Raw genomic sequence first — 232,149 nt, forward strand, 5'->3', positions numbered from 1 at the left:
TTGAATGTACTGTATTAATGTTTATAAAGATGATAGGATGAGCTAATAATCTAGTCTTTTTGTTATTTGTCCTTTAATTTGTTTAAGGTATTTTTTGTATACAAAGGTTTACATTTTATGTATATTTTTCTTGTGTAAAATTATGTAATATGTGTACAAACACTGTATGTAATATTTGTATATAGCGTGGCAAATTGATCTTGTTTTTGGATGTATAAATAAAACTTGCTGTGAAGTATTTAGCGACGCTGGTCCTGCAGTGCTGTTTGCAGACTTCTGCAGTGTTCAGCACATGGAAATGGTCAGAGTAATACCCTTTAGCACTGCACTCTTTGTTATTCATTGATATAATTGTGCAGGAAAAAAAATTGTTCGGTTATATCAGGCTTATGTTGCGGCTGAAGCTTATGATGTGGTTTCTTTAGAAGAAACTAGTTGTCATGCTGTGTGGTTGAGATCTGCAAAACCAGCGCTCTTCCCAAGGTGGCAGTAAGCATCTGGATCATTACTCATTTTTAATTTCCCACAAGTGTGTGTTCACACACTGGACAAAATAGTTGGCGTCTCTTGAGCCACATTTGTCAGACAGATATAGATTGAGTTCAGTTCTGCTTAAATTGAAAATGCTGACTTAGCATGGAATACATATGTTTTTGGTAAGGAACATTCTGGAAAAGACAGTTTCCCAGTAGAGTTTCAGGAGAATTGCATTATAATTACATTAGTAATTAATTTAAATGTGAATTTGAGATTGTGGGGGTGCGGTGGTGTAGCGGGCTTGGCCGGGTCCCACTTTCTGGCAGGTCCGCTGTTCGAGCCCTGCTTGTGTGCCTTGCGGCAGGCTGGCGTCCTGCCCTGGGTGTGTCCCCTCCCCCCCAGCCTTATGTCCTGTGTTGCCGGGTTGGGCTTCGGTTTGCCGCGATCCTGCTCGGGACAAGCGGCTTCAGACTGTGTGGGCATTCTCCAGTAAGGGCTGTAGTGTGATTCATTGTGCAGGGATTAAGTACCAGGTCATTCATCTTCAAAAGAGATGACAATCCCAAGATGATATACTTAGGGACAGCAGGTCACCTAATAACGCTGTAGTGCGCAAACACCACAGAAGCCTTATTCAAATGCATAAATTTAAATTTGAACGTTCCACTACTATAACTGACTCCTTGTGTTATGAACAGTCAGTTTTAATGCTCAACATATTTCCTGACAATTTTTCTCCCTGTAGCTGAGTGAACAGAACCTTTATTTACCTTCCCAGTCGACAGATCGCAGTAAGGGGCACCCAAACAAGTGAGACCACCTTAATTCAACTCTTCCACTTTGTTTACAATGTGTGAGTGGGGTTTATCTGTGTTGGTGAGAAAAAGATGAATTGCACATTTGTGGGCTATATCTTTCAACAGGAAGTGAATGACTGGTGGTTGCATTTCATTTGTTTCAATGTAATATTTTTTCATAGCTGTTTGAGGAACATCTATTAAGCTTTTATTTATTGTGGCTTAGTGGTAAAACTGACTTTGTAGTTAGAAGTGGACAATGAAGTGTTTTTGCAAGTAAGATGAGGAGCCCAGGATGCTGTATACAGCAAGTGTTTATTAATGTTGAGATTATCTGATGGCCCCAGCACTCTCTGCTCATCCTATGTGTGGGAACTGACTGTATTACTCTTGACACTCAGGAATGACACCAGATGCCTGCTACTCGAATTAGAAGTTTATTTGTCCTCCCAGTCACTTAATTCATTAGGATTTCAATACCATTGATAATTACATAAGTATATACAGGACTATAAACAGTGTTACAGGAAAAAAGTATTTGAAAGTGTCCTATAATTTATCATAAACAGAGGTGACCAGTTATAATTCTGTAACACTTGTTCTTTAGTTACAAAAATAATGGATTATATTTCATACAGTATAACTGCACTGAAGAGTGCATCCTGATCCCTAGAATGCTTTATTGCCATATTTGCAGAAGTACAGTAGCAAACCAGTAAGAAACATTGTGGCTGCAAGTACCTTTACTTTAAATCTGTAGAAATGCTTACAAAGTGCAAGGGAGCAACTGATCAGTGAACAAGGTGCAGTACAGTACAGTACAAGACAAACAGGTTTTCGGAAAGGAACAGCACTTTGAAGTTGACTAGTGGATGATGGGAGGAAACAGAAACAGTTTGTGGCTGTATTGATTTCCAGTGCTAACTGGTGTACAAAGACATCACTTTTACCAACAGCAGTAAATCGGGAGGTGTGCGTGTGCACGGATCTGACAACATACCTTCTACACCCAGCAATAGAGTCCTTCAGCAGTACTGAGCAAAAACACAGCTCTCCGCAGCTGCGCAATCTTTTACGTCATCATCCTAAGGCACAGGAGATGCCTACGGACTGGAAAAGATAATTCTGGCTCCTTTGAATGTCTAAAATATGCAGAGAGAATATTCTTATTCTCATTTCAGGTTAAAATCATGAGCCATCTCAGAAATGAGCACTTAGCCTGAATTTCTAAACAGCTGCATGCCATGTTTCCTAAAACATTATTGCTGCATACTTTTTTTTTTTTTTTTAAAAAAGTGCAGGACTAATAACAAATAAATATAGCATTTTTAAAAATATTTTTTTATCCAAAACAAAAAAACCGCACAGGGCAGCTCATGTAGGTCACACCTAAGGTCCCTGGGGCTACCAGCAGACCCTACAGTTGTAGGGAATCGCACCATCTGGGTCTCTGGTGAGATAGCACATTGTGTGTGTTTCATGTAGAGGGGACCTGTAGCCAGGAGACCAGGGGGCATTTTACATGTTTAAAAGGCTTCGTTGTCATGCGTGACCCACTATGACTACACACCAGTATCAATGTTATGCTAATTTCTTATGGCTATTCAGGCTACATAGAGCAAGAAGGCAACTGAAGTCCGAGTGCAATGCAAGCAGCCGGTGTGGGAACGGGGCGCCACCGAAGCGCTCGAGGACACGCTTCCCATTTGTATGCCCTGGGGTGGTCAAGCCTGACAGACATGGAGGAGGTAAACAGCACCCAACTGCCCATCTGTCTACTAGAAGGGGGCAAAAGGAAGGGACAGGAGGCTGCCAGGAAGTCCTGCATCTGCAGAACACCAAGTCACTCAGTTCTTGTTCTGTAGCTACTGGGATTGTACACACTTTCATTTTCATAACATGACATGTCAAGTATAACAGCAGGTCTAGTCGGGAACCTGGTATAACAACTTCAGTGATAAAGTGGAGATGTGAGATTGACCCCATAAAATGTGCCACCTGGAGACAGCAGCACAACTGAGGTACCTACAGTAGTCATTTAAAACAAATCAAAGAGGGAGTCGGTTGTCACGAAACTCTAAAACATCTGACGGATTTGCTAAAAACAAGGAAAGTGTCGAAACATGTACGCTAAAAAATGTACTAAAGTAATAAAGGCAAGGCAATTAGTTATGGCCATCTGTGTGACAATATAAGCCTATACTAACAGTATCTACACCTGGCCATTTGTACACAGTGATTCCTTCACGCAAAAAACACGGTTTCTTAACAGCCGTTTAAAAAAAAAAAAAAAATTATGTACAAACATCTCAAGAGCTCCCCAAATCAGGGTTCACCATCTTCCAGAGGTCAATCCACTCTGAGCAGGATACCTGAGGTTCCAGAGTGCTAGAGCTCTCTTCAGCAAGGCTCACAAATACCCATTTTACAATGCCAACAGAAGTGGGTGCGTGTTGGCAGAAAAGAACAAAACTATCGCACACAGGCACATTCATATTTCAGAAGTTTCAGACAGACGTGCTGAGATGTTGACCATGGATAATTGAGCAGTTGTTAAGCAGTTCCGAGTCCTTGAGGGCGAATACTGAAAATGGCCATACGGAAGAGCGCTCGCACAGCAGGCCTTCACACGCCACCACCGACTGAGTGGCTTCTGGGGGGGAATCGGTGTCGCAGCACCCTGCTGACTGTGCCGACTCGGTGAAGAGGTTTGGTGTCTCATGAAGGTGCCTCCTCGGCCTAATTTACGCTCAATGTTAAAAGCATTTTTCTAACGTGTTGAAAGCTGAAAGCCCTCCAAAAAATGTCATGATGGCCAATGGTGTCAGGAGTGGCAGCCTCACTTGGGTGGGGACAGAGCTGCTATTCCCTTGGCAGGACAAAGCTCAGCTCCTAGTGGCTAGAAGATGACACCCTAGCCAATGAAAACCTGCAGGAGATGAGGGAGAGGGGATGGAGGGGCCATAAATACCTGGGATTAGAACTTGAGTTGACAAAAGCCTGCAAAGGTGTGAAAATTCCCCATAAAGTTTTGTAAACATGGGTGTGAACAGCACATCGCAATGGAAAAAAGACAAACACATTGGCTACAGTCTTCATTTATACACACGAAAAAAAAATAAATTAGAATTTGGGACAGGGCAGCAGGCCTGCGAAGGTGCGATTTGGCCGCACCAATCCTACCTCTCAAGTCTCTGAACGAGCTGCGATACCATGGAGTCCGAGATGCCTGGACACGTCTCCTCCGCCAGGAAGATGGCCTCCCTCAGCTCCTCCAGCGCTTCGGGTCTCGAACTGCTCGCCGCCTCCTCCTTCAGCTGCGCGGGATGGACACAGAGTAAAACAGGAGTACGAGGGTCTGCACACGGTGCCCACCTTGGGCCTACTGTGCGGCACCTGAAGGACTTCGCTGTACATGTTCTGGCTCCATCCACAAGAACAAATAACTTCAACTTAAATACTGCACTCTCATAAGGTGAAACAGCTCTGCACATGAAACGCACGAAACCAGCTAGCAGGCAGATAAAGTCACGTAACGCGGCCTCTGCCTCCACTCGGACAAAATCTTAGACATATCCTTCAGGAATTTGACCTCTGCAGTAACTCGCATCACATTTAATAACCAGCACCCAACGGCGCGTGAGAACAGCGTTGCGTTAATGAGCCGTGAACGGGGCAGAGATTCTGGATTTCGGTTAGCGGCGTGAGAAGCTCTTACCTCAGCGAAAAGAGGAGAGATAATGGTGGCGAGACTCTGGGACAGCGTACTCTTCTGCGTGTCTTCCGGCTGCTGGGAGTCAAGGGCAGAGGGTGAGGACCCAGCTGGAGCACTAACTGCCCCCAGATGAAGCACAAGGCAACAGCCAGCCTGTATCGGTAGTAAACTGATACGTAACAGGAGCCCTTAAGCTGTTTTTTTTTCCTTTTTTTTTTTCCTTAAACAAGGTTGCCTGGCAAACAGGAAAGAGAAAGAAGAGCTCAACAAGTGTGAGACACAAGAGTGTGTCCCAGCCATTTCTGCTGAACACCCCATGAACCACTTCCTGAAAGATCGTTAACAGTAAACCGGTGAGTCTGCAGATCTTCTGGAACAAGCGAGATAAGCCCTCGTCTTCGCTCGGCAAGGGTTTCAGTACAATGTTTTTCAACATGAGTGGAAGGTGGGCGGTTCTTCCTCCAGCCTCCCGCGTCCACCTGCCAACGTGGCCGCAGTGCCGGTCAACGCCTCGCTTTGAGCGACAGCAGGGCGACGGGGCTGGGAGCTCTCGCAGTTCCCTCACCTCGCTCCTCTCCAGCTCCTCGGGCTGGGCCGCCCCGTTCTGCACCTTTCTCGGGTCCTTCTCTCTGATGGTGCTGAAGATCCAGTCGTCGTTGGCAGCGTGGTCGCCCCCGGCAGCCTGGCCATCCTGTTCCCTGGCGGTAAGGAAATGGTGTCCTCAGGAACACACTTCTTTCCCCAAGTGCTCTGAAAAGAGACTTTTCTTTCCTCAAGCCACGGCTCTTGTCATCCCAGCACACAACACCCTTGCTAACAAAAGGTTTCAAGACGGTTTTGAAACTAACATAACTCCCGTCACTGGGTGTGTAACTAAGAGTAATGACCTGCGAGGACAGAGCTAGCTGGGGATGGGGTGCACGTCGGCGGAGCAGCCAGGTGCTGGGACTTACGAGTCGGACTCCTCCGAGCTGGACTGCTCCCTGGACTGCTCCATCTTCCACCGCTTGTACCTGTCGATGAGCTCCGTCAAGTAGGAGGTCTTCTTGGCGTACCGTACGATCAGCTTGTGCTTCAGCAGCTCTTTGGCGGTTGGCCGCTGTGGAAGGAAGCCCATCTTACTCAATGGACACTTTCACTGACGATCTCGGCACAAACTGCATCTAAGGTCTTAGGCCCTCGTTGCCGCTTGAGCCCCTGATACCCAAACAGGCCGTAAGCAGTTCTACTTACGAAGCTGGGATCCTTGTTCAAACAGGCTTCCACAAACTCCTTGAGTGGTTTGCTGTAGCTGCCCTCCAGCGTGGGCGGGTTGTTCTTTGGAATGAGGAAGAGCACCTTCATGGGGTGCAGGTCCGAGTGCGGCGGCTCCCCTTTGGCCAGCTCGATCGCTGTTATACCCAGTGACCAGATGTCCGCCTGCGGCAGGGAGACGCGTTCACTGAGAACAGGAAGGACGTCAGCTGATCGTGACCGCTGCCTGACTACAAGAAGACCCCTCCCAAAGCATCATCTGACAGACGCAAGAGCGACCAAGGCACCAAGTCCCCTTTCTCACAAACCCAGTTCAGTTCAGTTCAGTTCAAACACCCCAAATGCCTGCAGTTTTACTAGAGTTAGAGACAAGGTAAATCATGAGTTAAGCCCAAAACCGATCATTCTAATAAAGGTGGTCCTCAACTGGTCACGGGGTTCTGTTCTCATGACACCTTCCTAAGTGGTAAATCTTGCTATACTGCACCATATAAACCATACAGATATATAAACAGGTAGGGTTAGGGTGGTATGCATGAATGAATGCCACATAAAATACAGCAGGGCTTCGTTATACTGGTTCACTAATTTCACACATTATTCTTGTTAAAATAACCCCAAAACGGGGGGGGGGGGGGAAACAATACAGGACATTATTATAAATACTTTTTCATGGGGAACTATTATTTCCACTTTCATTTCTAAATTTGTTTACTTTTCTGCACCATCTACATTACATGTATTTATTTAGCACACGCTTTTCTCCAAAGTGACTACTAATGAACTCTATGTAGTTATCAGCCCACACACCTTATTCACCAAGGTGACTTACACTGCTAGATACACTATTTACAATGGGTCACTCATCCATACATCAGTGGAACACACACACACACACACACACACACACACACACACACACACACACACACACACACACTCTCTCTCTGTCACTCACACACTATGGGTGAACCTGAACAGCATGTCTTTGGACTGTGGGAGGAAACCAGAGCACCTGGAGGAAACCCACACAGACACAGGGAGAACATGCAAACTCCACACAGGCTGAGTGGGGACTGAACCCACATTCTCTCGCACCACCCAGGCACTGAGAGACAGCAGTGCTACTCGCTGTCCACCCATACCGCCATTTCTGCTTTCTAGCCATCGTTTAAAAAATAAAAAAATAAAAAAAGTGACTTGAAAGGAATTGCAAACAAAACATTATGGAAAATAAAACATTTCCATAAATAAAACGCAATCATTCCTATTCTACTGCAATGTCACCGAGGGAGTCATTAAGTAATAAGGTCCCTTCTGCAGTGTGGACAGCTGGTGTTGTAGTACAGAAGATGGAGCGCTCATCCTTAGATGTTGGGACCGAACATCGGGATTCGAAAATAGACTAATAAAGCTGTTTGGACGGCCGTCATACGTCACACGCACGGTAAGTTGAGGACCAGCAGTACAAAACACTAAAAAGCAGTCTTTTCCAGTCACCTGTCAATTGTTCATGGATCTCAGGGATTTTACCCTCCAGCATTTCCATTTGGTGCCTTCAGGAAAACATGGGAATGCGGTGAACCATAAAATCCTTGAAAATCCTATTTCTTTATTTTGGGGGAGCTGAGAGCGTGGTGGTTAGCGCTGTTGCCTTTGGACCCGAACGCTGCTGGTTCGAATCTCACCTCCAGCCTACGTAGCCTTGAGCGAGGTACCTTACCCTCAATTGTTCCGGTAAAAATTACCCAGCCAGGTAAATAACTGTCAGTAGTCTAACACTAAGTCACTTTGGAGAAAAGAGTGAGATTAATGAGTAAATGTAAATATGTGGAAATATGAATGTGCATCATGTTCCCTGCTTAAAACACCTCTACAAAAAAAAAAAAAAAAAAAGTGTTTAACATGACAGTTGCCAGCAGTGACCTCAGTCAGGGACTCTCAGCGAAGTTCTGCTAAAGAGATCCTCACGTGGGAACTGCAAGGGAGGAGAGCGGAGACGCCTCGATTCCCAGCATCCCGCGGGGCTGTGCCGTAGTGCAGCTTTCAAGAGATGTTCGCAGAGCAGGTCGGCGACCTCATGGGGCTTCAGTCACAGGGATTCCATTTGTACTGGACGCACCGACAGCCGCTCGACAGGGACAGCCGCTCAGAGGAGGTGCTGGGGGCTCGGGGAGGGGGCAAAGACCCCGAGACCTGCGTGTCACACTCCTGTCTGCAGGGCTGGATGACTCATCCGAGCGCCTGTCACACTCGGTGACATTAACTTGCCGACGAGCTCCCAGAAGCTGTCCACAGCACAACAGTAAACCACACCGCTGTGTGTGTCCTGCCCCCGCCACACCGACCCGACCCACCAATCAATCCAGGGTACCGTTGCGTATTTTTACAGCTGTATCGCCCAGCATTCCAAGGAGCCGAGCCACCAACACGGGGAAACGCACAGTTCTTACTTTCGAATCGTATGCCGATTGCTTGATTACTTCCGGCGCCATCCAGAACGGCGTGCCGACGAACGTGTTTCTCTTGATCTGAGTGTCTGTGAGCTGTCCTGCCACGCCGAAGTCCGCCAGCTTCACGTCTCCTTGCTCCGACAGCAAGACGTTGGCCGCTGCAGAACAATCGGGGACAGAGATGGAGGGAGGCGCACGCAGAATCAAACTCCATCACATATGTCAGGTACATGGTGCGAATCACAGAAGACCTACAGTTGGAGCCCTTGTCAGTAAAGCACACCTTTACCCCTTTACTGCAAAACTACTCAATTTCAGGACAAGTGCCTTTCTTCTGCCGCTCTGCAGCAGGCCAAGTGTAGGCAATGAAGTGCAAGGCACTGAGTGATGCATGTTGGGAAGTGATCAAGTAAACACAAGGTGGCGGATGGGGGGTCTTGAGACCGTTAGAAAAATAACGAGGAAGCCGCTCTAATTACGGGAACCCAATGCAACCACAGAGAAGGCATAGTTTTGGTTATTTATTTATTTTTATGAGATCCATTATCTTCCATCTTGCTTCTGCAATGTTGGGTTGACTAAAGGAATATTAAATCTAAAGGGAAAATTTGCACCGACTTTAGTAGATGTTTGTTTGCCTCCATGCTAAAGACGAAAATCTTAACTTTCTCAGGATTTGTCTTTCGGTGAAGTACAGATTCTGCTCTGGGAGGGATCAGTCGTGTTATTAATCCAAAAAGAGTAATAAATTAATCTCTTCTGCATCAGAAAGGTTAGCGGAGATCAGAAAGATACCAGCCTTTCTCACAGGAAGGACCTGATGGAAAGAAAGCGACAGGATGCCAGGCTACACGGCACCGCCTTTTGACCAACGTAACGAAGCCTTCAGCAAGTAGCTGCTCGGAGGCTCCATCCAGGACCACGTGAGGCCGCGTAAAGCGTACCTTTAATATCTCTGTGAATTTTCTTCTCCGAGTGCAGGTATTCGAGACCCTTCAGTATTTCTCTGAGGATCGTTGCGATTTGAGTCTCGTCCAAGGCACCTGGCTCCATCTGAAAAAGAGCATGTGAACGCGCTGGTTTCCGGAACATTCCACACCGGTTCGTTTTACAAATTCCGCACGTCCCGAAGACCGACGGTAAGTCTTTGTACCGCCGAATGTCGCAATGGCTTAAATACACCCCCTCCGACAACCAACCGTGGGATTACTCACCAAATCCAGGGCTGATCCTCCACCTAAATATTCCATGATAATCCATAATTTTGTGTCCTGAGACAAAAAGAAACGGGTATTAACAGAGCACCTCCACACACTGTCCTGCAGCCCATTTGCAACAAACCCTTTGTTTGCATTTCAGTTTTACACAAATGTCTATCCTGGGCCTTTTAAAAGCAGAATTAAAGGATACACACGTTAATGTAACAGCGGTAATCATTTGGAAAAATAATCTTATACTAACTGCACATGTTCTTCACGATTCTACCAATAGTGATCAGACTACAATGCAAGTTTTGCACAACCACTTCAAAAAAAATACAAATACTCTACTGATTGGAATCATTTGAATTTCACTTAAAATGATTGAACAACCTTTGCATTTGAGCAGAGAGGTATTAACATATTAAAGCCCCCCACTGTGCAGGTACACTTCCAGGACTCATTTGGTTTAGCACATTTTATTCAATTCCAGCTTTTTTCCACCCAGATCTGGACGGCTCCAGCTGTGTACGATGGGAAGCTACTGTAACAGGACAGAAGTAAACGCTGTGTAAGTAGGCTGAGCTGAAGCATGTAAATAATTCAGTGTAAATGTAGGCTGTAAAGCCACCGAAAACCATGAAATCTACCTTTGGAGGAAGAAAAGACAGAAAGGAGTTGAGCGTAAACCTGCAAAGTTACGAATGAGAGCAGTCGGTCCGCAACCACACGAGCGCTGCCTGGAACCAGGACTGTGCAAATGATGTACAGTACCGCGGTATAGAAAAGTACAAATGTTTCCTGTGCATGTAAAGCTCACTGGAGCAGCAAGACGGTGTAAAAGGTGCTGGATCATAGAACCAAACCCCACCGGAAGAGTAAGATGGTGTGAAAGGTGTTGGATCACAGCACTGAAGTCCGCTGAAGCAATAAGACAATGTGGGGCGTTGGGTCACGCCCCCAAAGTCCATTGGAACAGAGAAAGAGGGTGGGGATGTACACTCCACACATCTGTACTGAGTGTTTACAGCCCCGCAGACAGTCCTTCGCTGGCTGTAAACCAACAGAACATTAACCATTCGATTTGGGGGGGGTAAACCTGTGTTTTGCTTTAGATTCATAGTACATTTACGCTTCGTTCGCTTTGCCTCTAGACACTCTGATCTAGGGTGGCGCACGCCATCGGTGTGGCAGGAACGTAAAACATTATCACTTGAAACATTATTCTGACACTAAGACCAACATCAGTTGGTAGGAATCATGGGAAACGTCCACATCTGCAGCGTCTCTACGCAAAGCACAACCACAAGTCAATGGTCGCCGTGAACCGTATCGACCGTTGCGCGTCGAAGCTCCTTTGTACAAGGCGACAGACGCGCCGTAGCTGAAACCTGACACTGAACCAACACCACGCTGACGCCATGAGCCCGTAAAGATCCCTGGAACCAGGGTGGGGGGACAGACGACAGGCAGCCCCCTCGATGGCTCGGCTCACCCTGACAGGCTCCCAGCATCAGCTTTCCCGCCGCCCTACTTGAGCGTTTCACCAACCCAGATACACACGACCTGAGGGAGAGCACATGCTGGAAACACACTCGGGTGAGGGGGAAGGGGGACACTGGTACCTGCAATGTGTCACGCTCCAGCGTTTAAAGAGGTACAGAGCCATCCATCAGCAGGTAAACGAGGAAAAGGGAATAGTTGGAGGAGGTGCGGAAAGGAGCCCGTGAAGCGATGAACGCTCTCTACTCCTCCGTGTGATTAATAGAGGAAACGTGGCGTGCGTTCATGTGCTGTCTGGGGGCTGATGATTCACGTCCACGCGGTCCATTCCCCTCTTCATCCGGTCCCTAGGGCCTCGTCAGCTTCACACACAGGCAACGTATAGAGCCTATCATAGCAGCAGCTTTAGCCTGGCCCCTCGTAAGACCGCAGGTCCGACAGGTTGTCCGTCATACTGCTTCCCGCCCTAGTTCCGCTCCTGAGCGATGACTGAACCCCAGAGAAGGAAGAGGGGTCATCCAGCCGTGAGCACAAAGAGCGGCTCACTGCACGGATGGACGCAAATGATGAACAGCAGCGACTACTTCCCATACCACCAAGCAAGCATGGCGGGACTGCAGTGCTTGGAGTAATATAGTTTTGGAGGAGATCCCTGAAGGCAGCTCAAAGTCATCACCAATCAGAAATTTAGAAAAACTAAAATAAAATAACAGCCTCAGTTTGCAATGCATCCCAATCCCTTCCAAAATAATAATAGATCCACACCAGCTCGTATAAATCTCACTACCACAACTGGCGGGAAACTTCTATGATGGTTCTGTCACCTGGTAATGGATGAGCTTCACCAACAGGAACCTATATCTGCACCTCAGTCAACCATTAAACACACAACAGCTAAAGTCAAGTGATGAACCAACTCATGTTCAGTTTTCACTCCACTTGAACATCGCAATCAGTAACCAAATATGAGGAAGAAAAGGCCATAAAAAAAGTGATATAAAATAGCAGCACATGTTGACTACTCTGATCCTTCAACCTACAATGGAGCCTTATGGGATGCGTAGGTGGGTGCAGCAAATCTGGAAAAAAACCCCGCCTGAAGATGCAAAATTGGTGCAAGTAGATATGTGTCCGCGAACACAAACAAGCCGCTGGTGTTGCCCTTAGTGTGGGAGAGCAGGTGCCGAGGGGAACCACCCCTGGCCTGATGTGGTCTCCCGTACATCCTTTTTCCAACTCATCTCTGCTACTTTCACTAGACGCAAAGGAGAACAAACGTCTCTTGAAGAGACTTTCTTTGCCTGCAGGCACCATTTATACCCCAGACACTATCGCAGAGAGGAGATCTGAACGGAAAGCTGCGCTTGGGGCCATACTTCACAGCAGTGGCAAAATGTTTTATGGAGGAAAAAACTGCTTCCAAAGCAATAACCGAGGTGCATTTAAAATGGGCAGCGAATACATTTCCGTAAAGTTGTTTTGTGAAGCCATTCCTGTGTTCTTTGATCACGATCACCCCCAACCTCGAACCCCAGGGACTAAAGCAGTCCAGAAACTTTCATTTCACAATTAGAAAACCAAATTAAGCATCAAAGAAATGGACCAGCAAACAGCTGGCATAGAGTAACTGGAACACTGAATGAGTCTAAACACCAACCATGTTTACCGCTGCCCTACAAAGCAACACTAGCACCACGCTTCAATTCTGGTCCCACACTCAGTAAACACTCAACCGAACATGACTGATCTTGACCAGAGCTTCTATCTAAAGGAAGCAAGACTGGATTATGTTCAGAGCAGAATGTCACCTTAGTGTGGTATCATTTGCTGCACCGTAACAACATAAGGCCACGTGGTGAAGGTCTGCCGATGCCTGGATGTTGGCTCACGGGGTCTTGTGGGTACCCACCTTTAGATAGGACCCATAGTACTTGGTCACAAAGGGGCTGTCACACTGGCTCAGCACCGTGATCTCCTGCTGGATGTCCTCGATCTCGTCTTCCGCCTCCTCCAGGTCGATGATTTTAATGGCCACGACCTGCTGGGTACGATTGTCGATGCCCTTGAAGACCTCCCCAAAGGAGCCCTTGCCGATCCTCTCCAGCTTGGTGAACAGCTCCTCCGGGTCCGCCTTCAAGCTCTGGGGTGGAAAAGAGGGACGGGGTCAGCAGAGGTTATCGGGGAAAGGTGCGGCTAGTCCACATTCTACTACAGATTACCAAAACACGTCAGCTACATTCCATTTATGGATTCACACAAAACTGCATGGTCCGTGTACATTGCGTTCATTTGTTTTTTGATTCGAAGTTGAAAAACAAAACGCGAATTGATGCCTTCATTCATTTTTTTGATTTAATACTGAAAGCAGAAAAATGGCAAAACAGCTTTTTGTTTCTGAGCACACAAAAAAAGAACTTGTTTATTAATTTTCTCTTTTTGTTTAATCATACAATGTGTAGAAATCAAGATCTCATAATACCAAACATGATGAATGCCCTAAAGTGCACAATTTTTCCAGTCTAACAAGTAGCCTAACCTAGAACTAGAACCTAGAACTTCACAGTGCTTTTAACACCTGTGCTTAATGAGTAATAAGATTCTTAAGAAGTAGCACCTGAAAAATTGTGCCGATTTTCCTCGGTGGACATACCATCCTCCCTTACTGTCACTCTCTTGCTGCTTCTGAAAAGCACCTAGTGATCCATATGAACTTATGAATAACTCAGAGTGAAGCCAGCATGTTTGATGAAGCCACTGATGGATTATGCGCAGTTTCAGTTCATTCACATGCGGGTTGTTCAAGAATACCGCAAAACGAAATAACTCAAAGTCAAAAAAATAAGATGGCAAGAAACTATAATTAGAAATATTTTAAATATTTTACATTTTGAGCAAAAATGGTTTTTAAACAGTTAATTCATCATTTGTTTTTCCATTTTTAAAGCAAAAAACGAATGAAGGCATCGTGCACGGACCATGTATCAAGTCGCTTACTAAAGAAGTTTACTTTCAAGTCTAAGGAAAGTTTTTTTGGCTGTAGAAAAAGTAAACTAATTCAATATGAGAGACCAAATGATCAAAGTGAACATTTACTTGGTCTAGCAACAAATACAGTGTAATTTTCAAAGGAAATTTCATGCTAAGTGATTAAAATAACATTTGTTGCACATTTTGGCATTTGACACAATTTGCTTGGTTGGGTAAGCAGATGGGTTATGATACAAGTTATACCCCCCTACCCTCATATTTGCTTCATTGTTCATTTTGCCTCATGCCATAATTCACATGCCAGATGAATATGCCTCCTTATTTGTGGATGGAATAACAAGTCACGTGGTGTTCTAGGAGAACGACGGAGGAAGGCCTCCCAACCCAAACTTCTTCTAATACTTGTAATAGACCCATGAAAATTGTTAATAGCATATGCTTATTTGGGGCTTCCAAGCATATCCCCACCCAAGATTACAGCATTATTTCCACAATGGAACAAGTCATTTTTGAAAAGCTTACACCTCCAGCGAGCCACACGTGTCAATCCTATTTGAGGCTGCTATAAGCCGTAAGCTATAACTACTGCGCCACAGGCCAAAACAAACACTGTCAACGCAACAAAAAGAAAAATCACTTTGAGTCCTTCCTCAGAAACAGTCAAAGCTCCGGGGGAGGTTTCGAAGGCTTTAAATAGTACACAAATTCCGTCTGTAGACCACTCAGAATTAAGAGATAGCACTACTTAATTAGTTTTGAAGGTTCCAAAACTTGGAACTTCTGCAATGCAGATTAGTGGGGGTGGTTATTCAAGGTTGTTAGCCATTCCGCACAGCCTAACCAGTGGTCAAAAGTCCACCAGCCATTGACAACATTGACTATAAAAAAGGCAAACAACTCCATTTTTAACATAATGGCCCTTGGATGAATGAAGCTTAGTGTTTATTATTATCCTTATTCATTAATTTAGCTGGTGCATTTCTTCAAAGTGACCAATATTACACTACTTAAATTACTTCTAGTAATTTTCCTATTTTTACAGTACATCTGGGTAATTTTTACTGGAGCAATTTACAGTTAAGTACCTTGATCAAGGGTATTATAGAAAAGCAAAGTTTCAAACCCAAGCTCTAGACCACCTTCCACTCCTTTTCTCTTAAATGATCTTGTGACCATATCAGTGGATTACTAGACTCGCAGGTCAGTAATAATAAAACTCAAAGAACTGAAGAGAACTGACTGCTTAACAGAAGTTCTCTGGTTTTAGCAAAGATATGGCATTGAGGTTAATTTTTTAACTGTATTGACTGTTTCACAGGGATTTTTTTTTATACTGTAAATCACATGTCCTCCATGCACAGAGGACAGACAACTGGCCACATGTCAGATCCATATTTGGAAACATCAACATCCAGTGAGGGTTCTCACACTGGATGCCATGCACTGGCCTTATGGAAAACACAGATGTGTCTGCTAGATCAACAACACTTTTTGATGTTTATATGGGGCATATATACACACACCATGTCCTGACCTTCTGACCATCTCACCTTGATGCCACACTGAATAGCCAGAATTGTGTGTATAGAGCAGCAGGCCACAACCAAACTGCGAAATGCAAAGGTCTGTAGCTTATTTTGCTTTTATAAAAACTGTATCAAAAAAAACAAAGCTGCATTTCTTTGTATTGCATCTCAAAAAAAAAAAAACACATTCTTCGGCACTAATTGTAGAACTTTCTCTCATTGGTAAGCTCATTTCTAATTTCAAGAATTTTTCTTCGGGATGAATGAAGTTTTATCTTATAAATGAAAAAAATGAATGCGCAATTCATTTTATTTATCGTATAATCGATGCGCAATGGTAAGTTGCTACTGTAGTAGTTCCACATGAGATTTGCATGACTTGGTTCACTTCCCTAGGGCTTACTTTTGACATAAAATAAGGACATGGAAAAAATGTCACAGTGAAGCCTTGGAAGGTCCATCTGCTTTGTGTGTGCTCAGAGACTGTCCATCGACATACATTCCCAGGATTTTACACAGAAAAAATTGCCATTCTCCACAGAGAACCTTCACCAACTCCAAACAAATAATATTCAATAGGACCTGCAGGCCATATCTTCTCCAACATCATTTTCACCTGTCTTCAATTTAGTTTATTTCAATATATGCAATGTATGTCATGTCTGTTAATTCGTGACTCCCCGGGACACATAGCAGTGTACGTTTTCTCCATAGTAAGTTATCAGTTTGAACCACACTGCAAAGCAGTGAGTCAGGCGACGATGACAACACACATTCACAACACATTCACACATGGCACAACATTCATTGGCGAGGGTCACAGCTCTCGAATCCCTGCGTTTGCAAATATCCAACTGATTGTGGCTCAGCTACGATGGGCACCAGTAGCATCAACTTTCTGAACCACAACTTTGCAAGCACACGCCAGAGGTCATCTTTAATCTAAAAGGCTGCTTTTGGACTGGGGACTCAGCCAAGATCTCCAACTAAAAACTGATTCTCTGTTTAACTGCCAGTGTGGGTCAGTTCAGGACGGACCTCGCACCCTGCCGGTGCTAAAAGGGGTCATTACATTATACAGTATTATCAACTGGAAGACCAGTCTGAAAGCACTTTTCCTACCAACATACAACAATCACAATATTGGATCTAGGCATATCCACATCATACCACTGTCTTCAGAATCACACATTTGGTCCAAACCATCCAACAATCTGTTCTGTCCAACAAGGTTGTCACTTTTCTGCCACTGTCTTCCGATCACATACATTCAAAATCCTCCTTGGGCCCTTATTTATAGATTTAATTGTGTTTAGTTGTACTTTGCACTCAATGAGAACACTAAGATGGTAGCGGTCAGTCTGTTGGACTGATATATGTTCTTTACTCACACGAAAGAGTAAAATGGGAGCAGTTTCCCTCAACCCAAGACCAACTCAAATGTGTTGAGCAAAGATAAGGACTTGAGCATTTCCCTGAGCCCGTGGTGTGCAGCCGCTACGTTGCCCCTCTCAGCGTGCGGGTCACACGCGTGTACAACAGTGAAAATCTCTAATGAGGGCACACTTTGAAAGAAGAGGAGAGGGAAAGAAAAAAGGAAAAAAAACACACCTAATTAAAAGAACATCAAAAGACAGCTTTGCCGGAGACGACAGGGGACCCCAAGCAGCTCCGACACACACGCGCTGCATTCCAGCCAACACTCACAGCGAAGAACGGTTACAAACACTAACAGGACAAAAACAGTCACCAAACCAGACAAAAATCCTTCCCTCTGACCCACATTTGAAGAAATTATGTTCTTCACGCTTGCCATTCTGATTCATTTACATCAACCACACCAATTTGGCGCCCGGAGCGCGGTTACTCCTGCTTCGCTTCAGTACACAGCCACGTTCTTCTGCTTCGTATAAAACAGCGAAGCTGTGAAGAGCCCCTTCCAGTCCTAACTGGCACAAGCATCAGTACCAACCGATACCTCAGGATTAAACCTTCGGAATCAATCTCATACAAGGAATCTGTCCTGGAAAACGGCAGTAAAAATCAAGCGGGGATGTTGCGGTACCGAAGTGAACGCCATCAAAACTAAACATACACTTTCTGAAGTCCTGTGCTAAAGAGAGGAACTCTAGGAATGAACAGGTCACTCTCTCTGGCCCAGTGCTTTGTCTGCAGGCCAGCACTCCAAACCACTTTCAACACAGCTGTACATCTCCCGCTGTGCTCCTCTTACTTCTCCGTTTACTTTAAAAAGCCTGAGCGCAAGAGACACCATCTCGCCTGATGCACTCAAGTCGCTCTCTTCGCGTTATTAAATATTTGAACGTATTTATTCCCTGCACAAGTGCTGCATCCAAGAAACGTGTCTAAAAAAGCAGGGCAGAACACGTGGAGAGTGGATCAATGTAGAAATGACATAATCCGCAACGTAGGATCTTCTGGAGCGTTCAAACAGTTGAAGTTGCTTAGCTTAGCTAATTTTTTGAGGCGAAGAACATCTGTGCTGCACGTTCGCCAGCTCTTGCTATAAAAGGAAAACGAAGCAGATTACTATGGGTACAAGAGCGCCGCAAACAGACCATATCAAGGGGCAAAAGATGCATTTTTGGACCATGTCGAGTCAGACTGTGACCACAACAGAGAGAACAACAAAGCTGATGCTTTAATGTTCATCTGACTGACTGTGGTCTTCAAACTCTCGCTCACTAGAAGTATGGCCCTGGTGGTTATTCTCTTAAGCCAACCTCCCCTCAGCTTCTAGCTGACATCTCACAACCTGAGGTTATTGTTCCCATGTGAGAAAACGAGGAGTTTTGCCCTCTCATTTGAGGGGGAGCTTCCCCGATTTGGCAGGATCAGCAAACTTCTCCACAAAACCTTCCTCCTTCCCCTCTGCTCTCTAGACCCAAAAGGGAAGGGTAATGGACCCATCTACCAAAGGGTGAATTAATGACAAAACATCATGGCACCGAGGCCCTGAGAAACATGTACTCGCTGATAGCAACAGTAAGCCTACGATCCAGCTGGCAGCGCACGCACGCACGCACTCATAACTGCCATAATACAGAAGTGCTCCATGAGCACATTACCAATATGACCTAAATTTTACAGTCCAGTTCACTTCCATGTGTAAGATGTCATATGAACCTGGAGGGGGACAATATGGAGTAGAAGTGCAGAATGGCTCTGGCCACTTACTGGGCTTGATCTCCTACACTTGAGGATCTAGTACTGTGGTATTCCCTACTGTGTGGACAACTCACCATAAAAGCTCTTCGGGGCAGCTGGTAGCTTAGTAGTTACAACAGCTGCCTTTGGACCCAAAGATCCCAGGTTCAGGTCTCACCTCTAGCTCTAATACCCTTGAAAAGGTACTTACCCAAAAACTTCTCCACTAAAAAAAATAGCTTAGCCATATAAATGGGTAAATAATTGCAAGCAGCTTAATACTAAGTCGCTTTGGAGAAAAGCATCAGCTAAATAATGTAATGCCACTAATTTGCCTTGGGGGAGGGGGGGAAAAAAGAAAAAAAAGTCATGTCCAATCTTCCTCTTCTGCTGGTTTCATGCCGTTTTCCCAAAAGCAGTAATATTTGTATAAAATACAAAATATACTCAAATTTCATTCAGCTTCGAAACTGCAAGTGTGACTTAAATGAGCAAAAGATCAATGACAACAGCCAAAAGTGGCCCCATAGAGCAAGCCGGTTGTACAGAGATTGTGCGGAAGGGGGCATAGTGGTTAGCACTGCTGCATTTGGACTTGACAACCTAGGTTTTGACCCCACTTCCCACTGTAGTACCTTTAAACAAGGTACTACAATGAATTGATAAGACTCAAAAATGACCAAGATGTATAAATATCTGGTTTTACTGAGGACACAGGACACACTGGAACGTGCAGGCTGGTTGTGTGTCCACTCTCTTGGTCACGCTCACTTGGCCGTGTCCTGCTGGCACGCACACCGTTGAGTCTATCTGCTCACTGCACCATGACCTCCACATACCCCCAGTAAGTTGTCTTCTCTGAGGTGGTGGACTTCACACCACATAACATCATCCACAATCCTGTGTACTAATGGGAACAGATTTATTTTTGCACAAGGAACACATTTTGACCAGAAACAGTGGAACGGCACCGACGGTAGGCCGAAGAACAACTCGCGCTCGCTTTACCTCAATCAACAGCATTCGATTTGCACGCAAAGTAAATAACTGCAAACTAATGGTTCCATTAATACGGGAAGGCAAGCTTGTTTTTACGTCAGGGTTACATCACATCAGCAAACCCCAGATGAGCCAACACAACGAAACTCAGAACGGAACTAAACAACTGCTTTAAATAAGTGACAGACAGATGAACAGCTCTGTGTCTGTAGCGTAAAATCATTCACTTGAAACCTGGGAATCTAGTCATGCGCCTCCATCTCAGGGGTCCATTCCTCTGAAGCCCAGCAGACGACATTTGGAGGGCTAGCAGCAGCAAAAGCCATGAACAAATGGCCCTTCTATTACTTTTTAATGGCGGCAGGGAAACAATACAGGCAACGCTCATCTTTAACCCTCCAGAGATGCTCCCTTCATCACTCGCCAATCCCCGAGCTCTATCCACCAAGCCACGAGCTCCAGAGAGGGTCTTCAAGGCAGGGGCCCAGCCACTCACTGTCCAAACAGAAAACCCAAGGCAGATGCTGCTCATTCAATATTACATCGTAAGTAGAAATATTAACTTGGACATCAATAAGAAAAGAGGTGGTTCAGCATAAACTGAAGAGCAGCAGACACGCAAAATTCATAAACACAAAGAGCATTCCAGCTACACTGACCCTTTGAAAGTGTTTTCAAAAAATTACTAGAAATATGAAGCTGATCAGACGGAGGGAGGAAAAAAAAAATTCAATATTGAATATGCACCCCCTCTAAGAATCATAACAATCACCCTACTGGCAAGAGTATCCAGTTATGTGCAGCCTCCATATATAAGGAACTATAATGGAATTGGTTGAACGAAGGGTGGAATAAGATGTACATCAGCCAGCTGATCTTTTTTGATCACTTTTCTTTTCTTTTTGTATTTTTGTACAATGATGCAAAGGACAGTCTTGTATTGGTCACATCCAGCCGCGCTGTTAATTTCATAAACTACTGAGCAGCCTTAAGAGCGCATGCTTCCCAATAAACAACCTGAGCTGCACAGTAATTCATTCTGAAAGCAATTTCTTTTTTAGTATCTTTCAAAATGTATAGATTCAGTACAACAACCACCAAGAGATTCCAGATGATCATTAAATCAGCTCAAAAAAAAAAAAAAAAAAAAAAAAACAAAAGATCTGCAACCAAAGACTGTATTCAGAGGAGTGTTTTGGATCAGGATTAAAGAATATCAGTGTCACCAGATGCTGGACTCCTTCAGTCCAGAAGTCACTTCTTCTACCTCATGAAGTGTAGAGTTAAAAAATTTAAAGAAATAAAAAAAAAAGAACTTAAGAATGTACCAGAAAGCACACCCAGAGGATTTTACTGGAAATAAGGAGTCCTACAGACATCTCTGAACCATGGACAGCCCTGCAAAACAATACCACACTTAGAAGCTAACAGGCAAAACTTAAAGTACAAACATTATTTGTAGAAAATTTAACTGAAAAGATGTGGCTTGTATACAGATTAATTAAAAAAAAAAAAAAAAAAAAAAAAAAAAAAAAAAAAAAAAAAAAAAAAAAAAACTTACATTTATTCATTTATCAGATGCTTTTGTCTAAAGCGATGTACATCTCAGCAAAAGTACAATTTATGCATTACATTGAGAGAAGGAGACATAGCTGCAGACATGAAAGTCTTAAGCAAACCTAGTTTGTTCCCTACCACTTACAGTTTAGAAACTATTTTTTGTCAGACTGCAGTTTTGCAAATTATGTACTAAAACAGGTAAAATACATACTGTCTGTGAATGAAGAAAAAAAGATCAGAAACAAAACTGTATGGCAACGGTATATACTGTTAATAGGATTAATCTTGATAAATCTTTGTGTTTACTCAAAAACATTTTTTCATTCACCCACATCTACCTTAACATATACGTTTTATTTTCCCTCTCAAACTGATCAGTCAAGGTGATGAAGCAAAAAGACACAATCCATTAAAATATTACAAATAATACATTCCATGCATTTCTATTCTGTCTGTTCAGAGCAGAGGAATATTCTGGCATTTTAAAACAACCTGTTACAGTTTAAGAATTACAGCCCCAAGACAGTACAGGGACAGATGGACAAACAACGGCCATAATGACGGGACCCTTGAGTTATTACTCAGTTTGTTACTTCAGGTTGCAACTCCCCATTGATGTCGTGACCCTACCAGGTAGGTAGCTGTGGTTGGTTGTTTGTGTGTGTGGCATGCAGAAACCCAACCAACGTCCCATGCCTCTGCAAGTGCACATTTACCAACAGGGGCACTGTTTAAAAAAAAAAAAAAAAAAAGATGCTGAGAAGCGAACAGTTATGTATTCTGTAAAAAAAAAAAAAAAAAAAAAAAAAAAAAAAAAAGTGTCACACTGCAGAGGAGGGAGAGCTTTTATACTTGTGAATGCAGGTGACTGATCAAAGTTAAACTTGTGGATTTTTTTCCTCATTTCCACCTTTGTCGTCACTGTCTGCCTTTAGGCTATAGAGCTGCGGCAGGATCCATAGTGGCTAACAGCAATAATGTGTCGTTTATTTCAAGTGAGCATCTCCATTGAAGTTTGTGAGCTCTACTGAACACTGAGAAGCACAGATTGTGACTGATGGAGACTGGTAAACATTAGTCCATACCGGTGATGAAAGATGTAGACTGTAGACAGTGCGGATTGGAGAAGACTGGAGAACATTGCTGAAGACTGAAAGATAAAAGAATACTGGAAATATGGAGGCTGGTGAGGAAAGATGAGTCCTAATGAAAGCTGATACAGGTAAAGATAAATGGTGATACAATTTGTGAAGACTTGAAAAAATGAAGACAGGCAAAGACAGATGAAGACTGGTGAAGAAGAACTGAGAACCTTGATGAAGACTGGTAAAAACAGATGACTGGTGAAGAGGAGAACAGTGATGAAGACTGGTAAAAACAGATGACTGGTGAAGAGGAGAACCTTGATGAAGAATGGAGAACAGTGATGAAGACTGGTAAAAACAGATGACTGGTGAAGAGTGGAGAACCTTGATGAAGACTGGTAAAAACAGATGACTGGTGAAGAGGAGAACCTTGATGAAGAATGGAGAACAGTGATGAAGACTGGTAAAAACAGATGACTGGTGAAGAGTGGAGAACCTTGATGAAGACTGGTAAAAACAGATGACTGGTGAAGAGGAGAACCTTGATGAAGAATGGAGAACAGTGATGAAGACTGGTAAAAACAGATGACAGCTGAGGAAGAAAGATGAAGAGCGGCTGTAATGATACATGAAGACTGAAAAGAGACACTAAGGCAGACAAAGTGTGGTAAAGATGAAGGCTGAGGATCAAAGATGGATGAGGAGCGGTAAGGACACAAGACGACGAGTTCAGACAGGTGAACACTTGCGAAGACCTGAAGTTGAGAGCCGAAAAACCTCCCCTCTCTTACCTGCATCCCTGGCAGGCCACCTTGGACCGGGGACTGAGCCATGGGGTCCCACACGTAGAAGCAGGCTTTAAAAAAAAAAAACAACCAGGCTGGTCCAGAGGACAGGTACAGCGAGAGGACACCAAGTCCCGGCGGGTGTCCCTCCTCCTGAGCCGCTCCGCTTCGGGACGCCTCGGGAGAGAAAGTCCCACAGCGGGACGCGAAGACTCCCCCACGAAGCTGCACGCGACGCGGTCCTCCGTTGACCGCGATCAGACGGTCTTTGACTGACGAGAGTCCACGATGCGAGCAGGACGCGCGGTCACGGTGGGAATCGCCAGACGCGAGAGAGAGCAGGAGCGCAGCGGAGCCTAAGGCTTAGTTTGCGCGGCTCGGGGGTCCTGCAGCCGGTGACAGTCACTGTTCCTCCTCCGCCCATTGAACTCAGTGAACGGTCCGCACACGCCTGCCCTCTCAGCCACCAGTGCACCGTGAGCCGCCACACACGTCACGAAGGTACAATATAACAATAAACAACCCCTCCGATCCGCGTCCCCGCCGCCGTGCTCGTCCTCCTCACTGCGATCCACCAGCGTCCGCCATCTTGTCCGCCCCGTCAGTCCGACATGAGGGGTGATCGGGTGCCCCGGCTCCGCCTCTCACGGGGCGGAGCTATATGGTGGGGCGGGGCTAAGAGGCGGGGCTATGGGGCGGAGCGGTAACTGACAGGTACATGTGGTTTGATAGGCGAAACAAAATTTTAAGACGCAATTAAAACAGTCATGAAGTAGACCCATATATTTTATTATACCATTGTACTGAATCCCTGAATTCAGAATAGCAGAGTTGGAATACCTAAGACAAATTGTGAGTTTTAAAAAAGTTCATTTATGAAAAAATAAAACTTTATGCAATTCTGAATATTTGAAGTGATGTACATTCTTTTTATACAGTAAAAGAAAACATGAGACAGCAGGTGGGGTAGCAGTTGGGACTGTGACCTTGTAACCCTAAGGCCACGGTTTGAATTGCACCACTCCCGTAGAACCCTTGATCAAACTGCTTAAAGTGAATTGATGCAGCAGAAACACCCTGTTGTATAAATTGGTACATCATTGTGAAGTTCATTATTCAACATTGCAGGTTAATGTGGACAATAGAGTTGGATACAGATTAATAAGAAAACTCAAATCTCCCAATACGGTGAGTAATATTACAAAAATCACACCAAGTGCTCCTGTGCAGCAGATAGCTCTCAGGTAACCATTCTTACACAGCTGCATACAATGATCACCACATGTACGCTATCTGAGCACATTGAATTTTATGCCGATAATTCATTGCCTGTAATGTTGCTTTCAGTATTTCTGTCCTGCAGCTTTGAATAATTACTGCTGTGCAAACAGCTTGAAATAGCGCATCAAACAGCCACAGAGGGCCTTTCATCCATCACATATATTCTGTCAGTCCATCATAAAGCAGAATGTTCATTCACAGCCAAGGCATTTAACCTTGATGAAAAGTCTATACTGCTGAGCAGGGTTGTAATTCTTTGGTCCTCGAGGGTCGTAATTCAGCAGTTACAGTGAGCTGGCCTTCAGCCTGGAAAATCTGCAGATGTTCCAGCTTCACAGCCGAACAGGAGCTGAAGAAATGTTCATAATTAATTAATCAGTTACTTAGTTCAAGCTTTTATCCGAAGTAGCTTACAGCATTAGACCCATTTATTCAGTAGAATATTTTTACTGGAGCAGTTCAGGGTTAAGTACCTTGATCAAGTGTACAGGGCTTGACCTGGAAGCTTTAAACCACTTAACTTTATTAACCTTCTTAATATACATTTTCACATAGTTCAGTGAAGTTCTTTGTCATCTCCATTCACATTCATTTTACTGTACTCCATTTCTGATACTTGTTGTGATTTCTGAATATAGAATTTAAAAATGCTTTGCTTCATCACTTCATATTATGCATGGAAAAATGAATATGATATCCATTTTAAAGACTGGAACAGGACAAACCTCAGGTGTTTGAGAACTTTATAACTAACTTTACTTATTCCTTTCAGGTGTCTTTTTTTGAGACTGAAGTAAATGAATTCCTAACACACAAACACACAGATTAACTGGCATACTCACTTCCAGCAATGATCTTGTTAAACTGAAACACATAAGGCAGGCGATTTATGATGGATGAGGCAATGCTGTAAGTAGCGACACATCTAAGCAGAAATATAAAATTTATCCGGAAAACAGCAGGAAAAACTACACTATGCAAACACGCAGAGAAATTACAGAATTTTATTTAAAAGAAGGATTAGGGAATATTTCCATTTAAATACAGTAAACAATGTCTTTCTGTTAAATAAAAATAAAAACCCTATATGTCCAAAATATAAAATGACTAACTATAAAATGGACGTTAAAATGATGGAAGTTTCATATTACAGCTGGCTCTTGCTACAAATGCACTGATATTCTTTCTGTCACCCCATTGCTTTGGCAAGGAGGATGGACTCGGTCCTTACAGCGTTCAAATGGGACACTGCAGGACGCCACACAAAAGACAGCAATATTACACTCCTTTTTACACACAGGTGAGCATAGAATATACTCGTTACACGACCTCACATGCTTCCTGTTTCACTGCTGTGTATCCTTGACACACTCAAAGCAGAAGGCTAATGCTTTCAGTGGAAGGGCTCCATTAGATCACATGCCTTTGAGTAGAAATACAATACGTCTCCATGTACAGACAGGTGCGCACAATCATATTCTATTGTGCAAAGACCATTTGCTCACACATTTAAAAATTGTATATTTTCTTCATCCAGACGAATATTCACCTTAAACACTAATACTGTACATACAAAAATATTGATGGGAATCCTGACTCTTTCAAATAAAAAACTATAGAAAGAAGGAAAAGGAACTAGAGGTGCCCATGGAAAAACTGCATGCCTTAATTGTTCTAAATGTTTGAAAGAATCCACAGGAAATGACACAAAGGCCTTGAAAGTCAAGAATGGGTGGTGCACAGGTGGTGCCTTTTCAGGGCCAGTGGATCCTCCTCCTCTCCTTTATTTCCACACTGTTTTCTGTGGGACTTCCCCATCTTAATGTCCACTGAGACAGAGCTTCTTGTCTAATGTTCCTTGAGAGACAACATGCTGCACTGGATCACTGAAGAGGCATGAAAGTGAATTGTGATGCTGCCCTCTCTTTTCCATGCTCCTGCACTCTCCTGGACTGCCCTTAGGCAACAGGTTGCGGTCAACTCCTAGAACATTAGTGCTGCTCTCTAAGTGAGGAGTGCGCTGAAGATCAGGAAGGTCGGAATTTACGAGTCAGAGGCTTCCTCACACCACTGAAGATGAGCTCGGGACACCCTGGATGGAGGCACTCGTGGGTGTGCCACTGATGGCATTAAAGATATGCAAGGAGTCTGGCAGAAGGCTCCTTAACCCATCCTCCACTGTGCTGATCTGTAGGAGGAACAGCAACGGGGCAAGGTTGGTGGGGGGAACATCAAGAAAAAGGGGCAAAAACACTTGTATTTATCCAGATTAACTCTCAACTTGAAAACTCAACTGATTTCTGCCTTTGTCTTATTGTTCAAAATTTAATCAGTGCACATCCCAACTGGTGAATTTCATCTTACCTGCTCATGCATGATGTCCGACAGCTCGCGGGCCAGATCCCGGTAGTTGGCCTTCATCTCATCATGATACTCCTGCTGGTCCTCCTTGATCAAGCGCTCGTTGATGGTCAGGCCTTCGCCGCATGCCTCCACAAATTGCCTGCACACAATCAACACCAACACTAATAACACCACAAACCTGTAAACAGAAACACAGGTGTCAGGTGGTACCTCTGGGTCCCACACTCACCTGAACACCTCCTTCAGCTGTTTCACCTTGTTCTCGGGGTACTTCTTGCTATTGGAGTCATCTAGAAAGGCTCGAGCATATGCCAGTGGACCGGCGTTCACCTGAACGCTGATGCTGCCCTGCAGTTTGAGCTGCAGCCTGATCATGTCCACCTCATTGGCAGAACACAGCTCACGCAGCTCGGCCACCTTGTGGCTCATGGCGTCGATGGCCACTTCAATGGGGCTTAGGTCCGCATGGTGCTGATACATGACCGCAATGCGTTTCTTCACGTATGGGAAACTGTGTGTGGCTGGGGCAGGGACAAGAAAAGGTTGGTGGAAAAGTGGAACTTGCAAATGCTGGAACAAAAGGTTGTAACGAACAAGCCTGCCCATTTGTTCAGCCTGTGCACAGCTATCTCAAGCACCATGAGGTAAAAAGGCTAAAGGCAAGATATCTCATAGATAATGAAATGCTTAATTACACCTTAAAGTTCACCAGGACATCAAAACCTGGCACCCTGTACGAGAGCTGCCTAGCGTTGACTTCGGAGACAGAGAAACAAGGGCTCCAAAAGACCCCGTAGAACCCTGAGTGCGGGACACCTACTAGTCAGAATGATCCTGCGCTTGCACTGTTCCTCCACAGAGCCCTGCTTCTTTCCAGAGGTGGTGAAAGGTATCTCAAACACAAAGCGCCTGATGTTATGACTCCTTTCGAAGTCCGTGCGCCTCTCTGCAAGTTCCTTCTCGTCCAGGAACGGCGTCACGTGGGTCACCTGGATGTATGCATACTTCGAATCCAAGTCTTTCGGGTTAATCTGTATCGAAAAACATTTGACTGTTAGATAAACTGCTGGATGATTGTAGTGTACAAATATTTCTATTTGTACATTTCTATTTCTATTATAATCATGCTTTATATTGTACAGTACAGGTGGTCCCCGATTTACAATGGAGTTATGTTCTGCCAAACCCATCGTAAGTCAAAAATATCGTACATCGAAAATGAATTTAATATACCTAATACACACCTCTCGTGACAGACAGGGAGATGCGGATCGCTGCTGCTACCCAGCATCACGAGAGAGTATCGCTCCGCAAATCGCTTGCTCAGGAAAAATTCAAAGTACGGTTTCTACTGAATATCTATCACCAGCTCACCATCGTAAAGTCAAAAATCGTAACTCGGGGACCACCTGTATATGGCTTTGTGGTGAAGACCAGCTATAGTCACAAACTCACACAAAAGTTAAATTGTGAAAACTTGATTTGTGACTACTATATATTACATTATATTTACTAGGTTTTTCAACTACTTTTCAGACCTATTTTTTCCCCTCTGAGATTCTTAGGGCAACACACTGAAGATAATAGGTGTCAATAATATGAATAGTTACCATGGTTTCCAAAATACAATGCAAATACACAGAGTCAAACTGAAACCCAAAGCGGGGTCGCGGTGAACTGGAGTCTAACCCGGCAACAGAGGGCGAAAGGCTGGAGGGGGAGGGGACACACCCAGGACGGGACGCCAGTCCGACACAAGGCACCCCAAGCGGGACTCGAACCTCAGACCCACCGGAGAGCGGGACCTGGCCAAGCCCACCATGCCCCCAGTGCAAATACAGCTGTTTATAAAGATTGTGACTAAAATTCACTCTTTTGTGAGTACATCTACAGTACAACTTAAATGGGCAATTTCCTGGTGTGACAAAGCCTGAAAGACGAGCAGACAATCAATCAACACATGGATAGGAAACGGAAGTCCAGCAAAATAAGTCGTACCTTTCCCGAGTCCTGGATCATCTTGACGTTCTCTGGGCCAAACTTTTCTGAATACAGCTTGAACAGCCTCTGGGAGATCTCTGGGAGGGGTGTGAACTTTGGCTCCTTGTAGATATACTCCTTTCCATCCTCATCCTCAAAGAACCCCTTAAAAGAAGCAAATGTCACAATGAATATTTCTCAGGTTTAAACTATCAAAAAAGTCTTTACAAGGTTAGCAAAAGCATGTACACACTCACATACAAACTCAGAAATACCTTTGGCTGAGGTCACCCTTACTACTTAAGGACATAGTGAAGTCCAGACAACACTTAATTGGTTCAGGAACAATGGCTTCCAAGACCAGGCTGAATGATGTTCACTGAGAGAACAGAACCTTTAACCACATCTTACACAAAAAAAAAAAAAAATATATATATATATATATATATATATATATATACACACACACACACACACACACACACACACACACACTCTAACACACACACAGAGTCTGAAACCACTTGGCTCGAGCGGGGTCACGGCAAACTGTAGCCTAACCCAGCAACACAGGGCACAAGGTTGGAGGGGAGACACCCAGGACAGGATGCCAGTCTTTTGCAAGGCACCCCACGCAGGACTCGAACCCCAGACCCACCAGAGAGTAGGCCCTGGCCAAACCCGCTCTGCCACCATGCCCCCCTATACCCTAACACAACATTACATTTACGGACAGGAAGCTTCTAAATGTAAATAAAATGGTCAAAACTTCCAAGAATGTAGCCTATGTCTGAGTAAACACAGCATTTCTGTGTGGAAATAGTCTAAATTGAAATCTACAACTGAAAACTGCCTCAAGAGTTGGGCGTTCTCCCAAATTCCAGACAGACACAAAACAATCAATTCCCAAAGACACTGGAAACCATCCAGGATGCCCTTGAGGACCAGCTTGCTTCTGATATCCAGCCTGGGGGCTTTTCTTCATCTTCTAACTCAAGTGCTGGGAGAAGCAACCAAACAGGCCCCCTCTCTCACTGTCTATTGTTACTTAAAAGCATAGAAGCAAAACAAATGAGATAAATGGACAAACCCAGTAAAGTGAACGGTCATATGTCAGAAAGGAGTCTTGAACAAGATGGCGCTGAGCTTCGCAGAAGCCCAAGTCTGACACCACATTATCTGCTGAAATGGATGAGCTACTCAGGGGTAATGAAGCATGAATATTCCACTACGACTGAATGGACAAGGACGCATCAAAAAATCATAAATTGGTAATGCCGTCAACGTGCTGCATCATTAGCTTCGCGTGAAGTCATTTACCTCCGCCTCAGTCTCAGTGTCAGTAAACTGGTACTGCTACAAGGTGGTAAAACAACAAAAACAAAATGACAGTTATTCCAAGTGTTCCAAACACCTGAAGCATGATAGAAGTTGATTTGTAAAATGCTCTAGAGTTAACATGGACACGATGTCAACCAACACATCCAGTGTGAAATCACAGCACACAAGACACTAAATTGAGGCAACTAAGAGCAAAACTAACACGAATTCAAGAGCCAGTGGCACACAGATATAAAGAAATAGGGTCAGAAAGTACATAAAGCAACTATATGAAGTATGCAGTGCAGAAGCACAAAAATTACGCAAAAGGCTGCATACAGTAAGTGTTTGTGTATTTGCAAAATGTTAAACATGATGCAGAGTCAATAAAGTTTTTGGCAGTTATATATAGATATATTTACCGTATATATATTACCTAGGCGTTCTAAATTTATGCGGAACTTCTCAAGACTTGGATGCATCCTTTTTACTTACAATTTGCTTTTGTTTGGCTTCATACCCACATAGTTGCAGTTAATGTACAATGTGACCACGAAGGCAAAAAAATTAAGCTTTTCTAATGGTAGCAGATGAGCCCAGACATTGTACAACAGAAAGCTGCAATGGTTATTCCTACTGCTCGGATGGTTTGAGAGACAACTGTTACAATTCAGAAGCAAATTACACACAGCTTTAGGCTATGGGTGAAGGCTACCAAAGCCTACAGCTCAACTTACCGCTGCCTTCATGGAAGACAAAAAAGCAGAAAGATTAAAATTAAAATATTACAATAGATACTTCCGGGACCAGAAGATAAGATTCATACAATTCAAAAAACAAAAACTTAAAAACACAGAGCTCTTTATTGTACAAACGGGAAACATAACATCTGCAAAGCTATTTGGGGGAAAAATATTGTTACGGCGCTGAGAGGAGTTGTAATAGCTCCGTGTAAATAGTTGATATTAGTGTTCATGTATGTACATAGTTGTGTGTGTGTTCTGATTGGGTGCTGCTTTGCTTATGCGCAGTGTGTCATGAGGGGAATTCTGGAGAGTTCTGGGGGTGGCCCCTTAACCGTGGGGCGCAGTAGGGGGGCTGGGGGTGACCCAGGGGGATTCTCCGGTGTTCAGCACCACTTGTACTGTCTGAAGCATCTGTGTTAAGACTGCTGTCAAAAGACATGTACTTTGCAACTAAAGAGCATGTTCCCTTTACCCTGACTCCTGAGCTGGTTTCTAGCAGCTCCATGGGGGGGGATGCTACAATATCTTTTAGCTTGAATTCTAAGTGTGCGTAAATGAACATAAAGTAGAGAAATTACTTTCACAAGAAAAAGCTGATCCACGTGCTTCTAAACCATGCTGGTGAAGTGAAGACAGTGGGTAAACTCCGTACATCGACATTGCTATGTATCGGTAACTGCTCTGCATGTAGACATGGGAATGTACTAGCAGACTGCTCTGTACATTGATATTGCTAAGTAACTTAACACTGAGCTCTGAACATTGACATTACCAGTTGGGAGTAAGTTTACTCTGCAATATTAAAGGTGCTACACGACCATAAGCTCTGCATGTTGATGTTAGTATGTAACAGGAATCGCTTTTTACGTTGACCATGAGATCAGTACATCGACGTCCCTACGTAACAGTTCTGGACGTTCACATCACAACATTAATGGTAACAGTGAGCTCTGTACGTGGAAGGTGCTACGTAACAGTGACAGCTCTGCACATTGAGACTGATGCATAACAGTCACAGCATGGTACGTTGGCATTGCTATATAACAGAAACACACTGAAGATGCTACGTAACAGTGACAGTCAGACCTGGATGTTTGCACTGCTACATAATGGCAACAGTCAGCTCCATACATTGACAAAACTATGTAAAATTAACAGTAACAGTCAACTCTGCGGACTGGTGTTGCTACGCAACAGTGACAACTGGGTACATTGACATCGCTACATAACGGTAGCAGTCAAGTCTGTACACTGAAGGTGCAACATAACAGTGACGGTCAGATCTGTATGTTTACATGGCTACATAACGGTAGCAGTCAAGTCTGTACACTGAAGGTGCAACATAACAGTGACGGTCAGATCTGTATGTTTACATGGCTACATAATGGTAGCAGTGCGCTCCATACCTGGACATAACTATGGAAAAGTTACACTAATTACTAGCTCTGCATTCTGACATCGCTACGTTAAATTATATTACCCCTCTATATAGACATCGCTCTTTAAAAGTAACAATAAAAGTACGCTCTGCAGGCTTATAACTGCCATATAACAGTAACAGTGGGCTCTGTACGCCGACAGCACTATGTAGCTGTAACAGTGAACGCTACACACTGACAGAGCTATATAGCGGTAACCGTCAGCTATATGAGCTACACGGCTATAAGTGCTGAATGCTGTCAGCTTCTCTGCTACTTCTGACTGGGCTTCTAGAGCAGATACTGTCTCACCTGGCCAAAGAAGGCCACTCTGAAGAAGGTCCCCAGCAGCCTCTTGCCCGAGTGCATGACCTCCATCACCTTGCTGTAGGCGCGATGCAGGGTGTCATACAGGTGAGCAAGTTTCTACACAAAACACACACAATCATCACACACAGAGAAGCAGTCATTATGGCGACAAGACAAGTCCTTGGGAGGACGATGTACTCCACCACGCCCTGTACCTCGAAGTGTCTGCGTTTCTCATAGATAGGGATGATGAGTTTGTAGATGTCAGAGATGAGCTCGTAGCGCTCTGCTTTCCACAGGCCATCTGCGCACTCCTCCACCAGCTCCATGAGCACATCCTGCAGAAGTGAGCGGCCTTTGCACATTATGAATGACCTTGAGGGGTATATTACTCACCGCTACATGTTTAGATTTTTTAACCTCAACATTAATTTAGTGGACTTAAGAAAAAACAAAGACGACATTACAAATGACAGGGCAGCGGATAGTGTGGTGGTAAAAGCAACTGCATCCATACTTGACGGATCCAGCTTTATCACAATGTTCTGCTGTAGTACCCTTGAGAAACTACTTACCCTAATCTGCTCTAGTTTAAATAAATAAATAATAATAAAAAAAGACCAATTTATATAAATTACTGTAAAGGGTTTAACATTGTCAGCTGCTTTGGAGAAGCGTCAGCTAAATAAGTAAATTTAAAAGACTACCTTGACATATTGGTTATTCTAGGACTGACATTAATACATGCAAAACTAAAAAAAAATATGGGTTAATGAAAATATAAAACACAGCCAGTATTTATTGTATCCAAGCCCCCTTCCCATAACTCGTCATGTTGCTAATCCACAGGGGTGGCAATGAAGGGAACCCTGGGGAGACACGCAGCTTATACCTCGTTGAAGTGGACGTCCTGCATGCCCACATCTTCCATCATGGATACCTCCTCGTCAATGTTTGGTGTCACCATCCGGAACGCAGAGCAGCCTTGCTTGAACATGCCTGCAGTGCAAGGGTTAAGTTGACATAGGGATCCTCTTCGTCAGCATATATTTAGTGACCATCCCCTCTGTACATTACCAGCAGAGCCAGTAGAAGTAAATGGATCATAGTAACATAGATCACATCCAGCATCTCTGGAGATGCTGCCCTTCAACATGGTCGTAGTATGTTAAACGGGTGTTAAGCAGAAGGTGAATACCCTGTGACACTGGTGCTCCACAAAGACCTTTAAGTGTGTCCTGCACTCTTTGCACTAACCTACATGAAAACCTAAATGAAAATCTCAGTTTTAGTCAGGTGGACTTGAGAAATCACCCAGGCTTTCAGAACCAGAGTGTATATAAGCCCAAAAAGCTGAGTGAAACGTATATAAACGTGTAGAGCACAGAGCAACCATGGTAAAGAAACCCATAGTTTTTCTCTAAAATTAAAATGTGCCTGGAATACCAGTGCTGACTTCTTTCTGTTTCATGCATGTACAGTTTGGGGTGTAATTTTAATATGTTCAGCTTTCACTACCACTTATTGAAATTTCCACCTGAGGTTATACTAAATACTGTAATTTATGACTATGGAAACAAAACCAAACTAGAAATTTCAGGGGGCATGCAGTCAACACTGGCCGCAGTATCACTCATTGGAGATCAGCCAGTTGATGAATTTCAGTTCCACTCAATCAGCCAACGCACCTTTCCTCCGCAGGTATTCCGCCACCAGCGCTGCCACGTGTACATAGCACATCGCGGCCTACAGGAACGAAAAGGGTGTTAAGCTTTGATCAGTAGGAGGTCATGAAGAAGCAGCAATACAGCACAGAGGTGCCACTGCCCTGGAGGACTGAGTACAGAACCTTCTCCAGATCTCCAAGGAAGGATCTCACGAGAGAGAGTTCAATGGGACCAATTGGGTCAGGAGGATCACAGACTGACAGGAAGAAAAACCTCCTGGACTCAGGTCTCCAGGACTCCTCATCAGTCACCATCGGGTGTGGAGTGTTTCCTGCGGCTGCGGATCCCAGGCTCAGGCTCTGACCTCAGACAGATCCCCGTTCTTGACGTGGATGCGTGCCATGCTGTCCAGCCATGTCTTGCGCAGCTCCGGTGTGCTGGCGTAGGACTTGGCCAGGCTGTACTGCAGGTCCACCAGCATCTCCGGGTCACGCTCGTGCTCCTTCATCTGCGCTGTGGCCATCAGCACTGTGCGGATGCGCTTGGTCAGATCCTTCACGTCTGATGGGAACACTGTGTTCTGGGGTGGATTTGTAACCGACACTTACTTAACTGTCTTCATGGATTCAAATAAGCATCAACAAATCCTTCAGCATTTTAAAATGTGGCCCATTAATGTCGATTAACACAGCTGGGAGTCTTGGTCACCGCGAGGAGCTGCCCATACTGACCCTGATGGTCCGATCGCTATTGGCGCAGTTGTTGATGATGGAGAGTGACTGCTGGAAGCGCGTTCCCCCAATTCCAATCACATCGGCGATCAGCTGACTGACCGCAATCACCACCTATGTGGAGGAGAAGTATGGCGTGGGACATCGAAATGGAAAACCTGCCTCTTCTCAAGTTTGGTAAGTAGAGCTGCTGATTTTGATACCAGCGAAGATGCAGATTTCAGCTACACTTGCGCTCAGGGTACAGCGGTCCTGGTAGGGAGGCCCCGCTCACCTGCAGGTGGGTGCGGACAAAGGACTTTCGGCCAGTGTAGTCGAAGTTGCTCTTCATGAGGAAGTAGAGCAGGTGCGCCGCATCGCTGCGGATGGAGCTCAGTTTCGAGTTGCAGCACTTGAGGATCTCGTAGCAGAAGGAAGCGCACATGTCGGCGCGACCCTCGAAGAATGTGCACGGAAACTGAAAGCGAGGAGAGAAAGAAACTGTCCTTGGTCATGAGACGATTAAAGAGATGACTTCACGTGTTTTATCATCAGTGATGATTCTCACCTTGTAAATGAAGGTGCGCAGGGAGATAAAAACCTGCCGGAGTGCGGTCTCCGACTGGTTGATCTGGAGGAAGCAGAGGTGGACCTGAAACACCTTCTTCATCAAGGGGTTGTGACCGTGTTCAGTACACAGCTGAGTCTGTGGGAGCAGAGCATCCTGTTAATGGGTCTCGCAGGAAAACATACTGGCAGCAAACGCATACGCTCGTGTTAAGTTAATTATTGATGTCATGGTGAGGAGCCACATTTCCCCTCTTGGGATTTGAACATACAGCCATCTCCAGTTCAGTCCAACAAATGGGAGCTACTGCCACCAGTGGTATTTACATTTATATTGATTCATTTAATGGATGCTTTTCTCCAGAGGCAATTACATCATTGGGCTTTTGACAGTGATTTACCCTTTTATACATCTATGCAGGTTTTATGGGAGCAATTCTGGGTAACTAACTTGCTCAAGGGTACTACAGCATGAGGTGGGATTTGAACTTGAGACCTCTAAGTCCAAAGGCAGCAGCTCTGACCATTATGGCCCCTTCTCCTCTTGTTATATACACACATAGCTCATGTTTACGCAGAAAGAACAACGCTGGTGGAGGTGGAGAATGGAGATGGTGTAGAGGCATAGCGTACCTTAAACCCTGTGATGAAGATGCTGAGCGTGTCCAGCACTGTCAGACACACCTCGGTGGCGATGTTAGCCTCCAGCAGGGACTGGTTCAGAACATCGGCATCAGAGTGAGAATAGCCTGGGGAGAAAAAACAGCACAAGGGTGGAGATCTTTGGTTCATGGATCGCTACCCTGACAGGGGCGTGACCAACATCTCATCCGCAGTATAGATGGTCCCTCTGTTCAGTTACGGTATGAAAGGCATGTCGGAGCAGCTATCATCATCGCTGTTATTTTCACAGATACCATTGTTATTAACAGCATGAAAAGCATGGAAATGGCGATCACATTCAGCTGAAGTTGAAATGTTCCAGTCTGAGGCTTTCAAGTGGAACGCAGTTAAAGGGAGTATATGGTGAGAAAGAGACGTGTGGGATAGGAGAGAGAGCGTGAAACAAGAGGCTCAGAAAAGCTCATTCCCAGCAGACACTGCATGCTCCTACGGCTGTCACATTCAGAGCTGAAGAGCTTATAATGGCTTTGCAAGCGGGCCGTCAACCTGGTCCATTCTTACCATGGTCTACAGAAATTCCAAGAACACTTGAAATCTTTCTTACGCTGAAAACACAAAAAAGCCAATTCAATGAAGGGAAATGACACGTGAGACCCACCAAGCAGGGAAAGCTTCATACTTTTCTGAGCATTTCTCTGAACTGAAGTGCTGCCCGGTGAGCCGACAGCGCCGCACACACACTCTTTCCAGGAACGCACCCTGTATGCCCCCCTGATGATGCACTCTGATAAGTTGTTAGACTCGGTGGAACCCCAAACTTCCACCGGAGGTGCCACGGTGGGTGATGTTCAGGCTGGGTAAGGTTTGAACACTTGAGGACAGCATGATAAGGAGGGTGAGAAGGATGACGGCGACCAGAGAGGAAGGATCGAAGGGAATTCTGGGAAGGTGTATGGGGGGGGACTTACTGTGGTTAAAAGTGTAAGAGTTATCCAGGCTGCTGAGCTGCTGTAAGCGGGCATGCACCATCCCGGCCCTGTTACGCGACACGGGCAGAGTCTGAGACTTGCGCTCTTGTGTCACGGGGCCCGGCCCTTCCTGGTTCCTAGTGAGGAAACGGGACACAGAGCACGGTTTAGAGGCCCTGCCAGGTTAGTAAGCGGGTTAGCGACCGCATCCAGCTCCATGGTGGCGCAATGTGGAAACCGCCGAATACAACACAGATGCGCTGGCTGAGCATTTCTGTGACGACCAGTTTAATCTTGCAGCCCTGTATGAAACTACAGTGTAAACGTGTCATGGCACTCACACGGATATCTATGCATGCCAGAACTTTAGCCTCGTTCAGGCCGAAATCCAGTCAAGCAAGATCATGCTAGGGTGGACCTGGTCCATGGGGTTTGCATGCAGGTACTCATAAGGCCTTGGCATCACTATCACAGCAGCAGGAGGTGGGGTGGCAGAAGCCGTGCACTAAGGGGCTATATGCAGCTGGTAGCGACATGCTGGGTGATGCTGCGGGTGGCTGCATGCTCTGAGCACAGGAAAGAGTGAGGGATACCGCGGTCTTACCGAGGCAGGAGAGGGCGCGAGGCGTGACTTTGTTTAAGTATGATAAACTCGACATTTTTGTGCAGAAGGAGAGAAAGATGGAGGAAGGTTATGGAGAAAAATGACCCAGAACCCACAATATATGTACCACTGTCAGAGAGAGCAAGAAACTGTGTGTGTGTGTGTGTGTGTGTGTGTGTGTGTGTGTGTGTGTGTGTGTGTGTGTGTGTGTGTGTGTGTGTGTGTGAGAGAGAGAGAGAGAGAGAGAGACAGACAGCTGGGGCTTTGCCGAAGCACAGTTCTACATATTACATCAACAAAATAAAGAGACCACAAGTGTATAAAATGAGATTTTTTTGGGTCCATTAATAAAAAGTCTGAAAGCTAAAAAAAATAATATTCTGAGTACTTTTATAATCTCCAAGCTTTTTCTTAAATCTGCTATTGAGATTAAATATTTTAAGTTACATTTACTCAATGTTTTTCTCCAAATAAAAGAAAAAAATTAAAATTACTTATCTGTTTATGCAGTTGGGTAACTTTTATTGGAGCAATTCAGGGTAAGTACCTTGCTCAAGGGTACTACAGCACTAGGCAGGATTCAAACCAGTGACCTTGGGGTCCAAAGGCAGCAGCTCAATCCACTACACTATTTAGCAGACCAACATCACAACTCATTTGAGTTCATTTTACAAATCCATAACCAGCAACAGCAACTAAAATATTAAACAGGCAAGAGTAATGAAGTGACTGATATTGTACAATAAATATTCAGATAAACATTCTTCTAAAGTGTCTGAAATTAGAAATATTTAGTATTTTAAGTGTAGGATTTATGCTGTGTTGTATCTCGGTTTAGGTCTTTAACCGATACAGTGCCTCCTGTTTCCATGTTACTGAGAGCGACTAAGAGGTGAAAAGCTTACCTGGCAATGTATCGCTTCCCCATGTATCTGAACTGATGAAGGCACACTCTGCACACAGAAAAATAAACTTATAAGCGGTTAAAATCAATGAATCAAAGGTCGATTTAATATTACATACAGCACATAATGAAATTGGTGAAAGAAGAGTCCTGCTAATGGTCAAAAAGACAAAATTTTACCAATTAAAAACTACTTTACAGTACACAAAATAAGGTTTTGAGCTCAAGGGGATTTTAATTCCTGGCATCCAGGTGATACACACACACACACACACACACACACACACACACACACACACACACTTTCTTCAAATTCTCTTTAAATACACTTGGATACCACAATTATTCGTTTTGCATTTCACCCAATTTTTAGTAAAAAAAAAAAAAAAGTCAGTCAATTATTGAGTTCTTATGTTCTGCCATCAAAGCATGACTTCCATTCCAGCTCAAGAGGGGTGGAAACAAGTGCATACAGTGCTGCTTGAAAGTATGTGTACCCTATAAGGACGGTCATTGTTCCTGTATAAAATAAACTTATACAATATAAATCTTAAAATAAACTTATAAAATGACTAAATGATTATGATTTACGTACCTGGTTCAACCAATGCAACTTGGGCTTCACTTATTTTTGCACTTGCACTACTTCCGTGTTTCTCCTACACACACAATTTCCCTTAAACTAACACATGGAATTGGTCATTATGCACCTATTACGTCACATGAGAATGACTGCTTCGATTTTGTGTTAAAACTAAAGGGCACAAGGGCTTCACAAACTTCCAAGCAACGCTGTATCTCCTCCATGGTTTTTCTTTCCATCCACCTGTATGCCTTTGTACTCCAGCTGACCGGAAGGGCTGGTGTTCTCCCCCCACCCAACATTCCATGGTTGGTAAAATGAACAATGGGAACTGAAATCCAGATCCCCACAACCAGATATTAGGCAATTTTGCCACTACTGAGAGGGTGGAATGTGGAATGTTGCAACGAAACATCTCAATCCTTAGGATGCTGTGGTCAGAAGAGGTGTCAATGTCTGAATGTGTGTTGTCAGACGTTCTCAACTCACTCAACCAATGTGAAGAAGTCCATCAGCTCCGCCTGGCTGGCTTTGTTCCAGTATGCAAACAGGGCATCTGGGAGATAACAAGGGAAGCGAGAGGATGAAGTCAAAGCCACAGAGTTCTCAAAGCTGAGTGCTAGCACCATGGACCAGTAGGGTACATGAGATGACCACTGCTAATGGGACTGTGCCAATGAACAGTGTAAGTCTACCTGGACAATCTGGGTAATGGCTGTATGGGACACAGTGGTCAGAAGAGTGAAAGCAGAGCAACACACAAGTGTCCCACATCTCTAGGCAATGCTGCAGAAGAGCTTGTCAACCTGATGTCTCATGAACAAAAAAAAAAAAAAAACCCCAGCAAGTGGGCTCAAACTTCATTGGTACCGTAGCACTACCCAAAAAGAACTATTAAAGAGTAAAACAAGGTGAACCTCTGATTGCCAGTCAATTGAGTTAAGTTTTTATGCAGATGTGCCATCCAGTTTACATTTACATTTATTTATTTAGCAGATGCTTTTCTCCAAAGCAACTTCCAACAAACTCCATGTAGTGTTATCAGCCCACACACCTTATTCACCACAGTGACTTACACTGCTGGATACACTACTTACACTGGGTCACTCATCCATACATCAGTGAAACACACACGCTCACTCTGAGTCACTCACACACCACTAGACTTCATTTAGGGCAGGAGAAGAGGACACGTCACATTACCCTCGGACATGCTCTTGAGCACGTGCAGGAAACACATGAGCAGGCTCTTGACCTCAGACTGCTCCAGCTTGTCACAGCGCAGCAGGCTGCTGCCCAGGGCTGACGCCGGCTGGTTCTACAGGGACCAAGAGGAATGGAGGATTAGAGGACATGGTGCTGGTCCACACCGTTCCAGCTCACCTTCCCTACCCTTAGATGCCCAGAGGTCAAAGCGTTTTTTATGAGCAAGTGATGGCGCTCCCACTCTGACGGAATACATAGGGCACTTGCTCAGCATGTTCCCTATAGTGTACCCATAGCTCTTTACCCATAGTGTACCACATCCACTGGATATTTTTGGTAAGTGAACACGCAACAAGAAAGTACACAAACCAACCAGATGCATTTTTCCCAAAAAAATAAGCCAGTCAGCTAATGGTCTGCCTATTAATGAAGCACATCACCAAAGTTTTACATGTCTATTCATAGTCTTGCCTTATGCCTGTGTTAAAGCGCTCTGTGTCACTGCGTGAGAAGAGCGCTCTATAAAAATAAATTGAATTGAATATTTTAGATATGTGTTGTGTCGCAAATCAAATCATGTCCACAGCAAATCATGTTTAAAGACCAAAATCAATCAAAAATCAAATTCACATAACATGTGATATACAATAAAGGCAGAATAAAAAAAAAATTGTACTTTAAGATAGGCCAATAATTTCAGCAGTTATTACTAAATATCAGTGTATTTATTATAACTTTCAACCTTCAATTTGGGTGACAAACAGCTACTCTCCAAGCATCAAGGACACTTTTACGGATGTGCTTCACTTTGTCTCCTGGACTGGAAGCAGGTCTATAAATGCTAGACTAGTACAAATCGTTACAAACCTTAGAGCGGTTTTCACACTGTTATTACTATGCTACATGTGTGGAGGAGGGTTGAAGAGAATATTAGCTTGGCACTACTGGAACTCTGTGCTCCTTAGGGTTCAAGGTGGGATGGGACTGGGAGCTCTGCTCTAAGTACTGCTTTTTTGCCTCTACAACGGTGATGTTGCGTATAAAGCAGAACGGCGTCAAATAGTGGAGTCCGTTCCCAGCTTACATGTAACCTTTTCTCATTTTTCCCTAGTCCTGATCACAGTGAAGATCTTCCAGATGGAACAATCACTTCACTGGAGCTGAACTTATGGGCTACCTTTACAGACCACCACCAGCCTTGAATGGGAATGTAGGACTGTCAAAACTGGGGAGGATGGCTTCATGGGTCCATATGTACAATATTTCCTTTTGTTAGATTAGTTTAACTTGGATCGCCTGTAACTCTTTACCTATTGCAGGGTCACAGTGGTCCAGAGCCTATCTTGGAAGCATAGGAAGAAAGACAGGATAGAGCCTGGATAGGTATGAAGTATTCTAGATGTTTACTTTGGTAATCATTTAGTAACTGAAAGTAACTAGGAACCAAAGGGACTATTCCCTGAAGCAGGGGAGAGAGGAAGAGACCGGATGAATCATGTTGCCTGGAGGAGCAGGGCTACCCGTCGTTCACTACCGGGGGTGGGGAGCGTGGTGCAGGTAGAGGTGATGAGCAAAAAAAAAATAATGTCCTGTACTTGGAGCGAAAAGCTGGCATGCAAGGCATTCTCTGGCAGCAGGAGGGCGCGGGCGGGGAGCTGGGAGAAGTCCACGGTGACGCGCTTGGAACAAGGGGGGGGCATGGCGTCCTCGCCCTCGGGGAGCAGCCCCAACGCGACGGCAGAGTGTCTCCGGGCAAAGCGCTCCCTCTGGCGGCAGGAGCGCAGGGGGAGTCAAAGGCACAAAGCGAGGGTTAGCAGCCAGGAGGCGCCGCAAGCCCACGTCCCTCGCCGCCAAGCAGCGGGACACCTACTTTGGGACACATTCCCACCCACATCATGAAGCAACAAACAGCCACCTTCTCACATGACACACTTTGTACTGAACCATCTCTTCACAGCCCATGTGATTACAGTCCAGCAGTTCACCTGTCTGCACAAACATGGAGTAAAGTCCATACTGTGGAAGAGTCTTTTCCTAAGCAAAACTTCCTGATGGAGGTCTGGACAACATCAGGCTGCAGGAATGGACTTTGAGATGACGGGTGCTCCCAGCCCAGGTGATGGCTTTAGCGGCACGGGGCTGCAACTGTTACCTTGTCCAAGGAGTTGGTCTTCTCATGGCTCTTCTCCAGGATGCTGCTCCCAGAGTCGGTGCTGATAAGGGAGCCGCGGGATTCGGCGTGCCGCACCGCGTTAATGTTCGGGGTCGAGGAAGCGTGCGGCGAGACTGTGGGAGAGATAGGCCCGAGTGGGCCGTGATGTAAACGCACAGCTTAGTCATCAACATCCTGCCGCATAACAATGTTGTTGTTCGGTGCCATTGAATCCATGTTGACTGACAACCACATCAGTAGGATGTCTCCAGAAGCTTCTGTCCTCTACCTGTCTTTAGCATTGTGGCTTCACAGCCAGATTTATTTTTATCTCTTAAACTCAGATGAATAAAACAGTTCCTGAAGCAATCAAGCACCAGCAAATAAGGTACCGGGACTTTGCTCTGAGAACCTATTGAACCTATTGCCTATCTGCTCCATTGCTGCCCCAGCTGCTCACCAGTTCCAGAGATTGCCCCAAAGACGTCTTTGTGCAGGTTGTTGTCCAAGCTGCTCACTGGCCTCTGTGGAGCAACAATAGCGTTTGGGAGGAGAAGCTCATCTCTTCCATTCTGGTGTATGAGAGTAGAAGGAAGTTTTTTTGAGTGTTGTGCTGTCACTTGAAGCTGTGTTTCCACATTGGGCCTCCAGAGGGCAGACTTACATTGTTTGAATGGTTGACACCAAAGGGGGACACGTCTTTCACGTTGAGCCTCTGTACATTCTCTTGGAGCAGACCGAACAGGGGCAGGTAGAGGGTGACCAGCCTGGCCTGCTGGTTCTGGAGAGCAGTGCAACACCCGGAAATTTACCAAACCAGCATCTCACGGATCGCCGCGCACGCACACGCCAGACTGCACGGCTCCACCCGTGTTCCCTACCTTAGAGGCGTAGCGGTCATCAAAGGTGTGCTTGATCATGAGGCCCTTCAGCACCTGAATGGCGATCTGACGGATCTCCCGGAACTCCTGCAAGGCCCCTCCCACCTCCCGCAGCAGCAGCCCCACCAGGAAGTGGTTCCTGCAGAACTCTTCCGTCAGCGAGTAGTCCAGCTGAAGGTCTGGAGGGAGAATGGGGGGAGGGGGGTCAAGAAGAATGGAGGAAAGAGTAATCTTTTCTCGCCTAGCTCATCTTGTCCTGAAGCACACTGCTCTGCCCAGAAACCAAAGAGTTCAGTGCTGTTCTCAGTCAATTCATTAATGCCACAGACTACAGTACCGGTGAAAAGCATGAGTCCACCTGGAGAACTTGGACAATATTTTATGGGACAAAGTGGATGGAAGAGTGAAAGCAAAGCAGCACACAAGTGTCCAACATCTCTGGGAACTGCTGCAGAAGATCTCAGCACACATGAGGCTTCATGTCGTGATCAAACTTGTCAACCCTCAGCAAGTGTACCCAAACTTTTGACTGGTACTGCAGGTCTGATGTGCATGTGAACTCATTGTAACTGTACCATCCTGAATCCCAGCATAGAGTCGGTGTGTGACCCCTCCCTGGAGCTAACAAGATGAATGAGAGAAGAAAAACTTGGTGCTACTCTGTTTTGGGGTGAATGATGGTATAATTGTACATACAGCACATACTATCAGCACATACAAACCAAGACTATAACAGCTTTTAAAGACTGCTTAAAAGCAATATGTAATGAAAACATTTCATTACATCTGAAAAATATAAATTATCTTAAAGGACCCTAAAATAATTAAGATAAAGCCCCATTAGGAAAACAGTCCACACCTAGATACTAACAGTCCTAAAGAGTAAAAATGATGCAACTTTGCTTTTTGGCCACTGTTTAAAGAAATTGGCAGGCTACGATTGTAATAAAGACAGCATTAAAAATGAGGGGAAAAGTCTTTTGCTATTAAGATAGACTATTTTCTTCTCATAACTTGAAATTATTACAAATCTAAGGTAAAAAAAAAAAAACTTTCCCAAACGAATGAACTATTCTCATAGTGCAGTGCAGTTTCTCTTTCTCTCTCTCTCTCTCTCTCTCTCTTTCAAACACACACACACACACACACACACACACACACACACACACACACACAGTGTGGACTTTCACCTTGACCTTACATACTGTTGGAAACAGCACAACAGTTCAGTCACTTTCACATTGTGGTGGAAAGCTGGATATGCCGGACTGTGATGCAGCCCTCTATTTGTACTTTGCTGGGATGACATTTTCCATTAAATACTCTGTAAATGAAAGGGGTAAGTTGTGTACTCCCTTTTTAATTAGTTTGAAGAAGCAAACAAAAGCACAACATTATCACTGCTGCAGAGCAATAGTACTTCCTGGTGTGCTGAGATGAAAAAGTTTGTTAAAATAAAAATGTGATATTGGAAAAAAATTGCAATAGTCAACGGGAAAAAATCTATTACTGAATCAGGCCAAATGATCATCATTCAGCATGCATTCACGGTTTTGAAATACTACATATAGGGTCTTATTATATTAAGAGTGATTAATTCATACTAATGATCTGGTGAAAAATGAGATGAAATAAACCACGTAAGAACACATGCTAATGTTAAATGCAAGAAAACACCAAGTAACAAAAAACTGATCACATGGCCAAGCAAAGAATGAGTATGTGGATTTCGCAAGCCTCGTTAAAACGTCACCAATAAAAACTTCAGGTCAGGAAACCAGTCACCCAAAATAAATAAAACAAACAAACAAACACTCTTTAAAGTTACCTAAAAGGCCAGTGTAAAGGATGAGGTGGGCTGTAACTGGTTCAAGGTGGAAGGCCGGGACAAGTGGATGTTCACTTCATTAAACACAGGAGAGTCTCAAAAATTAAAAATACTTGCTGTCATTAAGACTCCACTCACTTCACTGTGCACCACCCAGCGTGAACATGCTGAAATGTGGCAGAAATGCAAACAGCTTCCTCCTTAGATTTCTACACATTCATCACACACACACACGCACACGCACACACCCCTTATTTATGGACGAGAAACACTTTCGACCATGTGACTTGGCCTCTCGTAAGAACCGCCCAATTACAGTCCATATCACAATTCATACTGATTCATAACATGATTTTCTTACAAAGTATTCATTCAGCACACAAGAGCCACTGGTACTGACATGAAGGCAACTGAATCATGTGGGAAACCCATTCATTCCATGCCCCTCATTTTCATTGTTTCAGACCAAAAAAAAAAAAAAAAAAAAAAAAAAAAAAAATCAAGCAGCACACCTCACCTACCTACAGGAGTGTCACTTGACTCCGTGGTGGAGGAAAGTAAGGCTAATGTACAAAGAAAGAAAAGAGCAGAAAGTAGAAACAGACATGATAATGTAAGCAAGAATTAAAAGAAAGTCTGCATCAGTGGGAGGGAGTGTTCAAACAGCGCATGGAATCTCCTCCTCTCTAGGCTGGTCAAGCAGCTAAAAAGAGATGTCCCGGAAATATTTTGAGGGAATCTACAGCTTCTAGTAGCACAGTTGGTTTCTGAGGTGTGGCCTCTGCTTGGGCACATAGCGAAACTAGAGCAATTTAGTCGTGACTTTGAGAAGCGGCGGAGGTCATTGTAAGATGTGATGATGCTCAGAACTCCAGCTAGAAGCCATGGGAGGATGCTGATTTGCAGGGATCTTTCACACAAAAGGGTGGAGTTCTTAGTGGAACCACCTGTTGCAACAACACTTCCTTATATGACAGATGATCGGTGTGAAAAATCACTATAGTACAAACCGTAGAACCCTGAACTCCTGACAGAAAACATAAAACAATCCATCATATCTCAGCTTTTTGATGCATGTCCCTATAATCCAGTATCTGATCCACAGGGTCAAGATCGCAGGGTCACTCACACATGAAAGGGATGTTTAAAGTTCCAGCTTAGCTATTTCACTGGAAACCTCCTTGCAAACTAGAAAGTATGAAAGCCACTGATTTACCTTGAAACCTCTGGATTCTCCCTTTTCCAAACGGCATAGGCAAATTCAAGGGGATGTAGTGCTCGTGGTAACATACCACCCGCAGGAACTCAAACTTGAACTCATACAGAGTCTGGAGAAGAAAGCAGATGTTAGGAAATGTGGAAAGAACCTAAAAATGGGCTTGATGAACCTGAAAAACAACCTGTCCTTGGTATTCAGAAGCAGATGAGGTGAGATTTGAAAGATTAAACTTTGCACCCTTAGAGCTCAGAGTCCATAGACACTAAGCAGGAGCACAAAACCTCTTCGGAAAATGTTTAAGATAAATTTGGTGGAACAAATGGCAGTATGGATGACGACAAAATATGTACTACGTACCATATCAAGCATCAATATGAAGTCAAAGGGGAAGGCAGACCAAAACACAGATTGGCACCAAGTGCACAGAGGGCTTAAACATTTCCTTCATCAAGTTCACGCAAGCTTCAAAAAAAAGACACATGGCAGTCCATCCTACCTTGGAGTCTGCTGGGCCAAAGCAGTTGATGTAGTTGTTGATCTGCTTGAAGATAAAGCCTCGGTCCATGAAAGTGAAACAACGCTGTGGAAGGTAAAGTTCTTAGTACAAAAAAAACAAGTGTCCACTATTACTGAACAATGAAAATAAGGTATTGGGCTGAATTATGGAATTTCACTCTTTAACTTGATGAGATTTTGATCTGATTAACCAGGTCAGCACAGCTGAGAGCTCCAGCAGGCAGAGCCTACCTTGATGAAGACTGCCAAGCTATGATTTGCATTCCTGGCTGCATCCAGGTTCTCCTTGTACTTCTGGGTGATGTGGGGCATCAGCATGTTTACCAAGGTTTCCACTGTGTGGTGGAAGGAAGCTGAGAACCGCTGGTTCCTGGACAGCTGAGGGGGGAAAAAAGTCTGTTGGGTTACAGTTCCAGCTGTAAATTACAAGCGCTTTCAAACAGACTCTGTGGACCACCTCTGAACTAGAGGAAGTGAAGCAGTCCATGTGCATGTTCCCAGGTTCCTGCTCTTCTCTCCTTTGGATTTTCACATGTCTGTGTGTGAAAGTGAGAGTAAGGGATGGGAGGCTGCTGTGGTTTTCTAATTACACGGGTGTGTGCCAAGGCAAAATAAACACACGGTCATGCTGGCTAATTAGCACCCTTCGTGGCTGGAAATGTGGAAGTACTTTGCAATTTGTGGATTCTCCAGTGTGAGGATTATGCCGTGTGCGGTTTAACCCTCGTCAGGTCAAAAAAAAAGAAAATACTCACCCTGACTTTAAAGCTTTCAATCAGGTACTGTGCCATGGACTTCACCAGTGCTTCAAAGAAATACCACGAGTACTAAAAAATGAAATAAAATAAAAAAAAAAAAAAAAAAAAAAAACATACGGAGAGTCAGAGAAAGAAAGGAAAAATTAGGAAAGCTGGATACCTTCAGTGACACTGCAGTGATCACTGCCATTTGAGGGCACCTTGAGAAGCTTGTTGCTGGTGAGGAAGTCCGTGGAGGGTTTAAGGATCACAGTCATGGCTTTGGCCAGCTCCTCATGCACAGTCTTCATTCCGGTCTCAGAGTACAGCTCTGTCCTGAACACATACTGGAGAGAAGAAGAAAAAGGGTGTTTGTGGGTCTGCTGAAAGTCAGGATTGGCCCAGTAGAGCTCACATACTTGGGTCGTGCATTGGTGGATGGACCTCACCCTCACGTAGGAACGCAGGTAGTGGTCCAGTCCCTCCTCATGGCACTGGGCAACAATGTGGATCATGACTCTGAAAGCAGGAGTCAAAGAACAGAATCAGACAAAGGGGTCTGACAGAAGGGTGTAGGCCAAAGCTCCAGAAGAGAAACTTATCAATATAACATTAAGGTTTAAAAATGGCTAACTGCCCCCGAGGAGGAAATCTAGGGCCCACTTGCCGGGTTACATTGACTGCCACCTCTTCATGGGTGGCGCTGGTGAGCACACGGAACAGCTGGTTCAAGATGGTGGGCAAGAAGTTGATCATCACATAACCTTCCATGGCATGGAGACTCTACAGAGGGGTGGAGACAGTTTCTGAGCAGGGTATCCAGGTTGTCCCATCAATGCCCCAGCAGTACTCATGCAACAGCTAGCAAACAAACTTTTCCAGAGAGCAGAAGCCACTTGGAGGTGCATTTCTGTAGCTTGGAAAGCCTACGTGGATTGGTCGAACCGTTTTCTTTAAATATAACAGTTATGCTGCCACAATCCCTGTTTCCATGACGATGCCTTACCTTCAGATACTTGACGAGTTCTCCTCCTGGTGCCTGGGAGGCAGACTGCACCTTCTGACAGTGGTGGAAGAAGTTGTGTAGATGCTGGTCCTGAGGAACGAATGACAAACAGCGGATATGAAATTCACGTCAATGAAAATGAAATGAAAAACATTCATAAAAGAGCCATTTAAAAAGTCTGTTATATACTTGCTGTTGCTCACCTAACTTTATGTACAGCTAAAATAAAGATGTGGAAATTAATGTTAGTGAAACCAGATAACAATTGTAATTGCAGGCACTGACCTGAGTGTACACAGTGGAGACGAGGTGAGTGGACACCTTGAACAGTGGCTTGCCTCCATCAACCCATTTCACCTCTGAACCGGAATGCTGCCGTGGGCAAAGAACACGAACATCACATTTAACCAGTCATCATCAGAATCTCCCGCTGAATACCGTGTCACCAAATTAAACAACAACATGCCTCAAAACATGCACATTGCGGTCAGATGCATAAACAGACACTTCAGATGATCATAGAGAATTTTGGTGGTCTTCATAGCTCGGGTTGATGGTTGAGGTGTTCGGTTGCGTGGGGGGCGCAGTGGGCTGGACCGGGTCCTGCTCTCCAGTGGGTCTGGGGTTCAAGTCCCACTTGGGGTGCCTTGCGACGGACTGGCGTCCCGTCCTGGGTGTGTCCCCTCCCCCTCCGGCTGTACGCCCTGTGTTGCCGGGTAGGCTCCGGTTCCCCGCGACCCCGTATGGGACAAGCGGTTCTGAAAGTGTGTGTGTGTGTGTGTGTGTGTGTGTGTGTGTGTGTGTGTGTGTGTGTGTGTGTGTGTGTTCGGTTGCTTGATCTGGACCCCATCTACAAGCCAATACGATGGAAGGACCAACAAGGGCCTAATCGGTATCAAACCGGTTCGCAACCGACCAATCAGAAATCAGGAGAACCGCTCATGCTCAAGGTCACATGAAACCAACCAATTACACCCAAGCTTCAGGCAATCCCACCCATCAAACTACATATAAAGGAGGAAGCATCCAACACAAATCACACAGCTTGTGCATGGATGATGTCACCTGCTCAGCGAACAACCGAACACCTCAGACACTTCAGACCTTTTAACATGCGGGATTTTTTTGTGATTTTTCCATATGCAAATGACCTGGCAATTATTACATCCTTGTCCACATTTTGATGCAACATTAACAAACTATTCTAGTTATCCATAATGTAAGTTTGGAATTAGAAGCAGATACATACTAATTTGGCTGTGTCTGAGAAAAATGAATGAGCCCAGGGGCTAAGGAGCTCTTACTCCAAAATCCTCCCGAGCGATGGTAGTTATTACCTTGCCGATGGTGTCCTGGCACGACAGGTAGCCTGCAGGCAGGTTGGCAGCCACCTGGATCTGCTGCTCATTCATGACCACCCTGCCATCCTTCAGCAGGGGCAGCCAAGCATAGCCAACTGAGGTGGCAGGATGGGAGAGACGGCCCAGGGAAGGAAAAAACAAAAGTGTTCATCAGTCAGCTCCCAAACACTACTTGTAACAGAGGATGTCATAAGAAGGGTTGCAACAACACAACTAAATTGGCAAACAGTTTTCTGATGCTTCATTATTCCATCATATGGTGGATACTCTGTTCTCTGTTCTCCCTAGTTATAAAATGAAAGGAGACCAAAACAATCTTTAATCTGGGTGCTTGGAGCCACATCAGGATGATAGGGGTTCACCTTGGCTCTCTACTGGGTCCCTCCTTTTGGTGCTGCCCTTGCTGCTGCTGTCACAACTCACATGGTAGAAGGTGAAGAGCAGGTGGTGCTTCTCATGCAACTGAATGGGCAGCTCTATCTTAATCTGTGTGAACAGCAAACATCATCCCTCAGAAAAGGCACAAACGGTCACACCAACAGCATCAAATAAAGTGAAAATTATAAATTGGCTGGATTTTTGTTAAATTTGTAAGTAGGTGCAAAAATGATATAGGATGGGAAATTTATTTTATTGTCATGTGTTAGATTAATTAATTCATCTGACAACTTTCTTCAAAGCAACTTACAATGTTAAGCTACCTACACCTAGTTATACAGCTGGGTAATTTTACTGGAGCAATTAAAGATACCTACATTACCAGCAAGTACTACAGCTGGAGGCGAGACTCAGACTGGGAACCTTCAGATCCAAAGGCAGCAGTTATACCCGCTGTGCTATTTGCTGTGCCGTTGTTAATGGATTTATATACACTGTATGTTCTTGGGCTACTTTAATGAGCAGCACTGTGGTATCCGCACAGTGAATGTCCACAAAGCTACAGTACCAGTCAAAAGTCTGAGCTTTCCCAGGTAGACTCACTCTTCTCACTAACTCTTCTTACACACTCACACACACAGGCTGAGGCCGCTTGTCCCTGGGGGGGGGTCACGGCGAGCTGGAGCCTAACCTGGCAGCACAGGGTGTAAGGCTAGAATGGGAGAGGACACATCCAGGACGGGATGCCAGTCCATTGCAAGGCACCCCAAGCAGGACTCGAACCCCAGACCCACCAGAGAGCAGACTCTGGCCAAACCTGCTGTGCCACCGCATCCCCCCTCACATTTCTCAGTGCTATTATAAATTGCACTCACCTCATCGTAAAACTCTGGGTTGTACTGATGGTGCAGCACTGCAGCAAATGCGTTCCTCGTAAACAGGGGTCCCCCTGGCTGGCCGTAGATACACTGCAGAGACACGGAGACATGCAGCTCGTACCTCCCTGCAGTGAAAAATGAATGGCAGAAAAACAGCCAAGTACAGCACACCTCTCTGGTGCACTGGGCAAGAGCATACCTTCACGGGCTGGGCCTCCTCCTCATCTGAATCCTTGAATTCTATACAGACAGCAATATTTCTCGCCTTGGAAAAGGACAACATTGGGTTAAACTGCTGCAGTTTACAGTGACAAAAAAAGTTTAATTTTTCCCCTCTCTCCAAACTGTATGTGACTGGTGTGCTGCAAAAGTTCAATAGAGACACGCTGATGTCAGAGCACTGTTTAGTTTTGAATCTTGGTGGCACTGATAATATACATGTTCACAGTGTGTTTCTTTACAAGAAGAAATGTCTTACTCCAAAATTTTTGGGACAAAAGTGACCCCCGATAGAATACAGTCATAAATGAAATGGACCAGCTCTATAATGTTGTAATTTTGAAGATGTAGTCTTCATTGTTGGAGAAAAATAGGAAGATGGCTTTTAGTCTGCAGTTTCCATGAAGATTTCTCCAAACCTTCAGCATGTCTAAATTTACCAGAGGAAATTAATCCTTAGATCAGGTGGTGTGAGACGATGCAGGTTCAATCCCCACTCAGTCTATGTGGAGTCTGCATGGGTTTTCTATGGGTGCTGTGGTTTTCTCCCACAGTCCAAAGATATGCTGTTCAGGTTCACACAGAGAGAGTGTGTTCCACTGATGTATGGATGAGTGACCCAATGCAAGTAGTGTATCTAGCAGTGTAAGTCACCTTGGTGAATAAGGTGTGTGGGCTGATTACACTACATAGAGTTCGTTGGAAGTCGCTTTGAAGAATAGCGTCTGCTAAATAAATAAATGTAAAATATAAATCTAGCTGTACCTTGGCAAATGACTTTTGGCCATCGTACTTCAGCTGTCTGGGGTACACGTATAGGTGGTTGTTGTAGATGGTGAAAGGCTGGGAGCACTTGGCTATGCAGGGAACAAACTCCTCCACTTCAAACAGGGCGTTGGTCTTCCCATTGTTCTCAAAAGGCCTCACAGGAATGTAAGATGAGGTCACGCAGTCTACAACAGGCAGCGAAAGAGAAAAGAACAAGCCTCCCAATGAAAACAAGAGCAATCTCCCTTTGAGGAAAGACACTGTGTATTTTCGCTGCGTGTTGAATTTGGAGAACTTACTTGTCAAGTCAGGGGCAACGCTGTCGATGGTCACGTCTAGGTTTCCTAAGATTACAGGAAGCTTGGCCATCTTTTCTGGCCTGGAGGCGAGACAAAAAACAAGCAGTGGCTAATGCACTTAATTCCTATTGCCTTGGACCATTGGTACAGACATGGCCTAATGCATAAAATATAAAGTTTGAAAATATTTGTTAAGGTGCAGCAATGGCAAAAGCCTGAAGTGACATTGGAAAGAAATCCACCTGTCTAAACAAATAGTACGTTTCAACTGGCAGAGTGCTGAGTCTGGGCCAAACTAACCTCACAGAAGAGTTGCAGTGTTGATATCGTATTATAATAAATGACATCAGATAGAGTTTGGATACAATGGAAAAGGATACATAACTTTCCACCAAATCGACATGTTTACAAGATGCACTAACTTTCTGAAGTCTGCCAACAGCTTGAGCATGTCTTCATTGGACAGCCTGCTGCTGTCCTGCCTGTAGAGAGGTGAGAAACGGCCTGCTTTATCGAGTGTCCCTGATGCGTCTTTGAACAGCGGCCTGCAGAAGGAGGACAAAAATAAAAAAAAAAAAAAAGCTCATGCGGAATAAAGAATAATAAAAAACAAAGCTTTGAACGTCAATTGGCCTTGATCCTCTTTCCGCGGGCATTTCCTCAAAACAAGGTTTTTCCAGAATCCCGTTGAGCACCTCTGCTTGCTTTTCCACAGAGTTAGCATGGGCTTCCGCTGTTCAGGATTCCAGCTGAAGCTCAGCTGCAGCAGCAAACATGTCGATGTCAGATTGGAAAGACAAACACCCCACCAGGGACTCTTCCAGGCCCTCATCCATCACTAGACACAAGCATTTCAACAGCTCATTGAAGAGCACTAACAATGGGCAATCGTTGGAAAACCACCTCTTAAAAAACTCAGCCCATTAATTGCTCAGTGGAAAAACAACAATCATGCTTTCGTATGGAAGGAGCAAAGCCAGTTGAAACCTGAACAATGGTCCTACAACAGGAAATGCTGGCTAAGGTGAATACACACTACATTTCCACTATTCGTGCTTCACAGCCAAGGCTTTGATAGCAAAGTGTGAAGAGTTCATCATGATTGGCTGATGTACATGAGCTGTAAAGCCAATGAAACCTGACTAGATGTGTTCAGATGTGATCTCCCATCGTGTTATAATTACCCCCCTACAGTGTTAAGAAGTGCTGGTGCTTTGACCGTCACCTGCAGACATCAAATCTGGCCAGGGTTTCAGTACAGAATCATGCTGTCCAAGTGGAAGGACTGTTCCTACCTTGCAGCCCATGCAAAAGGCATCCTGTACTGGCCAAGTCTATTGCAAGCCTGTTTGGCATTTTTCAGAACCTTCTGTGCAATCTGAGTAGAGATGAATGGACAGAAAGAAAGAATTCACCTTAAAAAGGAAACTTGACAGTGTCTAGTTTGAGAAAATCCAGCCTTGAAGTGCTCACTAAGGCACTGCAGACTTCTCAGCCAAATGGGAAGCATTTTCATGCATCTTTTGAGCATGTCTTCATCTTTGGTTTTTCAACTTAAGTCCTATGAAACCAGGTATGTTTTGGTTTTGGCTAATATTCACTACATTTAATGCAAATGAATGGATTTGTATTACTGATAACACAAATGCACAATTAAGTCATTTTTTGTTGTGCATGGTGATACAGCCAAGAGTATCAGGACTGGGACTGTACCTTAGCAGAATCTGTATTTTTCATGTATGGCTCGGCACAGTGGGCAATCCCACCCTGTAAGACCTTCGCAATGCGGGCCACCAGGAAGATGTCCGGATGGGGGCATGTCACAGAGAAGACCCCCTGTAGGGGCACAACCATCATGACTTAGAGTCACATCCACCTTACTTTGATAAAGTCATGCTAAGATGGGATTCAAACAATTCAATTCCCTCAGAGATTAACTGGAACTTCCCTAGCAGCTTAGACTGAAGGAACTTTTAGGGTGGCCCAAGAGTACTTAACTGTTTCCCACAGATTGAACAACGATAAGACGCACAATTATCAAATGTCCCAATGGACACTTTCCAAGCAGGAAAATTAAAATTGGATGACTTTCAACCACCTTTCACAAGAATCAAGAAAGAGCAAGGATATTTCTCCATTGAGTTTTGTGACTGTCAGTTCACTACAATCGGCACACCTGTTTGGGATACATGAGAAGGTCCTCCTGCACATTGGTGATCGGTCTCCGCCCACCAAGAGGGCCATCCCCACTTCCATTCACATACTGGCTGTTTGGGTTAGATACCATCTGCCGAACTGAAGCATGGTTGAGGTCCACATGGAAATCAGCAGAGATCTTTCTGCTGTTCTGGATGTCAAAGAGTGACAGGGTAACATAGAATGGCTCCACCTGGAGGGGGTGAAATACAGACATATAATGTTGCACAAATTTAATGAAAAACAAGCAAATCTTACTGAACCAGTAAGGCATGTTGGAGCACTTAACTGCAGGAAGAAGTCTGGTCAAGGACACTTGCAACCTATAGACCCCTTGAGCGAGATACTGAACCTGGATTGCTTCAGTACAATATGAAAGTATATAAATGCTTTGAATAAACATGCTGGCTAGGACCTTTGAAGAACAATCTAGAATATGTGCATAAAGTGATGTAAAGCATTGGGCTGCAGAATAGCAGGGTTGACTTGAGGTTGAAATGAAGTTCATGTGCAGCAAATTTGCAGCTGTAACCTCAGACTCAGATCTTGACTGCTGGTATTCAGCACTACACTGGTATACAGCCTAATTTATAGGTTCAGTTCAGCAAAGGTGTGTGGGGAAGTCACACAGCAATGTACCATGTGATAGATGATCCACATTATAGGAACATGCAATGTGATAATTCCTACACAGAAAAGTAGAGTACAGAACTTTGATGGCATATTTACAGAACATCTAAGGTATAATATCTGTGCAAAATGACCGGGATATAACCCTGGAACACTGGAAGTTGTCACGATCACAGTGAATAAGAGAATTTAATAAGGGATTTCAGTGTTTACGATACAAGGAAATCATGTTTGCATGGTTTACCGACATGACATTTCTACCAAAACGAAACTGTTGCGAATGGCAGCTGGAAACATACATTATGATCATATCAAGTTACCATGACAGCTTGATCGCCCAAACACAAACACATTAATTACCAATGCAGACATCAGCGGAATCATGAAAGGTCAGAGGGATTTAAGTACGTGGAAAAGACACTTGAGGGGGGGTCTAAGGTATCACAATTAGGTTGAGGTGGAAGGCGAACTTGTAAAGAAGGACAGGTAATTGAGAATGAGAGCTCTTCCATGCCTGAGTTTGACAAGTGTTGGATATATGAGGAACAACTCACATTGGTCGTTGGTCCCATCTCATTCTCGGCTACACAGCTTTGCAGGTTGAAGGACAGGTCATTGCACTTCACCAGAACACGCTTCCCAAACTTCTCCTCAATCGGCTTGACGTCTGGCTCGATCCCTGAGAAATCAAGCTTCTGTTGAACAGACAAAAAAGGAAGGAAACATTTAAAGTTCTTCTCATGCAGGTGAGAACTGAGATCATCATCTGTTGTTCAACAGACTTTCTAAACACACACACAGCAAACAAACAGCACTGATGGCTGAAGAGGTGGTCATTATTCTTACTTGTGTATCAGGATCTAGAGTGAACAGCTTCAGTCGAACCTCATTGCGCATTCTAGATTCAACATCTCTTCCACTCTGTTGAAAAAGAGGTGAATTAACAAATCATCCCCAAACAAAATATTTCTGCAGTAAAAGAGCAAAATGCTGTAATGAGCACAATAAGTCTTCAGTTGTTTCAGCAATGTGACCTGGAATTATAGGAGCGTGCAGAGGTCACACATTCATCATAATACCGTATCTATCACATTGTCCTCCCCCTTAGTGCAACTTGCTGAGAGCAGCAGGCCAAGACAGCACCATATCCAGCAGCAGTACTCTGCAGATCACCATGCTGATCAGAAGCCTTCAACAATGCTACAGTGGCAACTGGCCCAAACCTTCCAGGGTTAACCTTTTTACTGCCAAGCTGGAGTTTTCTGGAAGAAGAATGAGTGCAAACAGTTTTTCCGTCTGAGACAAAACCTACCTGAAAGCTGTCCAGGCTTGCGGAGGAACTGTCTGCCTTTCCCAGCTCATCATCTGTGAAGGAAAGCCAGCACGCGGTTAAAGAGGGCTAACACGTTAAAATCAATCTCAATGCTAAACCACATTTTCCACAATGCTTTACCAGAACCTTCAGTCATACATTTCCTACCCAATAACAAGAAGATACACCTCCTAACAACTGATGTGTGGCCAGCTTGTACTGCTCTGAATAGCCTTATATCATAAAAGGGAGCCAAAAACACAAGAACCTCTTGCCTTAATTTAAAAAAAAAGAATCTAATGGGGGAGAATTTCCTGAAACAATATTTAATAAAGACGGTGGAATTAGAAACTGTTAACTGTAGAGATGAGCGAAGACCCTCCTGGGTGAGGGCTTGGGAAGGGTAGCAAATGCTTGGGTGGTCCATGGCTTGGGAAGGAGAGAGGGGTTTGGAGAAGAGAGTGATCCGTGCAGGCAATTGATACCCTTTACCCTTCTGAGGGATCTACAGTTGAACTTCAGCACCACTTCTGCCACAACATGTGATGTGTGCTTGCTGGCAAGATTATGACCTTACACTTATGACCTTCCAATTTGCTTTCATTTGGGTTAGATTTTCTAGATTTTCTGTTCAGAAGAAGAGAGTAGTGGGCAATTTGGGGAATTCTCTTTGGTACGCTGAGCTCCTCATGGCTTAACACCAGTACTTGTCAGCGTGGGCAATTGATATCTACACTTTATTAGAAGAAAAAAAAAAAAAACTGAAAAAAAGATTAATTAACCCACCAGCAGGATTTTAAAAACAAGACATGATATGGCAAAGATGGTATTTTCAGTTTACATAATCATAGACTTTTAACAAGATATTTACATTGTGGAAATATCACCTAGAGTTATATGTTTCAGGGCTCTCTGTCTTTGTATGAACATTTGTGAAGAAAGCTGAGGAAAACATTCACCTTAAGACAGACAGACAGACAGACAGACAGACAGACACACACACACACGAATATGCTTGTGCCCACCGTCATGCACGTCCCCATTCCTCTTCTCCTGCATGGCGAGCTCAAAGCTGCTGTGCAGGATCTTGTTGAGGGTGCCGATCCAGTCCTCCATTTCGCTCTCGCTGTCGGCTGCCAGCAGGTACATACTTTTGTCCTGCATCTTCAGCTCGAAGGCAAAGCGACGCACTTTGTTATTCTGCCAAAGAGATGAACAGCAGATTTGAAAACAAGCGTGAGGTGGCAATCGAGAGAGAAGGATTTAGTTTCCTGAAATATACTACAATTAATCTCATCAGAAAATTTATACAGAAATGGTTTTTAGAGTCAGGGTGCAGTTAGTAGTGTAGTGATTAGAGCCATCGTCTTTGGACCTTAAGGTCACAGGTTCACATCCCATCTGTGGCTGCAGTACCTTTGAGCAAGGTACTTACCCTAAACTGCTCCACTAAAGTTACTCAGCTGTATAAATAGGTAAATAGCTTTACACTGTAAATTGCTTTGGAGAAAAAACTCTCATGTAGATGAATAAACGCAATTGGAAAAGGACAGCATCCACACACAGTCCAAAACACGATACTGCCATTTGCCTTCGAACATGTGTATCATTAACATGCCAAGTCACAAGAAAGGAGTCTCCAGTGATCTCTACTACATAAATAGAACAGACAACAACTTCTGAGCACACTCATTTGTGTAAAGAGGCCCTTACCTGAGGCTAACTCAGAGCTCTTTAAAACCACTTAATCACCCCAGATGAATCGCCCTACACAGCAGACTTTTCTATTTCAGTCATACCGATCCGGGAACTAGGTGTCATGATGACTACAGTGTGTTTTCTTGAGCACCCCACCGTGAACCAACCCTCACACAAACTGGATGGTTGCAGCTTTGCCAAACTCATGAGAGTTCACCGTGATGGAAGCCACCATGCTTCAGTTACATCAATTTCTAATGAGGAGTGGGAAATCAGAAGGTACAGAAATCTCACTCTCTTTGTTGGATGCTGGAGGCATGGGAATGACCACTCTGTATACTAAAACTGCCAAAGGAGAAACCGGGCAGGAAAACACAACACAAGGGTAGTGTAACCTAAGACTGGCTACTTGGGTCACAGATTGTCCAACAGGGTCAACACAAGGCTGACAGAAGGACTTTGTAGTTGCTTCCTGTTCTGAGCAGTTGGGGCACCATGCTGTTGTATGATAATGAGTGTGACCAGCCACCAGTAGTCTCCTTGGGCTTGCTGTTGAGATCAATACATTGAATTGCACTTTCAGAGTAAGTACTATTAAGAAAGAATTTGATGATGAAACATGACTGGTCTTCAAAAAGGATTTTAAGAACATCTAATTATAGACAGATCAGCTGGGTTGTAAAAGTACTGGCAGCAGGCAGTGTTGTGGGTAGAAAAACCTGGGTTCAAAGCCTACCTCTTGCAGTAGTACCCTTGAGCAAGGCACTTATCCTGACTTACTCCAGTAAAAATGACCCAGCTGTAAAAATGGGTAAATATTTTTAAGTTGCTTACTGTACAAACCTAACATTGTAAGTTGCTTTGGAGAGAAATATCAGCTAAATAAATAATAGTGCCAATTTCCCAAAAAAACACAGTACATGAAGGCTGGTGAGGAGATGGAGGATATTTTAAAACAAGGCTTCTGAGAAGTTTTTTCCACTGCCTAAGCGTTCAAACAAGGGCCTACGTTGTGTTTCTGGACACAGCTGAGCGTGCTTATTGTCTCAGCACCTCCAGATCCACAGGGAGTGTTAGGGACCATGTAATGAGTTAATGGGTGAGGAAGCATGGTTAGGGACTGTGGTAGAGGTGTTGGAAAGATCTAGCTTCCACTTTTCCTCTCTTACAATCCTCAGAACTTCAGGGAGTAGATAAAGGCACTGCTCCCCAAAGGCAGTCCTGTTCTGTCTTCCCAAAAATAACAGGGTGGGACCAAAGAATGAGGCCAAAGCCCTTCCCAGCACCTCTGCTTCATTGCATCTGGTAGATGTTATAAACACTTAACTGAGTGAGACAAACACACGCACAGCTCAACAGCTTAACATAAAACAGCACGAAGAAACATCTCAGATAATCAGAAAATGTTTGATGAAGGCTGTAGGTCAAGTTAAGTAAATTGATTTATTGGAGGAACTAATTGTACGAGTCTTGTTCTGGTTATAATGTTAGAACGTCTCTGTTGGTGAAAGCTGAGCTATTTGTTGACCTGCCATCTTCCTCCTCAACTAGGAATGCTATGGTTGACACAGGAGTGGAATTATGGTTAGGGATAGGGGTGGAAGCACTGCTGCCCGTCATGCTGTATCAAGCCAGTGAAGCGAGTGATGATTTGTCATCCACATTTCCCATCCTTTTAGCAGTAGTCAGCAGCAGAGAATGACCTTGTGCAATATGAATGTGGGGCTCAGCCTCAAATTTAAGGCTTATAGAACTTTCAAAGCTATATTCAAAATTTTATTCAAAAGTTATTCAGTTTCACCATGAAAATCAATGAAATGTCATGATTAATCAATGTAAATATGAGCAATGTCAGAAGAAAAATGTATACTCCAATTAGTAAGATTGTAAAGTATTTATATGCCTCCTGCACACAACAATCACTGATAAAGTGTCCCAGGCAATTTAATTCTTGATTTTTTCCATATGTACTTTATGCCCCATGATACACATGTAGCAGCATCATTTTAAAAAGTGATTTTACCTGAACAACACCCATACATGAGTCCAGGAAAATTGTTCCTTTGGGCTCCTTGGAGATCTTCTCATCCTTGTAGAAGTTCAGGTTATAGGAGCCATCTCCCAGCTGGGTGAGGTGGAAGTATCTTCTCTTGAAAGACTGGGAAACGGACAGAAACAAAAACAAACAATCCAACCATTGGTCCACCTTCCTAAAATTAGGAAGGGTTGGCCTGTGGGAAGTCAACAAAAGTAGGGAAAAGAAAATCAAAGCGATTAAGTCTATAAAAAGGCTTCCTCGGTATGAGTGGCAGGATGATGAATGTTATGACTAGAGACCAGGGCTGAGAAGTCGTCACTTCCACAGGGGGTATCAAATGTGGTGAAAATTTCTTTACTCTTACAGTATAAAGACACTCCTACAGTACCTTCCATAAGCACATATGTTTGGTTGTTTCACACTCTACTTAGTATAGGTATACAATAAAAATAAGATGGTGCACACTGGTGCAGCAGGTGGTGCTGGAGCCTTACAGCAACTGGGAGTGGAGTTTCCATGTTTTGCCTGTTTTGATGTGGGTTTCCTCTGTGTGCTAAGGCTTCCTCCCACAGTCCAAAAAACATGTATTTAAGGTGGACTGATGACTCTAAATTGCTCATAGTGTGTATAGTGTGGGAGCAGGGTGTGATTGCACTCTGACTGAGTGGTGTGCTGTCTAGGGTGTACTCTGCCTTCTGCCTTATGTTTCCAAAATAGGCTCCCAACCACCGTCACCCTGCATTGAACCATCGGTTGTTCACAATATATGGGTGGATGGAAAATGACATAAATTTAATGTAAAAGCAGAGGGTTACCTTTTATTCTGGGAAATTTTTATTATATTCTATTACCACAGCGATCACAGCACTGAAGTTTCTTTGTCCTTCGACTCACTCACCCTCATTGTCACGCTGATGGCGCTATTCATGTTGCCTTTGTACAGCCAGCCATGTTTGCTGATGCCGCCCTTCTGTGAACCCAGTGAGGCTGTGTCCTGCAGGAATGGCAGTGGATGGGTCATTAGGCTTTGGGAGAACAGGGTCTAACTGTGGAAGGTGTAGAAAAGGATGATCGGGATTCCATTTTACATTTAACTCAGGCGCTCTAGTAGCGCTAACGGTGGGTGGAACTGTTCCTGCCAAACACCGACTTGTATGCAGAAGGGCCTGCTTCCACTCATCCGCTCCTGGCTGGTGGAGGCCTTTCCCTGGGGAGCAGGCTAAATTACCAGTGTTTGCTTTCACTGAACCCCTACGCTTCCCAGACAGTCAGCCACTTGCGCCAAGATCAACACCACCCCAAGATGTGCAGTTTGCACCACTGCTCAGGGGGAATTACTCACAGGTGGATTTTTGACGTTTACTGTCAGCCGGCCTGTTTGTCAGGGAATGTGATCTGTTTTTTAAGATGGTTACGGGTACTGAAGTCCTCGGCAGCAAGCACTTCAAACAGCAAACCGTGTTTTCTTGAAGCTGAACCATAAACACATTAATGATAGTCGAAACCTAGCAAAATAAACTAATTTAACCTTTTCTTAAAGTATGGGGCTATTAGAAGCCTCCTAAGAACATCAAAGGAGATGGTTGTGCCCTCTCTATGTTCTACAAGAGCTTCTCAATGGACTTCGAAAGGGACTGATGCCTCCCATTGACTTTCTGCTTGGAGTAGCATGACACACCTGAAGGAGGAGGTAGGTGTTGTTTCCTGACTGTCATCCCAACAACAGATCATCTGGCTAAGTACTCAGATGACCAAACCTTCACCTCCACCCATGTGCTTCCAGACTGCACAGTCTAGGGACCCTTAATCTGTGAATCGTAATGATGTCAAGGGTGAAGAGGTCCGCCTTTTGCATTCAGACCAGTTGACCCTGAAACTTCTATATTGTACCACCTTAGAAGGCACTTGGATGATAGCCAAACCACAGCTGCCGTCGATCACACATACACACGCTAAAATGGTCACCCAAGATGCCCACTGAAGTGAATTATATTAGCTCTTCTGGGGAAAAACTGACTAGGAGTACCAACGCCAGCAAGGTGAGTTCAGACGAGTGCCTTGGCAAGCACTGCAGTTCAGGTTATCGTGAAGCACAGTGTCTTGGCCAGTTTACCACCCACAGCAACCAATTTTTTTCCACTTCCTTCTGTGCAGTTCAGTGACTCATTTACTTCAAAGTGTTGCTTTGATCCACAGCCACACCGATTAAATGATCTGGCACCTTGGCTTAATTGGAGAGTAAAATAAGTTCTCTGTCTGGAGTAATTACTGTAATGGGTCATGTTTGCAGAGAGCAAGTCTTTGGAAAGTCCCCGTTGCGGGAAGAACCATTCCAGGAGAACAGCAGACACCACTGCCAGGCACCACCATTTCCTGTAAGGTGGTCTGAGCCGTTGCAAGAGAGTGGCAACTAATTACTGATTCACTGCTTGCTTATTCAGAACATGAACATGCTTCTAAAGGAGGAAAAGGACACTTTGGGGAAGTGTGAGAGGCAGGATCAGAAAAGGCTACAGATTTGTTGAAGCTCAAAGATCTACTCAGTTACATAATGTGTGTGAGACGATAGAAGGATTATGAGAGGCGACCTCTAAATACATCTTTTATCATCATCACATGAGAAACTTTACACTTATAATCTTACAAGTTATACTCAGTATAGTCAGTTTCCATCACTTTCCATTCAGTTCAGATACTAATCTGTTCTTGTGCAGAGCACTTTCCCAAAGAAATGGTCCAGCAAGATTTAGAAGCATGCCTATATCATTTTGGATCAAAGTAGTCTTTTTTTTTTTTTTTTTTTTTTTTTTATCTATACATTGAATATTTTCACTAAATAAAAATTAAACATTTTGATGAAACATTTCATGTAAAGAATTAAAAAAAAAAAAAAAAAAAAAAAATACAAAAAACATTTAAATGATCCATTCAATGCTTTGATTATTTGTGCAGGGAGACATAAGCCTTTGTGTCCAGATGTCTTGTGCACAACCTCATCCTTCAGTACACACTCTGGATGGAGGGGATTCAGTCTGACATCATGCACTGTCCACCATTCCCTTTCCAAAAACATCCCAAAGGACTTGTCTGTGCCCTTGGTGGGTGTGGGTGTGTGTGTGTGTGTGTGTGTGTGTGTGTGTGTGTGTGTGTGTGTGTGTGTGTGTGTGGGGGGGGGGGGGGGGGGAAATTATGAGGGCTCTAAGGGAGGATGAGCATGTGGGAGATGAGCTCCTTGTTCACCTCATCTTTGTCGGCATCCTCGTCCACCTCGAACACGTGAACAGGCAGCTTGTCCGGCCTGGACACCTTGCTGGAAAACAAAGAACCCAGCAATTGGTTTAGAAATGATGATATTTTCAATTCAGGAAAACAAATGTTCAGATCTGAAAATGGAATACACTTAAAATTTTGATTTCTTTCAGTCATGACCTGGATTTACATTTATTTGACACTTTTCTCCAAAGGAATTTTAACATACCTACAACTATTTACCCAGTTATACAGCTAGGCTGTTCTTAGAAGATCAATTCAAGGTATCTTGCTCAAGGACACTACAGTAGGTGAGACTCAAACCAGCAATCTTGAGACCCAAAGGCAGCAGTTGTAACCACTACACTATCAGCTGCCCCGCTTGTTAGAAAAATGTTTTAATCTGAGTCAGACACTAATAGATGTATTCTATAGCCAGCAACTGGCACTCTTTCTACTCGCACTTGTAGGGCTCCAGGCACTTACCTTAATTTCCTCATTATACTGGACTTTTTACTACTACTGTACCCTACTTTGTGCAATATCACACCCATGTGCAGTATGTTTCTTTATATCTTTTGTGCAACATGTGCAATACTTTTTTTTATATCTTGTGAGCAACATCATACTACATATGTGCAATATGTAGTAGACTGTACTACTACAGTCACTTCAAGTATTTTCCCCTACTTTGTGCAAAATCATACCCATATGCAATATGTTCTTTAGCCAACTGACAATCACTGCACTATGTCACTTTATGTTACAGGCCAATGCGTACTGTTTTCTATGCTTGGTCATTTAGTTGTGTTGTTTGCACGGTATTGTGTTTCTGCCATTTGTTGTGATCTGTCTGCATTGTGCTGTGTTTTTGTCTGTTGCATTGCTAATTGTCATGTGCGATCTGTAATCATGTTTGTATTAGTCTATGTCTAGTCCAATATGTGTGTATGTAGCCTGTATGTGTGAATGTGCACTGTAGGTTTGCTCTAAACTGGAAACAAATTCCTTGTATGCTCAGGTATACTTGGCCAATAAAGCTGATTCTGATTATTAATCTTTCCCACACTGGAGCAGGCAGCGTAGTTTCCAACTAGGGGACCTGGGTTCAAATCCTCATCCCTGCTGTAGTATCTCTGATCAAAGCACAGGTCTTACTCTGAATTGGTCCAATAAAGATTACCCAGCTGTATAAACAGGTAAATTATTCAAGAAGCTTGATGAAGTAATTCATAATATTTCACTTATACTTTAGTGAATTCAATGCATACTGCTTGGTCCTTAACCAACCCGCTTTGGCAAATGTATGATACACCTGCGTGCCATACTTTTTGAGGAGAGCTCATCATCGATGTAATGCTCCTGTTTAGAATACGTACAATAATTTTAAAAGACCCATTTCATCCGTTTCACTGCCCATCTGTGTGCCCCGTTCATACTTCTACCAGATGTCAGTTAACTTTCAGCCTTAATGGCTCTTTTCCTCTATTCTCCTTCAGTAAAATACAAATATTTCCCTCATTGTCATCCGCTCCTGGGCAAGAACAAAACATCCGCAGGTTAAACAAAAGAGGAGACAAAAGGCGTTGGAAAGGCCCGAACACATGAGGACAGCTCTCTCTCCGGGGAGAAGCGGAGAGCACGTCGAGGGCAGGCTTGAAGGTCAGCCGGTTCGCTCATGCATCCAAACGCGGAACATTTGCAAGTCCCACCTTTCTCTTCCATTCTGATGACAGACATCCAGAGCAGAGGGTTGTGGGAGTTTTCCCAAACCCAAGGCAACTGAGTGTGCTCAGTCATCGGCAGCCGAGGAGGAAAGACGGCATTGTTGTACTGGTACATGACAGGAAGTGCAGCACTTCCTAGCTCCCAGCTTCCCCAGCAAGCATGCAGACAGACAGTTGTACAGTTCTTGGAGAATAGCACCACGGGGGTGTGTGTATGTGTGAGGTGTTATATCCGAGACCTCTGTGCATGGCACCTGAGTGTGAGCCTGGGGTAGAAAAATTCTTTTGCTGCTCCACCGCCCCCAATAAACGACACACCTACGTTACTGCCAATACTACAAAGACAAATGGCTTACTTTGGAAGTTGGCGGAAGTCTCCGGAATAATCCTCATACTTGTAGTTAACAACGTTCCAGTCAGAATTGTAGGTCCTGATGCACTGTGGGAGGAAAACAGGAGGGAATGAATAAAAAAAATCTACATCTAAGGGTTACTCAAACAAACACACACACACACACACACACACACACACACACACACAACCTCCCAAGCTGCTCTGGTTTATCTTTACTAAAATCAAGCCGGTTAACAGTCAGCATTTTAACTGCATGGTGGTTTTTGGAACTGCCTTTATTTATATTTGAATTAATGAAAATAAGCTCAGCGCATGACACTAAAAAGTACGTATTTTGACAGGCATAAACCAGTGGGTTCCCATGCGAGTCCGGAAAATACGCGCTTTGGCAGTCATCCCTCCAATCCCTCTGCAGCAAATGAAGTGCAGCTGTCAGTCCTTGTTCAGATGGGCTGTAGATCACTAAGGGTTGTCAGGACTGAGAAACCCAAACTTTCAGCAGTCCCCCATAATTGCCTCTGATAATTCAATCCGCCTTCGGGTCCAGAAGGCGCCGCATACAGGAAGAGGAAGAAGGACCGGGGCAAGTGCTTGTCTCCAGCAGATGAGCCTTGATGACTGTGTCTGAAGAGCTTCAAGTCCTCTAAACTACAGTTGCACTGCCTCCATCAGCTCACTTGGGAAGCATCAACTCACTCGAATAAACTGTGAAAACTGAACCACATTCAGCATAGTAGCAAAGGTGAGTCTTAAAATTAGCACGTCTTTTTCAGATTTTCATATTTCCTCTCCGTCATCAACCATTACTGCATCATAGTAATGTGTCACACTTTTCCATGTACCTGTCCCCCATTCTCAGCATCTTTAAGATACCGGAACAGGAACTAAGTTAACAGGAACTAAAATCCATCACAGAAACCCTGAAAGAACGAATAATTATATTTTATAATAATGATGAACTGTAGGAGATATTGGCGCAGTGCAATTTATGATGCATTTCCATATTAAATCCAAATTTGGCAGCAAGCAGAAAGCAGTCATAGAACCTTTACAAGAAGACCAGTATAAACTTTTACCATAATCACTTACACCCAATTGCTCTTTCATATTTACATTTACATCTATTCACATACATTCACTGTGACATGTCAAGTTCCTTCCAATCAAGTGATTTGGAATAACAAAGGGCAATAAGCACAAGTACTCGCATGTGGCAAAGTGCTTTTTTCATCATCCCAGTAATCGGCGCTGAGCAGCCCATAATTTAATAGGAAAACTCTCCAACTAGGACACAAAAAATCTCTACAGCCATGTATGAGCAAATCAAATATTTAAACTGATTTGCAAAAGATGATTAGTGCAAGGCCCTTATCCCTGCAGCATGTGCATTTGGTTTGAAGCAAAGTGTCCCAGATGTACAGCGCAGCGGAGGATGAGCAGTTACAGGAACCATGTAACACTCACAGTTTGTTCACTAATGTTTAGTTTGGGAAGCCAAGCCGACTTCCTAGAAAGAATGTTATACACCAGACAAAAGGGGCATTCAGAGCTCATGCAGGACTCAGACGGCGAAGAGACGTGCTACGCACTCATATTCATGACCCTTCACCCATGGCTAACTGTAATGCTCTGTCATTCATTGGGATGAGTATGAACATTTTTCTTCTACCATTCATTCTTGAAATCTGCTTATTGTAATGGGAATGTCAAAGGTATTTTTAAATAAACTGCAATGAGAAAGAAAATGAGGATTCTGGGAGATCAGTCTGGGCGGTAATTCTTATAAAAAAAAACCCAGAGGGACTGTGTATTGGATGGTCATGTGCAGCTGTTGTTGATGATGTCATTCTGCACTTGATTGTGAGCAGTATCATCTTACTATGCCAGCCAAATCTCAGGGATAAAGTGAAAGTGGGATATGGGGGTGAGAGGTTACGACAGTCTACAGTACCAGAAGTAAAGGCCTATAGGTTGTGAATGAATGAACTCCAAGAGGATATCTATGGACAAGGTCAGTAGAGTCAGTCTGCTGATGACCAATGGAATGCAAACTGTTAAGGTCTTATATCAGAAGTGCTGCAAGAGGCTACCTTACATCCAAGCTCTTATATGAACATATGGTTTTCATTAAGATATGGCAAAAAATAATGCTAGAAATGCAGTGGTGGGAGCTTAGCACACACTGCACTAGTAGAGCAGAACACACCCAAACTGGCTGTGAGCCAGTCCCCAACATCCCACAACCACAAAGCCTCGGAATCAGACATGTCAATCCCGGAGACACATGTGCAATAACAACACCGACCTCTTGCTTTACTCATGCTGTCAGCTAACTGCTCTGTGTGAAACACCCGCGACTAATAGCTTTGCGGTTACCGTGCTGCAGACGTTACACTATCGACAGTGGGAGGGGGCCACGGCTTGCTCCAAAGCCCAACCAGCTGAGCTGCCAGAGGTGCTTTGAACATCAGACTACATGCTGGTTCAGACTGGAATTTAACTACAAATCAGGTGACCAAGGACTAGATGAATCTCCAGCTCAGTGCTCAGGCCATAGATTCCAGCCGCTGTCTCCAAAAGAAATCAATCTCTCTCGCACACTCACACACCGCTTGTCCCAGGCAGGGTCACGGCGAGCTGGAGCCTAACCTGGCAACACTGTGCAAGGCTGAAGGGAAGTGGGGGGCACACCCTGGATGCAACACCAGTCTGCCACAAGGCAGCCCAAGCAGGACTCGAACCTCAGACTCACCACAGAGCAGGCCCCGGCCAAACCTGCTGCACCACCACGCTCCACCCCAGATGTGATATCCTCTGAGTAAAATGGAAATACTTGTCCTACCAAAGAGCATTTACTTGTGGCTTCAAAGTCCTTCAGCTGAATTTCCATAAATTCATCAGAAGTGATGTCATGGCTGAAACTAAACCCAGATTGACTGGTTCTATACCATGATTTTTTTTTTTTTTTAGCCTCAAAAGGCTCCCGTTTGACTAACGGCATCAAAGCCGAGCTACACCAAAGGTAACTTCTGCAAAATGACACATATTATGATAACAATTTCAGAAATTGCACAATGAACAAAGAAATAAAGCCGAAATAATGTCCACCGATTGCTCTTTTCTCTTCTCTTAGGTCACGCACATATCTCCAGGTATCCATTCTGATCCAAGTCTCACGGAATCTTGCAACCATCAAAAGTAAGAACAATTTGACACTGGGGGGGATATCAGCATAATAACCAAACATGCATATTCATTTAATGTTCCAAACACGATGCATATTGTACCTTTTTAATCAAACTGAGGTTTGTACTGGTCCAGTAAATCAGGTGTATCTCATACTTTACCTCTTGGACAAATAGACTTTGAGCTTCTTTCTCTGCGTTCTCAGGTACTGTGGAGTACAATGTCCTTCCTTGGCGTCGAAGTGTTGATATCTGTAGAAGAAATCAGATAGAAATCAGCGTCGCAGAATTTAACCTCATCTGGTAATACATTACAAATGTCATATTTTGGTATCAAACAAAATCTTCTTTAATCATTATCAGCATTGTTTATAACCACTAGCCACGGATGGCTGTTTCCTTTGGTTAACTTCATAAGGATTTGAATTCATAGGCATTTTCGAACATTTTTATGCCATGATGCCTAAAGCAAATTGCACATTTGCATCATCTCACAACTCGGATGCTACTTTAAAATACGGGAAATAACTTGGGAGCGTAATGTAAAGGACTCAATGGTAGAAACTGAGAAAGCCCTCAAATAAAACTGATTAGGGTGTATTACAAATGAAAATGAAACTCTTCAGATGCTACACAGCTGGTGTTGAAGGTCTGGATGTTTTTTTTTTTTTTTTTTAAAGGCAGTCAAGATTTCACCTCCAACCCTTCAAAACATTATTCAGCCGTCAGTGTTTCCAAAGGCTCCTCCAAATATTATTTTGTTCCTTAACAGAGATGTGCACCCCCTAGGGTCTTCAAGAAGATCCAAAGAATAAGGCAGGATGCTCATCTCAAAGGAAAGAACTGACCCACTTTAGTTTGAGCAGGTGGCCAAAATTCCCGAGTAGACGAGTGTACATATTTAGAGATGGGACAGCACCTTTCACTGACCATAAATGTAGATGATAGAGTTCCCACAGTGTTGGCAGTTGGAATTTGATCTATTTTCTTGTTTCTGCCCTTGTACCCTATACAGATGACATGGAACGTAACACACTTGGAGAAGACTGCAGTTTGATGGATTCCACCTGCAGCCGTGTAAGTGTGGGTAGCCTGGGGATAAAATCCCAGCCATTTCAATCACCCAACCGATTATGGGCCAACCTCGGTTCCATGGACCTCCTCAGCAAAGACGGAAAGTGCCGTGCATTGCTTTCTGGCACAGAGTAAATAACTGAGTTCTCTCTGCAATGTTGTGGAATGTTAATTTTGCTGGATCAATCTGAGGTCCCTAAAGACATAAAGCACACAAAATAATGTGACTAATTCTGAAAAGTTTGGAAATGTGTCAGGCCTGACATTCCACTTCCAGTTGAGATTAAAGATTAGATTCCAACTTTCCCCCAACAAAAACCTGGGGAGCAATCAAGAGTCTGAGAGAGCCCCAGGGGGTTGTGGGTAATCCAAAGCTCATCCCAAGCAAACGACTTCACACAGATGAGACACAGGGACGTGAGGAGGGGAGCTCCAAAAATAAAGCATCATTTTGAAGGGCTACACATGACATCACTAGTGAACAACAGCTGTAAGTTATGTCAAATATGAAATATTAATAATCGTATTATATTTATAGCTGAATCTTGGACTGCCACCCTCTCTTGAGCACCTTCCCCTATGGGCTAATGACTGTTTCTGCTTGTTATTTTTCATCTTGCTGTTGGAGGGAAGCGCATGAGATGCACCTGAAAGAAGAGCTGGACACCAGTACTGAGCACAAGGTACAAACTAAACTCCACTTCAAAGTGGCACATCAACCATAGGAACAAATTACTCTGATCAGCAACGCAGGACATATAAAACCGCTCTATAGTAAGTACTGCACTGTCTTTCCAGGATGACTCTCATAGCCTCTCTGGACAACCCTGGATGAAGCAGTGGAGCAGAATCATCCACCACAGCCTTGGTGGTGGAAAGAGGGAGATGTCACTTCAGCCTTCTGGTGCTTGACACCGCAATTGCATGTGTGGTTCCCTTCTGGGAACGCAGACAGACTCGTGCAGCACAGCCACGAGAAATGAAAAATGGAGCAAAACCTCCAGCAGACTCGCGTGAAAGGACATGGCCAGTGGGATTCTGGCAACTGGACTGACTGAAGTCCAAACCTTGTATTATTCATTATTTCAAGATATTCACACACCTTCTTTCATTACTGAGCTCTCAACGATGAATAATGCAATATTATAAACTAAGCTGAAAAGAAGCCAAGCAGCCCTGCGAAGACTTTCACTGAAATCATTTTTACAGGTCCACAATGTGAACAGCTTTGCCTTGTGATGCGAGGCCTGGAAACAAGGTGGCCTGAAGCTCATGTGCCACTCTCATACTCCTCCACACTGGAGATGCACCAAGCAGGCTGATGCCACATGAAAACCACAGCACTGAAGGCATCGGTGTATGAAAGGTCGATCATTTCAAGGGACGTCCCAGGTCAGCTAACCTCTTGCGCCGCTGCAAAACACATCTGCAGGGGGTTTGAGAGTGGGGCGGTGGGGGGCGGGGTCAGGCTTTTCTCTTCATGGGCTGGGTTTCCCACTGGACAAAGGCAATCTCCATCGCCAATGGCAGGAACAGAAACAAACGTGCACCGAGAACTGAGGGAGACCGGATGGGTGTGAGTGTGTGTGTGTGTTTTGAGGGGTCTCCACTTCTTTGTCTGCTGGGACACAGCTACAAGGAGGCAGTGCTCCTCAGACTTCCTTCCATCTCTGGCCCATTCCAACATGTGTGAATTACAATGCACTGGGGTGAATCATAATACACCAAGGTTACCACTGGGGCAGCTGATAGCATAGTGGATAGCGCTGTTGTCTTTGACCCAAAGGTCGCAGGTTCCAATACCACAGGGCAGTCTTAATCACCAGGTAGGAACAGCAGCAGAATTGTACATCTGTGCCGTATCCCCGGGTAATGCACTTAACCTGAACTAACCAGTTGAGCATCCTGCCATGGGAATGAATGCCATGTGATCCCATGGACGAACGGATAATGGACGAATTGTCCCAAAGAGAAAACGTCTTAAATAAAACAAGTTGCCAGCACTAAGAAAACAACACAACAAAAAGAGGACTGTGCAAAAGCACTGTCAATTAAGTAGTACAATAATTTACTCACTAGAAACATGTAAATGAAAGTACCATAAAGGTGTCACATTTCAGTCCTCTGCTTCTCTTTAATTAGAGGGTATGAGGGCAAAACCGCTTCTAAAAATTCCTTCCAAGACTTTCAGTTCAGCTTTTCTAAAGGAGCAAGAACTGCACGATACAGCAGCTTTCTTTAATGAAAAGCCTGCAGCAGCGAAACAGGAATTAAAATAAACCACAAATTAATTTTAAACAACGACTTCATCCATTTCAAGGAACTTTGAAAGATGCCAACATTGATTCTTACATAAAATGCTCACTTGCCTCATTTATTAGGCCTGCTGCTCTGTTACCTGTCTTTTAGAACAGCAAGTGGAAAGTTGTGGCCAGAACCAGAACACCAAAGATGCGCTGGATACAGACCAATGAAAGGGAAGCACTGCTGATGCTGGAATTAAGAATCGGTGCAGCAAGGTTCATACAAATACACACTTCCTTTTCAATACGCAAGAAAACATCTTTACGCAATTTGACTTATAGTCACGTTTATTTACTTGTAGCGCACACTTCTCTCCAATGTGATTCACACACAATGATTTATTCATGTATTACGCAGCTGTTCATTCTCACTGGTACCTTCTGAAGGGTTCAACAGCAGGAGAGGTGTACCTTCCAACAGAAGGCACCAGCTCTAACCCCTACTCTACCAGTGGGCCCACTCCTATCAAGCGGGTTGATAAAATGGCATATTGTTAAATTAAGGTCAAATGCAAAACCCTTTCAGAAATAAGACAGAAAGACATAAGGTGGCGTAAAGTGCATAGGTTTGAAGCCTGCCTCCTGCTGTAGTACTCATCAGCAAGGTACTTACCCTACAATCATACAGTAAAAATTAGCCAGCTATATAAATTGAAAAACAGGGGTAGCCAGCAGCATAGTGATTAGGGCTGTTGCCTTTGGGCTCAAAGGTCACAGGTTCAAATCTCACCTCCAGTTGTGGAACCCTTGCTCAAGGTACTTACCCTAAAATTGCTCCAGTAAAAACTGCCTAGCTGTATAAATGGGTAATTGTATGTTGAGATTGTGTGTTCCTTTGGAGAAAAGCATCAAATTGTGAATAAATGCAATATAATAAAGTAACTGACACCTCTCTTCTAAGAAAAGGCTTTTCTTCATTATGGTAGCCATTAGTTGACCGTCTTCTTTGTTTGTATCTGTTTTACTTGCCTTATGTCTGTGTTAAAGCGCTCTGTGTCACTGCGTGAGAAGAGGGCTCTATAAAAAAATAAAATAATAATAATAATAATAAAAAAATAGACTTATCGCTGTGAAGCCATTTTCCCTGACTCTATGTCTCTGAGTGAATAGGAACATGTTACACAACCTGTGTTCTGTGATGAAACCCAGATGGGAACAAAATAAACACTTCTTCTCACTGTTTTTTTCCAAACAATTAAATTTGTGTTCCTAGACGCCAGATTTTGATAACTACCCCCAGGGTGGGGTCTGCGATTCGTTTCCAGAAATGGGCCTTCAGAGAGCATGAACCTCATAAGGGGTCCAGAGCAGAGGAACGGGGCTCCACTCGGCAGCGGGGAACAGTCCGCATGGGGACCATCTTTGCTTGGAAGCCCTGGGTGAGATGTTGGACACCCCACCTGATGGAAGTCCAGCAAAGGCTGCACTATGCTGTGTTGAGGGGGTTGATTGCAGGTGCCTGGCACCAGACAGATGGTCTGCATATCCTCCGCTTGGAGACAGACCTGCCATGGCGCAAACCTCACTAAGCATGAGCGAAACCACACATCAGGAATCGGAGATTCCACGTGTCAGCAGCAGAAGGAGAAAGCAAGAGAACAGTTCATTCCAGGGAGAGTTGGGTGTGGACACCATGTCTTGTGCAATCTGATGACCTCTAACAAGACTGTTCTTCTCCTTGCCATAGACACACTGCAAACACACACACACACACACACACGCGCGTTCTTGCCAAATCACCTCTGCTGTCACTTTGAGGCTGGACTGCTGGTTGTCTAGACAATCCCCGCTGGTCTAATAGCAGGGAGAGACTGATTTTAAGCGTTCAAAGCGAGATTCATGTGGCAAGACGCTCTGACACAAAAAACACACTGAGAATCCAGAAAGCTCAGACCTAGAGGCCACTGAGATAACGGCTCCCTCACACACATCACACAGCCAGAATAAGGCTGAGAAGACTCAATGACAAACCGCTGTGGTGTAAAAATACATGCTACGCTTTGCTGGTCTCGAAGGCGGTGATGAAAGAACCCAAAGGAGTAGTTTTGTGAACAAAGCCGTTCGAATCAATCTGACACTCTCTGTGGAATGGGGGGGGGGTCTACGTGTGCTGTAGCTGGGAAAGTCAAACATTGTTGGAATGCGGTTAAGGTACCAATCTGATGCCAGGGAAGTTTTGTGCGCGCTGCCTCAGGGAAAACACACAATAAGTGCAGGTAGTACACACAGTACCTCCGGAGACATCGACACCACTCTAGGCAGAAAACCATGACCCATTGTGTAATGCAGCGACAAAAAAAAAAAAAAAAAAAAAAAACTAAGGAAAAGAAAAACTTAAATGTCAAACTTTATTGTCAAAGGACTTTCTTTAGTATGATATGAAGCAAAGTGCACAAAAGTCATCATCACTAAGTAGTATAAGCGCCAGGGCTGCATGTCTCTCTCCTCTCTCTGTTAGCAAAAGTCTCTCTTTTCAGTCACATCTGAGACAGGCAACATAGAGTTTCCCTATTTATTCAACGGTAGTTCTGGAGCACAGTTTCCTCCCACAGCACTCTGGTTTCCGTCCAAATTCCACAGATACGCATGTTTCAGGAGAGCGGGTGATTCTAAATATTCCTTAGTGTGTGTGTGTGTGTGTTAGTACATGAGTGTGTGTGATTACCCTATGATGAACTTGCTTCCCATTCAGTGCGTACTCTACCTTACACACCCTACGCTTCTGAGAGGCTGGTCCACTGTGATCTTGGATAAGCAATTATTGATGATGGATGGATGGATAGGAAAGGATGTTTTATAGCAGAAAATGCACCATTGGGTCGCATGATCTTTAGAACTGCCCCGTCCAGGAGATGTCAAAAAAAAAAAAAAAAAAAAAAAAGTTGTTCCTCGTTTAACTGGACAGCAGTATCCTTATTTACTTTTTGCTCTCTTGGAGCCAGTAACACACATGAAATTCTAACGCCTACTCAAATACCAGATCTGCAATTAGCTACTTACCGCGACACCGCGAGAACACTATTGCACCCTGTATCTGCTGGGTCAACCACACAAGTAGGAGAATAAACAGAAACAACATTCAAGCAGTAGATTAAATCTCAAATGCAATCTACAGGATTACCATTACTACCCTTCTCTGTCTTTTGTGTATGTATGTATACATATGTATACATATATACATACATACATACATACATACCACACACACACACATACACACACACTATATTGCATTGCGTAATATTTAGATACACATGGTATTTATTGCTCCTCAAGAAGCACTGTGGTTATATTGAACACACTCTCCTTTCAAACAATGGAGTTTTACTGGAGCAGTTAAAAGTACGTAAAACACTTTATTTACCGCTCTGACAGTTGCCAGCACGGTGCCTCAATGTGCAGTTCTCGTTTGCGGAGCTGTCAGAACAAGCGCCGCTGAACGTGTGACGGAATGTTGCCTGAACTCTAGACCAGCGTTAGGGTCTCCATGGAGATAAATGTCAATACCATGCACCCTATGGCCCTATGAGCACAGCAATGGTGTAGACAGGCGGCTGAAATTCTGATGTTCTTATTACATCACCCATGTGTCCAGCGTCGCATCTGCTCACCCCATAACTTATCAAAAGCAACTGAAAGCCATTTGTGCAGTTGGAGCAATTTAGTTTAAGTACCTTTCTCATTCAGAAAACAGCAGGATCCACCCGGGGCCTTGAACCTGCAACCTCTCGATCACCTGACTGTGCATAAACTGCCACAATGGCCCAGGGGCATAGCTAGGAATTCTAGATTCCCAGAAAGAACGCTGCTCTGCACCCAGTGCTAGCCACCTCACTACTACCCCCTTCCTGAAGGCATAACTCACCTGGAAGTCCTCCAGAGGGAACTGTAGCATGTCCCGTAGGATGTCGCTGAGGATCTGGGTCTTCCTCTGGAGCAGTACATTCTCATAGTCCAGTGGCTCCACAATCTTCGGCTTTACCTGAGGAGCGGAAAGACGATTTGTCAGGACGGTTGATTTCTACGACGAGCGATCACACTGCCGCTGTTGTTTACCATCTCCTGAATGTGGTGAAAGCAAATAATTTCTTATCCTAGAACCAAGAAGCTCCACTAAGTGCTTGTCCAAGTTGGTCATTTAAGTGGGGATAAGTAGCCCTTAGTCTTTGTCTCCTGGTACACGGATACATTTTCTTCATAAAAATTAACATGGATGCCCTTCACTCGTGGAAAGATAAGGCCTCTCTCACGAGCCTTCTTGGGCACATCCTGTTGACCGTCCGGGCCTCAGGGAATAGAAAAACTTCTCACTCATTTTGACCTCATAAAATACCCACAAAAAGTTCTTAGCTACAAATCAATACACACCAGAATTAGCAGTAAAGAGGACATTTAATTGCTATTTAAGCATACCCAGGCTCTGCATAAAGCCCAAGGATCCAGAAACCACTGCAGGAAAGTTCTGGTGAACGCCAGCATCAGGGACTCACTTCCAGCCCTGCAAGGTTCGTCAAGACTGAGCGAACTCTGGGTTCGAGAGGCTGGGTGAGCCGTACTGCATCCTTGGCTTCTCAGACAGAGGAACTGTGCAAGTCGTTGACAACAGCACCTTGGAGGCATGGCGACAGCCCCCGAAGCGTGAAGGGATTACGCAAAGTGGCGGTTCGGCCGTGACATCATCCTCCATTGGCGGAGCATCCAGGGACGAAGCTCCATTGTCCAAACCAAGACCCAGCAGAGACTGTGCCCATGTTGGCAGAAGAGCCAGTAGGGTAGCTACTTGACCTCTCGAATGAACCAACCAACTCAGAGGCAAAACCCAGCAGTACAAACAGTACAAAAAGTGAGAGCTTCACCTGATGAAGCGGAGGCTGGAATACGAGAAGAGACGTCGGTCAAGAAAAGGGGGCACCGTCAATGCAATCCACTCCACTGCACACTCTGCAGCTTGAACGCTGACATTAATGAGCATGTGTTTCCTGTGCACTCCTCTCCCACCACTGTCATACACAGGCACTCTGTACATCACAATCACTGCCTTCCACACAATGGACAAAGACAAACTGTACTCGTGCGTAAAACGCATTATCACATTTCCTGTGGGAGCTGGCACCCCAGCGGTGGGCCATCACTCATACATATGCAGGGCTCTACAAAGGGAACAGAAAATAAGGCATGACATTACGATCCCAGGCTGAAAGAGTCTCTTTGTGGAGCGGAGGACCTTGTATGAGCAGTTCCTAGCCAAGGCCTTGAGTTACCGTTCACAGATCCGATCCCCGTACTTGGTGTTAACGGAACCTCGCTCACAGGAGAGCGTGGTGGAAGTACATTCGCTTATTTAGCTGAATGTTTCCTGCGAAGTCCCTGAGAACGTTAAAGTACCTACAATTAACTACCCATTTATACAGCAGGGTATTTGTGACCAGAGCAGCTTGGGGTAGGTACCTTGCTCAGGGGTACTACACCAGGAGGTGGGATTTGAACGCACTATCTCCAAAGGTGGCAGCTCTAACCGCTATGCTACCTGTTGCTCAGCACCGACAGGGGAGCATAAGAAAACACACACACACACACACACACACACACACACACACACACACACACACACACACACACACACACACACACACACACACAAAAGGTGTCAGTGAGTCTGGAGTGGGGTGGTAATAAATCCATCAACTAAAAGGCCAAACCTGCTCCATGTTACCTCATCTAGATTAAATAACATTGTCCCAATGGCACTTTCACAGCACAAACACCTTTACAGCAGTAAGGGAAATTGTAACAAACAATACACTGATATCGCTGCTCTCCAGCTTGGGCTTTTAGTCGTGTGTGTGTGCGTGTTATGGTCCCCAGAGTGGGGGGGCGGGTTTAAGCTCGGGGTTCGAGCCAGGCCTGCAGGCTCCACGAGCTGCCACATCTGGGCCTCATAATGAAGGCATGACCTCAGAGGGAGAGTCCTGGAATAAGAGCCACTCGTGTGTGTGTGTGTGTGTGTGTGTGTGTGTGTGTGTGTGTGTGTGTGTGAGACAGAGAGAGAGAGAAAGAGAAAGAATCAAGTGTTTTATGTATTCCTTGATTATTCATTTAAGTTAATGCCTTTTGATGTAATACAATGCCTTTAAGTTTTATTTAATTTATTTTTATTTTTTATAGAGCGCTCTTCTCACGCAGTGACACAGAGCGCTTTAACACAGGCATACAGCAAGAAAAATTGATACAAACAAAGAAGACAATATTAATAACCACAGATTTACTTCACCACACTATGGTACAATAGGAAATACCCTACTGGCATTTTAAACCACAACACTTTAGTTGGTAACCTAATTCCATAACCACTACTCCCACCACTTCCCAAACAAAGGAATATACTATATCTTGTGTTAAATAAGTGCTTTCGGTAACATAAGATGTTTACAGTGACACAGTAAAATTGGCCCAGAAGGAAGACAGAGGAAGACCGAGAAAGACCACTGCATGGACCATCATGGGACTGTTTCACAGCTCACACGTTTCCATACATGAGAGATGAGATGTTCATTTAACTTCACAATCTGACAGCACACACTACATCCAAAGCCCCCAGTATACAGGTACCACACCACCATGAACATATGATGAGAACAGTGTTGAGACTCTGGGAAACTACCTGGGAGCTTCCTCGAACCTCTAGATTGAGGTACCATTGAGATCCCAGGAAGGTGCCAGTAAGGCACCACTTTAGTGACAAGAGACATACCTTCTACTGTCCCATTCAGAAAGCCATTTCCCACAGAAGCAAGTGGAGTTCGTTCTCTGAGAACCAACCTTGTAGGCTCACCACCTTCAACAAAAAGTTTGGGGGTTGGGTGCAAATGCTTCATGGGTGACCAGTGGAAAAGGGGACAGATCTGTACATCTGAGATGAATACAACAGAAGACAAAACAAAAAAAACAAAGGGCCAATAAGCAACACTAACTGGGGCTTCTGGCTATATTTGAGTGCTTATATTTACATTCATTCTATTAGTAAACACTTTTCTTCAAAACTACATACAGGGGCAACTCATAGTGCAGTGGTTGGAGCAGGATCCAGAAGTCCCTGGTTTGACTCTCACCTACTGTAACACCCTTAAGTAGTGTGTTTTACACTGAATTGCTCAAGTAAAAAACAGTCTGCATAATTATGGGTAAATGGATAAATTAACATCGTCAGTCGCTTTGGAGAAAAGCATCGGCTAAATAAATAAACGCAAGTGAAAACAAATGCATTTTGCTAGGCATTAAAGACACAGACAAGTGATTGCTGAAGCACGGTCAGTTTGTCCAAGACCTCAGTTTTTGCAGACACGGATCACACAAATAGTTGCATGCGCAATGGACTGTAAAGGTGATTGAGGCAGATAACGTCATGCGAGTTCGCGGAGCAGTGAGGAGATCAGGAGAGAAGTGAAACTGTCTGCATGTATGTATCACCGTGTTATTAATCCACCACTGCTTGGACATGTGCGCTACACTACAGCATCCAGCAGCTTAGACATTCATTTTTCATTTCCCACCACAGCTTTCCAAGATGGGGCCGTGAATCCATGGCTTTCCAAACAGAGGTCAGGACTCTTATCCCCTGTGCTACCTGCTGAACGCCCTCTCCGTCATGCCCAGCAGTGAGCTGAAAGGGATCGGCATTGACCGGACCAGGATGCACAGTAGCAGCTGAGGTTCACACCCCGAGTAAAGCTCCTCCGTGGAGGCTGTGCTTTTAATAAGCACAGGGACAGCGTGATAAGGACAGCAGCTTTGTTTCACGAGTTTACAGAAGCCAAAAGTGGCACCAGCGGGTGTGTGATCGCTAGGGCACCGTGTCAGCACACAAGCAGATAGAGGAAGTCTGAGAGCAGAGCCTTTAAAGAGAAGATCGCAATTTATTTATAGGGTTTGACCACTGAAACCACTTTGTTCGTACTTCCCACACTCTGAGCGTCCGACTACATGTATTTTCCCAAGAACTCACTTTGATTTTCCCCTCTCGCCATGGATGGAAACGCTCTCCTTCATGACTAGCCAATGAAATCACTCCGTTCGTGACTTGTGAATTTTAATTTCATTTTAGAGCATCAGTTTTCTCAATGAGACAAACCTTATTAGAACATCCTGCCTGTGCCATGAGCCGCAGCTGCAGATGACAAATGAGAACATTTATCTCCTGCCATTACGACTGACTTTTGAGCTCCGGAGAAAGGGTTTTACAGTAGCTGTAAGATGCAATTAACCCTCCGGGGTGAAATATTACACCCGGTTTCTTCCTACTGTGGCGGTAAAGTCCACCGCTTCTCTCCATGGATGCAAACAATGCAGTCCTTTACAAGTGGAACCTGTCGGACTGCACGCAATCACTGTGGCCCAATAAAAGACCAGCTGGATTTGTAACCAAGCAGCTGACCCAGGTGGGGGTGGGACGCGGGAAACAGTGAAAAAACACACACACGCCCTCACAGACACCTGCTTTAGTGCTCTGCTATCATACCAACACACATTTGCTCTCAGTTGTAAAACTGTGATCAACTTTTAGCACACACTCATGTGAAAACCCAAGTCCTTCACAGACACGCACACACACATAATTAAAATCACTTGTGACAGCAAGGGCAGGACGGCAACTGCAATGGAAGTAACAGCACAGCCCCACCTGCTTCACCATGAGGTATGGACCGGCGCTGGTTCCCTGACACCTGGGACTTACCAGTACCTGTGGCACCGGTTCCTCTGGCTCAGCCTGGCGTGTACTGCGGTACTGCTGCGGAGACTCAATCACCAGGTCCTTCCTGGCAGCCCTGGCTGCCCTGGCCTGCATTATGAAAAGTCCAAGTTGGGTCCCAGTGGTGCGGATGGGCCGCCTGTGCTGCGGCCGGCATGTCCCGGGGGAGACCCCGATGTGTGGCTGTGGTGCCCCGGCAGTGACACCGAGAGCTTGGCTCCTCTGAACCCCTCTCCTAACCCCGGCTGGCTGCTCTCTCACTGGCGGACGCTGATCGCTGGCTACAGAGGAATGGCCCCTCCCTCGTTCAGCCGGGCTGCTTGGAGGAAGGGGGCGGGAGCTGTGTGGTGCTCACACACGGACCAGCCCACATGGACCCTCCTAGAGAAGCTCAGCTCACGCTGTCACCTGACACCTCTCCATCCACCTGCCAGTCAGTGACAAGGTTTTCAGATCACAGAGAGAAGAGGATGAATCCCTCTGCCTCTGTGAGGCATGGCGGCCTTCAAGAGAGGAACGCTGCTCTGGGACCGAGTGGAACGCACCACACAGAGCTGCTGGGAGTCTGAATGAGTGAGCAGCTTAATAACATGATACCATAGTAAGTGGGGGAGAGACTGACTCACTCACTGATGGACTCACTAAGTGTATGTACTACCTGGAAGCACAGGTACCAGTAAAAGGTTGCTAGAGCTCTGTCGCTGGTATGAGACCTCTGTCTAGCCTCTAAAGATGTGCCAAGTGCCCAGCTCCCTCTAGGCACCAAGATCAGGGGGTATTTCAGGATGGGGGTATGTAGCCCTCTGAAGCAGCTGCAGGGGTTTGGAAACCCGACATGCTTTTGTAGCTTCGGTGGAGCTGTTTCGGGTTCATTGAGAACCACAAAAGCAGAAGAGGTTCGGCCCGTGAGGTGCAAGAAGTTGGAGACAAATGAGGCCAGCGATCACTGCAGCATCCTGTTGAAAGGAAGAAGGAACTTCTACTCCACCAACAAACCACTACCATCAACCGCTACAGCTGACCTAGTGCAGACCAGAGCTGACTGCATTTTCTTACCATCCTTCATCAGTCATAAGTTAACAAACAAAACCTTTTTCCAAAAAATGTCTGCAAAACCCTGACGCAGTGTGTTAAATTGTCCCTGCAACCATATTTAAAGTCACAGTACAAATAAAAGGAAGCTACCCTCTAGTGCGCCCACAGGGATGTGAACTCCAAAGCCAAGCGATCAGAAAATATGGACAAGCTTGACACAACATGCAGCCCAGCTCACTGGGCACACACACAAAGAGCAGGCAGAAACAAACTGCTGTGATCAGCACGCCTTCTTTATGCCAACAGGATACCAGATGCGCCAAGTCAAACTTCACAGATTCGGCCTTTTGTAGTTGAGCCTTCAGAGATGCCTTTACAAACACTGAGCCCCATAAACGGACCCCTGTAACAGACACGGCCTTTCAGTCTTTTTATATATGCAATCTGATAGTGGACAGACAACTCGTCCCTGGCTCTCATCTGGAGCCGGATTTGAAGCGGATCTTTATATGGTGACGGTCGGCCCGTCGTCCCGCGAACACCCGGTGTCTATATTCTGCAGGAACTTAGATGTATGTGATAAAGGGACACAGCAGGGCCACCTTGGCATGTGCAGCAGGGAACCTTTACATACTCTTAACCTTAAGCGACCTGCCAGGGGGCCTGGTGACCCCACAAAAGTTCAACCACGGTTAACTGGCCCTTCGTTTCAGTCTATGTTTAGAACAGGGAGCACGTCAAAAAGCCACGCAACACAGATAACATTCAGACTTTTTAAATCCTTATCAAAAGGAAAAACATTAGAAGGCATGATTTCACTCTTTAAAGTCCTTCGTGTTGAAAGCAATTCTCAACAAAAGAGAAGAGAAACAAAAGCAAGAAGTTTACTGATAGAAACACAGTGTTTCACACACATCCCCTATTGTCATGGCACTGTAAAGGAATTTTAAATATGGTAAAATTATCAGCCGACAGATACAGATAAACAATTCTGTTACAGACTTGGTGAAACACTGCAAATTGTTTGTCCCGAAACTGAAAAAAATACACTGTTTCCACCATTAAGAGCAGAATAAATGGGAAAAATACACAACTCTGTAATGACTATTAAGACACATTAAAGTTCACCAACAAAACCATCTGTTTTCTTACACAGCATTTATCAATTATGTACTGATGCATGATGCTCAGACCTAGAAACATTACTTGTGCAGCAGACTTTACCCAAAGGAATTCACCTGAAGAAACTGAATATCTCTGCAAAGGTACAAGAACATTGACCTTTCAAGAGCACAGGTCTACTGACCCAAAGAGAGATGCCTAACCCTAACAAACAAACTGAAGCTTACCCTAAACCCTGTCTAAACCCTATACTGTAACTAACCCAAACCCTAAACCCTAGCTAACCCGAACTCTATACCCTTAGAAACCCAAACCCCAACTAACCCTAAACCTTAGAACTTACCCTATAGCCCTACTAACCTAAACCTTAGCTAGCCCAAACACTAAACCGTAACCTAACCCTAAACCCTAACTAATCCAAACCCTCAGCAGAGACCTGATCTTACACAAGCTCCACCAAATGGGGACACAACTGCTTTTCTTCCCTGTTGCCCTATAGCCCTTTCCACTCTGACATGTTGAAACAATAGGGGCCTTCCTACTTACTCTCAACTCATGTCCTTTTGGGTCAAAAATTCAAAGTTATTCAGCAGGTTGCTTTTGTTCTCCTGTGGTCTGGAAATGTATGCAGTCAGGAATTAAATAATGGGTTTCTTCAAGGCCGGTTTCCCCACAGTTACTTGCAGCCTGTGTACGGCTGCCTGCTGACAGAGCTTTGGGAAAAGTCCCGTCTGTGTGTACAAGAAATCATTTCACACCAGAAATGTACTCCGAAAGATATCCTGACCGGGGAGTTTCATAAAATCATCAACCCAAAGGATATTACACAACTCTAGAGGAACCTCAGTGGTGGTTATCAGGGCACCACTGTTACCGTGGCACTGACCACAGAAATGAGAAGTTAGATGAAAAGATCAGATCCCATCTGATAGACACCGTGTGGCAGATTTTGCTAATTTTGATCCAGCCCAGTACTACCTCACACTGTATGTGCTATGTTTCTTTATGGTTGCTTTTATTCTGAGGAGGTGATGGTGGCACTGGAGAAGTGCTAAGGCATCCCATAGTGCTACGAGTTCTCTATTAGAAGTTTGAGTGATTGCGGCTTTATAATCCACACATTGGATTCTCGCTTGGTATCTCCTATATAACCTCCTTCCACAATCCCAAAATACTCCATTTTCAAAGCTCAGTTTGTCATGCACTACACACACCCAGCCTGACCTAGGAACATTGGATGAAATATTACGCAACAGCATAACGCACTTTGTCTGAGGGGAACAGAGTGTGTAGGATCTCGATCCCCTCCTTCTCCCACCCTTCCCAGAAAATGACCTCAGCACAGCCAAACCCCCATACCCCCTGCAAATTTCACACATGCTGACTGAAGCTAGGCAGACCACCTGCCTCAGAGGAAGCGAGAAGTAAGCACTACAGTCTCTGTAGGATCATGTAGATGAAACTGGTACATGTGAATGTTTACATGTTCTGGGAATCTAGGAGAGAGAAGCAGCGGTGAGTGAGGAGTGAGCGGGGTAGCGGTCCCGGACTGGACATCAAATAGCTTCCTCTGACCTTGTTGGCCTGTAGTGGAGCATCTGTTTGTTCTCCGGCATAGAGTAGTTAGTGCGGAGCCTCTGGCAGCATCTCTAAATGCCTCTTGACTGAATCAAACCCGATTGTGTCACGTGAAAAATTACGACTCCTCATCCTTGTCTGCCCTGTGGTTTGCAGGTACCCTGAAACTTCTGAAGAACACTGCAGTTCCACCAGTCACGCAAAGGCCGGCAAAAGGACAGTCGGAAACAAAAATTAAATTTTTACTGATATTTATGTCTGCCTGTGACCAACACCCATCATTTAGGGAATACCAGTGGACTACATGATTTCTTAATTTTTACATCAATGTCCACAAGTTGACATTTTAAACATAACAAGCAATATTTGAATGTGTTTGCGTAATATTAACCCTCTGACAAATCAGCCAAAACAGGTGCAATGTTCACAAAGCATTTGTGGCAACTCAATGACTAATGGGGCTGATTGGGATTGGAGATGAGCTTGAGCACTGCTTGTGGGCTACATCTCTGAATATGGCAGAGGAACATGAAGGCAGCTGATTTGCTATTAATAATAAAAAAAAAAAAAAAAAAAAACAAGGTTATAGCTGTTGGGCAACATAGTTGTGAAGAGCTTTAGTTGTATACACTAAGCTTACCCAAAGCTGATCAATTTTACTGGACTTCCAGTACAATACCTGTGCAAAAAATAGTAAGTGGCTTTGGGTAATAAGAGATGCTGTAGTTGTCTATTTGGTCAGTTTATTGCTGTCCGGTTACCATGATATCTGGCCAGGTGTGGGAAAAGTGTCCAGTTGGCAGTCATGTAAACAGTAAATACTCAGTAAAGGTTCCTTTCAAAGCTTCCACCAGAAAAATATATAAGAGGAAAAGGGAGATGGGAGTGAGGGAGCTGGAGAGAAGATCACAATAAAACTAAAAGGCCAACACGTCCTGGCGAACAAATATCTTGGCAATGCCTTGCTGCTCTGACGTGTGATATTCAATACTGAGGTATGTCATAGCCCCGGTACTGCGTAAGCATCTTTATTGGGTGCATGTGTGTTATTCATGTTTGATTCACATAAGGGTGTGTCTGCAAAGCCATAAAGCAGCAAAGTTACCCCTCGGAAATACGCTTCATAATTACACTTGAGTGAAATAAAGCTTTACAAGGTCTGTGAAAATACTGCACAGTTAATTGACTGTTTCGGGGAAAACCCACCAAAATAATTTTGGAAGCCTGCATCTGTCATGAGGATGCGCTTAAAGTGGTTCCAAAAAGAGGCAAAATGTATAGTACTGAATGTTTAAGTTATACTCAGCTATGGCCTGAATTAGCACACCTTACTAATAAAAGACAGAATACCAGTAAAAGTTTTATTTCACTTGCTGGAAACTAGTCTTTTTCATATTTAACATTTTACATACAGGCTATTACACTGAGCTGTCCTTCACTTTCTTTGTCAGACACTTTAAGAACTATGGGGTGTTTCAAGTCAGTATCTTGCAGAGGATTGCACTGCCCAATTAGCCATAACCCTGATCAAACAGTGTGTCTATGAAGTGTGCTATGATATCCATGCTGCTTGACATTTCCATGGACTTAGTAAAGATCACCAATTCTGAGAGCACCAAAGCAGCCCCACAACATGATACTGTCGCCTCCATGCTGGACAGTGGGGACAATACACACACACACACACACACTTTCTCTCTATCCTATGAAAACCCCATGTTGGACCTAAATATTTCAAATGTTCACTCTTTTGACCATAAGTTCAGGTTCTGCTCTTCAACTGTCCAGTTTCTGAGTTTTTTTCGCCCAGGCAAGTCTCACTTCAAGTAGGTGTACTTAAACTTTCTACTAGTATGGTATTACCACAAAAGGCCTCACAAGCAGTATACTTTTTTAAAAAGATCATAAACCACACTAACCAACAGTGTATAGAGATCCTGTAGAATGGTGAAGAAAGATGTGAGGTTGGTGATGAGTTCATCTACTGCAGGTACCTTTCCCATACCACCAAAGCTCTCTTTCCCTCCAGCATAAAAAGCTCTTCGCCATCTTGAAGTCAAATAGGAAGGAAGAAGGTGCGGTCACATTAAGCTCGGGCCTGGGTCAAGTGGAGGAGCAGCTATTGGTAAACAAAGCCCTACTTATGACGTGTGACAGCTGGACTTCCTGAATGACCTTTACTCTCTTGCAAGCTTCACCATGGTGGATATCTAGCAGCATTCCTTTAAACTTCCCTTAGTCTGCCAGCTGCTTGAAGGACAGCTATTGTTTCACAAAGGCTAAAGAACCAAGCAGGAGCCTGCTGTTCATACCTTTGACCCTAAAACACTCCAGCAAAACGATCAGCTCAGGAAGATGAGTTAAATAAAGGCTATTAAAGACAAGCTAAAGTGAGAAGGTCCACTAAATAAAGGCACTGGCCAACTAAAAGTAGCAGAAGAGTGAGTCTCTATGAGCAGCACAAAAGAACCACTCAAAAGTCAGATTAGTTACATCGGGGTAGCTAATGAGGTCCTTCTGAAGTCCGTACAGGGAGAAGGAATATTCAATCACAGGCTCGTACTCTTCCTTTGTGACATAGGAACATTACCTGGGCACTCCGGAGCACAGAGATTAGAGCCGCTGCCTTTAGACTTTCTCTCTTTCTTTGTCAGACACGTTCACAACTTTAGTGACATGAAACACACCAAAATACCCCAAAGCAAGGTCCTTACCCTGAGTCGCACCAATAAAAATCACCCTGCTGTATAAATGAGTAAATCATTGTAAGCTACTTTGGACAAAAAGCGTCAGATTAAATGTCACTGTAACACAGCATGGAAGCTGTAAATTTCACACCGGCAACATGCAAATCTGTCAAGTAAAAACTACAGGGTTTTACTGTCTGGCTCTTTTATAGACATGCAATACCTCCCAGTCTTGAACTCTACACAGGCAAAGTAGACATATACAGTACAACTATTAAATGCAATGCAGGTACACCAAACGATCAAAAAAGGGACTCCTTGACCTTGTGAATGCTTGGTTTTACCATGAGTCATAATTCAATGAACTCAGCAGTCCTTCTGAAAACATAGTTTAGCATTATTCAGCACAAGGAAGACCTGCAAAGGCTGTGAACATCTGTGATTATTTTTGAGGGAAAACCGAAGTTTGAGGTTAACCATGAGAAAAAAAAACATCTTTGAGAAGACAGATGCTGTGTGCATGTGTGAGAGAGAGAGTTAAGGGTAGTGGTCAACCAACAACCTGATAACCAGAAAGACATTCAGAGCACCAGCACTGCAGTCCTTTCCTCATTCTGGAGTCAGAGTCACTTCCTTGATCAAAAAACCCTGACTGCGTTGTGCCCTTTCCCAAACAAGCACCGAACCCCCGGAATGTCCGAGGGGGTCTCTGCTAGCCGAAAACATGGCACAGAGCAGAGACAGCACTGCGAAAAGGAAATGAACACAGCCCCGTACACTGATCTCAGCTGACACTCACTCAGGCACAGGTACACTGTGTAGGGTTGAGTCCTGCTAGAGAACACGCACCACTAAGCAAAATGCCAGAGGGCAAAAAAATCCACGATTCGGGTCTCCCAGAAAGACATTTCCGGCAGGCTTGAGAAGGAAGACACAAATGTATAATCTCCTGATTATTTGTCCATTTCCCTCTTTCAGTACTGTTCATCAAGGGGTGGAAGGAGACACACAGGACGAGACGAAGGGGAAATGACAAAGCAGCACTGACAGCTCTATGATTCACAGGCTCCAAGGACAGAGTTATGATGTGGGAATCTGAAGTGCTGCTCAGCACAGAACAGATTTGTACTTCTGGGGTGGTGGACCGCACAGTGATGTCCAGGTAAGGGAGAGGGATCTGTGGTCTGACTGACAGGGTTGAGAACTGACCCAAAGGCAGCCGGGTCACATGCACAGGCAGACACATGAACGTACAAGAGACAAACTCACACACAGTGACACAAACACACAGACACATAAACAATGAGTCAGTACCGGTGCCACCGAGTCCGGCTTGGCCTGGGACTGCCTGCGGCTGGGGCCCCACTCGGGCTCCTCGAGGCCCCTGTGGTCCACCTCGCTCTTGCAGACGTAGCCACAGTTCCTCTCTAGGACGGCACACAAGCCCTCAAACAGCACAGTGCTGGCGGTGGAACCCATCCCTCTGGGTCCAGCCCCTGCATCACTCCTGGCTGACCCGTTTCAAAGGAGGCAGGGGGCGACCCGCCGTCCCCGCATCAGCCCAATGCTGGCGATGCCGTTGATGATATGCATGCTGAAGACCGACACCCTGGCTTTAGCGAGAGGAGGAGGCAGAGCCTACTGTAAATGCCAAGGTGGTCCAGGGCGGTGGGGACGAGGCCCAGGTGGAGGTGGAGCAGTGATGCTGGTCGTGCTGCAGCCTCTCTCGCCAGAGCTGCGACTGCTCATGCAGCCTTCGTCTGTCTGCTTTGATGCTGATGCTGAGCTCTGTCCTCCTCCTCCTTCCTCCCTCCCTCCCACTCTCCCATGCTCACTCGCTCACTCTCTCTCCATCCACCCAGCATTCTCCTCTTCTCATTAGTGAGAAGGTGAATGCCCTTGCATCAAAGTTTGGCGTACACACACACACACACACACACACACACACACCTTGACAAGAGATGACAGTCTTCTGCAGCACCAGAAGGTGTGTTGCTTTACTTGGGGGCTGGCCTTATTTACTTACCATGCCTCCTGGGAGTACGTACAGTGGAACTGTCATGGTTTTCCTACTTTCTATTTGCAAATGCAGAAAATATTAACACCTGAGATGACACTTCCAAAATAAGAATCTCAGCAAAATGCAAAGCACGGATTTAATGAGAACATTTTATATTTTTCTTTAAGTGGCAAAACATGATGACGTCCTAGCAACCTGAACGGTGGATTACTTCATTATACAGCTGGTACCACATTTAAGGATTATTCATCTGACACCTTCATCCAAGGTGAAGACGTTACATTTGTATACAGAGCTAATGAATTTTTCCGTTTACTCATAGCCAGGTAACTTTTACTTGAGTATTCAGGGTAAGTACCTTGATGAACTATAGTACTGCAGCAGCAGATGGAATTTGAACCTTGGGCTTTCAGGTTAGGAGGTAATGGCTATAACCACTATGTCAGCTACTGCTCCAACAAAGACGACAAAATTTCTAGGCAAAAAACTACAACACACATGCTGTACAATTATTATTTTGAATCTCCAAAGGCCTCAGATCTAAATCTTTCTAGAATTTACCACTTAGCCAAGAAATTTTAACAGTTCCTGGCCAGGAAAACCAGTCCAGGCTAGTTCCAGTATGGTTCTGGGTCAATGAGTTTGAGTACTAGACAGAAAGTGAACTTCCCTTCCACTGTGACCTCAGGTGGTACGATCTAACTCCCATGAGGACACTCTCCAGCATCCTGACGGTCACCGATTGACCTCGTTCAGTTTGTTTAAGATAATCCGCGGCGTTGGCTGGCTAGCTGTATGGGATTGGTTTCTGCAATCTCAATTATTGCAAAACATAGAGTTTTGTACAACGTCATTCGTTCAAAATTAATGTTTTCCATTTAATTTTGTTCCATGAGTCTAACAGGTTGCTCTCAAAGATTGACCTATCCCTTCTGTATGGGGTGTCAATATCTATGCAGTGTTTGACAGCAGGGGCACACAACTGGATGAGGGAGCACAGGGACAGAGGACAAGACCAGAAGGTATTGCTCCCCCCCCCCACACACACACACACACTTACTTGCATTTCCTTCTCTACATTTCATGTGTCCCCCCGAATTCCATTCTGCATGACCTGCGCTAGCAAGGATAGGTCAGAATGGATGGGCCTGCAGAGGAATTTCCACACAAAAAGTCCCATGGAAATCGTCTGCTTTGAACTCAATTAAATAAAAGAAAGCACACACACACTTTCCTGCTAATGTGCCAGGATAAAGACAGCTAAGGGAAATTAGGTAACTTTGTGATTTTTGAAAAGGATACTGGTGAACAATGTTGCTTCCCTAAGATATGGTGGTGTCAGGGTCATGCTAAACCCATGAGATAAACATACACTACCAACACGGTTCAGTATCTGATGTCATCTGTGAATTACCCGCACTTTAAGGGTGTGTTTCCATACAGTCAGGGCTAAGAAAGCCCAGCATATATATACACTGGTCGGAAACACTACCCTCTGAAGTAAATAAAGTAATAAAGCCACTCATAAAGTGGCATTGCCCTGTGATACACTGGCATCCTGGGCAGAGTGTACTCTGACTCAAACTCCATCATTTTGACTCCGCTATCATGTAAGGACCAAGATATGTGGAAGTGAATATTTGTTGTAAAAGAAAGGGTGGGGTGGCAGGTAGTTTAGCAGTTAGTGCTGCTAGCTCTGGATATGAAATTTTGAACCTAAGGTCCTGCTGTAGTACCTTTGATCAAGGTCTTTCGCTTAACTGCTCCAGTACAAATTACCCAGCAGTATAAATGGGTAAATAATAGGGAGCTCAGACTTTTTGGAGAACAGTGTCAGGATAATGCTAAAATGATTTAGTTGTGTAAAATTCTCACTAAATAACCCAAGCCTGTAGCAGAATTGGGAAACGTCATAGTTCAGCACGTTTTCTGAAGCAGCACTCTAGTGAAAGTGCAGTAATACTCTGTTGAAAGGCAGGGGCAGCACTGCAACCCACCGCAGTCCTCCAGGGTCCGACTAGGTACCCTGGTATATGAGACTGAAGCCCCTGTTGGGATTAACAGAATAGCGGGAGGAATTAAACCAGCTTTGTAAGCTTAACGGTGCCTCAAACGCTGAGAATCGGTGTGTGTGAGAGACACATAGAGCTTGCGCGTGCGTACAAGTGCGTGGAAAAACCAAACTGTAGGGAGCTGCTTGCTGTGAGATGGGCTCTGGAGCTGGAACCTGTGCAGATGAGCCGTGGGAACAGCTGGGCACAGCTGCAGGGCTCTGGGGAGAGTCGTGCCGACGGTAATGCCCACATCCATCAATGCCTTCAAAAGCCACTTGGCACACAGCTCAGCGGAGGCTGCTTTGGGGTCAGAAGGCAGCACTGATTACAGTCGTGCAAATCCGGCCTGGTTGAAATGACCCACAAACGGCAATCGCACCCACGTACGTTCGCCCCCACCCCACTCACCCACCCGCTCCGTCAGGAAAGCTGGGCTCTTCTGCTTCGCTTTCCCACCGAAAAGGAGCTTCTAGCTAGAGAGTGATCCATCAGTAAAGCACTGACACCATCCAAGGACGGGGGATGGGAGTCTAAACACACAGCTGCATGCTGGGATACGAGGACTCTGCGGGTTCAAGGCACAGGCCATGATGAGCAGCTCCTCTGCAGAGCACTTTCAAAACAATGAAGGTTATTAGAGCATCATTTACACAGATCCCTTCAGTGAGCTCCATACAGGCCTGCCAAGATAACTCCTTACACATCCATGAACTCCAAGATGTTTGAGAGTGTGGAGATGCAGGATGCAGCAGGAAGCCCACAACTCAACGCCTTCACTGCACTGCTGGGGATTTTATTTGGTGTACAGATTTCAGAAACGGCACCCGGTCCAATCTCCTTTGGGACAGGGGATCCTAGAGGTTATTTTACAGCGGTGCCCCAGTAACCAAGTCACTGTATGCCTATACACCCCCATCACACACAAACCCAAAATACTGACGGACCTTGAAATCATTCCCTCGTTATACAGCGTCCACTTAGTCAAAGCACCAGGATCCTCATCAATGTTTTACGCAGCAGCCCAGAGGCGAGGGCTCTCCGAGGACGGAGAGACGTGTCGTCAGATGGGTGGGGGCCCACAGTCCCAGTCCAGCTGTGTGACGCTCAGGGTAAAAAGCTGCGCACAACGCTGCTGGAATCACAACAGGCACCGGTGTTTTGACCTGCAGTGATCACTCCGTGGGTGGACTGACACACAGAGGACGTCAAACTGACACTCCGACTAATTTAGGAGGACAAGCCCATCTCAGTAGTCCAGCACAAACCTGCACTGCCCGACACTCACAGACATACACTACCAAGAGCAGAATAACGTAATCACTACCAACAGCACTGCAGGGAAATGTGCAGTATCAGTCAAAAGTTTGAGTACACCTGAGCAACACCTCTGCATGATGAATGGGACAGAAGAGTGAAAGCAGAGCAGCAAGTGTCATATTACAGCAAGTGGACTCACACTTTGGGCTGGTGCTGTCTCTCTCTCTCACACACACACACACACACACACACACACACACACACACACACACACACACACACACACACACACACACACACACACACACGCGCGCGCGCACTCTGCCCTTCCTGCATAACCATCCAGCATACGTATTGCCAAGCACACTGATGTGAAGGAAGTGAGAATGCTGCCATCAACAGGCCAGTGCTGGCAGTGTGTTCTGGAAGGGCTCCGATGGGGAGGTGCAAACATAGTGTCCACGCTGGCTGAACACAGGCTTGCCAGTTGTCTGTACCGCTGCTAGTGACACTATTTGAGACACAGACTAGTAAGGAGTGCAGACAAAAGTCTAATGCCTAAATTATACAGGCAGCTCTGTGTGTTGGGCTTGGGTTTGAGCCATTAGAAGGGAAGGTAAGGGCCTCAGCCAAGACACGTTCACAGAGCTAAGATCCCAGAAAAAACAGGCTCAGGTCATCAGCGCACAACTAGATGGAGACCTGATGGGCATACTCATGTCCAGCCTCCTTCTCCAGGTTGAATGGGATTAAAATACCTCCCAGACCAGAGCTTCTAACCATTTTCTGACCCACAGACTCCTGAGGAATCTCACACACACACACACACACACACACACACACACACACACACACACACACACCATCTGAACCGCTTGTCCCATACAGGGTCGTGGGGAGCCGGAGCCTAACTTGGCAACACAGGGTGTAAGGCTGGAGGGGACACACCCAGGACGGGACGCCAGTCCATCGCAAGGCACCCGAAGCGGGACTCGAATCCTAGACCCACTGGAGAGCAGGACCCGGTCCAACCCACTGCTCCACCGCGCCCCATTCCTGAGGAATCTGATGACAGCAAATAACCCCACCAGTAAAATGATCATAAATGAAATTAATAAATTTTAATTTTAACTTTTATTTAGTTTTCATTATTATTACTAGGACTTAAGAAAGTCTGTGCTTCACAGATCGCTGGATCTCATCCATAGACCTCCAAGGAGTGCAGGAACCCCAGGTTAAAAACACCTCCCATTGTCACACAAGGAAACACTTGAGCATCACCATTTAAAATGCGGATCACATGTCACACGGCCCTCAGAAAGTTGCGAACAATTAGGACGAAACAATTCTGACAAGTACAAACCGTGGCAATATCATCGTTCCACCGTGGAAGCTCGACTGCACTTCAGCTGAGCTTAAACCACCCAGTGACGTAAGTTCATGAATCAGTTTACTAAATGTTTACAGTACGCCTACAATGTGTGAACATTTCATTGGCAAAATCCTCGCAGGAAAGGCAGCGGAAGCCGCCTGGAAAGGATCATTCCCAAGTATTAATCTCGGAAGATTTCACACTCTTTCTGTGTTACATGATTTCACGTTTTTATCACGTTCATAAAATTTTGGGTGTCATTTAAATGTCAGTATGGTGTAGATTCTGAAGTTTTTTTTTAAATATTATTTTACTTATGGGGGGTGGGGTGGTGCAGCAGGCTTGGCCTATGCCTGCTATCCGGTGGGTCTGGGGTTCAAGTCCGGCTTGGGGTGCTTTGTGATGGACTGGCGTCCCGTCCTGGGTGTGTCCCCACCCCCTCTGGCCTTGTGCCCTGTGTTGCTGGGTTAGGCTCCGGCTCACCATGACCCCACTTGGGCCGAGCAGCTTCAGTCTGTGTCTGTGTGTGTGTTTTACTTATTGAATTTTTTTGTTTTTAGTGCTTTTAAAACTGCTTCTCATTTTTAATTTCTACCAATATAAAACTAGTGACATAGCATGTAAAAATGTGATGTAATAGACTGTGCTTTAAAGGGACATGTACAAATTGGCACAGCGGTAGAGCTGGTCTATTAGACTTGGAGGATGCAGGTTTAACCCCACATACTACTATATTACCTTTCATCAAGGCGTTTACCTGAAGTTTCTCCAGTTAAATTTAAAAGAAAAATTTAAAAACTGCCCAGCTGTATAAATAGGTAAATCAATGCATGTCGCGTTGGAGAAAAGCCTCATGTAAATGTCCAGTTTGAACCGAAGCCCCGACATCTTTGACATTCACCCACCGAACCCGCCGCGATTATTCCGGCCAGACACTGCCATCATTGTTCGGGTCCAGAACTAGGCCACCGGCCGGCCAGTGGAAACCGGTCCTGTGACCCAGCAGAACCGCTGACAGCAAGGTCCTGGAGGCCCGATATATGGAAAGCAGGACAAACACAAACAATTCAACCCAATTTACACGCCCTGCCGCTGCCTCAGACCAGACCGGCCTCTGGAAGCAGAAGACCACTGATAACATTGTGACTGTCATGACGAAGGCGGCAACCAAACAGACCGGTGCTGAATGGGAAACCGTGAAACGCAGACGCATTGAGAGGCTGCAGAATTGAGGGGACGTCACACAGAACATGCGTCCGTCACTGGCTGGCGTCAGGCGGGCCGATTTCCTGCGACAAATGAGAAAACAAGTGCTTTCCTCTTTCTGAAACCATCAAAGCTAGGCTTTTATAGCCCACCACTAACCTGTGATTCATTAGTCGAGAGCCTTTTAAAGGGGACCAGGAATATGCTGCGCAGCTCCGCTTAGAGAGTGGCGCAACGGGTGACAAGTGGACGGCGCCCTCTGGTGGCCGGGGCACACGAAACCAGTTACGTAAAGAGCCAGTTTTGGCTACAGTCCCCTGGCCTGATCGGCCAGACAGACCCGAGACCCTCGGCTGGATGGACGTTTGGTCTCTTAAGTACGTGGATGGGCCCAACCGTGAGAGCGCACGCTCAGCTCATCGGTGTAATCCCACGGGTGCTGTGATTGGTTCACGCTGCGAAATCCGCCGGCAGTATGTTCATCGGGCCCGAACACGCGGTCGTAATCCCTTAATCCTCGGCCGCCACCTTAAACAGGGACCCTGCTGGACCAGCGCTGCTCGTGGTGTTGGAGGGGAACTTGGAGCAATGACCAAGCAGCTAAACTTGGGAAGAAGTTACAGCGACACAGAACACGAGTCCCTCTAGAGGAGACGGTTCTGATCCGGGTTACATCAACAGAGATGTTTTTCCTTTCTGAAACTGAAAAAAAAATTTGCCCTGTGTGATGTAAGGGAAATTATTATTATTAAATTATCATCGTCGTGTATAATACATGTATTACAGTCACATGTATCTCCAGACTTTATGGAACGATTCTGACACAACTGTACAATTGTTGGCGAATGGCTGATACAATGACTGCACGGTCATAATTTATGAATATGTTAATGCGCATATATTGCATGATATTTGTGCACAGCATTATAAACAGACCACTTGCAATACATGCCATGTCGCTGGCAGGTGTGGCGAGAGCAGAAACAAAACACACGCACCGCATTCATTCCTCAAAAAACCTCTGATGGGGGGCTGAGCCGGCCTGCTGGTCCACATCCCCTGGGACACAAAGGCGTTCGTTGAGGGACGGGTCCCACCCCTGTTACACAAGTGCCCAATCCGAGAGCTAATCTTGTTTGGAGATTGTGTTCCTGAGCGTTCGACCGGGACCTCTGTAATCCCGAGGCGGGGGGGGGGGGGAAGGGGGCGCAGCGCCACACCTGAGCTCCGCGCTCAACTACACAAGGATGTCTGCTGTGCTCCTGCCCTGTGGGACTATGATGAGGTGGACGCAACAGGGCAGAGGTGAACACCTGGAGTGGGGGGGAGGAAGGCACCAAAAGGCCTGCTGGGAGAGAATGACACAGAGTGAGCACAGCAGAGCGTGAGGGAGCACTGGGCGAGGTCTGAGACACACAGCCTCGTCTGCAGATGTGTTAGATTCCACAGGGCAGCAGGTGGCGTAGCGGTTAGAGCTGCTGCCGTGCACTTCAATGCCGCAGGTATGAATCCCTGCTGCAATACCCATGATCAAAGTACTTACCCTGAATTGACAGAGTAAAAATATACAGATGTATAGACTGGTAAATCATAGTAAGAAGCCAAACACTGTTAGTGGCTTTGGAGGAAAGCGTCAGGTAAACGAATAAATGAGAACGTTTGCTCACTGCGGAGCTACCAGAGTTTGCCTTTACAAGGAGTTTCCTTTCATCGCCTAATTTCAATTTTACGCATTTTTTCCCACATTCACGAGGACCCAGTTTGGATTTCGCACCTCCTCACAGCTAAAGAGGGCAAGAATTTCGCAATGTTCATTTAGCAGTACACTGATTTTACACACACACACACACACACACACACACACTTTCTGAACTGCTTGTCCCATGTGGGGTCGCGGTGAGCCAGAGCCCAACCCGGCAACACAGGAGGAGACACACCCAGGACAGGGCGCCAGTCCATTGCAGGGCACCCCAAGGGGGACTTGAACCCCAGGCCCACCGGAGAGCAGGACCCGGTCCAACCTACTGCGCCACCACGCCCCCTCTAGTACACTAGTTATTAACTAGTCTTTAGCTCTCACTTTTATGTAGCTGGATACACTGAACCAAACTTCCCAAACCCCCTACAGTCATCCACACACACACACACACACACACACACACACACACACATTTGCAGAACCGCTTGTCCCTTACGGGGTCACGGTGAACCGGAGCCTACCCAGCAACACAGGGCGAAAGGCCGGAGGGGGAAGGGGACACACCCAGGACGGGACGCCAGTCCGCCGCAAGGCACCCCAAGCGGGACTTGAACCCCAGACCCACCGTAGAGCAGGACTGCGGTCCAACCCACTGCGCCACTGCGCCACCGCACCCCTACAGTCATCCACCCATCTGTAAACCAGAACAACGTAACAAACAAACAAACAAACAAAATAAGCAATTTAGAGTCATCCATCTCTGTGGAACATGAGTGTTTGGATTGTGGGTAGAAACCAGAGCACCAAGGAACACTGACACCAAAACATGGAGAATACGCAAACTCCACACACGCTTCGCAGTGATCGAACCCACATCGAATCACACAGCCCTGGAGCTGTGAGACACTATGCCACATGTTTGGTGAGTGCAAATTTGTTTGCATGGCTTTCATTGATTTCCTTTCACATTACTGCTGCCTTTTTTTGTGAACTGCCTTGTTGTGTTGTGCTATGATGAATAATTTCAGCATAACTGGATATCAGGTTTAGGGGCTTTGGAAAAATAAACATGTTCATCATTGAAACTAATGGTAATTCAGTCTTTGAGGTACGAGCATCACCTTTATTAGGTGGGAGTGTAAATGTCACAAGAGGCTCTACGATGATGTGAGATGATGATGGCGTGTTTGTATCCAAACTGCCAACGTAAAAGAACAGCGCGCAGACTGGCAAATCTCTGCTAATCTCCTCTGGCCCGTCTTTTCCCCTTCTCAGCGGCAATCCTGCTGAGCTGGGTAAACAAGGAGGAACAGAGAGGAGCAGTGAAAGGCGCTGGGGGTGGGGGGGGGGGGGGGTACTGCTGACGAGCAGGTGAAGGTAAAGGAAGGTGCACAGGGGGAGGGGAGGTACTGGGGAGGAGCCGTGGGGTCCATGATGGAGGTCACCGAAAGGCACACACAGCCTCCTCCAGCAAACACACACACACACACACACACACACACACACACAGGAAATCTATTCTGTCACGTTGAAAACGCCACAATAGGTGTGGCCTGTGTGTATTTCATTCAGGCGTGTGTCCAAGGGTGCGTCGAGGCATATCTAACAGTGCACCCTTCCCCCTGAAGGCCTGCTGGTGCTCGCCAACACAGTCCCGGTCCCCCTTGAGACCCACGCTCCTCCTGACTGAGGAAGCACATGGTCCTCCATCTGTCGCCACTTATTTCCTCATGCCTCTAAGAACGTGTGGTTCCAAGATGGCACATGACTCTCAAACCCTGGCAGTTTACATTACATTTACTCATTTAGCTGACACTTTTCTCCAGAGCAATTTACAATGTTAAGGTTACAATTATTTCACCCATTTACATAGCTGGGTAATGTTACGAGAGAAATTCAGGGTTAGTTCCTTTGCTTGAGGCTACAACAGCCAGAGGTGGTGATCAAACCTGCAACCTTTGGGTCCAAAGGCAGCAGCTGTATCCCCTACACTACCAGTTCAGACTTGACCCACCTTCCTCGATCTTTTGACTCATGGTGCGTAAAAGAGAAAACTTAGTCCTCTGTTGGGAGCACCTTTCCTTTCCCCATATTAGTGGCAAAGTCCTAAAACAAGTTGCATCATGGGATGTCAAGGCAGCAGACCAAAAACCAAACAGATGTGAATGGAAGATGAAAAAACTCAGCAGAACTGCAGTGTACAGGTGGGCCTGTGGTCCAGTGACCTTCCTGCTGGAGAAACATCTCAGGAAGAGACAGAAAACCAAGCCGTCCTTTAACCAGGAGGACTCAGAATGGCTGTGGAATGGATAGGCACACCGAGATGCTCATCTCAGCCATCGTGGGGGGGACACGCTCCTGCCATGTTCCGAGACCCCCTGCAAGGCCTGAAAACTGGAGAAACGTCAAGGAGCGCATCCTGGTGCGAGTCACCTTGAGGCATACACACATCTCACAAACACACACACATGGCGCCACTGCCCAGGAGCTCCATAAGAGCCATGCGGTAACTCTGGAAGACAGACGTTGGCATCGTTGCTGGGGGACTTTGAGTATTAATGTTTGCTTTATTCGTTCTTGGCTGGGTGACATCATTGTTCCTGATTTTCACACTGAAACACTTTGTCAAACGTTGCTCACGAACAAATCCTTGAACAGCTCGCCCACAACAACACCACAACTGGGATGGAAGTTCCTGGAACTTCTCTGCATGACTCAGTGATGACATTCCTGCTTACATGTGTCATCTCAGTAAACATTACCGGTGTCCACTTTGTGGGGAAAAAAAACATTTGTATTCAAATGAGCTTGGATCCCTTACAGGTCTGCCGAGTTACGCAATTGCATGTTTGCCGAAATAGCCCTTGGATAAGAACCATAGCAATGCGAACAGCAGGCTGTCCTCTCCAGGGATCTGAGCCTCCAGCAACCAGGCCAGTGGACAAAGACATCCGTCCTTCTCAGTGCCACAGCACACATGGAAAGGAAGACCCCTGTGGGCCTATCCTCCCACTTTCTACACTCCTCCTTCTCCCATCTACTTTTTCTTCTGCGCCCATTTCTGTGTCTCCATCTAGCCGTCAGCTCTCGGTTTGTCTCTCCTAGTTGATTTCTCTCTGTATCTCACACATGTGGTCCCCTCAACTACTGAATTCACTCACATCAATTCATATTTATTCTCCAACGTGATGTGCAACTGCAGACTTTTTATTCAAGGTGACTTACAGTGCTGGAAACACTACGCTAAGCTCCCTACAGTGTTTCACACATCTGTACAGCAGAACAGTGTAACACACACACAAAGGACAAGTTTAGAGTCACCTGAAATATGTCTTTGGGAGCAGGTTTTTCCTTCTTAGTTAATGCCTTTGTCCAAGGCAATGTACAGGGATACAAACGCTCATCCTCCAGACACTTTTCACTCTTCTATGAGAAGCTCGTTCTTCGTAACATGAAAGGAATCAAAAAGCAACGCCGCCCTCATTTTTCATTTTCACACAACTCCTGAATAAATTACTACTTCCACACCTTTGCTCAATGACATACACCCCAAGCACTCAATCATTGCATTAGCATCCCATGAAGAGGCAGCTTCCCTATCAGGTAATAGACCTGAAAGTACAACATTCCCCATAAGATCATACCAGCCATATAGTCCTGCTTGCTATTGGAGCATGCAGTAATAACCCATGTTGAACCGGTTGAGACTTTGGATCACGCTGCACTCTGGGGACTTTTTGGACATGCTGTGTGTGTTAGCGGTGCACTATGACTTACTGTTCTGAAGTGAGATCCTTGGCTGCCAGTTCCCTGGAGATGAACACATTCACAAGGAACAGGGCTCCCAGCTCTGACCGGCCTCGGATGGCTATGTCAGGGAGTCCGGTCCGACAGGGGATTACTGCACCAGACAAACTATTTCCTCCGTGTGGCTCGCTTGCCAAATACCTGCTCTCTGGAGCGATCCCAAACCCTTTGGCAAGAAGCAGGATGACCAGCTGCTGCTCACCGCACGACAACCACAAAGAGTCAGGCGCCAAAATAAACCTCCATCAAGGGAAGATTCCTCAGAAGAATCACGTGCCGCTCCAGGATTGGGCAGAAGGCTTGCAGGAGCACCCCATGGGTGAATTAGCTTCCTTCGGTCAGCGCAACCTCAAACAAACACACAGCTTTGTGGAGAGGTTCATGACAACACATAGAGTCATTTAACAGTGCTCTAAAACACAGATGGGGCAGGATCTCACAGCAGGGCACCTACCTATCCCACAACAAGGACCTCAGTGTCATCTGTTACACAAACACTGTAACAAATCCGGTCTTGCATTCCCACCTTTTCATGGCGTTTCACATTTTTAGACTTTTAATTTCTTTTCCTGTTGCCTTCAAGTTTTATAATGGAAATCTTGATCTCGGAGATGGAAAAGGGGTTAGGCTGCTGGTCTAAAGCAGGAGGAACAGAGGGTAGGGCCTTGTGTTGGAGGGAACGTCTACAAGATTGTCGGTTATGGTGACGCTAATGGGTTCCTGGGCACTGAAAGGTGAGGCTTAACAGGGTTACAGAAATGGAGCCACTGTAACTTAAAGTGAAAAGTAAGCTCCTGTCTAGGCTACCATTCTGTTATTGCCGCATTTTATCCTGGGCTGTTCCCAGAGTCCGCGAGGTCATCGTCCAGTCAAGAGGAAGGGTTTAAGGAAGGACATCTCTAGCCTGGGGTGTTATTTTCAGAGCTGCACCTGGCTGAGAAAAAAAACAACACTCGCCCATTTTGTTTGAAATTGCCTGTAGTTTCCTTCATTGATGTGAGGAAGAGGAGCGGGAATAAAAGGATGGAGAAAATGCGACGCATCTCAACCCTAGGACAACTTCCACGTGGAGCAGCGGCAATATGGAGCACTGGGAGCTGGAGGTGATCCCATGGGTGTTTACCTGAACCGGAGTCATGTGCCTGAGACACAATTCACGGTGGCAGGGTTCTGAACTTGGGTTCGACTAGGAGTGTATCCTGAAGCTAGAGCATGAGCAGAAGCTGACCATATTCGGATTAAAGCTTGTTGTCCAGTTCACTTCCTGCAATTAATGGATCTATTATCAGGCAGCTGTAGGTTACTAGGGAATAATGAGGCCTAATGAGGGACCTCGGACCTCCGCTTCCCCTCTCAGTGGATTGGAAGATGGTATGAGGTGGAGCGAGGCCGTACTAATCCAATGACAAACAAATAGGGACTTTTTTCTCATCAAGCAGGCCTCACCCAAAACTAGTGACAAAGTAAGTAACAAGATATGCATTTCCTGTGGTGCCCTGTCAAAGAAAGCTGGCAATTCCTGCTTGCGAGCGACAACTCATTTAGAGTCTCATTCCTTATCGTGATGATGATCTTGAGCCTGTATATTCAGATTTAGGTAAAGACTGAAGAGGAGGTCAAACCTATTCACACAGACATTCCTCACTGTGGTTTCTGACCAATCAGGTTACAGAGCGAGAACCCTTCATTCGGCACAGAGACGGTGGAGTTCACACACGTGTCACATTACATCGTGCCTAATCGTGGAAGCACCGAACGTGGAATATCAGATACCAAAAACGGTCCATCGTATAGAAATGCCAAAGGATCAGACCAGTTTCACATGGTGGAACCTGAATGGCTTCCATGGGGGTCACTGTGTGGCCTCTGAACTGCAATACTGACGAACGAGAACGCTGAACAGCTAACATACCTCCGATGGTTGTATTTAAATAACCTCTGCACGGGGAATGGCAAGCGTGATAAAAGATCAAGGTTAAGAGCACTCCGCACGTGTGTCGGTGTGTGCTCGTACTTGTTGGCCGCCGAGTTGCAGAGAAACACCAACCCCACAAGCCTGGGCAGGAGGAGCGCGGCCTCACGCAGCTGCACCTCCTGCTGCGGCCCACATGCGTTCCAAGTGCTACGCTCATTTACGCAGGAGGATTTTGAGTGGCGAGCGGCGTTTGCCTCCCCGATTCCAGATCGGCGTGCAATCAACTGGCATCGGGTGGAACCGCCAACTTCGCCGCCCTGGCCAACACCGTCATTGTCCCTGTGACGCAGTAAACGTGGCTTTGCAGCGTTTGGGAACTGATGGGCCACCAAACCAGGCTGCACTCTGCACCTATATCTCCACACTGCATGCCTCTGCGTGTCAGTTGTGTCCACCAAGGATGCCAGTGGACAGATTAGAAGAACACCCCTGTCCATCTGTGTGCTCAAGCTCCTCAGACAAATATGCTTTACAAGTAAGACTGGCTCTTCACCTTAGTTGGTGGTAAACAAGCCGTCAGGAGATCCTCTCTTGCAGCCCGAAAGCGGAGCGACTGCTGCACCCGTGCTTGAGAGTCGTGCCACAAGCCTCTTTCAATGAACATTATATATGTAAACATGAAACGCAAATAATAGAAAGAAGCTAATGAAGTATCGCTGGAGCTTGTGTAAATGTTTGAAAGAACAAAATCAAACATTTTCGCGGTGACACTCGGGTCACTGGAACCAGAAAGGAGGGATCAAGAAGCACAGTGAATTTCAGATTCATTATTTCCAAGTCTGGCACGGAAACAACGAGAAATATCTGCAAGCAACGAGGCTGTAGGGTGTGGAACATTCTGCGGCCGTGAAGTGGCCCCTCACACTTGACCATCTGCACGGTGAACGCACCACTCCGGAGGTGCTCTGCGTTTTCAGGCACTGTGAGCCACTGGAGCAGAAACTGGTTTGGAGCAAAACCGCAAAGTATGCTTCGCTCGTGGCCGTTGCGGTTTTGCTCCAACACTTCCCCTCGCTTAGAGATTTCTTCTGAACCCGGGGCTTCGGGTGCATTTCGCTTCTCGATTTTAACCACAACTGATCGCTCCCTTTCCAAAGGCAGCCCCATTCATCATTCAATGATGGAGACATCTATGTCAGTCTGTGGTTCAGCAAAAATTTCCAGAATACCCCTACTGTTCTACTGCAGTTTTCAGTAAGTCAACTTGAGGACCTTAAGCAGAGAGAGACAAACAAGGCAAAGAGACAAACCCACGGCACAGCTGCCTGTACCATCTGTCAGCTGGAGATCCACAGGTCAGCGGTCTCTCCTCTGCATCCGTTGTGCTCTAGTCTGATGACGAGAAAAGAACCTACAGCGGAGGACAGGAGCAATCTCACCTCTTCCCCATGTTCAGCTGCACTGGAGATCACGGAGGGCATGCGTGTCTCCCTCAGTCTCTCAAGGGTTGTTTCCTCAAAAACATCAAGCACATTTCCATAACCTTGCACGGAAGGAACCTCTCGGTAACTAGTCAGCTATTAACCTCTCGGCTTCTACAGGAAACACCACACGTTCCACCAAGACATGTAGCCGGTGGCGCGTAGTAGTACGTGCAGGTAGAATAGTGCTCGAGGATCTGAAATTGGGATTTAAAGGTTCCAGGACAATGTCCCCAGAGAATCACTGCTGCTGTACCTTTAAAAAGGTAATTCACCTTAGCTGGTTGAGTGAAAGGAAAAAAAAATAAATAAATTTTTTGTGACAACTAGCTGTGTTCAGTACAAATCTCTACTGCTATCAGTTATTCGGGATAAACTGAAGAGGAAGAGAAAATCATGATACCAATTCCAAAGGGGTGGGGGGCGTTTGGCCAAGCTGCTTAGTCCATGCACAGAGCTGACAGCAGGCTAATCTTGCAGCCGCGCTGCCGCCGCATGTCGATTACCGCTGTCGCAGAACGTAGAATCCACAGTCATGATGGCACTTGAGAAAGAGCTTAGCCCAGACTGAGTGTTCAGACATTCAGTTGGGACTGGATACATGCATAAAAAGGTCAGTACAATTTTTAGAACATTCCAACTCCACAATGTTAAACTGATTCATGTAAAAAAAGATATAAAGTATTACAAAAAGAAATAAATAGGAATTTTAACAGAACTTCATATAAGGTGGACCGAGTTCGGGAGGGGCTGTATTCACGAAAAACACACACACACACACACACACACACACACACACACACACACACACACACACACACACACACAATCTGAAACTGCTGGTCTTGAGCGGGGTCCGGCGAACCGGAGCCTAACCTGGCAACATAGGGTGCAAGGCTTGAGGGGGAGGGGACACACCCAGAGGGGACGCCAGTCCATTGCAAGGCACCCCGAGCAGGACTCAAACCAAAGTCCCACCAGAGAGCAGGACCCAGGCAAACCTGCTGCGCCACCACACCACCATTCATGAAAAACAGTTATACTTAGGTGGCACATTTGTTACAGTGCTAGATATACCACACTACACCAAATTACTTACGTTTATCCATCCATGAAAACAGAGTAAATTACCAATCCACCTAAAACATGACTTTTGACCGTGGGAGGAAACCAGAGCATTTGGAGGAAACCCACAGAGAACATGTAAACTGTGCACAGACAGCCAGATTTGATCCCACGTCCAAATCCACAGCCCAGGAACTGTGAGGCACCAGCGCCTAGCGCTACCCGCAATGCCACCATGCCGCCGTTACCCACAGTTTGGCTGTACGTGACTAGCCATAGCGACACACTACCAAAGTACTCACGGTGTGTTCTCCAGGTCCAGGAAACCTGAGCACGTGAGAGGACTCCGATTTCTTCTTGCAGCATCAAAGCGTCAGCCAACAGTTCAACCAGTGGCTTTACAGATGGGCAAAACCAGAACTCCATGAGAGAAGAGCCAGATACCTCGAGAGACAAATGACACCAGCTAGTGACCCCTAACCATGAAAATGATGAAGTCACAGGGAGCCTGAATCTCCCCTTTATAACCATATCATATATCTGATGACCAGCTCTTCTTGGTCATGCTTTCATGGTCACTTGATCCTTAAAGCAACAACATGTCCTTCCAAGGAGGACATCTGACCTTAGTTTGGACCAGCTGAAAAAAATAAGTGAGCAGTTAGATGGGTTGTGAGGACCAAAGCAGTGAAACTTATTTAGTTCAGACCTTTGGACTCTCTTTCGAGGGACAGAACCTGGTGAAAGGAGAGTAAAGTTCTCCTTCCACGATTAACAGATCAACCGGGAAGCCAGTAGCCGGTTTGACACTGAACTGATTCCATTCTGGATGCTGTTGACTTAGGATAATGAGTATTACCATTAATAATGATGATTACATTTATTAATTTAGCTGATGCTTTTCTCCCAAGCAACTTACAAGGTTAAACTACTTACAACTACTGACCCATTTACGCAGCTGGGTAATTTGTACTGGAGCAGTTCATGGTAAGTATCTTGCTCAAAAGTACAGCATCTGCAATCATCAGATCCAAAGGCAACACCTTTAACCACTGTGCTACCAGCTGCCCCATTATTAATAATGCATAGAACCTTCCTGCGTGATGCCGGACAGAAGGACTTGGAGTAAGCAGTGGAGAAGCCCAAGGAGAACCATATTCATTGGGAAGGAGGTTTCCGAAAGATGTTGGCCTTGATGCCTGCAGCTTACTGCCCGCCCCCCAAAAATCACTTCCATATTTCTACCACAACTGAAGGATTTTAAACTTAAACCATGCACACGGTCAGTTTTTTTTTTTTTTTTCTTTTTGCTGTTCTGAGAACAATCACATGAACGCAGAACAGCAGCTGGACCAAAGGTGGGTCATTTCATTCCTCAGAAGCTGCACATAATATTTTAGCGTTACTCTTCAACTAGGGACTGATTTACACCTGATTTACACCAGACACCTGGTGGAGTGACATATTTTGCACAGGATTACTCCAATCAGGTTGAGTGAAGCTCCAATGAAAACCACATGGTCTGTGGTCCTGGAGGACTGCAATTGCCTACCTTTGGGCTAAAAACGGCAATAACGTTAGAGTGTCAATCAAAACTGACTTTTTATTCCAACCTCGTCCCCCAGGACAACTGGTCTAATTAGTACTTCATTGCTCACACTATTTATACTACACTGTACAGTACGGTTGTCCTATAATAGTCAGCTGCCATGCAATGAAAAGCTTCTTGGGAATAACACAGGCATTGATAGAGGCAGTAATGTATGAAGAGGGACAAATTGTGACGTGAAATTTCTGGTTTAAGATGCAGGAAGCGCAGCGGTTACAGCTGCTTTCTTGCAAAGAACCTGGGTTTGAATCTGACTCCTACCACAGCACAGCTGATCAAGACACTTAGCCTGAATAGATACAGTAAAAATTACCCAGATGTATAAATGGATAAATAATTGAAAGTAGCTTCGTGTACAAAGCAAAAACTGTAAGTCACTTTGAATTTAAAATTAAAAATAATTTTTAAAAAATCCCCAATACCTAAAAGACCTGAACACTCACCATGCTCCAACCAGACTGCTGCACTACCTCACCTCTGTCCACCTGGTGGTCCCATGTACAAGAGGGACGTAGTCAAAAGCCTAAAGGTAGTGGAATGATCTCCCTCCATCCTTCACAACTGCTGAATCCCACTCAACATTCAAGGTTTTCAACATCTTTCAAGCTCACTTCTCTCCAGATCTCTTATCCACTCCATAAATTTACATTATATTGTTTGTCAGCTCTATGTACTGCTACTCATGTAATTTTACTGTTATGAGTTTTAAATTTTAGTGAATTGTATGTTACCTTAGAGAAAAGTGGCTGCTCAATGCATAATTCTCACACACACACACACACACACACACACACACCATCTGAAACCACTTGTCCCATACGGGGTCGCGGGGAGCCGGAGCCTAACCTGGCAACACAGGGCAAAGGGCTGGAGGGGGAGGGGACACACCCAGGATGGGACACCAATCCGTCGCAAGGCTCCCCAAGCGGGTCTCGAACCCCAGACCCACCGGAGAGCAGGACCCGGTCCAACCCACTGCTCCACCGTGCCCCCCCCAATGCATAATTTTCAGTGTAAAATTAGATAATATCCACAAATGGAGTACTTTCCACTGAGGACTGCAGAAAGGACTGCTGAATGAAACAAACACACGGAATCGCTGCCTGTCCGATAACGACGCAGCATAACAAACGTCTTCTGTACACAAGCAGGAAGGGAGCAACAGTTCCCTCGAACACACGAAGCAGAGCTTGTCTGAAGAAACAGCGACGAAGCCAAGAACGACCTCTCTGAGCCCTGGCAACGCTCCCAATCTGCTCCTGCTGCGGGCACAAACAGAGGAGCGGCCAGACCTGGGTGAACAGCCCTCTGGGTAATCGGCCAGTTTGAAATGCAGCATGGGCTATTGATCGCAGTTACACAACTGGCCTAGATCAGCTCTGAGCACAAAGCTACACGTCTCCCAGCGAGACTTTAAAAACACATCCATCCATGCATTGAGCCTGTTTTCCATCCATTCATGCATCCTCTCCATGACCTCATGCCTAGTTGAGGGTGTCTTGCACAAGACCTCTTATTGCAGGGCTCCACAACTTCTCATTTATGTGACTCCAAACACCATACAACTGCCAGAGGTGTTTGCAAAAAATTCAACTGAATTAAGTTGCCAACGTGCTCTCAAACACTCCGGCGTTCTAACATTCAGCACTGAGAGACCAGAGCCCTCGCTCCCTCCACATAAACCAGAAGACCCATCGGAAGGGTCTCTGCGTTTCTCTCAACGTTGGATGTGCTGTAACAGAGAGGATGGACCAGGTCTTGCAGAGGACACAGACATAATTCCGCCCCAATTACACCCCGCATGACCCATGTCACTATGACATAATAACCCATGTGTGTCAGGAACAGAGGAATGATTCTTTGCCACAGGAAATGTCCTTGGGGGTTGACACGGACGGGACCACGGTTTCGTTGAGCCATTGCAAGGCCCGGTAACGGGTGAACTTTGAAGCATTTACGTTCATTCATTCATTCATTCAGCTGATGCTTCTCTGCAATGTGATTTACAATGATTTACCCATTTATACGGCTGGGTAATTTTTACTGGGGCAGTTCAGGGTAAGTATCTTGCTCAAGGGCACTACAGCAGCAGCAGGAGGTGGGATTCAAACCTGGCTCCTTCAAGTCCAAAGCTCTAAGCTCTAACAGCAACTCCTACTGCTGCCCCAACTATTTTGATGCCCCCTCCGATTCTAATCCACCCCAATTTGAGGTGCACTATTCAAGATACTTAACTTAATCTTTCAGCAAACATGTTTCTCCAAAGCAATGTGATACAAAGCAGTCATAAAAGAACGTCCTCTGAGAAAGGTAACCTAGGACATCTAGGCCTGGTCGTTCAGTCAATGTGGGCTGTAAGAGCCTGAAACACATTTTTCCAGGGCTTCACCTTGCTACATGCAGGACACACACACGCACATTACTGTGGACCCCCCATTACATTCTCCATCTAGTCCCACGGCATCACCCACCCCTGAGCTTACAATCTCCTCCATTACATCTTTTAAAAGCACATAAGCATGAGTGGCGTGTGGACATGAGTGCACCTGGATTTTGTGAAGGTGTGTCAACGCATTAACACATTGCTTCTACAGTAAACATTACAGCTGATGTTCTTGAACAAAAGTTCATGCAACATGGGATAAAAGCCACACTTACCGAGGAACCGTCTGCTGCTTTGATAACCCAACCGTGTTTTCACACCCTTCCGCCCAAAACCCCCAGCGTGTCTCTTATCTCTCTAAGTGCACCGCTCACGTTAATGAATGTTATCAAACCACCCCTAATTTTAGCTCACCTTCCCGGTCCATTTACGCCCAATATAAAGAATGATGACTAATGACGGGGCAGAGAGCAGTGTGTTGGGGAAGTCCGCTGCAGAAGACGCTGCTATGGTCTCCCTTTCGGTTTCCTACACTGTTCTAGGAAGGCTTAATGATCAGCCCCGAACGCTCCACGACACACACAGCATCAGCCTTCCGCAAACCAAAAAAAAAAAAAATCATACCATTTGATATTCACTTTAGAATGGTCATGACAGCACTTATAAGTTTATAGGTATGAAAGAGCTGCTATGGAAGCTGAGTTCGGAACAATAGCAGAAGAAAAGGTTAGTGGCTTACAGGACTGATTCGGGCCACATGTACACACAAGATGACCACACTGGGGACGCACGCAATCTCTTGCGCTGACTGGGAAAAAGTAAATCATTGAGTATTTTACCCACGAAACGATTTGCCACCTCGGTAAAAATGACGAAACTGTCCAGAGAAAAGCAATTAACGAGCTGTTGAAAGTTAGATAAAAAGCCGTCCAAGTTTCGAACGCCACTTCCTATAAGACCACTAATAGGTGTTTTTCGGCAAAGTGCGCTACAGTACAGACATCCTCTATGTGTAACTCATTTTAAACGAATGGAGGCGAGTTGATTTCCCACACTAATTCATTTTTAAGCTGGAGGCCATTAAAAAGTCACGTGGCCTCATTTGGCCTTTCAGGTGCAGGGACTGGTGCCGAACCCCTAACAGCCGGACAGGACCCGCACCTCCAATTACACTGTAAACGACCCCTTGATTCTGACCGCGCTCAGGTAGGAATGAGGAAGGTGTATCACCGTAGCAGTGGCTCCTGTTCTCACATTATCTCACTATGTAAAGAATGTGGTACCCTGTTTCCCACCCTCCCCCATCACTACAGGACACAGGAATGATAAAACTACACTTTTTGGACAACAGGTTCAAAAGTCAAAATCACCGAACAGGATGAGCCATAAAATAATGACTGCAGAGGGAGAAGGAAGGGAGTGTTTTTCAGAGAAACATGAACTGATGAAATTCCCGACAGCAAAATTGAAACAGATGGCAGGGAGCCAAATGACAGTAAACCCATGTATATAATGAATGAATGAATGAATGTTTGCGGAGGGATATGAGGTCAGGTCCAACACAGACATGCAGCAAAGGACTCTTATTTACAGCCAGCAGTGAACTCTGTTTTACTGTTTCACGCGCGAACGCACCGCAGATCCGAGACGAACAGAGAACCTACGACATCGAGCTCCACGCGGACCTTCTGCTGGAGGCTGGATCGCGACCCCGATCTCGACCCCGATCTCGACCCCACCTCCTGCCCCAGGTCTGAGCCCGGGACCGAACCGGAGCACTCACCGGGACCACGGAGGCGCGCACCACCTCGGAGACGCTCTGGCGCAGCTCGGCCGCCGTGCCCGGTTTGCAGAGAGCGCGCGTGAACCTCCTGGTCTCGGGCTGCTGGTTCCCGCTGTGAGACATAGTGACTAGTGATGGTCCCCGCTCCCCGCAGTCAGAGCCGCTCATCCGGGGCTGGTTCGCGACCGCGACCGCGGGCGGCGATCTGTGCTCATACTTCTTCGGGCAGATCCGTCATCGATCGCTCCCAGTCATCCGTCAGTCATCAGCCATCATCCAGCCCGTGGTCTTCTCCAGTCCACTCACTGGTCTTAGTCTAAGTATCGAGTGCGCCTCGCACACTCACTCCGCGGCGATCACAGCACACACACAAACACACACCCGTCCGACCGACACACCTCCTCTGCGCCGAGGCCGTGGTGACCATGGACCATGGTTAGGGTTCCAATAGCCAGAGACGCTCCTCCCCCTTTCGCACCCGCACCACTGACCCCCTGAATGATAATGTCCCTCATGGCATCGCTGGGATTTCTGGGGAAAGCCGAGCTGGAAACACCTTCTACTCCCTTGTATCCACGTGTTATCGCGTATCGAAGAAAAGACCAGTTAATAGTGACACTCGCAGTAATATAAAGACACAATTTGGCCGGAGGCGAAAGGCGGAGAACTGATTTCATAGCAAAATAATCTTCAGTTTGCATAGGCTTATAAATTAAAAGTCATGGAGAGTACTTTCTTTTTTTAAATAGTTGTTAAATGGTACCATTTGCACATACGAAGTGTGGTTTTGCAACAGACAGTTACGTAAGAAATGAAAGCTGACGCGCTACTTTTTTTATTATGTGGCCATCTGCTGGCACGAGCGGGAAATGATTAAAATAAAAAGTGAAACTGAAAGAAGAGCGTAAAGGTTCATGTTTCTACCAGCAGCAACAGTGCCGTGACTCAGCAGGAGTGTATGACGTTTTAACCTGAACGTTATTGGTTCAGATCCCCGAAAAAGTTGTCATTTTCTATTAACGTACTGTACTAATATACTGCGACAACTTTAAAAGAAACTCTTTTTTTTTCACTTTTCTAGCATTAACAACCTGGGGACAAAACTGGGAAATTGTAAAGAAATCCACAGCAGCGACTCTCGGAATCTAAAAAAAAAAAAAAAAAAAACGAAATAATTTTATCTGAGGAGGGAGGACAGACTCCTGCACCTAGTTACCATGCCTCCCTAACAGTAAACAAGTCCCTAATTGCCATGGTACCAAGGTGCTGAGAGAGGAACCAGAGACCAGTTGCACATTTGCAGTTTTTAGTACATTTACATTTCTTCATCTGGGAGACCCTTTCCTCTAAAGTGATGGACACTGTTAACTACTATTTAGTCAACACCTTTATCCAAAGGGACTTACAGTGCTGGATACACTGTACTGAACTCCATAGGAATTTGTAGAGCAGAGCAATGAAGGACCGTGGCCAAACCCGCTGCCCCACCACGCCCCCCTTATAAAAACAATTTAAAACATATCCTTTGCCACTGAGTGTCAGGTTTATACTGTTGCTAAAAATAGCCATATGTTTTAATAAAACACGTGATTCATGTGGGGGCGTGGTGGCACAGTGGGTTTGGCTGGCTCCTTCTCTCTGGTGGGTCTGGGGTTCGAGTCTGGCTTGGGGTGCCTTGCGATGGACTGGCGTCCCGTCCTGGGTGTGACCCCTCCCCACCACTTGGGACAAGTCATTTCAGACTGTGTGTATGTGATGCACATGTCATGCAACAGACATGCAGTGAATGTAAATGCCTCTACATTATAATGAGAATCACTCAGTGAGAATCAGGATCACACCCCAGTGACATTAAATCTTTTCTTTAACTGACACTGTGCCGCTTCTTCTAAGTGGCTGATCTGATGTGACATTTCCAAAATCAGTTCTATGAAGAGATACAGAGTGATTTAATTTGTTAAAGTGATGAGAATAACTTATCGGCAATATTTTCCTTTCGGAGACCTTTTCGTTGCAAAATGTCTAACATTTCTCTGTGAAGTTATCTGTACAGTTTCAACTTTTAAAGAATGACTTTTCCACAGCAGCGCAGGGTATCAAGTGAGGTTTTATTGCTTTTATTTCCATAGAGCTCTCAGCCGTCTGAGGGAAACAAAGCACTTGCTCTTCCGTTACAACGTAGCATCGTTTCTACGCAAGGACAAACCTCCCTAGCTCCTCCACACCCACCTACTCACTCTTTACGCAAGGTTCTCTACACGGTTCTCCTTCCCGTATGACAGTTTTGGTCTCTGAAATGGCAGTGGTATTGGCACAGCTGGAAGTTTCCTTATTGTTCATAATATTCTTTTTTTTTTAAAGTGGAGCTTCTAGAAATGTCCAAACTCTATAGAGTAACAGAATCTCACAGCAGATTCGTTCGTTAAATTAATTTTCCTGTTGTTGCCAGGAGTGGCAACTACACTGACAAGATCAGTCCCAAAATGCAACTGAAAAAAACCTTTCATTCCTCTAAAATATATGCTGACACTTCATCTCAAAAGGGAGGATGTCGATCCACGAAGTTTTGCATTAGCGGGGGACACTTTACACTGTAGCTACATAAAACTGTCTCTTAAAGACAAATCACAGATCTTTGTGGACATCAATTAATCATCAATCTCTTTTTTTTTTTCTTTTGTTTAGAAACCTGCATCTGACCAACATATTAAAATCACATTATAAAGCCTGTCACTTGTAAAAATCAGTTTGGCACTCAAGCTGTTGCGTTTAAAAGCAGCCTTTGTCTCTCGAAGTAAACAAAGCGTTTTCGGAGAAGCCATAATATTCTTTTCTACACCAGAAGCCTTTAGTGTGACAAAACAAGAAAAAAAAAAAGATCAAAACCATTATTGGTCCATTACTGGTGTGTTTGCATCTTAAAAACAACAACCCATGACGTGACAAATGGAAACGTGAGAAAGCGGTTCACAGGTTATTTAAAAAATCGTATAAAATGACGTCCTACAAAAAGGGGCTTAGAGCCGAGGAGAACGCACGGGAGGGCAGCCTCTGACACGGGGGCAGTCGGTGCACGTGACCTTTAAAGCGTGGAAAAGAAAAGGGAAAAAAAAAACTGACGCTGTGCAGGACACTGACTGATGAATGAGTGTCTCTGTTGCTTCCATTGTTTTGTTTTCCTCTTAAAAAAATAAAAAGATAAACACCTTCCAGGGACAGGGATGAAGGTGACACTTTTTGCAGGTGGCAGGGGCTGTGGTCAGGGCACAGTGCTCTGCCCGGGTGCGAGGTCATCATCCCTCCCCAGGCTTCTGGGATCAATAAGGGTGAGATTCCTTTCGGCTCAGGATGCGGGTGCGGCAGGCAGAGGTGGTGGCGCTACGGATGACCTCCATCCACCTGCGAGTACAGACCGACAGACAGACAGTGAGACTCAGCGCTCTGTATCACCTTGGGCAAAAGCATCCGCTAAATAATACGATCCCACTGTTGGCTTTGAGAAAGAAGCCGCTCTACCTCTCAAAGCTGTATTCGCTCTCGGAGCGGAAGTAGTACACGTGAGATTTGAAGTGCAGCTTGAAGACGTAGTCCTTGTGGATGTTCTCCGACTCGGAGGGGATGGTGACGGAGTAGCCCAGCAGGGGCAGGCTGGCCAGCGGGGAGTTGTCCTGAGGAGGAGGGCTGCGGTGTGAAACGCTTATAAACAATACCATGAACTTTCACACACCTCCACTGAGCCACTCCTACGGACTGAGGTCTGTGGCATCGCTGAGAGCTCAGTGCTCCATATAATAAATATCTGGAGAACTTTTACTGGAGTACTTTTTACATCTTACTGTAAGAAGAAACTGGACACATGTGTGAGTTCGTGCCGCAGAAATACTCTAGTAAATCACTGCACAATCAAATATACAGTAGAGTCCCGTTGACCCAGCCTTTGATTATCTGGCCTTCCATGTTATCTGGCTGTAGATATTTTTTGTCTTTTTTATGGAGGACCTTTTTGCCTTTTGACTGAATACCCATCCAGTGGGCAGTATCAGGTAGCGATGTTCGCCTTGCTGAACCGTGACAGTGAAAGTGACTGATGGACAAAAAAAAAGTCAACACTTCCATGGAACAGAAGGTTTTTCTTTATGTTCTTTATGTCCTTATAATTTATGTCAAAGGCTGCTGGGAGGATTCAGAAAGTAAGAATTTCATTGGATGATGTAACAGACTGTTTACTGTACATATGATGACAAACTCTTGAATCTTGAATCTTTCAGACCTAAGGTGGATGCTGGGAAGTCTGCAAGAAAGGAGCTGGAAAGGCTTCATTGGTCAATGGTTCTTTCAGGTAGTAACTCTGCTTTGAATTTTTTCCACTTTTCTTCTTGAAACATTGAAATAATGATTAGCACTTAGGGCTGAAAACAAATGAAGGTTTTATGGATTTTATTAAATTACTAAGCCTAGCAATCTATTTCCACATACAGTTCATAATACACACTGTCATTTCAAAATATCTGGAATTTTTGTCATCTGGCATACTGCTGTATGCCAGATGACATACATCTAGACCAGAAAACCAACACACTGTTCTAGTCCTTATTATTTAATATAATCCACGTCTGAGAGACAAATTGACCTTTGAACGTTCCCATGGTGATACCACTAACTACAAGTTGGTGAGGAGCCCAACCCTGGACGGAAGAGGTCAACAAGAGATTATGAGGGCTGTACAAGACCCTCCACAGTAGAACATTGTGAGGCTACATCAAGGAGGTTATGAACTCTTCACGGGGGCTCATTTTCACATCTCTCGCAGAGCAGCCCCCCTAGGTTCGAGAGGGTTCGAATCCACACCTGGCTGTCCAGCCACCACCCACCTGGTGCGTCTTGTAGAAGAACAGACTGAAGTTGGTGAAGACTACCCACAGCTTCTGCCAGCCGTTGCTGTTTTTGAACTTCCTCAGCAGATTGCCCGACAGCTGATTCTGTGGACGGAAGGCAAAACGTCCGAATCAAAGACTTATCTAGGTGTCGGTCAACAGCGAACTTTTCTTTCTTTGAGAGAGAGGCAGCGAGAGGCTGAGAAATGGGAGAAGCGAAGCAGCAGTAACAGCACTTGAAAAGGGTATTCGAATATTTGGGACACCTATCAATCTTTTTGTATTTTATCTGTGCACAAAAATCATTTTCCCCATTATGATGCTCTAGGTCATGTTTATTGTTGCTGGGTTTACTGAGGACAGCGTTTCGGTCACAAAAGACTACAAACTGGTGGTCTCCATGGCAACAGGGCTCAGTGACTGATATCAGCCTGTCTGTCAATAGACTTCAGATTATTTGAGATTATCTATCGTAAATATTCACTATTATGATGTATTAAAAGCAAAACAACAGATGTATTTTTTAGCTTTTATTCTGACATAAAATGTTACAGAAATGTTTCCACCTTTCTCTTTTACAAAGTCAAAGTTTTTTTTTTTTTTTTTTTTTTTTGCCAGATCTCTTTCTGTGGGTAAAATATCAAGGCTGTTGAGTCTGTACTGGAGTAGGTCCGACCTTAGGATAACATTTGATCAGATTTAATTTGGAAAAAAGTTCCTCTCCCACCATGCTGTCTGCCCCCATTCCCCTCCCCCAACCTCTTCTGTTGCTGGAGGTTGCAACCCTAGTGTGGGGCCCAACTGGGTCAGAAGGGGGAGCCACTGAGGCACTGCCTTGGCTACGTTCCTGAGAGGGACAAGCATAGGCGGGGTGATCAGCTCAGACGCATGGAGGCGGGTTAAAATCGGAGGTTCCAGTAGTGGTATCCAGGACCGGTTGCTACGGAAACATCCTGAGGAGAGGGGTCCTGCATGAGACACTCAGCAGAACTGGTGTTTTAAAGGGTGATGTGCTCTTCGCGACCCATGAAATGTAATAAGTCAAGCCTAACCCGGCAACACAGGGCGTAAGGCTGGAGGGGAAGGGGACACACCCAGGACAGGATGCCAGTCCATCACAAGGCACCCCAAGCAGGACTCGAACCCCAGACCCACCGGAGAGTAGGACCCACTCCAACCCACTGTGCCACCACATCCCCTTGTTACTTGAACCATTTTAAATTAATAACTAGGGTATTTCTGGATATTTTTGTCATCGACACATATTTCTGTATGCTTTTGCACTGTGTTTCAAAGGCTCGCTCGTTGATTCTGTGGCTCTGATGTGTGCTCGGGCCCAGCGCCCAGGCTGGACCAGTGAGGACACATGGACAGGAGAGGGCACTGTTTGAGCACACAGACCCAGGCCGAAGCAGCGAGACACTCGGGACCATGGGAGGGAGAACGATGAAGATGAGTGTTTGGGGAGGTACCTCCACAGCCAGGCTGAAGTCCACCATGGACACACTGGTGTTCCTGTGCCAGCACACGTGCACTGTGGTGTTACCGCGGTGAGGCACCTGTCTCTCCAGGGAGGTGCGCGAGGCGCTCAGGTCGTCCTCCGACTCCTGCTCCAGGGCGGAGTCCTCGAGGGATTCTGGGAAGTTCAGCGAAAAGAGCCATTAATGGAGAAAGAGAGACATTCAGTGGTTTGCCTGTGGATGTTATCGATGAGGTTCACCGCAGTGCTCCGTGTTTTCGGCGACTCGAGACACCGGATATGACAGCACCTTACAAACCACATATTCCCAGCAAGCTGTTCGAACCTCGGGCCGTCCTGTTCCACAGAATTAACTAAACTGTGGGCAAGACGTCAAAACGTTCTCGTATGAAGAACTCGCTTGCGGGGGAATTCCTGCTCATTTGCTTACGTCCAGGTAATAGAAGCGGTTAATGCGGTCTCGTCAAACCCCGCCGGAGGCTCCTTGGAAGCGTTACAAAGCACCTCTTATTTGTGGCTCCATTCCAGACAGATGACACAGAAATGAAAATAAAATTAACAGCGGCAGCAGCATCTCCTCGCAGCACCACGGGTTCGATGGAACAAAAGAAGAGAAGGTGCGCGGGTGCGGCGACTCACTGCTCTCGCCGAGGCTGCAGGCCAGTGGGTTTGAAGAGGGGCCGTTGCACTTCTCGGACAGGTCGATGGCCATCTTGATGTCCTCTATCCACTTGTCCATCTCCGATGCGGAGCTGGAAGAAGAGGAGAAGAACACAAGCGTTACCGCAGGGTCCACCAAGTGTCCAGCAGCACATGGACGAGTCGCACAGCAGTGTTAACTAGAGCTTAGCCTGTCGCTTCCTGTAGCTCAGTCTTGACAGTTGTACTTCTTGCACGTATCCACACAGGTCGCCTATCACCACTGCAAACGTCCAGAGGGTGGGGGGACGACAAAGTTTATTTTTCTCCCTTTAGCTGTGAATGGGAGCTTTTTGTTTTCCTCTCCACTATTGCCAGCTTCCTTACTCTATTGTTATCTACTGCATGGATATGTGTTGTAACTCTAATTCTGCATTATTTGTGGTGTTATATCCAGTGCGTGTAATGAAAACACTCAATACCACACAGCACACTGTTATTGTTGCTGTCATTACACTGTTTTCTCATGCTGCCGTCATTGTGTCCCCCCCCCCCTCCTTACCTCGCTGCCACAACCACGGACTGGCGCTGTCCGAACAGAGTGAAGGAATTTGGGACACCCCACTCATCTTCGCTCTCCCTGATCTGGGGGACGGGGTTGAGGGTTTGGGGCAAGACAGCGAGAGAGAGAGAGGGACAAGATACACTGAGGAGGAGACACACTGGACCCATTAAAAAAGGTGGGACAATAGTTAAGGACATGTCCTTGTAACCTGAACATTGTTACTTAAGTCCATGGTACTTTGCTCCAGTAATGAAAAAAGGGTAAAACTTTAAATCACCTTTCATAGCACTAACCACCATGCTACCTGGGGAAGCAGATAGAACAGCACTTAGAGCTGCCCCTTTTACTCAAAGGAGACAGGTTCAAATCCCACCTCCTGCTTCGGACCCTTGAACATGGTAAATACCCTTAAAAATCACTCAGCTGTATAAATAGGCAAATAATTGTTAGGAGCTTAGTGTAACAACCTATCGTTCTAAGTGGCTTTGAAGAGGGGTGTCAGTGAAGATGAATAAAGAGAAAGAAAACAAAGACAAAAGAGCTCAGATCCTCCCTCAGGTAGAAGGGAGAGGAGCTGAAATGCGCGACAGCAGCGGCTCCAGCTCAGCTTTGATTCCAAAGAAAGCCCCGGATGCAAACGCATCGCCACGCTGACGTCACGGGCCTCTGAGCTGTTTATTCCCACGAGATGCAGAGCTTTTCATGATCTCCTGCAAAATCCATGAGACTAATTGGAGACGAGGCCCCGCTTAGCCGTGGCGCTCGGGAACAATGCCTGCCTTGTTGGTCTAATGGTGCTATTAGCGGCCGAGCGAAGGAGAGAGGGGCAAGACCTGCAGCTTGGCCATTCGGAAGAGCTCTCTCATTACATCATTTGGCTGCTTCACGGACACCCTGACAATGCAGCTCGAACAGTGACACGTTAACCGTGTGAGGAAAACCTTCTCGAGAGGCACAAGAGCAGGGCCCGGTTCTGTACTTTGCAACCGCGTACCGTACATCCACCAAGGCCCTGGGTGCCTGTCCCCAGAAGGGCGGAGGACTACTCACTGTCATGCCGTATAAGGGCAGCTGCCCGTGCACTTTGAACTGGTTGGAGGCCGTCATCCCGCGACTCGTGTACAGCAGGACGTCATTGAACTGCAGGAGGTCAGAACGACAAATAACCAGGGCGGCTTTCCAACGCGCCACACGCACATCTCATAGAGGAGCTTGCTGCCTTTGGACCAGAGATCGCACGTTCAGATCCCAGGTGCAGTACCCTTGAACAAGGCATTTACCCTAAATTGCGGGTCAACTGGTAGCGTAAGTGGTTCAAGCTACTGTCTTTGGATCTAAAGGTCGCTGGTTCGATTGCCACCTTTGGCTTTAGTACCCTTGAACAAGGTACTTACCCTAAATTGCTCCTGTAAAAAATATCCAGCTGTATAAATGGATAAATAGTTGTAGGCAGCTTAACATTGAAAGTTGCTTTGGAGAAAAGCATCAGATAAATGAGTAAATGTAAAAGTACTTCCTGTGATTTGGGAGAATTGCAGTGTTGTGCGATGAGTACGCTTGTGCATGAAGTCAACCGATCTGTCTTAAATAGACTTTTCATTTTTGCACAGGCAGAATAACCGGTTTGAGGTCCACCAAGCCCACAATACTTGAGACTCTTCTGAAGCATGGTGGCTGAAATGTAATAACGCAAATTAGTCCCTGGAATAAGGTGTAGGCATGAGTCCAATGGACTGGACTGCTCATGTGAAACACAGCTGAAATACACCGGTCCCTCATGGACAATCGTGTGTTTTTATTCTTCTTTTAAATTGGCTTGGGGGGGGGCGCAGTGGCGCAGTGGGTTGGACTGGGTCCTGCTCTCCGGTGGGTCTGGGGTTCGAGTCCTGCTTGGGGTGCCTTGCAACAGAGTGGCATCCCGTCCTGGGTGTGTCCCTTCCCCCTCCAGCCTTACGCCCTGTGTTGCCAGGTTAGGCTCTGGCTCCCTGCGACCCCGTATGGGACAAGCGGTTCAGAAAGTGTGTGTAAATTGGCTTATTTTCACTTAACGTGTTTTCGAAAACAAACCTGATCTGTGTTTTCCCTCCAAACCAACAGAGGGCAGTGTAAATTGTGTTTACAGATTGTTACATTACATGCTTTTATTTAGCTGATGCTTTTCTCCAATAATTTTACTGGAGCAATTTAGGATAAGTACCCTGCTCAAGAGTGCTACAGCTCGAGGTGGGAATCGAACCTGCAGCTATTGGGTCCATAGGGCAGCAGCTCTAACCACTACACTACCAGCTGCCCCCCCACATTCCACGCTACGATCATGAACGCTGAACTTGTTTCACTGGTCATTAATCAATTAATGTAGCTAGAGGTAAATAAAATTACCGAAATAGAAAGTCTGAGTGTTTTTTTTTTTTTAATAGCTAGACGTTTACAGAACTTACCCCCTAAATAAACTGAAGGGTGTCTGTATTTGTTCTTATTGATTGCGACTTAGTGGTAAAAATTACTTTGGTTTTACAAACAAATTGAATTACGAACAGACACCGGGGCCCAGCCGTGTTCGTAAGTGGAGGACGGGTGGTCCAACGGGGGATGTCAAACCCATCCTGCTCTCAGAGCTATGAAGCGTAACGTCCAAAAAGGCAGATTTACCAGGAAGAACATCCTCTGCTGGAGGCCTTTGGCGGAGAGTTTGCTCAGACAGCCCAACCTGATGAACTCCTTAAAGCACAGCAAACGAAAAGGGGAATCGTGGGTAATTGCAATAATTTCCAGCAACCAAACCACTCGTCAACCTCATTTCGAAAATAAAAAAATAAAAAGCACAATAATGCAAAAGGAGGGACCCTGTCTGGTGCACTTACCCGTCCTGGAGCGGCGAGATTGTCGATGCCGACGAGGTCCTTCCTGAGCTCGAGCAGCTTCTGAAAGTTCTCCATCTTGATCATGGTGCCGTGGAGCTGGGCCACCATCTCCGAGACGTCCGCCAAGGCCGCTGGGGTCAAACACAAGTCCCATAAGGCTTCGCTGCACGGTGTTCATACCAACAACACAGACTGCTTTTACACGATGATGCAGATGTGGTGCTGAAGGTGCACACCTGGAACTCGCACTCCCTGAGGAGGTATACAGATGCCCTCCAGACCCAAGTACTTTAAAAGCATCTGCCTGCTGATTGGCCCAGCCCCTGTAAGACCCGCCTCCTTCAGGACACGCCTCCGCATGACCCCTCCTCCTCCGGGCACCGTACCTCTGGAGTCCCTGAAGTCCACGTGCGTGGCGGGGTAGTGCTTGCACAGCCTCTCCAGGAGCTGCTTGTAGTGCATGAGGCGGTGCAGCGGGCGCAGCAGGAACACGTTGAGGGGCAGGTAACACACCTTCTGCAGCTCCAGGTCCCGGCACAGGACCTCGAGGCGGCGGGACGCCCGGCATGCCCTCTCCAGCTCCAGCAGCACCTCGGAAAGCTTCTGCAGGTGTGCCGAAAGCTGCTGCGGGAGCAGAGCGACACGAGTCAGGCCGAGGGACGGACCCTCGGCCCCAGGACATGGTCCTCGTCCAAGTGGAGTCTCATCGTTCACGCAGATGCGTCCCGGTCCAACACGCTGCTCTTCTCTTAGCGATCCGTGGCCCCTTTTTGTTTGTTTGCGCTGCATTGCCGTGCACTCGCCTACACTCAGGAATACACGGAAACGAGTGGATTCTGACACAAGCTATGAGGCCGTGACTCATCGCCATGACTCTGGAGCGGTCTGCCTCCCGTGGTCGGCCCAGGACCCGCTGCAAAGCGCGATCGCACACCACGTGGTGCCACGTCACTCCCAGAATGCGCCTGTGGCTCTTCGAATGTGACAGGCTCAGGTACTCCAGGTATGAAAGGATCAGCGCCCAGAAGGGTGCCTCAGTGCGGCCCCCCGTAGAAGACCCCTAAAGGGGCCTGCTGAAAGGTGGCTTCCTGTCGGATGGGGCTCTTTAACAAACAGGTGGCCAGAGGGGCCCTCCTCTCCCATTTCTCCCTCTGGACCTGGATCTGGATGTGACACTCTTCTCTCCCACTGACCCATGTGGACGAACATGTTTCTCAGCAGTCGGGTCACTCGCCTTCACGCTTATTTTCACTCTCCGACAAGCTTCAAATCCTTTCGTACCCTGATCCAAAACACTGCCGGTGTCACGACTGCCACCGCAGTCATCATTATTCACCATCGCCATCATCAGCTTTACTGTTGGCTCAACATCACCGGGCCTGATCCACCTTGAGCTGTAATCATATCTGTATTTATCTATATTTAATATTTATTTACTACTTAGCTGACACCTGTTTGCAAAACAGCTTGCAGTGTTAGTTTGCGTATTGAAACGCTTGACGTTACAGATCCATTTTTCCAGCTGTGTCATTTTTTATTCTATCAGGTCACAGTAACTGCCTTCATGAAGAACGCTAGAGCAGAAGGTGGGACTCAAACCCGGCTCCTTCGACTGCACGGTGCTGCCGCTCTATCCAAAGTCTTACTGCTTCTATGTAAGGAGTGGCAGCATTTTTTTCATAGCAGCATCGTTGCATATAGTTTTTGACCTGCTTGGGACACGTTTTTCAGGTTTTCGTTCGGGAGACAGGAACATCACGTCAGAGAACTCACCTTTAGGCCTTGGATGTTCTTCAGCATGATGTCTCCGATCAGCTGGTGGTCTCCCTTCATGTGGGCATTGGAGCGGCCCTCCCTAAACAGGACACACGACTGTCAGCATGAGCTTTCCCATCCTTGTCTGCTGAAATCACTCCGCCTTTTCCTCCTCGTGCGGCCGAAAAAGGCACTTCTACGCCACACTGGAGCGAAGCCGAACTGGTCCAGACCAGCAGAGGGCAGCGCCAAGCAGGGTTCTCTACATGACGTAACAAGGTAATGAGTGAACAATCATCTTCCTCGCTCACCAGGCTCTTTCTCCAGTCCCTGAGTCGAGCCTCATTGCCACACGCAACATGGCGCTGACGTGCGAACGGAGGTCAGATGGCGAGCAGACACCATCAGAATGATGTCTGCCGGTCCGAAGCACACCGTCCGGCGAGCCATCGCCAGACGCTCTGCCCTGCAGCCCTCCTGCCAGCTTGTCGCTCAGCTTTTTACATATTTACGCTCATAATTTTTTTCCTGGGCAACAAAAAGTGGATGTTCTAAATACCAGATCCCATATTCTCTCACATCTGGACAAAAGAAGATCTGATGCTGTAACAGAGACAGTGGGGATCGCCACCCCGATAGGGTTTAGGTTCAATCCCTCTGGCAAGCTCAGAGCTCTATATGTTCCAGCAGTGTGGGACTTCTCCAAAGCCTTCTGCAAAGTGGAAAACAGGGACTGGAAGCCCAGGGGGGTCAAGGGACCATCTCTTCTGCTCAGGCGTTGCCATAGAGACTATTATCCCTAAAGCCATGTGAGGAGAATCCCTGCTGGACCGTCTCAGACTGTCTGCCGATATTGCGGCAGAACGTTGCTATAACAAAGGCCTGCAGTTTGACGTATGGAATTCAAGACATATTAGAAGCACAGCCTGGATCATTGTTAAAAGCTCGTCCGACATATGACTTCTGAAATTAAAGTGACGTATTTAGAAAAAAACATTAACGTCAAGGTGCAGTCTTTCAGTGCGAGGGTCCGGTACTTTTAGTAAGCGATAAATAATAGGAGTATGTCTCTATGAGAATCATTCCCAGAAATGCTCGTTTTTAATGTTTACACAACTTCCCAAGATCGACTTTATTGATCCCAGGTTACATTAAAATGTAGAGCGCTGCCAGATTGCGAGTGCATCTTGAAAGTGCTCGGTGCCACGACGGCAGCAAATAAAACTGTCTCAGAAGCCTCGCGATCGGAACTGTAAAACCCTCAAATGTGGATGTGCTGCGCGGTAACGGTGAGCCGGCAGACCGCCCTGCCGCATCATGCTCTGTCAAGGTCTGGCCAGGGGGACGCGGTCGCCTCACCAGAGAGCCAGCCTCTGCTCCACCTCCTTCAGGAAGTCCGCGTGGAACTTGTGGAGCGGATCGTAGTTTGCCGAGACCATGCTTCCGAGGGAGTCCGGCGCAGCCTCCTCCTTCTCCAGCAAGCTCTGGAAGGACTGAGAGGACAGGACCACGGGGTGGTGAGATGGTGGCCAAAACTGTGCGACCACCTGCTGCCCTGGTCACGGCACCAAGGAGCCAAGTGATCAGCCTGGAGCTCCCTAGCAATCATCAGCTCCCCAGGCTCGTAACAGCCACCAGTCATCCTGCCACTTCAAGCAAGTGGACGAGATTGATAGCCCCCACCCCCACTCCCAACTCGGTCCCTGGGGAGCAAAGACTCCTCCCTGCGGTGGGGAGAACCGCTGCTGCCTGTCAAAGGTTCATGGAAAAGGGGTCTGTGAGGAGCCAGGATGCTGGAAGGAGCTCAAAGCAGCAGCTGGCTCTTCAGATGTTCTTGGGTTCATGAGCAGCAGTGGGGGTGAGCGGGAAAACCTGGTGAGAGGACATTCGCTAATCTCTCCTGTGTCATCAGATCCCAGCCCCTTTGCCAGTGATACCTAAGCGATGAGTGCAGGAATTATTCATATTTCACTCCCATTTTCAAAAAAAAAAGTGCATTTCTAATGGCAAAGGAAAAAGAAAATGAAAATGTCAGCTAACAAGATGGGTATTCATATCCTTCCAAATGTCAGTGTCATCTAAGTACATTAAAAGCCTGCTTAAATATAATAGTGCCGCCCCTTATAGTGGCGGCACAGCGGTGCAGAAGGTAGTGACAGTGCCTGTTCACAAACAGATTTGAATCCAGCTCAGTGTGTGTGAAGTTTGCACGTTCGCCCCACGTTCATGCGAGTTTCCTCTGGGTACGCTGGTTGCCTCCCACAGTACAAAGATTCGGTCGTGCGAAACATGGGGAGCCGGGACGGCTGGCCCCAAGCGCAGCGTCGTTCGTCCGGAGTCGAGGGATGAGGCGAGTTCTCGGTGTTGGGGACAAGTGAATGGTCGGTCGAGCGGCGAACAGGACAGAAACGAGGATCCGTCGACGTGGTCGGGAAACGAATCGAGGAGTCGAAAACCGGAGAACGTGAACGGAGAGTTAGCGAAGCGTGTGAGCGAAGCGTCACGAAGAAGGGCGGTTGTCCCTGACGAGATTCCGCAAAGGTGTGGGAAGTGAGGAGGGTCTTTTAAAGGGTGAGCTATGAATCAGGTGCAGGAGCATCATCGGGTGCTGTCGTTGCGTTGTGGGCGTGGACGTGACAGATGCATTTCACGTGAACTGGCGACTCCAAATTGCACTTACCGTGTGTATGAAAGTGTGTGTCATGCTGCTCAATGTAGATACTAGTAAGCATCTTAGCAGAGCACATCAAGCGTTGTAAGTCACCTCGAAGAATGCTGTCGGCTAAACATAAATTTCAAATAATACGCAAGATAGATACAGATAGACATGAGGAAAGGTGGGCTTCCTGCTGGTGTGGTGCACACCCACTGCTGAGAGCGCCGGTTCCAAGATGCTCAGAGACACGAGGCATCTGTCTTGCTAGACCTAAGTGTGTGTAGCTACTGTCTCCAGAGAGGTGTGCTGTGTGTTCAATACGCCCGGTAGCTAAGCAACGCTCAGCAATATGTACATTGGAGGGGGGGTTCAAAAACAGAAACAAACCGAAGCACCCCGGACATTACCGATCTTAGGGTCCGCAGCAGACAGCCCCTCCCCCGAGACTTACCACAGTAATAACCTCAAGGTCCTTCAGATAGGTCCTCTCCGTGGTGAGCAGCTCCTTGGCGATGAAGTAGGCCTTGTCCGTGGGGAACCTCTGGAAGAGAGAACGCGGTAAAGGAGACGGTCAACACTTAATGACGGCGGCATGCGGAACCGAAGCCTCGCACCCCATACACAACACCGCAGCCGAGCGTGTGTTTGCACCTGACCCCCGGCCGGCAGCGCAACGCCAACAGCTAATGGACGGGAACACAGCGCTGTTTTAAAAGGGGGATAAATATTGACATCCAGAGTATTCTTACTTTAAATCAGCCGCCATGGACCAATCGAACAGAGAGCGGTGCTCGGCGGAAGAGTCCCTGCTGCAGTGCTCGTGAGAAGCACATTTAAAGCGAACTGCTCCAGTGCAATACCCAGCTATACAGAAGGGCAACGTGATAATGATGCAATCTTTACTGTAGTATTTGTAGCGTGATCGGGGGGGATGCTCTTGTAACCATGACAAAATTACTTGAACTGAACTGCTTTAGTAGAATACCCTACCGTACCAGGGTAAAATGGTCAGTTACGAACGAATGAGTGAAATGATCAGTTTTGTGATCTTTAATGCAGTATTTGTGATATAGGTAAAAATATCCTGTACACACAGGTAAAATGAGTTATGGGAGCTGTTTCGAATGAGAGCGTCGACTGAGAAACGCGACTAGCGGCAGGATGAAGGCGACAAACCTTCCTCCGAAGCTCATCCTCATCGTCGGTGCGAACGCAGCCTGCGTCGTTGAGCAGGGGGCTGGTGAGGGGGGAGGGCTGCCGCCCGTCGGGGCTCGGACCCGGGGTGAGCGCCTGCCTCTGCCCGTTGACCAGGCCCTGGGAGGCTCCCGAGGAGTCCGACAGCCGAGGACTGTCCGACACCAGGCCTGAGGGAGAGGGCACGGATGTTAGAGAGGAAAGAAGCACCGGGACTTAACTTTCAATCCATGAAACTACGGCTACGCTAAACAGGTAGGAGCACTTTTCTGCTGGGCATCCCGCAGCCTGTGTCTGCAGTTGCCATGACAACCCAGGAACTTATGGTTGAGTCACTCTAAAGAAAAGAAGAAATGACAAGGACTCGGAATCTGGAATCTGGAGACTGATGCCTGATGTTCCAATGTGTTTTGCAAACTACTTCATCTCTATTAGTCTCACAGTTTACATAGTGAGCATCGCTAGGCAACAGACAAAGTGACTTACCTAATTCAACTACAATGTGACTACGTTTGCTACGAGACTGGACGACATACTTGCCCGCCACGGTTTCTCTGTCCTCGCAATGGACTATGTCGGCTTGGATAGAACAGTGATTAAAACTGGCACTTTCAACTAGTCTACGACAGGGGGGCTGTGAGATGGATGGATGGACGGACGGCGACGACAACAACTACGGGAACTACGACAGCCTTCGCCACACACTCTCCACACGACAACACATGCGTGCATGCGCACGCGCACACACACACACACACACACACACACACACACACCAGAGCATGTATATAACCGCACGTTATATACATACAAACAGTCATCTACGAATGAAAGGCTCTATGTGCGACACCACAGGAGGGAGGATGGGAGGGGTGGGGGGGTCACTAGCATCTAGGACGATCACGAGACGTCGGGGAGGGGGGGCGGCGGTGGTCTTCAAAGAAGATGCCGGAGTCCCACTTCACAAAGGTCAACTTTATTGACACTAGTGCACAAGTGTATACAATGTTAAAAAGTGTAGAAACCTTTCCAAAGAGAGAGAAATAGCAACAGAACAAACAAAAACAGCAGTAGAATGCAGTGCATGCCAGGAGGAACACCAGTACAGGGTACAATATGCAGAGTGTTACAGATGCAGGAGTAGAAGAGAGGAAGAGGGCTTTGCAGGTGCTGTCCATGACGGGCCCCTCCAGACACACCAAGTGTCGCACGGCGGAGCGGTGCCTGGGAGGGCCGCTGCCGAGCCCCCCGGGCGAGCTTATCGGCAGTCCGAGCGAAGGGCTCAAAGCGGCCTCCCGCGTCCCGTGCCGCTCTTAGGAGGGGGAAGGGGGTTAGGGAAGCGGCGTCGTCGGCCGTGCTCGGCTGGAACAACATGCAGGTTAGGGGGTCCAGCCGGGCCACTGGCCCGCACAAGCCGTTTGGTGAAGCAGCATGTCCTGCAGGGTCCCTGCTGACCGCGGCCAAAGCCTTCACTAAAAAACTGTACAAAATATGTTTATACAAGTAAATGCTGGTATAAAATGTGACTGAAAGAACCGATTAAGAAGGGAGCGAGCGGCCCAGCATGGGGACTCGCGACGAACGTGCTGCTTGGTGCCCGCCGGGTTACACGGAGACCGAGGGAGATCCAGTGCGTCGGCGCACAGGGGGCATGAGAAAGGCATGGAGAGGTTCAGGACACACGCCATGCCAGCGGGTAGGGATGGAGGGGGCAGTGCGCTCTGGCCAAGGTGGGGGGGTGGGGGGAAGGGAGAGAGAGAGAGAGAGAGAGAGAGAGAGAGAGAGAGAGAACAAGGCTGCCCTGCTGGCTGACGGGCGGAGATGGCACACAGATTCAGCACCGCGCGGGCCCATGACCACAGTGCGCACCAGAGCGGTAAAAACAATATCTGTCACCCCCCCGCCCCCCCTCCCCAGCCTACTCCCGTCCTCCATCCTGCTTCTCCATCACCATACACGGAGGACTTGCAGGGGAGGGCAGCAGGACATTTCCAGCTGTGTGCAGCCACACCCCAGAAAGCCAAGAGGCAGAGTCTGTGCATCATCACGGTTCCTCTTTGGAGGTGATCCAGTAACGGAAAGTGCTCTCACAAGTCAGTCCCCTTACAGTCACAAACAAGAGATGCCTGACGCTGAACGCTGAAGTCTACGGCACCGGCTGGAATTTCTCCCCATCGCAAAAGCAGACGCACTTCACGAGACGTTAAACAGTATTACCAACAACGTGCTCTTCGTTATTCACGTGTTCCTCCGCTGTGACCTCACGCTCTACGGATGAGCTACTCACGCTCGCTAGAAGAAGCTTCGGCATATTCGCGTGTTCCCAGAGGTCAGGTGAGCAGCTACTTGTGTTCATCAAGTGGGAAGCAAGTTACATAAGAGCATTGATGAGGAACACGTGCGCAAATAAACAGAACGCACATGGAAAAAAGGAAGCAGAGAAGCCAGCAAAAGCAGGTGAGGCCGATGAACAGCGATGAGGAGTTTGTTTACCTTTCTCACACAGACATGCGACACCTACTGAGACACCCTGCACCTAGTCGCCCTGCACTGCCCGGCTATTACCGTGAATTCCAGTTAACAGGATCACCGCAGTAAAAGGGAACCCCGCCCAACCCCACTGGCTTCTCCTCAAAGGGGGCACGGGAGGATTCGGAATGGCAGTACAACATGAGCTCCTCCATGGCTCCGGGAGAGAGAAGCAGCGATGATGAACAAGACTTCTTTCCCACAGGAACATGCTGACAGAACAGTGCCGAAAATCTCACAGGAAGTCTTTTTTTCTCAAAAAAAAAAAAGAAGAAAAAAAAAAACATTCTGTCCTAAACAAGGTTCGATAAACAGTGGTCAGGTCATACATTGCAAACAAATGACAATAATGAGAACGACATGCTGGCGATCAAGATTTTTGCGAGAGAAAAAGAGGGAAAAGAAAAAAAATAATAAAACAAAAAGGAAGACCAAAGTGCGAAATAACTTTTGTGGGTTCAGCAGGCAGTGCATGCTGGGTAATAAGAGCATTGTACATCGGTGGGGGTGTGAGGTTAGCACTTCAGTTGTGTGAACTGAGGGCACAGGAGACACACCCAGGGAGGGGGGGAGAGAGAACGGGACGGTGTGAAGCCACGTAAGCAGTCGTCACGGAAACAGTCATAGCTACAGCATCTGAATACTACGCTGTAACCTGACCTGAGGAACACCACCATTCAAGCCAAAGTCCACATGGCATGCTAGTACAGAGCTCTACAGTACTACGGTACACTACTGACACCACTGCTGGACGCATGAACCGTTACACTCGTTATCATCAGGACGTCAACCTGTTTGCGGCCATTAACTCTTTAGTGCCGTAAGTATCAGAAAATGTACATTTAAACCTCAAAGTATACAAATTCTTGCTCATCATCGTACAATCTAAGATGACAATTTAGTCCACCGGCCCGTCGGAACCAAGAAAACAGGTTCGGAACGTGCGCTACAGTCGATCAGTCATGAACACGATTTACTACGGTAAACAATAACGGCACTACTGCATATCGATCGAAACGCCATTGTTACGACACCCACCAGACTAGACGAAGACTTCAGAACAAAACTATATGAGGAGAACGCATTCGATACGCTACTGAGAAGTTCAGACAACTGCTGCCCTTAGCAAGCAGTGGGCGTAGAGGGTCGCTCCCCTGCGAAGCTACCGTGTACACAGTCACGTACAAATGAACGGCACAGCACTAGCTACCTCTAAACCAATTCCTTCCCTAGAAACTAGTCTATTGCACAGGCCTACAACTGTGGAAGTTAATTAGTAGCAAAACAAAAGCAGAACAAGCGCACCTTTCAAGTATAAATCAAGTTCTCTATTGTAAAAATCGAACCGATCACGTTTTTTATCGCTATAAATCAAGACGTGAAGGCATGTGACTGAACACTGGGTATATCCTTTTAAACGTGCCACAAAGTGCTCAAAGCAGTCTATAATTAACGATATTTTGCTAGTTTAGTGTCTTCGCAGGTTTACATGAGATGCAGCTGGTTAGAACAGCAAGCCTTGGATCATGGTCCAAGTCCATCTTTTGCCATCAGGTGCATCTCGGTTTAAAAAAAAGATGTGGGGTTGGGTTTGGCTCCACATCGATCATGAGGATTTATCCAACCCTTCCTCCAGCAGCTCCCTGCTCTGAAAGCAGCCCAGCTCAAGGGATTTGGCACTTGGCAATAGACTGCCTTGTGGACGCTTCTTCATTCGAGCAGCCGGAAGCGGAGAGACCACCGAGGTCTGGTACAATCAGGCCGGAACAGCCAGGAAGGAGGCAAGGAGCACATCACACACCACAGGAGAGTCACAGTCTGTGAACAGTTATATTGTTCCCATAAACCCAGGAGGACTGGCTCTGGGGACAAAGTTCCCCATTTCATCGCAGGTTAATCGCGTAGTTATCCCTCCCCTGATGCCATGAGTGCCGCGGGCCTCGTTACCCTAACAGCTAAAGACACGCGCCCTGTCCTCATCGCTGAAGTTAAAGCAGCCATCCTCCTCATCGACCTCCTCCTCATCCAGTTGTAGGCTGCCGAAGGAGAACCTGCTCCTGGGGAGGGGGGAGGAGCTGCCCACAGCTGCAGGGTTCCCGTATACAAGAGGGCGGCCGGCAGAGCCGCCTGCGTCCGATTCGGAATCGCTGGACTCCGTGCCACTGCTGGTGGAGCCGTCGATCATTTGGACGGCCCCAATGTGGTCAACGCCGGGGCGGCCGTACCTCTTCTGCACGGGACTGGGCTTAGGCTGGCCGGGTGGCGACAGGCCATTGGCCATCATGCGCCGTTCAAGGGCCACCATGCGCTCGGCCCTGGACAGAACGGGCTTTGGGGGTGCGGGGCTGGAACCGGCACGGCTCAGCACCAGCGGGTCGGTGTCAGAACGGTTGTGCCCATTGGGCAACTTGTGGTTGGGGAGTGCTCGGCTCGCTATGGGGGAGTGGCTGCCGAAGCGGAGGCCCTGGTCCCAGCGGCCGGACCTCCCAGCGTGACCATTGGGCTCGCGGTTGCCCAGCGACGAGGTTCGATGGAATGCGTTCGCCACCGGACTGGAGCAGGCGCTCTTGCTCCCGGCTGTCAAGGGGCTGCGCTGCTGTGAAACCCGAAAAACCTCCTCCAAGAGGGTGCTGTGAAGGGGCCCTCCATGAGGGCCCCCTCTGAAGAACGATGTGTCCAGTGGGTCATCGCTCTCAAACTCCCGGCTCAGACCGAGGGGCGCGCCGGAGACGGCCGCCGACTCCCGGTACTTGATTTTGGCTAGCCCCTTCTCGCGCTCATGGTGGTAAGCCCCGTTGACACCCCCACCCCAGATCGCCGGCTCGTCCTCATAATTGTCATTTGTGCGGGAGTGAGACCTGGTGACGCGGCCCCTGGCCACGTCGTACTCGCTATCTATGTCACTGCAGTCGATGTAGGGGATGGACGAGCTGCTGCCCTTGGCAGCCCGGGATGCTGGACCTGTGCTCAGATGGTCGGCCGGTGGCCTGCTGGGAGGCGTCCCGGGGCCGGCCTGGGCTTCGCGTCCTCCCCCGTTGTGCTGGGCAGAGGGGCTGTTTTGCTTCCGCGGGGTGGCGGCTCCATCGCCGATTACTGGCAGGCCGTCCTTCCAGCTACGGTGGCCAGGAGAGGAGTCGGTCTTGGTTCTGGAGGTGGCACTGGTGCTCTGCAGGGTAAACGCAGCGTAGGGGTAAAAACCTACAGCACATGGCTGAATAGGACCACAGAGAAAGAATCGAAGAAGAATCAAAAATCACATGACCTAAAAATGAAACATGGCCAATAAGTGTCTCACATTAGAAACCCAATGAAATTAGAGAACATGGAGTGACAGTTGGGGTCTACAGTCGCCAACAGGAAGGACACAAACAAAAACAAGTGGTGCGGAATGAAGTAAGGCCACCTGAGAAGACCACAGTATGCATTCCAAAGGGACCCTATGATCGAGGAGCGTACGATCACACAGACCTCCGTGGGCACATCCGAGTGCCTCTGGGAGGGTCCGAGAGACGGGCTGCTGCTGGACTGGATCTTACTGTGCTTCCTAGGAGGAAGAGGAGGAGAAGGAGCGAAGCAATGAGAGCTGAACCACAGGCTTTCGCTGTCTAGCCTGACTGATAATCACTACGAGTCGGCCCGAATTGTAGGCCTCGTGAGAATGACGTTAAGACAAAAAAGAATTTCCAGAATGTGAAGGCTCACCTTTCAAATGGGATCTTTTTGAATTCGGAATCCTTCACGTAATCGATGACCTGCTTCTGTGTCCGACCACTGCGCAGGATAAGAGGGAGACGGAGAGAACTGTTGGTAAAGTGCTTTCAGACTGAATTACACATCTGCAGCCTGATGGATATTAATAAGATAAAAAAGACGTTTAATGAACCCCTTTCATCATCACCATTAGGACTGAGGAACATTAGCGGACACACGCGACCCCTGGCGCAGGAACTGGCAGCTCCTTCTACCTGAATCTGAAGGACGAGCCCCTGGTGAAGAGCACGGGCTTGGGTTTGGGCTTGGGCTCCTCAAAGAGCCGGAAGAAGGCATGATATTCCACACATATCTTCCAGAAGACCTTGCAGCAGTCTCTGCTGGCCATCAGGAACTCCAGGGTGTCCTGACACGCGCTCTGCAGCCACACGCAGACAATGTCCACGCTCAGATCCGCAGCAAATAGCACAATTTATCATGATGTAACTCAAATATAAACACGCTGTGTTCTCTCACACCATGGCAACTGCTTTATAAATGCACTACCGTAAAATACCTGTTCCTCAATAGCAGAAAAGTGTTAAACTTTAAATGTCATATACAGCAATTTTACACAGCTGAGCAACTTAAGGTAATGCACTACTGTTAATACACATTAGGTGTGAAAGTCAGCAATAACCTCCGAACATCATTTCACAATATCTGTCAAATTATGAATGAATGCAGATAATTAAATTGACATTTGCCTTACTGTCACAAAATGATAGATAGATAGATAGATACTTCTTTAATCTGGGAAGAAATCGAACATTTTCAAAAACTGGTTTAAAAAGTTCAACTTTAAGCATATATTTGCTGCTTATATAAACTGTACCCTCAGAACTGCTGAATCCTTTTCATCACTCAAGAAGGGCCTGAAAACAATGTCTTTCGGACCTACTTCTCTCCTGATCTCCTAAGAGCTCCATATACAGTAGGAACCCCCGTATACGCTGTTTCAATTACAGCGGTTTCACTTAACTCCTCACTTAAAAAATTAAATATAAAAGTGTAGAAATACAGTAAACATACATAATTTAAATTGCACACTGTTCCGAGTAACATGATGAAATCTCGCGCCGTCCCACCCAGGACGTGAATCACCCCTTGGTCCAGCGTATCCACGTTGTATGCGCTACCCAGCCGTTAGTCACTTAGTAGCATCTCGGTTATCAGATCAGCTCTCATGGTATCGCAGTGCTTGTGTTCAAATAACCCCTTTTTTGGCTTATTATAATGTCTTATTGTGCCTAATTTATAAGTTAAACTTTATCATAGGTATGTACAGTATGTACAGGATATAATGTTCACTACTATCCACGGTTTCAGGCATCCGCTGGGGGGCTTGGAACATATCCCCTGTGGACACGGGGGTCCTACTGTACTTACAGCACTCCATCTGTCACAATAAGCTTTGTGTTTCCCATCAACTCTATATGCAGCTATTTGTGTAAAGTGAGCAAGCAAAAATGGAGCTTTATACCTGAGGCAGACAGACTTACGTTCAGGTCTGGTCTAAGTTTAATGAGAAATCGTTTCCTCTTGAAACTGAGCTTGCGGACCTTGGACCAGTTGAAGGCGTTGATCTTTGTGTGTCCCTGCAGGCAACACAGAACGAGTGTGAATGAAAGACGGGAAACGGACACAGGTCGGTTCCCACAGGGACGCCGGCGAAGCAGAAAGCACGAGGAAGGGCTTTTTTCTTGTGAAATTGTGTGAAGCTCTGGTCTTGGACTCAAGCTGCAACCCTTACGATCTCAAAATACATCCTGTTTGGGACAATAATGTGCACGTTGATTCCAGTTAAATCCCTTAGTATAAATTGTTATTTAGGTAACAGTAGATAAGGACAGAGGTTTGTGTCTATTTCAACCACAAATTCGCAAAGTTAACACACCTCAGTTTTCCTGGAAATAGTCATATATAAACGCAAACAGAAAAGGAAAGATTTCCTGAAAAGAGGGGGCAAACTCCGCAGAGATTCAACGAAGAATAACGGCCGTCTCACCGCAGCTGGTCAAAATGAGCAAAGGTGAAAGGTATGGTATCCCAGCGGCTGGGGAACGGTCAACAAATTAATATTTAGACATATTTAACGGTCACCTGAAACACCAGGATGCCCGTGTGCGCCACGGCCAGGTTCAGCTTGGTGTTCTCTCGGTCCTTGGCCGGGTGGAGCCGGATGCCGTACATCTCCAACCTGCGGGCGATCTCTAGGAGCTGGTAGTCGGACTCAGCGGGCGTCTGACCCCTGGAGAACACGTTCGCGCTTATTCATTTAGCCGATCCTTTTTTCCAGAGCGACCTACAGCGTAAAGCTAAATACAATTATTCACCCACTTATACAGCTGGGCATTTCATCGTAGTTCTGTTTTTACTGGAGTCACTCAGCGTAAGTACCTTGCCCATGGGCGCTGCAGCAGGAGGTGGGATTCAAACCTGTGACCTTCAGATACGAACGCCCCATACATTTTTGTATATTTGTGTCTTTACACATGCTGCCCAGTCACCATGGTACATGTGAAGGACCCCGAGAAGGAAGCTGCGCTCAATTTTGAAAAAGTTACTTACATTTATTCGTTTAGCTGCCGCTTTTCTCCAAAGGAACTTACAATGTTAAGGTTACAGTTATTATAAGCTTAGAGTTATTGACCCATTTATACAGCTGGGTAATTTTACTAGGGGGGTGTGGTGGTGCAGCAGGGTTGGCTGGTGCCCGCTGTGTGGCGGGTCCAGGGTTCGAGTCCTGCTTGGGGTGCCTTGCGGCAGACTGGCATCCCGTCCAGGGTGTTTCGGCCTTGCACCCTATGTTTCTGGGATAGGCTCCGGCTCACCGCGACCCCACTTAGGACAAGTGGTTGTTGACATTGGTTGGTTGGTTGGTAATTTCACTGGAGTAACTTAGGGTAGGTACCTTGCTCGAGGGTACTATAGCTGGAGGTGGGGATTGAACCTGTGACCTTTGGCTTCAACAGTTGTAGCTGTAACCAGTATGCTATCAGCCCACCCCGTTATGAAAGTTATGAAAGCATGACAATATCTGCACTTAGAACCACTACTATATCAACGGCACAGATGCTCTTGTTCAAGCCAAATCGAATTTTCATCTCTAATCCTCCACAGAGTGCAGAAAGGAATAAAGCCAATGAAAGATGTGCGTCAGTTTTGCTCGGTAATAAACTCCAGACGCGTCATTAGTGCGGCGCTGCGGCTTGGCTCAAAGCGCCAGGATACACGAGCGTCTTCGAGCTTTCGAACCCAAACCGGCACGGCAGCGGCCTCAAAGCAGGCAGGAAGAGGCCTCATTTCGGAAAATTACTTCCCGTTTCCTGTACGCGGTGCTTAATTAGAGACTCGATTCCCTCGGGAATTATCGCCCCCGTTATCGGCTGAAAGGAGGGGGAAGAGGGGGCCGAGGCAGTCGCTAGATCTGACGCGGGCCGTCGGCTGCCTCCTAAACGCTCATCTCTCCGGTATCACAGGGAGCCGGACGAGCGCCGACCCAGGGCCCGTTATGTTTGCTGGCGCGCGTTCAAAGGCTGCCTGCGCTCGGCGGCCACGCCGCGATCAGGGAATTAGCAGGAAGGAAGCGGAAGCCGTTTCACGCCCTGTCTGTCGCTGCTCACGAGTGTTTATTGCCGCCGCCAAAAGCGATCGTTTTTATTGACACAAATAGCAGCAAAATATGTGAAGAAATCGATATAAAGAGAACAGAAACCGGAAGTCATTTTCTACAATTAGTCCCGTCTCTGTTTCTTTGAGACAACAGTGAAGCCCAAGGGTGGCGAAGTGGTTAGAGATGTTACCCTGCAATTCGGCAGTCCTTCTACACATATGAGCTCCTGCTCTAGTAACCTTGATCAAGGTACCCTTAACTGATATGGTAAAACTACCCAGATGTATGAATGGGATGGGGGGGCGTGGTGGCGCAGTGGGTTGGACCGGGCCCTGCTCTCCGGTGGGTCTGGGGTTCGGGTCCCACTTGGGGTGCCTTGTGATGGACTGGCGTCCCGTCCTGGGTGTGTCCCCTCCCCCTCCAGCCTTATATCCTGTGTTGCTGGGTTAGGCTCCGGCTCCTCGTGATCCCATATAGGACAAGCGGTTCAGATGGTGTGTGTGTGTGTGTGTGTGTGTGTGTGTGTGTGTGTGTGTGTGTGTGTGTGAGAATGGGCGAATCATTGTAAGTAGCTCAGAAAACAAACCTGCTGTCAGCAAAATGCATTTCAAAATAAGAACTAAAGTTCCATTAATGAGACCTGCTGCACGTTTGGTGGCAGAGAGAATGACAAAAGGGACACGTGTCGATGTCACTTGCACTCCAGCGTGTCTGAGGAGGGGGCCGCTCCCGTTCCCTGAAACATGGCCCGCTCCTCAACGGTGTCTTCTACAAACATCCGGTGCGACATAAGGGCGCCACATTTACACTGGCAGGGCTCCAAAGGGGTGACAGGAAAACATGACCTTGTGTACATGCCTTTCACGCACACATCTATTAATTTGGTTGACGCTCTTCTCTAAAGCGACTATTCACCCATTTGTACAGCTGGCTCATTTTACTGGAGCAGTTTAGGGTAAGTACCTTGCTCAGGGGTACTACAGCTGCAGGTGAGATTCAAACCTGCAACCTTCGGGTTCAAAGGAAACAGATGTAATCGGTACACTATCAGCTGCCCACACACTTGCTTCTTGACTGCTGTAGGTGCTTTAATTAAACAGTAGTGTCGTGGTTAGAACCACCACCTGCATTTAATGGACCCGGGTTCAAATCCCACCTTTTACTGTAGTGCCCTTGATCGAGGTACTTACCCTGAATTGACAAAGTACAAATTACCCAGCTGAATAAATGGGTAGTTAAGTATCCTAGCATTGTAAGTCATTTTGGTAAAAGCAGTAACCAAGCAAAAGTGGAAAAAAAAGGCTAAAATGGTTAATAAAGAAAGAAAAATTTTGGATTTCCTTTAAAAAAAAAAAAAAAAAAAGCATTTTGTTAACTGGGAACATCCCTGTAAAGTTCATTCGCCACGCCAGGGTTGATTATCCTTTATCCCCACAAGACTACCAATTGTGCACTGCTAACACACACACACACACACACACACACACACACACACACACACACACACACACACACACACACACACACACTGTCACTCACGCGTGTTTGCGGTGGCACTCCAAGATCTTGTCCAGCAGGGCATCCTGCTCAGGAATGTACTTGTTGTAAAGCAGGTGCTGTCGGCTCTGGATCTCATCAAAGTCCCCGATCTCAGCTAAGGGGAGAAGAGAAGGTGTTTGTGAATTTAATCCACTTCTCACAACAACGCGACACATTAAGTGCACAAACGAAACAACACAAGTGGCAATTTGATTCGTTATGTGGGTGCCCAAGTTTCAGCTTGAACTTCTGAAGGGGGGCTGTCGTAGGATCCCCATGCTGGAACAATCTGGATGACGATCATAATTCGATTAATTATGGTAAGGGAGAGTAATGTGCGGTGCACGGAATGCATTTACACTCCGCACAGTTGGCTGTAGAGGAAGCGTGTAGAGATAGACCCTGTGCGCACCTTACGTCTGGGGTGCGATGCTGCCAGAAGCAGAGCCGGGAGCGTCTCGGTTGCGTCTGGCCAACGCCTATAGCGGCCGAGTGATCCGATTACCCTCTGAATGAGGCGTCTTTAATAAGAGCCATAGATCAGTCTGACTAAAATCCCCCATCAGTGCGTTACAGAGTGTAGTTCAGACCACTGCGTATGACTATATTCGGTATTTCACTGAGATGAAATGCAAGAAGGATCGTGGAAACCAAATTATTTTCCAATTTGTGCTGCCTCACGGAAACGCTCAAACACACTGTGAAAAGGCTCACAAAAGAATATAAGAACGTAACACCTTATCCTCTCCTTCTCCTTGACTGATTAGCGGTTTCTCATTAGCTTAGAGGCTCTGAATTAACAGACGGTCAAAGGAACATGACCTGCATCAGCAATGATTGCTGCACTTCATTTCCTGCAAAAAATACCCTTGCGAGGAGGTACTTGGGATACAACAGGGAGTTTTATTTTGATCATCTACAGTTATATGGAATATATGTTTTAAGAGTCCAAGTTTACTCTTCCCAGCAACACAAGATGAAGCTACAGGGAATATTTGTTTACACAGAGGGGAAGAGTCCCTGGAAGTCACATCTGCAAAAGACAAACTGAGAAAATGGACTTACACTGGACAATGTGGGAGACCAACAGGGCAGCGCTGCTTTCGTTGCAGGTCAGATGGCCACAGGCCAAATCGTACTTGATCTGCAAGGCAAAGAGGTACCTGGGGGAGACAGAGGAGGTCAGAGGAGAGGAGGAAGGGAGACGGAACCCCTGTTCACCAGGATGATGATTCAGATCTATTTGCGTCTGTCTGAATCACAGTAGATGGTCAAGACACAACCCATCTGGCGACGAGTGGTTAAGAAGTGTCACCTCAGGGATACGGTTCCATCATAGTGTCCCATCATAAAACAGTTCTGTCAAAGAATATATGGTAGAGTACCAACACCTTAGAGTTCCACCATAGACTCCTATTACAATACAGTTCTATCAGAGTCCTGTCCTAGGGTACAATCATCTTACAGTTACATCATAAAGTCCTATCATCATACAGCTCCATCACAGAGTTCCATAATGTAGTCCTATCATATTAGAGTCCCATCTTATTAGAGTTTCATCAGAGTCACATTTCCATTATAGCCCCACGATAACACAGTCCTACCTAGTCAGACCATAACGCAGTCCCACGATACGTTCCCTTCATACCTTTCACACAAATGCTGTGAGATCTGCTGCCCTTTTCGACAAAGGAATACCAGCTGAAAAACATTGTAAATGTGCCTTGGACAAAGATGTTAACTAACCAATAATTAAAAATAAAGACTAGGGGAACAGAAGAGAATTTTGGGACAGCAGTCAAAGTACCTGGGTTCGCGACTGAGATCTCTCCCAAAGTACTCGACCGAGAAACTTACCATGAACCGTTCCAATATAATTACTCAATGGTACAAACTGCAAAATAACTCAAGTAGCTCAGCATACAAACCTAACACTGCAGGCCACTTTGATTAAAAGCATCGACTAAATGAATAAATAACAATAACTATGTGTATGATGTTGCTACATGGTGCACGCCATAATGCTGAGTACTAGAGGACACAGGTGGTGTCCTGCAGGTTGACAGCAAGTCCATCTTTGACGAACCTTGATCGATAGCTATTACACACTATTACACCGAGCAGAGACTTCATTTCCTAGTGTTACGCACAGGTAGGCTCGCTCCGATTGCGGGTGCCAAGACCTTCGACTGGTTCCTCAGAAGCGCTCTGTGGCTGGGTGTTCGGGGCGGAAATGCTGACAGACAGCACCATGGATGGATGTCAAGGCTGCTAACAAACCGGCCTTGGAACCGCAGCTTTGTGGATTCACGCCCCGGCAGAGAAAGCGATACCATCACCCTGAGGAAGATACTTAAACTGGACTGCTTCATTAAATAATCAGGCCGGACTACTGTAATGCTTTATTGTCAAGTTTTCCATACCAGACTGCATCCAGGCTACAGTTGGTACAAAATGCTGCTGCAAGAATTGTCACTAGAAATAGGAAGTACGACCATATAACACCAGTACTTAAATCTTTGCATTGGCTCCCGGTCTCTTATAGAGTTGATTATAAAATCCTACTTTTGACCTATAAGGCACTACATGGCATTGCTCCGGCTTACCTTTGTGAGATTATTGATTCTTCTATCTCAGGGTGGTATCTTCGTTCATTAAATGCAGGTTACCTTAAAGTACCTGTGATCAATAAGACCTCAGCAAGAGGTCACACCTTTAGTTATAAAGCACCTAAACTGTGGAATAGTCTACCAGTTACTGTTAGAAATGCCCCATCTGTTTCTGTTTTTAAATCCAGACTAAAGACTTACATGTTCACTCAGGCATTCCACCTCAAATGTAATTCTACCTGCCCTTGGTTGTTTTTTAATCACCTTTATAAAAATGCATAAGAAATTAATTTAAATAACAAATTACTAACTCTGTTCTATCTTGAGCACTACCTCGCTACATAAAACTTGAGGAGGCTGGCACGTGGTGACAGATGAATTCCATGCTGACTGAAGATGATGACCAACTGCCATGACAGACGAGATGTTCCATGCTGAGCTGGGGATCCAAGATGCCATTTAGCAACATAATCATTATTACTTGTTACACACTGGCTTACAAATTGTTACTTTCTAGAATGCCCAGGAGGGGTGGGCAACCACTGGCCCGTGGACCCCCAGAGGTTTTTTTCTACCTCAAACTTCAGTTGGGAGTCTTTGTTCCTTTCCCCGGTGGCCAGTAGGCATACTTATAGCTCTATAATAAGTTCTTCATTATGGTAGCCATTAGTCAACTGTCTTCCTTGTTTGTATCTGTTTTTCTTGCCTTATGCCTGCGTTAAAGCACTCTGTGTCACTGCAAGAGAAGAGTGCTCTATAAAAATAAGATGAATTGAATTGAAATAATCAATTTATACATTTCACACTCGTGCTTTTTTCTGTAAAAGGCTTCAGTGCAAGATGGCAGTTTAAATACACTTATCGCAAATAAAAATCACATGCAATCAGTGGTCGCCAAACATGCTGTAAGATATGACAGGTCCTCTATAATTCACTTATGCATCATCATCATTATATCGGTACCGGTCAAACCTCAATATGGACATAAACGTACCACTGAACTGTTCTGTGCATTACAGTTCTGCCATTATTATCAGAGAAAAGCCCAATATGATACCGCAGCAGGTCTTTGGGTAACCACAGTGACCTCAAAGTAAGGCCAGGTTCACCTTAACCTTGTCTTGCAGTGCTTCATCACGCTTCCTGTGAACGTTCACCTCCTCGCATTGTTTCACCACAGTCCGCGCCGATGTGGCCGAATTCAGAGAGCGGCAAAACTTCACAGCCAGAGAAGACAGATAGAAAGGTGGACGTTGAGAACCAGGCCAACGCCAGCCTGCCTTCTTCTCCAGTAGCCCCGCTGACCACGAACTTCTGAAGACACCTCACCTGATGGCTGTGCTCTACCACAAGGGATTCATCTGGAAACGTCCAGAAGATCCTCCGCGATGCCTGTGGAGTTTTGTTTCGCCGTAAACAATAAACGGTATTGCTGACTGGATAGCGCACCTAAATCAGTTATAGAGATGCAGACGCATTGTCTAATTCTTGGAAAAAATGTAACATTTGAAGATGCACCAGTGGAAAAACAAATTTACGTGACTTCTTTTCTGCGTTCTCTTAACCAAACCCTAACCCTAAATCGCTAACTGGGACTGTGAATTGTGTCCTTTAAAAAACTGCAGCGCCTCTAGAGCTCTGGAGGGGAACTGCAATGTCATGATGGGAGCGTTGAGCCCATGACACCTGAGCGCAGACCCATTTTTAAAGGTCCTGTCTGGCTGCCACTTCACATCTACAGGGAACAGCGTGAGAACAGCGATGCCATCGTGGACTCCAGGTACTGCCATCCTGCCTGGAACAGACCACACTGGCAAAGGACACGAGATTTCTCATTTCTGATTTATCATAATAGTTTGGCAGCACCGAAGCACAACCAAACAATGCTTAAAATGCTTGGGTGAGAGATATTACCTTGGTATAATCAACGCTGAACATTATATCAATTATGTTCAATTTTCCAGGCTCATTTCCATGTAATAAATACAGAATTTATTATACATGAAACATGAATTTCACGGATGAGCTGAGAACTAAGCTGGGGAGCGGGCTGATAGCTACATGGTGACACGCTCCGTTGCTCTCACGGCCGTCTCCCTTCCACACTCGCGTACATGCGCGCAGACACGCGCACACACACACGCACACACACACTGATGCGCACGCGCTCTCTTGGTGGGCTCGCCAGTCTGTCGCTAGTCTCACGTCACACACTATCCCAACTGACACACCGCACAGATCGCACTGAACGGCTCATCGCCCAAGCAGAAAATGCACCCACGAATTCGTAGAGGCCTGTGGGAAATTAAAATCCAGCTGAAGCCCCCCGCACCCCCTGCCAAATGCGCTACCCTGGCCGCTTTTAAACACTTCCGTGTTCCGCCGTGACATGGCAAACAGCGCCGTGGCCACCGCGCCTCTCGGAGGCATTTTTAACATCACCGCCCCTCTCTGCATCCCTTCCAACTCCGCAAATGTGACTGAAACCACACATTTAATTACACTTCGTTTATTTGCATAAACACAGATCAAGTAGGTTTGTTTTCAAAAGATGACGGATGGTGTTAGACAGCCCTGGACTGGATGTGAACGGTCCCACCGAACACACTACATTACACTAATGACCGTTTTCTGCTGACGAGGACCGACTGAGACGGCATCTCCGCAGATTTCGATCATATAAAGACGCGGGTAGAGAAAATTACGAGCACATCACTAGAATCATCAACGTCTTTATGTTTCTGTATATCATACAGTTCCAGCTCTGCTTCTTCTGGGGTTTTTGTGGGAAACTTGGCAGCGGCATGAAGGTTGGAGCTCATAACCAGAAGCCTGCGATGCTTGTGAAGCGCATGGAAAAATGACCTATCGAGCGGATTCTCGTGAAAAACCTGAGTCGTCTACCTCCCCCTTTAAGGTTTCGGTGTAACTGTCGTGCGTTTTTGCCAATTTCCGAAGCCTTTAGCGCCGATCAAAAACGAACGGTTTCAAAGAAGCCGAGAGAGGATGACACGAAACGGCGATTTGCTGTTTTGCACATTGTTTCGCTTCCCATAAACTGCGTTTGGAATCATCCGAAACTCAGCCCGTGCCACATCGCGTGGCGTCTGCCACAGATGTTTCGGCGAGCCGAGCCCTCGTGCTTTGATGACTAATGCCTGGAGTGCGGCTTTCTGGAACTGGCCTGGCTCTCCGGGCTGTTTTTGGGAATGGCGAGCTCCGATTCTGGGAACTGGAAAGCAGACGGGTCAGCGTGCTCGTACGGAGCGGCCGGTCGTTCTCCCGCACAAACCTCAGCAACACCGCTATCGCTGGGACGGGGAACCAGCTCCCGTCCACAAATCTTCCTGTTATGGGAAACCAGGAAGCGGTGAAAGCCCAGGGGCTCTGGCCAACTTTCCAGGCATAAATCCACCGGTCAGCTGCAGCGAGGCTCAAGGCGACCGTGGAACGCAATGGATTTAAAAAATAACTGGCGACAACAAGCAAAGCGGGATGCCGGGCGGAGAGAGTAAAAACGGCATTATCCCGTGGTCCCATCTCACCTGGTGAGCTCCTCCAGCAGCTGGGCCTGGTCTGGGGGGAAGAACTTCACCATGAAGCGCAGGATCATGTTCTTGGGACCTGCAAAGACACATCACATCGTCATTCCACTATTCCTATAGTGTAAACTCTAATATCTTTGCAAAATTCAGTACAGCTTCTCCCCGAGGCACAGGAGAATTCAGTATTACCATGGTAATATAAGTGAACAGCATTGGGATATTCTTAGTTTTTTCTCTGGTGTGAAGACTTTGAATACTGATGTTTTATGGGGGATGTTCTAGCAGCAAGCTCGAGAACTGCCCCCCCTTGTCTAAGATATTGAGCGCTCCCTCCAGAGAAAACGATGAGCTCAAATCCTGCCCGTCACCCACGGACGCGGCACTTACGCGTGATCTGCTTGACGATGGGCTTCAGCAGGTCCAGCCAGACCTGAGGAAACAAGCAGAGAGGAAGAGTCAGTCTGGGTGCCCTTGGTATGACAGCGAGGTGTGATGGGTATGCTGCCGCTGTGAGGATCTCAGGGTGGAGCAGCTTCATCAACACTAGCAACAACAAACACGTTGAGTCAATGTCACCACCCCACAGACAAGTTCGCCTTACTTACGGTCATCTTGTGCTGGTTTTGGAACTCCAGGCCAAAGTAGTCCCCCTCGATCAGGTTGAGGTGGGTGCAGACCATGTCGAACAGGACCTTTCCTGGAGCTCTTTGCTGTAAAGAGAGAACAGAAAACAATGAAAGGTCAGAACGGATGAGGTGCCTACCTGGGCATTCAGGGATTGCAGCATCATCAGCTGCGATTTACTCTGTTTGGTATCTATAGCTCCATCAGCCTGAGGTCCTCACTGAGCTGGAACACACAAGGCAGGACCTGCCACCTGCATGGGAAAGAGGCCGGAGGTGCTGCAGCGCATCTTCCGGACTACGTCGCATCGCTGGAGGGGCGGAGCGCCATGCATTCCAGACACGCTCACGCATACCTGGGAAACGTGTCTCCAGTGCAGCGTAAACAGCCCATCCAGACCACTGTGGTGCGAGACTGGCTCGCTGAGACCGAAGAAGAGCTGAAAGCTCCAGCCTACACGCACTAATAAAGCGCCGGTATAACAGACATTCCTTCATTCGCACTGCAGGGCTGAGCCTCAGAGCTCAGAAGATAACGATGTCGAAACAAAGACCTATATCCGTAGACGGACTGCAAATTACCCCCTGTGGAGCATTTTACAGTTATTTACGTTTATTTATTCAGCTGATGCTTTTCTCCAAAGCTACTTACAATGCTCTGTGCAATTGTACAGGAGGGTAATTTTCACTGGAGCTATTCAGTGTGAACGCCTCGAGGTAGGATTCAAACCTTTGACTAGAAGGCAGGAGCTCTAACTACAATGCCACCTGCTGGTCCACTTTAAAACCAGATCATAAGGTGAGATTATGGAGCAAGGCTGTCATACAGTACACAGGCCGTGGTGTTAAGACCTCTGCGGTGGGAGTGCTCCTGGGTCACCCAATAACCATATCCTGACAAGGGCCGGCTGTATGAGCCGGAATCCCCGCTGCTCTGGGCCTCGGCGCCCCTTTTCTTCCACCGCAGTCTGTGGCCGCCAAGAGCGACGTGCAGCAGAGGAGCAGCTGGTGCCCACGTGGGGGGGGGGGGTGGTCAGCAGGGGGTCAGCAGGAACACCCTCCTGCCACAGCCAGGGAGCACTCAGCCGTAAGCTGGGGGGCGTGATGGTGGGGCAGGAGTTCGGGACACTCGACGCCACTCTGGGAAAAAGCTTTGACTAAGAACAAAGTTGACTCTAGAGCAAAGTGTAAACACACAATATTTATAAAAATAGGCCCTTAGATAAGCACCAATCCCACCGTCAAATTTTCCAAGCCTGGAAGGGAACAGGAAGAAGCACCCTAGAGAAAGGTCCTTGACTGCGGCAATTCCTGTCTGAGAAGTGAGCGTGGTTGATCTCACACAGCATCCCGGCACTGAGACTACAGTCTACGGCACTGACTCCGAAACCGCCCTCCCCCGCCCCATTGGTGACCTCTGGCAGCACAGTTGGGGGTAAGACCACCTAAGTCTGCCATTATAGCACCTGGTAGCCAACACTCATCGACACGGAACTCACTGGAATGTACTCGGACATGCCGAGAGAACCGGAGCAGAACCAGACCGGGCCAGGCTCCGGAAACCCGTCGCAGCGAAGGCATCGACAGCAGCACCAGACACGGGCTTCTGGAAAAGCCCATAAAACCCGAGCAGCGGGCCCCGTCTACATTTCACTGCGAAGACTCCCGAGTTCCGTTTTCCACTGGAGCGTCGGCCAAGTGTGCGCGGAAAGCGGAGACCGAGGGCCTTTCGCAGTAGCGGATCCACTCCCGCCTCGAGCGTCCACTAGAGAGGCGCTCATTAGAAGCAGATGTGGGGCGTACTGCTGCATTTGGGCCTTCTCGCTCTCTTCTGGGGCAGAGTGACGTTCACCACACAGCAGCAGCATCACCAGGAACTCATCACGTAAATAACAAACCAAACAATAAATCCACACTTTGTTTTGATAATATGACAGACTGTATTATCGGATCTTTGTTCTCACGTTACCATTTTATTTCTGAAGTTACTCGGGTTTCAATTTAAAACGGCAACTTCGGATGATTACATAATTAAAGGCAGGAGGAATTTAATATGTTACAGTGGAACTAAATGGAAGTTCAGTCTGCTCAACGATGCATTTTAAACTTACCAGGACCTGTGTTATCTTTATGTCCTTTAGCTTTATTAATGTCGCGGTTACATTTTGATGTCCGAACCGCTTGTCCCATACGGGGTCGCGGGGAACCGGAGCCTAACCCGGCAACACAGGGCGTAAGGCTAGAGGGGGAGGGGACACACCCAGGATGGGACACCAGTTCGTCGCAAGGCACCCCAAGTGGGATTCGAACCCCAGACCCACCAGAGAGCAGGACCCGGTCCAACCCACTGCACCACCGTGCCCCCCACACTCTGATGACCCAAGTGATGAATTTCCTCCTCAAAGTAAGAATTAATATTTAGCCTCTACATGATCATCTATACGATAACTCATACAGATGGACATCTTGTTGCACTGTGATCTTTTGAAAAATGGTAGTTGATCACGTTTTTTGAAACACTGTACACTTTGCCCTTGTGCCATGTACTGTATGTGGTCAATATTCATTATGTGTTGCTGTGGCCCAGTGCTGCTACAGTTGATAATAAGAAAACCCAAAACAATAACACATTCCCTATGGGCTCAATTTCCACGGTCTTTCTTGGCACTTTGGTGCCATTTAAATCCATTCTTCAACAACAGCATCGAATCCTGGATGTGTACCATCAGTTATTAATACCCCAGACCTGCCATTTTTACTTCCAGCTATTAACAATGGAACTTTATTGTCTCACTGGACAGTTCCTGTATCTGCCATTTATAGAACTGACCACTTTAATATTTGCGTGAGCCGCATTGTATGAGACTTCCTATTTAATCTCTCTTTCCTGTAAAGGATCAAAAGCGACTGACAGTGGTGCTGTACGCCCAACGGACAGCCAACTTCCTCTTGTCCAAGCATGGAGCAGATATATTCAGGAGGAAGTTTCTCCTGTAGAGGGGGTGCGGTGGTGCAGCGGGTTTGGCCTGTGCCTGCTCTCCGGTGGGTCTGGGGTTTGAGTCCCGCTTGGGGTGCCTTGCGACGGACTGGCGTTCCCTCCTGGGTGTGTCCCCTCCCCCTCCGGCCTTACGCCGTGTGTTGCCAGGTTAGGCTCCGGCTTGCTGCGATCCTGCTGGGGATAAGCAGTTGTGTGTGTGTGTGTGTGTGTGTGTGTGTGTGTGTGTGTGTGTGTGTGTGTGTGTGTGTGTGAATAAACTAGGAGGCCTGTGTTGAAATTCCTGTCCCAACACCAGCCCCCATCAGGCTTTGTAAACACAGCCAAGCTGGAAAACACCAGTAACCCCTACAAAAAAAGGGCTCTTTATATATGGTCTTGGATTTTAAAGGCTGCTTGCCATTCTCGGGTTTAAAACACACTTTGCTCTAAACAAGTTGCTGACAAGGTCTCCTCGGAACACATGTGTTTGGCCCTTGTTTGCAGACGGCAAACCGAGTGCGTCCGAGAGCCGAGGGGGGGAGCGCAGCGTAGACATCCGGGCTGAAACGCCCCTCCGAGAAGAGACCGACTTCAAAAGCAATTATATAATTGCGCTGACTGAGTCACTACTGGCCCAGGATCCCTGCGGACTCCAGCTGAACAAACAGCAGCCTGCAGCTTGAGACGAAGGCGTCAGCAGTCCACACCTGGACACGGGGACTGATAAAAAGACCCTTGAGCCTTGATCGCATCTTGACGCAACATCAAGTCCATGGCAGAAAAAAACAGCCCTGTCCTAGGTCTTCTAGAGAGGTTTTCCTGTCCTCTGCGTTCCATGACCGCGGCACGTTTACTGCCATATTCACAGTGTCATAAACTGTGCTGTTATGAGACGGACACCTCTCTCGGATTCAGGTGAAGCTAGAGGCATCAACAGAGCCCTTCGACTGCCTGTTCTTCACAGTGGGACTGGAGGCACGATCAAGTGTGCTGACACCTGTTGTTTTCTAGAAAATTCTTTTAGTACATTATAACTGAGATCACTGGGGTTTGTTTTCTAAGTGCGAAGGATGTACGTTTCAGGGGAGATGTTTGTGAGAAATACTTGAACGAATACTGGACTTTATCCATTGTTTCGTTTGGGGTGGTGGGATGCAGCATCAATTCAGAAGACAAAAATGGTATCGTTTGTGGTTGCTACCGAAATAACGTCTCCAGAAAGTTGCCTGACTTTAAGTGAAGGGCCAGTAACAATGGTTCTGTAATACTTAATATTCTCACCTGTATACCGTTCAGCCATAAAAAAATACAGACATTGTAATTTTGGCTGCATGGACTCATTGGATTCTCTCACAGTCCTGACAACATGACTGCAATGAAACCCTTCGCAGCACGGTCACGGAGGCAGCGCTCGAGCCACGGCAGCTGTCAGACTCATTATACGCCCTTCTCTCTGTCCATGTCTCTCAGGAGCTGACAAGCCCACCAGGAGAAGAACACCCCTTCGAATACAGAGCAGGTGAAGCCTGGCTCAGCCGAACCCCCATGCTGCAAACACGCTCTATCATGCAGATCTTCACTAGAGCAAAGACTGGCCCCTCAACAGCTACTGAACATCAGACATCCCAGGCCTCCTCAAGAGGGATCTTAACCAACAGCATTATGGTGCTCGAGACAGCTCTTTCTAAAACGCGTACCATGAGCATCTGCTGAGGAAACTATCATGAGTTTTCCATCGCACGAATGACTGGGTGATGGGGGTGAAAAAGCAAGTGTGATCGTTCTGAACAAGGAAAAGTCCCTATGGTGACAAGGTTTTGCCCCAGACTGTGAGAAAGCCTTAAGGAAAGGGGTTAAAAGAGGTCATATCCCATACGCACACAAGCTTGCTGGGAGACATTCTGCATTCACTTGCCACTCTTCGCAGACACGGAGCATACGACTCCCTTCCGGAGACTCTTGTCACGCCACTGGCTCGTAGCCCGGAAAGCGGCTGCCACTGAGAGGCTAGTGTTGTCCAAAGGAAAGTGTTGAGTTTGCTATAAGAAAGATCCCTTCTCTCTTCCCTTCTGCATCAACTTCTTTTCAGCTCATCCTAAATGCTTGCCTCATGCTGGTTGACTCAAAACGTCAGTGGACCACTAAGCCATGGATTACCGTCAATCTTAACTTCAAGCCTGGCTCAGGCCAAACGTGCCGGTAAGTCTTCTTTGCCAGAATCACTTTTCAAATCAATGATGTTAAAAGAAAATGAAGGATTCTTCAGTCTATGGTTGCTATTGGTTCCTTCTTGTTAGCCTGCTCTGTTACCCCAGGCAACGCTGACCCCCTGCACTGCTGTCATTATGGCATCCTAACATTTCTCATGGCAGAGGAGGAAAAGCTTAAAACCACAGCTGATCACCAGCAAACAAAGCCAAGGTCTTCACTTTGATATTAGGAGGCAATTTGTTTTCAACACCATTAAACTGACAGTTCTTCCCATAATCCTCTTGGAGCCTGGCCCAGAGTCTGGGCTACACAGCTCAATAGTGAGCTTCACACAAGGAGGGAACAATGTGTTGGTGTGATTCATTCCCTGATGTGTCTGCCTCTTGCCTCCAGTCATCACAGGATTCCTAACCTCCCACATTATGAATCGTAGGAATGCATCAACACAAGGGGCGCACAGAGGCCCGGGGGGCTGCTGTGGTTATGGTCGCATACATAAATGAGCGGGAATGAGGAGACCCATTCTTCTCACCTAATCACTTTGTCTTAACAAGCAGCGATAACTACGCAGTTTGGAGTTTTACAGATTATTCGCTTCATCTGTTATCACGCAGGGCAGAGGGCCTTTGGTAGGAGCCTACTATTTGTCTGCTTCTTGCTCTACAGGGAACACACACTCCTCTTTCACCCTGATGAGTCTATCAAGGCTTCGATGCATCTCAAACCAAGGCACCAGTCCCTACCCTCCGGTGCTGAACCAGTCATCACCGGGGTTTTGGTACTTGGACTAGCATTTCTTCCCACTTTATTACCTTTATTTACTGCAGGGACAACAGGTATTGTGGTAGTTAGAGCTCAAAGGACCCAGGTTCGAGTCCCACCTCCTTCTGCAGTATTCTTGAGCGAGGTACCTAACTCGAAAAACTCCAGTAAAAAAATACCCAATTGTATAAATGGGTACATAATTGTGAGCAGAGGAAAGCATTAACTAAATATAAGCGTCAACTAAATTAATAAATGTAGTTTACTGGGTGGTTTGAAGAACCAAGGGCTGCTAAGTGCTCTTTGGTTTAAAAAGATCTAAAAAATGTCCTTCCTGTCACCCATCTTTACCTGGCCAGTGAGTGCAGCATTAGCCACATCCCCCACCCCCACACAGAACCCCCTCTTGCGGTGCGTGGTTAAGGACAGTGCCGCTGTACGAGGATATGTGAGCTGCTTCAGAAGAAACAGAACGCAGCCACGCAGTTCCCATGACCCTTGGTCTCCATGGTAACAATGACCAAAGGACACGGGCAGCAGACAGAGAGGGGCCCTCAGGCCACCAATTAATCCGTCATTTCAGCCATACTGCCTGCTGAACTAATCCTGTAATGGTGCCAGAGATCCATTTACGGCAATATTTAACTTATTTTCCGCTACGCTTCTTTAAATGGAAAACATACAAATGAAGCTGTAACCTAATGAGGGTGCAATTCCGAGTTAGACTGCAGCCCTGTGACCGACGCTTGTAAAACCGGTTTCCTGGACAAGCCCACACCTGTGCCGGGTGACAGCAGTGGGCTGAAAGGTAGTGTTGAGACAAGTGGGCACTAAAAATAAGACCATCAGAAAACAGACACGAGTACAGATGACGTGTGATACGCTGCTGAACTGTCGGCTGTGCTGAGCATTAAAAGTGATTGATTAGATTCCCACATTACCCAATGAGGCGACACTGGGGAAAAACTGTGTTTTATGGGGTGAAATGTGCAGGACATAAAGATGTACAAAATGTGAATAGAGGCTGGGTTTTAGCCAGATCCAGGAGAACACAATACCCTGTACCAAAGTTGAGCTCCTCACAGTCGTGGTGTCAGAAAGGGGATCCTGTGCAAAAGAGACAGTGGGAATGTGGAGAGAAAGGAGCAATGCTGCCACCAACAAGACTGCATCCAGCTACCGGGATGTACCCAGAGCACTGGGAAGCCACGTTCCCACAAAAAACACAAGACGGGCCGTGCGGCCGGAGTCTCGACCGAGCTGGAGTGGAAACCTGAGAGCATCAACGGAGCAGCGAGGGCCCGGACAGGAAGACGAGGTTCAGCAAAACAGCAGCAAACGACAGTGCTACATAGACCGAAAATGAAAACAAGCCACGTGGAATTAAAGTGAGGGAAAAAAAGGGTAAAGGTCAATTCCTGTTGGAACCAATCCAGCCCCAGCAACAATAAATTCTGATGGTTGTAAAATAAATAAATAAACACCTTGTGAAGGGAGCAGTTACCCAACGACACAAAGCCCATTCATGGATGGGAACCAGACTGATTAGGGTTTAATCCACAGATAATGCAGCACTTCAGAAAGGGAAAACAAGGGTGAGAACACTCGAGCCAAACAGGTTTTTCACACAAAGAAACATCACACTACTCAGTGTGTGCCCTCGCCTGATGGCCCAAACTCACATTTCGTGGGCTCAACTTCTTCGGCGCGCAGCCTTACAGGGCCGGATGCTTTGGAGAAAAACGGTGACCTTCTGGGTCCAGGACTCTGCAAACTATAATGGGAAAAAACTGAAAAGGGCACGTCCGGGTGTTCTTCCTAAACATTGGCCTGGCTTTGTTTTTAAAAACAGTGGTCAGCTCTTCGGTACCGCGGTATCTTGTTTTATAGCTCCAACTGTCCGCTTGGTGCTCGGAGCATAGCTGTGTCACATGTGATGCTAATGACCTCCAGCTGCGCTCAGAGTATTACTGGGAAAGCAAATGGACCCCATGATGTTTATTTAGGAAAGGTTCAGCATGTGTTTGCGCCCTTCAAAAGATCACCCTTTCAGGCCAGGTGAAATGTAAAACACACTGTCTCTGCAGACTGTGTGAGTGTGTGCGAGAAAAATGAGTGCAGGACCTTGCAAATCGTGAGCATCTCTGTTAAAATTATGCATCTGTTGCCCGGGACCCCGAAGGCCTCAGACAGCGAGTTAGTCATATCAAGTGCAAATGAAGCATAATTAAATAACATTGCTCTCCTCTACAGCTCAAAGTGTGACAGTTATTAGTGCCGAGATGTGCGAGGACCTGGCGCGGGCTTTCCTCTGGCATGTGCCTAAATTAATTCAAATTTAATTAAATTCAATTACAGGTTAACTGCAGGGGACAGAGCAGAAGCAAGAAAAATTTGCTGCGTCCGCTGTGAGGAGGCGCGTTGCTCCGTCGAGTTCCACTGCTGCTGGTACCACGGGGGGAGCAGGAGAATGAGGAATACCGGGGTACTACCATGAGATTGAGAAGATGGATAATGCTAGGGATAAGGGTGTTGGGGTTGAACTGGGACACAGAGTACTGATTAGTCATACAGAGGAGAAGGTTTTATTTTTCAAGAAGAGGTTTAGGGTTCGGCCGGTGCCCGCTGCGTGGTGGGTCTGAGGTTGGAGTCCTGCTCGGGGTGCTTTGCGACGGACTGGCCTCCCGTCCTGGGTGTGTCTCCTCCCCCTTCGTCCTTGTGCCCGGGTAAGGCTCCGGCTCGCCGCAACCCCACTTGGGACAGCAGTTGTTGACAATGGATGGATGGAGGTTTAGGGTGGAGGTGGGTGGTGCTGCCTTACAGTGCCTGGACTCTGGGTTCGGACATGGGTTTCAGATCCAGCTCAGCTTGTGGCGTTTGTACGTATCTCTGTGTTTCCTCCAGGTGCTTCAGCTCCCCCCCCCACAGTCAGAAGACTTGTATTTCAGGTGAACTGGTGTCTCGAAACTGCCCTGTGTGTGAGATTGCCCTGTGATGGACTAGCGTTCTGCCCACAGTGTAGCTGCTTCATCCCTCCTGGGACCCTGCATTGGATCAACAGTGATGGATGAAAAGGTTTAGTTTTTACATTTAAGGCCATAAATAATCATTCTCCTTACTGATAAATTTGAGCGTACTGTGGGGCGGGAGCCATTTTTCTCCTTCAAGGGTGACTCAGGGAGAAAGAGAGAAAGGGGAACTGGGCCTGCCATGGCACAGATTTATTTCTCCTGAAAGGAGGCCTGTGGAGAGTGAATGGGCAATGGAAAAGACTGTTCAGTCTGGCTGATTTCTCTTTTCAGCACCGCACATCGAGGGGAAACCTCCATTAAGTAGCCCAGCAAAGTCCCCCCCGGAAGCCCCCAAGGAGCAAACGCAATGCCATGTGGGCCCTTTTGCAGCAGCCGTCAGTCCTGATAGACAAAAAGCATGGTATTTTAATTTCATTTATTCCATTTTGTCAGGGAAAAACTGCCTGAATAATTTGTCCCCTGTTGCGGTGACGATTTCACTCCACCACCTGCTATTCCCTCAGCAGCGAGCGATAAGACCAGGTGGCGCTGCCCTCTTGGCGAGACCGACTGATTTCCCTTCGGCACATTAAGCTACACCTACTGACCCTTCATCTCCATCAGCCCACCAGCGCTCCACGCTCCCGAGCGGGTGCTCAAAGCCCAGAAGCGAGCATGACCGAAAACCTCCGGCCATCAGGAACACATTTTAAAACAAAGTGACAGCGCGTGTGGTATTAGAGCTCTACAGTACACTACAGAAATATGACATTAAGCCTTTGTGGGATTAACGCTCCAGCCGCCTCGCTGCAAAAAGGTCCACCATATGTCAGACAAAGCTGTAAAAGCATGGTGGAACATGAGTAGTGCCGCTGTCCCATGGTGCCTGGGTGGTGCAAGAGGATGTGGGTTCGATCCCTGCTCAGTCGGTGTGGACTTTGCATGTTTTCTCTGTGTCTGTGTGGGATTCCTCCAGGTGCTCTGGTTTCCTCCCACACTCCAAAGACATGCTGTTCAGGTTCCCCCATAGTGTGTGAGTGACTGAGAGAGTGTGTGTTCCACTGATGTATGAATGAGTGACCCAGTGTAAGTAGTGTATCTAGCAGTGTAAGTCACTGTGGTGAATAAGGTGTGTGGGCTGATAACACTACACAGAGTTCCTTGGAAGTTGTGTTGGAGGAAAGTGTCTGTTAAATGAAAAATGTCTCAGAAATTCTTTTGTGTTACTTTCAAACAATTAACAACACAAGCATTTCTATCATTAAAAGAAGAGATGTGACTGAACACTGTCGCAGTTGCTGTACCCTAGTAAACTTGTGAGTGTCCAGGAGTTCACACTCGCCTGGGAAGATCGGTGTGACAAACGCTGTTCCCTGGTGGCACATCTACACACGGGGCTTAAATCCAAGAGCTCAGTTTGATTCGTCCATGTGGATTTCAGACATCCTGACTTGTGTTTGCGTGGAGCGGAGCGGTGAGCTGAAGGCTCGAAATGGCTACACAAAGCAGCAGGTGTCACGTTTGAGGGAGAGCGTGTCCTAAGACGGCTGTAGGTTCAAATGGTTTGAGTGCTGCCATATAGCACCGGAGCGGCACCCAACTGAAATGGCCTCGCTTCACGGTTGAGATGAACAAACCTAGAAATGCACGTATGGAAGAGTGGAAAGCGACCCGATATGTCCAGAAAAAGGTCCGAGCTGAAAAACCCAACACTTTCTCCAGCCGAACCCTTTTGACGCCAAGTTACTTGGCCGACACTCTCCGAATAATATCTTGACCTGGACTTAATCCGAGGTCATGTCCAGGCTTAATGCGACTTGATCTTGGCACAAGCAGCTTCTGTAGTCAGCTGACCTCCTCAAGCTGGGGATTAAGGTTAGTGGTGGCAGACTCAATTCCTGCTCCGTAAATCCCCGGTGTGTATTGGGAGCAGAGCCGAGACCTTGCGCTCGGCAAACCCTGGGCACCTCATAGGGAAATGGACACCACAGGGCCATAGCACTGGGCTGGGGTGCCAGGAGCACCTGGGGTCAAACCGAACGGTGAGCTTCCTTGGATCATCATCCAAATTATTCACAGTTGTTTTCTAGACTGTTTCCTACTTCCACGCGAACCCCCCTCGCAAAGCCTGAAATCCGGAAGGCAAGGGTAACATGGTGGTGCAATGGGTTGCAGTGAGGTCTTGCAGCTTCTAGGCTGTGGGAGCAGATGTGGGTTTGAATCCAACTTAGTCTGTGTGGAGTTTCCATGTCCTCCCTGTGTTCATGTGGGCTTCCTCCCACTGTCCAAAGATGCGTTTCAGGTGAACTGGTGATTCGGAATCACCTTCGATGCCTGAATCAATGTGTGTATGTGTTTGATTTCCCCGAGAGGTAATGTGTCCTGCCCAGGGTGTACCCTGCTTCATGCCCTATACCTCCAGGATAGACTCTGAACCACTGTAACCCTGAACTGGACGTTTGGTCACTGATAATGAGCGAATCTCAAAATAGCAGAAGCGGTTACAACATAAAGTACATTGTAGAGATTTGTGCTATTCGCTGTATTCACAGAAAATTGAGAAAATCAATGCGATTCCCCTGGAAAGCTCGTTTCTAGGAATCACCTGCAACGAAACGCATCGTTCGTCCCAGCAAGTGACGGCCGTGAGAGGTAAACGGCAGCGAAGACAGAGGGTGCAGGAAATAGCTGGACTGTTAAAAGAGTTTAATCCCGATGAATTCTTCACACGGACCGTGACAGATCAAGAGCGTGCTGAAAGCGGACAGCCTGAGGGGTGACTCCGCGTCTATCGAGACGCCCTCGTTGAAGGCCCACATCACTGAGCTCTGACTCACGGCAGTCAGAGATTCCTTCGGTTTACTCGTAGGTCAGGTCAGACCTTTGATTGCGTAGAAATTATGACTGATGAAAGATTTCTGTGTCTCATTCACAGTGACGCCACTGGGCGTTTGGGTGCTGCCTCATTCACCGTGACAGGGAAAACACACCCTGCTTCATCAGCTCCGAGCTGACAACCCTGAAGCAAAACCCGCCACCATGAAAAGGGATCTACTGGGAATGTGATAGGACACAAGCTTTCTGAAGCCTAGTTCAGTCAGCTATTCAGAGGACCTTCAAAATTGTTATCTATTCTTCGAATATGGAAAGAAAATGCATTTTATTGCTGTGGTCCATGCCAGAAGCTTCCTCAACAAATCTGTGGTTGACTCAAGTGTCTAGTTTTCTTCTACTAGAAATGTTAACATTTGACCTGCATCGTAATTCATATGAATTCCCAAGTAGTTTGGAATTTCTTAGACCCTGCTTCATGATCACCCCTACTAAATACTGTAACCTTTTGCCCTTGTGCTGTTATTCATATGTATTCATTTAGCTGATGCCTTTCTCCAAAGTGACTAATGATGTCAAGCTATTTACCCATTTATGGAGCTGGGCAGTTTTTAGCAGAGCAATTTAGGGTACATACCTTTTCAGAAGTACTACAGCAGTAGGTGAGATTCAGACTGACAACCTGCAGATCCAAAGGCAGCAGCTCTAACTACTACGTTATTGTGCTTGCACATATGTGCCTGTTCTTCACATACTGACTCTGCATCCATGTTGTTGACCCAGTTCTGTTATTAACTTGCATCAAGGTGACTGGGATTCTGCAACATTCCTTAACTCTGGAGCATCTACTGGTTGAGGCCTTCACTGGACCTCCATATCTCATTGTTCAAGGCTACACTGATGGGTCAACACTCAGCACTTACTCCTCTGCATAGAGCTCTGGGTGCGGGATGTTCTGGCTCTTTCTCCTCAATGGTTTTGTGCGCAATGAAGTTGAATCCACAATGTCCCTCGACAGACGACATTCCCAAAGGAACCCGAGGATCTTCCCATGAAAAAGGGGGTTGGGTTGGCTGCCACTGGCTGACAACGCGCTCTCAGGAATTCCAGCCTTTATGATGACAGAGCTCCGGTTCCTCTTCGGTGGAATGGGCTCATCATGTTACCATGGCAACTCCAAAAAGGTTCAATTCATATCCTGAAATAGAACACTGGATCTATTTTGTACCTGAAGAATGCTGGTGGTTCACCCAAAACTGTCAGCGTGTACAGTAGAACCCCAACAGCTGTGACAACATGTCACGTGGGCAATGCTGGGGGGTGGGGGCACCAACACAGCAGTCTCCCATGTCCATGTCCATCTTCAGCATTCTCTGCAAGACAGCATGGAGCTGTGATCATGCATCTGGAATGGTGACCAGAAGGCCGCGTGTTCAGCTCACCCTAGAACTGCTGTTGAACCCGCATTCTCACGCCACGCCACAACTACAGGCACTATTGAGATTTACTGCGTCCCTCTGCAGAAATTCCGGAAAACAAAACACCACATTCATGTTCGGCGAGTGACAGAGCCAAGAATCCTTTCAAAAAATTTCCTTGCCAAAAAACAGACTGATATTCCCGAACATCCTTAGACACTCTTAGATCCCTGCATATTTCCGTCTTCGATCCATGCATATTTCCCCAAAGAAACCCCAGCAAACTGCAGCAGGAAGGAAGGGAGAGATTATTTTTGTCCCTCCGGGGTTGGGAGCCCCGTTCTCCTGAAAACCTCCAACATAGCGTGACTGTGGAGAAAGGAAGGACGGGACAGTTTATGTGCATCCTAAGTGCTCAGTGACTAATTGGTGGCATAATCGCAGACACAGCAGTTACATGTGTGGGCAGTGATGACCCACCAGGCTAACTGACCATTAATATTTCGTCATTTAGCTGAATCTTTATCCAAAGTGACTCACCGTGTGAGGTTTCAACACTAAGATATTTACAATGATTTACGTATTTGCACATCTGGGTCAATTCAGGGTAGGTACCTTGATCAAGGGTACTCCAGCAGGAGCCTGGATTCAAACCCATGTCCTTTAACCGAAAGGCACCGCATGCTGTGCCAGGATCTAAGCTCTCTTCTGCGAGCGATTCAGTGTTGACCGGCTCAAAGGAGAGCGCAACGTTTCAGGAATAAGATCTTCTCCCTGAATATTCAGACACTGCTGCTGCAAAACAAGACGAAGTTCTGGAAGATCTCCATCCCTCGCAGCCGAAAGCAGATCATGTCCCACGGAATACGTTAATTTTTTACATGCAAATATTTGCGAAATATATGCTTCTTCTCACTACACACACACACATTATCAGAACCGCTTGTCCCTTACAGGGTCACGGGGAACCGGAGCCTACCCGGCAACACAGGGCGTAAGGCCGGAGGGGGGAGGGGACACACCCAGGACGGGACGCCAGTCCGTCGCAAGGTACCCCAAGCGGGACTTGAACCCCAGACCCACTGGACAGCAGGACTGCGGTCCAACCCACTGCGCCACCGCACCCCCCTTCTTCTCACTAGATAAATGAAACACAACTCATCTTTACTGTACTGAAGCTGCCACAAATAGCGGTATGGAATATGAAGTGCGGCAACGGCGTGCAGTACAGCTGCTCATCTACGGAAGGATCCGCAAAAACGGTCTATTTGGCAAGTTCCTCTGCAGCAGCTCGCAGATGAGCGGACAGATGCGAGCGGCGTGTCCCGCTGGCAGCGGTCGAGGTCGCACATAGACCGCAGCAGCTGTTTACCACATGTCCACCAGGTCTCAAGCAGCTCGCCACAAAGCCAACAGGCCTGGCAAAGCTATCAACATATGGGTGCGTTTGCCTCTCTGGAACCAACGAGACCGGCCAGGGAACGGGTCTCAGTTACACAACCCCAGTTGGTGAAAACAAGCTTTCATTCCTTCACCATCGACCTTCTGAACGTGGCTTTCCGATGAGCAGGGGGAGAGGAAATGCACACAAAGGGACCACTTGTCCCCTCCTCCCCCACAGAGGAAAGCTCATTGATAAAATTTAAAAAAAAAAAAGGCACCAGGAACTTGGCAGCACAGGCGATGCCTCCGGGCCACATGAGATCCTCTGTTTCTAGCCTTCGCTGTTTGACACGATTAGTCCGTCATGGCTTATGTAACACGGCCCGACGTAACTGGAGGGGCCCGTTTCCAGCTCAGCCACGCCGAGACACACCGACGGTTTCCTGGTTACGGGATGGTGGGAGCACTGAGCCCTCAAGGCACTTTACTTCCGTTCCCCGGCCGATACTGAGAAGCCTTGATGCCCAGAGCGGAGCCTCAACAACAGGACACCCGACCCGAACGGGCAAAACCTGAGATCCAAACAGCGAGCCTGTGATGCAACCCTGGTTAAGGACAGAGGTGTTTAGAGAAGTGTCAACTTCTGCACACGCTGGTGTAAAATACCGGGAAACTCAGGAGAGGCGGCCTCAAATGAGTCACGCTTATGTGTGACTTATCGTGCATTAATTTATCTCACACTTTTCCCCAAAGCAACTGGCGACAAACGTTTTGCATACTAAACGACTTAATGCAGCCAGGCAATTTTTTCAGATCAATTCATGGTCGGTACCTTGCTCAGGGGTACTATGGCAGTGGAAGGCGATGGTTCGAACCCCTACACTACCAGACCTGTGCGTCCAGGAGAACAGCTCCACACCTGAGCAAATGACATATCTGGCACTACCAGAAAGACTGGTATATTAGGTGCAGTGATTAACTACAAGTACACGTGTCACAGTGGCAGGTCGTGGGACACCAGCACACAGAGTGCCCTACGCAGCAAGAAAGTGTTTTGGCACTGCGGCGCGCTCGTAATTAATTAGCCATTCGAGATGTAGATAGGGTTACCGTAAAGGATACCCGGCGGTGTGCCATGTGCCACCGCAACGAAGACCTCCAGTTGCACCAGGGCAGGGAAGTGCAGCCAAAACGGAGTCAAAAGCACCGTGGCCACATAATCTGCATGTTCAGTTATTTACACTATTATTATTGATCCATTTAACTGACTCTGCCTTAGAGTTACTCACAATGCTGGTATTCTAAGTTTACAATGATTTACCCTTTTATACAGCTGGGTACTTTTTACTCTATCAACTCAGGGTAAATACCTTGCGCAAGAGTTCTACAGCAGGAGTACGAGTTGGACCCTGGACCTTTGAGTGGAAGGCAGCAGCTCTGCCCACTATGTCCCCCACCAACCTGGATTTGGAGAAAGAGGAAAGCACTCTACTTTGCGGCAGATCAACGAAACATTTAGTCACGCTGTCACTAACAATGAGAGGGGATCCGCACCCCTTCAGTGGGGAGGGACTAACCGCAGCGAGAAGGTTCATTCACCATCGGTATAAATGAGACGGCGAGCGTCCTCAGACGCACCACAAAGGAGGACACGCGGCAACAATTACACTAATGGGCTCGTTGGGCTACTGAGGGCTGCCGGCTCGAGTAGGAGGCCTTGCCAGGGTAGCGGGAGGCGCGGAACAGGAACGCAGCTTCATAACGGTGCCCATGCTGGACATCTTACGCCTAAAATGATCCTGTGGAAAGGAGCCCCAGTTCATGTCCTTCGATCACCACATGGAGACTCCAAGCAGGGAGACAGCAGCTCCGAAGCATCCGTGGCAGAGAAAAGTACGACACCAGCTAGGCTGGGAGAGTGACAGTCCTTTTCCCGGTTTCCATAGCAACCGCCTCTTGGCGCTGTCCGCATATTTGCAGCATGTGTGTATGCTGGGAACCGCCAGTGCAAAATGATTGAAGGTAAACTACAATCTGCTAAAGATAAATTACACTGATTATATATTCATTAGTTTTTTGGACTTGCAAGGTGCTGCTCTATGCATTGTGCATAACAAAAGCTGGGCACCTTATCATTAAAAAAAACACACTGCCCTTGGTTTCCTTCAGGTGCTCTGGTTTCCTCTCACAGTCCCAGACATGTGTTTCAGGTAAACTGGCTATACTGTGTGTATGAATGAGTGAAGGAGTGTGAGTCAGACTGCGTTGTTATATAAATAAGCAACTGAATGTGTGTACCTTAGTATGGTAATATAAATGTAAGTGTGTTGGTGTGTAAAACACAAGGTTTAAAAAGCAGTTCTGTTGCTGAGTGTATCACATCGTCTCAGCAGAATATAACCACATCAGTGTGTTATTTACATCTTTCACTGGCCCCATTGGTGTAGTATTAATAAAATAAATCAATAGTGTTTTACAGCCCCATTGTAACCCTTCATGTCCCTTTAAGGTAGTTAAGGTTCATCATTACAGAGCGACCATTATGGGGGGGCAGCCGTTTGCTGCAGTACCTCCGGGGCAGTCTGATGGGTATTTATGGGGAAAATGAGGGAACCTTCCAGAAAAGCATAGCATAAATCAGCCTTTATCCACCACTTCTCCCATTTTCCCGTTTTGGTTTCAGGGGGAAATAAGAGGCACTGAGAGCCAACACACCTGACCAAGCATTCAAACAGGATGTTCCCCAGACACCCGATACACGGCAATGTGTGATTTTGAAGGGATGAGAACAGACGTGCTTAATCTTTAAGAAGAACAGGAAGACAGACCCTTGGAACAGCCTGGATGGCCAGATGGACCCCTGTCCACTAGCAAATCAACTCTTGTGCTACAGCGGAGAGACTAGACCCTATGGTTGGAGATGGTCTCCACCAGACCACTGGACATGGAGAAGGGCTGTTCACCCAAGCACACGGTGATGGATGGCCATCCATCGGGGAGCGCTTAGCGCCCCTCCGTCAGGGTCCCCAGAGTCCTTCTGCTACCACAGCTTTCTATGTGTGTGTTGGGGGGCCTCACATAGACAGGCGGCTGCATCCCCTGTTGAAGACCCCGTCTTCCTGATCAGCCCTCCGATGCAGTCCGTTTCCACCATTTCCCTGCGTGACTCCATTATTCCAGCACGGGAGAGGCACAAGTCCTGGAAACCGTGCTCTGTGGGCCCTGTCTCACACGTGCAAAGGGAGCAGTGGAAGATCCAGAACATAAAACTGCTGAAACAGCACTGGAACCCGGAACAGCAGGGAGCGTAAAAATCACCGAGTTCAAATCCAACAAAGGGAAGGATTTCTGGGCAAAATTCAAATTAGCCGTACACATCACTTTGCACAAAGTGCGGTTGAGCTCCCTTCATCCGAAGAAATGCGGCACGCAACGGAGCAGAAATAAAACCGACATTAAAGATCGCCATCCCTGAGAATAATACATAGATATGAATGTTAATTTTGTAGATAAAACTGTGGCTGTGAGGTACTTTAATGCCCATGAATAATTCCAGAGATAAAACCTGAGCAACTCAGAGGTGCGTCTCCTGCTGGGAAGACAACCGTCTCAATGAGGTGAATGAATTATTGAGTGAGGAGAGAGGCCCAAAATCCAGCACCTTCTGAATTAAACTGTTTAGTCTATATTAAATACAACTGTTCAGTTTAACAGTTGTTTAATTTTTGTTATTTGCGTATCAAATACGGTAGGATGCTCTAAAAAGAAGAAAATGTGGCACGTTCAGGTGGCGCTTATTAGCCTTGATGGACCGACCACATTGTTACGCCACGTCTTCATTAATCAAACACAACGGCCCCGACCAAGAAATCCCGGGAGATCCGCTTATTTATGCGCATTTTTAATATAAGCCCCACCCCCACTGTCATTCCGCCAACCCCGAGCAAGGAAACAGCGGCCTCATGAAGGGAAACTGGGTCAAATAAGGCTGCCATGGGTACAAAGGGTTAATGGGCTATAGATTCAGGGAGTCGCTCCTCTGCAGAACGATTCAGAGAGTAATAATATGTACAAGTGCAGCCTGCTGTGCATTCTAATCACGTTGGTCATGGAAGCTCAGCTCTGTACAAAGCGGAGTGACAGGAAAGCCACGGACGGGACCGCCGCCTGCCCCGCTGCCACCTTATAGGGGAGTGGAGAGAAGCTACAACCAGCATGCTGCACGTCCTCACGCATCACCATGGCAACAGAGGGAGCGACTGGCGGTCAGCAATTTCCTGCGGCTGCACGCCAACATCCACAAGTACGAGTGATGTGTAAGCATGCACGCGCAACGAGATCATGACCAAACATCACACCTTAAGCTTCACGAGAACAGAAATGGACAAGAGAAGAACAGTGGACAGTGAAACCGGGAGGGAACTGTATGTAACAGAGGTACTGACCAAGTGTACTGCGGTAAACCTATTAAAAGCATTTATAAGGTAGTAAGCTGTTCTTCAGGTGACCCATCCTGCCATAAGGTACCGGAGAAGGATGTGTGCTGCTGTGGTTCTCCTTTTTAAATGACTGCAGGGGGCAAAAACAGTAGCAACAAATGTGGCACATTGCATGTCGATGGCATGACCTCATCAAGACAAATCCAATGGTGTCCATCTCCAAGAAGGAAATACCCCAAACAACAATGCAAAATGATCTTACTTAGGCCAAAAAGTGCAACTGGACAGTTTCTGCTGTCTGGAGAAACCAAACAGTCTATCCATCTCAACACTGCTAACCACACCAACAGGAGTGTGGCCCATGGGCTGGAGAGGAAACATCTGGGAGGTTGTCCTCAACCAGTCCATCCAGACTTCTCAAAAACATGCAGAAGGAGCCTTGTGGGTGGGCTCCTGCCTACCAGTTTGAACTCCAGAAGCTTCTCTCACTGTTGCACCTGGAATGTGACCAGTTACCCCAATTACCCCAGGTGGGCACACACAATGTTTTTCTCATTCGCCTTCAAACCCCACAGTACATCCAGTTCTGCACCTTTCTTTCCTTCCTTTCCCTAATTAACCTTGAACAAATACCCTCTCAAATAGGGCCACAAAGCTGGAAGGAACAGTTCAATTCACATTAAAATGTGACACCGCAAAGGAAGATCGTGACCATTCTGAAAGGACACACGAAGGCTAAACGGGAAAGAACGATAAACAAATTAAACACTATTATTAGGGGACACAAATCCGGAGCTGTTATCTTTGCAAATGGACACATGGAGGTAAGCCACAGCGCAGGGAACAACGTTCATATTCAAATTAAAATCAAAATAGCCAAACCCAACAGCCTCCTCATCCAGATGGGTTTCACATCCTGCTCGGCAGTTCAAAGAACAAGCGGACTCAGACAATCTTAGGACAGGTGTTCGGATGGCCGGAGAGAGCTGAGAGAATCTTCATCACAGCGAGGCAAAGGAGCCTGGAACCCCGGACTCCGAACCTGGAATTGCTTCCAGTTGCTACGCTGCTTCCTTCCTTTGTCACAGGTTCAAATCCCACCTCCAGCTGAAGTACCTTTGAGCAAGATACTTACCCTAAGTAGCTACAGTAAACTTCCCCAGCTGTACGAATGGGTGAATAACTGTAAACTGCTTCGGGGAAAAGTGTCAGCTAAATGGGAAAAAAACTTCAGTTCTGCGGGAACATGGCTTTTTCCAGGGATGATGCAGTGTGAACTGTTCAGATGACCCAGTTTTTGTGCTACTGCACTGATAACCCTGACCCAAATCTGTTAAATACATGACAAACCACTCTAAGTGCTGCGTAAACGACCATGGCAACTACAGCTGGCCAAGAAACACATGTGCTGCTTTACTGGGTTGCCTAGCAACCAGCAAAATGAAGCATGTAGTCACTGATTCCAAGAGCAGAAGATGCAGGTTAAGGAGAAAGATCATTCGAGGGCACGCCTGAGACCGAGTTATGTAGCATGACAGGTACACATGTATCTACAGGAAACAACCGGCAACAAAACGCGTGACGAACAACGCCACCCTGACCGACTTGGAACGCAGCTAGTGTAAATAAAGCGTGGTAGGGAGCAGGTAAATCCCGGCTAATGACCAACAGCAAAAAGGTAGACAAGGTCAAACAACAATTTCTGCAAGGGGAACAAAAAAAAAGATGGAAATTCAGATGCAAAGTATGTTTCCCTAGGAAGACATAGTCCACTAGGCAAAAGTTTGAGCGCACTTGCTGGAAACTAATCATTCACAAGACATTCAGTTAAAAAGCCTTTGGCCTTTCACCCTTTCGTCACTACCTTTTTATGACATGTTGATCCTCTGGGAAACGTAAATTCATGATGTAGAAAGAATGAAGTTATAAGATCACTGCCTATGTGTTTCACTCTGCAAGCACACGAACACTATGCTGACAGTGACTAGGTGTAGAGCATTACTAATGTATGCTTGACGCTACATGATCTTCCTTTGATCATGAGATTAAGGCTTTATTTACGTTGATGGTCACTATTTCCCCAGTAATTTAGAAGTTAATACCCTATGTTTAGGAACAAAATAGCCAGACTTGAACCACTGAGGGACCAAAAGCTTTTGGGTTTGAGACCCAATGAGTGTCCATCTGTCTCAAAACATGATAGAAGCGGTAACGCCATTTTACAGCCATCGTAAAAGCAACATGACCCCATAGTTGTACAAAGGTACATATTTTCATACGACATTGAAGTGGTTTTTTTTGCTGTAAGAGAGCCCATTATATAAATCATGACTTATGTCCTTTCAGCTATGTTAAACTACAGAGGTTCCCCTACAATTTCATTCAACAGCAGTGTGTGCACAGATATAGAGTGTATAGAGTGGTTTTCGGTACAGCCAGGCTCACCTTCTTCACTCCTTGACACTGTACATTCGTACACTTTTGTATAGTTCTCTACAACATTCTGGTGGGGCCCAGAGAGCTCTGAGGTTCTTGAAGACTCCTTCATTCCCGCTGTGCTCCCAGCTTTTATCTCAGTGTTCTGGCACAGCTCTCCGTGTGCTGTCAGCGGCTACAGAGCGACGCCTCGGCCTTCCCCGCTAGAAAACAGACGTTCCATCATATTCCACTTATTAAAATGTCCGCTGAACTGGGACTTCATCTTTCATCATGAGGAAAAAGGAAGGAGCTCCTTAAAGTCACCATTGTTCCAGTCTCTGACCTGCGGCCCATTACTAAGACTCATACCACACCATGGTGAACATGGTAACACCAGCCCCACCAATCTGACACTTTACAGCATGTGTTTGTGCGCACATCAACCCTAATCACCCTGCAATATCTCTTTAAACAACGATGACCTGTAAAAGAAATTTAATTCATATGGCGACCCATTAAAGCACGTAATGGTTCCGAGCTGCTGTCTTTGGACTTGCGAGTTCATGGGTTTGAATCCCACCTACTGCTGTAGTACTCTTGAGCAAGGTGCTTAAGCTCAACTGCTCCAGTAAAAACTGCATAATGGATAAATAATGGCAAGTTCCTTTGACGAGAACGATCAGCCAAAAGAGTTCATTCAAATTTAAACCAAATTAAGACATATCTGTCCACCATGGAAAGGACACATCACATGGGTTGCATTCCACTATGATTCATTATCCAGCAGGACCATGTCATGGTCACCCCACTTAACACTTCACCTCCCATGTTCATATGTAAAAAAAAAAAAAAAAAGAAAAACATCATTACAACAAGATAAGTGGTGTAAAGGTCAGCTGAGGACATCTCGCAGCTGATTCAGTCCAGAACATGGTACGCATTCCAGTCCAAAGGCCCGGGACGAGACACATGTCTGGTTCTTCACAAGATAATCCTCAGGCTACAGCAGATTCCCTCTCTATGGGAGTACGATTAGGTCGCCCATGAAAGCGTACTTATGTTTAATGCATTACGGATTTAGTGCAAAATGAGTTCCTACCATAGGCTGCAAATTGTTTTGTGGTTAATGCAATGCTCTCGGGATATGATTAGTTCTACCAGCAATCAAGGCGGCTCACAGTGAAGCGCAGAGAGTAGGGTTTACAGATTCGGGTTTAAAGCCCAGCCATGGTCTATGCAAGCGGTTGTGATGGAAATAAACTGGGAAGTACAGCCCAAAGTCAAGCTGTGTGCCATAAGTAGAAGACCAGCACTGCCTCCATAGTCCCCAGGACCATGAGCCAATGCCACGCTGGACGCAGGCAGCACCACTTCAGTACTTATCGCTTTCCTGGACAAGAAAATTGGTGTAAATGGAGCCATCCACTAATACACACTCAAGGTCTGGGGAAAGAGTAGTGAATTAAAGAGTGTGAGATGGAGGCTGTCTGTAGGAGCTCTTTGGGAGACCATCCGGGAGGGTGAAAGGGGGATATGGACATGCGGCAGAGGTCACAGCCCACCTGCTCCCTGACAATCCAGCGAATTTCCCAAGGGGCCGGCGCTGCGTGACCCCTCCAGGCCTTAGGCCCCCCACAGAAAGGCAGCAGCGTGAGCACAAGCAGAATCTAGGAAGATACCCGAAGGATCATGCAGGGTCCCGTTACTTCCAGAAACAACCATAGCTTTTCTCTGCAGTCTACAGTCACTAAGGCTGGGGTGCAGAATTTGAACAGATAAATGTAAGATTGCATCATGCCACCTGAACCAACCATCCATCCATCCAACCAATGTAGGGTTGCGGCGGTCCGGAGCCTATCCCAGAAGCATAGGGTCGAAGGTAAGGTACACTCTGATCAGATCATTGCAGAGCAATCACAAACACTCATTCTCTCACACAAAGACACTCTGAACAATTTAGAGTCACCAGTTCACTCGAAATCCACTACCTGCTGCACCGCTGTACTGCCCACACCTGGTCTCGAATGTACACATTTATACAGTCATTAGACAACAGTGACAGGTCTGGGACTGAAGATTAATTCCAGTGAGACACAGTCGAAATGAGCCAACGTGAATATCCGAATCAAAGACGCCATCAACACTCATCGATCGTACGATATAACTGTCCAGTCTGGACTGTTGCCCCCGGCAATAAGCCACCGTCCTCATATAAAAGCCACGGCATCGGCTGAACTAACATATCGCACTGACACACTGAACTCCCTCTTGAAGAAACAGGGACGCATGTTGAAATCTAAAGTGACGCATGCCGGCCATGCACAAAATTTATTCAATAACCCACCACATTCTGTTTGTGCTTCATCACGTGTGTCTCCAAAATCCCGGGCATGGGAGGAGTTTGGAGAGGCCATGGAAAACGACTATTGTTGCTAAGAGACCAGAGGCAGTCAGGAGCAGGGATTTCTGTCTCGATGGGTATGACTCGTGGGTTTCAGGCCAAGACCAGCAACAAATTAGCATTAAGGTATGAAATGTCCAGCGGAAAAGACTCCAGACAGTGTTTAAGGAGAATATGGGCTTGGACTGGGTCTCCTCTCACTGAATCCAACCCAAGGAGGAATAGTGGAGCCACCGCTGGGGCGTCCTGTCACACCCCACAAATGTAACTGGTTAAAGGATCCTCCCATTGTACATTCCAGCACCTTAGTTGTATGGAGACATTCTTTAATAAAGACATAAAACCCCATACTGGAATGTCCAATCAGTAAAGCGGGACATGTGTCTTCTACTGGCCAAGCGGATGAGTCAATTAGTTAATATTAGCAGGACGGTCACTGGCTTTGGATCAGATCTCTCCAGGCCTTTATGACTCAACCTGAGTCTCTGTACCATAACACCCTCTCGAATCCCAGCCTCCGAGTTGAGACGAGTTTGGCTCCAGTGTTGGACCAACATGTCACTGCGATGAACGTGGAAAGGCTCTTTGCTCTTTGCCCAGCAGAACGTGCGTCCAGGACGAGTGCGGTGCCAGATCAGCACCCAGGGCGAGCAAGGGGTGCCTGGGGGGATGCCAGGCAGACAGCTCACCTGTTACTGAACCGGGCACTGCAGTGACACACACACACACACACACACACACACACACACACACACACACACACAGAGCCATGCAGGTGCATCTTAACCCCTGTGTCAGGCACAAACTCAAACAAATTTGTCAATGTGCACGGTATCGCCATCTCTGTGCAGTTCATTCACGTATATATGTATGGTTTTTATACATCTTATAATAATCTACCTAATCCCCTTTGATATTCTACCATCTCTTTCAGGTATGTTTGCTTAAGAACTGTATTAAGATTTCCTTTTACATTTACTGAGCGACTATGTTAGGTTTGTGTGCGAAGCAACTTAGAATGACTTGCCTATCTATACAGCTGGGTAATTTTTACCGCATCGATTCATTGCAAGGACCTCGATCTAGAGTACTGCAGCCGGAGCAGGGATTCGAACCAAAGTCCTTTGTTGGCGACAGCTCTAAGCACCACAGTGCCTGATCCCTCTCCCTGCGATGACGATCCTGAGAGGATACCTGTGCATTTCAGGGTGTAACACACCTTGTCATAGTCTGTACATATGGAGCAAAGCTGAGGTGAACCTCACCTCACAGCCGTATTCACCAGCACGGCAAAACGTAGCGGTTCCGGAGCCGCTGATCATGCCGGATTACTCACTGCAACGATCCCCGTGGCTGCATTCTACCACCAGCTGGGTCTGCGTGCAAATACCGAAAAACCCATTTCTGCCTCCGGGGAGAGCAGCTTGCTCTACTTTCCTCAAAACAGACAACCTTCCTCCTGCTCTTCCACACACACACACACACACACACTTGTCATGGTTTACATCAATCAGGCAATTTTCGCTTTTCCAGAAACCCAAAGCCTAGAGAGTGTGGATGATTCCTCGGGACAGACAGCAGGAGACCCCACACTGATCCTTTTTCTCCACTTGCATCCGTTGAGTGGAGCAGTGGGCCGTGGGGCGAAAGTCCCCACCACCAGTATGGGCGTCAACATCCGACGTGTCGAGGAGCCCGACCAGCACACGGGCCTCGGCGGCGCGCCTGAGCCGACGATGGAGCCTACCTGCACGGACTGTATGCGGACAGAGGACATCGCCGTGCGCTGAAGTCTCCTCGTTTGTATCCGTGGAAACGGCGGCACGGACGGCCACGTTTGCACCGTTCTCCACGTGCTGTCGTCTCGCCCCGGCGGTCGGGCACTAGTGACGGCACCCTTCGGCCCAGCGTCCCCCACTCAAATCGCACTTCGCCGCAACTCGTTCATTTCCACGTCAACCTCACACCATGTACATCTATTCTCTGGGCGTCACTAGAGAACACAGTTAAGTACTTTCTCCTTTACGCCTCCCTTTAAGAGAGAAACGCAAACAGTTTAACTGAACATCAGGAACGAACAGGAGAAATGAAGCCAGAAGGAGAAAATTAAAAATGTGTTTGGATCATAGACACAAGAGACGGCCGGGACTGCGAAGGTTCTAGAGCTGGGCAAATGTCGCAGTAACCTTTATGAATTGCTGCGGGCCGCCAGCTCCCGAGTACAGGGATGAACGTCACATCGTTCATTATGACTCAGTACTAAACTTGTTGAATTAAAAAAAAAAAAAAGAAATAACAACAGCAGTTTTACAAGAATTTTTCCGCTTAATCGTTGTCATTTTACCCGAGATTTATTTCCCTACGAATAAATGGCCTGGGTTCCACGTTTTACAGAGGAAACAGGCCTGTTGAAAGTACTGCGTACCTTTGTGGATGTAGACACCGTTTCCCACACTGGACTGAAAATACCAGACTCACACACACTGATGTACTCGGGGCAGCTAGTAGCGTAGGGGTTAGAGCTGCTAACATTAGAGCCAAAAGTCATGGGTTCGAATCCCAGCTGCAGTACCCTTGAGCAAAGAACTTACCATAAAATTGTTCCAGTAAAATTACCCAGCTGTATAAATGGGTAAAAACCTATAAATTGCTTTGTAGGAAAGAGTAAATATACTTATATTCCTCAGGGCTCTGTTAGGTACTACTGATGGAGGGGGGGGGCGACGCCAATTCGTTTATCTTTCTGCCCAGACGCCAAAATCGGCGTACGTGCTTTGAGGGAAAAGGTCGAACACGAGCTCCTGCTCCCACAGCCTATTGATCCCCGGAGTCTGTAGGCACAGCCATCGCCATGGAAACCGGCCCCGCCGGGATGCGCCACGATGTGGAGCGAGGACTTCATACGCTCGTTGTGTTCGTACCTATAAAACACTGAAGGAACGCGATGATTAGGAGCAAGAGTTAATCGCCGCAGGGGGGTTTAATTTAGGTATGGACAAGGTGAACGAGAAGCCGAACTGCGACTCCGCTGCTGTTGGTGTATAAACTACGGAAAGGGAACGTAGTGGTGGAGGAACAGGACGATAGGGCTCCTCGGCGGTGAAGCGAAGCGGGACGAGCGCCGCGATCCGTCCCCTCCGAGGGGCACGTCCAAGAAGCCGAGACCCACTTGTCAACATAAACACGGAGTGCGGCTCGTGAACCAAATGCAGGCCGGAGCAGAGGGAGGCGTCACGCCGCCCGGTCCTAAATCAAACGCCAGACGCGCCGCCGTCCTCCCCCATGGGGGAGACCGCGGAGCAGCTCGGCCCCTTGATCCGGAGGCCCCTCCTCCCGCCGCCCCCTCAAACGAAACGGGCTGTCGCGGAAAGGCCCGACTGCCGAGGGACCGGGGGGTTTGGTGGGGGCCAACGTTGTAATTTGGAACTTCACGCCGCCGCCCAAGGCGTTCCATCATAGCCGTCGCCACACTAAATTCCGTGGGAGATCTGCCCGCATATCTAGATGATTCCAAAGGAGTGAGGAGAGACACCATCTGATTGTGCCTTGCGGGTGAAATATTTCCAAGCGTATCCCCCCAATCTGTGCGTCCTGACGCAGTTTATGGAGGACGGTGTGTATTTTATAATGACAGAACCTGCGTGGGGTGGGCCTGGGACCACCTTCTAGAAACCTTTCGTACAGGTTCCCATACAGCAGGAGCTCGTGTCCATCCCGGAGATCAGGACATATCACAAGAAGAGTGGTTTCAACTGATCTGTCCTAATGAACGAACACACACACACACACACACACACACACACACACACACACACACACACACACACACAGAGAGGAGAAGTGGCGAAAGGACGCTAATGAGAAGTGCGCCACCATAAGCCACACCCCGCGCGGCTCCGACATGCAGGAGGCCACACACACATACTTGACATTTTCGGCTCCAATTAAACTGGACCAAAACGGCAACCGGGGATTTTTTGTAATTATACAGGCATTTAGAAATAAGAGGGTGCGACCGGTCAGGGGTTCGCAGCCTCCCTGGCGCGCGCTTATCGAGGCCCATGAAGGTGAGAATGTTCCGGAACCTTCCTCCCAGCGTCGCTCTTATACCGTCAGCAGAGAAAGGGTCAAATACCATGTTTGCCAGTCAATTCACTGTCCCGGTCATGGTGTGGTACAGTGTTTCTTACAGGGCTGGATTTTACTGTGTCCATGGTGTTGTGCGCTACTGCCGTGAGGAAATGCGTGTAAAAATTTGGCTCCTGGGAGATCCAGAGGATATTTATGCACTCATTAACGTAACACGGTTTTACAATCACCGCTAGTTACTGAGTATTACGCCGTACATTTTATGCGGGCAATTTTGGTCAACTGCTAAATTTCAAGATCCGAGAGATTACACCGTTTTTTTTTCCCCTCCAATTTTATAGTACATTTGCATGATTCTTTTTAAAGCTTGCATTTAGTTTTTTAAAGCGCACAAAATGTGGGCGCTCGGCGACTTGGGTTCGACAGGGAAAGCCACGGAAGCCCGAGCCGTACGGGTGAAGAAGCGGAGATGGTCCATGTAAATGAGCTGTAAGCGTAACACGGTAGAGCTGGTGTCGTACGTGAAACGTTTTCCATCAGAGTGAGTCGGAGCGACGGAATTCGCTAGAACGTTCGTGAGCAGAAGGATTTGCTCACACGACTGGCCCGATGTCAGAAGAGTTAAAAAAGCGCACGCTGATTACAGGGCTTGCTTGTGTGCACCAGTTAACTTGGAGGGTAAAAAAAAACCCGGAGGGAGAAACATGGTGCTTTCACTGGAAAAAATGTCTAATTTAGCCGAATCGAAAAAAAAGTCACATTATAAAAGCAGCTGCAGCAGAAATGCGGTGAACTTGCCCTGTTTAAGAGTGACGCCCACAGCGAGTACCAGAGAACCAGCCCCCATCCGGTGTCTCCTACAGCCTACCTCAGGTGTACCATGTTTTTACAGCATTTAAATGAGCAGACATTTGACAGCTCTCCCAGCGTCGGGCCGTGCGGTAGGAGGCCTCCTGCGAAACCACGAGAGCCAAACACACGGAGTCTTTCTGCACCGTGATGGGGTCCCGACCACAGGATTTTCCCCAGCGATGCCCCCCCGCACAGAGACAATGGCCCACTGTACCAGTAACACAGAGCAGCAGAACACACTCAGTGCGCTCATTGCCATCCACTACAGTAGGTGATGTAGCGGTTAGAGCAGTGGCCTTGCGGCTGCAGTCCCAGATTCAAGTCTGTCCAAAACTGCTTGTCGCGAACCGGAGCCTAACCTGGCAAGACAGGGCGCAAGGCTGTGGGGGGAGGAGACACACCCAAGATGGGACACCAGTCCGCTGCAAGGCACCCCAAGCAGGACTCGAACCCCAGACCCACCAGAGAGCAGGACCCAGCCAAACCTGCTGTGCCACTGCCACCTGCCCTGCTGGAGGTACTAACCCTAAATAGACAGTACATGTCACCCAGCTGGATGAATGGTAAATCACAGTCAGTAACTTAGTGTAGGAGCTCAATGCTGAAAGACACCTTGGAAAAGAGTGCTGGCTATGGACCAATAACGAAAAGTAATATCATCAGCCCACTGGCTGCGTTTTGGCCCAGGTACAGTAAACCGTGGTGACGACTGTATCCAAGGATGAGCGGATGCTCCGGAAGGTGTTTGCATTCAGCAGCCCAGATCCTCCTTCCTCAGTCCCGCTGCACATCCTTTGTGGTTGGTATGCGCAGCCACGGGTCGCGGATGCATCGGCAGTGCCGGCCACTGGCGTTTGGACTGCTCCTGCGCTAACTCTAATCCACGGGTAAATACGGTCAAAGTAAATAAGCAGCAAGTGGTAAATTATAGTATTAGTCATCTGCTATTACACAACCTTTCCTAGCTATGCCACTGAGAGCACTTTAAGTTCCCCTGCTGTGTGTTTGGGCTCTTCTGACTACTTACTTCTTTCAAACGATGGTGAGAAATAAATGGTCAAATATCAATCCGAGAGCGTAAGGAGTACGGGAAAGGAGGGGGGCCGGATCGGAACCGTCTATGAAGCCGTTCCGGAACCTTCCGTGATTATTAATAACTGGAGCAGCGATTACTAGTGAACTGATGAGCACTTCAGAAGGTAGGAGGAACCCGGCGCTGTATTCCGGAACCTCACCAGGTTGCCCCTGTTGGATTTCAGGCTTCAAAGCGCAGAAGATGGGATCAAAGTTCCTGCTGACCTCGGTCAAAATGTTAAGCTCTTGTGATTGACAGGTGGATAATGGAGAGGAGAAATGGTGGAAGGCGGCTCCGAGACGACGCAGGCGCTCCTCTCGTCCCCGTGGCCGTCCACGCAAAGTTTGCAGCCAGCAGAGACGATGAAGGGGCAGCCGGCGGCCTTTGATGGATGCTGACCCGAGTCGGCCTGCTATCTTATCTGCCCCAGGGTGTTTACAGCCAGGTTGACGGTGTCGTTTCGGAGGCCCTGCAAACACACCCGGTCCCTGATGGCACCTTCCGATCGGAAAAAACGAGATCGCCAGGGAGCCTCGATGAGGCTCTACGCAACGGTCCTGCTTCACGTTTGGCGTACCCAGCCTCGGAGCTCCTCGGAACACAAAAGGGGACAGCTACTCACAGCTACTGTCTTTAGACCCAAAGGTCGCAGGTTTGAATCCCACCTCCACCCGCAGTACCCTTGAGCAAGGTACTAACCCTAAATTGCTGCAGTAAAATTACCTAGCTGTAGAAATGAGTAAATAATTATAGGTAGGACAACATTTTAAGTCACTTTGGAGAAAAGCATCAGCTAAATGAATAAATGGAAATTTCAGAATATACCCCCCCGGCTCCTCTCCGACACACTCACTAATTCAACGATTAAAATTTAAGACGGGCTCCAAGTAGGTCGAAATACATTATGAATCACGGTTTTCATTAAAATTCACAATGTGGTAAGTGAGACAAAGGAGGACGCTGTAAAAGGGTTAGCAGTTCCTGCAGTATTTAAGGCACTCGCCCCCTTCTAGAAATTTCCTTCATGAGGGAGCATCCTCCGTTCAGAGCAAAGTACCTGCTGGCATTTCAGTAACCAAATATCCTCCGTCTTCACTGAGGTCTCATTTATTATAACAAGACAAAAGACTGAAAAAAGCCACAGAAGTGTTTCACAGGCCAACGGTGAGTAAATTCGTCCTCGGGGGAGGGATTTCTCTTCTCGGAAATAAATGCCGTTTGTTTTGACGCAGGAGGTGAGCCCTCCGCAACCCTCCTGAGAGGAACCTGCAATAAAAAGCAATCTTTGTTTCCGCCTCCCTGAACATCAGAGCTCCTCAAATTGTCTGTGAACGGAGCGAGTCCTCGGCAGTCCTTTGAAACTGGGACGCTGCCGCACTTCATTCGTCGTGTCACCAGAGAAGATCAATCGCGGGCCACAGGTGTCTTCAGCCACCGTCCCCCACGAGATCATGTGTCCTTCATTTGGTCCTAATACATCTAGCATGCACCTCTTTTCTTACATTTTTTTTTATTATTATTATTATTATTATTATTATTATTATTATTATTATTATTATTATTATTAGGGGTGCGGTGGCGCAGTGGGTTGGACCAGGTCCTGCTCTCTGGTGGGTCTGGGGTTCGAGTCCCGCTTGGGATGCCTTGCGGCGGACTGGCGTCCCGTCCTGGGTGTGTCCCCTCCCCCTCCGGCCTTACGCCCTGAGTTGCCGGGTTAGGCTCCGGTTACCTGTGACCCCGTATGGGACAAGCAGTTCAGAAAGTGTGTGTGTGTATATTATTATTATTATTATTATTATTATTATTATTATTATTATTACTATGCAACAGCAGGGGGTGAGATTCAATCCCAGGTGACTGGAAAAAGTCACAGGACAGGATCATTTTTTACTAGAGCAATTCATGGTAAGTTCCTCCAGGGCACTACAGCAAGAGTGGTGGGATTTGGACCTGGAACCTCTAACCGCTACGCCACCTGCTGGCCACGGATTCCTGTTCTCAGCGATACAGTTACATGGGCCTCTGCTGCGAGGACTGTGACACTGTTTTGTTCCATTTTCGCCCTTCTTCAGGACCAAGCTCGGTGGACGTGAGGGCAAACCAAAGTACCGTGGTGGCACAGCAGGTAGTGCTGGTGCCCCGTAGCTCCAGGGCTGTGGTTCGGGATATGGCTTTGAATCTGGTACAGCACCTCCATGCCCCTACGCGTGGTCGCCACGGTCGACGGCTACCTGGTCGCCTTAAAGCTGCGAGGTCATACGAAACGTGAAGGAACTTGAGGGAACGTGTTTGAATCTCTTGTACGCAAACAAAAGTAAATTTTCAAAGAGGAAAACGATCCATAATGGAACACGACTGAACGTCACTTTCACATACAGCCGTCACCACTCGAGCGTCCCTGTCGTCATCATCAGTTCCTAACTTCTGCATCTTCTTTGGAGCCTCTCTGAGTGCAACAGGTGATGGAAATCTGTCAACCGTTTCGTTATAGCCCCCCACCACAGCCTTCTGCAACTGCCTTTGGGCCCCTCTGACAGCGTTATCACAGTCGACTCGAATTACACACACCGCTTTGATTCGTGGGACACACACACACACACACACACACACACACACACACACACACACACACACACACACACACACACACACACACAGTCTCTGAGGAGGGCTGCAGGGACACAGCGTGGGGCAGCTGGACATTCCTCCCCCGCATCCAACTTGAACCTCTTACTTTATACTCTAGGACAGCATATATTCATATACCGTTTATCCTTTTTGTCAGGTGCAGCAGGCAATGTAGGGTTTCGACCTGCCACCACGCAATCCATGGACCCGGGTTTAAATCACGGTACTTACCCTAAAGTGATACGGTAAAAATTACCGAGCCATATAAATGGGTAAATCAGTGTAGCTTACAGCCCAGCCGTTAGGAGAAAAATTTATTACACATTTACCTACAGTGCTGCTTCAGCTATAAGGGTGGCCATTATTGTATATATACGTATAATACTAAAATAAACATAAAATGACTAAATGATTATGATTTAGGGGGGCACGGTTCTGAAAATGTGTGTGTGAGAGATTATGATGTACACACCCCATTCTACATCCAATGAGAAAGACTGGTTCTTGTTAAAAAAACCATTTCATGGTGAAACTAAGGGACACGAGTTACCATACTGTAACAACTCGCACACACACACACTTTCAGAACCGCTCGTTCCATACGATGTCACGGGGAACCAGAGCCTACCCGGCAACATAGGGCATAAGGCCGGAGGGGGAGGGGACACACCCAAGACGGGACGCCAGTCCGTCGCAAGGCGCCCCAAGCGGGACTCGAACCCCAGACCCACTGGAGAGGACGACCTAGTCCAACCCACTGCGCCACTGCGCCACCGCACCCCCTTGTAACGACTCACGTTACTGATATTTAGGTGGGAAGATGTTTTCTGTAAATAGTTGCATTGTGGGTAACTTGTACATAGTGTGTGTAACCACTGGGGGCACTTAGGGGAAAAATGATGGGGTGACTGTGCCTAGGATTATGTGGAGAGAGGGCCTGGGGGTGCTAAGCAGGTTGAGAATGTTGGCTGTAGGTGCAGGTCCTGGAGGAAACGTGGTCCTTAGAACAAGAGCATTATTTCCCTGGTGCCGGTGTTCACGTAAATTGTTCATGATGAACGCTGCTTTCGCGTCCTTCTTTGCCCCATCCAAACCCATAGCGCTAGGTGCCATAGTGGTGTCAGAAGTGGGATGGGGCAGGACAATGAGAGGCTGGATTCGTGAGCGACTGAACACCGAGCTAGAAGAAAGGGAAAACGACGCAACATCAGAAGCCAGCGGGCCGGAAGAATGGCGTCCGGCGGAAGAAGCGCCTGCGACGATAGAGGTCGAGGCGGAGGAGCAGTGGCGGAGCACGGGTGTCCAGGGGGACCCCGGGGAAGAGCGTGCTGTAGCGAGGACAGCGGAGAAGAACTGTGAGGTGCTGCTGAAGACGGGCGAGCAGGTCGAGCGGGGTCTCCCTGTGCCCACAGTACGAGCGGCAGGAAGAGGCAGCGAACCGCTGTCAAGCGCTGGGGCTGAAGAGAGTTGCCCCACAGTGAGCGCCGCTTTCCCGGGCAGGTCAGATGACGTGCTCGACAACGCGGCGCAGCGCGCCTCGTCTGTGGACGGGCACGGCTCCGTAACTGAGGTGAGCGATCCCACCGACGCAAATTCGCCCACGGTGCAAGATTCCACCGCTTTCGGGAAGAAAGCACCCAGCCTGCCTGAAACCCCAGAATACTTTCAAGCAGCGCTGTGTATCTGCACCACGTTGGCTGCTAACACAGAGTTTGACCTGGGAGTTTCCATTAATGACAACGAATCAGAAAGAGAAACTACGGCTGCTGTCCATCTAGATGGGGTGTAAGAGCCATTATCCCCTGGACGTGTCTCAACCTGCGATGGGACGATCCTGACCAGGCTGTGGTCCAGGAGCCCTGAGGGGTCTCCCCTGACGTGTATGAGTGTGATGATCCCCAGCCACTGAGCCAACAGTGCAGATACCAGGCAGGCAGCCTGTTCATTACAGTAATGGCTAGGAGAGGACCCCCACGCGTCCTGTCTGTCAGTAGCAGAGACCGGTCCCGGATCGGCACCGAGGAAAAAGAAAACACCGTCCTGCAGGCGGACACATCAATCTCATCTTCTCCCGTTTCTAAAAAACCCATCTCTCCGAAATGCAACCAGACCCCAATGACCATCATTGTTCCATTAACAAATACTTCAAACCCTTGTCACTCCCAGGCCGGCAGGACAGAGGTTGGCGAGTGCGATCGAGAAAAACCTCCATTAGCAGCTGAAATCTCCCGCAAGGCAAAGAAATCACAAGTGCTTTATGACCGCAAAGGGTGGATTTAATTTCACTCAACCAAACGAGCGACGAATATTATATTAGCTTAACACAAGTAAACACATTTAATATTTAATCACGCCAGGACTGCAGCCAATATACTTTAATAAACATGGTGACAAATCAAACAAAATACATACCAAATTCAAAATTTATTATTAAGCTGCATCTTTTCCTCTGTTGTAGCCCTCACCTCACCCCCACCCCGGGCTCCTGGGGCTATGCCAACCGCGTCCGTCCCATCCAGCATCTGAGCTCCAGCTGGCATTCACACACTGCACCTACACAGCAGTGCACCGGTGAAAGTCAGGAACACGCTCGTGAAAATAAAGTGCACACCCTCGAAAGGCTGTCGAGTGGGTTCGGGACGTGTGTCCAGCTCAGCATACGACGAGCCGATCGTCTCACGCAGGCTGCGTGATTCCGGCCGGCCCGCAAGTCTCCCGGAAGAGTGAGGATCAGAGATTGCGGCAGACAGGCTATTAACCAGACAATAAAAAACTCATGTCGAGCACTAAGGAAACCCAGACATAAGAACACAATACAACGTGACTTAGACAAAGGAAAAAAATCCCACTATTACCACCAAGATAAAGACTGAACTCAGTAAAGTAAAACCATGGTACTGTGAGAGAGTACAATTAATACTAATTATTCTTTGCTGCATTTAAGAATTTAGCCTCTTTGACAACCATCAACCTGTAACAAAAACCCCTCGTCCAGAACAGGGATTCTGGGAAATTAAGACTAAAGCCAAACACGCTGGAAACGTTTAATAAAATAACAAACATCTGGAGGAAACGCACGTATGCTCCAGAGCCGCACGGGACTCACCGAGACCTCGAAGACCTCCTCCGTGTCGTCCAGCATGTGGACTCGGACGGAGATGCGGCGCCCCGGGGGCATGGCAGGGGGCCGGTGTCCGTGCTCCAACGTGCTGATCCCCAGGCTCTCCTGCGCGCCCAGCCGCTGGCCTGCCGACTGTCTCTGCTCCGGCTCCGCCATGGCGTCTCCGTCTGCCTGGGTCCCGCCTGGAGGGCCGTGGACAGGAAGGGGGTCAGCACAAGCACAGGCGAAACGCACACCACGGAAACGGAGCAGCCGTTGAGCGAAAAATTTGAAATATTTAGGTTTGAACCCAACGTGTGAATTATGATACATGGAGTTGAGTTATTCCCTTATAATGTGTCTGTTCAAGTTGCCACAGGCCTGATTTAGGATGTAGACATGAGGGGAAAATGTAATATATTGTCACCGCAAGAGAACACCAACTACAGTTTCGCTGTAATTTATTACGACTGCAAAAAAATCCTTTGATGAAAGTCCTTTATAAAAAGCTCTGCCGCTGCGATTTACACACAAAGCGCCCAGAACATTTTTGAAAACAGACCACAGAAACAGTTAATGAAACTACCTTTAGGAATTCTACGGTGGTGGAAAATAGTTACTGGGATAAATTTCCAGCCTGGCACAGCCATTAACATGTAACAAGAAGCTATTCTAACAATAAATAATTATTATACTACTTTTCATTATAATATTTGTTATTATGCAATAATAAAAAAGATACCTAGAGGTACAAACAGATGAACAATTGTTGAATTATAACAGGTAATTTTTACCACTATCAATTCAAGGGAACCTCCCTGATCAAGATATTTGAATCTAAAGTCTTCTGATGCAAGGAGAAGGCATTAAGTATTGTGCTATACCCCAGTCATTCCACTCTTACCACCCAAACACACTCTCTCTCTCCCTCGACATGTAGAACAACTTACGGATGGTCGACAGCACAGTGACTGACGGTCATCCAGCCAAGTTGACCTTCACCACAGACTGGAATGTCCACTTTATTCATCATTCATAGGCCTCTGCAAGCCAGTCCTTCACATCCCCCCAAGAAATAGAGTGCTCAAAAACACAGAAGTGTAGCTGAGCCCAAGCAGTTATGGATGAGCGGGCCAAAATTCCTCCAAAGTGACGTGACACCCCAGTTAACAAGAGAGGTTTAGTTGCAGTCATCGCAGCTAAAGGTGGCGAGACCAATTACTAGCACACACACATCACATACATTGTCTGAAACCGCTTGTCCCATACGGGGTCGCGGCAACACAGGGCGTAGGACTGGAGGGGACGCACCCAGGACGGGACGCCAGTCCGTCACAGGGCACCCCAAGCGGGACTCGAACCCCAGACCCTCCAGCGAGCGGGACCCGGCCAAGCCCGCTGCGGCACCGCTCCCACGTCCAATTACGAGCTACGACGGGAAAATTACTTTTCTACACCTTCTACGACAGCACACTTCCTATCTTCCACACCCTGGAAATGACATACAGCAGTACAGGTGTCACTGTTCTCTTTCGGGATCCATTCCTACCCTGGTAGAACTGAGAAAAAGACTCAAATTTAATTTGAAAGAGCTGGGAGAGTAGAAAAAAATAGGGAAGGGGCAAATCCTGTTTCACAGGGCGGTTGAGACACAACCTGAAAGCACGAATAACTTCTGACGGTCAGCATCCCCATGGCTTTTGCTTGAACGTGCTCCTCCTATGTGGAGCGGAGAGCCGTGCGGTGGAAAAAGCGTACGCCTCGGCCCGTTCAAATCCTCTTCCTCGAGCCTCTCCAGAGAGTTCAGTCCTCATTCCAGGGCACTGATGTCATCCCATGACCTGCCGACCAGAGCAGCGTCCCGGCACAGTGGCATTTTTATCCCACAATCGCGGGCTGCTAGCAGGGAGCGTGAGTAAGAAGGGGGGGCACCGCAAGGCTGCAGTCAAGTCAGATCTCCAACAAGGAGTTGAGAGCCTCCTGAACTCCAGACAAGAAGCACTTGAGTCATCTTAAACCTCCTGGGATGTCAGTCCTGCAGGTCTGATGAGGGCTGCAGACTAAATTGAGCATAACAGTATCTAATAATAAGGAGAAAAGAGTCCAATCACAACTCCACAAAATGTTGAATCTACAGGACTTGTTTTATTTTTTCACATTTACATGTATTTATTTAGGAGACACTTTTCTCCAAAGCAACTTCCAACAAACTCTATGTAGTGACATCAGCCCACACACCTTATTCACCAAGGTAACTTACACTGCTATATACACTACTTACAATGGGTCATTCATCCATACATCAGTGGAACACACTCTCTTTGTCACTCACACATGATGGGGGAACCTCAATAGTTTGTCTTTTGACTGTGGGAGGAAACCAGAGCACCCAGAGGAAACCCACACAGACATGGGGGAGAACATGCAAACTCCGCACAGGCTGAAGATCAAACCCACGTCCTCTCGGACCACCCGAGCACTATGAGACAGAAGCGCTACTCGCTGTGCCACCGTGCCACCCCAAATTTCAAGCACTGTGTGAACCATAGTAAACGAGAACTCTCTTCTTTAATTGGACGTGTAGTGTAGTGTGAACCCAAGCAACTAGGCACAAAGTTGTACTTGTATCTCTTCTTCTGGACACATAAGGCAGCTAAAGCATGTGATGTAAATCAGTTTGAATTGTAGTAAAGTCATGGATGTATTTGTTATGTATTTATTTTTTATACAGAAAGACTAGTCACTGTTTTCATTCTGCTGCAGTCATATGTATAAGTATGTGAGGGACAGCTGGTAAAGTCTCTCTTCACTTCGCTCACATTGCCCTCCAAAGCAATTTACAGTGATTTACCCACTTATACAGCCAGGGCATTTTACTGTATCAGTTGAGGGTAAGTAGCTACTCTAGAGCACTACAGCAGGAGTGGGCTTTGAACCCAGAACCTTCATACTGCAGGGTGATGACTCTCACTTCCCTGACTGCAGATCCTGTCAACAAAACAACTGCTTTATTATGTATAGTTGAGCTTAAAAGTGAAAAATAGGCACTTAAAATACAGCTGCTGGTGTAGCGGTTGAGAGCTGATACCTTCAAATGTAAAGGTTACTGGTTTAAATCCCACCTATGGCTGCAGTATCCTTGAGTAGAGTACTCACCCTGAACTACCCAAGTAAAAATCGCCAAATTAATGTAAAATGCAGAGCTGCAAGTGTGATGTGAGTCCATCGTAAAAACAAATTCCTGAATGCAAGCGGAGCAGCGAGTCTCCATCACGCTGAATACGATGCGACAACCTGGCAGCGTTCTACTAAGCGTTAAAGGTGCTCAAAACGTACGCCTCGTGAGCACCGAGACAACGGCAGGTCCCATCTCGATCGGGAACTCGGGGGACTCCGACCCGTCCCTCGGCGTGAAGCGACGCGGACGATGCTCTCGCTGGTAATGGATCTGCACCCCGCAGACTCACGAGCACCAGGTTTGCAGTAAACCACCGCTGACACACGGGAAATAAGCATGGAAACCAAAGGATGTCGCGTGGAGGCCGAGAGCCCATAAACCAGAACCGTGTTCCGACAGACGAAGCTCATGAGCAGACCACGCATTTGTAATGTAGGCAACTTGAAATGATTTAAGCTAAACCTGTGCATTCATTATTAACTGCACCCAAAGGTTGCAGGTTCAAATCCCACATCTGGTTGTAGTACCCCTGAGCAAGACACTTACCCCGAATTGCTCCAGTAAAATTACCCAGCTGTATAAATGGGTAAATAACCATGAATCGCTTTGGAGAAAAGCCTCAGCTAGATGAGTAAACGTAGTACAGGTAAGGGCTTTTTTACCTTCTAATGAGGCATCGGTCCTCTTTCTTCCATCGGCACCTACAAATACGGGTGGAACCATGTCCACTGCAAGAGACCCTCGTGTTCATTAGGTAAAACCTCTCTCAGGAGGCGGCGGCAGCTTCGACAGAAAATACAAGGGCCACGATGTGACGTGATCCAGCACCTGACCCATTTTCCTCCAGGCAACAGCGCACACATAAAAGCGGCACTATTGTGCCCTTTGTGAGCTCTCAACACAAAGATCTCGACGGTGCACAAATGTCTCACCTCCCCAATGGTCTCCCACAGCTGGGGAATCGGGTTACGGGCCACGGGCCGCAGACTGCGCGCGCGGTCGTCCTCGAATTAAGAAGCTCGGGCACAAACTCTTGAAGGAAACGCAGAGAGGGAGGAGTGCGAGAAGGGAACGCGTTTCTCCCCTGAGCTTCGTCTCCGTCCGCCTCCCACGTTGGGCTGCGTTCGTCGCAACGTCAGAGCCAGAGCTGCTGTTCAGACAAGCAGCTGCACTTATCTAGAGATGTTCATCCCTGATTATTTACTCGTTCTCCTTAAATGGGTACAGACCCCTCAAGACAACAGCTGCCTCCAGAAGAGGTGCATTAGAGCTCTTCACCCCCCAGGCGGGGGGATCTTAACCTGGGGTCTGCAGAATAACACTGTCCAACTCAATAAAAAGCAGACAGAAAATCGAAATATTAGTATCTCACGTACCTCTATGTGGAGGGGATCACTTTTCAGTGCAATATTTCCTCCTGATTTATATGTGGGACATGTGGCAGCCCAGTGGTTAGAGCTGCTGCTTCTGGATTCAAAGGTTGCAGGTTTGAATCCTACTTCCAGCTGTAGAACCTGCGAGCAAGGTATTTACCCTAAAAATTGTTCCAGTGAAATTACCTACATAAGTAATTAATTCTAAACTGCTTTGGAGAAAAGTGTCAGATAAATGGACAGTTTTCCAGGAGGGGTCCTTGGCTGTCATGGGATTCTTGCAGGAGGTCTGTGGAGAAGGTCAAGAACCTCTGCTTTGGGGGAGGGGAACATACCGGAAAAACATTTAGTAGCAACCATGAGCTCACCTTGGAGTGACAGGACCAAGCGCAGCAGCACAGCTGTGTTTACCAAGCAATAAAGTCATCAAATCACAGCGGCGGTCGACAAAGTCCCGGTTGCGAGAAAACACCCTACTGGCGAAGTGCTGTCGGGCGCCGCCGACCATCGGGATTTTCCTCTAAGGACGTTGCGTTCGTTTGGACACGGCGCTCTGAAGTACACTTTTACCACGATTAGGCCCATTTTCCCCGCAGAGGCTGAACCCAGAGGTTGCCTGTAGCTCAAACCCGAGCTAAAACCATCACTAATATGTTTTAATCCCCAGGAACACAAATCTGTTCAGCCAAATTACAGCTAATCTGTTTGTCCAAAAATGGACTGTTTAAATGTAATTTAATTTCCTATCATTTCCCCCCAGCGAGAGCTCCTCGCTCCCTGGGCCCAGTGAAGCTGGCGTTCTTTCTGAAGTTCTCAGAGGGTCTGAGAGGAACCCCCCACCACCACCACCACCCTGGCTCCCTCCCCAAGCAGCTTTAAGCTGCCCGGAAACAGAAGAGCCCAAGAGAGGCTGGACGATGTACGAACGGGCTGGTCCAAAGGGGCCTGCCCTTCTTCTGCCCCAAAGCCCACGAATCGGGCAGCGCTGGGTAACGTTCTTCTCCATGTTTGCTTTAACGAAAGGACCAGTGGCTGTGATGGAGAAAACGCCGCTGTACCACAGCAGTACCACAGCGGGGACGCCGCCGCGCACTCCTGTACGAGCCTCACTTTCGTTCCGCTGCTGAACTTCGGGAGAAACGGCACGCACAGGCCCACGGGACAATTCATGCCCCTCCCCCAGGGGTCCACACCCAGGTGAGACCTGCAGGGAATCTTGACGTGGGACTCGTCCTGAGCCCCTTGCTGGAGGTTTAACCTGTCTTTGAACCCGAACGCTCAAAATGCGGTCAGAACGGGCCCTTGAGCCAGCGGCAGAGCCCAGGGGTGGACCTGGAACAGAGGATCTTCTGTGCAACAACAGGAAAGCCCACGGGTGCGGAGCCGGGCCTGTGCGCAGAACACACACAGCTGGCTCTCATTAGGGCGAGACGCCGCCCCCGCACCTGAAAAGCGTTGCGTTTCAACCACGGTTTCGCCCTTCCGTGGGCCTACCTGAAGAAGCGCGTGCCAACGCGGCGACCGAAGAGAGCAGTACTGGCGTTTCTCGGACAAAACGCGACGGTGCTGACAAATAAAGCTCGAGATAATAAATCCCGAAGGGAGCATGTTCCGGCGGCTGGGCATCGACCGCAAATCCGACTCGCCCAACAGCGCTGAGACATCAGGCTTTTTCAGCCACAGAGAAACCTGGTAGGGATGAGTAACAAGTAGTGGTTAAAGTCACTGCCTTGCTTCCAGAAGGGTCCTCAACGAATCCCCCCACTCCTACTGCAATAACTTTGATCCCGAACCGATATAGTAAAAATTACCCTGCTGAACAAATGGTTAAATAACTGGAAATAACGTATTAAACACACGTAACGTCGACACCTTAGAGGAAGGCGTTCGCTAAACGTACAACAATAATGAAAACATGGCAAAACCCGACGTTCGAGGCTCTGCTTGGGGGTGTCTGTATCACCCGGGCTGTCCAAAGCGGGCCCCAGGCTGTCCGACTGTGCTTAATGAAACACAGAATTGGAAACGCCGTCATCGCACGAGCATCCTAGCGAACGCACGCACACACACACACACACACACACACGCAGACGGCAGCCTGTAAATGTCGCTGTGGGGGATGTGCCTCTTCGCTGCCATTCACCTTTGGAACCAGTGCACTTGAAACGCTTTCCAGGGACAAGCTGAGCCGACGTACTTATTTATAAGAAAACACGCGAACCCTTCACAAGCCCTCTTGTGTTGGTTGCTATTTAAAGCAACGCCTTCCGGAAATGGAGGTTAGCAGGGTAAATCCTTTAGGTTACTGTGTTAGTGGGTTGAGCTGCATGGATACACACGCTGTACACAGTGTATCCTTTAGTGTGTTAGCAGGATGACATGAATGGATACATATTGAATGAATAAATGATACATTGTATCATTTAGGGTTACTGCATTAGTGTGTTGATCATAATTGATCAACACTGATACTGTACACACTGTACCCTTTAGTGTGTCAGTGGGGTGATGTGTGGATACATACTGTACACACTGTTCCATAGATGAGCGCTACTGGACTGAGATGGACAGGTAAAGAGTGGCGACACATACATTGTGTGCTTCAGGTTACAGCGCCTAGAGCATCGATCAGAATTGACACATATTCGTATATTGTACACATGGGCTGAGAGGAATGGATACACACACGGCACACATCTGTACCTTAGGGCAGTGTGTTAATCATGTGTTCATCAGCACAGGCGCACACACACACTGCTCTGGATATCGATACATGTCCCCTCAAGCTGAAAGACACAAAGAAAGAGCTGGTGCAGAAATTTGCGCACAGTATGTGGTCTTTATCACACTCCCCAATAATCACTGTCTCTCACACACACACACGTTTACTCCACCGCGTAATCCATACCCAACACGGCGGGCCCCCTGGTTTCAGGATATCAATAAATTCCAGCAATTGACACCCCCCCCGCCGGACCATTGTCTGATATGACCGATGCGGTTCCGTTCAGTATTTTGAATGGTCGATCACGGTAAACGTTGTGAGCGATCGGCGGGGACCGACGCCGAACAGGTAAGAGCGCGAGCCCTGACTGAGCACCTGGCCGCTGTTCCTCGCTCCCTCACTGCCGTCTGACAGCATCTACGTGACACCTGTCCTCGCTCCTCGGCCCTTTCCATCGCTCCCGTGTTTTCCCTGCGGGGCCGAACGTACGATCGCGCGAAGAAGCGATCAAAGCAAAAAGTAGAAGCGAAGCGAAGCGCGAGCGCGCTTTTACCGAGCCCCCGGGAGACGCGCAAACCCCACAAAGTGAAGGAGCCGCGGCTTCGACCATCGCGAAGGTCACGGGAGGAAGGAGTCCTGGCAGATGAGCCCTAATCTAACCCTCGAACCGCGGCGCGGCGAAACAACAATGCGCCCTTACCCGTTTGCCTCGAGAACTCCCACGTGTGGATTTTGTTTTTTTTTTTTTTTTTTTTTTTCCACGGCTCTATCCCCCCTCTCCAGACGAAAGTGGCGCCTGAATACGATGGCGGGAGCAGATCAGATGCTGCTCGTTCCGTGAGGAGGCTCCTTCCCGGTCGCCATGTCGGAGCGACTGCCCTGCGGCCGCCTGCGAACGCGGGATTACAGTGAGAGCGCGCGGCTGCACAGTGACACCGCGCTCGGCGCTCCGACAATGGAGGCGGACACAGTGCCTCCAGCCAGCGGCGCGGGCACTGCAAGCGCTCGGCGGGGCGAGAAACAGCGGCATCTAGCGGCAGCTTCGCGTCACGACACGACACAACGGGGGGAACTCGAGGCACTTCGGCGCGCCTTTAATTGCCGCGATGCGTTACATTGACATTTCTTTCTTTATTTAGCAGACACTTTTCTCTAAAGCGACATCCAATGAACTCTTTGTAGTGTTATCAGCGCGCCCACACACACACACACGAACAGCATGCCATGATTGGACAGATGTAGCGAAACTCTGATGCGACACCCGAAAACCCAGAACACTTAAATCTGCAAAATACAAAGAAACTAACCGTATAATAACCGCAGCGCCTGGAACTAGAGGTTAAATATGTTGGAAGATTTTACACGTGGTTTATACACACACACTTTAAGAACAGCTTGTCCCCATACAGGGTCGCGGGGAACCGGAGCCTACCCGGTAACACAGGGCGCAAGGCAGGAGGGGGAGGGGACACACCCAGGACGGGACGCCAGTCGCCGCAAGGCACCCCAAGCGGGACTCGAACCCCAGACCCACCGGAGAGCAGGACTGTGGTCCAACCCACCGCGCCACCGTACCCCCATACACGTGGTTTACATTCCAGCAAAAAAAAAAAAAAAACGCTTTCGGATGACACGCGCCTGATTTTAAAATCAAGTGGGGAAAAAAAGTTTTGTAAATAGTGAAAATATCAGTGGATGTGCGCAGGCCAGTAGCAGTGGCCTTTGGACGCAAAGACTGCAGGTTCGAATCCCATCTAAGCCTAGCGCCCTTGAGTAAGGTACTTACCCCGAAGTGCTCTCTAAATCTCCAAATATTTCAGTTGCTTTGCAGAAAAGCATAGCGAAACAATACGCAATTTATGAAATACAAAACCATGTTGACACATACTTCAAATAATGTTTCGTTCACCAAAACGAGCTTCTTCTTGCTACTATGTGTTTACTGCAAATGATATCTCTCAGCAGCAGCTGTAATGTTTAGTGTCACTGCCTTTGGGTTTGAATCCCAGCTCCTGCTGCAATACCCTTGATCATGATACTTACCCCAAACTGATACAGAAAAACTAACCCAGCTGTATAAATCACTGTAAATAGTTTATTATTGCTAATTCAGTGTTGTTCGCTTTTTGAGTCACTTAGCTGACACCCCCCCCACCCCATGAAAGGGATGCACCATTAATTTGTGATAGCGGGATCCAAGAGCAGCCTTACGCACGTGGTTCACTCATGCACCTCACCGTGACCTTTCTTTCTTCAAGGCTGATTTAGCACTCTTTCGGCATTACCTTGTTTACAAGCTCCACATTCTGCTAGGCCCTTCTCCAAGAAGGAATCTAGGAGATCTATTTCTGTCAAAGGGGACCAGAGGGACCATCTCAGCCAAGTGTAGAGCAACCAGTGTGTTTAAAAAAAAAAAAAAAAATTGTTTTGTCTTAGTAGACACCAAAATCCAGACTACTTCATTGAGACTGGCAAGGAAACAGTTTCAGCCAGTCAAAAAAGATCCATGTCCACTGCAGAGGAAATGCTATAAAAAATTAGTCACATTGCTGGGGGGGGGAATACTCCATTAAACTAAGATATCCATATTTTTTTTAAAAAAAAGAAAGAAAAAAAAACCCACTTGATGCTACATGTGACTAAATAAAAAGGTGTTCAAGGTATGTGATGTTAAGGACACGCTGTGGTATACAACGTTAAAACCTAACACATGCAAACCCCAACCATCAAGAAAGAGTCATTTCCTAGAAGAAACTGTCTGGAGGTGAGCATCTACCCCTCATCAAAACTGATATGACTGATTTGGCAGCTGCTGGTAGTTTCCATATACATGTAGTAAACCCCTGTAAAACTGTGGCTTGGGTGCCAGTCTTGTACTTAAAATGTATCCTGAATGTGTTCTTAGAAAGTTTAAATGACCAGAACAGAGGCTGGTCACTGCTGTTCAAACAAGGCTGATACCCACTCCAAGAGCTAAAAATGGTTACATTAAATGATTCAGTCAAATACCTGAGGGGGGGAGGGGGGGTGGACTGCAAACCAAATATTAACCAGTCACGTTTAAGCTCGACCCTCTGAATAGCTGTCATGTGGAAAAGTTATGGAGGTTTATAAAACCAAAGTAAACATCCTCCCTGCTATGATGGGAGTTTCCCATCATTTACGAGTCTGGAGAATTAAACAGTCCGTCATGGTTTTTCCAAAACAAAAACTAAGTTTAGAAAATCGGGGCACTAAACATGGGAGAAAAGAGAGCACTTGGGTAGGAAGCCACCATGAGCCCCCAACATGCCACAGAACTTTAACAGGATTCCATTTGTACAGAAGTGACAAACACCACCTCAGCAAGTCTCCCTCCCCCAAAATCTTGATCCCTGTAAAAGAACCAGAAATGCAGAAGCTGAATTTCCAAGACAACCGTGTGGTTTTTGTCATTTATCACTGTTTATTTCATGGAGGAGCAAAATGAGCTACTGTCACATGCCATTAACTTTTACAATGCTTTATCAGAGGGCTATCCACACAGCCTTCAGGAGCATGGGCACCCTTCCGTGAGCAATCTGAGCCGTCTAAAAAACAAGACAACAGTGACATAGCGTGAGGAGGCTGCTCCCACCCACACTTCTCTAGGAGGTCTCCACCTCTCCAGTCCATTCTGATACTGGGCAATGGTAGCTTGGCTCTGTTGCAACTCAAGCTCATTTTAGTACAGTTTACACTAGGTGAATAGAAACGCTTAAGATTGTTACATTACACACCTATATGAGTAACTGATCTGGAAGAAAAAAAAAATTCAAATACCAGAAATTTATTTTGCCAAACAGTAAAATGGATTTCTGTTTAAACTCGTTTTTCCCTTTCACCAAGATGAGGGTGACGCTCCGATACAAAAATACTCTAAAGTGTCTGTACTGTAGGGCGCCTGCATCTCAGGGTCCCCCGGACAAGGAGGACCTCAGAAGACGCACACAGACCTGGACCCCACAGCAGGCCGGGGGAGCTGGGAGCAGGCTGCACAGGAGATCCACACATGCTACAGTTCGTTGCTCAAGGAGGTGGAGGTAAAGGGAAGGAAGGATGGTAAAGGAAGGACTTTCAGGAGCTAGGTTGGACAAGTCTAGATAGATGGTTAAGGCTTTTCAAGCAGTGTTCAGCAGGTCTTGGATGGCCTTCTGCTGTGTCTCATTTAGTGTCGATACACATTCTGTCCACAGCCCTCCAGACACCTGTGGAGTAAAAATGGTATAGAAAAAAGCCAATTATCCATGCATCCATTATCAAAAACCATATGTCCAATACAGGGTCATGGCTCTCCAGAGCCTAGCCTACAAATATGGGGCATGACACAGCTACACCCTGGACAGGATGGTAGTCCACTGCAGTGCAACCACACACACACACACACACACACTAAATGCAATTCAGAAACATGTCTTTGGATTGGTTGGAAACACTCAAAATTCAGGGAAAACACTCAAAGGCCACTGGGTTAGAACCCAAGTCATAGCTCAGGAGCAGTGACACTCCAGTGCTACCCTCTGCACCACCGTAGTAACATTTCTAAGTTTATTTGGCTTGGGAGAAAAAGGAAAGCTTGACAACAAAAAACTGCAAACCTGTACTTGACGGATAACATTTGCCAGTCGTTTGCTACACCCATCTTCGCGTTTCACCGACTCATTGGCAACACCATCTGCGATGATTAAGAATATCTTGGGAAGATTCGTGTTTTCAGGTCCAAGGACAATGGGATTGTTGCTGCGGAGAGAGAAAGGATACCTTTCAGTGGGGGGGCAAGAGCTACGTTTCCAATGCACTGGCAACGGACAGATTAATGGGAGGGGCTACAACCACAATAGCTCACCTCTCAATAAGATCACACAGGAAGTTGAAGGTGTGCACAGCTTCCTCTTTGTCTTCATTTAGCGGCAGCCAGGATAGCCAATGGGGGAGGATCTCATTGACATTGACACATTCGGGTCTGTACTTCATGACCTTGCCAATAGCAGAGACGCAGTTCTCTGTGGCGTTGATGTTTTCTTTGGACTTTGAGTCTGCTGCCTGGATCACTCCCACCAGAAGAGGAATGGCCTCTGATGAGACAAACAACCATAAGTAAATTACAAAGTACAACTAATTGGCTTCATTGCTTTTCATTTCATATTGCTTGCATACAAAGACAAAGCATCTCATTTCTCATTAAAGTAACCCCTTCTTTTCTCCAAATCTAATTACAAAGTTAGGTTTGTACACTAAGCTACTCACACACTGCATCAATTCAGGGAAATTACATTGGTCAAAGATATTAGAGCAGGAGTAGGGTTCAAATTTAATAGGAACAGGTGAGAAACCACCCAAAGGTTAAAGAGCTGACCTCCCTCCAGGAACTTGCTCTGACATTTAGCTTCGCACACCCTTAACTATGGAAACTGGTCCCAACGAAGCTACTTATATCCTCTCCCATGATGAATAGTGTGTAAAATTCAGTGAATTAATCAAGCCAAAAGAATGAGCCAAACTCATAAATGCTCAAATGTGTTATGGATGAATTCTGAACACAGTACCTCTGCAGAAAGGCGTGTAGTTCTCCCCACCAAACTGGGCCATGACACCCACACCATAGGCTGCTGCCTGCCGCACTTCAGGGCTGGGGTCACATAGGGACTGCAGCATGGGCTGCAGGAAATACTCTGCGTACTTGAAGGACGAGGGGCTGCAGTGCTCCACCACATCATCGAATATACAGAGACCCCACTGCCTATCTGGCCAGGGCCTGTGGGGACCCTGTTGGAGTACAGAGGGTTTTAAAGCTTTCTTCATGAATATGATGACTTGTGCAAGGTGGAGCTCAGCTGCCATGAATATGCTTTCAGTTACAAGAAATTACTCACAATGAGGTTGACTACGAGTTGTAGGAGCTGCTCAAACCAGGGCAACACTTTCTCCTTATAGCTACTGAACACTGAATGAAGGATGTCAGACACCTTTGTCAAGATGTACACATCATTGTCATCCTACAGTAGAAAGCCAAGAACATGAGACATCAAGTTTTTAGCTCACAGTAAAAATGTCCAAAATGCCATTTGAACAGTAGGTCCTCTTCATCCAGCAAGTTGTGCATGCAACAGCCTTCCCATAAACAAAAACTGACTTGAACATGTGTAGGTCAAGTTACTGACTTCTGTATAATGTATTTCTCACTTGATAAAGAGGACATACGTACTAGGCTTACAGTTAAGTTATTTAACACACATTTCAAGCTGCCATATCTTTACTGAACAGTTTAAACAATCAAGACAATTAATGAAAAAACTATGAACCTATAAGAAATGACACTTGGAGAGTAAAAGGAGTTCCAATCACTTAAGGTGTAGGTTTTCGCTTCTGCATTACAAACCCCATTATTTATTTGCCTGCTCTTTAAAACATCTGTTACATAAAACCTTTATGACTTTGATGAAGATCAGATCACATTTTGGGAGCTATTCGTATAGAAATCTTAGATAATTCATAAGGGTTCACAAATGTCTCACCACTGTACTTGTGAAAAAACTGAACATCCTTTAGCTCCAAGTCTGGAAAAATCTTATTGTAAATTGAAGCAATGACACAGCTCATGTAAAATAAGAACTGTTTTTACCTCATCCTGTAACGTTTCTTCTACCTGTTCATCGTAATCTTCATCTTGACGTTTGGCTGAAGACAACGAAAGACACTCGGTAAAAGAGCAGACAGAATGTTACTCAGACATACGTGACTGCAGGGATCCTGTAGCAACTCACCTTGTCTAACCTCTTGGTTTTTAAAGTGTTCCTCCAGCTTGCCTTTGAGAATCCCCCCTAGTTCATCAAAGTGTTCGTTGTTCAGGCAACCATCTCCCATCAGTTCAATGCACTGGAACAGGGAAGAAGGAACCCAGTGACCAGTAAGCATATGTAAAAAAAAAAAAAAAAAAAAAAACCAACAAGTCAAGAACTGTACTACACATGGAAAAACTCTGGAAAACATATAGTAGTAGTGAAAAGTGTGAGCACACTTGGGCAACTCCTGTATGAGACAAAACTGGTCAGAAGTGCAAAAGCAAAGCAACATACAAGTGTCCCACATGTCTGGGAACTGCTGAAGAAGAGCATGCAGTGTCTCATTTGCTGCTCAAACATGTTAACCAAATGCCTTGTGACTAAAAACTAGTTTTCAACAAGTATGCACAATTTTTACTGGCACCGTACATGTAAATGAAGTGTAAGAGGAGTGTGAAGAACCCTTCCAGCACCATTACCTTGGCAAAGGAATGCATGATCTCAGAAAGGACATCAGAGTCTGGTTCTGTGCCAATAGCTTTGATGAGAGCATCACACATGAAGTGCCACATCTGGGTCAGGTACTCAGGCCCTCGAACCCGTGCGCACTCTAGAAGGAGGGGCATGGACTCAGCTGCTGCCACCCGCACACGTTAGAAGAGTGAAGGAAACAAACCGCATAAACTTCTGCCTAATTTTTAGAACCAGACTACAGATGGTCTGGAGTTTACCATCTCACCTTCTCTGTCAAGTTAAAAATGACTGACAGACAAGATTCACTGACACAATGCTGAAGCGAGCATCCTGAAAGGATATCATCATGGAAGTAGAACTTCAACAACGGGACCATCAGTTTCACAACTTGCTCTGTGTAGTCAACAAATCCTTCCTTCAGCTCCTTAGCATAGCATACCTGAAAAAGTTATTCCAGAACATTCAGAGTGACTTGGACACCTTGAATATCAAAGGAACTGGACCCTTTGACTGAACATCACTGTGGGGCCCTAATTTCATTACATTATGTTGCCAATATGAATTGGTGAGTAATATTTGTTAGAGAACCACTGCTTAAAGATATTTTCCTTATGTTCGTGTTCTCATATGTACACATTTTACACATGCTTAAAGAAACAAAGCAAGCATCAGACACCACCTTGAAAAATTCCCCATCAAGGTCTGGGACCAGCCCAAAGCCCACTTATGGCCTGATCTCTTCAAGGTCTCACCAGCATCTGGCAGGCTGTGGCCTTCTCCTCCAGCCCTGCGGTCTTGATTCCAAAACTCTGCTGGTCGCCCAGGTTGACAAATTCCCAACCATCATCTTCGCTCATGTTCTCCATATCCTGAGCTGCAGTGGGGAAGTATCACATTGTCATCAACTACTGAACTGAATTAATTATCCCTGTTTTCGGCAATGTTTGTGTTACTGTGTATTTAAATTCTTGAGGCAACAAGCAAAAGTAGATAAGTGGCTTTGAAGGGGTCAAGACACTCACTGTCCAGGAGAGCCACTTCAGGTTTGATGGAAGCTGTTTTCATGAGGGGCCCCATCACCACTGGGAGGTACTGCTGAAACTCATTCCCCAGGATCTTGCACATTCTGGCCCATGCTGAGATCATGTAGGAAATCTGAAGGTAGGCGTACAGACATCAGGTTCCACCGATACAAAATCAAGACTACAAGGTCAACTGGAATAATTAAAGGCACCACAATTGGAATAATCAAAGGCACCACAATTCAAAATATCCCTAACCTGTGGATCATCATCTTCCAAGTCATTGAAATCTGTTTGGGTCTTCAAGAGAAGCTGCATCACAGCTGCAGCATCAGGCATGAACTGGAGTATAATGGGGGAAACTTGCAGTTAAAACATCAAGACCTCATACAAGAGGATACACCATGGCCAACTTTTTTCAAACCTGTAGAAGAAAGCCAAGCATGACTGATCTAAGGTCAGTGTGAGGAACCACAGATAACATGCTCAACGTACCTTCTCCTTGCCTACAGCCAGACCGATGAGACTGATGCACTCAATGGTCTTGCCTCTAAGCAGCCGCAGTTCCTTCTGCACAGCATTCTCCACTATGTGCTTAAGGGAAGGCATGAACAGGTCGTAGTATGGTACAAACTTCTCCTCTGCTGTGTCTGCCACTGACGCAATGGATGTCACCACCTGCTCCAGGACAAGCTTGGTGCCTTTCTGTATGAGCTAGAAAAAAAACGAATGCAGGAAACATGAATTTCAGCAATAAATAGCAGAATTCAGGTCAAAGGCTGTACATTTTTAATGGCAGGGTAACCCAGCTTTCAAGATAAAGACAAAGTCACGTAATTTGGTAACAGCACTCAGAAGGTCAAACACTGGAGTGCCCTCAAATTACTGGGACCTTAATCCTAACGGTATTTTACTGTATAGGAAAACCAGCAAAAATTCTTATGTAATGTATTTTTTACCTAATTTATTTTATGTTTAGGCATGCACTATGTAGAAGAATTCTGCACGTCTCAGGTTCAGCTTAGCGTTGCTTTTATTCTTTGGTGGGTACAACGGTGGCAAGCAACACAAGCTAGGAGACAACTCAGCAGTGACTCCCCGAGCAGCATAGGCAATGTATTTTTTTTTTATACATAAGACAATGGGTGGCTTATTAGTTTGCAGCACACTTCAGGCTGCAGTCAGTTGTTGCACCACAAGGGTGTCAGATTAATGTTCCTGAAATGATACAAAATAATGACTAAGACGCTGACAGAAACAAGAAGTGGTTACTAGGGCATCAGGCATACATGAGGAAACAGAGCACATCATGTTCTATAGCATAATTCAGTACTTTTTCTCAACTACACATACAATAAAGTTTTTCAAAGTTGTTTTCAGGATGTGGGTTGCCGCCGAGTCAACGGCTATGTGAATATCACATTTTTATAGCACGACTATTTATAAACAAGTTAGATATGCATTTTTAATTTAGCTTGAATATTCCTTAAATTTTAATAACTAATCTTTCTCATTTGCAAAAGTAAAGACAAAACAGACAGGAAGTTAAGAGTTATTTGGATAAATCAATGTCTAAATTTAGTAGATGACTAACCCTGACATACCAGGTGCATTATATGAAGTCAAAAACTATAGGCATTCATTTTTATGAAAACTGTAAAACACTTTATATTTAACAAACTATGGCAGATACTTTTTGAGTTACCCTTGTATATAGGTATTTAGACTTCTATATTATAGTAAGATTTGGGACTGTGGATGTGCATTGTACCCAAGATTTTACAGGAAATTAAGAAATCATACAACATGCCTTTTTTTAAAACCCTAGTTATTAAGTGGCACATGATAGTTTCATTAAGTGCAGGAGGCTGAAATGGTAGTACAGCGGGCACATCGTGCAAAGACGTTTTTTTGCGCTAATTGCCGAGTTATTTTAGTTTGTGCATGTGTGTGACTGCACACTCTATGCTTCCAGAACGGTTAAAGATCTCTGTGACCCTAAGACAGACAAGCAGTAAATGACAATGTGTAGTACCTCCTGCAGCTTGGCTACCATGATGACATGGAGATGCTGGACCAGGTTGTCTAGATAAGGGATCAACAAGGACTTGGGGCAGTCCTCTGTGAAGTTGATAAGTGCAGCAGCTGCATGGGCCTGGACACGGGGGTTGGACTGGTCTTCCATAGTCTGAAGAAGGGAGGAGATCACCTGAGAAAGAGGGGAAGAAAGGTTAGCACCTGACCTGAGTGGCTATCTTTCAGATTACACAATGCTACCGAGGTACCTTATCGTGAAACTTTTTCTGGAAGGTGGGTGCAAAGTCTGTGGCCATCTGTCCAATAGCATTGCAAGCAGCGTAACGGACTCTGGGATGCTAAAGAGACGAACAAAGGAATTCAAGTTGAAACTGAGTTTGTGTACCTCAACCGTATGGCAAAACAACAGGAACTTGACATTTTATGACTCACAGGGTCTTGACAGAAGAGAAGGACAAAGTTGACAATCTCATTGAGGATGGACTCCATCTGTTGGTGACAACCCTCACCAATGGCTGAAAGGGCCATGAGCCCAGCATGCCGGTACTTCCAGTCCGCTTTTGAGAAAAGCAGATTTTTTCATAAATTTAAAAAAAGAGAGCATAACTGAACAGCAGCACCTTGAGAACAAGAGGAAAGCCTGTATACAGCTGCTTTGACACTGATCCATAGACGGTTGTCATAGTAAACACCACAGAACTGTAAACACAGATCTCTTGTGTGGGTTTGACAACAATTTGAGTAATACTCTAGGCTGTTGATACTGTGAGTTTGCATTTGGGCAGATTGGGGGCACACTCACGGTTCTGTAGCATCTGCATTATATGCTGTTTGATCATGGGGAGGACAGTCTTCCCCCCAAGTCCACAGGCGATCCTGTCCAGGGCGCTCTCCCCAGCCACTGCGTTACTGTGTACAGAAACGTTCAGATCAAGCCGGAACAGGGTGACCAGAGTGCAAGTGCAACTCTGCCTACTCCCAAACTCCACTTCATGATACATATTTTTTAAACCACACCCCATTATAAAAAAAAAAAAAAAAAAAATTCCTTTAAATGCCAGCAATCTATTATATTCCTCAGATATACGTTTGGTAACCACTAATGAATTGGTTCCCCCAAAGATACAAGTTAGCAGCAGTGTTTGTTAGTTGTACTGGAGGGCTGTACCTGTCGAAGTCATCATCCTCTAGTTCATCTGCCATGGCCCATTCTTCATCCTCCTCCAGATCCACCATCATGGCCAGCATCTGGGGCACTGTGTACACAAACTCCAAAGTTTGACCTAGGCCATGGTGATATCCCACCTAGACTACCGCACCCCCCATCTGTTTGGTCATCTAACCTCCACCATCAACCCTCTCCAGATGATCCAGAAAGCCAGTACACGAGTTGTGTCCAAGCTGCCAAATATTTCATTCCTATTCATCTGCCCCCCTCATCTCTCTGCCCCACTTTCCTGTAGTTTCCCATTTCAAGCTCAAGACTCTGGCTATGGCCTATGAGGCCATCAATGGATCTGCTCCCCCAATACCTACAGGACATGAACGCCTGCTACGTCCCAATCAGACTGCTGCACTCCTCTACGTCTGGCCACTTGGCGGTCCCATATAGAAGAGATCCAAAATAAAAGAATGTAGGTTCTCTGTTTTGGTTCAAATGTGGTGGAAAGAGCTGCTCCTCTCACTTAGGACTGCTGAACTATCAACATTCAAGAAGTCTCCAAACATAACTTGGAATTTTTTTTACCTGACCTATTTGCTCTATACACTCAGTATATTATCTATCATAAATACAATTATTTGAAATGTATGCTGGCAAAAAATGATATTGTACTAATTGACTACAGTTTCTGAATCGCATGTCTGCCCCCGTGTCTCAGTCTTGGTGGAATACACTTGTTTACTCTAAGTTACACAACACTTTGGAGAAAAGCATCTGCTAAATGAATAAATGTAAAACGATATTCAGACTCTGAAGGGACTTGTTTAACTTTTTCAAATTTAAAATTATTTATTTAGCAGACGCTTTTCTCCAAAGCAACTTCCAATGAACTCTATGTAGTGTTATCTGCCCACACACCTTATTCACCAAGGTGACTTACACTGCTAGATACACTACTACTCACTCTGTGTGTGAACCTGAACAGCATGTCTATGGACTGTGGGAGGAAACCAGAGCACTCAGAGGAAACCCACGCAGACATGGGGAGAACATGCAAACTCCACACAGACCGAGTGGGGATCGAACCCACATCCTCTTGCACCACCCAGGCACTGTAAGACAGCAGCACTACTGTGCCCCCCAAGTTCATGGCCCTAACACCAGCAACGTTTTACAATGTTTCTTAAATTTTCAATTTTGCCCTTTCGTGGTGTCAATCGTGTGAGCAGTCTTGCGGTCAAATTCTTCACAGGTATGAAAACCTTGCATCAAGAGCTTGCACACATCTTTTATTATGTACATAACAGCAACTGAGCAGCCACGACGATTGCAGCACTTGCTTATCACCTGCTGACAACTACCACTGTTGCCGTTGCCAGCTTTGGTAACATTGCACAACACGTACCTATTAATATCTACTTCGTGTTATTAGTGCAGCGTTTTCATTTGAGGAATATTTACAATATGTTCTAAACAACTGAGGTGTCATGTGAGGTCACTGTGGGATAATTTCATTTGGCACAATCTGAAAAGGCTTTAGCACTTATGCTATACACTTGAATTATAATGTTAAATGCAGACCACTGCAGTCCTGATGCTACCTCACACCGTAGCAGAAAGACCGTGGGACCCTCAACACGTCAGGTTTGACAGCAGTTGCATTCGCCACATGCTCCATTAATCTGCTCATCTAACTGGCTATTCTCCACCTCTCATTTAACAAGTGCTACCACAGGTAAGTGGGGAAAAAAAGTCTGAAATCTGCTCACAATTCAGAACATGAGGTTCAGCTTCATGTTAAGTAGTATGTTACCTAATAAGGAACTGTAACAGCACTAGGACTGAATATAAGGCTGCACTATCCTATAGTAGAGTGCTGCCATCTTAGCCTGTTTTCTTACTTGCTGACACATGCAGTTACACTTTCCTCAAAAGTGTTAGAAACTGCTTCTACCCAGAAACCAAAATTAACTCCCACAGCACAGTAGTGGTCCTTACCGCTCTGGGCTACAATGCTCGTGTGCTTCCTGAGCATGGGGGCCGCAGTCTCGGACAGGGTGACAATCACTTCCAGGGCAAGCTGCCGCTGCATGTTGGTCAAGTTGGTGTCAGCACAGAGCTGCATAAGTGTCCCAGGTACAAGACATAGACCAAAAAATAAAAAGCGTTACACAGCTGCTAAGAATATGATTGTGACTAAGGACAGCATTCTGAACAAGTGCACTGTTGGACCAATAATCACCCCAAAAGGAGATTAAAACCATGCATTTGGTCTACCAGCTTCCATGTTCTGACCAAGGTGCTCCAACAGTTATTCAGAGAACTAGCATCCAAAGCCAGGTTCTTCCAGCCTCTCACCTTCAGGCTCAGCTGTAGTACCGCCTCTAGGTTGGGCCGCAGGTACTTGGGTGCCGTGTCTGCAATTTCCACCAAGGACTTCAGCACAGAGTCATCTCCCCTGTAGCAGGACTCATTCACTGCCTGTGACAGAGCAAAAACAACAAGACTTCAGAGTACTCAATTACATCAGTAATATGAAGACATCACGCCAGAACTAAAGTAAGCTAAGTCTCTGGACACGTGGATGCTGACAGTCACCTGGAGGATGCCTGGCAGCAGGTCGGCAAAGTGCTTGAGCAGGCCGGCATTGTTCTCGTTGGACAGGACGAAGGAGGCTGTTGCTCTGGCTGCGAGTGTGCGGATCTGAAGCGTAGACAGGTGGATCAGCAAAAGGTTTCATAGCCGCAGAGATGAAAGTTTACCCCAAAAACAAAGATTTTGGAGAATACTCTTTAATTCTGAACTCTGTTCTAAAAATTAACTCCTTTCACAACCTGACAAGGATAGGAAGAAGTTTCAAAGAATAAAGTTTAGAAAAGAAAACATTAAGCAGGTTGACAGATTAAAGCAATGAATACCACACACAACCCATAACATAAGTGAAGCTGCCTCCTGGGACCTGAGAAGAGCAGAAAGAAGTGGAACAGCTGCTGATCCATTTTTCAGCGATCACATCCCACCTTGGCCAAGATTGGGGTTAAGTAAAAAAAGGAAATGCACAGCAGCCCTAGGCACTACTGTTGACTGGCAGATTAAACCCCCCATACAGCAAAAATCGTTTGCAGTATATCCACAACTAATTCAAAAAGGCAATGGCAATCGCTCTGAATGCTCAAGGGCACAGTGTGCCGAGAAGGCACAGAGCTCCTGATATTTAATCTGTGGACACTTCCACGTGCATGGAAGGAATCTAGCTTTTAAAAACGTTAACATTTATTTATTTAGCAGATGCTTTTCTCCAAAGCCACTTGCAATGAACTCTATGTTGTGTTATCAGCCCACACAGCCTTATTCACCAAAAACATCCACTTCCTTCCTCATCAGTTAGGGTCAGATGTGGTGAAATATTTTGTTATATAAATGATGGAACTGTTTGTGCTGATTGAACAGTAGAAGAGTCCACAACAATTAATGTTTAAGCAGCTGTTGGACTGATCCATTTTAGCTTAGTATGCACCTAACTACAAACAGCAGACTGGCATGCCTGTAGACCTTTCCTTTGACAGCAGGACTCAAGGGTCACAGTCTGCAAACGAAAGGCAGGACAACTGATAGGAGCCTTGCTGCCGTCTCACCACATGGTCTCCCTCTCTGCAAAAATCAATCAAAACAAAGGTCAGGGGTCACACAACCCCACAGAAGCCCTCCTCACCTGTAGGTTTTCTTGATCCTGCATGCACTGCACCAGCATGCGCTTGATCACTTCTAAGTAGTGCTGCTGCTGATTGCCAAATATGCCAGGAAAGTTCCTGGGGACAAAAGATGTGTCAAACTGAGAAAAAGAGGCATGAGTTCAGTTGGGCTATATATGGCTTGACAGTTCATATAACCTTCCATTTTATACTATAATGGAAAACCAGGAAGTATGATAATACCACAAGTTTCACTGTCAGTGAAAATCTTGTATACCTTTTTTTTTTTTTTTAAACCCAGTAAAAAAACTAGATGCTGGACAGAAGCAATTTGGGCTTAGCATCTTGCACAATAGTACAGCACAGCCACTTCCCAGGACTTGAACCAAAAGCAGTGTTGCAAGCACACTCTCAACCCCAGACAAATGAGCCGTAAATTTTAACAAGGTTCCTTTAGCATCTCGGGCCCTGTGGAAAAACCCAGCTTGTAGTAGATGTGCCTCAAATCAGCACATGACTGGTTTCCTCACCAGAAAATGTGCAAGGCTGATTCTCGAAGGTCAACGTTCTGAGAGCTGACCGAGTCAAACAAGAATTTCAGCACCTCAGGCCACTGGTTGTTTCCCTCGTCATCTGCAAGGACACAAGCAGAGCTCACAGCATGTACAAAGGCGCTTAAGAGATCAATACCAAACCGTAACGCTGGGGCGATAAGACTCAAGGGACTCATTATCTGCTGCACATTTAGATTTACACACCTTACACATCACCTGCCCACAGTTTGTTTTTTCTTTTTTTTTTAAATGAAGCTGCAAAGGCAAAGAACCTTATTCAAAAGCACAAATGTACAGTTTTGTTTTCTGCCTACAGATCACTTAAAGCTAAGGACCTCATTTATACAGTGTGCTTGGATTTGAAACAAAGTGTTAGTATGCAATCAGTATCGCCAAACAAACATACTACCTGGGGGGCAGGGGACAACCTCTTGTCACAACAGCTGAATGCTTTCTTGGGACACTTTTTCACAACACTGTGGACTCAAAGTCAAACGGAGGAGGATATACAAACATGACACGTGTGGACTCCTACCGATGAAATTGCGGGAGAGCTCAGCAGCAATGTCGCAGACCTTCTTGCGGATGGAAGGCGAGGTCTCCGTCTGGATGCCCACCAGCAGCTCGGTCTTGATAGCCGTCTGCATGTCTGGCGAAAGGTGTGGGTATGTCTCGTCAAAGGAGGAGGAGAGCAGCCGTCGTAGCAGCACTGCCGCCATCTGCTTTACCTAAGTGGGTAGTAGGGTACATGGAGATTCATTTCAAAGAGACATCAGCGCACGACAATGGATACTGTTCAGGTAGCACGGCCCTACCGACAGGCTGCATGCAGTTCAGAGACAGGAAACGAGAGCAGGATGCACTAAAAATATGCAAGGATGTCACAGGAGCAATGCAAGGGACAGCACACGATCCCGCAGAGCATTAAGTATGCTAAATAAATGTAACGGGGTAAGCTGCCCGTGGACAAACAATTACATGCAGACCCCAATGTCTCATCTCCCATCATCTGCCACAGGAAATTATATTTACAAAATGTAGAAACTGATGTTGACACAATTTAGCTCTTGTAACAGAAATAAAATGTCAAGGTTGGTGAAGAAACTGCCTAATTTGGGGGACGGACGGACGGACGGAACTGCAGTATGTGGAACGCATTCAGAAGCAAAGCCCATGTCAACAGGGTGGTGTAGGGGCAAGAGCCGTCTCCATGCAACTGAAGCACATGGGTTTGAATTCGTTCTTCTGTAGTACCCTTCAATGAGGTACTTACCATGAATCGAGTAAGAACTACTGAGCTGTTTCAATGCACAAATCACTTAGTCAGTTGGAGAGAAGCACCAGCCAAATGAATAAATGACAACAATAGTAATGGGACCCTGGAAAGCAGAACTTCCCTCTGAAGACAAGGCCAGCCTCAGCTGGGTCCACCGGAACAGGGTGATGTGGACCTCATCCACATCATCCCATGAACTGCTTACTCCTTTCAACCATTATTGCCAACAGTGATAAGAGCCCTAACATCATTTCCAGAATATTAGGGTGGAGCAGATGAAGGCTAATGCACTCAGCGCACATCCTGAATTGGACTATTTAGTTACAAAAAAAAAAAAAAAAAAAAAATTAATAGGAGATCAGGGACTTATACCTCATGTCACAGTTCCACCTAGATATTGAAATGTGAGACCAAGAGGTGACAAGACTTATGTTCAGGTGATTGGCAGATCTCAGTATACCCTCAGCTCCCTGGCGAGGTCACAGAAAGCACGTACCTCCTCGGCAGCCGATGCATCTCGGACTGCCTGCAGCAGGAACGTGATCTTCGTCTGTCCGGAGATGTTGTCGTACATCTCCTGCGTGAGAGAGGCAAGACACACTCAGATCCAACAGATGCGTACATCAGTCACTGCATTCTGAACAGCTCTCGTACACCGAAGCGCTTGTTACATCAGCCGGAATACAAGAGGAGAAGAGGTAATTTAATGCACGTGTCCTCAAGAGAGAACGTGTGCGTCTTTCAAAGGCATTTCTGCTCCAAACTGCAAGGCGTTTGGATTAGTTCTCATACCCTGTGACACAAGACACCAAGAATGTGAAGACTGCAGTGGGCTGCGCGTCAAGCTTGCTTGCTTCTAGGGCCCGGTCACATGACGGAAATGACATCCTCCAGCCTACTAAATGTACTCATCCAGCCGGACTCATTTCTCCCAATGTTTACAGTGTTGTCCGAAACGTGGAAAAGCATACGTAAGACAACCGATCAAAGAGAGACCGTAAACCCAAGAGCTTTCCCCTCATTCGCAGACGTCCCAGATATGAGCAGAAGAGACTGAGCTCATGTCCTCACCGGCCGTAAAATGACACGGCATCGTCGCTTAGCGAATAAAGGGACGCAGGCGACTTCTGAAAGCACCGGTCACAGAAATCCCAGAGACAAAAGCTGGCGCCTGTGCGCAGTAAGAGAGGGCCAGAAGTGTGACTGTCGCCCTGTGTGGGACTATAGAGGATTTGCTGAGGGCTTTATTAGGGCCGCCAGTCATTGTCTTTGCTGGAGATTCTGCTGACCCCAACGAAGGGACGTCCGCGATAAAGACTCAGCATCCGCATCCAGCGGCCGGACCCGGGGTTCACCATCCATTCAGCACGGTACTCCACGCTGCCCTTGAACTGGAGGAGGGGATTATCAAAGCAAACCAATGCAAATCCTGGAGGCCAACACCAAAAACTAACCTTTCAGAGTGTGACCGCACATTTTGTAGGCGGTGTAGCGGACAGACCTGTACCCAGTCCCTTCAGGCCACAAATACTACTCCTCACTCCTGCTGTGATACCCTTGGTAATTGTACTAATGCTGAATTAAAATGTGGTAAAAACACCCTACTGTATAAATACTCAAGTCGCTTGAGTAAAAGCACCGTTTATTGCCCTGCATTTTGTTATTAATTCATCGTCAGATGCTGGGAACTTAAGAGCAGTTATACTTCTGAAAGAGAATCATTGGAGGCGTGAGACACTGGTCACTGTGAGGACGTGTGAGATTTTTCCATCCACCCACAAGAAACAGAACTTCCACGCACATAAGAGACTGGAGTTTGAAGTTGGACCCTGCGCTGCGAGCTGAGCTCTCAGCGCTCCGGCGAACCCGGCTTTCTGTCCCGTTGTACAGCGAACAGTGGAAAACTAGCCGAAATCAAGACCGCGAAAAGCGCCATGAATTAAGGCGCGCGGACATCCTTCAGCCCGCCGGTCAGTCACTGGCTCGCGCGAACTTCAGCGCGCGCGGTCCAGCACGATTCGCGCCACTCCCCCGAGCGGCGCTCGCGCTGGAGACGCAGCCGCCGCTCACTTAGCAACATGCTAACGCTAGCCGGTTAGCTTCCCCTACAGCCCGCCACACGAAGCCGCACCGCCACGCCACGGTACGTGCTCGAAAACACAAGCCGGCAGCGCACCGGCTTTTCTAGAGAGGGAACCCCGAGCGGGTCGCTGTCCGTTGGAGACGTCGCGACGGCGGAGCGGCTGGTGGCCGGAGCTTCGGCCGCTCGCTGACTTGATGATCGGACGGGACGGTGCTGGCTCACACGTGGGCCGGGCCAGCGCGGACACCACGCTCCAGCGAACCACACGATGATCTAAGTCGCCGGCGCTCGGCAACCAGCCGAAAAAAGACTCCCCACAAAGCGCGGCGTACCTCGGACTGCTTCCTGACGCTGTTGTCAGGGCTCATCAGGTTGCCCAGTAAGAGGTGGAACTGCTGCTGCTCCGCCATTGCTGCGAGATCCGAAAAGAGAGAGACCAGCAGCTCGGGAATGAGCGAAGGCAAAGCCGGCGGGCGTAGCGACCTCTCACACCACACGTCAGCTCTTCAGAGCTCGGATTGGACAGTGGGCTGAAAAAACTCTCCGTGGATTGGTGAAGCAAACGCGATGCGACTGTCTGGTTGGTGACCATCCCCTGTGAACTCATCAATTTAGCGTTGGGTGACGCCCATTGAAAATGTTTAGTTTTAATTGGTGAATATGAGCGTTTGTCAGAAAATTCCGCGACGTCATTGGTCGGCGGCGCAGCTCTGCGCGCGTAAATTTGTGCGGGCGGGGACGTCGCGGCAAAATGTTGCAATGGAAAGCGCGGGAGAATAACACGTTGAACGCAAGAGTGAAGTTGCTGAAGCTGTACACTAGACAGTGTATGTTTTTAAAAGTTCTGAGTGAAATGGCTCTTCTCGGTCAATGATAAAGTGTTAATACAGGGTAATAAGAGTGTAAAATCATTGATGGTAGTGATGAAATTCTTCCAGTCTTATAAGTTATAATTGCAGGGAGAAGTACATCCATTCGGAACCACTTGTCCCCTACGGGGTCGTGGGGAACCGGAGCCTACCCGGCAACACAGGGCGTACAGCCGGAGGGGGAGGGGATACACCCAGGACGGAACGCCAGTCCGTCGCAAGGCACCCCAAGGGGGACTCGAACCCCAGACCTGCTGGAGAGCAGGACCCAGTTCAACCCACTGCACCACCGCACCTCGGTATAGCTATTAGCTCAGTAAAAAGAGTTGAGAATCAGGACGTTCTTAATTTAGGTGTTTAGAGGCCTCAGGAAATAAAACAGTTAAAGAGGAATTTAGTAATCAGATTCCCTCACATTCCCAAAATACAAACAGATTTAATTCATAGTGTCAGTTTCAGTCTACAGCTTTTTTTTTTTTTTTTTTTTTTTTTTTTTAAATAATAAAACGGGCAGGCTTTTGAGCCTTTATAGAAACCCTGTGAACTGAGGTTTTCTGTACTGGAAGCCTATTATTTAAAAGTGATTTCAAATGGCAAACTTGGTACTGGTGCCCAATATTTTATAAAATCTTCTCATCCCCTTGAATTTTTCATTTATTTACATGTCGTAAAAGTTTTTCATTCATTTTCTCTACCCAAGAAGATTTTACTGTTTAAAAACAATCTGAGTCTAATGATATTATATGGAGCAGTAAAGTCTTTGATGAAAAACCACAGTCTGTCAGTAGATAGACAATGAAAGCAAAATCCATTGATTTTCATTATTATCAGAGTGTTTGAACCCATCCAACCTTTTTTGGATATAGGGTCACCTAAAGCCAGTCACAGGTGCTACATCGAAGACGGAGCACCACACTATTGCAAAATCATCTGCAAATCTATGAGAAATGTAAAATTTTGCAGCTCCATGTTTCCTCATAATGTTACTTAAATCATATAGAACATTATAGTGTTTCATTCAGCAATAGGTTCATCATCCTGAGTGCCCTCAATTTTTATAAATATTACAGCGTTTGTTTACACCATCCAGACTGAGCAAGTAGCACTAATCATCACATAATTCACCTGCAAGTTTTAAAATAGCGCAGAATTGCTTTTCGTTTAAGAGCCCACGGCTTCTCAGTTTCATTTAAAATTTCTTACTTGTGACAATTCCTCAAGGTTCCTCAGGCTTCTAAAAATAAAACTATGCTCTGACCCACTTATACCACACTGTCAGTGCTCCGTTGCACCAAAGGCACAGAACGCGTTGCAGGTCATAAAAACTGAAGAATGGTAGTGTGTCGGGATTGCCTACACATCTCAAATGATTCATTTACAGGATTTCTCAGGACAGACTCCCCCGAGCAAAAGCTATATTTGGTACAGTAATTTGATCAGAAGCACTGATCTGATATTATGTAGATTTTAATTTTCTCTTGGATTTTTACTTAGTCCCCCAGTTTAATATTTTTTTAATTAAATTATTTTCAATGTCAAATTAACAAGACTGAAATCAACCTGACCCAGCTTGTTAACCTTCACTGTACGATGTAGTTATTTGCTCACTCACTCACTGTCATTAGTCGCTTTTCCAAGTGATCCAGACCCTATAAGGGATGCACAAAGCTGAGTAGTGTGCAGAATGTCCTGAATGTGATGACAGTCCATTGCAGGTTAGCCACACGCGCTCACTAATTTAGAATTAGCAATCCAGCCGAAACACACCGTTGGACAGTGGGAGGAAACCAGAGCATCCACAGGAAACCCATGTGGACAGGGGAAGAACATGCAAACTCCGTGCAGTGATATTCTAACCCTAACCCATACAGCCCAAGTGAGACATCAGCATTACTTGTTTACTGTGCTGCCCACTGTAAAGTGTATTTGAAGAAAAATAACTGAGGACATCAGTAATTAACCAAACCATTTGCTTCGAAATATCACCATTCAGCTGAGAACTTAAAGAAACCCTTCCTCTAAAGTGGGAATAAACAATATCATACATTACGATATTTGTTATACAATTATATAATGCATTATTGTTTTACAGAAGTTCTGAGTTGCTATTTTGAAGTAATTATTTGGCTGCTGTATTCGGCGGTTTCAGATGAAGACCTTCTGTGAAATTTGCAGGTTTGATGACCTTCTGGACCAGGGTTGGTCACCAACAACATAAGTCGATGTGAGTGAGAAGCTGCACAGAGCTGCTCGTGAGCAGAAGTGTCGCATGGTGTCACCAGTCTCTTTGCGGTGTGCAAACGGAGAGATTTCATGGGCCAGACTGACAATAGTATGAGGTCAGTGGCTATTCACAAATAAGTAATGAAATAAAATTCAGATGATTTCACTATCTTCTGATTAGTAAACTTTTCCCAGCAAGCATATACAAATATTTCATAATACATAAAATGTTATGGAGAACATTTACCTCTGAGAGACAAGTATTCTGTTCAGGGCACCTTGTCAATTAATGATAATTTCCAGAAATTATAACCACATCATATTGATTTTCTTCAAGAAATTACCAGTCTGCCCTTGCTAATGAATTCCAGAAGTAATATTTAAAATATTGTTAAATAAAGAGGCAGTAAAGCTTTTGATTTATTTATAAGGAATAATTTAAATAAAATGAGCCTGTTTTGTTTTGGTTTGGTCACTGCTAGAGCTTGAATCTAATATTTTCACAGATTCAGGTCCCAAGTGGTAAGATATTGAATTCAGAAAAATCTGAATCTGATTAAACAGAAAAACAGTGAATTTGTATTATGTTCTGTATAAAAGCAAATAAACCATTCAGCCATCCAGCATGCAGACCTGCAATACCTTATAAATTTCAATAACAGAAAAGTAGCCTTTTCTGCCTTTATATTAAAGTCTTCTGTGTGTCTCTATATTTCTTCAGACTAATTTAATAAAACATTTTCCTGTATTATTTTATTATTTGGCCCTCATTCTTCTGAAAAAAAGTATTTTCATGTACAGTATGTTTTTGATTCATGGTGGGTGATGTATATATACTATAAAATATTAACTAATTTCATTGTCATAATTCTAGGCAATCGCACCAAATGATGGGTGTCCTGAAAGTATAATGTATATCACAGATGTGTAGGAGAGAGATCAGCATGTGTCGCACATACTAAAGCAATACCTTTCCCTGCACTGTCTCCACTATCCCCAGGTGGGTGATGCTTAAGGATTTACTTGCAGCAGGAGACACTGCACCGTCTCATCGGTCCCTCTCCACCAGCTCCGAGAGGCCCTTGTTCCTGTTGTTATGGTCTTGGGCGCAAATGAGCAGAACAAACTAAACATAACAAAATGCAATACAGGTTCCAAAGTTACCTGAAACCTTCAAGCATCATGTGATGGTGTGTTTTTTTTTGGTTATGAAGTCCCATGATGGAATGGCAGAGAGCGGACTGAACAATCTCACAAATAAAACTTGGCCCGGTTGAGCCCGGGCCTTCTGTCTCAGATGATGTCCCACGAGTGGCTGCATGAAACGAGAATGGAGTCTTCAGTGAGAAATGATAACGCGGTCCATTTTTATAATGTCACTTGGCACGTGCAGGAAGCCTCAGCTAATAGACTAAAGATGAATAATAAATGCGATCTGTAAGGATGAGTGTGTGGGGCGGACGGGGCTTCAGCAAGCACCTTCAGGGACTCCCGCCACCCCTGGTCCTGGCACACCGCTGATCTACGTTCATCGGGAATTTGCTTCTTAGCTCACGTCAGCAAGGGGGGTGCAGTGGCGCAGCGGGTTGGACCGAGTCCTGCTCTCCAGTGGGTCTGGGGTTTAAGTCCTGCTTGGGGTGCCTTGCAATGGACTGGCATCCCACCCTAGGTGTGTCCCCTCCCCCTCCTGTGCTGCCAGGTTAGGCTCCAACTTGTCGCGACCCCCTCTTGGGACAAGTGGTTGTTAACATTGGCTGGATGGAGTCCTGTGTTCTCCAGCAGCACAACTCTAATAACAGTGAATTGTCCATATGAAGCTTGCTGATATAATCAATGTTTTTTTTTTTAAGTATTTCTTCTGAGGTTAATTGATAAAATCACACCCTTAACAGCTCTCTGTTGATCCTGCCTCATTCTTTCCCTCTACTTGTCTATCACTTCTTTGCTTCGTTGTTCTAACAGGGGCCACTTGGTGGCGCTACAGCACGGGCAGCTGCATCAGTGTACAGCAGCTGTAAAAGAAGCTGTTTCAAGTTACCACTCATGGAATGTGGATAAAGATGGAATCTCTGGCTGAAGGAGCAGGGAAGCTGACGCAGAAGCTGATCCAGAAGCCCAGTGAAGCTTCCCGTTAGTGTCCCTCCCATTACCACGTTCATCCTTTCTCAGCCAGGAGAACTCTCCTCATCCAAGGTGACTTTCCATGTAATATCAGCGACCTTACAACAATTCAGCCTCTCACACGGCAGGGTATTTTTACCATATCAAGTCTGGGTAAATACCTCGATCAAGGGCATTGCGGCAAGAGGGGAGCTGAACACGGAGCGTTCGGATTGCAAGGTCCCAGCCTTAACCAGTGCGCCACCTTCTGGTGGGAATCAAACACAGCTCAACAGCTTGGTACGCAGCCACTGCAACCAATACACCACCTACGCTCTGTTTGTGCTGCACTGTGCTGTAGGTGGAAGGGCTTCCCTGGGGGCGCTGCGGTCACAGAAACAGGTGTGTGCGTCTATTGCTCACGGGACACGCTGCTGTAGGCTGTTCATGTCCCTATTGCTGTTTATACAGTTACTGCATATGACTTGTTCTGGCAACTTCTATTGGATATTGTCTTTTGACGCAATGTACCTGCTGTCACTGGGGTATCTGGTCCGATACGCGTTGTTTCTCGTGCACTTGTCTACCCACCCATGTACCTCAGATCTGTGTAATCGAACTGCTTATTATCATTAGCTGATCTACTGTAAACACCTATATAAACACCCATATATTTATCTACCGATACATTGTACTTGTTTACATGCCTGCACCCATAGATCTACACTATCTCAGTGTTGTTCTACACCGGCTGCTAACTGATTGTCACTCAGCTGACCCCCCACCCCAAACCCACACTGCTGTATGTTGTTCTGCGATGCCGTCAAGCTGTCAAGCTGTCAAGCTGTCCAGCACATTGTTGCACCATAGACCACGGCGGCTGTATTTCGTTCTCTCTTGTACGTCTGTATGTCGAATGACGGTAAAGTGAGCCTTGAACCTCAATCCTTCTGAGTAACACCACGATGAACATTCCCCGAGTTAAGTGCAGTGAAAAGGGAGGGATTTTGAAAATGTGACACGGACACGGAGGAGTGGGGGGAGATCCCCCGTTCATTAAAACGGTATAGTGAAATATGACTGTATTGTTTAAGGGGGGGGGTTAAAAGGTTGCCCATGAAAGGCAACAGTTCCACTTTAAATCTAGCGAAACGCGTCCTCTTCCTCAGTCGTCGGGCCCCTAAGATGTGTCAAAGGGGAGAGTAATATTCAGGCTTTCTACCAGCTGGGTGTCTGGAATCGCTCATCCAGCCATCCGGGAGAATAAATGCACATGCAGCATTCTTCAGCCGTGTGTTCAGGGCAGTGAATTTGTCGACTCTGCCAAAGTCCTTTTTATGGTTCCTGTGTGATCTCCCAGCCCACAGGCCAGTGGTGGGGGGTCATGGTGGGGGGGGGGGAGGGCGGCTGTCCAGCTCCACTGTGTTTATCATCAGAGGAAGCCCAGCAGCCATAAATAAATATCGCATTGCACCTCCTGATGTATTCCTGATGTGAGAATTGTTGAAATGTGGATGGAAATATTCCACAGCTACGTAGATTATAGCAGCTGGGAGTAAACAGGGGGAGAAGGAGGATGAGGGCGAAGATGGTGGGCACACAGAATCATCCAAAACACGATGGCACATGTGTTCTGCAATTCCTTACCCACTTAGGGTTTAATTTTACTGCAGTGGTTTTACGGTAAGTACCTTGATCAAGGGCACTACAGCAGAATGAGGGATTCAAACCCTCAGAGTGGAAGGCAGCAGCTGTAACCCCAAGACCACCTGTTACCCTGGGTAGCACAGTGGTTACTCTACATCTACAGAGGCTGCTTTGTATGTCATATTGTAAGATTCAGTTACACTGATATTTATTATACATTTACATTATTTTGTATAGCCGACACTTACAATGTTAAGCAACTTACAATGATTTTACCCATTTATACAGCTGGATACTTTTTATTGGAACAAGGGTTCTACAGCTGGAGGTGAGACTCGAAACTGTAACTTTTGGTCTAAAGGCAGTAGCTCCAACCACTACTCTACCAGCTGCTCCCTGGCACTATAACTTCAATTATAAATTATTTGTGTTTGATTGTCATAGCCTATAATATTGTTCTTTTCCGTAAATTGTTTTTGAGAAGCTAATTTTGAAGGTGCTAAATAAAATAAACTTTATTATTATTGTTGCTGCCCTATGCTGGACTGGCATCCATCCTAGGATGTATCCTGCCTTACAGTCCATGCCTCTGGGCTGGGCTCCAGACCACCACGACCTTGTACTGCACTAGCGGTTTAAGAAAAAATAGGAAAAAAAGAGCTCTCCAATGTGTCCCAGGTGAGGTGGTATTCCCCTCTTAGTGCTCTTCATACTAGTGCTCAACATGCTGTTTCGGCGTGCCTGAAACGCAGAGGAAGGAGTGAGAATTAACTAGTCGTCCACCACCCTCCGCGTTGAGGGATCGCGGTGTGCAAATGAGTCCGGCGGCCTGGCAGCGCGATATTCGTCTGTGGTCTGGAACTCAAGTCTGTGAGAGAGAGAGGCAGGGAGAGGGAGAAGATCTAGGCCTCAAGGCATCCACACACACACACACACACACACACACACACACCCTTGCTGTACACACCTAACATGATTCACAGCTCCCAGCTGGATGTGGGATGTCCCTGCCTCATACTCATCTCCTGTGTCTGACTCTCCCTTCCGGAAACGTCCGCAAGCATTTCTCTTGGCCGTTGCCAAGTCAAGAGTTGCCAGGTGACGTACAGTAAGAGGGATGTTGCTGTTCGCCACAGCGTGCATTTACAGGTGGTTCCTGCGGCGCCATGTCTAGGTAAAGGTGACAAGTCTAATAAGGAACATTTCTGGTCCTATTAGGATGCTATGATTGACAGAGAAGGAGCACAGTGAGCACTGTATCTTCTCATTCACAAAACCAGCATGAAGACAGTACTCATGTGGGATGATGATGATGATGATTATTATTATTATTATTATTATTATTATTATGGGGGTGCAGTGGGTTGGACCGGGTCCTGCTCTCCGGTGGGTCTGGGGTTCGAGTCCCACTTGGGGTGCCTTGCGGCGGACTGGTGTCCTGTCCTGGGTGTGTCCTCTCCCCCTCTGGCCTTACGCCCTGTGTTGCTGGGTAGGCTCTGGTTCCCCGTGACCCCATATGGGACAAGCGGTTCAGAAAGTGTGTGTGTGTGTGTGTATGTATGTATATTACTATTATTATTATTAATCTGAGACCTTTGTCCAAAAGTGACTCATAGTGTTAGATTTGTGTATTGTGGCTCTTCTTCGTCTGACGATTCTTTATCCTATGATTTGTGTATCTAACGATCCTGATAATTTCCTTGATGAGGGGTATTAAAGCGGATGTTATAAATTCAAACCCAGGACCACTTCATTGGAAGGCACCAGCTCTAATAGCTACGACACCTACTGCCCCTGGATATAGCAGCTCTCGGTCCCAGTAAGTAGGGGAGCAACTGAACTGTGTAAATATTTATACGTTGAATGTTGTTTTCAGTAATGTTGTTAAGGTCTGTGCTGGTGGTCAGGAACAGCCCCGGTCACACCCAAAGGCCAACGCCTCCGCAAAGCGGATCGATGATAAACTCCTCGGTGGTGCAGTTTGCGCTGACCTTTCCCGAGCGCGCAGGCAGGCCCGAGGTGGGGACAGGTTCATACATCACGCAGCATTTCGGAATAATGGGTCCCGGATCCCAAGGGAGCGGTGCGCCGAGCAGCCTTTGGCCTTCAGCGGACACCCTGCCGCTCGCAGCGTCCCCATGCTGGCGGAAAGAACTTTCCCACAGCAACACGCCGCAGAGGGGACAGGATGAGAATTGAAAAAAGCTGCTGCCAGGGGCGATGAAATAGCACACGCAGCTCACGACAAGGCTGTCGTCTTTCATGCTGTGACTTTGTAGGTGACCGTCCAACTTCATCCCCTCTGAGTGTTTTCTGTCACTTTAATGGCATCTTGATGTTTTTTTTTTTAAACAGGACATATTTGTACCCCATTCTCCAGGTCAGAGGAGCGCTAAACAGGGAGTTTTCCAGTGTCATCGGGATGTCAGTGTCACAACTTCTGTGCAGGTTTTCCATAAAAAAATGACTGTGCACCAGAAAAACGGGATCACATGGGGAGAACGTATTTAGAAGTGTTTCATCTGAAATGCTGACAGCATGACAGAGATATTTACATTTATTCATTTAGCTGATGCTTTTCTCCAAAAGGACTTATAATGTCAAGGTTACAATTATTTACCCATTTATACACCTGGTAAATTTTTTTTTTTTTAACCGGAGCAATTCAGTGTAGGTACCTTGCTCAAGGGTACTACAGCCAGAGGTGAGGCTTGAACCTGCAGCCTTTGGGTCCAAAGGCAGTTGTTCTAACCACTACGCTACCAGCTGTCCCCTATTTATTTGCTGGGTAGTTTCTGTAAAAAACTTGGCTATGACAATAATAAAACTAAAACAGTGAAATGCTGATCACCACTCTCCAGCCCTGCAGAAGCATCCTATGAGTGAGTGTAAAGTGAAAAATCAGACAATTTTCGCTCTTCAACGATGAAATTTTGGATTACAAGACTGTGAAGGAAAATACATTAAATAAAGTGGCACGTGTTTCTATCTCCGAAAATCCATAACTCGCATTGTAGAACAAGGTATACCGAAATTTATGATGGAGAAATGCTTTTTTCCTGGGCTGGGCACAAAAAGCTCCAAAGTACACAGCTGGGTAAATGAAGACCGACCCCTCCAAGGTCTGATAACAAACACATTAGACAGCAGTGAGTCAACGGTCCACCGGCAGCGAAGCTCATCCGCTTCCTGTTCCGTGTCTTCCTTGGAGGGACGGCAGGGTCGCTCCGGTGGAGCGTGGGAAGACACGGCACCGGAGCCGAACCTCCGCTCACTTGCGGCCCTGTGATTTTTCAGTACAGGAAACAGCAGCTCTGGCTGGAATCTCTGCACTCGCCTTTCGGAGGGAAACCTGGTGACGAGAGATGCTCGTCGCGAGCAGCCGTTCCGCATGCGGCCTCTAGGGGCTCCACTCTCCTCGCTTTCTCCTCCCGCTCAGCTGCTGCCCTCAGCTGTCGCAGCATCCGGCGGCCAGATCAACCGTCAGTCTCCTGACAAATGGAGCAACCGCAAACCCCAAACGGAGCAGTATCTGAATGTGAACTGAAATGATTATTTCATTTAATATCTGACACTTGTATTCGGAGTAACACAACTTTGCTTATTTCTCCAGCTGGAGCAGTCAAGGTTAGGCAGCCCTCTTGAGGCCACCCCAGAATGAGCCCCGCTGGGATTCGAAGCTGCAGCCTTCAGGTCCCTGTCATTCGCTACAACGGCACCAGAGGCTGCGGATCAGCTCCCGCCGCTAGCAAACGGAGCGGAGTGCGGAGGCTTTCCGTAAACGGACCGGTCAGATTAGCTTTTAGCGAGATTGCGTTTTCCTCGGATGTAACGCGCCCGACTGGAACGAGGGTGCGTGCGGGAAGCGCGTCAGCAAGTTCCGCCCTCGCAGAACAGTCATCGGGAAAAGTGTCTGGGGTCAGCAGAGCACGTTCAGCCCCCCGCTCGCACCTCCCTGATCAACGTGCTTTTGAAGGCTTCATAATAAAGAACAGCAGTAAATGATAAGGGAAAAACCCTGAGGTCTGAGAAGCGAGAAAGCGCACTAAGTATAGTGCAGTTGATGTTGTTTTCCCACGGTAGAGCACGGTATCTGCCATACATTTAACACTCAGTGCTGAAGTGTGCTTGCTCTGCACTATACAGTCGCTACAAGGTGGTCAGTTATGAAAAAGGCTGCCACAGATATGATTACTTTTATATGTGTGAGCCAACAGCAACAGGGAACTAGTGGGTAAAAGTGAAAAACAGGAAGCGGTAAGTATTTCCAACCGCTACAACATTTGTCGAGGTGTCTTGCAGGCACAAGAAACTGTGTGTGTGTGTGCTGCACCTGTTTACTATAGTATGGATGGTATGCACTGGCGGTTTCTGGCTAAGCAGCTAGTGCCGCCGTGGAACCTGAGGATGAGATTCCGCTTTTTCGGCTGCCGGGGAGAGGAGAAAGTAGACGATAACAAGGTGATGAAGGTCGAAGATGGAAGGGGAAACGAGTGCACCGACTGCTTATACAAGCTCTCCCTCGATGCGTCATTCAGCCTTGTTTGACAAAAAAAGCGTAAAGAAGACATTTACATCTCCGAAACATCAAGGACACCAAAAGCCTCTATCATCAGGATTTTTTTTTATTGCCTTTTTATATTCCATTTAAAAGGATATACAAGAATAAAATGCACAGATGAAAATACAAAACCAGAAACTGAAGAAGTATGAACTGATTAATAAAAAAACAATTAAACCACAACAGTGACAATAAATACCCTGCAATGAACTGGAATCCTGTCTAGGATGTGCCTTCCAGCCCAGTACCCAGTGATGATTATTATTATTTTTTAAGGTCCAAAGTGTTTTGGTTCTTAGTTTCACTACCGAGTGGTTACATTTAATCATCAGAGGTGGGGTTCAAACCTGTGACCTGTGGGTCTGAAAGGTACTTGCTCTAACCACTACTCTACCAGAAGTATTAAAGCTAAATGAATAAGAAGATGTAATAACCATCATAATAATACAGAAACTATATGAAAGTTGATTTGTAAAAAGCATATGACAGCTGTTATATGAAAAGGCAGCACCTTAAAATGGAAGAAAATGTGGAAAACGGCGTGGAAGTTTACAGCTCTGCTAAAGAACGCATGTCTCTAACCGTCTGATGGAACGCTAATGTAGGCGGGGCAACGCCGGAGCGGGACACCGACCGCTGTTGATCAGCGCGTCTCGTATGGGCGTCTGCGTTGAGTCAGCCGTTCTGCAGAGACGGGCCCAGCGCCTCCACACCCACAGAACAGCTGTGTGTCTGCAGAACGGCTGCGCCGGGGAAACGGCGAGAAGGAGGGTTCGGCTAATTGCGAGGAACGAAAGCGCGAAACAAACGCTCTGTTGCGTTTGTATGGAATCTGTTGATTTCAACACTGACTCAAACCCCATCTCCCCTCCCACCACCGCCACCCTCCATTGCAGTCAGAACCCAAGCGGATAGGAAGGAGAACTTTCAGGGTAACCGGCGCTGGGTCATACACGTGCCAGTAGTTTACCACACCAACCCCTGAGTTGGAGCCTCTGGAGAAGACCGGCTCACGACCCTCGATCTCTACCATCTCCACCCGCCTCCTGTGTGCCCAACCTCCCCTTAGAAGGGGCTGTTGTCCCTGTTCTCTTTAGAGTCTCCGACTGGCTGAATCTTCCACCGTCTCGCCGTTGCTGCCGACGTCTTGCGAAAATCGTCCTGGTCAGCATTTTAAAAATAGCAGGGAAGTTCTGAACTTGTGTCATCCAAGTGTTTTCTGTCTGTCCGTGCCACACTGCAGGCTTTGGAATGCAACAACGCAGAAAAAGGGTTTATTTTGGCCCTGCGTGCTCAGAAAACTCCCTTTGGTGTTGACTTAACACCTTCTATTTTATACAGTACTGGCTCCTTCATTCTTTGGGGTGCACAAATAGTGGGAATGAGAAAACGATCCTGGTAGCATCATGATTTGAACTGCTGCCTTTGGACCCACCGTTTGCAGGTCTGAATCCCACCTGTAGTAGTACCCTTGTGCAAGGTACTTACCCCCAATTGAAAAGGGTATATAACTGTAGGTACCCTTGCATTTTAAATTATTTTGGAGAAAAGTATAGGTTAAATAAATATAAATAATGTATGATCTACAAAAGTTATGATGGAATCCCAATGCTATGTGTCTTTAGAGAAAATGGAACTTTGCTTTAGCGGTTTCGGTGTCGGTTGGCATTTAGATTTGCAGATCGGTTATAGCAAAGGCTTTTGTTATTGCAGCCATGACACCGGAGCCATCAAAGGTTTGAACCAGCGAATATAGAAGCATGGTATTATTGTAAATGACACAGATCACTCTGCTTGAACCAAATGTACACAAAGGCATTCCTTCAAGGAAACATGTGGAACGTATGAAGCGTACCGATTTCGTGCACCATTTCCTGCAGCATTATGCTTTAGAGTAGAATAGGATGGAGAAAAACACCTGACAGAGTCGATTTACCACCCCACCAATAAAATCTTTGATTATTTTATTGATTAATGTGAAATTAATTTCGGCATTCCACGTGCAGACATGCAGGCTTCCACGATCTGTGCGTAAATCGCTGTCAAACGGGCCGGAAACGTGATGAGAACAAATCGTGTAAAGGCCACTTTTCAGTCACACAGATGCGGAATTTAAATGCAGAATCTGGGTCAGTCAGATGTCCATAATCTTGTGCCATTGTCATCTAAAAAAAACAAAGACACCCTTGATGAGGTGATTTTTTACGATTAGCGTTTCCTGCTGAAAAATCACCGCCATGATAACAACACTGAGTATCTCAGAGGAAAGAACGATGGTCTCACAAATTGTTCACACTCATTTTCTTAGTCAACTACATGCCGTGTGGAATTTAATCTGCTTCAGAAGGATGTTTTTCCACCACAAAGAGCACTGAGATGTCATTTCTGGCAGGAGCGCCACGTCGCTAACCGAGCTAGCAGGGGGAGCGCTTCGGTCCGTGGCTCTTTGAACAGTTGAAATGAGGTGGTTTTCTTGAGAACACAGCCCGCCTCACCTTCTAACCCCTGGATCAAGACCCCCTCTCCCCTGTTAGCGCTAGAGAACACAACAAAAGCAGAAACCCCCGCAAAAGAGCAAAGGCCGGGAATTAGCTGTTTCATAACACATCGCTATGTGGTTCACTTTGGTCTCTGAGACCCAGCAGAAGAAGCTCCTCCACTCCAGCCAGTCCATTATTTTCTCTCAGGTCTCACAGGAACCCCTGGAATGGGCTTCAGTGAGGGACGGCCACCTCTTGCTGCAAAGTTTTGATAATCCAGAGTACAAGATGCTGAGTTTAGGCAAAGGCGAATTAGTGCAACAGGCGAGTGAGTCACTGGCCGGAGTCACTTCAAAGATCTGCCGCACCTCAGACTTTTGAGTTAGGCTTCGTTCTCCATCCGAGTCCTTGCTCTGACAAATATCACTGGCATATTTCGGGAGCTCTGGGGGAGAAGTCAGACAACGCAGGTCTCTCGTCTGGTGTGGACGCTGGAGGACATTCGGCACAATGGCTCTGAGCGGCTGAGAACGCAGGTACGAGTCCCGGGACTGTCTTACTGGTGTTCCTTGGAATTGGAAACTTCACCTGAACCTTTTCAGTAAAAGCACCTAGTTGTCTGAATTCATGGTAAAATGGGACATACAGTATCAGCCAAAAGAACCCTTGAGTCCACCTGGGCAACACCTGTATGGGATGAACTGGACAGAAGAGCGAAAGCAAAGCAACACACAGTGTCTTAAATCTCTGGGAACCACTGGGAAGACGTGGTGCCTCATCACCAAAAGCACATGCACATACACAGTCTGAAACCGCTCATCCCAAGCAGGGTCGAGGCAGGCCAGAGCCTAACCCGGCAACACAGGGCATAGGGCTGGAGGGGACACACCCAGGACGGGACACCAGTCCACCCCCAGGCATCCCAAGCAGGACTTGAACCCCAGACCCGCTGGAGAGCAGGACTTGGCCAAGCCCGCTGCGCCACCGTGCCCCCTCACCAAAAGCATTATGGGAAAAAGCTATTTTCTAGCAAGTGGACTCGCACTTTTCATTGGTGCCCTATGTGGGCTAATCTGCTTTCAATCAACGTGCTCAGCAACAACAGAATGAATCCACAACCTCTGTTGAGCGTTCAGCCTTACCTGGATGAGCCTCAGTCACGGGGGTGGTTTTCTTACTTGGTGTCATCGACTCCGATGCAAAACTGTCTCCTCTACGTCTCGCAGTACGATGCTGGTCATCAGCGTAGACCTGTCTGAGGGTTATTTCAGGAAAATGTTACGAGTGTGTGAATAAACACACCAGTTTGCTGATACTCAGAGAGGGAGTGGAGTTTACAACCACAAGTCCCTCATTTGATCTACAGAGCTCTGCCATTGGCTCTGCAGTCACATCAAATCCATGGGGCACTTGACCATACCAGGGCAACACTGCTCTCTCACACCAGAGGACCCCCGACTTGTAGAGCTCTGCTCCATGTGTGTCAGATATGGATGGGGCTCCTCCACCTGATCTCCCCTGAGCTCCATGAAGAGCTGAAGGTACTTACTGAAGGAAACAAACCAACTGTACTTAAGAGTCACACGTCTGCAGCTATGTCTCTTTCTCCTAATTTAATGCACACGTTGTATTTTCGCTGAGATGTACGTCACTTTGGAGAAATGAATACATGTAAATGTAAATGTATTGCATGGGAGGAGTTCTGGAGGTCTGTAGGACATCTAATAACCTCTCCTCTTCTATATCAGTTTCAGGAAGCATGGGGAGACACATGTACCATTCTGCACCACCACATGTTTTGTCAGAGAACAGCTATTGTCTAAACTCTAATAAGTAATATTTTACTGAGGTTTGGCTCAAGTCTTCTAGCTGCTCTGTGGTCACGATTCCAAAACCTCCTTGAGTTTGCGTCATTTGCAATAAAAAAACATTGTGTCCTTCGCAAAAGCACCAAATATTTTCCATAAACAATCCCTTTTGTTTTATACAGACATAAAAAAATCCATTTTCTGTTAAGAATCAGAATTACCAGTGTAGTCCCTTGTTTACCGTGAAAATGCAGCGGTTTGTTAATGCCCTTTATAAACTGCCTAATGACGTGGGAACCACCGTGTACTACGGACACGTTCATTCCTGTGTCCTTGCCTGGCTCCAGGAGGCTATTACTCACCCCAACATGCCCCCTGATTTACGGAACTCCTCGAAGAGAGGAAATGACTCCAACCGATAGCATCAAAATCACTGTACTTCTTATAATTGCAAAGCATTTATCAGGGTTGCAGCAAAATAGATTGTGAAAATAACTGGAAAATCGAGGCGGTCCTCAAATAAAAACACTTTGCCAGCACACATAGGTCATTTCTTTCAAAGGAGACCCTGTAAAGTGGTTACAGGTTCAAAAAAGTTAAGAGCCACATGCAGTTTTGCAAGGGTGAGAAACTTACCCTTTAAATGGTCCAAAATATGCTTATAAATGTGAGAACGTGAGAAAGGATTTTGTTAAGTGTTAAAATGTGTAAATGAATTGTGGAATAAGGGCAGCACAGTGGCACTGCGGGTAGAGCTGGTGCTACACAGCTAGTGGGGTGTGGGTTCAGACGTTGAGTACGAATCTGACACTCTCTGTGGAGTTTGTGGGTTTCCTCAGAGTGCTCTGGTTTCCTCCCACAGTCCAAGGACATGTGTTTCAGGTGAACTAGTGACTCCAAGTAGCCCATAGGGTGGGGAGTGTGTGTGTGAGATTGCCCTGTGACGGACCAGTGTGCCTTGCCTTAGCTCCAGGATAGGCTCTAGACCCCTGTGACCCCGCTCTGGACAAACAACCATCAATGACGGACAAGTGAATCTTGGAACATTTGAAAATGAGACATTTCTCTGGTTCTCTGTACCTTTTGGCTTTCACCAGTTGGAATGTTTGTTGCTATGGATCCTGCGTAATGTTAATGGTTGCTATGACACTGCTTTGTTTCTGCAACTGAGACGTGCAGGGAAAGCTCTGAAGTGAGGAGAAAAACAGGGAGAGGAACCTGATCGGGATGCAGGAATATACATGAAATGCCAAAATTGCACTCAGTGGATATGATGCTGAAAAAGGCAAAAATTCGGTCTGAACGCAGACTTTACATGCTATGTTGGCAGCTGCACTGCACAGAACCTGTGTGATAACTGCTCCAGTCAGCTGTGTGTGTGTGTGTGTGTGTGTGAGACAGCGTGAGTTCAGCCTTGACTGATGGCTGGGTCTCTGGTCGCTGTCTATCAGCAGAGTAGATGCTGGTATCACCATCCTGAACAGCTGGTGGCTGTTGCTTATCTCACACGGACACGTGTCCTTGTGCATCTGTCTGCCTTCGTCCCATCAGCCTGGACATGCGAGATGTGCTTTGGATTTGTAAACAGTTAAAAAAGACGTTTAGAGTTTATGAAGGGAGACTGCGAGTGACCCAGCACACCTGAGAACAGGCATCATGTCATCATCAGCAGGTACAACGTCTCACTGCGTCCTCAGGCTGGTACAGTTGGTATTTGAAAGAAGAAACGGGTTGAATAACATAAGAGCAGCTACCCTCCCTGCCCTGGATGGGGGGGTTGACCTTCTGTCTGGGATCACCCTGCTCAGCCTGCATCCGACCCTTCTGGGATAGGCTCCTGACCTCCACGACCCTGCTGTAGGACCAACAGTTATCATAGTGCATGAGATCCCCAATCTCCTACCGCAAGTTCCACGAACATTTACGCACCCAAAACAAGGAAGCTATGCAGTTAAAGTAAAACACGGATAAGATATACATGAGCAGCAGCTTGTGTACTAGGGCGGGGTGCTGCCTTTGGAATCAGAGTATCCAGCCTTGAATCCCTCCAGCCGTCAGAGCCCAGACTAAGATACTAACCTTGAACTGTTCCCGTAGAAATCGCCCAGCTGAATAAAGGACTAAATAAGAAAATGTAAGAAAAATGTTATTATGCTGATTTTTTAAAATATTTTCCATTCAGTTTTATTATATTAAGCATACTTTTGGTGTTATACACACAGTATATGTCAGTTTTTAGAAAAATATTCCACATTCCTGAAACGAGCAAATTTTGGCCAATTTTAGCAGCGGGTTACAAGCACTGAATATTCCAGTACCTTTTAGGATCTGATGCTTTCAAGAACGTCCTGGTGTCCTCTGGAATCTTCAAATGGCTGCTATATTCCCGTGCTTTCTGAGAATGTTCCGGTGCAGAATGTCTATGTAATTTTTTTTGTTAATAAATGGCATTTAAAATCTCTCAATACAGTGTCCCTTATAATGCGTGAGCAAAAATTCTCATTAATTCCTGAACAAAACTAATCAAAACAGTGAAAGCGAGATTCCGTGGCTAAAACAGACACTAGAAGAGCCAGCGGTACTTTTGTAATCAAGTTTTAATCATCATCAACATAAAAATCAACACAGCTAAGAACTCTGGGAAATGTAGTTGCGTTGCATAATTACGAGAGCACTGCAAGTAGTTCCGGAGAAGAGCTCCAGGTAAATGAGTAAATACACACACACATTTTCTGAACCGCTCATCCCATTCGGGGTCGCGGGGAGCCGGAGCCTAACCTGGCAACACAGTAAATACACGGTATTAAAAATAAGGAGAGTAGGCAGACTCTAAAACGTAGAGCCTTTGTTGTGTAGAATTTAATTAACTTAAAACGTTCTTCTTTCTTTTACCTTGGTCCCCAGGTAGATCCTGCAGGAGTCATGCCCGTGGGAAGGGTGGTTGAAGGATTGGGGACTTAAGAGCGTTGTGAGCGTTGAAGGTACGACAGGAAACTCACTTGTCTGCACAGGTACTGTGTGCGCCCTGAGGCTGGAGGGGTGGGGGATGGGGACAGCTCTTCCACACCCACAGCATACGGATCTCCTACCGGTCCACCATCCTCCCAGGTACAGGTGTGTGCATCGACACACTGGAAGGGCGGTTCCTCCACGGGAGCCACAACGGATGGCGTCAAAGTAACCATGTTCACAGTTGTTAACACGGTAATTTTCTACTCATGTATTTTTGTTTGGCCATGTGTAATTCTTTGAGACATACAGTTTAGGCGGCGGGTCACGTAGGGGTTCGAGGTTTGAATCCGACCCCCCGCCCGAGTACCCTTCATCAGGGTACTTTGCCCATAAGTGATGTAAAAAAAAATGAGCCATCTGTACGAAGGGCACATCGTTGCAAGCAGGTTAGTGTACAAACCGAGCAGTCGGTCGCTGTGCGGCACAGCGTCGGCTCGTTCAATTAATCGTTTATATAGCGACAGGATGATTTCATCAATCAAGTCTTTGCGGCATCTGGTGGTGGCTTCAGAGCCCTCGGCAGCGACGCCGATCAAAAGAGAGACTTACCCTACATTTACCTCGCGATCACACAACGCGTTCATTTCAGGACAGCTGGTAGAGTCGGGGTTAGAGCTGCTGTCTTTGGACCCAAAGGTCTGAATCCTACCTCCAGCTGTAGAACCCCTGAGCAAGGTACTTACCCACAATTCCTCCAGTAAAAATATCCAGCTGTAGAAATTGGGAAATAATTGTAAGTCGCTTTGGAGAAAAGTGTCAGCTAGGTGAAGAAATGTAAATGGACGACCGCATGTTCCAAGTGGGGTATCTGCTACTCTCCCACATCACCCGCCCCCCCAACACACACACATCCACGCCACAGCTGCAAATTAGACTGTGAAATTGACAAGTCATGTGTTGCCATCTGGTTGCCATGACGCCTAGTCAGTGGGTCCTCATGGCATCCTTGCGCAGGACCTGCGTTTCACGGCTGCGGCTCCGTGACACGAAGCGGCAAAGGGAGGGGCTGGTCTTGCAGGGTGGGCCACTCCTGGGGTGTGAAGAAAGGTTGTTTGATCGTGTCACTGGACCTCCTGCTGCACTTGGTCTCTGAGGCTCTGATGGGCAGCGCTGATTACCAACCCCCACCCCCGTCCCCAAGGCGGATGCCCCATGCTGGCTGGGAGAAATGTGAGCTTTCGCCCGGAATGACGTGTGGGACTGGGAGACCACAGTGGAGCTCTGTGCGGCTTTGGGTGTGAATCAATGGTGGGATTAGAGCCCTTTTGTAAGAACGGCGCGCAGGAATCCCTCTTCATCCTTGTAGAAGCTCTGCTCCGCTTTGTGATGGAAGCTCGGCCTGTTCTTCCTTCGGTTCTCGACGTGCGTTTTCATGGGACCCCGAGAATGGCAGACAGGGCGGGGGGGGGGGGGGGGGTCTGAGGCAGGGTGATTGCCATGGCGACAAGGTTACGCATAAGGCAGCGCGGCTTGCGTGACTCATCGAGAGTCCCCCCTGCCCCGGCGCCGCTCTCTCGCTCGTCCCCGGCTCTCAAAATGCTGACGGGGACCGTGAGGGCGAACGAACGAACGAGCAGCGCCGCGCTACCGTACCACTTGGCAGCTTGGAGACCCAGGCGCGGGCGTGAGCGAACAGCCATGAGTCAGCTAATTGCTAATTTCCGTCGCCTACATGGAGCCGCTCGTGTCAGAGGCGCTGGTTTGAGGCCTGCCACCGTGTGCCGCTGCGGTGCACGCCGCGGAGACCTCCTGGGCCGACCACGCAGATGTCCCGGAGGTCGCGACCACTGGATGAGCTGTTCAGGGGTCACACACCTGTAGGGACCCATTGTTTATGCTTCATGCTGATGTGCTCACAAAGACATCCTCTGCAAGCGGCCTGTGCGTTTGTCTGTGTGTGTGTGTGTGTGTGTGCGCGTGCACCATCGTCCAATTCCGTCACTGAGCTGTGGAATCCAGAGGGACTTTTACTCACTATGCAGTGCAGCGGATATTACTAAGAACTCAAGTACTCCGACCAGAGTTCCTGCACCTGCGGGGGTTCACGGTAATCGAACCAGCACCTTCAAGGCACACGTCCGCGCCCTTCATCGCCGACCCCAAGAAAACGAAGGCTGCGGGTCCTCGCAGAGGAAGTCACGCGGACTGGAGGAGGTGGCCTCCAAGGAGACGCCGCAAGGCGCTTCGGCATCTATTAACAGGTGTTTCCCGCACACCTTGCGCACGAAGGCGAGGCGAATAGAGGAACGCGGTCCGGGGGTCCCGTCTTTTATCACCACTTTTGCGTTTAATCTCACGATCCCATATCGCACCGTCGCTCGCAACGCCATCAGGGACTGGTGGCAGCGTGAGGAACGCAGACTCCCCTGTGCTGGGGGTTCAACCGGGAGCGACACATCAACACCGTGGTACCGGTACCGAGGCCACGTGGTACGGCCTTACAAATAATTACTACGTTGGGTCATTTTTTATCACTTAAAGACATGCTTAAAAAAGGCCTTTGGCATAGCTGCTCAAAGTTCAGTCAGTTCCGCTATAACGTGTTTTTAATCGTGCGATTTGGGAATAACACAACTGTACTTAGTCACTTTCGCCAAAGTAGCTGACCGCGTTCAACGACCTGCAATTATCTACCTGTTTATACAGCTGGGTAATTTCTTCCTAGTGGAGGAATTGAGGGTGAGGGTTTCGCTCAAGGACAACACTCAATGGAAGGTGGGATTTGAACCCACAACCATCTGGGTGGAGAGCGAGACCTTTCAGGCCGAAGGCGGATCTGGAAGCAGAACGGCCGTAGTGACGAAACGCAGGCTGCACGTTCCTGCGCCGTGTCCACTCACGTTCGGCTTTTTTTCCCCCCACAAGACCTCATATTTTCAGTGGCTTCTCCCACCTTGTTCTCATTTCATTTCTGGCGAGTTCTAATTTTTTTCTAGCCGATTACTGTATTTAACGCGCTCCGCTTCTAACCACGTTTTCCCCATTTGAACTTTTTTATTACGTGAATTGGCACAGCGTGATGTGTGACACGAACGCAACTGTTGTAAAACGTGCAGTTTGCTCGTTTTTACAGCTTTCAGTATATTTTTGCATTTTTTTGTTCAATTTCTGAACTGCTATAATAACTGGTTTTTATTTAATTTGGCCTCCTTGTAGTGCACACAGGGTAAGGAACTCGATCTAACAGGCTCCACCCAGCGACTTCCTGGTTTGAATCCAGAGGCGCTAGTGAGAGAGGCGCTTACGGCCAAGTGATGCAGCGTGTAGCCGTGTGACCGGGGGCTCCGCTCTACTATCTGCCCTCACGGCGAGCGACCGCACCGCGACCGCAGCACGACCCCGGTGACAGGTGCCGGACCGCAGGCGTCGCGCGGGATCAGAGGGGGTTCCTCTCCCGGATCGGGACCGGACCAGCCCGGGCTGAGGTTCCGCCGAGAGGAACGAACGGACAACATCCCGGTGGCGGGACGACACTGGAACCCTCATACTGTGACGAGGTGGTTCCGGCCGTCGGCGGACACTGCGCTTGTTGGCAAGAACCAAAACCGCTGCGTGCTTTGTGGCATCTATCGTGAGCGCTGTTCGGTCCCCTCAGACAGCCAGGATGGAAAACAAAGTGTCTCCAAATTAAAGTTCCTCTTATTATTCCACACTTTCATTTCATTGTGTTCACAGAACAGCCCCCCACCACCACCCCCGCCCCCCTGTCTGTCCGTCCGTCCGGACGTCCCGCAAATCCTGGCTTTAGCTGCTCTGTCTGCACAGACACAACAAGCACAGAGACACAAAAACACTTAGTCGCACAGAGACACAGACAGGGCTAACTACCACCCCCCCCCCGCTAGCTGCGGAAGAATGTCACCCGAACACTGAGTGATACCAAAGGGCAGGGCAGGGGCCCGGGGCTCTTTACTAGCAGCACATCAGACCCTCACATGCCTCTCCACTGATGAGGCATGTGGTCCCTGGGGTCAGACGAGAGCCCCCCCGTGCCACGCCTGGCTGCCCCCGATGACCCGACCACGTCATGCCACCCAAATGCGGTTCAACCCCCCTCCGTCTCCTCTCAGGCGGCCTGGGGAGGCTCGGTACGGACCGCGTGACCGCAGCGGCGGGTCCACGGGAAACGTCCCGGATCCGAAACAGCTTGTTTACTGCACAGGGTCGCCTTCTCCCTCACACTCGAATTAAGCGACATTGCCGTCATGTGAGCGCAAAGTCGGCCGGCTCACACACCGCTGTCCCCAGCAACAGACGGGTAATGATATATGCTTAGCTGGATATATTTAGTGTAGTAATTGAGGGAAAGTACCACGCCTGAGGGCAAAACGAGCCAGAGAAGCATGTCTGCGGCCAGACCCCTCGCAGGGTTCCGGAACGATCCCCAGGGAGTGCCGATTGATGACATCGTTCAGCTCGGCGCTTTAAAGCGGGCCCTGCGCCGTCTTCCCCGACCGCGAGCGCCACACACACCCGTGAAAGCGGTATTTTCCAAACACTTTTTACCTGGGTGGAGGGAGGGGCGCCGCAGCGGTGTGTCTGGAAAGGGGCAGGACGCAGAGACAGTCAGGTGGCGACCCCCACACCCCTCAGGGAGCTGTATATCATGTGGCGAACGTTAACGTGCTTGCTTCATTGGCCCCCCAGGATGACTGCTGTGAGAACATTCCAACCAGGGCTCTGTACGTAGCAACCCCACCCCACCCCAATCCAACCCAACCCCCCAGCACCCACAGACACCGCCTCCGCGGCAGGAAGGACTCCCTTCGTGTTCCTGTCCACCTGGGACTGAATGGAGGTCCGTGGACAGGGTGTAAAGAGCGTCTCTGACACCAGGGCGGGGAGGGGCATCGCAGGTGCTCTGAGCACAGCGGTTAAGGGGCTCAGAGGGAGTTTGTAAACACATTGAACGAGCAGGAGGACCGCAGCGTGAGCCAGGTCTCCGGCTCCCTGTAAAGGTCAGGTGAAAGAATGCCGAACTCACATCGCCGAGGTTTTAGAACTCAAGAGCAACGAGAGCCTGACCCCAGAGGGACCCCCTGCACTGGACTCCCCTCCTGCGCTACCACACCACCGCTATCTAGACGAATTATCTCATGTCACATAATTAACGCCCCTTTAAAAGCTGCATATCCACGCAGCTCTAATAATTAGCCTGGGAAAGAACTCGGAGACAAGGAGCAGCGATGAAGTGTTCCACGTGGGGGTCCTTGCGCTCAGAGCCACGTAGAACCGTTCGCTTACCCTCCTACGAGGAAGCCCACCCTCTTCCGAGAGGGAAGCTCGTTGTTTCGAGGTTCATACGCCAGCAAACTCGTGCAAAAGTGTGTGTGCGTGTGTGTGAGAGAGGGGAAGAGCTGGGGCAGTGCAGGCACCGTAGAGCCCTTGAGCCTCTAGGTCGCCGGAGGAGTTTCACGGGCAGAGCTGAGATGCGCGCTCAGGAGCGGCGGTGGAGGGCGGGCTAGCCGCCGGGTCCCGGCCGAGCGTAAACGGTCTGAAAACGCGACAACCAAACACCCATTTCAACGCGTAACACGGAGCAGAAATGCAAACAAATGGCAGTCAGTCTATCTAAGCAGGCTGGGTAGGCTGAGACTGAGCGGGATTCTCTCACTGGACAGGAATCGCCTCGCTTGGGTTCCACTTGCATATCT

General features: G+C 46.8%; 4 protein-coding genes and 1 long non-coding RNA gene across 24 annotated transcripts; all 5 read right to left on the bottom strand.

Moving 5' to 3' along the window:
- Positions 1-1,497: 1,497 nt before the first annotated feature.
- On the bottom strand, positions 1,498-24,119 carry LOC108918057 (serine/threonine-protein kinase 24-like). Of its 2 annotated transcripts, none has more exons than XM_018724977.2 (11): positions 23,516-24,119; positions 13,308-13,538; positions 9,911-9,967; positions 9,641-9,749; positions 8,697-8,854; positions 6,223-6,408; positions 5,943-6,088; positions 5,555-5,687; positions 4,993-5,061; positions 4,458-4,591; positions 1,498-4,203 (listed from the first exon to the last, which is right to left on the bottom strand). In XM_018724977.2, the coding sequence occupies exons 1-11, from the start codon at positions 23,555-23,557 to the stop codon at positions 4,167-4,169; spliced, it is 1,302 nt and encodes a 433-aa protein (XP_018580493.2). In that variant the 5' UTR covers positions 23,558-24,119; the 3' UTR covers positions 1,498-4,166. The 2 variants fall into 2 exon arrangements, with proteins under 2 accessions (XP_018580493.2, XP_018580484.2); XM_018724968.2 differs by having other exon boundaries at positions 4,993-5,064.
- A 1,744-nt stretch (positions 24,120-25,863) lies between these two features.
- On the bottom strand, positions 25,864-112,051 carry LOC108942731 (dedicator of cytokinesis protein 9-like). 18 transcript variants are annotated; one of them, XM_018766231.2, is made up of 55 exons: positions 111,589-112,051; positions 76,635-76,751; positions 69,555-69,644; positions 66,209-66,291; positions 64,117-64,186; positions 61,775-61,870; positions 60,862-60,996; positions 58,166-58,340; positions 57,141-57,193; positions 56,675-56,749; positions 56,383-56,523; positions 55,179-55,391; positions 54,716-54,838; positions 54,298-54,380; positions 53,425-53,547; positions 53,003-53,082; positions 52,701-52,888; positions 51,916-51,981; positions 51,714-51,806; positions 50,823-50,946; positions 50,437-50,555; positions 49,385-49,471; positions 49,100-49,189; positions 48,761-48,876; positions 48,543-48,612; positions 48,315-48,440; positions 48,112-48,183; positions 47,588-47,734; positions 47,337-47,420; positions 46,838-46,949; positions 46,143-46,184; positions 43,794-43,972; positions 43,577-43,693; positions 43,373-43,436; positions 42,913-43,046; positions 40,758-40,872; positions 40,044-40,110; positions 38,973-39,020; positions 37,464-37,600; positions 36,505-36,620; positions 35,873-36,010; positions 35,600-35,782; positions 35,326-35,439; positions 34,959-35,174; positions 34,616-34,673; positions 33,820-33,926; positions 33,143-33,265; positions 32,931-33,044; positions 31,192-31,197; positions 30,455-30,490; positions 29,153-29,299; positions 27,975-28,185; positions 27,384-27,675; positions 27,155-27,293; positions 25,864-26,978 (listed from the first exon to the last, which is right to left on the bottom strand). In XM_018766231.2, exons 1-55 carry the CDS (start codon positions 111,754-111,756, stop codon positions 26,853-26,855), a joined length of 6,348 nt encoding a protein of 2,115 aa, XP_018621747.1. In that variant the 5' UTR covers positions 111,757-112,051; the 3' UTR covers positions 25,864-26,852. The 18 variants fall into 18 exon arrangements, with proteins under 18 accessions (XP_018621747.1, XP_018621782.1, XP_018621762.1 ...); XM_018766266.2 differs by lacking the exon at positions 37,464-37,600 and adding an exon at positions 37,057-37,100 and having other exon boundaries at positions 25,865-26,978; positions 43,373-43,484; XM_018766246.2 differs by having other exon boundaries at positions 25,865-26,978; positions 37,464-37,531; positions 43,373-43,484.
- Positions 112,052-114,687: 2,636 nt separating this feature from the next.
- On the bottom strand, positions 114,688-189,636 carry LOC108918329 (FERM, ARHGEF and pleckstrin domain-containing protein 1-like). 2 transcript variants are annotated; one of them, XM_018725469.2, is made up of 27 exons: positions 189,396-189,636; positions 181,426-181,622; positions 145,806-145,910; positions 145,588-145,630; positions 145,201-145,279; positions 140,112-140,209; positions 139,047-139,161; positions 135,995-136,142; positions 135,394-135,489; positions 134,107-134,270; positions 133,844-133,912; positions 133,610-133,685; positions 133,103-133,307; positions 127,595-127,782; positions 126,870-126,959; positions 125,122-125,255; positions 123,781-123,862; positions 122,394-122,628; positions 122,008-122,138; positions 121,796-121,864; positions 120,197-120,286; positions 119,144-119,226; positions 118,582-118,694; positions 117,935-118,098; positions 116,460-116,567; positions 115,105-115,256; positions 114,688-114,987 (listed from the first exon to the last, which is right to left on the bottom strand). In XM_018725469.2, the coding sequence occupies exons 2-27, from the start codon at positions 181,594-181,596 to the stop codon at positions 114,906-114,908; spliced, it is 3,090 nt and encodes a 1,029-aa protein (XP_018580985.2). In that variant the 5' UTR covers positions 181,597-181,622; positions 189,396-189,636; the 3' UTR covers positions 114,688-114,905. The 2 variants fall into 2 exon arrangements, with proteins under 2 accessions (XP_018580985.2, XP_018580977.2); XM_018725461.2 differs by having other exon boundaries at positions 122,394-122,631.
- A 2,484-nt stretch (positions 189,637-192,120) lies between these two features.
- On the bottom strand, positions 192,121-208,205 carry kpnb3 (karyopherin (importin) beta 3). Its single transcript, XM_018725973.1, has 26 exons — positions 208,128-208,205; positions 206,209-206,289; positions 204,972-205,164; positions 204,413-204,515; positions 203,903-203,999; positions 202,789-202,893; positions 202,549-202,671; positions 202,189-202,309; positions 200,197-200,284; positions 199,831-199,937; positions 199,461-199,585; positions 199,277-199,366; positions 199,027-199,200; positions 197,487-197,705; positions 197,250-197,333; positions 196,992-197,124; positions 196,722-196,843; positions 196,312-196,408; positions 195,975-196,147; positions 195,478-195,589; positions 195,336-195,391; positions 194,587-194,709; positions 194,260-194,479; positions 193,560-193,788; positions 193,312-193,453; positions 192,121-192,921 (listed from the first exon to the last, which is right to left on the bottom strand). Exons 1-26 carry the CDS (start codon positions 208,203-208,205, stop codon positions 192,835-192,837), a joined length of 3,282 nt encoding a protein of 1,093 aa, XP_018581489.1. The 3' UTR covers positions 192,121-192,834.
- A 13,033-nt stretch (positions 208,206-221,238) lies between these two features.
- Positions 221,239-224,675, bottom strand: LOC108942723 (uncharacterized). Its single transcript, XR_001966726.1, has 3 exons — positions 224,564-224,675; positions 222,818-222,930; positions 221,239-221,360 (listed from the first exon to the last, which is right to left on the bottom strand). It is a non-coding gene; the product is annotated as an uncharacterized LOC108942723 (long non-coding RNA).
- Between the last annotated feature and the right edge of the window lie 7,474 nt (positions 224,676-232,149).

This window comes from Scleropages formosus, chromosome 14 (assembly GCF_900964775.1).
Source record: "Scleropages formosus chromosome 14, fSclFor1.1, whole genome shotgun sequence".
In the NCBI taxonomy this organism is placed as follows: Eukaryota; Metazoa; Chordata; class Actinopteri; order Osteoglossiformes; family Osteoglossidae; genus Scleropages; species Scleropages formosus.

Coding starts and splice junctions, on each gene's coding strand:
- LOC108918329 (XM_018725461.2), bottom strand. CDS start 181,596: ATGGCGGAGCCGGAGCAGAGACAGTCGGCAGGCCAGCGGCTGGGCGCG. Junction 145,911..181,425: donor AGGAGGTCTTCGAGGTCTCG/GTGAGTCCCGTG, acceptor CTCTCTTTACAG/CAAAGAGCTCCAGGAAAGGT. Junction 116,568..117,934: donor ACTTCAGCCTGGCTGTGGAG/GTACCTCCCCAA, acceptor TTCCGTCCACAG/AATCAGCTGTCGGGCAATCT.
- kpnb3 (XM_018725973.1), bottom strand. CDS start 208,205: ATGGCGGAGCAGCAGCAGTTCCACCTCTTACTGGGCAACCTGATGAGC. Junction 196,148..196,311: donor GAAGTTCTACTTCCATGATG/ATATCCTTTCAG, acceptor CACTCTTCTAAC/GTGTGCGGGTGGCAGCAGCT. Junction 192,922..193,311: donor ATGTTATCCGTCAAGTACAG/GTTTGCAGTTTT, acceptor TTTACTCCACAG/GTGTCTGGAGGGCTGTGGAC.
- LOC108918057 (XM_018724968.2), bottom strand. CDS start 23,557: ATGGCTCAGTCCCCGGTCCAAGGTGGCCTGCCAGGGATGCAG. Junction 6,089..6,222: donor TGAACAAGGATCCCAGCTTC/GTAAGTAGAACT, acceptor TTCCTTCCACAG/CGGCCAACCGCCAAAGAGCT. Junction 5,065..5,554: donor AGGAGCTGGAGAGGAGCGAG/GTGAGGGAACTG, acceptor CTTGACTCCCAG/CAGCCGGAAGACACGCAGAA.
- LOC108942731 (XM_018766202.2), bottom strand. CDS start 111,756: ATGAGCGGCTCTGACTGCGGGGAGCGGGGACCATCACTAGTCACTATG. Junction 35,783..35,872: donor TGCGCACCTTCATTTACAAG/GTGAGAATCATC, acceptor CCTCGCTTTCAG/TTTCCGTGCACATTCTTCGA. Junction 28,186..29,152: donor TGATCCAGGACTCGGGAAAG/GTACGACTTATT, acceptor TTTTCGATACAG/ATTAACCCGAAAGACTTGGA.